At 41.6% G+C, this 288,358-nt stretch overlaps 1 protein-coding gene and 1 long non-coding RNA gene across 3 annotated transcripts; one reads left to right on the top strand and one right to left on the bottom strand.

Moving 5' to 3' along the window:
• Positions 1-47,824: 47,824 nt before the first annotated feature.
• On the bottom strand, positions 47,825-51,357 carry LOC138410539 (uncharacterized). Its single transcript, XR_011243247.1, has 3 exons — positions 50,164-51,357; positions 49,139-49,253; positions 47,825-49,053 (listed from the first exon to the last, which is right to left on the bottom strand). It is a non-coding gene; the product is annotated as an uncharacterized lncRNA (long non-coding RNA).
• A 16,332-nt stretch (positions 51,358-67,689) lies between these two features.
• Positions 67,690-279,956, top strand: LOC109635298 (cadherin-4-like). Of its 2 annotated transcripts, XM_020096409.2 has the most exons (17): positions 67,690-68,002; positions 69,152-69,263; positions 163,736-163,759; positions 216,957-217,195; positions 226,045-226,242; positions 243,621-243,776; positions 247,704-247,848; positions 250,024-250,196; positions 252,956-253,093; positions 257,602-257,787; positions 260,854-261,110; positions 267,043-267,185; positions 270,853-271,092; positions 271,228-271,464; positions 272,666-272,805; positions 272,898-273,062; positions 275,742-279,956. In XM_020096409.2, the coding sequence occupies exons 1-17, from the start codon at positions 67,946-67,948 to the stop codon at positions 275,946-275,948; spliced, it is 2,817 nt and encodes a 938-aa protein (XP_019951968.2). In that variant the 5' UTR covers positions 67,690-67,945; the 3' UTR covers positions 275,949-279,956. The 2 variants fall into 2 exon arrangements, with proteins under 2 accessions (XP_019951968.2, XP_019951969.2); XM_020096410.2 differs by lacking the exon at positions 163,736-163,759.
• The last annotated feature ends 8,402 nt before the right edge of the window (positions 279,957-288,358 follow it).

The following is a 288,358-nucleotide window of genomic DNA, read 5'->3' as shown; positions in this document are numbered from 1 at the left end:
TGTGACAAAACATCCCACTAATGTCCAATGGGATAAAATGATGAAGCGATGACATGTTATATCCAAGGTCAACTTCACTGAGAAGATAATGTTCTGCACATAAGCTTTTCAAGTCATTATTTAAAACCATAACTCAACAAATGTGACTATATTTCACATTCGGTCGGACACTGAGTCGGTGTCACTAACCTTGGATCAGTGGGGATTGTACAGATCGTCCGCTCCTGCGTTGAAGATGTGTGAAGCATCTACATTTCTCACTGCATATTCTACGTGAGTCTGGACAGACATGGGCGATTCAACTTAACAGGCTGATGGAGGCACACAACTGCGAGGCGGTAATTCTGGTTTGGATAAAAGATGATGGCACATATGTGATTAGGCTGGAGAATAATGTGTATAGCTGCTCAGTGTTGGAGGAAATCAGCCGGTCTGCTCACTCCTCTCCTGAAAGCCTCTCTGTCCATCTTACCCCAGAAAACCTTATCAGGTAATTAACGTCATGAAAGGAGGTTTAATGACCCTCACATCAACCTTGTTTAAAGGAAGTAGAATTAAAGATGGTATCTGGACGTGTAATAATGCAGGAGGAGACGGGGAGCAGGGATGGCAAGCCCGAGCATCAATGTCATCGTTGTGCTGATCAGGCACTGAGAGGCCTGCTCATGCATTATGAGAGCCTCTTAAGACAAGCAAAGCTTCCTGACACCTCCTGACTCGTCTCTACTCAGACAGAGAAAAGTGTTTTCCTTAGAATTATTTTCAGGCATGTTGGTCTGCACCGACAAAAACTGTCAATTTGTTTAATTTGCATCATTATTGCCAAAAAAACCTTCAATTAGAGCTAAACTGTCAACTAAACATGTTTGTTTCATTGGAACTTAACCGTGTTTGGTTCGGTTCAACCACTGTCTTCATTTCCACAATCACTATCTCCACTTCTGTCCCTCTCACTTATTCTACAATCTGTATTGGCTCTGGATTTTTGGATAGAAAATATATTTGGTTGTTCTTCCCTCGCATTAGTGTCTTTTCTCTTTTTAGGCAGTGATGCAAACCTGCAACCTGTACACGGCTCATTCTGGGGTAATTAAAAGGGACTCACGTCAAGAGCTTCCAGGCAGGGGCTCGGGGGTTGACTCACATTGCCGAACGCGCTGGAAGCTCCTGTAAGTGCTGGCATTAGTCATGACCATTCAAATAACTTGTTTTTCTTGCTTAAATAGCTGTGCGCTCTGCAGAACCATGCTTAACCACTTTTCATGATGGAAAAATCAGTGTGGAGTGGATGAATGTATAGAAGGTACTACACATTAAGCTGCGCTCTGAAGCATACAGGTTCCTAAAACAGGAAATGTGATTGTAGAAAAAGGGCAAAATAGAAATCGATAACAAATACATCGTCTTGGATATTCACAAGTCGAAACTGACAATCCAAACGTTTTCTTTACAAAGCAAATAAATTACGACCTTGATGGGACAACACACAGATATTTACTTTATTTTCCATTCTCAAATTTAATTTGTAAACACTGAGGTAAAATACGGCAATAATTCAAATAATAGATCATTTTCAGAATATGAGCGTATGCATGATGAATTATCTATATTATAATTACTTTGATATTTACAGTACGTAGGTTTTACAATGGGGGCACATTGTTTTATTTGCACGTCTTTCTCTGAATTTTACTGAAATGGTACAAGAGAAAAGACAACTTGGTCATTTGAATAAGTTAACATATCAGGAAATTACCTGCAAACGACATTACACATCGTCATCGGCACATACTACACACTGCAGCATATGTGAGGCAATCCTAGATTCTCCTATAACTATGAAGAGATAGATGGGTGTAAAGAGCATTAACATCCCTCTCACAAAGTTTGGGTTAAGGCCTAATTATATGTCACAACTGTATGAATTGCAGTGCATTGGTATAATCAGGCTATTGCTTTTTTCCAGACACAGAAAGGAAATTTTTCCTAATGGCATCATTACATTTGATGCGCAATTATTGAAAACGTTAGCTCCACCAGATTGTAATGGAAATGCCACCTAGGGGAGGAGATAGGATATGATTCCTATAAGGAAAAAGAAGCATCGATGTGATTTTGCTTCGAACACATGGAGTGAATGAAAAATGGAATTTGTCTCATCTCAGTTTTAACTCCATGTAAACAGAGAAGCAGTTTATAGAGTTTAGATTTAAAGTACATGTCAAACTGTGCTGCGACACCTTTCTATAATCAGAAACAGACACTGTAGTGGTGAAGGCATTTACATTACATTACATTTTGATTGATTGAAAAAAATGAATGTAAGTTCCGTGAATTGGTTTTAAAATGGAAACAAAAAGCAATGTCATGGCTGAGCTTTGCCGGGGCAGTGTCAAGAATTTTGGGCTCCCTGACATCAGCTCTGACGTTATATTTATAATCCCAGACGTGTTGCAGGGTCTTTGTCAAGCTCTAGACCCCTAAAATCATTCAGGCTTTTCCTCCCTCTAACTGTGCCCCTGACAGCCTCCCAGTGGCAAACGCATTAGTTCGTATCCTGTTGATTCTTGACATCAAAATTGCACTTTGCCGGCTGCTGAATTGTGATTGCTACTGAAGCATCCCCTGCAGTGCCTGTCCACCCATTTCATGATAGGTCACCCAAATTCCAGGCGTGCGCGACTGGGAGGAACACCTGGGTGTGACTGACAATGATGTCGCTCTGCTGGTACACAGGCCCACTGTTCACCACTGAGAGAAAAATAGATTCTTCAATGTCACATTTATTGTCAGTAGATCGGCTTCAGACAGTTCAACTTGATTTCATTATCATTTTTTGCTGTGGTCTATTTTTTGTGTTTAGATATATCTTCTTTCTAAATGTTATTGATTTAGATTTTTGACATTTATGCCTTTAAATGGTATACATTACTTCTAGGTGTCACATCTGCACACATATATTAGATCAAAACATATTTTCCAACCACCACACCCCCTTCAGGCTCTCAGCACGGTGCATCCTGTAATCAATAGGTACCCAGTTAAAGAGGCATGAACACACTTTCAACCACCTCCTCGCACTTAACTGTGCATTAGCGATCCAGGGATAAAGCTTTCTTGAGGACCCCCGTTACAAGTGCTCATTCAATTATAAGTCAGTTAAAGCAGTCAGACATGACTTTTCATCCTGTTTCCACTGCAGGAAATAACTGTTTCCAAGGTTACTGTAAAATGAACACTTGAGCACACAACAGTGTGATAAGAACTGTTATAAATGACTTTGAGAGAAATCAGTTTGACCTGTATTTGGACTCCTTGGCTTCACTTTTGGAGCAGTCATGTCGTCCATCTTTAGTTTGTTTTGGCTGCTGAAGTTAGCATAGCCTCACCGCACACTCATGTATTTTCTTTTGTTTTGCAGTCTATCAAAAAGGAAATGAGAATAGAGGGAATGCATTTCCTTGAGTTGACCATCACCTTTAACTGCTGATTAAAGTTGTGAAACCTGACTATCATGGCATGATGGAACCTGGATTCCTTGTTCCGGAGATTTGTTTACCTAACCATAGTTAGCAGCTCCGTATGAGTCAATGCTTTTTCCCTTCAGGATCTTCTGCGTGGCCTTATATTCAACATCACAACCTCAAAGGTCATGTCCGGCTGCATTTCATCAGCTGCTGCTGGCACCATCTTGACGGGAGGCCGAAGGGGTGTCTCTCTTTCTAGAAATTTGTTTTAGGGGCATTTCTCCCACAAGTTTACTCGCCTCCATTATTTTTTGCTTTGAACTTTATCATGAAGAAAAATAATAAAGCCAATATTGCAGGATTGTGAACCAGAGCTCTGACTGATACTCGGGTGCTTGCATCACCTTAAGTGTGTGCATTGTACTTTTAATGCACACGGTTCAATGCAGTACTTGCTCATACCAGATGAAAGCACCTGGATTCAAAAAGTATGTAGCCTCTCCCTCTTGAATTATACAATATGTGATAGAGAAAGCATGGATCGTAGAAAAGAAGCGACTCAAACTTGATCAACGAATCATTTAACGTTTTCCTTTGCTGATTCATCACAATTAGCCTATATTGACAAATCAGGTTTACGCGGGGCCTTTCCGTGGACAACACATATGGTTCACAGTTGGTAATCACAGCTGCCCACTTACCTAAAATCAAAGCTGATTTTATGAGCTGCTGTTTTGCACATAGTTCCCTATGGGAATTTAGGATGTTGACTGTGGATTCTTGGAAATAAACCTTCTGACATTTGCAGTAATGCCTCACACTTACACATTTTACCACCTTGTTCATCTGCTTGTCTTAATGCTTGTCAGCTGTGCAGGTGTATACACACACACACACACACACACACACACACACACACACACACACACACACATGCAGCCACACATTCACTTTGCAGCTGTGTCAAGACTTAAAGTTAGGTCATATAAAGCTCGGGATCTGTCCTGTTTTATGTGACAGCTGTTGCGTCTCCCTGCGACCTACACTGACCGCAAGACTGGCTGTGCCTACCTGTTCTCCTCTCCCCGCCCCCCTGTCTGCTTTATCTCCTTGGCATTACTCAGAGGTAATTTACAATGCCTGTAGCATGATGATATCCTTGGTGTAACTCCTCACTGATCATCAAACAAGCCTCCAGCCATGGCCTCTGACCGCTGCCTGTTCCACCTCCTGTCATCCTCCTCGCATCGAGCACAAAACAGAGAGGAAGGCAGATTGTAAATATATATATAAAATAAAGTGCGGGGACGGAGGGAGCGATCAAAAGGAACAGAAGGAGAGAGTTATCGGTTCGATTGAACAACGTTTCTTTTCTCTAGTGGCGCAGGGGAGATTTCATTGAAAGGCTGTTGCAGTCTATCGATTGGCTCTTAGGGATGGAAACTGTGAAATCAAGGATGGGGAGAGAGGGGGAGAGGTAGAGGGATTCATACAGTGAGAGAAGCACAAAGGCAGGATTGCATTCAGTTGTGTTACAGGAGAATAAGAGTGAGAGGAGGAACAAAAGGAGAGAGACCTAGCACTCACAAAGTGTAGTTTCATGTTCTTTGTGGCACTCTGTTTTTCACTCTCAGCTGTTCAACCATTTCAATAGCCATGAGCCGCTTGTAGATCTTCAGGGTGGGAGGGAAGAAATAATCATGAAGCACATACAGGCAGTGGGCAGCTGAAGCTGTCTGTAACCTGAAGAGTGTTGAACATGAAAAAGATCACATAAGACAAGTCATCTTCATTTAGTCCACGACAGAAGAAACTGTAGTTGTTTTTGGTTCTTGCCAATGTGAAAGACTCGATACATTGATCAGCATGGAAATGTTCATGTATTGGTAATCTTTACACTAAAATATAGTTTTATAGACTGCATAAAAGGTTTATCTGTAAAGAATAACCACGCATGTGGCATGAAGCCTCCGCCAACATTTGTGCTTAATTTGAAAGGATTCTCTCATAGTGCTTTAAATAATGTGTTCACAAAGTTCACAAACCAAACTCTAATCAGTTCATTATTGAGTCAAACTGAACATTTGTACCAAATTTGAAGAAATTCCCTCAACACGTTCCTGATGTATCTTGATCAGAAGAACAGGACAGACGGAGGTTCAACCATATTCACATAGTTTCCTACCTATCAGAACATTTGACCTGTATGGTTTCAGCTCTTTCCCTAAATAAGAAGTAAGTTGAATTTGATGGTTTTAATTTGTAGTAAACATTATGTTATAATTCTGAGTGACTGAAAAGATTTCAAAGTTCTAACTCTGGACTAGACATGGTTAATATTTTTGAATATAGTCAACATATAGTCTTACCCTGGATTTATTACATGCTATTATACAGTCAATAAATGCTGTTGAGCAAATGCCATTTTTAAAATATCATAATAATGACAGACTTAACAAAATGTACGCTCAGATTTAACAGTTTTTTAACAACAAATCCATATGATCTGTATCTGCAGCTGCCAGCAGCAGTGTGTCAGGTTACAGCTCTAATCTATTTCCCATTGTAATAACAATCAGTGGGTTTTCAGCACTTGAGCATTCATCAAGGAAATTAGACCTAATAATGTGGTGGACCACGCTGAATAACGTGTAACTAGTGTTAACTTATTGACTCTTTTGTACAACTCAGTCACTTCCTTTGTTGGTGCAGTGCTGTGTGTGTGTGTGTGTGTGTGTGTGTGTGTGTGTGTGTGTGTGTTTGTGTGCTCCCATGGATTAACATGGAGGTTTGGTTTTTTGTATTTTGCCGTATTGGAGCAGCATTGACGATGTTCTCCTCTTCTCTCCTAGGAAGAGAGGCGTTTATTGCAAATCATTGCCTTTGCCCTGCAAACTGAATATTGTTGGATACAATAAGAACATTTTCAGTGCAGTAACATTTTCTGTTTATTGATATTTTAAAAAACTATAAAATAAATATTAAAGGAAAGGCAATGATTTAAAATAAAAGCCAAAGGTCTACGCTCTTAAATGTTTTTTATTTCATTATTCATGAATTAACGGGTTTACTGGCCCAGTAATGGCGTTGCATTATAAGTTAGGCCAATCTTTACTCGCTGGAATCCTGCTCCTCGCATATTTTGGCAAAGCAAATCACAACAATTGTGATGGGTCCATTTGGTTGCATGTCCTGTCAATTACATAAAACACACCCTCATTCTGGCTCAGCTCAATGGTTCCATACACCATCATCTCCAAAGCGCTGAACAAATTGTCTTTGTATCTTTAGAGTTACACACAAACAGTTAGAAGGGCCACAGGACACAAAGACATTCACAAAAACTGATGCCTAACCAAGATTAACGCCAGGCTCCCTGTGGTCCTGCCGCTGTCAACCTATGTCAGCCTTACACTATGTCTAATGAGTCCGACCACTCCTCCAGCACTCGGAGCTACAGCAGTGAAAACCTTGGATCCATCCAGGGTGAGCGTGAGCACCAAGGGACCAAATCCAACCTCCAGGGTCAGATACAGCCCTGATGGATGACTCCTCAGAGGCGAGCGATGGCTCCTTGTCTCCTTTTGTCTTTGTGGCGTATACGTCGTCAGGTGAAACCACACATAAGCTCAGAAAGCATACATACTATAGTCGGGCTGTGACCTTGCCCATGACCACACATTTAAATGACTGTGTTTCTGATGAGTGACTCCCCATGGGTGAGACAGGAATGGGGAAAAAAAGAGTAGATGTGATGATGAAATACACCGATTGTCCCCTGATAGATTGGGGACAAGGTCCCTAATCGCTCTTGATGTCATGTGGATGACCTCCCAGGATACAGAGCCCAGATTCATCACCTGCAGCTCTCCTCTCATTCACCACACAGTGAATCACCGCTCATGATGCACTGTACAGGTGTACCAGAAATAGCATGTTTCACCTGATGAAATCCCCCATCAACCACTATTCTTAGGCGTCCGTATCCTGAAACTCTCCTGATGTAGTGACCCCGTCTCTACCGTACAAATGTTTCAGCTACACTTCACGACAGTAGATTTATCATAATACCAGTTTTGTAAACACACTTTCGGAGAACAAGGATGGAGGAGTCTGGTTTTGTCAGGGAAAATTAAGTAAATAAGGAAAGATGAGACGAGGCGCGTGTTTGTGTAAAGAAAAGAGAAGTGATGAGTCATCAGTTCTATCTTTTATCCTTGTTGAGTCATTTATCAGAGCTGAATATGCTCGCCGAGAACTGATGTGATCCTATGGAACGACCACTAACCCAGAACAGAGCCGGCGTTCTAACCAGGCAGATTTGTTATCCTCGTAATTACCTGCCGGGACTGCACACTTCCATTTAAAAATCCATTCACCACAACACAAAACCATTTTTGCAATGATTGTACAGCCCCAGTTTCACACAAGGAACTGGTGTTTTTTGTGGTGTTGTATTTTGGTACTCTGCTTTTAATAGAGTTTTTTTTTTACATTTATTTTGAAGAGAAAAAAAATACCATTTCCACCTCTAAGATGCAGCACAATCCTGCTTTGCCACGATGGGTTCTTGGGTCACACTGACCTTTTTCTTTTTTTTCCTATTTAAATGTTCAAAATTGCACAAAAACAAGAAGCACAAAAATGAAATAAATAAATAAATAAACTAAGACACTGATCAATAAATTAATGAATAAATAAATAAATAATTTATTAATTTTTATATTTTTATGTACTTTTTTGTCCTTTATTTGTGCCTCGGTAATGCATCTCTATTTCAAGTGTGTGACTGGTTAAGTTTGGCTCGAGGGAAACAGCAGCTTCAGATATAATTTCTTCTGAACTTTTCCATACTTTTCCATAAACTTCCATGAACCAGATTAATACAAGCAATAAACCTCTGCTACAAACATCTCCTTTGAAAATGATGGCGAACTTCTAATTCACCGATTACAAAGTGGATTAACTGAGTTTAGGTAGTAAACCCTCCATTACATCCTTTGTTGGTGGGTTTATGCCCCAGTGATCCCATTCCTTCAAAGCTCATCTGTATGCAGCCCGTGGGTGTTGTGCATGGCCGGCTCTGTACTCAGTGTATCTATTGCGATGCTCTGTGTAGCGTGACTGTTGCCTGTGTATCATCTATCAGGGGATGGTATAACCTCGCTTTGAAATCATATTCCACTGAATCAGAATTCAATTCCAGATTCCTCCAAGAAAATATCATAATAATACATCTCTCCTGGATTCCACTTGGGCACTGTCATAGTGCTTCCTAACTCATCGCCTGCACTGTAATTTCTCAATAACATCTTAGGCAGACACATGATGAAACATTCAGTGGATGAATCCCATTGGCTGTGGGCGAGAAAGAAAACCTTGGGACAGTGTAATTTTAGATGCATGAAATCCAAAAGGTGCTTACATACATTGTTCAAATTGTTATGAATATGAAACACCTCGGCCATGTTTCTTGTTGCTGTATTATTCATACATCGGAGAGATGCCACTGTGTGATGGGAGAAGCGAGCTTAAAAACATGAATACACCCCCCCACACCTCAACGCGTTGTGTGCTTGAATTCTGATCGTACGACAGTGTCAGTCTTCATCTCCGACGCACTTAAATGTTGAATGGAGGTAATGAGATTGGATCTGAATAACAATGATGGAATTCAATAATGGATTACTGCACCATACACAATGCAGCGGTTTCACAGTTTTTCTGCGATTAGTGGTACAAATGTAACACTTGTTCTGCGTTCTGTAAACAACGCTGAGGGAGATTATTTGTCAGGCGTGTAGGATTCAATCAGGAGTCAGGCTGTGTGATGCATACCATTTTCACAGCGCTCTCCACAGTTACTACCGCTGTTTATCTGCCGATCATAATCTTTGTCTTACACTGACTTATTAGAACCATGAGGCGCAGAAATTCTGATTACACGACAAATACATACTGACAAAACAAAAAGACAAAACATTTACTGTATGTTTGAACCAGAAACCTGAGTTTTCATACCAAACATCCATCCACTATCTACACCTGGTACCATTTGACAGTCGCGTGGGGGCTGGAGCTAAGCTTGGCTGACATTGGTGGAGAGGCAGGGTGCACCCTGGACAGGTCGCTGGCATATCACAGGACTAATATACAGAGACAAACAAACATTCACGTTAAAAATCACACGTATGGTGAAGTCTTGATTCTTCAATTGACCTAACCTGTATCTATCTGCATGTCTTTGGACTGTGGGAGGAAGCACATGGAGAAAACTCATCCAGGATTTGAACCAGAAATGTTCTTTCTTTGAGGCAGCAGTGCTATATATGCCAAATAAAAACATAATGAGGATGTCAATCCATCACTTACTGAAACTATATCTCCTACAAAGTACTTTAATATACTATTGTGTTGCCAAATACATTTCCAAGAGAATTAATGTTCAATGTTTTTTTTTTCTATTCTTTCTCCAGTCCAAGAAGTGCCATGCTTTAGCCCCACACCATGAATAAGTTGAAGGGGAGTGGACGTGATGATAAACAAAGTCTTTCACTGGGGACCACGTCTCAGCCGATTAGCTTTGCCTAACACAAAGAGTCTTATGGAGTCTGTTTGTCTGACAACCTCACAACAAGTCTCTGCTTCAGGCTAAAATATCTGGCACATCCCTCCCCCATCCAAAGTAACACATTTCAGTTGTTCTATGTGTGAAACAAACAATATTTCACGTTCGACTGAGCTGCTCAGGTGCTGGTAGCTGGACGTACTCGCACTGAACACACATCCCCAGTCTTTCCATGCTAAGCTAACCAGCAGCTTTGCCTGCCAGACAGATTTGAGAGTGGTATCGACCTTCTTATCTAACTTGCGCTTTGGTGCCATGAGTGTGTACACTGTCAATAAGGATTTTATGATAGGTTAGGAATGTACATTTGTTCATTGAATACGTTTCCTCCTGGAGACAGTCAATTGATTTGTCAGGCAGCCGTACACTCGGTCGCTGTGGTTGTATTAGCTCATTGATTGATTAAAGAACTACATCTGAATCCATTCAGATAACCGGAAGAGCTCATTTCATGTGTAACTTGACAAGTACAACCTCAGGAAAAATGATGTGAGCCCTGAACACCATCAGTCAGAGCTGAATCAGACACTGAAGCAGCATGTCTTGCTCCTGATGTCCTAACCTCTGCACAAAAATTGTCACATCTGGACATTTTCTGGATTGTGTCTACATGTCAATCTGGAGTTTATTGAAAAATGCATTCAACAAAATATATGACAGCAAAAAGCAATGAATAATCGAGATCCATTATAAGTGAGCAATGCAAAAGGGAAAAACAGAAAGCTGGTTTTCTTTTATGTTGTTTACCTGGGTGGTTATGGCAGAGACAGGCAAAGCCACAGGTAAAGTTGTTATGACGCAATTAAAATACCAAATATAATATAATATAGACCAAAATAATAATAATAACAATTTCTAACTTTAATTAAAATTGAGGATTTCTCTGGGTTTGAATGTTGTTGGAAATTTTGGATAATGTAAGTACACAAGTCAAGAATCCCTTCTCTCTGTAAAACATACCTAAAAAGACTAAGAGCTACAAAGTGTTGATCTATGTTCCATTGTTATATTCCCCAAACTGTGTGTGTCTGTGTATATATATATATATATATATATAAACTGTAATAGATATGTATTGGTTATATAATTTCCCCAATGTGTAATGTAGGTTATAGCAAATGCTGTTATGTATTAGTTTCAGCTGCAGAAACTTTGTGTGTGGGTGAGTATTTGTAGCAGCAGGACAGTGGATATTGACTCAAGTTGTACCACAGGGCCCATGCTCGTTATAATAAAGGAACAATGTGGCTCATTGATGTGTTTTCATTAGTTTTTTAGAAAGCAATGGAGCACATGGAGGAATAAACTATACACAGAGTTTTCATGGGATTTACAGACGATAAAATACAAACCTTCACAAGACTTATCCTTCAAGTCTAAATAATCAGTAAAATCCATTTCTCTTCTATTGAATGATTGTCATGCATGTTGGTCTTGAAATATCCTAAAGTCACTCACAAGCTTTTCTTCATGAGTTAGTTTCCAAACTATTATCTGCTGCTTTACTTGTTTTGTTTATATTGTGGCCTAAATGATTTAATGTCTAATCTTCCTCACTCTCTAAATATCCAAAGCCAATTTACTCTTCAACCTTTGCAGTGGTGGTTTCTCATCTTGTTGTGTTGTGAGATTTCAAATACTCACATTTTGACCTTTCTCATTTTTGAAATTGTTTTTATTGCTTTCACAGAGAATCATTGATCAACCTGCCACACAATGCCATTTTCTCTTTCTGATTCCCCTTGATATGGGAAGTCAGGGTTCGGCCCTGTGAGAGTAATTGTTGAGTGAAACATACATTTAAAAACATAATTATGACTAAAACTGTGACTTTATGTATTTCAATTACATATTACAGTTTAATGTGAAGGGCCACATTTAATGAAGATTTTTCTATCGTGTTGAGTTAGTGTGATTAAATCAAACAACTTGAGAATTATTTAATTCATAAATTATTCAGTAATTAAATATTAACATACATATAAGGCTTAATTTGTTGAAATTATTGTTTCTACCACACTGACGACCCCACCATCAATTTTGAATGGTTCATTGTAGTCATAGATATTTTTACCCCTAATATTCAGACACAAGTCACGTCTCATCTATTCCAGTAGGAAAATGGTGCAAGTAGATAAAGGTCATATATATTTAAAAATAGGATTTTAACTTCAGAGGACAATATCCAGAACCGTCTTACTACCTTAGTCATGATTTGTTGCTCAGATTATCCTTGTTATGACAGAAGTGGGATTTTTGAGCTGTGAATTCTCCAGGAATTGGTTTTAATATCAGTGATTTTCCTTTTAAAAGTTTCTTGTCACAAGACCGTAACCTTTCCAAACGTGTCCTCACTCAGTCATTCACTTTTGCGATGACGTAGTGGAAGGACGCTCTGGTTTCCTGCCCAGAGGTGGTGTCACATGTCACAACGTGCGACAGATTGAGGATCCTTGACAGAAACCAAGGAAGAGAAAGTGACCTTTGCGCCCACAAAGTACAACCTCATCTAATGAATGTCAAGAAAAGCTGGTGTCTGTGGCAACATGGGAAACATGAGAGTGATGTTTCAAGTCTGAAAGATGAGCAGAGATTTCCAAAGGCTGATTTAAGTAGCTTGATCTGTTATTAGTATGCCTGCAAAGACAAGAGAAAGACTGTCTATTGACCGTGTTAATTTGATTTGTTATATACAAAATCAATACCAGCGTGAGCAAATGCGTGGCTGCTTCGTGCCTCTAACTGGCCTCCCATTAGTGTGATTATTCTTTGTAATGAGCGGTCTGTTTTTAGTTCAGGGGATAAAATCAATCAAGTCAACTCCCAGCACTGCTCCAATCCTTTTAAACATATCTGTCAAATTGGAAAAAGGACGTGTCAGAGTTAAACTCCAAAGCTAACCTGGTTTACAGTGGAAAAGTTGCACTGCCTAGGCATTTAGGCTGGGGCGCCGCTTAAATGCTCAAAGGATGTGCTCCCTGGGGGAATATGTATGTACAAAGTGGAGGTAAATAAATAATAAAGAGATGAATGGATGGCTAAGCAGACAGCTGATGAGGCTGATCAGAGGAAGGGGATGAGACTGCTCCTCTCTGACGCTGTCAGCAGGGTGTGAGGGTTAGTGGTGATTAAAACTGCTTCCCTCTCACCCGTCAGCAAACATGTACACGCACACACACTATCTCTGCAAACTGACTTACAAATAAACAGCTTAAGTCCCTGTGATGTGCAAAACAGATGTTTTTTTTTCTTCGCTCAACTCAGACAGCTTCATTTGACTTGAGCTGCATTTCTGTGTTCACATGTTAAAGCTGACGGCTTCCACCAAGGCTACGATGCATTTATAGATACAGTATACACTTGACAGTCCCTCAGTCAGACAGTCAGTTAGACACTTAATGATTTGATGCCGGAACAAGGCCCTGAGCTTCTACTCTGAAGACGTATAATTCACACAAATGTCATAAAATGCATGAAATGTTTATGATTCCTTTCAAGCTCTCTCATGTTCTACTGTATTGATATGATCTGTATAAATTAACATTGATATTACTTCAATAATGGCAGTAGAGCATGTGGCATCACACCAAACTGATAATAGGAAAATGTATAAAATTCATGGTTTAATTGTATAGGAAATGAAAGATGTATGATACTGGGGGAGATTTTCCATTTGAGGAAAAGAGGAGTTTTTGAATTTATTTTGTCCCTGAAAATAACAATTTGTAGAACAAATTAATTGTATGAAAAAATATATCATTATTATTCAGTTTCTTTAAGGCCACAGAGCATGAATGCTTAATGTATAATGTTTAATTCATCTTAAGTGGGCATGAATGTCAAATAGACTCATCCCTCCCTCCTGTGCAGGTGGTGTCAGAGAGAGGAGGTCACCATAATGTGCATGCTTTAAAAATATACTTACAGGCCCAACTAGCTCCAGGTACATCCAGTCTTCTTGCTGCTCAGTTGCTGTAAAACCTTCAAAAGTGTCATCGTCCTTGTCATGATACACTAGAGGAGTTGAGGTTATATACGGAGGATCCCTACTTGCGCTTTTATATTGACTTACAGAAGTCAACCCTTCAGTGTAATGAGATCACAATGAGACATTTGAATGTGTTTCCATGATATTGAAAAGGTTGCAGTAATATTCGACTCGGTGTAAGTTCCCGGGAAACTGTAATAAAACTGCTTTTGCTGTGCAATATTAAAACATGATTATGAATTATTCCCACTGAAACAACAAAATAAAAGCTTGCTGAAGAAGGAAAACAAGTTATATAATGTTTCCATAACACTGCATTACATGTATTACCAGCAAACGCCAAAGAGTAAGTTGCATAATGTAAATTATTACAGGCTATGCATTGCTGTAATATAGATTCTTGAAACATCCAGTAATATAACTCCTAATATGAATGGATGAGGCAGAAATTGTACCCAAGAGCACCACAGTTCATAGAGTGGAAGGTGGAAACAAACTGAAGAAAGACAGGTAATGACAGAGATGGAGGAGGAAAGATATTGCAGAGCTGTGGAGATAAAGGTTCAGGAAAGGAAACATCAGCAGACAGGTGGAAAAAAACAAAGATAAAGAGATTTGATTAGGGTTTATTGCTCTCTTGTCATCCTCCTCTTCCTTCTCATATTCCTCTTATTTGAGTTGTAGCAGGAGGCGAAAACACAGCGATGTGTTAATTGTCTCTTGTCACATAAGAGAAATATGCCATGACATGACTGCAATTAACTCTTCCTGTTATGACATCAATGCCATCAACAACTTAGCCCTGGTTACTTCTTCTGCACATTTCATATGCATATTATGGCAGTAAGTACCTCATTTATTTATGAATACTGATAACATCCAGACCAGGTTGTACCTGTATTTAAAACTGTCTAAAAGCTTGACATAAACTTTAGAATCAGGAGCCAAAATGTCAAATATTACATGTTGCTTGTTTTCACATTCTATATTTCCTTGTTTTATCCTTGTAACTATGCTAACACTTCCTGTCTTTTAGGTTCAGGGGCTGTGACTCCATTTAAAGACAGATTGTGCGACTATAGGCTTTCCCCATTTTAAAGGCCCCTACAAAATGCTTCCTTCCATCCCTGAGCAACAAAGGATCCAATAAGTGGATCCATTTCAGGCAAACCTATGCTAGGATTCATGGAAGTAGCTCCTCTAGAGAGATCGTCTGTATGTTCCAAATAATAGATTAAAAGGGGACAGAGCGTCTTCAGCCATCTAAAAGCATGTAGTTTCTATTCACCTGTACCTACTCATTTCCTGCCAGTGAACCCTTTGTATAGTCGGCTAAGTCTGGTGTTCTCTGCCAGATCATCAATGTTACCTCCATGCATGTGCCTCGTGTTGCCGTTCAGGGCTCCAGTGGTTTTGGATTATAGCCTGTTGTTGATGGCCTTGTTTGGACTGCTTCTCTGTGCCTGACCTTTTGGAACGTCAGTAAAGACCGAGCTCTTTTTGCGCACGCCCGCTGCATTGTGTTTTCATTTAAGTCTCTGTTACAACAAAAAGCTACCGTACCTCTATACAGGTTGCAGTGTCTCACCTTATGCTTTCATTTACCTCTGTCCAAATGTAAAGTGCTGAGGGCAGTTTAACAAGATTTGATATTGTAGATATTAATTCCCTGCAAACTGATCAGTTAGCAAAGAACAGAAAGCTTGGGGCCTTTACTGGATCATATTAGCCTATGTACAGTCATGAGGGCAACATATCAGGATGAAACTAATTAAAGGCCTTGAACAGAGAGAATAGAGGGAAGCTCAGAGAATTAGATTGACTGAGAAGCACTAACATGCTCCCAGTGAGTTTGTCAGATAGTAAACCAGTAACTACTGAAGGCCGTCACTACGTCTCCAGGCTTCAAGAAAATACTTTCTGAGAAACACGTGATTAACTCTTCTTTCTGATTCCATAACTAACAACAACAAAAAATGGCAGTTTACTTTAGGAACAATGTGATACACCTCATAGTCGTGTTGAAACTCACCAACTTACCTCATGTTCACTACAGTTAAACTGCTGCAGTAACAGCAGGCGGTGGGATCAGAAAAAAAGTAATTACTTATATCCATCACCCTATATCCAGAGAGCAAGGCTGTATTAATAAACCTGCACATATGGTTCAGCTCCACCTCAGGGATATATGTATGTTTTCATTTGGAAAGAATTTAGCTCATGCTCTAATGAAATATTCACCAATCGATCCCCCTGCGGCTGCACCGAGCCCAACATATGGTCATTGTTCCGCTCCCTCCTCACTCACACTCTAGTGCTGCTGCTTCAGCTTTAAATCCACTCATGTGTCTGGAAAAGACACTAAACGCACCTGTGAATCTGCAATCTTCCGTTGTGTATATTTGTCTGTGCTCAGTTTGCCATTTCTCATCACTCACATTTAAAATACCCTCTTCAGAGCTCCAGAGAGAATCCTGAAGACCTGCTCGAGATGACAATGGACTCACCTCTATGCTCCCGTCTTTCTGAGTCTTTGGTGAGGTAGCCATTGTATTTCAGACGCTTTCAAATAGTGGGAAGACTTCATCAGTCCCTTTTTGGACCCACTGAATTTCCTTTCCTTCACCTGCTCCCTTCTTGTAAAATCCTCAGTTCAGTTTGAAGTGTCATAAAAGATGACCTCATCATCTCCTGACAACTGACATTTCAGTAAATTGAACATGATGGCCTGGTTTAAACACTCACTTCCCTGCCTGTTTATAGTCTAATCATCCATTAAAGAAACATTCACATCATGAAATATTAATCATACTGTTTACAGTGCTAGCCACAGTATAATGATATACTGTACAACACTTTATTTCCCCCACGGGTGCTCTTCAAACCCTCCCCTTCTTTTCCCCTTGACTACAACACTGTAGTGTTAATGGCACAATCTGCTTCACAGTCTAACAGCTTTCACATTTTAAAATGATCTCCACAAACATTACGCCCATAAACGCATTTTATGACACTATTACGTACTCAGGTATTGTGCATTCGTGAGGTAAGTTGGACGGACTTCATAGGGATATATGCTGATGTTTGGTGAAGAGAAATCTTGCACAGCAAACACAGCGGCAGGGTGATGAGCTGGCCGTGTTTCTCTTTATTTAGATTGACAGGACGCATCTGTCGAGTGGACCGGGTGTTGCTCCGAGTAAGAGGAGGCCAGGTGTGAATATTTTAGCAGGTACGTAAGTAGAAGGAACATCTGGACAGGTGGTTCGAGATTTAGGAGATTAAGGTTTGTTTTGAAATTCATCCATCTGACTTTTTCTCTTTAACCTATAATGATTGCCAAGAACCGATCCAAACACCTTACGTGTGGGAAACGTTCTGTGCATCTGGCCCCTGGAGATCAGCGCTGAAGCTGTACTCTCTGCTGTGTCCACACAAGAAACTCTTCCCCCGTTCTTTTATTCCAGAGACAAACAACAACCTACTAGACTTTAAAAAGCCTGTTAAAGTTAGTATCTGGTCCAAAGACTTTAAACGATATACAATGTCCTGCACTTCACTATCCAGGAATAAATATTCTAGATACAAACGATGCAATACAAGCAAGTAGCCAGTCAGATTCATCCAAACTTACAAGACACTCACCATCTAGTCCAATATTCTAAAACCAAAATCAGAATGATAACTCCCTAAAATGACAGACAAAAAAAAAAGTTTAGCAAGTATTTTGACTTAGTTTGGTCCATGTCCCATCCAGTAACATGGAGGAATCGTGGTTTATGAGCTATACTGCAGCCAGCCACTAGGGGAAAATCTAGACAATTTGGCTTCACTTTGTGGGAGCTGTCATGTCATCCGTCTTTATACACAATCTATGATCTACAATCAGTGCATCGTTTAAATAAGTGTATGAGACTGTTCATCTCGTCAGGCCTTTCTTTCATCTACACTTTTATTGACACTCACATCCTCAAAGTGTTTAAAGTGCAGCCGACAACACGGCTAACATGCTGCATACTAGTTATTATTGAAGCTGAGTTATTTCATATGCTTTTACATCATAGCAGGTGTTCATTTACAGGTGTGTTTGTGTGCCTATAATTTTGTGATGAGCAAGTGCTCATGCATTCACCCAGTGCACGAAAATTGTTATTCTGTTCCCCGTCATTGCCTCCAGCTGCTCCAGCACAACACAAACAAAACGTTGCGTGGCCCTCCCTGCCTCCCCTTTCAGACACAAACATTGGTCCCCTCTGGGCGATAGACGCCGCTCTCATTCATTAACAGAGATATCAAGGCAAAAACAAGCATGACCCCCAAGGAATTGTGGAAGGAGTGGATAAGAGAGGATGAGGTGTTTAGCTGTGGTATCCTCCTTCACCTCTTCTCTCGAGTGGTCCTAATTACAGAGTGTCTGATGTCTCTCTCATCTCGCTGTCTGTTCCCCGCTACAGTATGGGCCCTTGGTGAGCTGTAGAAGTTATGCTAGCGCTGTGCTGACCGTGAAGCCCTGCTCCTCCTCTACTGGCTTATCAAAGAGGACACCAGTGGGACTTGCCCCCGGTGCTCATCCTCTGCCCTGCATTTCCCATCTCACTTTAGCATGACCCATTGAGGGGTTCTACAAATTCCCTCCAGCTCCACCTGTCCGCACGCCACCGCCATAAACTCCCTGCTCTTACCGGGAGCGTGAGACGCTGACTGAGACTTGTTTCTCGCAGGGGTATTAACATGTGCTGCAGGTTTTTTTCTTCTTTGTCAGTCTTTTCTTCTCCCGTCATCATTTTGATGTCCTTCACATTCTCAGTTCCACCCTGAAGAATGAAAATCCTCAACGACTGATGAGTTATTAAGTTCTTAAAACCTTGTTAGTTCTTTTTACTGTTGAAGTGCAGCAAGCAAGCAATATGAGACAGACGGAGACAAACTGGAGAGGGTGATTGGATAATGATTCGCTTTCTTTAAGCAGAACTCGTCAAAAGCAGCTGCTCACAAGGACAGCCACCAGTGGAGGTTTTTTTCCAGTATAGATTTTCGCAGAAACAGTGGCCTCATTTGGTCCTTTTAGCGTTTTCCCTGAGGTGGATTTACCACCATCCCCTCTGTTTATTTGATTTCATTCAACAGCTTATATGCCCTGACCTGTCTCTTCCAATTAGCCTAATTGGAGGAATAATTCTCCATCTGTCAAACACAGCACTCTTTCACCTGAGGGTCACATTGATGTTAACCCCCACTTTGGCATAACGACACAGGAAGCCACGCAACAGAATACAAATGTGAAAAGTTTGGTGCAGTATACATTGCATTTTCATGTTTAATAGCAGTACAGAGAAGTTTGCTGTCACATGGTTTGTCTCTGGGGAGAGAAAACATACCCTCCTGCCTTCTGAACTGTTGGGATGACACCTCATTGAATTCTTTTTCCTGTGTTGTATTTTCTAATACATGGGCAGCCAATAACGTGGGTGTGCTTGGCCATGAATTATAGATCTGTTGTTGGCACAGGGTGTGTGGATATGAACTGTGCATGCCTGGGCCAGATAAGGCCAGATTTATACCTGTAGCTGCCAGGCGCAGACTCGGGGAGCCAGCTCACAAATTAAATGGAAATTTAGTTTGAGGGAGCTAATAAAACAGCCGTAGCGCCCTCATACAACACAGCGTCCTCTCAGAATACAATACACATGTGATGGAAAAACACGTTTACAGATTACTGGGGCTCTTGATCAGCAGTTTGACTCTTGGTCTCGGGTTGCTGTTTGAGAATTCATCTACGTACATTGGAGGCAGGATGTGATCAGTGGCAATGGGGAAAAAGGTTTTGTTTCATTTTGGTAAAAGTACATTTTCTGTCAAGACTCTGGCTCCCAATATCTATAACTGTTTTAAGCAATCTGTTTGTGCCTATTACACAAAAGGCACTGTGCATTAAAAATGTGTTCAAATCCAATCTATATAATTTAGAAGGGCCAAGTTATTACTATGTCTTACTGCTCTCACTTATGCTGCTGCCACCATTTTTGCAATGTTGCATATCAATAAAAAAACCCAACAACCTCTATCTTAAATTTATTATTAGTGTCTGGGAGATATGTAGTGGTGACAGGTTCTCAGTGTGCAGCCTGAGACTGAGGGGATTTGTTATTTTGCAGCGCTGGTCAGGCATCAAAGGATGCCACAAGCTACGGCTTATCAGTCATTGCATTCTGTCTCCTTTTGTGTCAGATGGAACTCATCACGCTTTTCTTTACTCCATCTTCATCTCATATATGATCAGTGTTTCATCAGATACACTGATGTGGGACTTCATGGCACTGAGGAAAAGTCAAGTACAATTTTTACTCATACAAACTGACATCCTGTTTGTGACACAAGGTATTAATTAACATGGTGCACTTTGTTTACTAGAAGTGAGTGATCAGCCCGAGAGTAATTCAGTACCAGTTAAGTTTATTGGCAACGCTACACTTACACCAGCCACAGCGTTACATTAGCACCATGCAATGTTTTATCGATTGAATGACTGCATGAATCTCTTTTTGTCTGTCTGTCTGTGGAACATGTATCTCAAACACCATTCATCTTATTCATAACAGACGTGTTTGTTTAGAGCCCGAGGAGGTGCAGTGTGGAATTTGGTCCAATTTGGACGCACATTACGTTCCGATATTGATAACATTCGAATGACAAGGCAACCAGCAACTGGGACTCAAGAACATAAGCGGCATTTACCATGACAACAGCATGTTTACGACAATAGGCGCATTTTACACATGACAACTGGTTCTCCACTTTGGGGTTCTTGAACTGATTCGAACTTCACCTAACTTTGAATAAACAGGTGAGCAGCTCTTTGTGCATCAGCTCTGGTGCAGTTTCTGGGTTCAGCTGAGTCCTGCTGCAGGTCTTTATGAGCCGGCTCAATTGCCGCAGGTCACTTTTAAAGTTTCAGAGAGAAAGCTGCAACCAGCATCGCCGCAGACAAAGCCGACAGCCCATTCCAAATAGGCAAGTTTAGAAGTTTAGAAACAGGCACAGAATTAGTTTCAATAATGACTGTATTTGTCAAAACATCAACATCTATCATCCATCTATCTATCATTTCCTGTTCTTTCATTTTGAAAAGAAAAGCTTGATCAGTTCTTGATTTGCTTCGTAAAGGTAAAAGCACATGATGCCCTGTGGTCACCCACATGTCTCGGCTCAGAAAATAATTGCTTCTCTTTTGGGAACCCTTTAAAAGTAGCGAACCTCTGAGTCACTTCATTGACTTCGTGGAAGCTGGTAAGATGGTAAAAACTTGTGTCACACAAAATGTTTTACAAATGCTTCACGTTAATTGTTAAAAAGAACTAATTGTTGAGCTAACAGTAGTTTACAGTAAAATCTGGGTCAGCGTTTTTAGAGCATTAGTATGTATTCAAATATTAAATCAAGCTGTCAGGAGAGATGTCTGCTGATGAAACATTTCATACAAAACAAAAGAGAGGTCATGCATTAATAATTATCGTTCAGAGTGGTTACACATGAGATGCAGAGTCATTACCACTTATATTTTGGTTAATTATGGCACATATCAACGTTAATATCTTTAATCATGTGATACTATTATGTTATTCTCACTTCAGCCCTGGAACCAGTTGTGATGTATGCAAGATTACACATTTGAATATGGAAATCATAAACTTGATTTGTTGCTTTGTTGTTGTGTCTGACTCAAGTCTTGTGGTTGCTCTCTTGGTGTCGTTCTGGATGGAGCCTCGCTCTACATAAAACCCGCTCCAGCCCAGCCATCCATTTCCTGGACAAAGATCTGAGGAAGCATAAGGCTCCCCTGGAGGTCTCAGCTTGGACATTTTGGTTGTTGTTGTTAATTAGTTACATCCCTGAAGTCTGACTGGGCATCCCATGCTGAAACACCACCCAATGCTCTGTTCTCATTTCTTTTCACTCTGCTCTCCCTCTGCCCTCCTTTTCATTCCTGTGGATCCAAGGATCACATCTCACGTGGAGATGAGGTTCTGGGGACTGGGCAACAGGCATCATGGATAATGTATGGCACATATACCTATATACAGTATATACATACACACACACACACAGTATATATGAATATTCAATCTCGCAGCAATACATTTTTGACGAGAGGTAAAGGGGTCTCTCTGGACATGCTGAAGTAGGAAGATATTAATTATTTAAGGGAGATATACTGAGAACCTAAGTGTTAAGTTGGCCAGAGTTGTGACTTGAACTAACTTAATTAATTAAGTTTTTCAGGGAAACAAAATGTTAAATTGTCCACTTCCTAAAAACTAAAGCCCTATTCAGCTCAGGTAATTATTTTTAACATAACAACTCACAACAACTGTGTTTTGACAAGCTGATGGTTAATCTCTCACTTTCAGTCCAGATATTTGCTGTTGCCAAAATTACCGCTGTAAAAATTACGACTGCGAGCAGCAGCTGCAGTCGGATGGCCAAAGTGTTCCCCGGCTGCCTCTAAATGGATGTGAGGAAAAGTGGATTTGACAACAGTGAGAAGTTTTATTATACTAACTTGGTGACAGTTAACCTCCATGTTAAAACTCTGTGAATTAACGATTTGTACTTTTTTTGGCACTTTATAGCTAATGAATCATACTCTCACTATAAGACTCATCTCCCATGAAACCAATGGATTTAATTAAAAACTGCATCAAGTTGACTAACACTAATGTCTATCCATTCAAATGAAATATTTATTGTGGTCACATGTAGAGAATATCTGCTGAAGGAAGAATTGATTGCTTTATTAATTCATTATTTTCTTTCAATTAATTACTTGGCTTGCAGCAGTGAATTTGACATAGCATTAACCCCTTCTGTCACCAAGGTATGGATGAATGAAATCACTGCATTAGGAATAGCAAAAGGCAACAATCTCTTTCAATTCAATTCAGTTTTATTTGTATAGTGCCAAATCACAAAGTACATTATCTCAAGGCACTTTACATAGCTGGTCAAGACCTTGAAAATAAAAATTATTAAAATGTTTCGAGGGTAAACATTTGTTCGTATTGATTGTGGCGCATCGTGCTGCACAACTTTGCGATTCATCACAATATTTGCCACAGGTAGAAGATCCGCTGCATGGTCGGCCATAACGGGATGAAGAAACACTTACAGACAGTAATGTGCGTCAGGCCAATGAGCCATTCATGGGCCTGGTGCCATCTCATTAGTTTTCCAATGACACGGGGAGAGAAGCATGCCTAACGTCCCCTTGTCTGTAGCAGTCAGAGACAGAGAGGAAGACAGAGCAGGTCCAAGTCCACACCTCCGCCCCTCTCCCTCTCTCTTCCTCATCTTCCTCTCTTTTCGTTCCTCTGCCTTTAGGCTTTGAATTTTGAAAGCCGGGCTCTGATATTTTGTTCATTTCCATGATAATAGCTTAAAGTTCAGATTCCGACTATGAACCTTTAGTCAGCCTTAAATGAGGTCCTTAAGGTCATCACTTTAACCGAGCAACGATTCCACTACATAGTGAAACACATTACTCACCAGTCTGGTCCACTTTAAAAATATCCCTTTTTACTTAGCAGTAATTTATAAGCACTTGGAGAAAAGAGAGAAATAATCTTCAGATGTGGTTAAAAGTTACATTTACAGCATAACACCACCGTCCATTTCTCACCCTCACCCTCACCCAGAATAATAACCTGCAGACCATAATAACATATGACAGGTCAACCTTTAGAGTCCAACATGGTGAAGATGTGTGAAGGGGGCTTTAGTAAGAGTGATACTCGGTTTTCAAAGAGGTTGGGAGGTGACTATTTCCTGTCAAAAAAGACAATTAAAGGCGTATAAGAAAAGGATCAGTAGCCGTTATGTAGGTAGCTCCTGATCTCCTAACTCTGTGTAATACTGAGGTTCATAATCTTTTCACTTGCTAGTGAGCAAGTCATTTTTTCCTGGGACCTGTAAGCTCAGGCCTTTAGTCTTAATATCATTACATGGTTCTCAGTTAGCATTATATCATTTCAATTCACTCACTTGACCTCACAACGGAGCTACATGAGGCACCACCGGCTGCATCCCAATCATAACCTGTGTTCTCTGTGACCTGGTTTCACTTAAAGCTGCTGAATAACAGTATTAATGCTAACATGTCATCACAACCCCCAGACTGCTGCACCTGCCCTTTCACTCTGGTTTCTACTGCAGACATCGCATCTTTGAGACATATTCAAAACTAAACATGAACAAAGTCCTTTCACAAATCACATTTTTAGTAACGAGGCTAAACTCACGTCTGCCAAATGGATTTGACACTCGGTTCAGTCGGACAATAAAATCTTTGACAAAGGGAGGTAAAGGCATTGGATTTATTCATAATTCAGAAATATACCACACATTAGATGACCTTATTGCCTGGTTGAAAGGCAGGGCAGCCGCAGAGTGATTTAAAGGCAGGGTTGTGATTGGCTGCAGTGGGCAGTAATGCACCTGGTCACCTCCTGACACGGGGTCACCCGCAGAGACAAGGTGAGTGGGAGGGTCAGCGTCATGACAAATGAACCTTGACATTGCTATTAGGTTGAAATCGGCCCCCTTTGCTCCGTCTACGGTTGTGTTGAGTAATGAGCTGCAGCTTTACATTAACTGTAGTGCCAGTGAAGGAGGTGAGGACGTAGGAGGAAAATGGACGTGGGTCATCTCAGCTCCCATGTAACCACGAGTATGAGTGAGTTGTCAGTAGCTGTGCGAGCTCTAACCAGAATTTTTCATCCATTAGATAATGATTTTGATAAAAGCCGCTCTGTGGGAGGAGGATAACAGCACAAAAGCAATTAATTTGAACCCAGCATTCAGTTTTGTCGGTGCTCAGAGGCTCGGCATGAAACAAAGAGTGAAATCATTTCTCTTATAATGATGCGAATGTCTTCACCTTTTTTTTGACATGTTACTGTCCCACTTTCTTTTTTCGCCTTCAGTCAGCGGAGATGACACATCGCAACAAAACGACTCTCCATATATTTTACTTTATTTTTTTTCCGAGCTTCGAGCGTTCCACATACTGACGTTTGCAGGAGCGGCTCAAAATGAAACACAGACGAAGCCATCTGGATGTGAAGCCTTGACTTGCATCCAAGGAATCCCCTGCACAATTGGAGTGAGACCCAGAGGACCCAGAGGCATCGGTTAATTTTTCGAATGACTCCTTTGTTGTTCGTAAGATTGCATTCTGTAGCCACTGTTCATAGTGTTGGATTGTGGTTAAAGTGGGAAAATAAACAGAATAGAACTGTAACTTTTACTTTTCCCGTAATCGGAAATTCACTTTGCAGACAACAAGCAGCAATCTTAAATTACCAACCTGAAACTGAGCATTATCCACAGCCCTAAAATGCAGGAAACCTTTTTTTTTTTTTTTTTTTTTAATAACTGTATTACATAACAAATCTAAAGAAGTCAGGTTTCCTTGACATTTCACAAATTTGATGTGGGTTGTACAGAAGATATGATCAAATAAAAGTATCGCAATCCCAACCTCAAACAGTCTCCATGGCAGCCCACAAGCCACTGAGTCATCTCATGTGGGAAGGACACACAACAAATAGGGATGCATCAGAAGAGGTGTGCAACTGTTCCTTCCTTTCAGCATTAAGTACTGAACACTATTTTAGGCATGTTAGCGTCAACAGTCAGTGTTATCATACTGGACCATATGTATACATGCACACAGTCAAACACACACAAATGACAGTGGAGAGAGGAACAGGGAGGGGATTTTAGAACGAGCTGCCTGGGCTACGCAGTGATACACTCTAAAAAAACAGAAACGTGAAAATTATTAAATAAAGTGCATGAGGAATATGTAAATTATTTGCTTCAACTAACTTTATTAAATTAAATTTGCAATGTTTATGGTGTTAAATCACAAAATTGTGGGTTCTGACCAGACTGGAGGTTAAAAAGGGGTTTCCACTAAAATTGGGGTCAACCTGTAATTTTTTTCAGGGACACTCAAATTAGTATTAAAATTATAACTCAACATTGGGATAAATTATTTGAATCAAAGACAATTATTTATCTTTAATTAACTATTTTCTTTTAAACTTGGGAAACTGAGTTGTCCTCAATTCAAAAATGAAGTGCAGTAAGTTACCTTGAAACTGAGTCTTCCTAACCTTGTCGTTTTTGCAGTGTAGTGATGCTATCGGTCTGGAGCTGATCATCTTTACGTGTCCAGAGCGGCAGAGTTGTCGACTGTAGATACATAATGATAACGCCCACTGTGCTGAGGGAGTGCCTGCCAGAAGGCAGTTGTATCTATATTTAATAAAGTGTGATTGGTAGAGATTGATAACAGGGAGACATAACCAGGCAATTAATATCCTGATTGAGTGGCTATGGCGAGAGGTATCAGAGAACTGTTATTGCTGCAGCCTCCAGCTGGCTCTGGAGTTTAAGGAAAATAAATGACTTCAATGATTAACATCACATTGATGGTCCTTTCTCTGAGGACAGAATGAATTGTCAGTCTTTGCACTTAATGGCATGGAGAGTATCAAAATTGCTAACGTGCTGCAGATTACTGCAGGTCTAAACCTTAATAATGTTCCTGTGCTGCCTGCTGATTAAAAGGAAAAAAGCAGATAATAAACTGAAAGCCAGCTGTAATTGATATATAACTGATTTATTGTATAGTATGTTAGAATAGCACTGAAATTATGGTGGAGAACAAAGCAATAAATTTGTTTCAGATGATTGTGCCAACCGAAAAAACAAAACCTTTGCAAACATAAAAACTATTCTCCCAAATATTAATTTCAAGGTTTGTATATAAGTACAAGTTGTTATCAATAGACTTGTTATCACTAGAGACATTTCTATTGAATCAGCTGTTGTTATTTAATTCTCTCTTGTGTCTTATAACCAGGGTCAAAAACAGCAGATCCACAGCGAAGACAATTTGAGAGAATCCACTTAAAATCGATACGTACAGGAGACTGAAACTGCACCACAATCAGAAACCCCCTCACGAGGCCCCGTGCCACTAGTTTTCTGCCAAAAGAGTTTTGGTTGAAGACTAGAACGTCTAAATGTGTGTCTTTATGATGTGTCTGGAAAGGTGCACTTTATCTTTTACTTCTGATGTGTTTGATATATATCTTTCTATTTATATATCTTTTCTGATCTTTTGTTTTGTGTTTGGTTTTTGAATTGACTTCATATTGTTGTTTGCATTTTGAGTTCATCATTCCCTGTTTTACTTTGAAGCTTCTCTCCTTATGCATTGCTCTCACTTCACTTTCCTTGTGCTCATTCATGGAGTTAAGTTTTTTGCCTCTGTGTGTGGACAGCCTGAGTTGACTGCCCATCAAACTGCACTTACACTAAAAAGATGTTTATTCGATCTGTCCTTACTTGAAATCTACATTTAGGTCCTCACCTGGTTCCAGATCTTGTCAACTATCAACTATTGTTTCTGGATGGGTTTGGGTTTGGATTGATGTTGAACCACCTCAGTTCTATTTTGCCTGGAGCCCCCAAATTTCCTTGAAACGCTCCTGCAAAGTCAAGCGATGCTGTGATTGTGTATTTCCCTGGATGCTTACATACTATTTAACGCTTTTATTACATTAGAATAGGATTTTTAATCAATATGTAAATACATGTTTGTGTTTATGATGACAAAGACTCACAAATTTATGGAAGAACCAAATATCACAGTTGGAAGGAGACAGTAGACAGACGGCTCTGATCAGGCTTCACTGTGCCATCCTCTAGTCAGCCAGCAAAAAGGCACCTATTTCTTTTTTTCTTTTTTTTTTTACTGTCGCTCAAACAGAAGAGGATGACAAGTCACCCAGACCAGCATGCTCAAGCAACCAAACTTCAAATGACAGTTTCCCTGACAACATATGGTTGTGCTTTTAGCAGATATTTTCCACAAGGACAAAAAATGTCAGTTTATGAAATGGCAAAATGTCAGACGCCGATTCACCTGCAGATGATTTATAACAGAGGTTCTCTGAGGTTTTCGTGTTCTCTCGTGTAATTAAGGACCTAACTAGCATCCCGGTGAACATTTCGCTTTTTAGAAAAACCAGGTGTGACTGTTTATTGCAATTACATTTTTTTTTGTTTTTGCTTGTATTTAAAATTATCACGTTTCCAGTCGAATGCAGCTCATTTCCTCTCTCTTGTGCCCCCGACTCATTCTATGTGGTACAGAGAACAGGAAGCAGACAGAAGGTTGTTGTTCTGTATCCGCTGCTTTGTAAATACAATAAATAACAGCAGACACCAACCAGAGAGATATTAAAGAAAATAAATCTGATACCCCTCATATGAAAGTCTCATAAAAATAATTTTTATCTATGCATTCTGAAGCACATAAAGGTTTATCCAGTGAATGTGTCTTCACTGACTGGGTGGTGTATGGATCAACCGCAGTGTGTGAGGTGCAGATATTATTGACTTCAATGCTTTATGGTGCCATTAAAAACAGTGAAAGTACTGCGTGGAGCCAGGTCAGAGACATTTTGTGCACATTCTCAGCAGCCAGGCAGACAAACAGACCCGGGCCACCTGAACGCTTCCATTTACCTGTCTACCCTCTGCTTCTGACGAGACAAAAGACGAGCTATGGGTCAGACAGTGACAGAAAGAGCAGTGGGAGGGAGAACAAAAAGAAAAAGACGAGGATCCAACTCTAACACCCTGCAACAGCAGCAGAGTGTTAGCAGCACAGAAACTAAGGTCAACCAGTGTTTGTGTGGCTGCAAAAGGATTAAAGTCACAGCATCTCATAATTCACTCCTGCCTCTTTGACTGAGAAGATATAAAGTGATTGCACTCGCATGAAATGAGAGAGTGAGGGATCATGTGAAGAAATGTTTGCTGCTCAATAAAAACCCCTCCTCTTTCATTAAAGTGAATTAATCAGATTAGATACTGCAGAGATCTCTGGGAAGTGCGGTTGGATGGTAGGTGGGCAAAGTTCTGCGTTGTCGCTCAGTGAAGGTACCAGTGGATATAAATCTCTGAACTGCACAGTGCTCAGTAACTCAGGGTAACATGATATAGTGTCATACATCTTGACTGGCTTTGTCCATAGCGGATGATGGATGATCCACTCTCAGGTATACTGTGCCGATGACACCGTGGTTATTTCAATGTCCTCCTACGTGGATGCCATTAATTATACCAGGGTGCACGCACACTCACATGCACGCACACAATTATTTCTTCACCTGAGAAGAACTATTGTGACAACATTATTAATTTCAGCCAGAGGGAAAATATATGATATAGAGGCATGAATAATGTGCAGGTTTCCATGTTAAGCCAACATTACACCCATGCTGTGTTTGGAAGCTGAACGTGACTCAACAAAATACAATGAGGACGTGTTTCTTTTGCACAGTAGTGCGATTTGGTTTGAGGAATCACATCCAGTGTGAATGTGGAGGATGTTGGTGAAGAATTTGTAAAGAATTCCACAATCTATTGCTGCTGCATTCAGGAGCGTCTGTTTTGCTCTTCAACCTTCAGCCAGCGACCGTTAAAGGAGGAGTGGTCGAAGTATTATTTCATTGTAAATAAGCAATAAATTGGTAACAATCATTAAACTGCCAGTCATCATAAGTAATGTTTGATCTAATGAAGTGTTCAGAAGCAGTGTCTTACAGTGTTAGTGTCTCTGCACCAACACATTCACACGCTCCCTGAGCGTCCTGAGTTATGAACTCGTTCTGACTTAGGTGTGTTCATGTGCTTTGAGGTGGAAATGTGGTTCAACGGACAAATCATCAATTTGACGACATGTGCGCTGCAAAAACTCACACCAAATGCAAATAGTGAAAATACATATAATTATGTTTAATTGTATGAATTATATATATAATGTGTGAATGTTAATAATAAAAACTCATGTTTTGGATAAAAAAGTATGTTGTGAGAGGCTGATGTCCGACATAAGTGTAACATTTGATAAGTTCCCATTAGAGGCAACTGTTTAAAGCTGTTTGTCAAATCATGCTAATTGGTTTATATTTGATGACATCACAAGCTCGGCAACACGCGTACCAACATTTTTGCCAACTTTCTGAGTTGTTGTCCGACTTGAGGTGGTGTGAATTTTCCAAGTAGGGCAGCGATATTTCTGATCATTCCGACAACACAAGAATGCACAATATGTCTTAAACTCAATGTAAATGTGACATGTGATGGTTATAACAGAAAGATTATCTACGAACTTTCCCCAAACCTTCACAGGAGAGATCCTTCTTTGAGGAGATTGAGTCGTGCAGTCCATCACCTGCTTCTTCTTCCTCATTCCTATTCACAAAAATTAAAAATGGAAAAAATTACCTTTGCTTTTGTTTTGTAGACGGATTTTTGACTAACCACTGCTGTCCACAGTAACCATGGTGATGAGCTCAATGAGTTCCCAGTGGCTGCTTTGGAATAAAAGCCGGTGCTTTGAGAGTTAAAGATCTTTAATGTGAAAACAGCTGCAAGATGTTCAGGATGCATTAGTAGCTTAATATAGCTCTGGTGAAATCTAGAGCTCACGAGTGAAAGGCTTTTATCAATGAGCTTAAAAGGTATCAGCATGAATTGTTCACCTGTAATTTCCTGGTGCTTCGGTAGAAAGTGATAGACTCTGACATTACTACTAACAACTACCCAGATACAGGATTTATCAATGTAATAACACTGGCTCTTGCCTTAGAAATATGTAATAATTTGAGTTCAACAATTATTACTTCGGCCCTAACATCAACTAAAAAGTTGTGTTTCAGTTTAAATGGTTTTCTTTCAGAGGGACGTTACCTTTTGTTTCCAGATGGAGGGCAAATAATAATAATGCTTACTAAAGCTGAGAACAAGAATATGAGTTGGGCTATTTGGATAAACCAACCAGCCCTTCATAATACAAATGTTCACAGTTGCAGTTGCTTCTGTTCTTTTCTTCACTGTTTCCATGTTGATATATATAACTTGTTTTAATTTCAGGTGCGTGACCTTTTTGCACATTCAGCTCTTTTCTTCGCGCCCCTAAATTTTCCAAGACGCAAGTGTGTCTTAAGTGCCGACGGTAAATCCTCTGTTTAATAGCTGCTGCTGCTTTTCACTTCCCTTAATCTCCGGTGTAAATATTGACTTGAAATCAAAGCTGGCAGGAAGCTGTTGCATCCCTGATTCATTTTGGCTGTTAAAACAGTTTTATCCTCGAGGCTGGAGGAGGCGGAATATACGTTTATGTGGCAACCGGCCAGCTATGGTGGAATAGATAAGAGGTGCATACACAACTGCCCAGAACTTGGACTTAATGGCTATTTTGTCTATGCCATGCTTGTATCTGCAATTAATGATCAATAATTACACAGAAACTTAATCACATAAGTTAAGAGAAGCTGTAAAGGGCGAGTGAAATGGATCAACAGAAATGGCAGGCTATTTATTTTACTGCACATGCACAGGGAGGTCATTATGATGTATATCGAGGTAACAAACATCCAGGCAGGGTTAGAGTGAAGGGTTAATGGGACACGCATCCAAAGGTTTTAGGGAGAAAGTTCGGTGTCAGCCAGTGTTGCATCTTTTTGATGGAACATGTCAAGCCAGGCCTGTTTGAGTTATGAGCTATTAAAAATATGTAGATGTGACAGGGCTCCTCATGAGGAAGGCTGATGTGAATTCTCTGCGGGTTGCTTGGCCAGTGCCATAAATAAATGAACACATCAGTGAATGAGTGAGGGGAATATCAGAGGGGACACTCTCCGTGATCTTCGAATAAAAAAACAACCTCAAACTGTAATATTCTTACCGCCTCTCAACCAACGCTGCTCCACCGATTGTTCTGCAGCAGACGTCCCTCACTGCACATTGTCAACCTGGACGGAACGAACTTGACAGCGGTCATGTCCACCGAAATGTCTTGATGTCACGGTGATAAGTAGCCAATCAGACAGTCGCTCCTCTGTGAGCTCGCATGACCTCACCTACAATGAAGGTGTCTCTATAATGGAGCGTGTCATTTTTCACTCCATCGGATCGATGAACTTCAAAGTTTGCTCAAGGCAAAGTCGGTGGGAAGTGTTTATAAGAGGAGATTCACTGCTGGTTAAAACCGTTGCCACACCCCAATGTCTCCAGCTTATATAGAGATTTAAGATGTTCAGCTGCAGTAACTAACCTTAAATTCTTCATCAATAGTTAACTGTGTAAATTAACCAAAAAAGGTTTAGCACCATTAACTGAAACATGAACATTTGTTTGTCACCTTTATTTGACTTTTTACTTTCTTTTTTGTAGTAATAGATGTAAATGAAGCAAATAATTCTACCAGCTTTTGTAAGTGACTTTCAAATCCCCTGATGGTGGGAAGGCAGCGTTGGTCAAATAAAACCTGTTACTTCAGGTTGGTTCATTAGTGCTCGGATACAGACACAACGACAGACAGAGCGTTCTGTACGTACGTGTATGTCCTACGTCTTCTGAAAGCTTAGGGACACGGATGAAACAAAGCTGTACCACCAAATATTGTTGTTAGATTTTTTTAAGGCTTTTAAGTTGGTTCTTTCTGATGCTACTTCTTAATACAACCTCATTTACAACCTCCTGCATTGTGGCAGCCATTGTGACCAAGTTAGTCCTAAAACAGTTTGTAAACCAACCCTGAGATACAGAGTGTTAGTGTGAGATATACTGTATATCACAACGTTATTCATGAAGGTGTATTTCATAATATAAAAACTAGAAGAAATAACTTTTCACAATTAACTACAGAGCAATTAGTAACATTTTAGGTGTAGCAGCTAGACGGGACAGAAATGAGCTCTCTGAATGGTTACCTCACGATGTCGCTTCAATTTAATTCACAGTCCCACACACAAACTCTCTTCATTTACAGTGACTAACAACAACCCGTTGGCCGCCGGCATGTGTCACCACCGCCTGACCTGATTTTGCTGTTTGCGCGCTTATGTGCTGCAGGAAATGAAAATCAACCACAGAGCCAGTGTGGCTCACAGCAGGTGCTTCTGCATTTCTAAAGCTCTGCTGTCACCTCTTTCATTTAAGAGTCATCAAACTAAAAACTGTGCTTACACACATCTTTGATAGAAATCCACAAAAAACACAAACTGATTTTTATTATAGCTTTCTGATGTGTTTTAGGAAATGTTTTATTATATATGAAATATATGGCTTATATTAAATGATGTAAAAATAATGACTCTTTAGTTATTGGAACAATATACAAAATATTTTTTGGGCCAATGTTATGTTATTACTTGAAAATGTAAATTGCTGCAGCTCCTCTTTTCAGCCTCTGTCTGAAATGGATGGTTTTAGCTCCTGTCTGTTTAAAGGTTAGGATTAAAACCATATGCGAATAAAATGTTCTCCGTTGTGGGTTTCTAGTGCAAATACATTTTATCATAGTGTAGGATAAACTATATTTATATGGAATTACTAAAAGATCCCACTCCATCATATATTGCTCTTTTAGACATATTACTTTTTTTCTTTTCTTGTCACTCTCCCCCTCGGGCTCCATCTTAGCTCCTTCTCAACCAGATGCAACACCCTGCGAGTATAAACAGGCAAATGCATCTACTTCATGAAAACGTGTCTGATTTGGTTCAGAGATGCCGAAATAATTACCTTTACTCCCACATCAGCGTTTTTTGACAAGCAGTTACTTCACCTTTCATCTTGAAAGCTCCACCAAGTGTCTCAATGTGTGTGTGATTAAACTTGTGCAGTAATATAAGAAGTTTAAATCTGCTTTTCACTCCACTCAAATGAAAGCTGAACCTGTGGTTATAATGAACAATAAGCTTAAGCTATTAACAGTCAAAGCTGACAGAACAAAAAGGAGCATAATTGGAGCTCAAGTTTGTCGCGGTATGCTCAATTAAGCTATTCTCAGATCTCCGTGCGGCTGTCAGAGTCCATGTGTGAGCAGTCAGAGGAATATGGTGCAAGCCTACTTGACACGCTACATTTTTTCTTATTTTTAAGGACTGCTTTATGTGGCTCTCTGCTCATTCAAGAAAATCAGTTAATAATATTGATAAGGTGAAACACATCTGCAAGACATCACACACTCTGATCTGATCATATCGGGAAAACGCCACCCCCAAAAAACGCCAGGGGTGAAAAATCCATTTCAGCCTCATTTGATGTTAGTGAATTTTATTATTTACCCCACAATTAGGCCTCATTCCTTCATTAGCAGGACTTTTCCTGAATACAACTGCAGTAATTTGGAGATATTTCTCAGGCCCATGCTGTTAGCCCTCTGCTTTGAAGCTGGGATATTGATAAGCCTCTCAATGGGCCGTGATAAGATCCTCTCTTTAGCCCTGATTAGAATGATTCCTTTTCATTAACACACTGTACACATCGACAAGTCCAAGCACTGGTCGAAAACAACTCTCAGAGTCTCTCCTACACTCATAGTGTATTTCTGTAATGTCTTTCCACCAATATTAGATATTCATTACTGGAGCTGTTTGCAGACCTTTCATTTTAAAAACCCAGGAGGAGATTGTCCGGTTCAGGACACGTTCACAAAAACAGACAATTTTCCCGAAAATTCATTGGAGGAGTGGTGCCTGGGGTAGAGAAGCAGGAGAAAGAACATTACGTATAAAATCTGCTGTGAAAAGTACAGTGTGCACTTTTTTTTTTGCAGCACATCAACACCTGTGTCGGCCCTTGTTGCCAAAATCTCAAATCTCATTGTCTATGGTTGCTGTCTACTACACGTACGGCTCCTTTTCATCCCTTATCGTGCTGTTTTCTTCTTTCGTGTCCATCGTGTGTTAAAGATGTGAATTTCCACACATTCTCCTGCTGCATTCTCACTTGGGTGGACATTTTTGGGACATTTTCCTCAGGTATTTGCAGGAAAACATAACCGGATTAACTCCAGTGCTGCTTAAATCTGCTTAAATAATGCCAATGTTTTTGCTCTGAGGTTATAAAGAACACCTTCTGCTACATCTCGATTGCACTGAAGACATTTCTCTGTTGGCCTCTGCATCTTTACGTTCTGTTTTGATACGGAACAGACTCTTCGACCAAACAAACGTGTCTCTCTGGCACAGTCTCTCAAGAGCATCCTGACGTACAAATCAGTTTGAAAAAGCCTCAAGACAAGAGATGTTCAAGTCCAACAGCGCTTCGTAATCTCGTGCTGTTTTTCCTGTGCAGCCGATGGCTTCGGCTCAGTTTAAATAATACACAGTTTCTCTGAGGCCGCAGTTCTCACTCCATCTCCACAATCCTGCCCCACTGAGACAAGAGCAAGGAGTGAAACTGCTGCTAAATAACAAAGTCAATAAATAATTAGGGGTGTGTGAACTTTTTGGATGGGCCTCTCGTGCTTTCAATGACCTCGCCTTGTCAGTAGCGGTTTTTCATGTAGGTGACAGATTTTAAGCATTAAAGCTTCCTTCTCTTTCCTCGTGTCTCCGATGACAAACTGAGTGTAAGGTCCGAATCAAGCATTTCAGAGGTGCAGAGACGGAGTCAAAGGGAGGTGCAGTGTATTTTCCCTGATGCTCTGGAACTGGCTGGTTTGAAGCTGCAATCACTTGCAACATTCAAAAACATTAATCAGTGAAAGAGAATAATCATCAGTCGACAACTTAATTTCACATCTCTCAAAGTATCCTCTGCATTTCTTTCTGTTTGAAATATTAATTGTACAATATCACATAAATAATTGTGAGAGAGTTGCTGGGAAACAGATGGATGGATTTGAATCAAAGTAAAAAACAACTTGTATTAATGTTTCTTGTTGTGAAAAAAAAGTTACAAACCATCTCTGAGAAATACAAATACCACTAATACGTCCAGAAAAAGTTGTGGTGCTTTTTAAAAATAATCCTGAAAAGATGCATGAAGAAAAAATAATTACCTTCAAATTTTTTTTCAATTCAAGTCTGTTTGCTATCAATTACTTCTTATTTTGTCCAATTAAATTTTCTGTCCACATTTAAGGTCACAGCCTCCAGTGATTTCATTGTTTAATTGTCTAACAGCCTCTATTCTCTACATTTATGTTGCAAGTCCCCCTGAAACAACCTCTGAGTAATTATTTTCCAGAGTGCAGGAGCAACAGTAAGAGTACAGACAATGACTGTGAATAAAATGGTTGTTTCTCTCAACCTTGAGGGGAGTCATCCAGCCAAGTGTATCTGATACAGAAGTGCTCAGTGACAGACTCCTCCACAGTGACAGCATTAGCCTTGAGTGCTCAGCGAAATCCAAATAACGCTGACTCTCAACAGGGTATTGTGCAGAAGAGTGTCACTTTGATGCAAGAGTGGCATTTAAAAAAAAACAGTGGCTGGTTTGTCTCCAAGAAGGAGAGCAGGTTTTTCAACGAGAGAATAAAGACGGACGTGCGAGGAGAGGAACTGCAGTAGAGTCGTGTATCTAGCTTTTGATTATCCTCAGTTTCCCTAATTGGGAGTGTGCCCATTAATGAGGCACAGACAGACACATAACCAATGAATCTTCCCTGGCATATTCACAGGAGACATAAGAGAACAATCCTCTCTTCTCTTCTCACATAAAATGGATAAAACAGATATAACAGGTGCTCTTAGATGGGCGCCTCACTGCGGGAGCCATCCTCTCACTCTCATCTGAGTTTCAGGATGGTAATACTCTACATCGCCATTAATCTAGCTAGCAGGCTAATGATTAAGACTATCCTTTGAGTTCGCCTGCTAGGATCTGAGATAAGGCGTACCGGCTCTGTACGTTGGTGTAGAGATCAAGGATTAGCAGTGAGCGCTGATTTATAGATTTACATCCAGAGTTGAGATTTGAATTTGAAAAAGTGTTGCATGTAATTGTGTAAGTGGAAGTCGAAGCTTTCTGTACTTTCATCAGCAGCACCCTTGGTGAGCTGAACAAGTCTGGGCCGACAGTGAGCATTAGCCAATTCCAATGGCTATTTTTGTGTAAAAGATTTGATTCTTAGAAAGGAGTCTCTCCACAGATTCAGAGAAAGCTCCGATAGATCCCTTTTACGACTACTCTCCCAGCACCAAACAGAAAATCGCCAAATGATTTAAATAAAATGGATCGATTAAGTTGTGTTCACCTGATGAGTTAACGTTCGTTGTTCCTCTATAGCCCTGTTGCTAACTGGTCGCTAACTGTATCGTTTTGCTTTTTTTTTTATAGAAAGCTCAGATAAGTCCCTCTTATCTCTACGTTCCCACAACCAAACAGCAAAGTGAGCAGCCAGTCGGTGAGTATTTAGGGGCAAACGGCAACAGATATTCCCAAGGAATGGTATAATGAATAGTATATTATTCTAACAACAGTTTATAGGATGTATATGTATGTGTATCAACATGGAAGTATTTTTCAAAAGGTTAAAAAACTGTTGAAATGCAACTTTCATTCATTTCATCAATGGTTACAGTTTTGGATTCTGGTCATTATCTCATGGTTAATCTTTCGCATCATTTCATTTTCGTATCTTTACCTGATTTTGTATTTGTTAGGCTACGTACCTCTGCTGTTCCCGTTTCTTACGGGCCTTCATCTTCTTCTCTGTAGCAGAGACGGGTGCCATTCAAACCTCTGAGTTGATGAGGAATGAAAAAAGGGGAAGTGTCCAGATAATGACCAGCAGCCTCCTGGAGTGCACTACACATCAGAGACGAGAGTGAGACCTTGTGCGTCGGGGGCACTGGAGTAAGAGACAGCTCGGCAGGAGTGGCAACAACAGCACAAGCTCGGTCACCAGCTTAGGAGACATACGTTAAAAAAAACAGCCTTATTTATGATTCAAGGATAATGGAGCTGGTGAGAGGAGGTTTTTTCTGCTGGATGATGTCAATCACTGTCAGTATATTGAGTAAAAAACAGACAACGTGCCTCATCGTCCATGTGTGTCAATCACGCAGCACAGATTTAAGTGAGTAGTCAGTCAGTTGGTCTGCTTGCTATTCATGTAGTCCATCCTCCAGAATGTATGTTATCCAATTCCTTAACATCACTCAAAGGTGAAAGCTAACACAATACACTAGTTATTACTTGAGCTGTCGCACTTGCACAACACAACGGGAGATTCTCTGCACAGACGCTTTCACAACAGCAACAAATCCTCCACATTATTCAGGTGAGAGGTGGAAGTTTCAAAGATCCCATGATTTTCTTATCACCACCTCTCTTGACATCTTCGTCAGTGTCTTCTATTGTTTTTTTTCATTTTTGTGTCTGTCGCCTGTTAGAAGCGTCATCAATTCCCCCCATTCTCACACTCCCAGCTTTTTTCAGACTTTATACAAGGGGGCCAGGCAGAGACAAAGTCCATAGATATTCCAGAGGGCTCTCACTCGGAAATTTGCCTTAAAACATTCACCGATTATATCTGGAGTTCAGTGCATTTCTGAGAGCAGCTTTGGGTTGATATATGATTGCTGGAATGGAAAAAAATCCCACTATTTACACTGATAGATTTGTCTTCATGCTATTGAAATACCAGCATTTCCAGTTTGCACTGACTGTTGGACCACAGTCTGTATAAGCAGCGCTGACTGCTGCACAGTGTTCCCTTCGCTCCTCCCAGCTAAAGACAGCAATCTGTAATCTTTTGTTGAATCACCTGGGAGAGATTGGGGAAGAGGAAAAAGGGCAACTTAAACAAAAGCATAAACAAAGTGAGAGAATGCATGAGTGTGTGTGTGTGTGTGTGTGTGTGTGTGTGTGTTCAGCAGAGCAGGAGACGCTGATGAGCATTACGGTGTGCTGAGAATAGCCCATAGAGGACCGCTGCAAAGCCCGGTAGGGTTTATATTAACCCACTCCACAAAAGGACCTGCCTGGGCATTAAACCCCATTATTTCTTTTTTCATACAATTCATCCACCAGTGGCAGCGTATCTCTCTCTGTGCGCCTCCCTGTGACATTTTTGTCTTCCTCCATTTTCATTTTTTTATTCATTCAATTCCACATAGTACAGTTAGTTCCTGTTAAGCCTCTCAGACACAGCAGGAGATCATCATGCAAATGGACAGATGCACACGCAGCAGTATCGTGATGCATTGTTTTGTGAGGTGGCTGTTTTCAAATCTTGATATTTAAATCTGTCTGCTGTTTTTTCTTTTTTTTTTTTTTTTTTGCTTTAGAGCACATCTGTGGAAAAAAAGAGATTATGTTAATTGAAATGCAGCAAGAAAAGCACCCAGCGGTGAATACTAACATGTTCTCTGATGGATGGAGCTGCGCCGCACCGGTCATACCAGCACCCTCAACCCACAGAAATATAAAGACTGCAACCAATGGTCCCAAAATCCAGAGAGGGTATTCAAGAACTTCATTGAGAAGCTGAGCATTATGACTTTACTCAGGCAGAATAATAGGTCTAAAAGGCCGGTTTATACTATAACTGCAGTGCTGTGGTGTTGTGTGCACCCTCTCAACAGATTTGTATGTTGCCTTCATGTAGATATGTGCCCTATCATCAACAAGACATCTGCTGTCAGAGAGTCAGCAGCAGTTGCAGTAATCAGTGTGCTTCCTTCTCCACCACTCTCTGGGCAACCTCGATAAGGAGAAGGAAAAATGTGGTGTCATATTTATTCATGACCAGCTTTCCAGTTTTACATTCCTCCGTCCTCCACAGAGCGCAGCCCACTCTGCAACCACCCTTAAAGACTTGCAGATAATTACTGGATGGCTTTCTTGTTATTCTATTTAAGAAATAAGAAAATCGGCATCATTATTATTTTTCACTTTGGACTGTAGGAGCAGTGAGAGAGAGAGAGAGAAAGAGACAGTGATGTAATAACCTTCCGTTTTTCACCTATGTAATAAGGTAGATGAGGATCCCCGATGTGGATGGGCAATCATTTTCTCATCATAGCAGGAGAGAATGGAGGGAGAAGGGAAAAATGGAAAATTGAGAAATGCACAAAACTGCAGAGAATGTTAATAGAACATAGAGGGAAAAGAATAGAGAGAGAAGATGAAATTAAATGGAAGAGATGAAGGAATAAAGAGACTAGAACGAGAGTGCAAAGGAGAAAAGGAAAAATTATATGATATAATATAAATACATTAAGTTGGAATGTTTATTTATACAATGTTTTACATTACATTACATATGAATTTGCCAGCTGGGCCAACTACTGTAAGCAGCAACCACTACTGTACAATACACAGTGCAGGGCTGGAGTAGGTAATGTGATGGGTACATATCTTAATAATGTTCACAATAAATCATACATTTCATTAATATAGCACTTTTCAGGTCTCAACACAAAGTGCTTCCTAAGTGATAAAAGAATACACCAAAGAAACCCTCTCTGCATTACATATACATGTTTAAAATGACAAATCAAATAGCATTGATGAATGGAGGCATTAGTATTTTATTTGTAAAATATATGGAATGGAGTAAAATCAAGTGTTATTAAAAAGATAAAATTAAGATGAAATGTGGCTAGAAGAAAATATTCTCCATGAAGGCATGTAAATCTGAAATAAAGGGATCAGCAATCTACGAAGCCATCATCAGTCTTTACCTTATATTGAGTATCTTTGGTATTAATATACAAATAAAAGCTCATATAAATACAGAAATGTTAAGAAAACATACTTTTTAGATTAATTAAAACAATATATATAAATATTACAGATAAAGTTCATTATTTCATTAGAAGTCCATCAAATTTTCTTTCCATTAGTGAAATGTTATTCAGTGAATTTTGTGTTTACATACAATGATATTTGTTAATTTCCATCCATTGTGTTAAAAACAGCTGATTTGGAACCGCTGTGCCACCTGAAACATTCTGTTGATGATTCTCTCTTTACTCAAAGCCTTCTTTAACTCCAGTTTGGTCTTTTAATTACATTACAGACTTTAGGCAAAGAGTGTGTGTATGATGGGTTTGAATAATGTAACACAAAACTGCTGCGCTGTGTTTCCTGCTCCACACTCACAGTGAGTGGAACACACAGAAACACAACTACTTATTTTCCAGTGTGATTATTCAGGGGAAACAACTTCATATGCATCTGTGACACAAATTAGTTTATTTAAGGTATGAACTGTGCATAATTTATGATAATATCACGCAGGGTGTTACACAGAAAAACAGGTATAATGGGCCTAAAAGTTATAATCACCTGTGTGCGTGCGTGGGGGGGGGGGGGGGGGGGGGGATTACAGATTCATATTCCTCACGTTATCAGGACTTGTCTTCCTTATAGAGAAATAAGCATGTCTTCATAATGTAAATCATTGGGTTTAGGTTATGATACTGTTTACTGTCAGGCAAGTAGAAGCTCTAGTTAAAGTAACATCATCATAAAAAAGTCTGACAATTCACAGTCAGCTTCATGAAATTTAACGAATGAATTATCAGGATCAGTCGTGATCAAAGTTGTGCCTCTGCAAAATAAAGATGGAATCAACATCAAGATTTGGAGCTTTTACTAAAAATAAATGAATGAAATACCTGCGTGAACCCAATACTGATGAAGAGAGGAGAGTTTCTCTACTTAATTCAGGAGCTTTAAACGGACCACAGCTGCTTCAGGACACGTTTCAAGAAGTCTGTCGGACGGTTTGAAGAACAGCTGCAACATCTGGCATCAAGATCACTGTTTTTCTTGAGTATTTAATTTGATTAAGGTCCTGTTCGTTTTTTAATCAGTCCCAGATGTGCGCATTTTGTTCATTTTCATTTACAAGAGTTGTGTTGACTGTTAATTGATCCGAGCTTCAAGTCGGCTTCACCATGTTCTTTAGATTAGTAAGAGCAACGTCTGGAGATAAATATTCATTACATCTGCAAATAAACTTTATATCAGACTGGAGGGAGGGGGGAGCGACTATTCTACTACTACCACCACTATTCTGATTGGTTAGACGTGAACATGTCGGAAGCCAAAGCTAAAATTTAAATTCAGTGTGTGTGTGTGTGTGTGTGTGTGTGTGTGTGTGTGTGTGTGGGAGTGTGTGTCCATGTCTGTAGTCCCTGAGCATGTGTAATATTGTGAAGCTCTGTGCAGCACATCCATTGTTTTCCAATGCTTGGTTAGTCGGACATAACTGTGTCTTCCTCACCTGAACACTCACCAATCCAGAGGCACAAACACAACACTCTCTCTCTCTCTCTCTTGCACACACACACTCACACATACACACACACCGTTTGTTTACCAAACGACCTCGTCCTCGCTGTCCCAGGTCCAAACTTGTCAGTGGCTGATGAAGCCTCACAATAATAGAAGTCTCTATGCGACAGTCATTCACCAAAATAACTTTGGACCTGGACGGTGTTGATGTGACAATTTCCAGCTGCCTGCCTCTGTCTCGTCCTGACTCAGAGCCTCGGCTGCTGTCTCTCTGTCTCTTTGGCTTTTTTATGATTTTCTGGCATGTGCAGGCGATCTCATTTTCTAACACAGTTATAGAAACAGATAAATGTGACAACTTATTTTCACTCTTTTGTTTGATGAAAAAGTCCCTCAGATGAAGTGAGCATCGTTTCAAATACAGACTCGAGAATGTTTCCCTAAATTCCCCTCTGTTTTCACTAATAGATCTTGGCTGAAATCATTGACGAGGATGATGATATGTGTGTGTGTGTGTGGGGGGGTGCATTCGCAACAACTATTTCAGTCGATAATCCACATGCAATTCCTCCTCTGACCACTTACTGTCTCTCCCCGATCCTAAAACAAAGCATTCACACCTGATGTATTCGTATTTATCATTAATATACATGCATTTCATTCCTGTCGTTTACTACTTCATAACGCACTTAAAAAAATCTAGACATTATTCTTTTGTGTGTTCTTGACTTCAGAGAAAGTGGGATTCTGCAGCGGTGGTGCTGTGGGTGCTGAAAAGTGTGAGTTATCATCAAAACAATGAGTGCTGTTTGTTCTCCGTGACTTGTAGCTCTCGAAGGCAGCGATGAATGGGAAGCACAACACTAAGCGTTTCAGCTGGCTCCTGTAAGTCATTAGTGGAGATCAGACTTGAGCAGAAGAAGGCTCTTAATGAAGATTAAGATAAGAGAACACATTTGACATTAAAGGAATAAAAGGGAGAAAAGGCAATCAGCAAGACAAAGGCTTTTACTGAGGCGTCTCACTCTCTTTCGGAGGAATAGTGGAGTGACTTTATTGGCCCTTTAAAACCTCTTCCTCTCCTCAGGATTTTAAATTGAACGTGCAGCCTTTCCTGGGCCATTGTTTAATTTCCTGTAACGTAATAAACAGCCAATTTATTACAGAGCAGTGCTCCCTCAGAGGGAGCTCCTCAGATTTCTGTTCATTTCCCAACAGCCAGTTGAAGACGGCTATTATCAGTGGACTCTAAGGAATCTTTGAATATGTTTATTTAGCTGCAAAAAGTATTAATCAAAGAGAAATGAGTGAAAAACATATTTTTCTCATTTACTGTGCTTTAGTACCATGTAATATCATGAGTCTGAGGAAATGGAGCCGACACTGAATATTCCTCAACAAAGCGTTTTAAATTCTGAGTCTGGCCTTTAAGTCAAGGCTAAACCTTTCAACAGGAAACTGAAGGTAATACTAAGAGCTTCATGTTGTACCTCCGGCAAGGAATTTAAATGACCTGAACATGCATACCATTAGACATCCTTCGATTTAAATTGAATATGTTTGAAGACAAATCGTTTTTCTTAATCTTAAATGCTGTTGCTCTGCCTGAGACATTATTAATGTGTAAGACACATAAACAGTAGGTAGCACTGCTCTTGTCCACATGACAGCTGTATGATGAGGTTTGGTCATTTTGCTTGTTGATTTTGTTTATCTGTATATCTGTGTCTAATATAGGTAATTGATGCCGCCTCCTCAATGTTAGTGGATGGGACATGGTCCAAATTAAAAATTCTAAGTATGTGTCAAATATTTTCCTGTCGTTTTAGGTCTTCATGTTTGTTCAAGTCTACATTTTTCCAGTAAGTTTGATTTTAATTAGTTTAATTAGGTGCTAAGAAAATGGCATGAGACTGAGACTATCAGGTCGAGCGTGTGTATCAGCAAGAACTCGTTACTGTGCCTCCATCCTCTGATCGCTACTCAGCAGACTCTGGGTCCAAATGCACAAGATGGCAGCGTTCATTTCCAGGATATTTTGACTTAATTTCTGAATCGTGGGAGAAAGTGGGGCTGGAACAATGGTCTGTGGTGTTTCTGTCTTCCTTTAAAATTGATGTCAGCACTGAGAGAGAACCGAAGTCCATATCCTGATGTGTCACACACTTATCTGTGATAGAGTTCAAAGACTACTGCCACCCGTCTGTAGCTTTTTGTGAAGGTACAAACTGCCTCAGTGAGAGAAAAAGCAGTAGTGATTCTGGTACACCTGTCGTCAAGCTCCAGGAAAGGTCGAGGGCAGAGCCGTCCTTTACTGTGGAAATTTATGAAAATAGGGAGAAGGAGGGATTTGAATAATGCACGAGAAGGTGACACCAAGGCAGGGACGCCCAGGTGTGAGGGCTGTGTGCGACACTAGCTGCAGAGAAAAGTCTCAGTTTGAAATGAGATTGAATCTGTCACCAAAGGCAACACTGAGTGATTCAAATTGCATTTAACTAGTTTAGGAATTTTTACTCTTTGGAACTGTCATGTAACTGTGAAACCAGGGCAAAAAACTGCCAATTACGAAAGTGTGCAGCAAGATATCAGGGTTTACAGATCCCTCCTCAAATGACAAATGCTGTGACTAGTGTCGTCGTTGCTGCTTGTTAAGAGTTATTCTGTTGAAGAAATGAAACTACAGCACAAGTTATGCTGGTACTTTAGTGTTTGATGTGAAGATATCAAGACTCTAGATTAAGTTAATTTAGTTTGTTAGATGATTTGTGAATACACTCTCATTGACCAGATTTATGCCCTGATCCTTCAGCACCATACCCAAACTTTCCCTCAGAGCCATATTTTGTTCCAGAGATACAAACTATTCAAAATCAATGCCCTGATACTCCAAATGTTTCTGTTGACCTCCTGACGTTTCGTTAAAAGCCCTTTGTCATCGTCCCATGAGGATTTAACCCCCTGTTGATTTAGAGAACCTTTCCTTAAAGGACACTGCAAATGACCATCTTTGAGTATGTGGCCCCAGAACTTGTAAAGGTTTGTCAGTGTATTGGGTAGAAAAAGGGAATAAAAGTTAAATATCACCGAAGTTGACTATTGTGTGTGCAGAGCATTGTACTGTACATGAATGCCATAAAGCTTTCAGTCACAGGTGGCAGCACTGAGCGTTTTACTGATTATAAGCAGCTCAGTAAGTGAGTGAGAGAGAAATACTGTAAAGGACCCAAAGAGGAGGACTCATACACAGTGTTCGACACGTTAGTTGAAAAATGTACTCAATTACTTGTTAAATATTAAAAGAGTAATTACATTACTAATTACAAACAGCAAACTTAATTAATAAAGGCCAAGAATGAGAACTGGAAGACCGTGTTTCAATTAGTTTTGTGAGAAGTGAGATTTATTTCCAGAGGGCTGTGCCAGGGCTGCAGAATGGTTTGGCTGCATAGACTATTATTCTGCTATTCTTTGTGTATTTCTTCAAACTAAGTCTTTGGCAGCATTGAGCCCATGATGCAGCACTGCTGCATTGCAAAATGTTGTCAGGGGGAAGTTGGTGGAACATTTGAGTGAGGCGATAACTGTCATTAAAACAGTTCAGTGCCCAACAAGGAGAAAGCCAGAGTGAAATATGTGTCAGCTGTGTGATTGGGTGATCAAAATATTCAGAAGAATTCAAGAGGACGAGAAAGCCCCATGAGATACTCGGCCAGTGGCAGACTTATACATTCTCAGTGTACACCTGGTACGTCTCAGTACACCTACCATGGAGTTCCCTGAGGTTTAAGAGGGTGCAGACTCTCTATTCTGGGCTATGTCAGGTGTTTGGGGGAGTTTTAAGTTGTTTGAGAGATAAAGGAAACATTCAGCAGAAATTTCCACAAAATCTTTCTGTCTACCTGTTCCCCTCAGGTAGACAGAAAAGGGTCCAGCTGTCCGTTAGGAGCACTTTACACCACCTCTGCTAGAATATGTGTATGTTTTTTTTGTTTTAATCTTTTTATTCCAAAAGTGAACAATAGCCAGGATCAAAAGCTAAAACGGTTGCACTGCTTACACTGAGTCATTCATATCCCCCTTCCCCTCCATCCACCCCATGCACCCAGGTTGACGGAATTGCCCATAACATGCAATAAAAGTGAAATAATAAATAAGTAAATACGCGTTTTTTGATTGGGTTTTATGCTGCAGATACTGTGATGTCCAATTCAATTTGACCACGAGGACAATAAAAATCTTAAAAACAGACATTATTATTATTATTATATTTAGCTTGCGTGTAACAATCCTAACACACATGCTGTGGCTGTGTAAAACAACAAGTGCTCACAAGGCAGATGGAAATGTCACTGAGTTGTCACCAACTTGAGTAAAATGTACCATAACTTCATATGGTCCGCCGTCCCCTCCGTGGTCCCAACCTCAACCAATCAGGACGAAGAGAGGACACAGAAGCTTGTTCTTCCTTAAATGCCACTAAGTGATATAACGGTAGGGAAAACCCTGCCTATAATAGAAAGTTCAAGTTTTTCTCATTAGCATCACTGTGTTTTGTTGGTGTCAGCTGTCAAAACATAACCTTTGTCAGAGCTGCTGTATTTAGCTCGTTGTGATCTCACATATGCCACTGTCACACTTACACCCCCATAAACTGAGCGTGGTTTGAGGCATATGAATAAACCTGTTATGTCGCCAAAATCTTAAAGCGAGAAAAAAACTCCCAGTTTTTAGTTTTTTCCTTTTCCTTTGTGTTATTCAGCTCCCGTGGCATCAAGGCCAAAAAAAACCTGTGACTATCTTGAATGGGAAAATAAGATATGTCACAAAATATACTCTTTTTGCTCAAGTCATTGCTGCTGACATTGAGTCTCATAATACTTTTAGAGCTTCTGTATTTGCCTCAGTTTCAAGGACATTTGCATCATCACAGCTTATGTATCCAGATTTCTTATCCTCTCCGAGTGTTGACATTACGTAACAATGTGTCAAAGTTTGCGTGTCTTCATCACTAAGTCCCACTGTCACAGCGCCGTGCTGCGTGAGAATATACGTAAACTGTATTTGTGATGAATGTATCTCAAAGTGATTTTGTTATCATCAAGGTTGGAGTCTAACAGTCTTTCATAACCAGGTTCTTTATACAAGTCACCGGCCTCAAGCCTGTCATTGAATTTATCACTTTTTGTGTGAGTTTTAAAATGATTGTGTTCAATACGTTTTATGATATTTAGCTGCTCAACAGTGGAGCCTCTCACCCAGTCCCATCCATCATTTAGCAAATATCCCTCGTTGATATTGTGTTTTATGGTCTAAAAACAGTAAAGCTTGTTGTTGCTCCACTTCAGGCCATTTTCATGCTCTTAAAACAAAAATATGGTTTTTCCCCTCAGGAGCATGAACGTCCTCAGCAAAATTAATGACAAGATGATTATGTGACATCATTAAACATTTAAAAGGATGAAGATAAATAACATAATAAATTTTATGGCAACATGGCCAATATCTTTCAGCCACAAAACATACAGATAACATATAAATACCCTCTGTTGCTTTTTGTTTGATTTTATAAACCATTATTACTTATGTGAGCGGAGCGGAACAATGAAATTTATATATTTTCAAATTAATTAGTGAACATTATTTTATCACATTTATTTCCAGCAGCCTCTCATTACACATCTAGCACATATTTTCAACCTTTATACTCTGCTGTTCAGGTTATTACAATCACCATCATTACTCATAATGAACACATTGTTAAGTAAGACAATAGAAAATAAATATCGGTGTCCCATAATATATTTGTACAGTTTCATCTGTTCTTTTCCACTGGAAAATGAAATGTAGAAAATCAGCGGCTCTCTCATTGTTTGATACAGTTTTGTGAGTTCGATTTTGTAATTTTCTAAAATGAGCAAATACCATTCTGACCTTTAACTTCCAGTTGTTGCAGAGCTTAAACTGCAGGTTTGTTTTTTAAAAACACATTCAGGAGTAATAAAACTGAGTATATTGAATTGACCCATCTCTCATATTAAATGCACCTCCCTCACAGCGATTTTAATCCGAATGGTACCAATGCTTTAGTAATTCTCAGACTTAATCCTATGGGATAGTGGTGATTTTCAGCTACCTCTCACCTTTTGTTGCTGCGTGATTTATGGAAGAGGGGGAGAGAGAGAGAGAGAGAGAGAGAGAGCTACCTTAACATTTGTTCCCTCCCTTCTCCTCTTACTTTGTCTGCAACATCACGGCATCATCGGTTTCTCTCCTCTGCAGACTCTAAATACAACTGATTAAATATTAATTATGACTGAAGTGTTCTGGTGTATGTGAATATACAGAGGATCTTAAAGTGATGAACTCACAGGAAAAGGTTGCTCGGGAACAAATGAATCCAAATGTGAAAGAGAAAGAGAAACATCGGTGTAATGATTAAAGTGCAAAGTTTAAATGTGAACAGGAGAACAAGGGGGATACAAAAGGAAAAAATGCATTACCAATCAGTGAGTGAAAAGAGCTTCCAGTGAAGTGGCAGAGTTGGAGCAGCTCCCAGCCAATGGCAGATGAATATTTAATGGTCCCAACCAGGATGCAGTAATTACACAGGGAACGGACTGTCATGCTGGAGCACTTTGTGCAGAACACCCTGGCATCTGCCGATTAGTGCTCTTCATTGTCCCTGTGCCTCAGGTGTGACACTGTGTTTGGTTTAGGTCACAGGGAGGGGATGTGACAGGAAGCAGCACAGACGCCGCAGCCTGTTGTGTTGCCGCTCAGCTGCAAGTGTGTCAGGCGCGAAGCATCTTGTTGTTGCCGTCGGCACCCACAGAAACCTGGGACCTCGAGACAGAGAGATCTGATAAGACAGGTGAGCGAAGTGAAAGGAGCAGATAATTTAATGTTTAGTTGAAAACTCACTTCCCTGCAGAATGGTTGTGAAGATGTAGTTTTGCCAGCTTACTCCTGCTATCGTCAGGTCTTCGCGGGATCACAGCACTGACGATTATTTGTTCATCACATCAGGGTAGAAATTCTGCAGGTGTTGAAACGTTTAAAGCACATTACAAAGCTGACGGGCTTCAAAGACATATTCCTGACTTCAAAGCTTCATCACCCGCACGTCTCCCACCTCGGCCCCTCCACTCAGGATAGCATTAGCCGTATGACAGAAGAATTCAAATCAATAATCAATCATTCCCATCTTATGAAAGTTTAATCCGAGAAGGCCTTATCTTCTCTTTACAAGTTATTTATTCATAGCCTCAGATTTGTCAGAGAAGTAAAGAAATGAAGTTCTTCACCCTGAACCACCTCTCAGAGGCGTTATTCTCACATGCGATGGTTAAGACCCTGAGAAATCAAAACCTGTTTGTGTTTTTCACCATGAGTCTGCCTTTATTTTTCTTTTTTGTAGCCATTTTATTTAATCATCAAGCAGCTTAAGATCAGTTGAATCTCACTGTGTGGGAATATGATTGATTTTTTTGAAAAAGACTAAAAAAGAAGGTAAACACTGTGTCCTGGCATCTGACGGGTAGACTCTTCCCAGGTGATGGAGATATGAAGTTTGCGCTGTTGGCGAAATAATTCTTGAGTTTCTATCGACTGCAAAATGTTCTCGAGAATAAAAGTGTGATGATGTATCTATACATGCCATCTTTTCCTGAGCATGTGAGTTCAAATTTGAGTTGCAAACATGGACCAGCTCATAGAGAGACTTCTCCACATTTGCATTCTGCATATTGTTTTTGAACAAATAAAGACAATACTATTACACAATTTTCTTCTTCTTTCGGAGGATAGAACAATCTGTCTGTAAAGGAGAAGAAAACGTTTCACCTTTAGGCTTATGAAGTGGGATCAAAAAGTTCCGAAATGGCCCAGAACAAACAAAAGCTGTACATGATTTTAAATTCGGCCACCACCACCTTCAAAGTACTCACGTCATTTCTGCAGAAATACACAGCTCCCTGTGCTCCTGCCTCACTTGGAACGCTGCCTGGAAGTCTTGTTCCATAAGAGCATCTGCGACGCATGCTGGATCTTCTCCACTGTGTAACAAGGGTCATACTTCAGCTTAAATTTCATGATTTAGGAAGAAGACCTCCCTCAGACACCTCAGAACATTACAGTAGAAACTGGTGTTGACAGTCTGACTCTAGCAATTTACTAGGTGAATGTTGAAGTCAACGAGTTTTGCCGAGTGCATGCTCATGGCACTCCTTCCTTGACATACCTTCTTTGGTCTGCAGCTGTGTCGCAACTCAGAGGCTGCATCCTTCTGAGGACCCGGTTTGCGCAGTCGTCATCGGCTGCATCATTCATTGTCTGCATTCTTCATCGTCTGCGGAGATGATCGTCTGCTGGCTCAACTGAAAAGAGATGGTCCGGTTTTCTTCTTGCAACATTAAAAATAAATCGTTCTTAAGTTTCAGACTCGATCGCAGCCACCATTACCCCATTGGAAAACAGTAGGAGCGCAATGAATCATGGGATACATTAAGGGATAAGCCTCCGTTGCTCACTGCACCTGCTGCATGCACGTCACTATATCATACTCGGTTTATTATCAACACTTGGATTAACGTGCATGGCTCTTCATAGAGAAGGTGCTATGCTTGAAGTATGCAAGGCTTTTATTTTGTCTCAGCTTCAGGCATCGTTCATAAAGTAGACACAGTGATAAATGCTACTGTGCTTCGTCTGTATAAAAGAGTGTGACAGTGTGGGTTGGATTCATTTGGCAAATGTTCTGCACATTTAACATCAGGTTGTAAAACATTTCAAATGCATGACCTCAAAGGATGATGCAAATCACTGTTTATTTGTTTCTACACTTTCTCTCTTCACACCCCAGGAGAGGTCACACTCACTGTAGTTTCTAAACGTTGACTGAGTGTATGGTTTTCTCTGTAGATCTCTGCTAATTATTCAAACTGTCATCCTTCAGCCACTTTTTCTGTACTTTTCAGATGAACTTTATCTGTAATTTAAAATCTGTGTGGGATGAATAATTAAACACTTGAGTATTGTAATTTGAGTTAATTTTCACATTTTGTTTTCATGAATATATTTGAAGAGGGAGTTTAATTTTTTATTAACTATTTTTTGTAGAAATATAATGTTGGGTTTTAGCTGCTGGCAATAAGTGATCAAATGCTGCATTTATCATGAAATGATTTGGCTTTGATGTAGACAAAAACATTTCAGAATCACTGACTTTATAATAGTGAGTGAACTTTGTAAAGAGAAGATGTTGATACAAATAACTCATGAGAAGTAGTAGCCTTGTAATTTCTTTGATAAAGTTACTGGTTGGATTAAATCAATCTGTATATAAAGAAGCTATATGAAATAATGTCCTGGTTGAATTACACCTTGATAAACCTCACAATGTCTTTGACCTTCAATAAATCCTGTGTCAGTATCTTAATTTTAATTAAGAGTTTGTGTTGTTGGTGAACCAAGGCTGCAGCATTCAGCTTAAGTTGTATAAACCTGTTTGGATTATTCTCTTATTCTTTCATTCTTTTCATATTTCTTATGTATTTTAATAAACTTGAGATGTTTTGTAAACTTTTGACCTCGGTGGAAAGGGAAACAGTGAACACAAAAATGGATCTTAAGACGACTGCAGACAATTTTCGGTGATATCTGTTCATCATCAGTCAATGAATGGAGCAAACATGGTCAAATCAATGATTATGAGTTACATCAAGGTTTTTGATGTTGTTCATAACTTTATCATTAGACAAAGAGATGCACAAACTTGTCTTCAAGTCTCCAGCTCTTTCATCTCACTCCTTGATGGATCCTCAGTGGCAGCTCTGTTCACAGACACCTTGTTCTCTTATTCACATTTCATCATTTAATTTTAATCCCTTGCACCACTGGATCCTGTCACAGTAATGCTTTGTAACTTCCTATTTCTTATTTGTGCATGTGGTCTTGTGATTTTTTACTTCACTCATACAATCGAGTGAAGCTTTAGCTTGCAATTTTTAAAGGCAACACAGAAACATGTGATGTATGTATCTGTGCTGGACCACATGTCGCAGTAGTGTACACTCCAGCGAGTCATCCGCTGGGAACAATGGTACCTGGTTTAATGGTGGTACATCTCCACCATATAGAGAAGTAATGAAAAATCAATGAGCTGAACACTATAAAGACCTGTGTAGTTTTGTAGTGATTTTCTGTGGGATCAGAACCTCTAGCATCCGTTCACACTGAAACTGTGGCACAGTTCAGTTATATGATGGAAATTTAACTGTTGATTAATGTCATGAAGCACACAGAATTCATGATCGATACTCTGTAAGTCTTAGAACCACTGTTCAAAGGTAATACTACTACTACTACAAATATATATTATTTGAAAAAGGTTAGAGAAAGGTTAAGATTAAAATCCAAGAAAAAATGTGGTTAAAATAAAAGGAATTTTTTCTTTAAACATGTTGATGAAGGATGCATTTCATGTTGTGGGAATTTTTTCCAAATCTTTGGAGCACAATTAAGCCGTTTCCAGACATGACCTGCAGGTAAAGTCTGTGTTTTCCTTTAACATGCACAACGCAGGGGGAGGTTCTCTGCACAAAAACAGCAAAAAATCCTCCGCATTATTCAGGCGAGAGGTGGAGCAGCCGGGTGCAGCAGATAGACGCAGGAAATGACATATTAATTCAGCTGTGGAGATCATGTGATCATGTTTACCACTTTACATTTATGCCCTTATTATCAAAACATGTCACACACACACACACACACACACACACACACACACACACACACACTAATATATGGTTGAAATGTATGCATTTACAAACACACCGGAGTTCACTGTATCCTTTACGTTAATTTATCTCGCAACAAGTCATCTCTGATTTCTATAATAATACGGTATGAGTCTGTCTGTGTGTGTGAGTGTGTGTGTGTTTGTGCATTGCAGTGGAGTATCAAAATGAATTAAGTCTATTTTCTAGTCTCAAAAGGAACTCAGCATCAAACAGTGAGTATCAGGCCGTGCTGTCGACACATACACACATATATAACTCACAGCATGGGGTAAAACTAACTGTCAAGGCAACATAACAGCACCGAGAGGGAAACTGGTCTTTGCCTTCTACTACCTCTCCAACTGACCTAAGTTCAGTTTCCTGGGTGGGCTGCCGTGCACTAATAAGTCTAACTGATCCAAGTTCAGGTGTTAAAGTAACTGAAGTCACAGTCACCAGCTGGGTTAACAATCACTGCCAATAGTGTCACTGACCTGAGTTCAACCAGTTACAGGTGCCAGACAGGTTAATCACACCACAAGCACGACAAAGAGACATATCATTGACCCGTGCACACCTGAGCGGTCTGCTTTCACTCCACCAAAAGTCAGTGACAACAAAACAGAGCCAGGCTTCTTGTGAGTGCTTCTGAATTTCTCAATCTACCATAAAATGATCCTGAAACATCACAATTATAAACAAAAATGCGGCGTGTTCGAGAGGAGCGCCCAATGGAAGCTGCTGCAGATAGAGAAAGGTCTGAGGAATCCGCCATCGAGACAGTATTCAACAAATGAGATGGAACAGACAACGGCTGGAATCTGTTTCCATTTTTATGTCACTCTGCTTCATGATAAGCTTCATTGCTCTGATTGGTTGTAGGTCTGCTCTGTGACCATTAATAAGGACATTTGGAAATCAAAAATGACCTGAGCTGCTCCAAATTGATGAAGCCAGGCTAGCATCCATCCATCTAAATCGCTTATTCTTTTAAGGGTCGCAGGGGGAGCAGGAGTCAATCCTAACTGACATTTGGTGAAAGGCAAGGCACACCCTGGACAGCTCGCCGGCGTACCACAGGGCCGACATGCAGAGACAAACAACCTCTCAGATTCGCAGCTACAGTCAATTTAGATGTAATCCCAATCTGCATGTCTGTGGACTGTGTGAGGAAGCTGCAGTACCCCGAGAAAACCCACACAGACATGGGAAGAACATGCAACAGCAACTAACCACTGCACCATGCCTGGATAGCAGGTTTTTGGATAAGGAAAGAAAACAGATTTCCTCTAATGGAAACTACAACCTCCAATGTTTTGAGCCTATAGTTCATATACCCACACAAAAGATACATGTGTGCACATACACGTTTGAGTTCATATATTTTCACTGCATCCTTTAAAAAAACCTTTGTAACTTCGTACATACTCTAAGAATAATATTGCAAATGTTTTGCCGGAAAACAAGCGTAATTAGAGAAGTGTTTGCAAATTGTCGCATTAATTATTCTAATTACAGATTAGTCATTAGCATGACTGGGGTTGTTTTGTGTATAATGATTATCTTAGCGAGGTAAACAGAAGAAGAAGATTTACTTTTATTGTCACGTTAACACTTTTACATGCATACATGAAATTGTTCTCTGCATTTAACCCATCCAGTTGGCACCTGTCGAAACACGCATAGAAACACACATTGACAGATGCCATGTACACACACATATACTGGAGCGGTGGGCTGCTGTTGCCAGCAGTAGAGCTCAGCTGCACTTTATTGCAGTTTTCCAAGACTTGAAATTGATTGGCAGTTTTATTGATCAGCTGAGTTTATGAGGGTTTATCTTATACATGTATACATGTATACGTATATATAGGTATATATATATATATAGTGTTACATCACTATCTTTGGGGCTCAATTCTTATATTGAGATGTAGAAATGGGCGAGAAGAGTTGAAAGAGAAAGCAGCCAGCTCCAGATGCTTAACTACTTTCAGATATCCAACAAAGTCTACCAACGCTGGCAGTGCCCTTAAACTGCACAACCTGCATAATTCATAGGGATACATCTGTGCAATACGTCTAAGTGCATTCTCACACACAAGTATGCACATGAGTATGAGGGGAGGCAGCTTATATGGGATATATTAAATCTAAGCCAGGGTTGAAGTATTCCAGGTATCAACCACCTTGAAATGCAAAAAAAGTTTTTTTTCCAGCTAAAACTCAGACTTCTAGAATCAAATAACAAAACCATAATTTGTTTTGAATTTTGATCTCATACATAGTGTTATGTTACCTTGTCACTGAAATACATGTTTCTGGAGGAAATGTGATTATTTTGTAGAGGATTCTTTTGGGGTTCCACCAGTTTTTAATCTTGCAGGACAACATCCACTTGTCCACTTACAGCCTTGCCAAAGTTTTTGATGGCTACGTTTGTGATCTCACATTGGAGCAAGTGGAAGCTTTGCTTTTGCTGCATAGCTAATGTTAGCATTAACTTACCAGACAAAAGGAAACTTTGCAAGTGCAGCATCTAACTTCATCTCTTACTAGTTTATTAAATGAGACTCTATAATGAGGCTTTTTCACAGCAGACACTTTGACCTGTCGCAGTAGGGAAGGCAGGTGTTTCTGAAGACTCTGTTCTCTCCGTCCCAGAAACGAATTTCATCATTTATACCTGTGCTTTTCCCACTGTGACGTGTCAGATTCTGTTCTGTAGAAAAGACCTTTTGGGCAGCAAATCACACTGTTCACAGACACACACTCTTCAGCTTTCTTAGAGTTCTTATGCCAGTACCTCTGGTCCAGAATGTTTGTGCACTAAATGTCGATTCAACATCTTCATCCACTTGCATGAGTAGTTAATAATAACTAGCAGTTATGTAGCCTGTATTCTCTGTGTGTAAAAGCCAACAACAATTCTGCTTATCACATGCGATCATGTTTTGACTTTGGTGTGTGTGCAGGAGACTCTAAGTAAAGATTGACGACAATACTCTACTTTCTCGCACAATCCAGAAATGAAGCCAAAATATAAATATTTGGAGCTAGAGTCTGCGCAGTAGCGTTTAGGGGATGGACCTTTGGTATGAAGGTCCCAACAATAATCATCAGATTGACAAGAACAACCAAAAATGACAGAAGCCTTCTTCAAGAAAAATTTAATTTAGTTTGGTCCATGTCCCATCCACTGACATGGAGGAGGAAGGGTTTATGACCTATACTGAAGTCAGCCACCAGGGGGCAATCTTTGGGGGAGGCATCAAGGCATCCGTCTATGGTGTGCACAGAGGAAGGGCTATTCAAAGATATGCTCTGTGCAGCCCTACAGGGAAATAAGCATTTAAAATAATAGAAAAATAGAGAATCAATATGTGGAGGTCAATACTGATGCTGTGGTCACCAACTATGATTAAATCAGTGTATGGGAAACACTGGACTCCATTATGAGCATCCTGAATTGAACTTTGAGTGAATGTACAAAAAGTGTCCTGGGCCTGCTGCGGTTTCCTCTGAGGACCTTCGAGACCTGGAGTCACTGAAATATCTAATAAAGGTGTCTTTTAGTATTTCAGTATGTCACTAGTCATTTCCAATGATAAAAAGAAAAACTATGTAGTGATAGTTTTACTGTATGTGTGTATTCCTACTGTGGAACAGGGATTGACATAAATACTACACCAGTCTCTCTGCTGCCAAGCCTCAGATGGCTCAGCTGATAAACAAATCCAGCAGCCCCAGCAGGAGATGCAGGGATAAAAGCAGGAAGTTGAGGCGTGTTAAATCGGAGTTGGAGAGCTGGGTAAATGAAATTAGACACATACCGTGATGTCGCTGCCCAAGTTTTTATGCAGCTCGGAAAGTTCACTATGCAGAAAAGAGAATTCAAGATTTCAGTGAAATAATGTTGAGAACAAATCTTTTAATGCAGGGGTTGTTGAGTTATGTTATGTGAATATAATTTTCAGAGGGTAATATTCAGAAGGGCTGAAATTAGTTGAATCCAGTGTGGAAATGCCTCCAGCTAAGATTCCTCTGATGCCCACTGACTCAAATAAAAATTGCTCTCATGAAATTCTTTTTTTAAAAAGTTGTAATATTGAAACACAAAATCAAAATATCATCACTTCAGAATACCATGTAGGTGGAGTACAACACCTTTCATTGCTCGGAGCATGTCCAGCAAGTTACTCGACCTCCACCTCCTGGTGAAGGTAAATATTCTCTAAACAAGTCCTCTTCAGAATACTTAATGTATAGGGCCTATAGTATAGCAGAGTTAATATAAAAAACATATATATACAAATATTAATTTACACAGGCAACCTCGCACCCAATATCAGCTGAGATTGACTCCAAAGGATAAGTGGTGTAGATAATGGCTTTCATTTAATTATTCATTTGCTTTGTTTTGTGTTGCCAAGCAGGACCTTAAAAAAGATTAAATCCATAAAATGATCAAACAAACATAACTGAGGAAATCCAAGAAACTCAGGTCACTAAACAGGCAAACTGAAAGAAGAGAAACATGAGGTAAATCCATGAGTGTGAATGGACTTTGAAGACAGAGGAAACAGATGCAGAAGATCACAAGGGCCCTTCTGAGTTTGTTTAGTGAATCTCAGCTGTGGTCAGTACTCTGTGTATTTGTGCCGCATCAGTGTTTTCCCTTATTTTCTGCAATATATTTGTTGACGCTGCCTTTCTTACATTTTACACCTCCACATAGAAGTTAAAGTGTTTGGATCAACATATTCTGAGGTCGTCACAATCACCAAGTTGTGGCCAAACATGCTTTTTTTTTTTTTTTTTTGCTCGAGCTTCTGGGAATGACAGTTCTTAAATTGCTGACACTTCTACAAAAAAACTTTTATACAAAGAACAACCTCCAGCAAATAACACAGGACTCCTGCGCTGCTGCTGTGTTTGTGTTTGCAGCGATCAAAACAGAATCAGCAATCAGGTGCAGGTGCCATGAATTACACTTTTGTGTTTTCACATATTTACAACAATTACTGAGCTGAGTCCGTGTATCATTTCAAAGCAGGATGCGCAATGACTCTTCAGCAAGATTTATGAAAGGCAGTCTGCAGTTTGACAAAGGAGGTAAAAATTAACGTAAACCTTTTTCTGTATATTATCATTTTCTTCTGTCAGATTGTGCTTGCTTGTATGTAACCTTGTATTCCTTCCATTTGCCACTGAAGGACAGTATCACCATAATACCCTTGTGTAGGTTTTTCGCACACATCCTTCAATGCAGTCAAAGATAGAACATGATGCATTGCTGTCGTTTAATGGACAGGAGAAGGATTTTCGTGTGACTTTGTCACAATTCTAAACAAATGCAAATCCGCACAGCTTGAGCAGACGTCCGGCAATGCTGTAGGTGTAAAAGAATGGCACTGATATAAAAACAAATAGAACTGAGTAGGTTTAAAAGAAGATAAAGAGAGGAGGAGAGACTTGGGGGGGGACATTATTCCACTCTGACACAAATAAAAGGAGCTTTGAGTTGTAGCACTGCCCCTTATTCTGCTCTCTGAACTGTGGACTCTTTGGTGCTGTGGGTAACATTACCATACACTGAGAAGATGTGTCAACAACTTACAGCTCTGTATCTCAGTGTTTACAGCCCAATATTATACAGCACAAAGCCAACGTTGCACTCACTTGCCCTAATTCTACCCAAGGGTGAAATTGCCTTTTCATAATTTCCATTATACTTGGTCTTTGAAAAATGGCTCCCATGATCCGCGTTTAGATAGGGGAAGTTATTTTTCTTTCAAAGTGTGTTTTGATGATGTGCCATTTGATGAAGTGTCTCAGCCCTGGTTTGCTGATTGCTGGTAACGGCACTTTTGTTTCTGTGCTTCATTTCTATGCTAGCTAAAGGTGATGAGTGGGGGATCTTATTGTGAAGAGGCCTTGCTTGGGGACACCTGAGCCTTATGATCTGCTAAAGAAGGGCCATGAAGGGCCAGTGTGCGGTGACAAGACTTCTGTACAGAGAAGTGAGAGATAAAGTATCTGAGTGCTCATTCAAGGTACCTGCAAACTTCTTGCTTGTGTCGCAAAATGCATAATGTGATTCAACAAATGGGGGATTTGATTGATTGGTATTGATTAATCAACTTTCCGCAACAACAAATATTGCCAAAGTGCTGCTTGCTGTGGGAACTGTTGGGTCTCTATAAATTAATGGTCTTGATTTTTTTATGTTATGATCTGGCTCTTAAATTCAACTGAATACCTTTTATTATAATTCATTTGTCATTTTGCCATGGATTCTTTGTGTGAAGCACTTTGTAGCCTTGTTTAAATAGTGCTATACAAATGAAATATAATATTATTTTCATGTTTGAAGAGATTATGTTTTCACAGGATTTTAACGAGACTCAACATAAGAATGAGACAGGAGCCAAAGAAGAACCCAGATAAAGAACCTTTTTTTTTCACTTTCTTTAACATTGCATCACATCTCTATCACTGTATAATGCATGAATCTTCACGAAAATATTCGGTCATATCAGTATGACTGAATTTTGTGGAGGATTGAGGCATGACTGGGGAATAACCCAATTAACTTGGAGATAAATTGGCTGATCCAATGTTTTTGGCACTTTCTTAAGCATGTCAAGAAAGGATGTTGGCTCTGCCTTTCAGCAGTAATTTAAGGTGTTAAAAGTGTTGGGAAATATATGAACTGGTTGAAAGTGGACTGGCAAGACAGTGGTCACTAAAAATAGCCAACAGACATGGTAATTATGGTAATGGTATTCTGTTATATGTGAAATCTGGCAAGGTGAAAAAAGGCCCTGGCAAGGACATTTTATTAATGCTTCACTGGTCATACGATGGTTAAAAGTCCTCTGAAAGCTGCTGGAGTGTCGTGTGTGTTGCTGTGTCTAGTTTTGAGGCGTCCAGGCCCCAAAGCACTGAGCTTAGGCGGTCTAGAGGGTAGTGGTGTCTGCTCATTTCAGGGCAGCCATATGTTCAAATTTTGATTTGGCCCTCCAGAGGGAGTGTGCCAAATAAATGAGAAATACTTTGCTGTAGGTCTGTTGTCAGACGGAGCTGAGTCCATGTGCGAGGGAGAAGCATGATTGAGGTCATGTGTGTGGAGAGCTCTCCCTGCCAAATGTATTATGGTCAGGAGTAATGTACCAAAATCAGAGGGCTGATATTTCATAACCCACCCTTTCCGGAGTTACGGTCTTTTCCAAGCATACTTTTCTCTATTCCAGGCCTCATGCTAGTTAGGCCAAGCCAGTTAGTCTGGGAAATGGGTTAACTGTTTGGGCAGCAGGAAGAAGTGGAAGGTCAAGCGGTGGTGGAACTTGTTTTCATGTTCCTGTTGGGAATCCTGGCGTAGGGTTCAAGGCAGAAACAATTCAGAGGCCGAACGCGTCAGACGACCACAGGCTTGGTATGAACCCCATAAGTCTGCCTCATTTAAAGGGGAATGGGGACTCGTTCACTGGGAATAGTTTAATAATTTACTATGGCCTTAAACTAATCTATTTCAAGCACCCAGATGGTATTTATATTGAGCAAATGCTCAGATAATTGAATGGAATAATTTACTCACTACTGTTGCTCAGTGTCAAAGAATCCCCACACTGCAGCAACCCTGGAAAAGACATAAAGGGAACCACAAAACCAAATCACTGGGAAAGTGTTTTCAGAAATAAATATGCTGCCATGAAATCAAAGCAATTGAAATACCATATTGAACTGCACAGGAATCTGGCTGCAATAAAGTCTATAGCTGCGGCTGTGTATTTGTCTCTGCCTTTATATCTGGATTGGATTTATATGATTTATTAGTGTATGTATATTGCAAGACGTTATGTGCATGGCTTTGTGTGCGCTGCATGCTTATTAACACTGCCTGTCATAAGGATATGACGGGTTTCACATATGGGCCATCTGTCCAGTGCTACCCTCTCCAGTGGGCATGACAGTGCAGCCACCTGGGGAGCCTGAACGGACTGAAGCATGGGTGGAAACAAGACAGCTCCACTGACCCCTCAGTAAGTGTATGTTTGCATGAGTTGGAGAGGGGTAGTGAAAATGACCAAGGGAGAGAGAGGGAGGGATATGAAAGACAGAGACATGGAGAGGGAGAAAGAGGGATGGAGAAAAAGGAATACAAAGAGATGAGGGGGAACGGGTGGCTGCTGATTTTTAACAGGCGTGTCCCTCCATCTCTGATCAAAGCATCCTATCAGCCTTAGGGGCATCTCCACTGAGTGCCTCCCATAGCTTCTAAAAATTCTCCCTGCCTAGGAATCACTTTAACAACTCTCCTCTCATAGCCCTGTTTTTTTCTTTTCTCAATTCATGTAACGTAGCAAATGCTTCATGCCTGCTGCACATGAAAGCACCTGCACGGCTCCGTGCACCCACACACACAACAATATTTGATTGGGTTTTCGTTAATGAAAGAGAACTGAGGATAGCTTGCGTTCGGTGGATCGGTGGATCTCCTCAGTCCAGCTCCATTAAAAGGTAGAAATGTGATTGACGGATGCACATGAAAAGTACCTCTACCATGCAGCATCTATTCATATCAGACGTCTTGTTTCATCTCTTTCTCCTGATGCATGTGGGATAATGGCAGTTCAGGGCTTTCTAAATCAACGTGACAATTCCATTTGTATAGTACAATCGAAAAATATTGGGACTTTGAAGCAGCACTTAAACACACCACATGATTTGCATGACTCATTTAAAATATGAATAAGTCTGAATGGCACAATGCTGCACTCCCCTGACCATTCTCATTGACTTGCCATATGAATTTCACACGCTGTGGGACCCGCTGCTCCGCATTGTTCAGCTGACCACTTTGCAGCTGGCTTTGTGATATATCATAATCCATGCCACCGCTTTGCCACCGGGGACATCCAGCTGCATTTTCTTTCCACTGAGTCTCCATCAGTGATGGGAAATCAAACAATAGTATTCTTTTTTTGCTCCAAGTTCACATTTTCCCAGAATCCCCATCTGGGTCATTGTTTCACAGCTGTCAACGAGTCTTTGAATCCATCATCAACCTTTGAGGGCCCTGCCTCCTGTGTCAACTGTGGCCAAGGCCACAGGATACCAGGGTCAGGACGAGGAAACCCCAGCAGCCACGTAATCCAGAAGGAAAGGATAGGATCATATCCTTATCCTCTATAAGAATCCAATTTTCCAAACACATATCAGCAGTGTATGTCTAGTTTGTGACAAGAGAATCTTCATGTCTCGAGTAGCTATTAAGACTCAGAGGAAGATCCCTGGTGGCACACAGAGAGAATCATTTTCTGTATAGACTGGCACCACACTCAGTGGGTTTACTCTTTACCCTTTGCACTTTTACCAGCTTTCTTTTCTCAGTGTAATTTGCATTAATAGCCTCAGAGTAAAGGTAGGATTTAAAAAAAGTGAAACCTAAACTGCAACCAGATCAGTTCACAGATCGAGATCGAGAGGGAGATCCCTAATGGTTTAATATGGGACTTCCCTGGCATCTCAGTGGCTAATGAAAGCCTCATTATCAGGAGAGCAAGATGACTGGGCCCCTTAGAATATGCTTACAGACAACTTAGTGCGATGCTGCTGTCTCCCCTACTTTCTTTTACTGCCATTAGACCCAGGCTGTCTGGCTGTTTACCACTCCCCGGGCTTCAGTTTACTTGAGTATTTTGAGTGCAGTAATATAAGTTGACATAATGCAGCACCCTGTCCACAATGCAGTGGGGTTCAGCAGATAGATGCTGTTTCTTCAGGAAATAAGGGCTCCCATTGCTCCCAGCTCCTAGAACCTCTGCTGACAGGTTATGATAACCACAGCCCATTTGTTTATGTTGGTCAGCTCCTACTTTAGAATCAGTCAGTCAAGAGTGGTGCTCACAGTTGTGTGTTTGTGCATATGAATGGTCATTCAAATTAAAATGCTGTCTTTAATACAAACCAGCTTATGCATATTGATCCCATTTAGATCAAACTGAGGCAAGGTTTTAGAGCAAGATGACTGTTAGAGTATATAAATGTTTCAAGAATATTTATTTGAACTGTTACTAATACCCAGTTTGAAACAACACTAACAATTTTTCAGCATTGCTCCTCAATAATATCAACCTGAACAGTGAGCAGTGTTCTGGAACTCTGCGAGAGACGAGATGAAAAATGTGAACAACTTAACATCACTGACAGAGTCTGAATTCATATCAAAAAAATCAGCTCTGCCGATCTGACCGTCTGTATGCAGCTCGCATATCTTGAGAACCGTTTATCATATTTATTTAACACCCAGCATGTTACAGGCCCAAGGAAGTGCGGGGCTGAATCGTTGTGGGTTTGGACACCCAATATGTTCAGTATCTATAAACTTTGACAAAGAGACCAGCAGCACTCTGTGGCAACGCAGGTGACCTTGACAATCATGTCAACAGGTACACAACAATGAGTATGTCAACCACAGCAACATATCTTTCAGTCTGAAGCTGTGCGTACGGAGTCGAGCTTCACTGAACAGCTCTTTGTGCAGCAGAGGCCTCTGGGTTCTTTAGAATGACTTCCACAGCTGGTCTTTACTTGCCGTGACTCAGTAACTGCAGGTCACTTTTACAGTTGGCAGGCTGTTCTCTCTCTTGCCAAAGTCTGGACAGGTTCAATTCTGTCAACAACAGGAACAAGTAGACAACAGTCAGACTGGTGAGTAAGAAAAATGTGTGTGTGTCTGTATTTATCCAGAAATGTAATGATAATATTGTCTTTCCTGTTTGATGCTAGTAAAGTTTATTCAAGGTGGATTCAAGAACATGAACAATAGTGCATCAAGGCTCAGAGAGCAACTCTTTTCTGAAAACAAAATAGTTAAGCAATGAAACCACCATGAAACTTTACTTTACTTTACTTTCCCCCAAATACCGGAGGTACCATCAGTGATTACAACAGAGGATATTCACTCGCCCCAAGCAAATTACTCAATTTGATCTGCAGTTCACTTGACTTCTGTAGTAAAGGCGCAACAGTGCAGAGAAACTTTTCTCCTGTAGTCATACACCACCTAACATCCGTCGTGTTTGTCTTTACTAAAGAACGCCACAAAGGGATACAGACGCACTTCAAACGATTCAAAGCAAGAGTTCTTGTACTGGGAGGAACATTTGCTGTAAAATTATCAATCAATGATGATGCTGTTGACGGTTTTTTTTAAAACAACAAATGTGCTGCTGGACTGAACTTTGAACAAAAGCAGTCAACTTATTTGTATTATTTTTTATTAATACCTCCTGGAAAACTGCTCAAATTTAATGTTGCATCTTCTCCTGAATCAAAATGAAAATTAGCATCAAATTAGCACCAGTGTTAATTGAGGGTATTCAAAGAGATGATGAGAACCAGGGACTCATTTGCTCAGGTTTAGTATGATTCTTTCAGGGGGCCGTACAAAGCCTTAAACAAAAACACAGCTACAAATAAATACTAATCCCCTCTCTAATATGTTGCCGTGTTTTATTTGATCAACAAGAATATGCTCTTTTAAAATTGTTTTTTAACACTGTATTTTATTTCATCAACAAAATCTACTTAATGTTAATACCCTACTGCTTTCCAGGGAAATCACGATGTATTAAAACAATGAATGTAACAACAAGAGAAACTAAACCTGGAAATGTACAAATAAAATGACACCGTTTTTACATTCGGTACAAAAGAAAATCAATGAACTTTAAAGAAATGAAAAAGCGTTTCATAAAGTCTAAGAGCAGTATGCCTTTTGGATGAAATATTCAAATGTGTCACAGTCTCTAACATAGCACAGTGTCCTCAGGAATTAGGTCATAGTGAGCACTTCTGCAGCCGACAATTTACAACCCATACATGCTCGATATGTGCTGCCTCTCTGGTTACGAGAGCGATGGCAGTGTTTGAAAAGTCTCTCTGTATTCAGCTCTAGTTCCTTTTGTAGCTTGGAACTGAATCTCTGTGGTTTGGAGTTTTACTCCTCTCCCTCCTTTTAGTTTTCACCCCACTTTGTATGGCATCAGAGCTTCTACTAATGCAAACTGCATTGTTCCTGCTGTTTTCTGCTCTCCACCCTCGAACCAGCAAGAGCCTTTAATTGTCAAGCAGCTATAGGAAAAGCAGCTTGTTAGAAAAGCTGTTCTTCAATAGAAAGAGGGGTGTATGGATATACTGTGGCCTGCTTCGTGTGATTTATTTTAAATATTGCAGGAAAGTTCAAGGAGTAATGGCAGCAGTGAGTTGGATGAAGAGATGCAAGCGACAGGCTGGACTGTGTGTGTGAATCAGCACATCTCCACCCCAGCATCAAGGTAAACAACGCCTTTCAGCTGCTGTCACTGTCTGTGCCATCAGTGGTCACTCTGTGAATATTCCCACATCGCTAAAAATGGCAAAATGCTGTTATTATTATCTTCCCATTCTTAATCACACTTTAACCCAACATTCACCATTGTTTGTTTTTCATAACCACAAACATTTGCAAGTGTGTTTCATTAAAACAGAACGAATGTCCATGAAACTTGGCAGAAGGATTCGGTGTGGTCATGGAAAAACCCCATCAAACTTTAGTGCAACTCCTTGTCAGAGGGTGGATCCGGGGAATTCTTTTCACATTCTTTAACTTTGAGATGATAACATTTCCTCAGCAGAGTAATACAGGGATGTTTCTGAAAAATAATCAGGCATAGGATATATATAGATACATACATATAGTATGTTTATAGCTGTGTGAAATTTGGTGCAGCTTGATTGAATATAAGGAGACTGTTGAAAAGGTATAGACTCCACTGAGTGTAAAGCTAATCACATTGTGTTTGGTATGAAATATACGAAAAGCCATTTGGATAAATAACAAAGCAGATAATTATTATGTAAAACTGACTCGTATGAACGCTCTGAATGGTGCAGAGAGATTCTGATATTGCCACACACTGAATCCAACTGTGGGACACACACCACCCAGAGCGAGAGTGACAAAGAGAGACGCCACCAGTCACAGCATTTAGCAGAACAAAACCATCACCGTGTCACAGGGGCCATCAGGAATAAAAAGGACTTTGGTTGGGAGTGTTGGAGCTGATCCTGGGGGCCGAGGGATTGGGATGAGAGAGGTGGTAAAACGCCTGCATGTCGCACAGAGGAAATTGGCTGAGCAGCCACCCACTAATGCAGAGTCATATTTTTTGATAGGATTAGAGTCCACTGGCTCACTAAGCAGACACAAAGACCGGTCTGCCTATCAGAAACAGCAGAATATAAAGATCATTAGGAGTTAAGAAAGGCCGGATAGATAGGCAAACCTCCATGTTATGCAGTTTTATGTACAGGGACATGTTTTATGGAGCAACAAGACAATGTTCAGGGACATAAACCGCTGATGGTAACAGGTATTATTGAACCACAGTCAAAGATGCAGTGTAATACTTGGCTGTGGCCTTGTCAAATCCTTTGACAGAAGATTCTTTGGGGGAAAAAAAGCAGAGTTCAAAAAGGAACTAAGTTCAGCTTTTGTGAAACATTTGGATTCACACTGAAAAGCTTTTGAATTGACCCATGCTCAGCTTTTCTTTTGATGAAAATTCTCTTTTATATTCTCAGTCTCAGAGACAATGTTGGATTTGATAAAAAAAAAAGGTAAAAGGAGCATCAACAGAGAGTCAGAGTGACACTCTATTAATCTCTGCAAAATGAAAACGCACTTGGTTAGTTAATGTCATAAATGAAATAAAAAAAAAAATCAAATACCGTGCACAGGGCGGATCAATCCCGTCAAAACACACTTGAGTCACCATCCATGTCTGTATTCATGAGCGTCTTTGTCATTGACTCTGTCTGACTCTTTGTCAAATGGATTCCTGCATGGTTTTAGTCAGTGTGGCAGACTGTGGTAGTTCAGATTGTGGTCTTCACATCACAATATCACAGAAAATCAATTATTCAAAAGTGCATCCATTACTTCATGCCACAAAGATCGGCTAATGGCATTTCATCACTCAGAGTCATCCGTATAAAAAAGCATTGGATGCGAAGAAAAATGTAAACATTTAAAAAACAAGTTAATCACATCATGAAAACAGCGACTGATGTCGTGTGCGTGTCCGTTTTGTGTTGAATATGTCACATAGGCCCGAGACTGAAGGTGGAGAAGCCATCAACACGTGATGAGCCACTTTTATGACTCTTTACAGAATCAATTTACTTCTCTCATAGTGATTAAGATGGAGCACTTAAAAGGGGTGGGGCCACAGCATGCTAATGTTTTTTTTGAACACGTGCTGATCACCTGTAGGTCACATGGTACTCACGTGATATATGTAGCCTCACTTCGTGTAGCCTGGTAAGAGTTTTATACACTAATGGAAAGAAAACATAAAGATATTAAACCCTAATTGAAAATGCATTATGCTGCACAGCTTGTTAACGTGTCACGTGGTTCAGCTGTGGTGGAAGTTTCAGGGTTTCGTGCTCTCCCTCCATATTCGTTTGCGCATTAAAGACCGAACAATAACCTGCGTAAAACCCTTTCGGGTCGCAGGGAGAGTGGCACACACCGGGTTCCCGTTGGAGAGGAGAACTGTGCTCGTCTCATCCGAGGCTCTAACGAGTGTTTCTTTAAGTGCGTGTGGGGAGTTTTCCTGCACTGGGGGGAGGGGAGGAGGGGTTGGAGAGTGACGCTGGCTGCGCCTTGGTGCCGAGCGGAGCGCTCACCTGCGGATGAGAGAGCCGGGGAAACTCGGGGCAGAGCTGCAGCACAACGCACGGAGCGCAAACAGGGGACGTAACAGAAGAGTCTGAGCGAGGAGAGGAAGGGGGGAATAAAACCAGCATCACCGGAGGAGAAGAATTTACGAACCGACCCCTCTTTTTTCTGGTTCCTCGTCCAGCACGCAGCCCTGACGCGCGTACACCCGCCACCATGAGAACCTACTTCGCTCTGGTCCTGACAGCGGCGCTTCTCCTGGACACGTTCTGGGTGAGATTTCTCCTCTATCCCGTCCACACATGTGATTTGTGGATGAGTTGTGGGAGCAGGCGACGAGAGGCAGCGTCTCAGAGGCGCAGGGTTTGGATGAAGCTTTGGAGAAAGTCGTGTACAGTCGGATGGAGTCCAGCGTCGGTCCTGCTGCAGAAGCAGCAGCACAGCGCCGCTTGTTATTCCCCATCAAGTCCCGCTAATTGGTCCCTTAATGAATTCCTGTGTGTGTGAGAGAAAGAGGAAAAAGTAAAAAAGGAAGCAGCGTCGTCCTCTGTGATCCTGATCGGAGCTTTTCTCTGGATCGCTGCGGGTTCTCGGGCTGCGACAAGTTAAGAGATGTTGCACAATTCAATCGCCAGTGGTGATGCCTGCAACTAATTCCTGCTCATTTCAGCAGTGCATCCATTCAGAAGGCTTCCTAGCAGCCTGCGATAAGTTCAAATTGAAGTTGTAAGGTGCTTTAAGACAATTTACCTCATCATTGAATCAATAAAAGCTGAATGAAGTCGGCGCCTGTGGGCTGCCTGTAACGGGGGGTGCACCGAGTGGCTCTAAATCTTTCTCTCCACACTCAAATCATGGCGCTGATATACATTTAGGAACATGACAGATACTTTGGCGCTGCGTTATTCCTCCTTCAAGAGGAGAATAACTAATGCATTCTACTCCTTCATGCACACACCAGCCTGCCCTGGTGTGTGTGTGTGTGTGTGTGTGTGTGTGTGTGTGTGTGTGTGTGTGTGTGTGTGTTGTGGGGCAGATCAATGTAACAATAAATGTTGGGTGCAAAGTTTCTCTGCAGAGTGTTTGCAGGTCCTTTGTGCTGGTGTGAGAAATTAAAATGCTGCTGCATTCATCCAATTTTTTTGTTTTACTTTGTGTTTCACTTAATCCTCAGGGCACTACCTATTTCATCTGCTTGCTTTATGGAGCGTGCGTTACACAACACATTTTATCTGAGACATTAGAGTGTATGAGTATTATGTGCATATACCCAGGGCTATATTTGATAAACTTGTTGAATATATTTCTACTAACTGCTGTTATATATGCTGCCTTTCTTCATAGGTTCAGGGCCAAAGAGAAGGAAGAAATTAATGAAATCCATGTTTATCGATGACTCACATTGTATTCTCTTTCTTCCAGACGAATAATGCAGAGCAAGCTCTCATAGGTCCCTGCCGTCCTGGCTTCTCTCAAAGCTTCTACTCTGTGCTGATTTCAAGGGATGTACTGCAAGGCCAGGACATACTCAAAGGTAAGACCTTTAATTGGCGAGTCAGTTCTTTTTCATTTTGTCAAGACCATCTACATTGTGAATCCAAGAGGCCCCCCCCCTCTCTCTGCTAAGGCCTGTAAAGGAGAAATGTCTGGTAGCTTGTTTTTCTCTCTGCCAGCTCATGTAGATGATGGATTATTAAGGTAGCTTTTATACGTATGGAAAATCTATGTAAATTCAGTATCTTGATCAGGATCAACTCGCTGCTGTAAAGTCAGCACATTGGTCTGTTGTTGTCGTCTGGCAAATTAATGTTCATGCAACACGGATCACCCTAGAATTTATTCATTTTCGTTTTACGACTGAGCCCAACCTCTTCAACATTACTGTTATTATCATCATCTTCATTACTACACATTCACACCACAATGTCTTATCCAGTTTTATGGGTGATGCTCCAATTACACAGTGAGCCAACCAAGTTTTAGGGCCCGATAGTGCAGGAAATGGAATCGACATCCTGTGTCTAATCTGGCACTGCTCCTGCCAATGTGGGCTAATTGCAATTCTCTATTGATCCCCATGTTTTTTTTTTCTCATAGCTTAGCTAAGCTGTATTGTTTTGCTGTGGGCGCACAATAGCTCTTTTGTGGGTCGACTGTGTCTTCGGCAGCTGCACAGTATATATTTCTCACTCTCCTTAACCGTCTAGACGTTCTTCCTTGAGTATGTGAGTGTGGATACAGACAAACATGTACAGACACATTTTAGAATATTGATACACAGCACAACTGTGTACAGTAAATGTAGTTGTTTTCTTTCTCATGTCTACATGTGTGTTTTTGCTGGAGTGATGAATACGTCTGAAGGAAGGAATCTGTTTGATTTTAAGTGTTTCACTAACTATAGTGTATTAAAGCTTGAAGGGAAGTGGGACATTGTTGCTGGTGGTGAGCTTGTTCTCTGTGTGTGGTAGTTATGTCTTCAGCCCAGCAGGGGGTGTCAACACAATCACAAACAATCACAGACTGAGCCATCACTGCTGCACGGGAGCCATTTATTTCACAGAGCATTATTTATCTGGTTTGGTTTCAGGGAGATGAAATTGTCTCTGTGCTTCTGTTCTGACATAACTAATCTTTAGTGGTCTAGCAGGGTTGTTTTCACCGTTACCAATTCAATTTACCTCTTACAATCGATGCATTTGTGTGATTTGCCCGCACACTTTGTTCTTTTATAGTTGTTTAGAAGAAGCCACTCTGAAGTCAGATGTGTTATTACAGCAAATAAACCACGGTCGACTCATAAAACATAAATTCATTGACGTTATTCCCTTGAATCACATCCTGAGAATGTGGTTTAACATTCATCATTTGTTTTCTCTTGAGGGGGGATCCTGCCAAAGTAAGGTGCTCGTCTTTTGCCTTGACACACTCACAGCTGCAGTGTCGTCTTCCCGTGCATCTGAGAGCACAGCTGCTGTGGCCAGGCACGCACACACACACACACAAACACACACACACACACACACACACACACACACACACAGCATCATATGTGACTTACAGGGCTCAGCCAGTTGATTTATAGTTGGTAAGGGTATCACTGGAGGGAGGCAGGAAGCGACTCTGGAAGGGCTTTAATAATAACATTGTTTAACCCAAAACCGTCAGATGGGGGCAGGAGTAATGACACCCAGTCATGCACAGAAAACGCATGCACGCACGCACGCACACACACACACACGCACACACACACACACACACACACACACACACACACACACACACATGTACGCACGTACACACACAAACATTTACTGTATATATTCATGTGAGCCATCAGGGGAATAATGGGAAAGACAGAACTAGGACCATAGCCATGATGAGGAGGATGCTGGGGTCTAGACAGGAGGTCGGCAGGGAGGAGGAGGGCGTTGCATTTCACATTTTATCATTTTGAGTCACTGCGAAGTACCAAATTACAGAAAGTGTAACAGCCCCGTGTGGTTGTTGAAACCATTACAGCAAATATGACAAAACCAAAACTGAGAACAAAACCAAAGATAAATCTTTGACACGTAGCAGTTTTTTTTTTGCAGATTATTGTTCTCATTTTATTACTGTAAAAAAAAACTGCTTAACAAAAACAGCTTTTTATGGTTTCATTATGTCTTTTGCTTCTCTGTTCTGTTTTTAGTCATTTTCAGTCAAACCATGAGCCATGTCCACTTTCCCACAACTCCTTTTTTGATTAATTTTCTTTTAATTAGCTGTTAAGCTAATTTAGATCACTTTCTAAAAAACAATCTGGGAGTTTTGACCAACTTAGAGTTTTCATTGTTAAACATTAAGTACTACACATTGCATTGTTCCTGCTGAGAGAATTGATTAGCTCTCTATGTATCCAGAAAACCAGTTACCAGAGTTAATGGCTGAAACACACATAAAAATGGGACACTGCTGCTTTTTGCTGGTGCAATATGACCCTGAACATTTTTTACAGAATAAGATTGTGGTGTCTGAGAATTGAAAGAAAGTATTCTTCCTTTGCATTTTAACAAAAAATAGTTTTTAACGTTAAAGTAAAATTGTTGAGACAATTGGTTTGATTTGTGTTTCTTCTTTTATACGGTCAGACTCAGTCCCAATTTAAAGTTTTGATAACCGCATCAACAATTGATGCTGTCATGATGTTTGGAAGGTTTTTTATCCCGCAGACGAGGGAGCGTGAGTTGGGCCCCGGCCAGACTCGCACAGATAAACAGAGCCGGCAAACGTAACATCGTCCCATGTGTCCCTGCATCCCTCTTCTGATTCTGTTCTGGTAATGAAAGCCAGGGAGGCTGGGTTCAGCTCAGTGACAGAACTGTGCTGACCTTGTGCTTTGTTTTGGTTACTGGTGGTTTCGGGCTGCCCCCCCCCCCCCCCCTCACTTGCTGCATGTGTGACTGTGGTTGTGATGGTTTCTGTGTGTGAGAGAGAAACAGAGGAAGACGGGTCTGATGAATTCTGATGTTTCTTCTTGCCTGGGATCCAGTATGGGAATGCACATATTAACAGTTTAACTCGTCAGAGGGAAATGGAGATTTTCCTTGCAGTCCTCACTTTGCTTTTAGAATTTCCATTGATGCTAGTTTCCTGTATTTTGGGAATTTAATCCCTCAGCACCTCATCAGGGACAGTGAAAGTCTGTATGAGATCTGTCCTTAACCCTCCTGCTCTTGCCCTGGACTGCTTTTGTGTTTCATAAATTTGCTGATGCACTTTAAGCACTTGTTCTGTCTCTATATAACCTCTGAACACCTAAAACATAAAACTTACACCTCCTCCTCCCACACATGCAACACACTAAATGCCTTTTGCAGTGTCTTTATTTGCTGGCGTTTAAAATGTAAGCCTTGTATCTTTGACCCAGATCCCTTCTTTCTCTATTCAGTGGCACCTTGTCTCCATCTCATTCATAGCGTATTCTGGCTGTTGCCCACTTCGAGAATAACCAGAAACCATGAGGAATGGATACGAGGGCTTTGCATTCTGAATAAAACAAATTGTTCAGGGCTGTAATTTTCTCCAGGATAATATTTCCAAAAATCTCTTCCAGCGGGCATCCAGAAGGCCCTGTGTGATGAGTCTCTCTTGCTTTGGTTGTTTGAAGCTTTGCTGTTACAGGCTTTAGGGGATTTTTTTCAGAATCCTATAGCTGAGCTGTTATTTAGCTGCAGGCTTTGTATTCCGGACATCATCTTCATCACCTTCTCATCCAAACTTAAAAGTTGATAGCAGATGACAGCCGGTATGCACGTTGCCCCCATTTTAATGCATGTTCTTAAGAAACAACATGGTTCATTAAACACAAACCTTAAAATATTAAACCGCACACACACTCCACTGTTTCAGCACCAGTGATGTGGGGACAGAGGTCCGGTTCGAAGGAGTGACTCACAGGACCCTGAATAAAAGATGCCATTTCTTTTAATGCGCTCTATAGGGATGGACAATACATTGGTTTTCTCTTCCTCTTCACCCTCAAACAGAATTAGATTGTTTTGATTTCCTGTTTACCTTTTGCCCGAAATCTCATGACACACAGCCTGCTGTGTTATCTGGGCTGATAGCAGACAGGCGTCCTCATGGAGATTAGCTGGAATACAGCCTCCTTTGCTCCTTTTTGTTTCAGCCTCAATCATGTCCTCTGTTTCTCTTTGTGTTTATTAGTTTTGGATCATGGTATTTCAGTTTATTTAATCGGTTGCAAAGTCCCGTCTTTCTTCACTGTTGCTTTGTGTCTGCTGCACCCTCCTCTCACATTACAATCTAATCTCTGTCATAATGCAGAATAACAACACAAATCCTTATTCTCTCTTCACCATCTGTTTGAACCATTACATGCTTTTTGGCTAATTCTTGTGAGGATATTCAGTCACGGAGACGGGAACAGACACATCCCTTTTCCATGGTTATTAAAGAGAGAAACGCACGAGGACGACATTTGTTGGATGTGTAGTGAAGCGGTGAAGACAGACGTACAGACGGACTGAGGTGCTCGTTTATGTGCTTCGGGCCAGAGGGTAATCTGACCCCTGGGAGCTGTTACAAATAGCCGGTTGACATATATTTACTTTATGCGTAACCTCAGACCTGATGTGTGTGTAATAGTTTAAAGAAATTGTGTGCAGATTTTCCAGTGAGGCTCATATAGATGATTTAGCCTCATGGTTGAGCCTTTCCTTCCCCGTTCAGGCCCAGACGTGAGTGCTTTATGAGCTCGACAGTGGGGGCAGACGTTACACCTGCAGGAGTTTCTTTGTGTTTAATACTGGGAACACATGTCGTGGAACAATTACGTGCTTTTAGTGTGTCTGCCGTGTGTGTTTTTGCGGTTGAACACACTGTGCTCACTGAGGTAGTTGTCCAGTGCATTGTGGGTACCCTCCAGGTTTTATCAAGCTGGTCATTAGAAAGGCAAGCTGGAGAGAATGAGAAAGGAAAGAAAGCAGGTGGAGGCCATTATACTTTAATGAGATTTTTGACATCTTCTCCCCTCTTTGTTTTGGGAGGAGGGACAGCGGAGACAGTGAGGGAGGGTAGAGGAATGTGGACAAACGAAAAAAAAAATGGGGGTGACTTCCTGCAGATTGAGTTACCCGGCAGTGTGTGTGTGTGTGAATGAACTCTGTATCCTTGTCATCTGCTTGGTACATTAAGAGCCCTCTTACCTCAGTATGATGCTCAATCTGGGGTCCTGCAGGACCAAGGTTATGGCCCTCCTGAAGACATTAAAGCCGTTTAAATACTTTGCTCGGACTCCAGCTCTTTAATGCACAGATGGTCTGTGAAGGCTGTAAGATGACAAGGGGCCGCTGGTAGCTCTCTCTCTCTCTCTCTCTCTCTCTCTCTCTCCCCCTCTCTCCACTCGCCGTTTCTCTCTTACACACACACATGCACATTTTGTGTGAGGTTAAGAAGGTTTTTTTTGTCGGTAGTGTCAGATTAAGACTCCAGAGCAGCTGTTGTAAGGTGTCCCTGCTGTCTTTGGTGAAATAGTTTGTTATGAGGAACAAGAATGATGCAAGACGCCCCCAGAACTGCTTTTTTACTGGGATGTGGTAGACGGGGGATTAGACCAGCAGGATGGCTATAAGCCTACAAGGCTGTTTTCTTTTTACTCGAGAGTCACACACTGACCATGTCCTTCAGCTGGGCTACTGTCAGAGGGAGGGTGAGGGGAGGGAGAAAGGGAGGGAGGGAGACACTTTCCTCTCAGGCTAGAAGAGGAAATATAAGATAAAGTTCTACGTACTAAAACAGGTAGCACATTATCATTTATGGTGCTATTATATATATACCTAACCCTATCTGAATGGTATCTCTGTTACTGCACAATCATGCAAACACATGCAAAGGATAAACAGAAAGCCCATTATGGCACATTATTAAAACTGGATTCCAGATTTCCTTGCAGCTCCAGTATAGCTTGGGCCCAGGCTCAAACACTGTGGTGTCCTCTCCCTGCCCACTCACTCCTTACTCCTCCACTGCCTCTTATTTGTCTATGGCAGCATTTTAATTACAGCCTAATTGATTCAGTTAGAAATGAAGCCACTGTGAAGGCAACCGTTAAAGTGATGATTCAGCTATCGGGGCTTCATCACTTTCCATTTTCTCTAGGCGCTGCGATAAACATACACTGGCAGCGGTGGAGGTGACAGAGACACGGGTGACACCATTTTGCAGTGCGAAAAGTCTTTTGTTGCATTGTTTCAACTTTCAAATTCTATTACCATTCAAGCACTGGGTGCATTAAATATGCAGGAGATGAGTTTGGATGATTCTGTGACTTAAAGTGTTCCTTGTAATAAGACGTAATCAAAGAGAAGTGGTCTGAAAGCTCTTTTGCAGCCATTGTTAAGAAAACTCCTCTTACGAGTGATTAAAAAAAAAAAAGGATATGCAAAATGGCTCATTGTTCTCACCTCTAACTCGGCTCTCTATTATCTGTCCACGCTGCCCAGTTTTGCCAAACTGAGGTGGGATCGTTATTGTTAATTAAGGAGACTTCTGTCCATTTCTCCCAGTGTTCTTATCAACCAGCAGAAGTGTATGATCTTTCTGAGAATGTGGGCATGACAAATCCATGAGCATTACAGCCTCATATGCTATTCCCTTTGCTAGAAGATCCCTCGTCTTTGTTAAGGGAGGATGAAACGGAGGATGGAAGCCCTCAGAAGACATGGCTGTCTGGTAATCACTAATTGTGTCCTGAACTCCCTGTGAATGTTCCCCATTAAGTTCTTAAGTTCAGCACACAGGCGAATCATTGCCTCTGAACAAGGAAGCCGTGCAGCAACACAGGGGACGGAGGCAGAAAGGGGTGGTGGAGTCGGGGTCGACAAACAGAGTGCCAGTAATGTTAATTAATCAGAAGACAATGATGAATCCCACAGCGTCTGGGCCTACGCTATTCAACAGGCTAAAAGCTAATAAGGGGCTAACAAAGGAGCTTTCAGAGGAGCTGTGGTCTTTGCAAACAGCGTCTGATGATTCATGTCGAGATAGATCTTGGCTTTTTGACGGACTTGATTGATTTCCCCAAAAGGGAGATCTCTATATCTCCCTGTGGTTCGAGGCAGTTAGCCGGTTAGTTAGGCACTCCTCTCGGTTGTGGTTGAATTATTGCTCAAGGACACTCTGGCCGGTTTGGTTGCATTGCAAATTAAGAGGTAACCTTCAAAATGTAATGTTACGACTTATTTCCATCTGAGAATTGGTCAACTATTTGACTACTTATTTTCCTATTCGCAAATTATTCCTTGAAAACCTCCATTATGTTTTTATCCTGAGATGATAAAGGTTATTCAAATAAAGATAAGCTACTTAATGTGTTGACATTAAATGTAAAACAGCTACAAGCAACAAATCCTCACATTGTAGAGTCATGAAACACTTTGATACTCGGCTCAAAGTGTTGATTGACTAGTTAAGGAAGAAATGTGTAGAAGATGAAAATATACTGTGCAAAGTTCACTTTAACTCACCCTTTAATGCTTAAATGTTATATATTAAAACAAATAGGTCTCTATATATGTGTGTGTATGTGTCAGAGCAGGCAACTGTCCTGCAGCGGCGGGTTGGTATTGTTCGATACGGTAACATTTTTCGAATTTTGGGATTGACTTGGTACAGAAGTATCTGTTCTTGTGGCATCCCTTTCTGCAGTTTAACCAGGCTTTTGCTGTAATTCTATAGAACTTTGAGTCAGAAGCTAAATGCTGTAAATCAGTACATGGTGCAGTGTTTCTCTGCTTGTAAGGCTACAAAAGGCCTTGTAATATGACTGGTGGAACTCTATGACTAAATGTAGACTAGTGAACCAGCCATTTCAAGCCTTGGGACCAACACACTTTTAAAAGCACACTGGTCAGAATCCTTTCTTCTTCCTCTCCCCATCTGTCTATTGTCTTTTTCAGCACATCAGAGGAGGCGGCACAGAGCGAGGGTAATGAAAGGCCCCGCTTCCCTCCTCTGGGCTTGGGAGAATGTAGAGAAGCAGATAAGTTGTGTAGCTCTGAGTCTGAGAATGATCAAAAACAAAGTGAATCCTGTGGCCGCAGAGGGAACGGGCTCCAGTGGGGGGGGGGCAGGAGGAGGAGGAGGAGGAGAATGGCTGGAGGAGCAAAGGAAAAGACACTGTTTGCTCATCTGTGAGGTAAAATAAAAAGAGGACGAGGAGCTGCAGAGAGGTTGGCAAGCAGCAGACGCTTTCACTGTTCCAGGACAGAAAGATGGGTTCACTCTACCTTTCATTGGGTTATGAACTATGCAGCAGAGTGTTGGTGGTCCTGTATGATGATTGGCACATTGTTTGCCTCAGTGTACAGTGGAGATAATGAATGTTTTATTGCCCTCCTATGAACTGGGGCTTTGGCTAAGGTTAGTCACACACAATCGAATGACGCACACGCATTGACTTTCCCCAGAGGCAGGAAGCAATGCCCTGGTTGGGGGGGGTAGGGGGCTGGTGGGCTTAGGTGATTATCCTAAATACAGAAATGAAAGGATTACAAAGCGAAGGTGTAATCCAGCTGTCAATCCCACACCTCATTAGCAAACACGGGTTTTCAGAAAGCTGGGAAAATTAGAAAGGGGAGAAGAAGGGTGAAGAGTGAACGAGGGTCGAAACATATAGATTGTTGTAGTGGAAGAGAGATGAAGCCGAGTAAAGGGGGGAATGATGAGAATATGAGGGAGTGGGAGGAAGAAGAAACCAAAGTGGGGGGGGGGGCAACGGCTTCGCTATTCTGCTCAGGGAGCTCTGTGGAGAGTTTTTATTAAGCTTTCATCTGCCTTTCCTCTCCTCCTTTACCTCTCTCTGCCTCTCCACTCCAGCAGCACTAACAAAAGTAGATGCAGGGGATCTCTAGCCATGTCAGTCACGTCCCAAACCCACAGTTCTGTTGAAATTCCCAGATTAATTAAGAGAAGTGATTTGTTAATTTAATTGTAGGTGTTTGCTAGCTTGTTTTTTTTTCTTTCACCCTCCCCTCTCTGTTGCTTTCTTCTGCTGCTTGCTCCCCCCTCATCCTCTTGGCAGGCTAATTTGCCCTGCAGCTTCGAGGAGGGGAAATGAAAGGTAGAGCGGAGGAAGCCTTCAGATGGTTTATTAAGAATTGATTTGCCACAGTGGCAGAGAGACAGACTGTGGGGAGATACATGCTGACGTGCCTCCCAGGCAGACACCCCCGGGCTGTGGGGGTGAAAGAGAAAGATTTGGAGACGGAGAGAGGGTGTGGGAGCATAAGGAGATTATTGTGATATTGTCTGGGCGTCTTCACAGAGTGCATTTCAGCCCCACCGCTGACCGACCACCAGCACCTAATAAAACCCGGATCCACTGAAGTCTCAGCAGTGTTGATCCCTCAGTATTTTTCCTCGTGGCCAGTGTCTTCCACATGAGAAAGTATTTGGCAGAGTCTTAGAAGTGCCCAGAGCACAATGAAAAGACACGGTGTAAGAAAATGTCAGCACTCTGCCACGACACATATGATTGCTGTTGTTAATAGATGCATACAGCACGGGGGGGGACCTGGGGAAAATGGCTGGCACGGCAGCAAACTGATATTTAACCGTTCCATCAGAAACAAATTCTTTAATGGATATAGATGAGTATCGTGTGACTGTTGGACTTGGCCACCTTACGCACTGAGCGTTGGCTGCAGTCAATCACATCGTCCTGCAGGGGTACACTGGGCAGCACGGGTGGCAAGAGATGACAGATCAGAAGAGGAACAGAGAAACAGAACCCCCCCCCCAACAATGAGAGATGGAGCAGTGCATCTTATCCTTAGCAACGCATCTCCCCACGTCCACCCACAAGCCCCTCCAAATTAATTTACAGCTGGTCGGACACCAGAGGCATGGAGGCTTATTAACTCTCCAGTCAGGATTTCCATCCCTGCATGTTTCTCTTCTCAGGTGAGGTTTGTGATTCTATTTCCAATCTTCATGAGTTGATTGGCCACTGCTGCGTTCCATTTCCTCTCATCACAAAAGTCTGGCATTTCTCATTATCCTTTCACTTAATTTATGCACAGATTATTCATGGTTTGGTAAATCACAAAGTTTAGTGACAGCAATTTGACAGTCCCTGTTGTGTTTTAAGAAAATAGGTTTTGGATGCGTTCTTTGTTTGTCTCTTTACGCATCACAGCGAGTGTACGTCTACTTTGTCTGCAATGGACTCGAGTGGGTATGTGTATAAAATCGTAGGTGCTGGTTGGTGACGATTGAACTTGAGAAAGTTTGTTGTCTCTTCCACCGAATGAGACAAAGGAGAGAAAAAGAAACGTGGAAGCAGAATAATAATAATCAGTGGAAATGTTGATAAAAGGCTTGGCCTCATCACGCTACAGTACCTCACAACAACAACATTGTCGTATCTATCATGAAAAGGAATCACGGAACACAAGCGGAGCGTAACGACGCCTGCTCAGCCACGTGAAAGGTAACGTGTGTGAGCTTGAATTAGCTGCCAGTCAGAGAGGCTTTGTTCTTGTAGTCGTTACTGATGACCACCTCATTAGGTATGTAACAATAAAAACACTGCACACACACACACACATGTACATTTTTAGGTTTGTTTGTGAGTTGAGTGAGTGCAGCTATCACTTTCTGACGATCAAGACCACGAGTGCAGTGCCTGTTGTAAATACGCCTGTTTGGAATGGGTTGTTTGTTTGGCCTGTGGTAATCACGGTTGCAGCTTTCTCTCTGAAACTATTAAAGTCATAGTAACTGACAGAGATTTCTGCAGTTATGAGATAGAGGTCATGATTATGGGTAAAGAGATGAGCAATTCCCCCCCCAATTTGTCTAAATCTACTTGCTGGCTAATGCTAGCTTTGACGATGGAGTACCTGTGGTTGAAATGCTACCATGTCGTGATTCTACTAAAGTTTACCCAAAATGAAAATGTACTCATTATCTACTCACCACTATGCCGATTGAGGAGTGGGTGAAGTATTTGAGTCCACAAAACACTTTTGGAGTCACAGGGGTAAACAGTGTTTCAGCCAAACCAAATACAATTGAAGTAAATAGTGACCGATTCTCGAAAAGAGAAAAACAACAGAAAATGCCTCCCTCCTGTGGTGTCATCCACATTCGGCTTGAAATGATGTCATTAACGCTGGGTTTTTAGGCGAGAGTTTGTGCAGCGTGTGCGCACGAACGTGAACGCGGCTCCGGGCATTGTGGTGAGTAGATAATGAGCGAATTTTTATTTTTGGGTAAACTATCCCTGACTGTTAGGTAAATAAGTGTCTTAGTGGTTTGGTTCCCAACCAGCAACTGGCAGCATTTTGGTCCAATAACAGTCTAAATGGCTGCGGTCCGTCTTCTAACCGTCTTCGTGTATCTGCCCAACAAAGCCCGAGAGGAGGGCTGGTTTTCTCAGAGGAGGATGTGCTGAAATGCCGAGTCGGATGTGATATCCACTGGACAGAAAACAAAAATGGAGACAAATGATACTGCATTGAAGGGCACCACTCTGTTAAAGCTAAGAAGGTAGAATATTCTTCGCAGATGCCTGCTCCTTCTTATAGAGAAGAGCCGGACACATCTTTTATCCATTTGATCCATAGTTCCACTTGAGCAGAAGAGAGGCAAAGGCACTCTAAATGTAACTGTGCCATAGAGAAAAGCCATTTTTCTTTGAAGCACATACACATTTGCATACACATGATTGCCGCAGTGTGCACTGCAGCACCACTTTACCGTTTGGAGATTTACGGCGTGAGCCACTGAACAGAAGACAATTCCGAAAGTCAAATATGACGTCACATTCTATTCATCCCATCAAATTTGCTCTGCGTTGTTTATCTCATGTCAATACCACGCTGCGAGTTTTACTAGGCACGGTCCTGCTCGCGCGTCAGTATATCAGCAGAGAAGTGATTTGTCCTGCAGATGTGGACTAATGACCAAGGTCTCCTGCTTGTGGGCTGATGTTATCCTGGGCAGCAGTTTCTTTTGATGTGATTAGCTCCATGCACCCTCTTGACAAATTGGGCTGTCCTGTCCTCACAGCTGAAGCACTAATCTGTGCCAAAAAACAAAGAAACTCCCTCAGTTTAACAGAGTGTGCTCTCTCTGTGCACTGCATGTGTGTGTGAGAATAGGTTTAAGATGGATGGATAGATGAATAAATAGATATATGTTGGTCAGTGTGCATAGAGAGAGAGAGAGAGAGAGAGAGAAAGCAAGCAATAGTCTCATCAAGCTAGTCTGTTTCTTTTAAAACAAGAAATTTAGTCTGGAAATGCTCCTCTGATAATTAATGAAGCCTGGCAGCAGCAACCAGACCAGTGAGCAGGCTTCGGTGATTTGTTTAGATGATGACAACAATGAGTTATGCTGCATTTTAACAGTGCGTCGACTCATGGTTGTTTTTTCCAGTTTGGAGAACTGAAGCAAAACCTGCAGACACACCAGCGAGCGTGGCATCAGTCCAGTCAGGTATGGCAGAGTCCCTGCCAGTCATCCGTGGCACATACAAAGCTTACCTCTCTGTCTACACTCTTTGATAGAGTTCCTAAACAATGCAGATGTCTGGGCCTTGTCAGACCACAATGAACAAAGCGAAATTTGTGGACTCGCAGTGTAAGGCAGCTGAGCAAAGTAAGGAACTGAATGGCAATTAGTATTATTGACGGAAAGAATCAATGAGTGATTGTCCTTGGTTTCACCTCCGTCTTGCCAGCATCTTTTTATTTTTTTAAAATTCCTCTTTGTCTAAAGGTTTTAGATTCTATCCAATAATACCGACGCTCCCTTTTACTAACTGTGTAGACATGATCTCCTTGACTGATATGGTGACTGTTCATCAGAGCAGATTTGGCCGATGAAAAAATCAGCTGATATGAACCTGTCACAGACTTATGGGTGTTAGCTGTTTGTTTGCAGATGGCGATGCCGATATGGAATATTGTATTTTACAAAATGTGCTCCAATAGTGCTTTTCTAAATTATTTTCATCATTGGTTGTATTTTTTGCCACAAATCCTTGTCACAAAGTTTTATTAACAACATCTTAGGAATCATTAGTAATTTTTTGTACTAATTGCTTATAGAAATTTTTCACTTTCTAATTTTCATATTCATTATTACTCCAAAAATCCACATTGTTCAGACATTTGCGCCAAAATACTCACCTTGGTAAAATGAATGTCTGTCTTGTTGTAAATCCACCCTGATGAAATGTGTGTGTTTGTGTGTGTCACATTTTTTCACATGTACAAGCATCCCTTCCTTCCTTAATCGCTGAATGTTTGGACAAGGAACACCACAGTGCTCAGGAAATTCAGAACATGACTCATGGCAAATGATTTTCTGTTTGCAGTCAGATTTATCATGGAAACGAACACATAAAACATCCAGCCCCGTCCCTGAAGCAGTTTTACAGAGATTTTCTAAATATTTAACTTTAATTTAGATACCACTGCTCGGAGGTAATTGTAGTGGAGGACTTGCTCGGAAACTTTTTGAATAATGGAAGTCCATCAGTTCAGCCACTTAAGATATGGTTTAATGAATTAAACAGGCCCTGGATGGGTGACCTGAGCTGGAAGACAAAGAGGTTGTATATATTACACTTATCTGATGGGATGTCTGCACATTTAGCATAGACTATTCTCATGTCATCATCAGGGGAAAAGGGATTTGCTTATCTTTGACTTGGAGGAATGGGCTCGTTTTCTTTTTGCCACCTATTAATTGGACGCAGAGAAAATGTTCCTAGTGAATTAAAATGCACACTTGAATGTTCAGAAGCGTGAAGATGTGTTTACACATTATGATATTCTGGAAAGTGACTTATTGTTGCTTTAGTGTCGCTTATATCCAAAACATTCAAGTCAGACTCAACGTGATGCTCATCTCCTTAGTCCTTTATTCGCCTTCAGTTGCCCAAACTCCTTCCTCCACCTTAGTCCTTTTTTGTAGCAAGTGGAGACTTAGCATTGATTTTGCCTTTTTTTTCTCCTCCTCTGTTCACTGTTCCTCTGCAGCGCCTCCCAACTTATCTGACAGAACAATGCTGCAGCAGGAGGGCACTCAAGGACAGATTAGATTGTTTGGAGATTCTCATTTCTCATTTTTTTCATACCTCTTAGTCTATATGTTTTTTTCTGTAGCACATACATTCCTACTTCAGATGATATGGTTTATCTGCCGTTATCATTGGCAATTGCCTCCACTCTTCTTCTGCTGCTTGGGCTGAAGAATAATGTCTGCCTTGATCCTGTATATTTTTCTTGTGCGCCCATGTGCGTTCGTTAAAAATGTAGTTAAGGTTTATGCGTGTGTTTGTGTCTTTGACTCCACAGTGCTGAATGTTTGTGGTGGTAGCGCCTCCTTTGTCTGAGCCATGGTAATTACTGTGCTTCACTGGCTCTGTAGAAGTCAATGAAGCTGAACTCATTGTCTCTCTCAACATGGAAGTCAACAATCGTGTGAATTCCCTCGCGAAATCGCCGCCACCACTAAAACGACTTCCTGCATTTTTCATCAGTCTCAATGCGTCTCAGTTTGTCCTTTGTCTCTCTTTCTCTCTCTCTCTCCCTCTCTTCCCTTTCTTGTATGAATATGTATGTGTGTTTGTTTCCACATCCCACTGAGTTCTAACAGGGGTAATTGAGCTTAAGAGTGTGATTTAATTTCCACGGACACTATGTTTGTATTTAATTTGAATCATTCTGTCTTTTTTAAAGTTATAATAGCTGCTTAATCAAATTTCTTAACAGTTACAGCTAGAGGGCATCTCAGTGAAACTGTAATGTGTTTTTAAATGGATTTTGAAGATTTAACATTATTTATTTGCAGAATCAAAGTGCTAACAGTCAGTTTTAGTGTCTGTTTATATCTTTGAAAAAGTGTCATCTTGTGTCAGACTCAGCCTTTCTGTAACTAAGTGACTGTCTTTTACTGCTGCTGAAATGAGGAGGAAATGTTACCATTAACTGTACTGAAGCTAAAACCACTGTGACCACACCAGTGTCTTAATTGCTCGATTGCTGCCAGTTGCTCGAGCTCAGACTTGCTTCGCTAATGTCAAACCTTCAAATTGCACTGCAGAGCGCAGCCACTGGTGAAGAGGTTAGCCTCAAACCCAGACAGATGACCTCACTGGGGGTGTGAGGGGAGAGGAGATGAGGTCGGCTGCGTGGAATGTGTATTATGGGATTGGTGAACCATGGTCAGAGTGAGGTGCTGGATGCAATTTAGATTGTGGTGGTATGTGTTGGCTAATTGCTATTTGGAATTGGATAAGATGAATGGCCTCGCAAGAAAGGACGATGACTCCAACTTTTTTTGCCCTTTCAGATTGTGCATTGAAACCCAGTGAACAATGTGTTGCCATGGTGAAAACACAAGTCAACACTGATGATTAATTTCTCCTTCCCTTTCAATCACTAATTCCTTGGGTGCTATATATGATATGTAAATATGCAAGACACAACATATTTAAGGTGATAAATACAAATCAGAAGACAATGGACACAGTTCAATTCAAACCAATAGTGCTCCCACTGTGTGAGAGTAGTAATGATGTGTTACAGTGAAAGGGGGTCTAGTATGGACTGGGTAAGGGAGCACAATGCAGATATCATTAATGAGATTCTATTGTCCAACAAATTGGCTGGAGTATACTTATGCCTGCTAAAACAGCGTGCATGCAATTAGTGCGGAGACAGAGAGGAAGAGAGGAAGTGCTTTGCATGTCAGTTGCGTGCTGTGCCAGTCTTTTGGCACCAGTTAGCTTCTGTTGCCATGTTTGGAGTGTATAAATTGGTACTCAGTTGTGTATTGGCTCACAAACTGTCCTCCTTGGCGTCCATTTGTTTCGGACGTTATGGCTCCTTAATGGACCAACTGTGGCATCTGTCTTAAGTAGGTTGCTTTGCAGAGGTTTACAGAAAACAAAGTAAGAAGATTTTTCCTCTTTAAGTGGTCTATTTGTATGCATAACGCCTGGACAGCCATTCACCAGTTACCGAGAATAGAGCTTATTGGAAAAGTAATAGGAGATTGAGAAGTCTATAGTTCTCTCAACTCTTTACCCTGGAAAATTGGAAAAGGTTTTTTTTGTGCTTTTTCTAAATTCACTGAGAAACTAACACAACATTTATTCAAGGTTTTATTTTATTCGCTCCTAACCGAGCTGTTATGAAAGCCAACATTCAGCACCTGCCCCAAAAGATCTGCTTTAATCTACAACCCAAATCTGACTCAACCCACTACCCATTATTACCATGTGCCATCGCATAAACGGCAAATATTTAATGCCTCTTCTCTCTGAAAGGAGGAATATAAACAACCCTTTATCAACTCTCAAACGTTTGTATTGACCTGAACCACAACTGAGATAATTGTAAAAGACAGATAAAGGAGACATTAGGATGAGTTTATCATTTCACTGAGGAAGGTAGAGAATTTGTGCTGTTACTGCTGGTGGGCATGCTTTTGTTTACAATGGCCTTTACCACAAAATGTCACGCAGAGCATTCAGGCATCAAGGGCCACACTCAGGAAGGACCCCTGATTGCAGCAACTAGGACAATCGTAGGGCGCAAATACCAAACATCAACACTTGCACATGATATTACACATACTCTACGTTTATGAGCATAGACACAATCTCTAAATTTCAAGTGTTTGCAATGAATAACATTGATGAAACAACTTTTTGTATATACTCATACTTTCTGCGAATGTTTGTACTTTGTACATTGTAATTTTCTCACGTGACATTTGACTTATTTTTCCTGCTTCTGTTTATGTTTTTGTACTCTGGGTCTCAGGGGGAAGAGGCAAATAGCCCGCTGAACTAGGCCAGTGGAGACACTGACATTTAGACTCAAAGGCTAATGGGATGCCTGAGTCTGCCCTGCAATGGCTGGCTCTTTGTCGCGGGTTCTCAGATCTGGATTGACTAGCCTATGCTCCTCTACCAGACCGTCTGGAGCCCTCATGTGTTCTCTCTGTGGACGTAGCATCTTTCAAAAGTGCCAATTTTTTTATTCTGTCTCCACATCTGAATGGCAGTAGCTGAAGTCAGTTTGGCTGTCTGTATGTCTCTCTGGTGGCTGCAGCTGAAGACTCAACTCATCTCACACTGAGAGAAGGCCGTGGGGAGGCCACAAAAGCGAATCACATTGTCTCCTTTAATGGAGGCTGGGGACTCATGGAGTTCTGCCCTTACAGTGGTGAAGCAAGGCCTTTCTCAGATCGGTCATTTACTCTGTCCAAAGGCTCATTTATTCTGTCCCAGGGCTATGTTGTGAAAAACATTTCTAATGATGATAGTAATACCCAGTGGGCTAAGATGTTGAGACAATCTTTCATATCCCGTGAGATGTCTTGGCGTGACATATTCTTTGACCCTCAGGACCAATGCTGCCTATTGGAGCCAGAAGACTCATTTGACAAGCTCAAAGGCTGTCTTAACCCCCCTGTAGTGAACTCACATATCATCATTGCACATCCTTAGAACACTTTATTTTCCCTCAGTACTTTAATACATCCACCATTAAGGTAATGGTTTCAACACCTCCATCACATAAAAAACAATGAGAGTTCATTTCAAATCAAATGGTACAAAATGTTTGGAGGAGTTTTTGAATGATGAGTGTATATTTTTGGAACATTTGCATGGAGGCATTGCACACCTCCAAGAACTCTGAGCTGGCATTTTGCTATGCTGCTGCAATGTTATTCCAGTCTCATGATTTCAGTGAGTAACTCTGATTCTTATTTACAGCTGTTGAAAGCTTTAGGACATCGGTACCCCAGGAAATGAAAGGGCACCTGTTAGTTGAGTTAAATGTTACATTTAAGTGCTTTCCACACTAATGGAATTACTCTTTTCCCCCAAAAGGCAGTACAATCTGAAAAATGAAAAGGAAAAAGAGTAGGGCCACTGTGATGACAGCGAGTGAGGGAGAGAGGTTTGTTTTGCTCTTGGAAATATCAGTGTAATTAGGAGTAGCATATCATTTACAAATCAGGCCTGACATTTAGGATGCTGTCGGGTAATAATGGATAATTGTATTTCACTTGTGAGATGAGAGGAATGTCTTCCTGATTGGAGAGGGGCAACGTGTACAGCACAGCCCTTTTCCCAGGTGTCACAATCAGTCCTGTAGTACAACATGTTAAATTAGTCACTCTGTCCACGCTGCACACTCCAGCAGCTCAGCCACGGCTTCGTGTCCTGTAACAAGGGAAGTTTCAGACTAAACTCCAGTCTGTCTGTTGATCCAGGAGGAGGTTTTCATCAGTGTTGCATGTGACAATGAGAATTAGGGATTGCGTCTTGCTAGCCTTGGACTCACCAAGGACCAGACGGGTGGAGATAGTGGTGCAGATAATTAGTCATCTCAGTGGAGCGTTAGGTGTTTTCTGATTAGCAGCAAGAGAAAGTGAGCCGTTGAAGCCACTGCAGGTTGTAGATATATTTGGTGCATGGGAATTAATGTGGGAATCTACTTCTCTAGAAGTGGGTTTTACAGTGGCTTTTTTCAGTTATTACAAATGCTATTCTTTGTTTCCAATTTTGAAAAGTATTGTCTGAGTAAGAGAATATAAAGAATGAGAATAGCACTCAGAAAATAGTGCATTCCTCCACCAAGGACCAATAGACCTCTTTACACACTAGATATCAGCCCCTTACATATACCTCTTTTTTTCATCAAAGTTTTGCTTTATTTCCTGGAAAATTGTTGAAAACAGCAAAAACACAATGTTAAGGTAAGTGGGGAAACAAAATCCTTAGATCCACCTTCTCATCCAGATCCGCACCAAAATGTTATGGGTTCTTCACTTCCCCTCAGGATCCTTCCTCTACGGCTTGTTTCAAGTCCTGTAGTTGAAGGTGATTGGTGAACCCAAATTAAAGCTCTCCAGAAATCTTTGTTGGTACGGAGAATATTCACCAGCGTGAATGACTCATATGGACATTTCCAGTTTAACAGTTCACACCTGAATGATTGTTACCATTGGCATTTTTGTCCTCTGGAGTCTATTCTGGGACTTTGCAGGAATCCTAAGTTGTAGTGAGAGAACTTAGAACCATCTGTTCCAATCATATCACTTCATCTGTGATACCATTAGGCTGTGGCATGCTACTAAGAGATGTGTCCCAGATAGAGCATAAAACATCAATGCAACACAGCAGCGCTACATCTCTCGCAGGCTTTACACGAAGACAGAACAGAGCAGGCAGACGTTTCTTATAAACACTTAGTCAACCAAAGTAAAGGATGCACTGGATACGAGAGTGACTACAGCTTCTGAAGATCAGGAATTGTCTTTGTAAATGAGAGGCCCCCCCGAAGGCCCAAGGTTCACTTCAACAAAACATTGAATGGATACTGAGACAGAGCTGCTCATCATCTGTACTTTAAATAGTACAGCTGGCTAAAGGTATTTTAAGATTGGAGTAAAGATTCTGTAGATAACTTGGATTCATCCTCTGCAACTCCCACAGATACAGTATATATCTCCCTCACAATGAGGTAATAAATATTCTCCCTCTGTGCTTTATAACCACAGATTTGGTAATAACGGTGCACTGGGTTTTGCCATGCTGTTTTATTATAATTTATGATGGCCTTTTGTAGCACAAGTGCAGAGAACTAGGAGTTATATATCTTCACTGGTATGTAGCTGAGAGAGTTTGCTATACAGCCCCAGAGAGCAATCTTACCTTGATACAAATCAGTCTGTTTTGCTGCTGGTGATGAACGTCCTCTGATAATAGGTTATGAAGGTCTTTACTCTGGGTTAATTTCAGTGTGAAAAAAAAGTGAATAAAAGCTGCAGAACATGATTTGTTGCCCATTTGAGCTATGCAGAATACACTGTGTTATCCATACACCTTGAGCACTCGTCTCATTTAAAACGGCAGCTCAAATTGAGCTCACATATTCATTTCAGTTGAACTGGATTGACAAATTCAGGGTTTCTCAGACGGGAAAGCTGAACACATCACCGGGCTGTGATGGGTAATTTCTGAGGAAGCAGCCTTATCTGTGTTTCCTCCCCCTGCCTCACAGTGGAGGAAAAAAGTGGGGCAGAGAGGACAGGAGATGAGAGTAGTCGAGAGAGGAGGTAGATACATGGAGTGTGATCTGAGGTAGCTGTCTGCCAGACTCTGCTGCTTTGTCCTGCAGAGGCTGAAGCTTCACATCTTCACAGGAAAACCATTCTAGCTGCAAGCACAAATCCAGGTCACCAGTATCGTACACCAAACACAGATAAATACACATACACACTGATGAATATTGAAAATAATAATGATGAATAGTGAAAATGATGGTGTTTTCTCCACAATTCATCATCTCCATATTCTGTTCCTATCATGGACATAACTGTGCAAGAGCTCCACAAGGAACCCTCATGGCTACATTTTATTTTTCTGATTACTCATTTTTGTTGGCATCCTCAATAGGGATGAGACTTGCAGAGTGGTGCCAGATAAATTCTAGCAGAATGCAAAAAAGACCAAGTGGTCATGTTTCGAAACTGTAATCTGCCAGGTCAGTAGGCATCCAGGGGGATGGAGCCTGAGGTGGTTCAGTCCAACAGATACCTGGGTGATCATGTCAACAGGCTGGAGTGGAAGGATTACTGTGTGCAAGAATGACCACAGTCAACCCTTCCCCACTCAGACACTTTGCAGTTGTCTGCTCGGGTGGTGGCATATCAGCTTGTTGGAAAAGCTGAAATACACGGATCAGCGGGGCTGGATCTTTACTATGGTTCCCCCAGGACACCTCCGAGGTAGTGGGTGAAAGGAGGAAAAAAATTGGACAATGCATCCCACTCCCTGCTTGAGTCCCAGTGTGCCCTGGGGAGCTCCTTCAGCAACGTAATGCTCCTCCCACGCTGTTCTAAAGAGTAGATCAGTCTTTTGTCCCGACAACATTTGGAGTATACAATAGTAGCCATCACTGTTCACAATGGACACGCACATCTGGACTATACCTCCAACCTCCATTCATGATTGCATCATTGTTAGTATTATAAATATTATTATTGCTATGCATCATATAGGGTTATGGTTAAACTTAAATCTGTGATTACTGTGTTTGTGTGAATGTTCTTAATGACCCACTGTTTAATGAGCTCAGAGTAGATCATTTGTCCTCCAAGACATTGTGTCGTTGGAGAAAAATAATGCATGTGGTTGTGGATAGACAGGCTAATTTGTATGCTCATTCTCTCTTTGTATTCTCATGGACTGACACTAATCCATTTTCCATTTAAATGTCCGTCCATAAAGAATTTGGGTCTTTGTTAAAGTTCATCAACCTCAAGACCCGTCATCAGAATCTGTCCGACACCGATTTAAGACCGTACTTAACTTGACCACTCGGGCGTGTATAACTGGCTTAGGTTTGTGTGCACTGGTTTGACGAAATCCACTAAATGATTAATTTTTGCATTTTGAGTGTGTGACATTCAAAATGCACGTCTGAATGTGACCTTGTCCCCTCACACCCTCTTCTGCTGCAGTAAGATTGGATTGTAAAATCAGCTGCAGGCTAAGAAAGCCAACAGTTCCACATTTTTCTGTATTGGGAGGTTGTTGTGTCCTGGATGCTTACTTCCATTCTAGCATCGCATTTAGGGGCTTTGCATTGTTTCACTTGCCTCATCAGCTCATGAATAATAAAACTTTGGCTTGATCAATCTTGCGTATGCCTTGCTTTTTTCATAACAGGAGATTTATTTATTGTTTTCTTCTCTTAACATCACAGCTAAAATATATGGTGTGATTAGTATTATATGTGCATGAGTTGAGCTGCAGCTACAGCCCACAGCAAATGCTGGTTTGATCTGCCTACCTGGTTAAATAGCTCACACATCCAGGGTGAGGAGATCATGGAGGATGGAGTAGCAACTTCCACAAGCTGAGTATGTGTGTGTATGTGCTGCAGATACATCTGGGAAATCTAATAATCGTGGTATATTAAACAGTATAGACAGCAGACAGTGGTTTCATCTAGAATACCTGTCATGCATTATCACCGTCTGTAAAAGAATAAAGGATGTTTTAGGATAACAAGTAGATATTTTACAAGACACCACCTCTACAATAACATGCTTTAAAAAGCCTTCTGTCCAATTGCTTGAGAGAAAACAAGAGGAAGAGGAAACAGATGATGCCGACTCTTCCCTGTTGACTGAGGCGTTTCTGAGAAACTGATAATCTTTTTAGTCGTTAGGAGAGGATCAAAAGGAAGAAAAATGCCGAGAGGCCATTGCTATCTATCCATCTATTTGTCTCTCTTTCTTCCCTGTCGCTGGATCTATCTCTGCATATCCCACATGTCCTGCCTTGTTCTTTCTGGCCATTCATCATATTCCTGTGTCCAACTGCATTCTGATTACTTCCTTGCTCCCCATTTTGCTTCTTTCTTCTTTCTTCTTCACCATCTCCTGTTCTTCCCGTCTTATCTCACAGGCCTCTGGGCTTCTTTTTCTATCAGAAGAATTTCACACTCCAGTGTTCTGTTCCTCCCTCCTCTCACCTGCCAGTCCTACTTGCTTTCCTGCGGAGTGGATGCAGCAAAAGGTACTGTACTGTATGCCATGGTTACATCCCATGGCATCACTGTGGTTTAGATATGGTGATTCCATCTGCCTCTGTGGTAGTGACCCTGTCACTCATGGATTTTCCTCAAGTGCCAAAAGGGGAGGCCAGTCACGGGCATCGACCTGTCATTGTGGATTCCTTTAGAGAGGTTCCCCCTACACAGCTAAAAAGCATTCAGAGAGAAAAATGGAGAGAAGCAAAACCAGTGGAGAAGAGGAGAATGAGATTAGGATCAACAGAGGAAGTGTTGCATGGTATACCAAGACTGGGACGGCACCACAATGCCCTGCTGTCAAAGTTCTACCACACCCAATTTTGTTTTTACCAGAACTTTAAGAATGACAGTGTTTAACAGAGGGCCATTTATTATGGATTGCATCTATGTGTTACAGCAGATGTGTGTGTGTGTGTGTGTGTGTGTGTGTGTGTGTGTGTGTGTGTGTGTGTGTGTGTGTGTGTGCTCTGCTTTCTGAGCCCTGCAGACTAAATGGGTGTGCCCATGGGCAACTGCCGTGTTTTAAAATAGAGAAGCAAACTATGGATATAGATATGTTGTTGGTAGGATTCCATCCCCAAACGAAACAGCCACCTGCATTAGATTTGTTGGTTGCTAAATGAAAACCAAGAACATTTGAAAAGATCTTAATAGAAATAATTGTTTCATCGTCAGGTTGAACAAGAATAAACAGTTAATATGAATGAAAACCTGACAACACATCACAGTATGATCTGGATCATTAAACATGGCTAAAAAGCTTTAAACCTGAGGGCTGCTTTTTCCAATTCTCAACAGACCTCTTCCAAGTCCAATAATTGCCTTCAAGTACAAACAATTTGGATGGATAAAATTCCTTCACAGCAACAATCTAATTCAGTGCCTTCAGTTTATTTTGCACTCAGGTTGTAGTGTTAGTTGTTCTACTCTGCTATAGCTGTTGGAATGGAAGTGTTTTACTCATAACTTCAAAAGCAGATCATTTTATCGCACATCATGTCAAATCAAGAACTATTTTTAATGCACATCTCAGAAGATGACTGTTGCTCCTTATGACTTAAAAGGGCCATTTAAGTTGACGACTCGACGTGGCGGTAAAAAGCAGCACTTGGAGTAAACCTACACCTCTCATTTACCCTGTATGAGAAAATGAACATAATCGTAGTAATGAAAGCAAAGAGCAGAGCGGAGGCATGAAAGGCGAGATCATTATATGGAGCTATGTGTCCTCGTATTAAAAAAAAAAAATCCATCTGAGAGTTTGACTAACAAGGAAACTAAAACAAAGTATTATCTGAAGTGAAAGTTAGTCAATTTCCACAGCTGAACATTTGAATACTTTCATTTTGACACGATCATGCTGAGGAAAAGCTCCGTCTGTCCGTCTGTCCTTAAAACAATTTACAAATCTGCGACAGATCGATTCCTATTGAAGAAAAACAAACTGCAATAATTATTGATATTGTTTTATCGCCCAGACCGACCATGTTTCAGAAAATATTGAGGTCATACTTTTCGAGGAAGCGTGTGTGGGATTGTGTTCCAGTACTTATATCTTTCTGAGGACCATTTTAAGCATAGACCCTACAGAGTGAGAACATTGTGACTGGTCCTCAATTTTGTCAGTGGGCTGTTTGACTTGTTATTAGGGTTAAACATTGAGTTTGGATGGTTAAAGTTAGGGTAAGGGGCTATAGAGGACATATTATCTCAATAAGCGTCCTCACTAACATAGCAGTACAAATGTGTGTGTGTGCGTGTGTGAGGGAGAGAGAGACATTTTACTGAGTGACACAAGAAGCATGTTTGATGTTTCTCTCAACACTAGAGCTACAGTATTTCCTCAAGAGCTCCTTCCCAGGCATCATGTCAGCCCTCATTCATCCTCACTGTGGTCTGACATATTGAAAGAGTTGGAGCAGAGAGATGAAGAGCAGAGGCAGACAGAGAAAAGAGAGCGGTCATTAATACTGAGGGAATTGATCGACTCAGGTCTCTGTGGGTTTGTCTGTCTGCCAGTTATTGTAGTGTGCTCATTACCCATCTCTGCTCCAGGTAATTACTGACTTGTTTTGATTGGAAAGCTTTTAATTAGTTGCTCATTAGCATTGTTTAATTAAACTCACCCCATGCCTTTTATAACACAGGAGCGTTCTCTCCCTACTTCATTAGATGATGCTGGATGGGGGTTATAGAGAGATAATGTGTGGACAGGAGAGCTGCAGGGTTATGCTTGACAAGCATTTAGGAAAATCAATATCATTAAAATTGTTTGCATATATTCCATTCTATTCAAAAATAAAAAATAGAAAAGTTGACTCCTCGCTGTGGTGAAGAAGAGGAACGGAGAGGGGATGTGAAAATCACTCACATATGCAGAAACTTTCCCCCTGTGGCAAAAGTTGCACACTGAGGAGATGAGATGGCAGTAGGGGGTTAAGAGACAGGGAGACAGGGAGCGTAAGATGAAGTGGGAGGAAGTGCATGAAAATGTTGGAACCCAATGTGAAAGGCTATGTGAGAGGCTTTCGAATATCTGAGCTGCACAGTGAAGTTGCTGGACAAGACAGACGGGACAGCGAGAGGAATGCCAAATGGACCAGCAAAGACTGATGCTCTGCTTTTTTTTTGTGTCCATCTTCCCCTTTTTCTTTCTTTCTTTTCCCCCCACATCCTTGTTGTTCTGTCTCTTGTCTGTTTCTGAGCTCTCACTCTCTTCTCCTTCCTTATATTCCTTCATGTCGCCGTGCATCTTTCATGCCGTCTTCCTCATAAATTCTCTCCTACATATTCAATTCTTTATCTGAGCTTATTTTCTCTCTTTCTGTTTTTCTGCCTCCCTCTCCCACTGAGCAATGGCTGACACAGTATTCTTCCAGCTGAGTAGTTTACAGAAGAAAGGGTATGTATGTATGTGTGTGTGTGTGTGTGTGTGTGTGTGTGTGTATCGGCATGTGTGGGTATGCACAGTGTTTGTCCCCACATATGTATGTGTGTTCGCACATTGGGCGAGTAGTGACTGAACAGTCTAAGTTTTGTTTTCTCAGCACGTCCTGTCGGAGTGTGACAGTGAACAAAGTGTCAGTGTGTGAGGGAGGAATGAAAGCCGGCCCTGAATGTCATAGCATGCTCCAGATCTAACATTCTGGAGCCCATAGCTGGGAATAGAGGCTCGCTGACTGCATGACGTGGACAAAACCAAACTCTGGTGGCTCAAGTCTCACGAGGAGCACGAGGAAATCCAATAGGAATCTGCGGACAGTAGTTGGTCATGGAAGACTTAGCGTGTTGGCAGTGAGCTCTGTCTGGGCATCACATGGGAGACTGACTGGAAAGCCACAGAGCCACCACCCCCTGCCTGACTGTCCTCACTGCTCAACTAGTCCACAGAGGACATGTTTATGTGTGGAACATTTTGGATATCTGTGGTAGCAGGCATTTATCCATCACACACACAAAAATGGAAACATATCCACATACTTGCAAAGTTCATCCATCCAATATCTGTACCGCTTATCCTTTGAGGGTGGTGGGAGCTGGAGCCAATCCCAACATTAGACAAGAGGCAGTGTAACAACCATTTACACTAACATTCACTTCCTACGGAAAAAGAGTCTCCAATCAACCCCAATATTAACAGTTGTTGGACGTTGATAGGAAATCAGAGCACCTGCAGAAAACCCACAGAAACAAGGGAAGAACAAAAAACAGACCCTTGCAAAGCTCAATAAAAATTCAAATGTGTATGACCAGGCTGAGCTAAATGCTTGAAAGTATGAGTTACTTTAATAATTATCATTCATATCATTAATATTACCATCACCATTATTATATATGCATTATCAAAAAGAACCCAAGTAGTCCATGAAATACACAGTGCAGTCGTACAGTAGTAATCTAACATATCTCATCATGCATTTGTGTTGATTATTGTCATACTCAGCCAGTTATATTACTACACTATATATAACTATATTTCCAAATTTGTGATGAAGACTCCAAAAATATGTCCAATCACCTGAAAACTACAGCTTTAAACATTGTTTTCTACTTTGACCAATGCAACCTTTCAAAAAATATTATGTTGAAGTCATATTTTTGACTCTGATTTGACCCTGTAAACAAGTCAGGTAAGTATAGTAAGAATATGTTAAAGAATCTTTATTGAAAGGAACATTTGATGTTATGTAACTATTCAAGATGTAACCTTTATGTTTACGTTGCTATAATCTGAAAGGACTCTGCCTCTGGGCTCCGAGTTTATACAAACATAAATTGAGAAAATCTATTTGTTTTGACTTTACAAACAAGAAGGAAAAACTGAATGGTTTTATTTTCATCTGATTATCTTCTCCTGTCACAAGAAATCTGCTCTTTATGACCCCTGCAGCATCAGCGGCATCAGCAAACAAACAACGAGAGCCTCCTTCAGCTTCAGAGCTCTACATTTTTTACTAGGGTCGTAATATATTGAATTACATTTGCACTCCTTAGCTCCGAGATAGCCTTGATGATTCCCCCCATGCAGAAGCTGCCTTTCCCCTTTCATTCCGCTCCTTATGGTGCATTTATGTACATTAAGCTGCCATCCCCTAAGAGGTGAATTAAATCTTTGTGCAATTCCATCACTCACTGCTCTCCTCTGCTCGATCCTTGTGCAGCTCAATTCCCATCTGTGGTTACCACTCCTGCTGCAGTGTGCGTCTCTGTGGGGGGGGGGAGCAGAAGGCATTGTGAATTCTTCCAGAAAGTGAGGGTGGTGCTCTTTTTACAGTGGTACAGGGGGTCTCTGGTGTGGGGATTGGAACAGCTCTAAGAACTGGAGGCCCCATTAAGCTATTAGAGAGGATGGGACAGGTGCAGAAATGAGCCTGCTAGGAATTGTGGGAAAAATGAGCAGGCTGCACTTAAGCATTCTCACAGGACATTGAGAGGGAAACAGCAGCATGCTCCCATGTGTATGCACCAGCACCCATGTGTACAAACATACCCATGCAAACGCACACATGCACAAACGACTGCATGCTTCTGTAGACACATTCACATAAACACTGGCAGAGTGAGGACACCCTGCTCATCTGCTGGCTCAGGGAGTTTAATGGAGAGCCAAACACACTGCCTCTTTCAAATTCATCTAAGCAGCACAGAGAGGCAGAGGGGAGAGTCAGAGAGAAAAGACAGGAATAAGTCTGTAGGGATGGATACCAGAGGAAGTGGGCAGAAAAAAAAAAAGAAAAAGAAATGATTGTACTCCTATGTTTGAAAAAATGGAAGTGCATCGTGAGCGCAGACATGTGGCCGACCTTCAGCTGCCCCGGCGCCTTCCTTTCATGTTGCAGAGCAAATTACCAAGTGATTTCCAGACAAAAATGAACTCACTGATGCATTGCACTAATTTCATTTAACATTTAAAGAAATGAGAGGAACGGTTTCCCGGAGAGTTGCCATGGGCAAGGTGTGGGGTGGGGTGGTGGTGGAGGAGTAGCTGGGGGGAACATGATGCAGTCAGCAATTTGTGTTGAATAGAGTGAGAATGTGAGATAAGCTGGCAATCACTTCCTTACTCCACATATTACTCATTTCTTCCTTTCTTTACGTCTCTTCTCTTGCTGGACGTTATTGCGATGCAGCAGAGTTTGTCAGTTCACTGTGAGCGCTTGTTTTTCTGCCGTCCACTGGCGACACATGTTCGAGTGTAAAGATACAGAGTCCAGCGTCACGGGGCAGCTTCAGGATTTCTTTCTTGCACCATCAGCAGAGCTGTATCGGCTGTGGCAAAAAGATGCTTCTCAGCGATTTCTGTAACATAAAGAGTTAAGATGGCCGTGCTCTTGACTTCTACTAATCCTATTACTTGAGAGTGCTGCTCTTAGAGGGCTCCAACCTCACTTTTATTGGAAATCCTTTGCTGTTATAAAGCCTTTTAGCCTTTGGCTGGGCTATTGCTCCCGTAAATCTAGTTCCTACCCTTTGGGCGATCCCCTCAAGTTTGTGCTATTGCAAGGTTACTTATTGGCATTTGTATACGGACAGCTCTTTTACAATTGTCATAAAGCTTGTATCATTCACCTACAAGTTTTCGAGTGGGATCTGCCTTCTTTTATTCAGTAGCTTATAGTGCTACGATTCCATTAGTGTCATTTCGCCCAAAACAAGTAAAAGTCAGAAAGAATGAAAGCATGGAAACAACAGGGCTGGCTGTAATGCTTCTAATTTCCTCCTTAGCTGATCTCTAAATGCTTGTGCTTTGTCACTGCCACTACACCACAGAATAAATTCACTCTTTCACCTCCCCGCGCCTCCTCCTCCCCGCTCTCTAATTCATCTCATTTCCGCCTCGTGGTTGGTTCAATCCCCACCTCCTCTCACTGCCGGCTCCTCCAGCGTCAGGCTACAGCCTTGCTGGCTGCTCCGTATTCTGGGGCCGTTGTGTCTCCAGTGGAGACTGATTGTGCCGGTGGCAGGGAGGTCAATTGGAAGAAATTGCGTTGCAGCCACCGTGGAGCTGAGGCGAGAGGGAACAAACTGGATATTAGCCCAATCCATGTAGGCTGGCGTGTTTACACCATCTACCCCCCCTCCAACCCCCACCTATTCCCACCACAATCACCACACACATACTCACACATTCTTTGTCTTTGGTCAGTGGCTGACACTACTAAACATGACCATACATTTGTGAAAATCCAAATTTACATGTGTGGATACACTTGCAGCAGTGAGTGTGACAAAACACAGATTGAAGTTTTAGAGGCATTTCTGCACTTTCTGCCTCCTAACTTTCCAGTATGTCCCTGCAGCCTTGTTAGCCAGGCTACTAGAGTAAAGCCACACAGCTCAAGGTTCCTGTGTGTTGGCGCTTAGCTCAGGATTAAAGTGTGTAAATTTAAGTGTCTGGGGGCAAAACTCTGGTTGCCCGCTGACTTTGTTCTCTCCCTTGGTGAAAAACAATGTTTTTCAAAGGGTGTTTGTCAGTACTCTGGGGTTTTTCCGTGTCTCCTATATCAGATGTTGCTGGATGGGTTTAAGGAAGAAATTCTTTGTGTCAAACAAGAAGTTAGTTACCAGATATAAACAGAAGCAGTAAGACTTTACCTATGTCAATAAGAAGCTACCAAATGATGTTTGGATGAGCTCACTAAAGGCTGAAATGCAACATCTATAGTTTAATTCTATTTTCTAGTTCATTATTGCTGAAAACAAAAACACATTTTAGAAACTGCAGTGGCAACATTTTTTTTGTAAATAAATACTTGCAGATGGTATTTGATCCATTTTGGTTTTGATCTGGTAAAATTCCAGATTCAGTGACCTATTGAGAGGTTACAATGAGTTTGCCTTCGGGTAACGTTGTGCATGCAGTGCATTGTGCATGGCATGAAGAGATGGCTGATGGGGGAAATTGTGTTCAAGGTTCAAGCTTTATTATCCCTTCTTTTTTTACATTCATTTGTTAAATAAAGTGAAATGAATATTATTGTTGTTGTGTTGTTTTTGAGCAAACACAATGAACAAAATGAAAAATGAGTCAGGACAGAGGAAATGAAGGTCACAGAGCAGTAAAAAAAAATATGAGCTGAAAGCCAAACAACTCTTAATTAAGGTCGGTAGTCTGTAGTTTAGGTTCGATAGGTGGGTATCGTAGTTTGTTAGTGTGTTTGTCACACTCTTAACTGTTGTGTCTTAAAAGCGATTAGAAGAAGATAAATTCTTAAATATCAAGGTGTAAGTTGTTTTGGCATTTTGTCTTATTTTAGCACAGATTCGATGCAGCTTTCAGATTCAGTTTTGATTTAAATGAGATGGTTGCTCTTCCTTTAACTTCATCATTCTTGATCTTTCTTACTATAAGCTCTGAGTGGTCCTATATAACCTGCAGTGTATGAATCAGCACTATGGGACCAACAGGCAAACATATTTGTAACACTTAAATTTGTGCATGATCTATGCACCATACGCGGAGTTTTAAAAGCGATAACAAGCCATGGTAATAAAGAGAGTTATATATTATGTTCCTGAATATAAAGCCCCTATTTTGTCATGCAAGACACAATCATCCTGATTAATGGACTGTTAATGAATTCAGATTCCTTTTACTGAGTTGAAGAGGTGGATATCAAAACAAACCAAAAAGCTCTGTACTAGATCTACTCAAGATGCACAGTAGGCGAGACAACATGCTTTTTGTGATTTACATAGTTGAGCCGATCCTTTCACCCATATACACATTTGTTTTTAGCTCTGCTGTTTTTTGCCAGTTTGCCAACTTTGGCGAGATGCCGTTATAAACCTGAACAACGCTGTTTGACTCTTCAGCCTCTACAACTTTTCAATCCTTTATTCCTGTTCCTCCGAAACCTTTTTGAATGTTGATCTGCCAAAAGTAGATCTGTACATGTTTAGCATCGCGCTCACCGTCGCTGTGCTTTGTGTTCAGGGTCAAAACTTCTCCAAAACAAGGTTTAACTTTGCCAGAGTGACAGAGTGCTACTGTGGCATTTTCAAACCTCACGGAAAATAACTTTGTTTATTATGTTTGCCACTGTGACATACTTTAGTACTGCTACTAAAAGACGTGCCACCACCCAAGCTTCATACTAATGGAAGTTGGCATCGGCAATTTCCGGCTGGGACCTTTAGTTGTTGTGATGAGTAATTAACAACGGCCTACAAAGATGTTGGTGTGAATATTTAATCGTGACAAAGTGAACAGACAGTGTTAAAACTACTACTCATGTATAATTTACACACTCTGATAACGGTTGGACAATCTTGCTTCTCTTTCTTTCTCCCACTATGTGCCCCCTCCGCTTTTCTGCCTCTCTCTCCATATCCCAGGGTGCACTGGGCTCTCTTTGGAGTGGCCCTCTTCATATCTTTCCAAGCGATTTCTGCATAGTAATGAAGGGTTTTTTAAAGTACTGTACGGCACTGAGCTCAGGCTTTGGTTGTAACACACTCGCCAATGATCTGCGAGATGGATTATGCGGATTATTAGACTGGTCTTTAATTTAGATTCAATTTTAGGGCCGGTGTTGTCGCATGGGATGTGACCTCGAATGTCAGTCCTCGCCGTGTGAGCATTTACAGCCAAAAACGTAAAACGTGACAGTGCAGTCCATGCTCAACAACCTGCATGCTTTTCCTCTCCGAGTGTCCCAGGTATTCATTCCCACCCGGCTCTGTCTGTCTCTCTCTCTCTTCAACCCATCATTTTTCCATTACTTGGTCTGACTTGCTGTTTGCTGTGGCTCTCTTATCTCCTGGCCCTTGCCATCTCAGTCTCTCCCAGGCCAGACTTGCCAACACAGTCCATTTCTGCAGCTCCTCTCCTCCCCCAACGCACTTCTTCACACAGGAGCATGCTCTCAGGTGCAGTCACACTCGTATAGCCTCCTCGTGCGCATATATATGTACCCGCACACCTTTAGATGATCCCTCTTCTTCCCTCTTCCCCACTCATTGCTCTAGAGAATATCACTGGCATTTCCTCTGTAAAGCTGCCGATCACAAGGCAGCATCGCTCAGGTCCAGAGACTGCAGGATCTACCTGATTGCATTTCCACCAGACTGCTCCCACATAGCCGCCTCGTGTGCAGAGCGTGTGCAGTATATGGAACAAGATGGATGGAGTGATTACAAAAGAACACATTGCTTGACATTTATTAGTTGCTTTTTAGTTCAGATATTTTTCCATTTCCTTGTAGAATTGGACCTAGTTTTTTTTTTTTTTTTACAAGTCAAATTGATTGCCTTGTTACTCAGCATCTCTGTTTCACTCACACATATATTCACTTGCTCTCTCTTTTCTCTTTTTTTTTGGTCCCCAGCCAGTTGGAGGGAGTAAATAAGTATTGATTGGGGACAACTTGCTAGCTAAGATGCTATTCCGCTATGTTGGTGTGTATCACTCACTTTGTTGCATGTGAGGCGTTGGAGGAAGTTTACTTTGCAAGTTTACACTTTTGCAGAGTGTCTTTTTGAAATATTGAGGAGGTTGTTCATCTCACCAATTCCAAACCATTGTGCTGGCGTTTGGCAGTGACCTGTACATAGGACCATCTTTTTCACATCCCAAAATGGAGATTTTAATAAACTACACTCTATATATAAAGAGCATGTTTTTAATTACAGACAGGTAAACATATTTTTCCTGGCGCTGATGTTTTGCAGGGTGCCTGACCTTAAACCAACATAGAGGAGGGAAAAAAAGACAATTAGATGTCTTGCATCCAGCAAGAGGATTCCTCATCCCGGCAACATGCAGATGTCTGGGCAGACGTTTTATGGCGAGTGTGCTGATGTGCTTAATGTGCTCATTAAATGAGTAACAGCGACACATGTGTTTCTGCTCATTCTGCCCACACGAGGCAGAGTCATAATTCAATCTGCAGCCTCCCTGGTTAGCCACATGTGCTAATGCCTGCACCGAGGCCTTAATGCAGCCTGACACTGCTGCACTTGAGATACAATCTGTGTGATGGCTGCGGTTGCCGGGATGGCTCTGGTGAGATAGTGAGGTATTGGGCTCTCAGGCATTGTGTGTGTGTGTGTGTGTGTGTGTGTGTGTGTGTGTGTGTGTGTGTGTGTGTGTGTGTGTGTGTGTGTGTGTGTGTGTGTGTGGTTTAGGGCGGGAGAATGGGGGGATTAAAGGAGGTTAGAGACTGGCCATATTTGCAGGCTGGGGAAATTTTGATAGCAAGAGAGATACCCGCTTCATTACACTTTTCATTTTATTTTTAATCAGGCAGTTCAGTGAGGTAAGCGAGCTAAAATTACAGTTATTAATAGAGACAAACATTGTCCACCAGGCTCTGGGTGTCCTACAGTGGGGACAAATACAAAGTACGACATAGTTAGTTGAAAAAACAACAAGAAGCAATTATTTTTTTCCACAGCTTTTTTAATTTCTCCAGTAAAAACAAATTGTGCAAAGGCTTGCAAATGTAAATAGCTGATATTTTATATGCCTGGGCCTGAAAGGGTGAGTCATCCTTGTTATGGTGTTATCACTGTCACCTTTACTTTGGCGCAGGCACAAGACAAATCTGTGTGTGCATGGCCTGGCACCGGCCTCACTAACACGCAAGCAGTTGAGGCAGGGAGACACCGGCATCGGCAGGTCATCCTCGGACTCCTGCTTTATCCGGACGCATCATTAGAAATTGTGTCACAATAGAGTCGCAAATGTTCCACTGCTCGGGCACCGGGGGTAATAGCTGTGGCTCAACATTTCAACACTATCCTCTATTCCTTTTTCCCTTTCCCCACACCACTCAACAGATTCACCATAACGCTATAAGCCAGACTGTCGGAGTCAGGAGTAAATGGAAGTGACACCACATGTATCCTTCTGGATGCCTTCAAGTGACCTCAGGCAAAATTCCCTACAGAGTATCAGCACCTCCACTGCTCTGCTGCCTGTCACAGTAGGGGACTGCTGTACTTGAAAGCTTTTCAAATCCTCTCTGTTGTTTAAAAACAAGCAAAACCCACGGAAAAGCCATGAAATGCAAGCGTATATGACTGTGATAGTAATTCAAAGAGATGAATATGAGAAATTCTTTAGGGAAGGTGTCAGTGGGCTGTCGAGTGTTTCTATCTGTGACTGTTTTGTCTTTTCATCAAAGGGAATTCTCTGCTGTGGCGATACAGTATAACTTATTTATTTGGTTTGGCGACAGGATGTGTTGTCAGATCATGTCAAGGACACTGTAAAAAAAAAAAGTGTTGACAGATTTATGTTGGATTGTAATTAGAAATGTTTAATTATATTTCTAATGTAAATGCCATTGAATGATGAAACAGTCTGATTTTACAGCACAGAATGATTTAATTTTTAAATTAGTATCGGTTCATTTAACCACACTTCACAAGAAACGGTCAACAAAAGTACAAATCCAGTGAATTTCCTCTGCTCGTTCTGTAAATGAGAATCTGCTTTAGCTCTGGTGTGTTGTAATCTACTTCGAGTAATGGAGGGTTGCGGATGGATTGTCGAGGGCGTACGAGCACATCTACAGGGTCCACCTGCCCAACGTATGGCTGATTGAGTGATGTTCTCCGCCTGGGTGCCACTGCACTATACCGACACACATACACCGGCATATTTCACACACCATAGCCGGCTGGTGTGTTCAGCCTCAGCGCCACCTCAGATCAACAATATTAATGCACTCCAAATATTAGTTTTCTCCCTCATTACCAAGCTGGGTGCTCTACGCCTGAACCCACAGCGGTCCTTGAGGATGGAGACGACAGGAAGTGTGCTTTTGTGTGTGTGTGTGTGCCCATATCAAGCCAATTACACTATAATGCCTCTGGTTTCTTCAGCTTGAAGAACATATATTTCCCGCCTGTGTGTTTGCTATTATTTATCCTCATAGACACAAGTTACCGTATATTGCTACTGACAAATTCATATCACTGTGCTGAATTGTGTTGCACTTGTTTGTGCAGCAGAATATGGATGTATTTAGACAAGAGCCATGACAGACTCACTAAAGAGTTGCTTCTTGCTAAGCCTAAGTGGGAGAATAGTAAATAGAGAACGAGAGGAGAGCTGTGCATCGTGAAATCCCCATCTGCTGTAAAGTGGGGCGCTGACACTTTCAATCTGTTCGGCTTTGCGTTCGTCCCTCCCTCTCAAGCTCTCCTTCTCTTCTACATTATTGCTCTCATCCTTGATCTTCCCTCCGTGGCTGCTTTTGTTTCTCACGGGCAAAAGCTCCTTGGTCTGCTTTATACAGTAATCACAGATCTGTCTCAGGCACGGTCTTGGCTCCAGTCCCACTGTGTAGGTCCTCTCCGTTAAAAGCAACCTAATGTATTGAATAAATACTTGCATTTCATTGTCCAGGCTGGCATAATGCATCCCTGGTGATGGCCACCTAACATGGCAAGTACACATTTGTTTTTTGACCATGCTCTGCCCTCACTGTAATTACATTGTGGGTGTAGAGTTTTCCTAGAGGGACCATGGGAAATGTTTTGCGCTGTGTGGACGTGATAGAGGCCAACATGACCACTTAATCCCGTGGCACGAGGACAAATGGGGGGATTGTTTGCCGCTGTTTGAACGTCAGTGACTTCAGCCTTTTCCCATGGTTACAAGCACTGGGAAAGTTCTGGGCACCAATCACTTGAAGTTTTACCATTTCAGTACCAGGGGAACTGGTCCTGGCTTTGGGTATGTGACATTACTTATATTAGCAGCAAATGCTTCAACTGTGGGAAAACCATGTGCAACCATGTGCATGTCCTGCAACACTTCCCTTCCTGTGCAGAAAGAGCAGCAGGTACATTCATTCAATCATAAACCTTTTCCTGCTCAGTTGTGTAGGTAAGGAAACCGTTACATTAGACCCAATCAGTTTGAGACTGTGGGTGAATATCTATCCAATTTGTTGGTGTAAATGTGATTTCCACACATAAAAAGATACATAATGTTTCTAGTGAAGACGTATTTCATTTTTGTATTTATTGTAGAGTCACAGAAACTGTCATTCCATTTCAAGTATACAGTAGATATGATATTTCTTATTTCTTTGTATGATCCGTTATGTTGTGAGCCCATAATAAGCTGCTGCTGCATCAGCTGTGGTGCTCTTTCTCTGGGTGCTACTAATCCAGATGCTTAAGCACGATTCTGGTTAGTCGAGGGCTTTCTGTGAAACTGGAGTCAGAGATGAGGTTGCTTGAGGAAGAATGACAGCATGTGAAAAGGTGCTAAAAGAGCCATAGAGGCTGATGGGTAACGCTCAACCACTTATTCATATTTCTCCTGGTTTATGTCCAGAATTATATAGGTGTGTGTGCATGTGTGTGCACCTGGTACTTTTATCGTATTAACTCACGTGACAAGATCGTCGTCAGCTCTTATCACCACAAACTCTCTGTTCGTTGGTGTTTTCCTCCTGCATGACGCTGCTTTTTAACCATAATTGTTTTCTCTTCGTTTCTGACGTGTGTTAGAAGCATCATCAACCCCCCGCGATGAATACATGGGGGGGTCCCTTACTTCTCCTGGATTTCTTTGGACTTGACACGAGGAGGCCAGGTGGACAAAGTCCGTAGAAACGGCGGTCTCACTTGATATTTGCGTTCACCCATGCACCTCCTCCGGAGAAAATACGATGGAACTACGAAGTTCAGTCCATGTCTGAAAGCAGTTAATGTGTGAATATGTGCAAGTGGTTAATATTTTTTTTAACAATTTTATCCAGCAAATCAACCCACAGTAGTGAAGTGGTGGCTTGAGTGCCTGGTTTGGAGTGGCAGAGTGAGAAATCCCAAGCATCACTGCCTCAGGAAGGATGCAACTTCATGCCTTTGAAACCTCTGACTCAAGGTGCACTGCACATGCAAGATGGAAGAATGAAGAATGAAAAAGAGGAAGAGAGAGAGACATACAAAAGCTCACAGAATGATCAAGGGGACCTTGGATACACAGAATTTATTGGCATCATCGCTGCAGTGCTGCTGTACAGCTCAGGTGCACACACACACACACACACACACACTTGCACTTTTCATCTTACACACAAACACCTTTTTTCTTTGTTGGACATCCCTGAGGGAGAGCTAGTTCCCCGGAGATTGTGGCGATAAATGAGGTCGGGATGGCTGTGGAATGGGAGGGAATGGAGAAAAAGGTTAGAGAGCAAACAGGAGACACTAATGAAGTATGAAGGGCTGAGCATGGCCGCATGGTTCCTGCCAAGTGCCACCAACCCATCCCCCCCACCTCCCCCTCCTCCCCTGAGCTCAACCTGCCCCAGGGAGGGGGAGGTGGTTCACTGTAGAGACAGAAAAAATAAGGGCTGTTAAGCTCATGCTGAATTAAAAGAGCAAAAACTATTTCAACAATTTCTCTTCATCTTCAGCTTTTTGAAAAAAATATAATTACATAGCACCTTTCTCTTCCTCCGAAGGAAGCATTTATAGTTTGTTCTCCTCTCATCTTCTAACCCCTCAGTACCTGGAACTTTGTCGAGCTGCATAAAAATGGCATTGCGAAAATGTCAAAGCTATTACTGTATCACTCAAGCAGGCTGCACTCAACTGTGCTCTCTTTCTGTTATTTAAACATGCTCGTCTTTATAAGTGCCCACACTCCTGTCGTTCCGTGTTTGCGGCTCGACCACACTACCACCGCTTCTCTCCGGCACAATTGTGTTTTTTGAGAGTTCAGCCTCCACCCTGCTTACCCTGCTTCACTACCCCTTCCACTCTATTAATGTATGCTCATCAGCCGAGCAGTAAGTGAGCTTATTTAGCAGTCCACACATCATCGCTGATGTGCTTCAGAGGCTTTATCTATTATCCTTTTTGAGATTAAAAAGCCAATCAAGTTCACCATCATTAAGGGTTTCACATTCCCTTCATCCTTCTTGGAGGTGGGAGAAGTGTTGAGGTTTTCTAGAGGAGGTCTGTGAGTAGACATGGCCACTGCCTGTCGTCGTCCTCGTCTGACTCACCAGATAAAGACTTGGGGTCACATATGCAGCATTATCCTCTCTTTCTACTTTCTGTGTTATTATTTTCAAAAAAGCCTTTGCTGTGGGAAACAGAACAGCCGCCTCGGAACACATGCAGTTTGAAAATGGCAAGTTTTGATAAGGACTTGTCTCACCCATTAAAGGAGGACCCGCTTGGTTCTTTCAAAGATCTACAAAGATTCTGCCATTGCTCTGACAATCCTCACCTCCCAATGTGCAAATGTTCTGTGTGCAGCAGCCAAACGCTCCTCACTGGCAGTATTGTGCGGGGCACCATCCCTGTACCCTGGGGCACTATCACAGGCTGGCTATGATGTACTGAGAAGAATGAAATTACTTCTGTACATTTTATTTGCTTTCTGATAATGAGCCACTTAAATCTTTTAAAAAGTTATCTGTGAATGACCAGAGCCATAAAAAAATATATATTCACAACCTTGTGTTCTGCATCAGCAGTTTCTTTTCCAGATGGCTTCCTCTTTCCATGTGGGTGGAAGTGACTGAAAAAATAATGGCGTTAACAGTGCTTACTGTTCACTCTCACTGTTTTGACCAAACATCACATTTATCTGTGCAAACACAAACTCACTGACTTCATCATCACCATCAGTCGCTGGCTCCGATTCAGAGGAAGCCGGAGAGGAAGACTTGTCTTACATCTCAAAATGTGTTTCCTCCTCTCTCACCTCTCATCCTCACATCTTACTCTAAGTTGGAAGCGGGTCAACTACATGTGAGGAAAAGAAATACATGGAAGGCAAACATTACTTTGACAGCTGTATGATAAGCTTTGTCCAATAAAGAAAGAGCTCATTGCATTTGCATTTATTGAATGTAAGCTTTCTTTCTTGTCAACCAGGGGTGGGAAACTGTCTTGTGCTCAAAACAAAAAGAACAACAGCATAAGAATCTGACATGAGTCGGTAAAACAGACACAGATGAGGTCACAACAGTTAATGTCTGTGGCTTTAATCTCGTCAGTCACTTGAGTTGTAGAATATTGATGTCACACCAGGGACCCTGTGGCACCTCCTTGAGTTTAAAGGCTCAAACTGGCTGAAGACGGGATGGAGGCTGTTTCCTCACCAACCAACATTTTCGGTGAAGAAATTGAGTCTAGGGTTTTGGGACTTGCCATCTATTTCGCTTGCCTTTGACACAACTCTAAAAAGTTCATTCTGATATCTACAACTCATACTTGTCAGGAAGGTGGAGAGTTGAAACACTCTCGAAGATAGTTTTGTGCAGTAGTTTAAATTCAGCCAACACGGAGGCCTCTGAGTTGTTTGAAAGAAGATATAGTTGCTATGAGCATCTTTTGAAAATATTTCCTGAATTTTCAGAGAAGCTCACCTGGGAGTCCAGAACACGATCCACAGCTCCGGAGCAAATGTGTACCTGTCAGCATCACTTAGACTTGTGTAATACTTAAACCAAAGTATTTCAAGTTTTCAAATGTCAGCCATTGAGTGACACTGTTCTCAATTCTCACATTGGTTTCTGCAAATAATATTTTGTTTTGTATTTGCAACATTCATTTCTAGCTGTCTAATGTAACATCATATCTGAAGACCTGTAGTGTGGGTCATGCATGCAACTTCAGCTCAGGAGTGCATTTTAAAGCCAATAGCAATATTAAACAATTAATTGATTAGATTTAAAAAAAAAAGGGATAGATCAGATTAATTTGTTGGTGAAAAGAACACAGCCAGGTGTGTGTGTGTGTGTGTGTGTGTGTGTGTGTGTGTGTGTGTGTGTGTGTGTGTGTGTGTGTGTGTGTGTGTGTGTGTGTGTGTGTGTGTGCACTTGAATGTGCATGTGGTACATTTTGTGCTGAACTCCAGTACACACCTGTCAGTGCATATACATACTCTTAAAATGCATCATTGAATCCACATCTACCTTTGTTTTGACATGCCCCGAACATGTCAGTGTTAGGTCCTTGCCTGTCACTGGTCTGTCAGCTGCAGGTCACTGGGAGGATGTTGATATGTCCTTTTTTTTTTTTACCCCTGACCTTTACATTTTGAAAAACAAGATTAAAAAAAAAAACTACCTATTTCAACAATTTCGGTATTTAGTGCTGTGCCTGTTCTGAACATGGGCTTTTTGAAATGGGCTGTTTGCTGTGACGCTGGTTGCAGCTTAATTTCTGGAGCTGTAAACATGACCTGCAGTAAGTGAAGTCCAGCTGCAGGACTCAGTACACAGAAGCTATTAGATGGACACATCATTTATATTCCATAACATTCTGTAGAATATAACTACAGTGTTACAAAATGTTTTAAATTAAAACCACAAAGTCTTACAAGTTTTAATGTGTTTCATGTGTGTGCATGTGTGTAATATATGAACGTATATTTATTAGACAGTGACTGTGGTTTGGAGTCTTAACTAAATCAGCCTGCAGCTTCTGCTCGGCTCCGTGCCAGACATCAGGACAGATAAATCTCTAACGGGGACAAACATCCCACTGAGAATAAGGTACAAAACATCAAACAGCCCACCAGTCTTTGACTTAAATCCAGGTCTCCCCCAAACTTGTCGAGTAAGCTGATGACTGAAGTGAAAAATAAATGTACTCGCAGTGCTGACTACGATGAGCGACGAGCTGCAGCAACCACACGTCTAACTTGAAAAATTAAAAAGAAGTAGAGATAGAAAATATCTTAGTGTCAAAGTCGGAATCCATCACGTTCATGTTGAAGGGATGTAAAACAAATGTGTCTTAAAGTTGATTAAGAATGAACAGTTCAGGTGTGTGTGTGTCTGTGTGTGTGTGTGATGAATCATGGGAAAATAACTGGTGTAGCAGTGGAAGGTTGAACATCCTCACAGTTTCAGTGCTAACTTGTGATAAGTGCTCTGTGGCCTGTTTTCCTTATCCCTCATCCCCCTCATTAAAATTTCCTTAATCTGCATTCTCTTTCTCTGCCTCTCCCCCCCTCTCTATCTTTTCTGTGTGCAAATAGCATGTGTATTTGCACAGTATGTGTGTGTGTTTGTGCATGTGCTTGTACCTGTGTATGCCAGCTCAGGACTAGGCCCAGGGAGAGATAATGAAATAATAACTCTTATCAAACCACTGCAGACTGAGTGGAGCTCTCTCTCTCTCTCTTTCTCTCTTTTGCTCGTTCTCTCTCTCCTCTGCGTCCTTGTCTCTGCTGCTCAGCACTCGTCTCTCAGCCTGATTCCGTCACTGATTCTTCCTGCCACTCACGACACTGCTGGTGAAGCACACAGTTGGCTAATCCAGCTGTGCCATATACGACATAGCGAGCGCCGATTCTCATCCCAATGACGAGGAAAGGCATCAGCTTCGACGGAAGTTCCCGAGAAGCTTTTCTCTAGCAGATTTAATGGCAGGATAAAGGGTCTTTAGACTGTGGAGGATGAAAGTCTTCCAAACAGTGGCCTCTGCCTCATTATGAATCCAGAGCTCCTCTTCATCCTATAGATAAATTATTCACAACTTGGCCCAAATGAATATTTGTCTTAACCCTCCTTGCATCCCTTTATCTCGCCATCCCTCCAACCTGCTTCACCCAATTTGGTGAGGGACCGTGGTGAGTGTCCTGTGTCAGAACCTTGAATTGAGGACAGTCTGGTGTCAGCCCACTAATGAACAGTGAGTCTTTCAGTACCGGAGCTTTAATAGGCCTCCTCTGGTTGCTGCACATCTCATTTGCGCTTCAACTGTGGTTTGAATATGTCAAGCACAATCAAGATGCAGCCCCCTCCCCGCTTCCCTTTTGTTATACCGCCTTTTTTGTTTTTCTCTCAAAGTTACAATGAAGCGGAATAATTTCTTTCAAGTTTTTTTCTTAAAACCTTTTCGCACATCCTTTATTTGATCCTCCTCCTCTCTGTTTTTACTATATTCCTTCCCTCCTTTCCTATTGTCTCTCGTCACTGCCCATCTATCGGCCCTCTGTCTGTTTCTGTGCGTCTGCAGCAGCCTAACCATTTACAAAAGAACATTGAAAAGAGATGGGTGGGGATAAGGTGAGGGAAGTTGGTGGAAGAGGGAGAGAGAGAGATGAGGGAGTGAAGGTGAGGGAAGAGGAGGCAGAGGGAGGGGCCGGATGTGTGAGACCGAGAGCAGCAGAAGCCTAAGTGATGCTGACAGGGACACATTTGCTCCAGAGCTGTGGATTGTGTTGTGTGAAATTGAAACGGCGGAGCATCAGGAGCAGTTATTTGCAATAAATTTCAACTGCTCCAACACTTTGAAGGCTTTCCCCATCCCTTCCTCCTCTTGTTTTTTTTTACCTATATTCTCTCTGTCTCCTTTTCCCTTTGTCCTCTTCTTCTTCTCTTGTCTTGATCCCTCTTTCTTGTCTTTCAGTCTCTCCCACATTTGTCCTCTTCCTTCTGTGCCCATTTTCCCCCATCTGCACTGCCGGTGTCCCTCAGACCCGCTGAGCATTTTGTCCAGGCTTGGCAGTTGACGTCCAGGCTTGGCTTCTCCACCAAGGGCCTCTCTGCTCCACCTCCTCTCTCTCCCCTTAGCATCACGCTAAGCAGCAGTGACAGGCACCAAGGCTGTCAGCCAGTCAAAGAGCAGAATTAATTTGTTTAATTTCATACCTTTCCATTTAGCCACCAACCCAGCCAAGGCGCTGGGTGTCGAGGCATCCAGTAAATTTTGCACGCACACCATTTTTGGGGAGGCTTTGGCGGGAAGAGGCCTTGGTTTGGAGGGGGCCAGAGGGATGGCAGCCAGAGGAGGAGGAGGATGGGGAAACATTAGCGCCTTTCACAGGACAGTTAATGTATTTATACCTGGATGTAATGGAGTGTTTCTAATAATAAAAGGCAATTTCCAAAATCATTTTCGGCAGCTGATTATGCAAGTTCGTTTCAGCTCCAGAGGCCTTGTGATAACATTGCCCACAGACCTGTTACATGGAAAATGGGAAGTGACATGAAGTTTAGCACCGTGACCTCATCTGAGCCTGTCAGGTTTTAAGGCGCACACAGATGCTGTGATGAAAATATTAATGATTCTGAGGCTCCCTCATACCTCACCCAATGTCCACCAACACACACATGCAACTTAATAGAAACAGACACGTGTAACTAAAAACGAAGAAGACGACACACTTGTGCAATTTCAATCAATCCTCCGCACCAAGAATGGCCTCGGCTCTACTCCAGAGAGCCGTTCTGAGAGCAATATCCAATCTAGTCTGTGAATTTCTGTTCTTCTCTCAGCAGCAGACAGTGAAGCTAACGGTGGCCCATTGGGCATAATGACACATTTGAATAAAATGTAATAAACGAGATCTGTATTTACGTTGTTTTTCTTGGGATAGTTTTCAGCAATGACACCGTTCCCTGCCCGGGGGCCTTGGAGTGTGCGTCTAATGCAATGATTACTCCTGATTCAAGTGTCTGGTCGGATGTAGAGACGTAGGTTTGTCTGCTCGGGACATGGGGATATTTCTAAGAATTATTTTATTTATCCTGTGACCTGTGAATACGGCCAAGAGATACAAAATCCAATTCGCTTTTTAGGCTTTGTAATAGGAATCGTCATAATTATCTATTTAATCATTAACTAACAAAAAAGTATTTTGACTTATATTACTGTCAAATAAACTGTTTTTAAATTAGATAAACTTGAGGCTTTCTTCTGTAGTGAAGCTCTCTCTCTGGATTCCTGGGACATCTGTACTATTTGAGCAAGTATCCTGCACCTGAGAGAAGTGTAAGATAAATTTCGGGTCGTTATGAAACAGTGAGTCTATAGCCGGCCACCAGAGTGTAGATAATTAATAGGGAAACACTGTTTAGGTCTATTTGTCTATTTTGTTCTGTTGTGCTCCGCAGCTGCAGGTGTGTGATGATGTGTGAATCCTCTATTATTTATGCTGGTGTTTGCATGTGGGAAATCCCACATATAACAACCCTTGTTATAATAAATGTGTGGTTATGTTTTCATGTGTCACAGACACTTGTTCACTCTAAAGCATTTTATTCTTGTCAGTTAACAGTAAACAAGCGTCTGTTATCCGTGAGGAAAATAAAATCAAGATATAGCTACATCCTTAAAATATCACATTTTTCACGTCATGTGTAAGACAGTGATGGATGATGTCCATCACCTTCACGAACGTCAAAAATACAGGTTATAATGGATTATTCCAAACTGCTACTATATGTCTATGAGTCATATAGAGCCAGTGGACACTCATTTAATAATCGATAATATTAATAATTGATAATATTAATTTTCAGGACAGATGGAGCAGAAATGTGTACGGAGTAATTCCCCTGCCACACAACAGCCTGATATCTTCAGACAACAGGGAAGGAACCAAAGTAGAATCCAGGACATCTCCTCTTAGATCGTGGCTCATTAGCAATTTCTTTACTTGTTGTAATAACTCGATCACAACACAGAGCGCAGTCTGAGGTCATGCAAGCAGAGAATGATATGTTTGGTTGAGCAGAGTTCATAGAGAAAGTTCTTGCACTCATTTTGATACATGCAAATTAAAATGGGAAGATGTAAAAGTTAGTGTGTGTGTGTGTGTGTGTGTGTGTGTGTGTGTGTGTGTGTGTGTATCCTTCTGTCCAAGGGTTTGGACTTAATTACACCATGTTACTAGCCCAGGGAACTCACCATTGATTCTGTGACTCATGCAGTACCCTAAGGGGAATGTTAACATGCAATATAAACTACAATCCTTTCCGTTAATTATACCAGACCACAAAGTCACTTGAATCAGCAGGCGTTAAAGTTTTTCTTAATCCATGCCTCTGTTATTGTATTAATATTGATGTGTTCATAAAAAGCTGGGCTCTGATTAGTAAGACCTCCAGGCCTTTGATAGGGGGCCGTGGGGATTTCTGAAAAATGCATGAAACATAAAAGTAATATAAAAAGTTTATTAACTCTAAATATCCCAGTACGAAGCGCACATGAGATTACAGTGCTGCTCTGATTAAAAAAATATTTCAACATCTCTGTAGAATTCTTTTATTTATGACCCCAAATGGTTCATTTCTGCCTATTGTTTGTTTGTGTGTTTTGCACAACACATGTCTGATACCTGAAGGAGTGAAATGTATTGTTTTTCAATAACGGTGACGTCGACTGAGAGCTCAGTTTGTCCGCTTGAGCTCTGTCACTCCGTCCTGAGAGGCGCCGGGGTGACAGACTCGCACTAGCACTTCTCTCAAAACGCTGCACTTGCTCAATGCAGGGAGCTAATGTGTTTGACCCCTCTTTCCCAAAGGAAGAGCTTCCCTTCCGCTTTCAGAGGAATGAATCAGCATGTTTATAAGAGCTCCTCATCAGTCACACCATTTTCCCCCCGTTTTTAAATCTTTGCTTCCTGTATTCGTGGTGTCCTAACACATTGATATTAAACAGTCATTAGCTCCGCTCAATATATCGTCAGGGGGATTTAAGCTGAAGTAATATCATGCTCTCGGTTCTTGAGTAGCACTGGGGAAGCAAGCACGACCGAGTTGCCCGACATTACCATTCCGCCACAGCGATGCAACATAAAAATAGTTCACACAAAGCAACATGAAGTACAAAAACTCCCTTCTGGTGTGAGATCACTGTTCAGTAAACCATCTGGCCCTATGAATTTATTTAGTAACAGTTCTTAACCTCTTCTTCAGGCAGATATGAGCTGTTTGTCACTTTTAACCCCCTCTGTCTTCTGGCTCTTCTGCACAAGGAGCAGCTGTTTTAATACGTCTCCCCATATGGATCTTTCCTACATTCGCCCTGAAACCCAGTTTTTATTCTCAACATCTGCTCACAGAGAGTTCATGAAATGTGACTTCATCAGGCTAACTCTTTCACTGCCCACAATCTCTCTCTCTCCACCTGTTTTCTATTGTGATCATCTCTCAGTTTCATTTTATGCATTTGCTCCCTTGGCTGAACAGGATCACTCTTCTCTCTGCAGAGATGCAACCGATGGCATCTACAACGTTATGTCTGTGGATATGTGTGAAATATCCGCGTGCCACTGCTTTTGCCATTAAAAAAAAAATCTTACTACAAGGAGGTTCTGTGGTTGAAACCCAGCTCTGGTCTATTTATATGTGAGGTTTACATATAAAGCTTTCCCCCTGTGGCTGTGTGACTCTCTTCCATTCTCTTGTTTCCTTTTTGTAGTGGAAAGAAATTCAGCTTAAGTAAAGTGGAGACTAAATTTAACTGCAAGTGTCACTCTGAGTGTGAATGTTGCTACGAGAAACTGGCAAACCTTTCTGTGGTGTTTCCTCGCCTTTCACCCAGTGCATGTTGGGATACAGGCCTATGAATAGCATTTGGAGTTGCACCATTAAATCAACTGGGCTACTAAATCTACGGTTAGGTTGGTGCAGATACTTCAGATCAGATGTAGCCCGTATGTTATTGTTTTGAGGTTTTATTTAATTCTGTGTACACACTCATCAGAAAATTGATTGTATTGTGAAGCCACTTTAGTATTTCATCCTTGTACGTCTCCATAGAAACTTATTACAAACAGAAACTCTTTTTTTTTTTAGCATGTACAGAAGTTCAGCAGTAAAGTGGCCAGCTCATGTGTCTGAGACAGAAGGGACGTGTGCATGTCTGTCAGAATTGCCTCGTCATCATCATTCTCGGTCTCTGCATCGTTTTTTTAACGAATGCATCGATGTGAAAAGACATAAAATAAAAAATACAATGAGACACACACGTCCATGTGATGGCGACGAGGCTGTGCCCTGAACCTTGTGCGATCAAAAGGTGTTGACTTATTTGTCTCCCGTCCTGTCACCAGTGCAATGAGCGACGAGGGTCAGTGCTCAGGTTAAATGACCGGGCTCAAAACCCATCGTGCATGCAGCTAGTCACCGGGTTACTGTCACTACGGAGAGAAGTATCCATCATGTATACAGATGGAAAGATAGAACACTATCACTCACTGAACAAAGGATGGATTCAAATTAACAGATTGGTGCATGCACGTTCACATTCAGACAGAAACGTACATTCTATCCAGGTAAGTGAGCTTATCCCCCTGCGGCAGTGGCTGAGAGGCTGCTCAGCGATCAGTGAAATGGAGTGTTGCTCAGCTCAGTCTGAGCTTCACTCTCTGGTCTTTCTCCCACTGAGACGGAGCCACATTCACCAGCAGCACCACACAAATCCTCACCCTCATGGGGGAGCGAGTGCAGAAGACTCACTAGTAACTTCTGGGGTCAAACTGGTGGCATCATATGTTGCTGTTATCTTGTTCAATCCAACTTGTTCTACTAGAGGTATAAATGTGAATAAATGTCTGTTTGAAAATCCTTTTTGTCCAAACTGAAAAATCAATTGAACTATCAAATGGACTGACATAAAATTGTGTACAGACCTTCAAGTTTACTGACTGTGATAATGCTGTGATTTTTTCTTTTCTTACAATTAAGAAATTTTTTCCAATTTCTCAACTTTTGACTGGAATTAACCGTGGTTCATTTTTCGTGTTTTACCCTCAGGACGACTTCTGTGACACTTTTCCTCTAGCACCACCATGAAATTGACATTTACAGTGTATTGAGCATAGACTGTAAATAAAGATGGACAAAGGATTCATGTCCCCCTCCTCCTCCTCCTCACTATCCAGAAATGAAGCCAGGCCGATACAGTCCGTGAACCTTCACATGTTTCTTTGTGAGTTGAGAAAATGTTCCAGCCTCTTACGAATCCTATTTTGGAAATGTTAAAAAATGTCAGAAGGTGTTTTAATCAAGTTTAAAAGGAGGTCCTAAACGGGACATTTTAGAGATTTACCCGTCAACACCGGCCTGACTTTGTCTCTGTGTGTGTGTGTGTGTGTGTGTGTGTGTGTGTGTGTGTTTATGTTTGTGTTTGCGTGTTGGTGTCAGTGTGCGTATCAGTTTGGTCTGTAGCAGAGGGTGGTGTCAGTTCTAATCTGGGACAAAGCAGGGATGGAAAGGTCAACTCTGCAGTGAAACACAGAGAGATAGAGACACTCACACACACAACACAGAGACAAGTACACATATAGACACTTTGAAAAGCAAGTACACAAAAGAAGATATTTATGGGAAACATGACTCATGTGAAAAGGTCAAGATTCACACTGGGGATTTGCAGGTGTATGCCACCGATCTGTGTCGGTGTATATGCAGACTCAAGAGTGTGAGCGATGAGTCGTTTTTTTGGAGCCTTGTGATTTTCCTGATGGGAGGCAAAAAGACAATGTAAGAGTGGAGCGAGTAGTGAGAGGGAAGAGGAGACGAGAGAGAGAATGGAAAAGGAAGAGAGCCAAGAGAGTTGAGTGTGAATTTCCTTAAAGTGCTCCATTTGGTGAGTCATTATTTTCACTAAAGCCGCAAAGAGCATTTTGTTCCCCATAGGAGTCGCTCCTACCTACTCCCTCCAGCTCGCTCTCCCTTTCTTCTATATACCAGCTCGTGTCTATCAGTTGATTGTTTTTCAGATGACTTTTCCACATGTGGAGCTCGGGGAACGGGAAAGTGCATCTCTCATTATTAAAGCGTTTCGAAAAGGCGCAAATTAACGTTCCATATTCAGGACATGGTCCGCAGATGCTCTTTGCCTGTGTTGGTTTCTCTCGGTGAGGGCTGCTGATCAAAGCTGATAGATTATGTCTGTAAATTCACGGAGCTGTATTGCTTACTCACGCATATCTGTCGTGCCGGTGATTGTGTCCTCTCCGTGGGATCTGGCCGCAGCCATACAATCAGCTCAGTGTGATAAATGGGAACACAGAGAGAACAAACCTTGCTGTCACTACAAATGAACATCTGTGGGGGCGCCTCAAGGCCAGCAGAGGCTTTCTCTTGCACATAAACACACTTGATAACACAGATGCAGAGACACACACACGTTGTCACATAATCTGCCTCCTCCCACCCATTCAACTCCTTCCGAAGGTTACTTTCCTCTCCTGCGTATTATTTCGATCTGCAGAAACAAACGCCTGCGCTCCCTCTGGATTTTGAGATAAGCAGATTGGTTTGTCTTTTTAGAGAAGACAAAAGCAGCTCAGTCCACAAAAAGGTTTATAAAATGGCAGCGCCGTGCTGGTAGAGAAGAGACAGAGCTCGCAGGAGCCTATGAAGCTTACCTCTAATGCCAGAAAATGTCACTTCTCATATCAACAATAAAGACATGCAAATTCCTACCCAGGTACTTTTGTCTTGGTTTTTTTTACGTCTTGGTTTCCTGCTGGTGACTCACCATGTGATGGATTCACTGCCTATTCATTGTTTGCCATGGCTCTTCTTATTTCAAGTCCCAGCAATGTCACCTCCATTGTTTTCATTAAAGAACAAGATATCATTTTTCTCTCCACTTTGTTTGTTGGATTGCAAACATCTAATTTTACTGGATTAACTTGGCATTAATTGTGCCCCCCCTTTGCCTCTCTTCATCTCTGAGAACAAAGAGAGGTTTGCTCTTGTGCGTTGCTCCACCAAGGGCCTGAAATGCTAAACAGAATTGATCTGGATGTGGATATGATTGCTGTCAAAGGGCTCAGTGTGGGGCTGATTTAAAGAACCATAAATATTAATGGTAGATGCCCATCAGAGCTGGCATGTCACCCATGATTACCCGCTGAGTGCCGTGCACGGCGACCTGCACAGGTGATTGGTTCCTATTTGCACACATGCATACACACAAAGCTTTGTGTGAGCGAGAGCCCTAATTGAACATGTAAACAGCAGCGGTGATGTGTCTGGTGACAGGGTTGATTAGGCAGCACTGCTTTACCTGGTTGAGCTTTATTAGAGATGTAATGGAAGATGTCCGGCTTATCATTGGCACAGCTAGAGACAATAAAGCCACACACACACACACACACACACACACACACACACACACACACACACACACACACACACACACACAGTATACCAGTTAACTACTGAAATGGAAAAGAGAAAATATAAAGAAAGAAAAAGAGAAAATATGATTAATGATTTCCAAGGACAGTAGTCCTTGTATTTATCTACATACAATACAATAACAATTTCATGAATGAGTGTTTGAAATAAAACAAAAGCTTTGTTTCCATTCAGAATTTAACAACAATATATTGTGTCCATTGTGTGACATTGTTTGATTTTACTTGCCTGCAGTTTTTTCTCTTATACCTTGAATTAGTTAGAATAGTTTATCCAGTTGGTTAGAGGATCATCTAAATCACTCGCCAGCCACAGAATCACGTTCTCTATCAAGTCTCACACTGGCTTTCGTTCATGGCGTCTCTGTCTCCGTCTCTGTCCGTTCAATTATTAGCACTTATACACAATTGTTATGAGCAAAACGTTTTTTTCATTGACTGCAAACCGGGGCAAGTAACGTCTTCTAAGATGACCCCTGGACACAAACCGTCCTCACACCTCCTCACACCTTTTTGAAGGGTGCCATTGGCTAAGCAAGGCACGTCGGTATTGATGTACACAGTTGGCAGTCTGCAGAAAAAGATCCACGAAACATCCAGGGCCATGGAGAAAATCAATGGTTGCTATCTCTGCTTGCTCCTCACTGATCTGAGGGGCATGGGATGAAGCTTGTTTATGACTTCATTATTGGCTCTGTCCAAATTATTCATTGAAGTGCACCATCATAATCCACTACCTCCTCAGGTTATACAGATTGTCCATATGTAGTTCACTTTAGAATCAAGTGATTAAGCGTAAAAATGCCCAAACTGTGCCAGTAACTTCTGGCATCAGGTCTCTTACATGTGGAAATCATGGCTCAGCTCAAGTGAGGAAAGTTTGACCTCCCTGAAGTAGAACTCTGACATTTAGCTTCCTTTTATTTTTGGTTTCGAGGGTCCGGGGATTGTTTAACCTGAGAGAAGTTAAACACAGTTAATTTGATGTGGTGCCGTGAGATATCTTGAGTGTGACTGCTCTGGTTGATATGTCATCAGCACTTCTATTCAGATTCCGAGAGGTACATTCATTACGACAGGGAGTAATTCAATCAGAGACGCTGATGGTTGTAAACAAGCCTCTGAAGATACCGTCTTCGCTCTCCCACCTGATATTGTTGCACATGGCTGGGACGTCACCTGCCACAGCAGAGAGAGAGGATGTATGTGCCCGCCAGCCTCCCTGCCTTCCCCTGCACCTGTCAGCCCTGGCCCACTCTAACAAGGAGAGGCAGGGCTAATTCATTCCTAAATACTTTCTCCTTCTGCTTAACCCCTTCATTCATTTGCACCGCCAGTGAATCGCTGGCACTTTCACTGCAGGGACGGGTTAAAACTCAGACGATCGACGTTATGTCTTGGAGTTTGCGGTTTATTTTTAATAGTCTCTCTCCTTTTTGCCTCCATCTGTACCTCTCTTCCTCTCATCACTTCCTATCTCCCATGCCCTGGGGCGTGATGGCTGTTATCCTATTACTGTTTTAATTAGGGTTGCACTGATTGTAAAATTCTGAGCTGATACTGCCGTTGTTTGTTTATTTTTATTTATTTCCCCTTTTGCCATTGAAACAGAGACATCTTTATTTTAAAAACATTAAATGAACCCTAACTTCACTAAAAGCCAACTAACTTTGAAAGAGCGCACATTTGATCATAAATTACGAAACAACCTTCAATACAACTCTTTCACATGACAAAGATTATTTTGGAGGAAAAATAATTTCAAAAGCCTTTTAGTTATTTAAGTATTTTCAAAGAATACATCCAGAAGGATTAAAAATAATTTTTATTTTAAAAAATTGCCCTAATATGGTTTACAGCAAAAATAATACAGTGAGGTCGATTTCAATGAAACTAAAAGGTCATCAAGCTTCACACGTTTGAGTGAAGCTTGAAGAGACTGAGAAACACAGACATCACTCAGTCCTTCTTCCTGTCCTCTGTCCTCCTCCCTCTGCTGCTGATGTGGTTCAATGCCTGCAGGTAACACTGGTACAGAGAGGGCGGCAGCTGCGTCTCAGCTTTTTCACAAGAGGTTTGCCTGAATTTAGGATTCATGGAAAATGAAGTTTAAATTTAATTCCGTGTAGCTTTTTCTCAGGATTTGCTATTACCCTGTGTATCCAGGGTGTTTTGTGTGAAATGTACTCAACGACAATGACAGTAACGAAGGTCGCTGTCGTCAGTTCAGGTTATCTTCGCTCTACCTGCCTCACTGTGTCCACAGCAGCCTCTTTGCTCTCTGTGTGTTTCTTTGGGGACAAACTGTCCTGTGTGTGTGTGTGTGTGTGTGTGTGTGTGTGTGTGTTTGTGTTGACAGAGGCAGAGCAGAGGAGAGAGAAGCAGCGCTGACCCTAAATGATAAAATATAAAATCAGTATGTGCCGGTCAATATCGTGATATCACTCTGCGAACACACCAGATAAACACCGGCCTCTGCCATCAGTGAATCTTATCTTATTTGTGGATATCGGCCGAAGACGGTAAACAAGGGAAACATTGGCCAATCCTGACGTTAGGCTGATAAATCTGTGCCTCTTCTTTCAATGGCAGGTTGATGAACACAATTTGTGAACTGTGATTGTGTTCTCTCTAAAATCCGAGACTGAGATTCATCCGTACATGTACAGAAAAGTGGGCTTTTGATGGTCTACTCCACAGCTGCTGGGGTTGCGATCTCAATCTTGGCACAGTTTGCTGCACTTTGGTTTTAGACTAGAAAGCCAAAATTATTTTTCAATAAAATAAAGTGCATTAATGAATAAAACAACTGCAGTAATTGCATGCCAGCTTCTCCTTGGTGCGAGAAAGCAAAGCGAAACTCTTTGTGCTTCTTTGCAGGCTGTTTTTCTGAGTGAGCTTTAACCCCTGCTGGAGCAGACAAATAAGAGGTGCTGGAAACAAACCTCTATGAATAACAATCACACTTGGGAGTCAGCGCTCGGCCCTGGTGCTTTCTAAAGTAAAATACGGTTCCTAAGACTGTATGATACAATGGTCAAGGTGGACCAGATTACAATTGATTAAAGTTGGACGCTTGTGAAGGTTTTATCCTTTCTATGAGGAAAAAAAAATGTAACAGAAATGCTGAGACCATTAAGTGCTCCTCCGAGAAAATGTGTGCATACAGCAAATAGAGGACAGGACGGCTTTGGTAGTGAGGCAACGTTTCTGTCCCTCCATCCTGCGGGTCAACTTTTAAGTAATGACAGATGAGACGAGGCTCCACTTGCTGCTTCCTCTGATGTTAATGGCCTCTGATGCTCTGATAGACAGAAGCATGTCCAGGGATAAATCATTCAGAGGTCGTCGCTGAAGCTGTCACTCATGCGCTCTGACGACCGCCTGTCTGGTTCTTCTCCAATTCCCTGTGTCATTCTCTTGCTGTCTTGTCCATTCTTTTCTCTCTCTCTCTCTCTCTCTCTCTCTCTCTCTCTCTCTCTCTCTCTCTCTCTCTCTCTTTCTCTCTCTCTGTTAGCCACCCCCTCTCTTTCTCCTGTCTGGCTCTGTCTCCTCACCACTGCCCACTGTTGGCATAAGCTCCTGAGTCAGAGTTCAACAGGCTTTGATGTCAGATGTAATGGGAACATTTCATTTTATTAAACACACTCTCTTCTCTGTCCACTGAGGAAACTATTGTTGTTTTGATATGGAAGGATTAATTATTAACACACATTATGTTTGCTGACATGCTGCTGAGTGCAAACACATCTTTAGCATGCACACACACGCACGTGTACAGTACACACACACACACACTGCAATTTCCCATCACAAACACATCTTATGAAATAGATTTCTAGTAATTATGGCTGTCATCGCATATTCCTTTTCTCTTTATTTTCTCGTGGCTGTTGTAGGTTTAAGTGGCTGTTCTGTGGAACAAGACGAGCAGTCCTCCATAATGAAGTGTTTAATATTTGATGCCATTGGATTTCACAGCTAATAAAAGCCGTGTGTGCCTCCATTAGCCCTCTGTCCAGGCTTGAGAGTAGTGCTGCATGGCTGCACAATGTAAATCACAATCTGTCCGGTGCCAGCTAATGGGGCAACCCGAAAAATTTGTCATGATAGAAAGTAACAATACAGTATGTACACTGCGCTGGAATTTTAAAATCACCAATTATACATTATTCACACTGGGGCTTTCTGCTGTTTTGGTGCCTGCTTGTTTGTGCCAGAGGACATGGAGATATTTTGTTGGAGGAGAGCCTCTGCAGAGTGTTATCTGTTCAAGAATATGAGAGAGGTATGAGACCATTCCCAGTTACTTATCTGTGGGTTTGAAAGTATTCGTGTGAGAGAGAGAGAGGGAGCAACAAGCAGAGAGAGAGAGCTGGAAACACGGGGCTTGATCTCTTACAGTATTGATGTTGCCAGTGTTCAGCTGCCCATGCAACTTTCAAGAGCGAAAACAAATGTAACAAAACTGAATGCATTTTGACCATGTGTGTTTTTTATGTATTTATAAATGTATTCTTACCAGAAACTTTTTTCTTTTACATGTCTCCCCCCCCCACCTCGCTGGCTTCTTCTAAACCAGGTAAGAAAAAAAATATGTATTTCTTAAGAAAAAGGCTCATTTCCCATCCTCCTCGGTTATCAGTCTTTTCTTCTTCCCTCGCTCTCTCTGTCTCCTACATCGGTAAATCCCCAGAGGAAATGACAAAGGAACCAAAGGGCCAACAAATATCAATGTTAACAGCAGAATTAACTCCCGACAGCCATTGATTCTGGACTGAGAAGAGAGCTGGTTGTGGGGGAACTGTAGCTTCTGTGTTTAGGTACATGATGGAAAGAGTCAAGCAGGTAGGACGGCCTTGTTGTGGCTTAATGGAGCCACACATGCATGTGCAGCGTTACCTGCCACAGAAGGGAGGACTCGAGAGTTTCAGGAAATACACACACACACGCAATAAACAGTAATTCACACCTGCACAATGACGGAAAACCCCATTACCCCCTTTACACCTTCCTTATCTCGACCACCGAGGAGCTTTCTGTTTTCACCCCTTTCCATTTGTTAGTTTGTTTATTTGTAAGCAAGATTACACAACAGTAACTGGACTGATTTCCAGGAAACTTGGTGGAATGATGCTGTACGAGTCAGGGGAGATCCCACTCGTGTTTCTCAGGGAGTAGTTCATGAACCCTTTTAAAGGGCATATCAAGGGGTTTGATTTCTATAAGTGTGTGCAATTTGGTGTAGCTTGATTGAATTTAAGGGGCCTTGGTGGAGCTATGCTCTCCACTGATTGCAATTCTAGATGATAATGTATTAAAAGTAACACCTCTCCGTGGCTTTCCTTACATGTGCATCTGTGCAAATGGCAGACAGGCTGCTAATGAAATATCAGCAGCCACACTGTTATGATTTAAAGGTCTTTCATCAGTGGGAGACATGAAGTTGCATTAACTATTCGGTCCTCTAACTATTCACATTCCCATCGATGTTTTTTCGAGCTCCTCCAGCAACAATCCACCTGTCACAGGCTCAGCACCGGCTCAAGAGAATCACGGGGCGATTCACGCAGCCAGTGCATTCACATGGTTACAGCTGTGGTGCTATGATGACTATTTCGATGATGAAATGTCAGGCTATTGTGTTCTGGCCAGAGCAAAATACAATCCTACAATACCTAAAAAGCTTCCTGGGTCTTACAAAAAAGAATTTCATAATGGTTTTGGTGTGTTTTATTATCACGGTCCTTGTGAAATGAGTAGGACTCTGCAGGTACATCAGGATCCGATCTAAGAACAGAATTAACTATCAGAAAATGGTGGCAGGAACCTTGAATTATTATATTTATGTATGCATCAATTTCTGAGTGAGAACTCTGAATTCCATGTCTCCTGATGCAATTAAATATCAGCTCTAACTGTAACCCTGCAGATATCATATACTTGCACAAACTCCACGATGCATATTATTAATGGAGGTGTGAGTAAAATGCCGACAGCCGTTCACAATAAGAGAAATGTGACAAGATCTCACAGATGATATCACAGCTACAGGAGCGCAGGGTTTCTTTTGAGCTAGTGCTGATCAGATGCAGTGTGCAGCAGGGAGGGTTTAATTTGAAGATACTAGCTATAAAGACTCTTACAGTATTCCCTGCTAAGGAAGTGGTGCTCCCCCTCCAATTATATTTAGATTACAGAGTTGGAACTAGCCGGCAATAGAGCTATTATTTAGGGAGGGGTAAAGGTTAGAAAGACTCCCTGGAGAAAGCACGTTCAGCATAGTTATTAGCTGGGGAACGGGGGGGGGGGCATTACAGTGTATGCCACACTTTCATTTTCCTGCACCTCACTCTTTTAGATTCTCTCCATCTTTCGTATGAAGGAACACGGCAGTGTGTGATCATTGTGGAACAGACTGTTAAAGAGTCAGTCGTGGGCTTTTTTCTCAGCAGCACTTTATGATATTTTGGTTCAGAAACAAAACTGCGACCATTATTTTGGTAAAATGTACAAATTATACATGATCAAGTTAATGAACGCAGCTGTCATACTTTGATTTGCTGTGTGTTAGAAACGGTTCATATTTACAAGCGTGTGACTTATTGTTAGGCAGCCTTGTTCCCTTCTAGGTTCTGCTTGGATTTATTACCTGCGCCAACAGGATTTTTGTTTGTTGAGTTGTTTATTTGTCAGCAGGATCATGAATAAACCACTGGGTGAAACAATAGATTAAGAAAGAACCTCTTAACTTGTGTATCCAAGTTAAATGAAGACCTACGTTTTGTGGCAGATCTGCATCGGGGGCAGATCCAGGAACTGATCTTTATTGAAAACATGCTGAATTCATATTTATTTTTATAGATAAGCAGACTGTCGCTTATTCTGCAACAGTGAAGATTGCACTGTACAGGGTCCCATTTGTTTGCTGTAAATATTCTTACTTCTATAGACTATGAAACTATTGTGGTTCTTTTTACCTCTTTACTTTCATATTCTTTAGCTCTTCTGTCTCCCCCCCTCTCTCCATCAGTCATTAACTTGTGTGTGCGTGTCGAATTATATCTGGCAATCTAAAGGTCTGGCTCAACAACAAAACTCAAACTAAACAATGAGACACGAACACGATGAGTAAATGAAGAACATCATTTAGTTTCTCTGATCCCTTAAGGGTCACAGTTGGTGCCGCATGATCTTCTGTCACATCCTGTGCATTTAGTGTTAGGATAAAGATTTGTAATCGAATGACGTTACAGTTGACATTACACACTCAGCCACTCATCTGTCTGCGAGGGTTACTAACAGTCACACTAGATTTCTGCGACAAAACACGCGGAGACACAAATCCAGCATATTTCTAATGAGTGCTGTGACACAAGGACAAGAGAGGCGCTGGAGGATCTGGCAGAGCAACTCCCACACAGGCTGTAGTGTGAAAGGATGTTTACAGTGTCACAGCTAAAACAGTGACTGCGTGTCCGCGGATTCCGGCTCTGATAGAAAAATCCTGCCGGTCACACCTCAATTTCACAAGCCTTTGTAAAACATCCTTTGAGGCAAAACTGGGCAACCCTGCAAAATCAATATGTTTGTCAGCTCGAGCGAGGTCTCATAAGGAAAAAAGAGCCGCTAATTCAGGATCAGATCTGTGTCAGTTTAAGTATCTGGAGAGAATGTTTGGTCAAAAACAAAATGCGAGAGAAATAGCCCACCGACCTGCAACCATGAGGGAACACAGCTCGCACTCGATCACTCAGTCACACAAGGTTATTGTTGCTCCAAACATCAGCAGCTTCATCATCAGGCCCAGACATATTTTACACCAAGTGATGGATTCAGCCTGATGAATGAGATACATGGGTGTCATCAGCGGTAAACAGTAGGATTTATTGAGGTGATTTCACGCTCTGCTCTCACTCACCTCTCTTCTAACTGCCCTCTGTGCCGCTCTAACATTTATACAGATTTGAGATGCCTAAAATAAAGTAAAGGTTTTTCTTTCGCCACATCAACAGTTAGAATTTAAATTAATATTTAATATTGTTACTTGGTTCCTGCATAACAAAGCAGGTGAGCAGGCAATACAATATGTTAATGTGGGAACAGTTATTCAGCAAAACAGCTCCTGAGGTTAAAATGAGACGGAGTGAGAGAAAGGAACAGGGGCAGAGCAGAGCCAGGGTTCGCTCCACGTGACACGATTAATACCTGGAAATATTTTCATTCCTACATTTCTATAAGTTGTGGTTCTTCAAAACTTTTTCATGGCCCCTTTCTATAATCAGACCGCGTTTAAAATGACAGAAAGGGAATCTTTGGTGTGTGATCTGCCGGAGTCAAAACTGAGAGTTGTATGAGATCACAGGAGAGATCACAGGATAGTTTTCTCTTCATTCTCACGAGTGAAATAAGAGACAAAGTGGAAATATATTGAGAGCTGCTGTCTCTGGTTGTGTATGTGAGATTAACTGTTTGTTTGTTTGTTTGTTTGTTTGTTTGTTTGTTTGTGTGTGTGTGTGACCTCTGAAACAACTGTGGGAATCTTCTTGACATTGTTCGTCTGTGGCTTCCAGGAAATTATCACTAATGCCCGTCAGTGGTACATTTTAGCTCAGACATCAGTGTAGGAATATAATATGAAAATATACAACACATGCGTACATATGTACTCTCAAACATACACACAAATACACACACAAACACCAAAGAGAGAGAGAGGAAAGAGGTATGAATACGAGCAAGAAGGAAGGATGAGATACCTAATGCGTTTTGATGAAAGTATTAGTATTTGCCCGGAGGGATGAGGAGGACATGATAGTAATGAGGTAATTTTCAAGTTCTGTTGAATTCAACTGTTGCATTTTGATTAGTTGATAATGAGATATATCAGTGAGCTGGGGGAGAAGACGCTGAGGTTTTAAAGAGATTATAAGTGTGGCAGACTGTTAGCAACAATAGCACGGGCCTGCTTTAAGTGATGACGGCATTTGCATGCTGCTTAGGAGTTGAATAAATGTTGAATAAATGCTAAGTGGCAAAGGCTTGTGTGTTTGTAGGGAATTATAGGGATAAGTTCACTCAGACTCCGGGGTTGACTTCCAAAGCTGACTCCAAATTACTTCGAGTTACAAACTTTTGCATTACCTCATGTTTTAATGCTTTGATTATTGGTAGACGGAACAAACATATTTTGAACAACATTGATGTTCTTTTTATTCCAAAGGCTGTGTGAGAGAAAATATTGGTTAATTAGTACTTTTATTGTAATAAAATCCACTGAGTTTGGTTTGAAACCATGAACTTGACGACTTGTTGTATTTTCAGTCTCCTTTGTTTTATTCTAGCCCAACAAAGTGGTGTGTTAAAAGATGCCCTCTCTGTTTTGAAATTCATGCCAAAGGCCAGACAGAGGTTGAGTCCTGGCAGATTTATGAAAGTTCATTTAGGGGAATGTTTCTGGTTGTTCTCTATAGTTTTGTACATTTGTTGAAGCAAACCTCATGTTTGTTGTTGCCCTTCCATAAAATGATCTCGGTAAACAGAAACAAAAAACGTTCTGTAGATAATGAGCTGATCAAATCTCCATGTTCCCAATTCACTAAAATCTAGGAAGAGTAAAATTCAAGTGGAGAGCAGTCGAGAAATTGTAGCAAAGTCGGAAAATAACCTTCAACACAACTCAGAAAACTGAGTCACATGCGCGTGTTTGCAGATTTCTTGGTGACGTGTGCAGGTGCTTGTGTCGGGACTCTCTTCTTTGTCTAAATGTTAGTGCGAAAGCAAAGGAGCCGAAAATATAATTAGTCAGAAAAGCCAAGACAGCAGCTGTGAATAATTTAGGATGGCAGTTTATGCAAATGGACCAAATCTGGGACATGGTGCAGAAGGTGTTAGAATTTTACTGCTGACAGAAAGAAACTGAGCTGAGTAGTATATGAGGTGCACAGTCCATACAACGGCCCAAACACTGCCAGCACCACTCCATTAGTTTCACATTCGTTTGGGCTGTAATATGTCTTCTCACAAGGATGGCGCTCCTGCGTGCATGGTGTTATACTCCGACGCCTGGTGCTAATGATGCATTTAAAAAGGAAAAGAAAACACTTTCTCATTAATACCTTGGTGGAGTGAGCTCATTGGAGCTTCTATGGCTGATTCTGACACGTTTTGAGTAGATGAGGTCTGTCATGGATGTTCACTTTATCACGTGTAGTTTCAGCGGTCGTGAGACGCTGGAGTGACAGCGGATCGACACGTCGCTGTTACCTGGGGTCATTCCACATCACACATTGCCAGTTCTCTTGATGGCTACAGTCTCTCTTCATGAAACACCCCAAAGCTGAGAGTAAAAACTGAGCACTCACCTCCAGCAGGGATTCAAAGTACAGTTTGATCTAAGGTGAACTTTTGTCACGACGGCACCTTCTCCTCCATCTTCAGGCATCGTACGAGGGAGAACTTCTGCCTAGTTTGCTCAGAGACGTGAGAGTTCTGAGTCAACTTTATTACCTTCTCTAATTAGACTCCAATTATTGAATTTAATATGCATTATTACATGCAGAACCCGACACACATCACCACCTACTGAATTCATTTGCTGCTGTTTAGCCAAGCTCAGAGAGCTGACAGAATGGAATTTAAAACAGGAGTCAATGAGAGGCAAGGGAGTGTGTGTACGTGTGTGTGTGTGTGTGTGTGTGTGTGCGCACAGAGTTTGCAAGATGAAGTTTAGCTAAATTTTTATATGATATTCCAGTTTTATCGAGCCGCTGTCATTTGAACGGGGGGGTTGACAGTTAACCAGAGACGTAGCGTATTGGCTGGATGTGTTCAATAATTATTGCCCTGTAGCCATCAAGAAGAGTGCTGAGCTTCACCCGGCATAAAGGGGCCATTGTGGTCACGTCCAGGACGCTGACAACCACATTGATTTGCATGAATCAAGCTTATGTGCCTATGAAGCTCAGGCACAGCAACGCACCCTTCATCTGCTGTGTCTTTCTTTCTTTCTCTCTCCCTTTCTCTCTCATTGCCTCATGTTTTACTTCTCTATCTCTTATGCTGTGCTGGTGTTTTTTTTTTTTTGACATTCAAGCAGTATCGATAAAATATTCCTCTGCATCACTGCGATGCCATTACCCAGGAAAGTTATTTTTAATATTAACATGTCAGCAGAATGAGGTTAAAAACATCAATACCCATAAATCCCCAATATTTGAATATGGATTCAAGTACAAAGGGACGGACACAGCCGGTATAACAGCAGGACTAAACTGTAAGCCCGAGCGGAAACCTCGTAACTCAACTGTACGTGCTTTTATCTTTGTGTTTCAAAGCAAGCTGGAGCTGAGTTATAGAGTTTTCTTCAGGGTAAATGGAATCCACAGCGAGATCCTTCCTTCCTTCACAGTTCTACGTATATTCATTGATACTGATATTAATTTCCATGCGGGGGATGTTTTCCCATGAAAAGCCATGCAGATGAGGGCCGGAGGTAAAGGCAGAGAAGAGACTGTTCAGGTGTGGAGTGGAGTTGTAAGGATAGATGGATGATGGAGGAGAGTGAGAGCGCACATTGTACCTGGCCTCACAAATACTCACACTTGTAGGCACCTGCTCGCTCTCTCTCTCTGTCTCTCTTTCCATCCTTTGTTTCTCACAAGGCCCTTTCTCTTTATGGCCACTTCACACTCACAACAGGGGCACTATTTGTTTCCCTGAGTGGATTTGTTTCTCTCAGTGGGCATCTGAGAGAACGGGAACCAGACTGACAGAATGAGCACACACTTGAGCACACACTCTCCCATCCCAGTAACACATTGACAGAATAGCAACCAATAAAGAGCAAGTGTGTTTTACAACAATTTACAAACACAATCACAAACATTTGCACACTATTTTGCATGTGATCGTACAAAAGGAGTCCGGTGCTGCCCTGTTCATCCTCAAAATTCTCGTGGTGATGAGAACAAGCCCTGAACATCCTGTGGTTTTAAGTCTGATGGAAGGACTGCACTCGCGATAGAGGTGGAATAGAAATATATTTATAGAGAGAGAAGTGAGGACATTCATATAAATCTTAGAAATGTAAGGATTGTGATGCTGTGAGTGTGTGTGTGTGTATGTGTGTGTGTGTGTGTGTGTGTGTGTGTGTGTGTGTGTGTGTGTGTGTGTGTGTGTGTGTGAGTCTGTCTGGCTGCCATTCTTATTTAACAAACCATGTCAGCTCCCCGTTCCCAGAAAACCTTAAAACCATTCTTGATGTCGAGAAGAAAAAGCTGATACACATTATTTTATTTCCAAATACTCATTTTGCTCAGATATAAACAAATAAATCAAACACGCAGTCTCATCATCTGTGAATTCATGAGCATGTATTTTAATTCGAATGTTATCGCTTTTGGTTACATATCTGGATGAACATTTTACTAGAAAATGTACGAAATATATATATAATACTTCAAATATAAATATCACAGTGATGCTTATACATTGTGCTCATTTTACGCATTCTCTTTATAAACATTCCAACTTCACACTGTCGATTAGAGTTTATATATGCTTACACAATGTGGCCCAAAATTATATTAAGATAAACATTTCTAATTGTTTTAGGTTTAAAGAAACATTTTGCATCTGAGTGAGGGTTGTGGTTTGAAACTTGTTTTTATTGACAGAGAAAGAAAGATAAGCACTTAATAATCAACGTCTTAAAAAGCGGATGTATTGAACAAATATGTGTTTTACTTCCTCACTGTGTTTGAACAATGCATAAACAACATATCAGTAGTTGGATCTATCCTATGTTGCTATCGATGAAAGTTATATTGCAACCATTGTTTCCTGCGCTCACTTGACACGTTAACAATAATAAACACCATCACAGAAGTTAGGAGGACATGTACAGTCCTTGAAGTTTACTCTGTGTCTGTTTGATTTGCTCAAGAGTTTTATGAAGTATTTAAACAGCTTAGCCGGACTCGTGCTGCTGATAAAGATCCTCAGGGAAACACTGGTAATGATTATTGTTTTAGTTTTATTGTCCAACTCTAATCCAGGAATGACTTGTGAAAAAAATCTATTAACACATTCATCTGCTATTTTTAATGTATGTAGCTCATTGAAGGACAGCACATAAACTGCTGGTCATAAAAAGACAGAGACAAGTTTCAAATTCATTATGAATTACATTTTTGATTTACATCACTCGAGACGCATTCATCTTTATTGACCACTGTACTGATGTTGGGATGGTCGGCCAGTTTAAAGCTGCTGTGAGGATTTATAGTCAAAGGATTTCTCCCTGGGATCACCCAGTGCACTACCACATGTATTTTTTAGCCGTGTAACTTTGTTGAGAACTTGTACAAGCACACGTATGCATATGGTCACACGGGTGGGATCAAAGATATTGTGAGCTCTTCCTGGGCCAGAGCTCTGGATCCTGACCCACTCTGCAGTGAGGCTGAGAGGAGCACATCTCTGGTATAATGGCTGAGCGGGTAATGGAAATGTGTGGCTTTACATTGCCAGAGTTAGTTCAGGTAGCATAAAGAAGACGGAACCCTGAGAATAACCCCCAGCCTTCAAACTACATAGTACATGCCAGACGAGGACACAGCATTTTCTCTCTTGGCTCCAGAAGCATCATTTCAATCATCTTACTCTGCAGCAGCTGTCTTAACCTGAGGTGTGGGCATGAAAAAGCCTTAAAAAATATACAATTTTCTGAGTTTAATCTACTGAATTGAGTATAGATACACAACACTTGACCGTACATGTATTGCTTCAAATCTTCCATCGCGGGAGTTTATATATTTTTCGTTTTAATCATGTCACTACTGCGCTCTGGCTGCGGGAGCTGCATACTGAGTCACGCAGGCAGGGTTTGGCACACTGGAGGAAAACAGAGGTGAGATGAACCAGCGAGGTGTAACTCTGAGGCCATAATTGTATTTTCTCACTAAATTGCCCAGAGGAGAAGAACAGTGGCTGGTTGGGGATTAATTCAGTCTAAACTGATTTAAACCCAGTGCATTTCAGAAGTTGATTAATCATCACCTATGAGCTCTTGATTTTATGTATCCATTAGCGTTTAATATGATTGCCCTGTTTTAGAGACGTAACCTTTTCCGAGATTACATTACTTATCCGAGACAACGTGTGGAGGAAAATGAGACGGAGGGAGTGGATGTGAGCAGAGATGTGGGGGCTTCGCTTTGCCAGTGCAGTCAAATAAAGGTGAAGCCTCAGAATCTGATACTGTTAATATAATATTTTATGCGAAGTGATGCCTGAATTCTAAGCAGTTTGCACTGGTTCACGATCCTCCTCAAAACTTTTTGAAGCATCTATCAGATGCTGCACTCGGGTTGTTTCCGATAATAGAGAAGTTTTAAATTCGTCGCACCTCGTGTGTGTTTGTGTTGGCGTCGGGAGTGGAAATGTGATGGAACGCACCTAAACGTTGATGTGGGAGTAGAAACTCAACAGAGAAAGGAGAACTGTCTCCCACTGAATGTGTCAGGCAGCTCAGGAACACATAATTATACATGAGAGAAGTTAAAGTTTATAAACTGGAGCTGGAACTGCATCACACTATGATTTTTGATAGGCACTGAACACAACCATCAATAGTGACACTTTACAGATGTATTATTCCACAAGTAATAACAGCTGAGCATCATGATAGTAGGAATTGTCTGTGACTGTTGATTTAAATATTTCTCAAAGATTTCTTATATCGACTTTATTATTAAGAAGAGGAAGTAAATGCTTTATGCTGCTGTGCACACAGAAATCAATTATTTTCATCTTAATTACCTTCAGGATTTACTCTAAAGAAATATTCTTCCTCTAAAGATGAATACTCTGTGTAGGTCTATTCATTTTTTCCTTTATATGTATGTGCCTGTTCATATAGGAGGTGCAGTGCGTGTGTGTGTGTGTGTGTTTCACTAAAGGGGGTTGGCTGTGAGCAGTTTTCTAATGAATAATTAACAAAAAGATGATGAATTATAAAGTTAGAATTATGCTAGTGTGAGTCACCCTTAATAAGCTGACCTCTCAGTCCACTAATTTATCCTCCATTAAGGGTTCACTTAACGACCCTGATCCCTGTCATCCGCCAACACTCTGCACAGCTCTTCTCTTCCTCTTTTACGCTTCATACTCTGTCACTCTGCAATTTTTGTCTCCATCATTTCATTCCACCCCCCTCTTCTCCTGTTTTTTTATTTCTCTGTGTTAAAACTAGTATGTAGCAACAATAATGCATCAACACCATGGGCCCACTCTTACACACGATGCAATGTGTGGCACAAGAGTCTTTGCTCGTGTCAGACTGTTTCATTTTGTCAATTTTCCATCCAGGAAAAAATAGCAAATAGCAAATGTACCTGAGCCCACCTGGGTGCCATGACCTTTTTTTGGCGTCACTGTTGGATTTGCTTGAATCTGAATTGACATCTCTATGTGTGATAACTCCTGTAAGTACTCTGTAGTAAACCGAAAGCCGAACATCATTCTCTCATTTTGTTTTTATAAGGGAACATGTGGTCATGAATTATGGAGCATTTGTGTACACATGAATAAATTAGACAGCTGTCCCTCTGCTTTAGTGAATCTACTACTGACTTCAGACAACTTACAATGAACTTGCTAAAATAAAGTAATGACAGATGCTCGTCCATAAACCAGTTTTTAAGTTTAGCTTTTAAACAACTGTTTTAATACTCAAAAGTGTTCAGTTTACCCATCCGATAAAAGAGGCAGAACCGGTAATAATCAAATATTGAATATCTCTACTAAGTAATTGGACCATTCCATTTTCATCGTGAACTCCTGCACACCCTGTGGTGGATTATATTCTCAGTGTCTCCGCGTGTCTACTTTTATCACTTCCTGCCTCAGGAATTTAATGTACCTTTTCCCAGTCTCTTCCCCCGGCTGCTTTTGAAGAAAGCTTTCATAGTGTGCCATTTGTGGATGAGAGCTTCCACCCAGAGACTAAATGTAGCGCAACAACATCGTCTGAATGAGATGAGAAGGCAGAGAATGGCTGGAATACGAGATTATTTTCTGTCACAGTTTGACAATATGTTCTGAATAATAGAATTTTGATTTCATATTTTAAGCGATAAGATAAATAATAGATACAATAAAATAGATATTTGTGTGTGTGTGTGCCTTGTTTGTGTAGCGGTTGTTTTAACTGAGGGTTGTATTATTGTGAGTCTCAGTCAGTGGAGGTAGGACGTACAGAGGTATTGATTTGTGCGCTCCTTTGTCTTCAAGCATTTCTGTTGTATCGGTTGCAAAACGTCATCATGTCCTGGTACCAGATGTCAAACGAAGGTGTAACACATATCACTGCATTGCAGTTGACAGATTTGAGTCAGGAAACAAGTTCATGCTCTGCCCCTTTTCCATCACCTCAAACTGAGCCTAATCAAGGCAAGGCCCCGAGGCAATTGACCGTACAGACGGCAGCAGCCTCCTATTCGAACATGAAGCATTAGTCAGCAACACTGACCACCGACCTGCACGTTGTTAGGTGTGTGTGTAAAAGCTAGTGACAGGCGCACCATATATTTCAGTTTAGTGTTGATTTGGTGGAGGAGAGACAAACATTCCCACCAGGGCTGCTGCTGCTGCTACGAGGTGTGATTCATAGGTCTGTCCACTATCACAGTCAATACAGAGTGACTTGATATGATTGTCCTTAAACTCACACAACGGCTACTCGGTGCACCGCTGTGCTTTGAGGCTTCATCTCATTTTGAACTCAAATGTTCCAGTGGCTGCAGGAAGAAAGAGGCTGGATTAGTCATCACCTACTGCTGTTGTCCAACTGTTCATCATCTCAACGGCTGCTTCACAGGAGAGACTCTTTGCAGAAGGGGCCAGTCACCTCCTCCATCTAATATCTGTGGTCTAAGGAGTATTACATTTAATAACAACACTTTGTGGTGACTTCACATAGCGGACAGACAATTGCCAGCCATGCTGTCCACCTACCTGAGGCTTGTAACCTCCGCCAAGAACTTATTTATTTGTCTGTTAGTTTCAGCATTAATCAAAAACTACTGGACGGATTCCAATGGAACTCAGTGGAAGGATGTGTTATATGTAAGAACCCATTCAATTTAGATGTGGATCCAGGATGTTATTTTTCTCTTTCTTTAACAAGATAGTTTTACAAGGTTTTTGTGAATTTCTCCGAGAGTAATTCATGTCATGTTGAGGGGACTGATATTTCCGAGTCTGTGCAATTTGATCAAAAAAATAAAAATGATGTGAAATTGAAATGTGGTTTCATAAGAGGACTGCTGGGCGTTGGCCAAAGTGCACTCACTGAGTGTCTGTTTCAAATGCAGAAAGCTTGTCGGTTTTATCAAGAGATGTTTGTATCATTGAAGAGTTTTCTTCAATGATATTTCAGTTCCAGTTTTGTTGTGCATTTTTTATTTGAATGTCCTCTTAGCATTTTTGAAGCTACAGCTGCTCACATCTTTGTTGTGTGCAGTTGCCATGGAAGGAGACGTGTTTACTTTATCTCAGAGTATATTTAAAAAATCTATATTGAGCTGCTGGAAAAAGGTTTGGGAGACCCAGATGTTTTAAAGAGAGATAGTTTATTGATGCTTGATGCCACCCGATTCCAAAGTATATGCTTTGTATTACATTATATTATATAAACCCAAATGTCCTCACATGGCACAAACTTGCATTTTAGATCCCAATTAATTCTAAATTCTTAACACCAGCGTCTGCTCATTACATTTAAACAGAAAAGGTGGTGTCCCGGACCAGTGATCGAGCCGGTTTTGATGAGTTGTCAACCCTTTTCTTGGGAAACTAACAGATTCTGTTTGGGAAGAGTTCTGTGAATCTTTTTATTTGCACACGTCCCCAAATACACTTTGCACACATTTGTTTACATGAACGAGATTGAAGCGCCCTGCCGTGGTTAGTTCAACAAATGTTCACGCACATTTCAACTATCACTCTGCTCCACAGTAGTAGAACAGTTGGACCTGACTGCAGCTACCTGTGATAAGTCATTCAGAAGCTGGATCGTCTGAGTTTAGACGAATGAAATATGTCATATTCTTTAAATAACCATCAAGAAGAGGATTGTGGTCGCATCATAATTCTCAGTAGATTGTAGAAGAATTCAGTCCATAGATTGTTTTATTGGTAGAAGCTGTAACATCGGTTGATATTCCTGACAATGACATAAGACCGTGCAGGTTGTGTTTACCCGTGAAGTCAGCTCAGCAGTCAGGGTCTTGATCCTGTTAGTCCATCGAGAGTGGAGAGCGGCAGTACGGGGGTTCTCATGAAGAGACCCGTTGTGGAACTTGAATTTGAGGTTTGTTCGTCTTCTCTCCTCCAAGAATTTACGGGACAGAGACTGGCCTCATGTCAAGAGGTATGTTGATAGATGACAATGCATCCAGTGGACCACATCTGGACTTCTATGTTTGATTCAGCCAAAGACAAAATCTAGAACATTTTGGAAATTCTTGAGATATTTTTACTAATTTATGAATCCAATGTTTCTTACTTCTTAGTGTGGATTAACAGATGTTATTAAATGACTTATCGTTCTTAGCGTGTCCACATCAATACATGCCTCTTTGTATTTTGTCTTCCTATTTTAAAAGTTCCTATTCCCCCTAATCCCTTATTCTACTACTTCTCCTGCAGACGTAATAAGGGTCAGATCTTGGTCACTGTCACACAAGCTTTATTCAAAACTCTCCAGTCGTTTAAAATCAGCTTCACCTGATCCTGTCCACAGAGTTGTGCTGTTACACACTGACCCCCCAACAAACTCCGGGGTGTTTCTGAGAATTAACCACAGATTGTGCTCTGCTTGCTCCGAGCTAACAGAAGCATGTCTTGTTGCGTTACAGTGCCACTGAGCTCTGCCCCATCTAGTTCCTCATTCTGCAGCAGTTTGTGTGTCTGCATGTATGTGCATGTCTGAGGACGAGGTCCAGTGTATATTTGTTGCATTTCCATTTCTGTCACTCATCCTCCCGTGTTAGAATAGGAAGCACAAAAGTGTCTTTCCTGGACCGATCCTGCGTCTCCATCACAGTGGAGAGGAGCAGAGTGAAGTCATAAGCCTCTACTGCAAACAGAATAATTAATTTTCCATCAAAGCAGATCACACCATCAAGGGTTAAGAGAGGAGAGCTCTGGAGGGAGAATGTGTTAATGGCGTTTATGACTTTGCAAATTATGCATTATAGGCAAGAACAGAGTGGAGACTCGAAACATAATTGCATTGATTTCTTACTGATGGCTACAAATAATGACATTTCTCTTGATCCAGGGGAAGAACAGGATGGATTGCAGGGCCTGGGGGCGCACACACAGGCTCTTAGACCCCAGCTCGTGATGCCTTTTAAAAACATTATATCACAGGCATTCACACACTAACACGCACGCACACAAAGTAAACACACATTCAGGTCATCATATTCTCCCATCTACCCCCAGAAACACACTGGCATGCATGTGAAACACAGACACAAATCTACATGGACACACTCAGTCCCACACATACACTCACACACAGATCTTTATTACTCCATCTCCTCTCCAGCTCTTAAGTTTCCCCTGGAGGTTTCATTTTAGATGAAATGTCAGTTTTAATGGAAATGGGAATGGAATAACAAAAAGCACGTTTTCTTATATTGCATTCTCAGGGAGAGGGAGAAGGTGTTTCTGCTAGATGGCACAACTCGGGCATATACACTGGCTCGTGTGGTATTACACCCCCCCCCAAGGCAAATGACATGGCTTTTATAGCTGTCATTTTAGGGACTGAGAGCTGGACTGTTTTTTCTGAGGTGCACTAAATCATGTAGTGGATGTGGTGAGAGGTTAAAGTGTGGCAGTAAAAGAAAAGAGTTGGCTTTGGCAGAGCAATTTGACTGTACAGGTCGTCCTTTCTCCCGTTTTAAGCCTTTTTAAAGCACCATACGGTGCCTGGAGATAAAATGTTGTAGTGGCTCTGTATCTTTTCTTACACAGATGGCAAAGAACACAACAGAGACTCTTGGAAGTGAAAGATGTCAGTGGACAGGTGTGTCAGTCTTTATAGATACTATTGAAAAGATGGGTCTCGTCACACAGACGCAGGCTCTCATCCTTCACTCCGTGGAAACATGATAAGGGGGCGATCTCTCTTTGTGCACCCGTTATCTCCACGCACACATCTTCGCTCTATCTGTGCATCTTCAGAAACACCTTGCTCCTTGAGGATGGATCCAACATTATTGTTCTGTCACTCTTCATCTCGGCTTCAAAGACCAGATCCCATGTAGGAGACGCTGCTCTGTATAAGATGGAGCCAGACTGATATGGAGTTTTAGGGGCAGATACCAGTAACTGTATTAGAGAAACAATTCTGATAGCAATATATCAAATTTAGGTTTTAATATTTTACAGTTTAACCATCATTTTTTAAATAGATAACTATGAACAAAAAAAAAAAACACACATACGACCAAATATATACAACGTATATTAACAGAATTACACAAAAACTACAAGATCTTCCTGTGACGATATATGGGTCAGCGAAAGACCCATTAAAGTTTGGTGTGGATCAGGGGGCGGATCCAGGAGCTTTCTTTCACTTGGTTAAATATCTTTGTTAATTGTATGAACTATGATGTTTTCACCATCTCGATGAAAAACAAACGGGCATATTTAGAGAACTGTCCCTTTAGTGTATTTTCATAAAATATATGAATACACAACTTCTTTTATCCCGTAAACTAAAAGCTTCTATAATCGTGCGTCATGACAAACATTAACGCAGAGACTGATATGTGTGTAAAAGACTCATGTTGGCCAATAGTTACTCTTAGCCAGAGAATACTGCCTCCTGAGACTGATTTTTCTATTTCCTTCCCTTTCTGACCCGTCAGCTTTACTCTTCCCCTCCTCGCCTTTTCTTTCCTCACGCTCGTGACCCAAAACTACTATTGTGTGTCACTCCAAGTGGCAGATGTGTGTTTGTGTGGTGTGTTTATGTGTGTGTGTGTGTGTATTTCAGCAACTCCGTTTTCTAGTCGTTAGCTTTGTTTGGATTGGTGTCATGCCCCTAATCCCCACATCGCATGAAAACGGAACCCCCTTTTTCCTCCCCACTGATTCCCCTCTGCTGTGTTTTGCTCTTTTAGCCCCACTTGTCCCAATCAATCACTCTCTTCCTCTTTGCCCAACTTTCATTTTGATTTCATAGCCCAATGTTCTTGATCTACACTGCAAAAAATGATGCTATGTCTTTCAAAATTAAGTTTTTTCTTTGAAAGTAATAGAAAATTGAAATATAGTCGTATGCTTGGATCATATTTCTTTGTTTTTTTAATTAGATGTCATTTTTTAATTTTTGCCTCAGGATATTTACACTTAAATCCAGTGAAACTGCATTGAAAACAGGTGGAATTTTCTCAGGCCATTTGGCAGGAATGGTTCGCTCCTCTTAATTAAAAAAGGATTTACGATGGATTTTAAAATGTATGTGATGCGACTAAATGAGTCGTTTAAGGTGGACATGCTTTGCAGTGCGTACCCCTCGCCCTCACTTCCATTGTTCATATTTCTGCTCCACTAACCACAGCCCGACTCCCTGCGCTCATCTGACAGTATCTGCTGAGAAGGCTAAAGGTTTGACTCAGGGACAGAGACATTTCAATCCCGCTGTCTGACCAGGCAACCGTCCTTATTCGTTCTCTTATTCCCCATGCAGTTGGATAATATAGCTCTGCGACCATGCTCATTATTATAGAGAAACACAAACACGCCATACTGCGTAAAAAAATATATAGGTATTCTGTTTTATTTAAAGCCGTCTCTCTGCAGTGCATAACCCCTCTCTTACTCTCTGACACCCTCTCCATTACACTGTTCTTTAGCTCACTCTCTCTCTCTCTCTCTTCTCTGTCTCCTTCTCTCGCTCTCCCTGTGACTGTGTTTTTGCTGTCACTTCTTCTCTCTGCATCCTTGTTGCTGAGAATAAACAGGAATCCCCAGTTAGCCAGTCAGGTCGTCCCACTGCTCTGTTCTCAGTGGCAGGACAGACACAGCCCAAGGTGACTGTATGTAGAACACTCCTCAGGAGATGGGGAACACCTGCTCGGACAGGAAGACACACACACACACACACACACAGACACATGCTTGTGCTAACTCGGTGAGGACATTTGTTGGGACAATGCATTCCCAAACCCCTTACCCTAACCTTAACCATCACTACTAAATGCCTATTCCTCACCCTAACCCTAGCTTACACCTATTTCTAAACATCCCTTTGAAAAAGTGACGACCGGCCAAAATGTCCTCCCTCTTTGAAGGGATAGTTCACCCAGAAATGAAAATACACCCAAACTCACTGACCAAACAGAAGAATGGTGATTGTGGGTGAGGCCTGTTTTGTTGTTCATTTTGGCGTTCATTCAAAGAGACAGGTCAAATGTGATTAACCCTGTCCTTTGTTCTCAACCATATTTTGCGCTCTGATGTTTATCCCCATATACCTTGATGTGATCAATATGGGCTATGATAACCTGGTTTATGCAACATTGATTTGCTATTGAGTCTGATTGTTGCCAGACGGCGCCCAGCAGGTGGCCTCGAGGCGTAATCAATTTATCAACGGCTTTAATCGACAAGGACCTCTGCACTAAAGACAGACATTGTGTCCTCAGGTAATCCAATAGAACAAGCCTCTGACACACTCTGTCTTTATGTACGTCAGTGAATGTTAAGGTTATGTGCAAGACGGAGAGTATATGTGCAAACCAGCGTCCACTGTATTCAAGGAAGGACACCAGCGATCCTCTTCTCGCTTTATTTCTTCCACTTTCCGTCCTCTCTCCACCTCCTTGCTCACCCTCCATATCTTGTTGTGTAGGTGAAGATGAGTTATAGTGGCCACAGCGATGCTGCTGATAGATGAAGGTGAACTCGGCTCTGGCCTACAACAGGACACTTTAGAGGACACAGAGGCTGCCATCCATCCTCCCAGCCACCTACTTACCCCTAAAACTTTCACTGCACACACTGTGGTGCAAAATGGGATTTCGACAAGGCACTGTACTTTTATAGAGTGCTCAGGTGCTCAACCAATATAGTGTTGCATCCTGGTGTATCTCCGAATATGTTGCCAGTGATTCTTCTTGAAAATGTAACGTGGGGTGAGTTTCTGAGTAATCTATATATATACATGGTGTGTCAAACTGTCAGGGGAATGCATCGCTGCGTCTGGGTTAAATGTGATATGTCGACAGAAAACATTAAAAGACACGGGTTTACTCGACAGCGCATGCTTTCTATATCATTTCCATGTAGTGTGCATTGAAAAATATTCATGAGTTTGCTTTATAAAACATGTCTCCAGAATCATGTGTAGCTACTTTCAACCTTACAACATTCCAGTTTATTCCCCCCATTCACCTTCAGTTACTGGTTGCTCTAATCAACCCAAGCAACTGTTAAGTCAACATATCTCAACTTCAGTATTTGGGTAGTTCATCTTGCAGTCACGGTTTGACATACGCCTCTTCTTCAAGTATTATCAGTATCCTACTTCAGTGCCGCACCTGCTTCTTTATCAGCCACGCTCTAGCAAGGACGGTGAGCTGTGCCGCTGGGAGAGCCCCGAGTCCCACTTCCTTATCCTGCGTGCCCAGGTGTGGCCCTCTCCCACATCCGCTATCGGCAGGAAATTACACGCACCTTAAACCCATTACCACTTCAAAAGGAAAAGGCACAGGGAAGTGGAGTCGTCTCATTAGTTCCCTGCAGCATGCAGTTGTTACTGTATCTGTTCCCACTCTCAAGAATTAATTAATGATGGCAGATTCATTAGGGTGACAACAAACAGCAGATAGGTCATAGAGGGGTCCGCTGGTAGGCTGTAGGTGCAGAGAGGTGCTGAATGTAAATGTTAATGTGTCCTGTGATACTCACTGTGTTAAGCTGTAAATCTCTTCCTCTAGAGTATAAGAAAAATCCCTCTTGGAATTTATTGCTTCCCCTGCTAAAGCTACAGATTAGAATTATTCACTTCTGCGCATTTGGCATTTCTTGATTCATGAGTAGACTCTGTTTTCCTGTCACTGCACTTTTGATGGCACACCAGAAAGCTTGATGATTACACTCATGCCTGGAACTAGATATTTTACCACAGCCTGGCATGCACTGCAGCTCAGTGTAGTGAGATCCTTATCCATCAGTGCTAGAAATGTTTACATGTACATGAACTTGTGTGGAGTGAGAGAGCACGGAGACAGGAGTTGGAGTCTCAGTAGGAGGAAGTCATCACCGCTGTCAGCAGAGTTGATCTGCGTGTCATCATGGCTGCTGCGTTAGTTTAGAATCCATCACTGCAGGGGAAGTGTTCTGTCGCAGTCACTATGGAAACAAAATCAGGAACTGCAGACAGCGCTGCCCCAAAGTAGACACAGTGGTGGTGAGCGCTCACATAAAATTGAAGTTTCCTCCGAGTGAAGAAAAAGAAATAGAAAAAGAGATGGAGAGATATGCTTGGTTGAACAAGCAGTGCAATGCTTGACTGAAATGATTAAATTGTAACTGGTGGATGAAATGTGTGTGTGTGTGTGTGTGTGTGTGTGTATGATTGGATGAAAGCCTCCTATGGTATCATAAAACATTAAGGTTTTGTACTTTTTTTTTCCGTGTCCCAGCAGCTGAACTGACTTGCCCTGGGATCGTCCTAATGCAACACACACGCTCTCCCTTCGAAATATTTCACGTGGAAAAACGTTGACGGTACAAGATCCACTCTGACAAAGGTGACATACTTGGACTGTCATCATTCGGCAGTAAAAGTTGAATTATGTAGCTCTTACATGAAGGGAGGATGTCGGATCCAAATCAAACATATGGCTCTGGTTCCAGTAAACGCTGTAAAACAAACCCTCTCCATCTTCTCCGAGCGCTCAACTACCCCATTAAACACAGAACAAGACACATCCAAATCCAAACTTGGAGCGGAGAACTTCCCCATTTAAATCCCTATTTCCCGTAGCTATGTAAACAGAGCGGTCAATCTTCTCCAGCAGCCCCACCATGTGACAGACTGTACTCTGCTGCACCATAATTACAGTATTTTTCATAAGCAATGACAAAGATAGAAAATGCCTCATGCACTCAGGCTTGTTGGCTTTTTATCTTGCACCAGAGAAGGTCAATTCCTGCGGGATAATCAAGCAAATCTTTGTGAGAAAGGTACAACAATAACTTAATGCAAAAGCAAAAAACTCGCACTGAAATCATCCAAAATATCATTCTGCTTATTAACAATCCAACCAAGCCACTATTTCCATTAAAGTAATTAGAGATCTGTTTTCAATCAGACTGGGGTTTTGTGTCGTGTTGGGAATAGACAGCTGGTTCTTCCACTTTAAAATATCCCTAATTCCCCATAAAGGTTTTCAATGGAGCTCTGTAATCAGGGGAGAGGAGAGCAAATCAGTAGCGTCAGTTAAGAAGCTGAAGTCACTTAACATTTTAATTTAGGCACAAAGTTAAGATGACGGACAACAAATCAGGTTCCAGAGCAAAATAAGACAAGTCTACATTCATTCATTCGTTCATCATTCCACTGGGCGTACGTATTGGCTTCATCAGAAAGAGTCCACGTGTGGACTGTGTAATTGTTCTGTAAAGGCAAACACTATATTTGTATTCTTTGCAGATACAGGCATGACTGTACTGAGATGTTTATGTCTGACCTTTAATTATTGTTAGTGCAATTAATTATCATTTGTACAATAAATGAACTAACCATTAGTCTGTTCATACAGAGATGCAGCTGCAGTTCACATGTGTATGGACCCTAACTATAAATAATTAGCATTCTAATTAGAAATGATGAATATACATCTTATTGTCGGTGTAAAATGTTTGATCTATTGAGCACTGCATCACATACAATATAGGTTATTTCTGTAAATGGTGGTTATTCACACAAGCCTTCTCTTTACATTCATATTTCTGCAGCACTCCAGCATCTAGTGTTCCACTCAAATTGTGCACCCCTGGAGTCCTCATTCATTTAATGGAACTACCTCTCATTTCCTCAATAAAGAGAGGCATCAGCATCTTTCAGCTGGTCTGCAGGGCTCATTTAAAGGGCCTAGGGCACAAGATGCCTTATTTCTCCACAGGCTACCCTTCCTGCTGATAATTATCCTACAGGCTTTGCACCACAATCCAACATGTTCTGCTCAACAGTGAGCCGCCTGTGGATTCTCTCCAGCTGTAATCCATGATTCTTGTGTCTTTAGGGGATTATATGGGGGTCTTTCAGTATCTGACTGCAGGAGTTGCTGCGGAGAAGAGCAGATGAGATTAGTCACATCTACATCAGCATTATCGTCAGTAGCTGAGAGAAAAATAGACTCTCATTAGACACAAACACGGTGCAGTGCGCGCTTTGGCCTTATCAGCTTTGTTGGCTGGACTGGCCATGGTCCAACGCTGCGTCCCCAAATGTCTGCTAGTGAGTGATGAAGTTACAGCAAGCCACACCTCTCTCTACCTCCAATCTGTTCAGTGAGAGGCAGAGCTGCAGTCTGCTAACACAAGGCTGTGTGACAGACAAACATTCACAGCAACCCTGAACTTATTTTTCCGGACATTAGCTGGAGGAGGTGTGAAAAATGTGTGAATCTGAAAAACAGACTTTCTTCTGCCAGTTGCTTGATACAAAGCCTGTGTAATGTCCATTTGAGCAGATGTGTAAACAGACGAAGGGCTAAAACCAGCTGACACTTGGCAGAACACAAACACAAAGCAGTGACATTGAGAATATGCTGGTGATTCTAAAACAGTTTTCAACAACAGCCGCCATGCAGCCATACACTAGGTTTAGTTTACTGTAGAGATTTAGGTCAACCATTTTCAATCATACAGTTTGCTCATATCGCAGAGTTTTAATCTGGAAGTAGTTTCAGTCTTTGCGGGGGCTGATAAGATGTTATCTCATGTAATTTATTGTAATTTATTGTTTTTGGCACTCACTGTTTTGCATGGCTTGGCAACAAATCTCAAATTTGGCTTGCTGTATTTCCCAAACAAAATTTAAGCTATTTATTTTTGTCTTGCGTTGGTCTTTTAACAAAATTCTGTTTCGAGTTATGGACTTCATATCCACGATGTTTAAGCCCTTAATGACTTGAACACATCAAGTCGCACAAGATTTATCGAACCTGTACTACCAGGCCTATGTCAAGGGGCTCCAGTGGCAGATCTTTAATAAAGACTGAGCCTCCTGGAGTCTTATGTTTTAGTGAGGAGAGGTTTGAGGGTGTTGTAACAAACACTCGTCTCCCTCCTTGCTCTCAGTGGGAGCTAAGCACTGTGATGGATTAGGCATGAGGAGTGTCCGCTGGTTTAATGGCAGGTCCAAGGCAGCCTGAGGAGACGGTCTTAATCATATTTGCCTCCTCATTACCCTCCCGTCTGCTGCCTCAGTGCTGCACTGGGATCTCAGTGGTTCCCACCTTCCCAATGCAAGAACAACACATCGCCAAATACTCTACACGAGGAACGCTCTTCGTGAACACATGCCATCTCGTTTTAAAGCAGCCATACAAACATAATCTGTGTGCAATACTGAATTCCCTTGATTAATTTTAATTTGACGTTCAGTGTAAATGGTGCTGAATTATGTAAAAGTGTTAATTGCCACAACCATGATACTTCTCTTAGTATTGCTAATGTAACTTTTGCGATTAAGATGTGAAGACTGTGATCTGATGCCAGCCTATAGTTTATGACATTAACACAGAATCCAAAATGTAAGATCAGCTGTATCCCCAGCACAGTTAAAAGCTGTTATGTCTCACAGCATTAGAGGAATAAGAGTCGTGTGATTCAGAGTTAGCTTTGAGGAGCAGTGGCTTGTCCATAATAAGCAGAGTAGTGACCTTGACGACAGTGTGCTGGGGATAGACAGCTGGTTCTTATCTCCAAGGAGACCTGCTGGAAGTCTGCTGTGTGACAGTGATGCTTATCATTCATTTAGCCATGACCTCATCCTCCTTCACATGCCATCTCAACAAATGCTGGCTCACTGAGTCCAAACATCCAAGAAGGGAAAGAAAAGACTTGTCGATATGGAATCCTTGAACTGTGTTTCATTTACAAACCGGTAAAGCTTCATAGCTTGAACATGATTTATTTTTTCTCTTTTGTTTTTCATTCCCAGGTCCAGTGTGTTTTTAAATGTATTCCTTCAGGTCAGACCCTGAATGGCGTCTTGTTGTTCGGACTAATCGAAGAGTTTGTTCAGCGTCTGTGTTCACATTTTGGGGGGGAGGGGATTTGGACATAGCAGCAGTACTTGAGTCAAAGTAAAATGAAAAGTTCAATACTGAGAAAATTAGCAGCTGTAGTAAGTTGCTTTTTTCTGCAAAACTAAGATTCATGTCTTTATTTAATTGTTAACATTTGATGTTTTTATTTTTGGTGTCACATTGTGATTTAACAAGCAGAATATTAGACTTTTGTATGACATCATATGTCCTGTTTTCCTTATCTACTGTGTCTATACTGATTGGTTGGTGGAGGGGTGTGCATCGGATGTTGGTGTGTTGTCAGTTCTGCTGTTATCTTTGCTAACTTTCTTAATGAGTGCATTGAAAAAAAGTAGTCTTTTCATTTAAACTGACAAATTTAATGAACCGGTTGATTTTATTAACACTGTAATATCATCATGTTATTCTTAAGAGCAAAATAAAAGTCTGTCATTTGAATTTTTATATAGTCGGATGCTAAGACTACAAGTAATCCACTTCCTCTTCTTTTTCTTCCCTTGTTTTATCGATGTTACAAAAATCCAAACTATCCAAATGAACCTAACCTTGGTTTAGTTTGATATTCACCAAGACCACAGGCACATTTCACTCCTATTATTTTGGTTTGGACTAATTTGAAAAGCCTAAAGGTGTGAATGTGCCTTCGATCATCATTTAGTCTGTGGAACTCCTCTAAAATGTGTTAATTCTTTCTATTAACACATCTTTTTGTAATTTCAGGGAGTGCATCATTCATTCAGGCCCCTCTGTCATTTTCCTGTCTTTTTTGTTTTTTATTGGAACGTCTCCCTGCTTGCTGCCGTGAGCAATGTGAGGGGGCTAATTGTATTTTCAGCAACCTTGTTAATGACAATGTTGTAATGGCTTTGAGCTATTATTGAATTGACTTTCAACATTGCCATTTTTAATTTACACAACTGCCATTTGCTTAAAAGCTTTGCCTGTGTACTTCTGGACAAGCTGGCATGGTTTAATATGTGGGTTTGATAACAGGTTTAACGCTGTGAATAAAATTTGTTCCCAGAAGACTCCACGGAGGCAGGTTTTCCACGTGTTTCGACTGCGGTGCATTTTATTTTATGATGTGTTCAGGTGTCATTGTTGTTTGTCATTAGAAGTTGTTCCTAAGGGGATGTGAAAATTTAAAAGAAAGTACCAAACATCCATTAGAAAGTGTTTGTGCTTATCTCCTCACATTCTATGAGATATGCTTTTAATTCAACCATGAACTGCAACATAGTTATAGTTGATGCAATTTAAAATTCTGGTGCTGAAGGATTTTGCAGTTTATGTGCAGTAATTCACAGTAAAACAAATTAGAATGATCCAACAATGTCTTATTTTGATTTTGAATGACCACCATCACGAATTTAATCTAACTCGCACTAAACTAAACACTAAGATACAAAAACAGGGTTTCTGTTTGGCCTTCAGAAGTCTGATAAAGTACAAAATGTAATAATAAAAATATCAGAACTTTAAAATCCTTAAATGCATTGAAAAATCATCTACCAGGTCTTAAAAGCATGTATGTATGTGTTAATCATGGTAATGCACATTTAATGCTATCTCCATCATGCTTTAATTTGTCCTTTAAGAAAAGTGCTTTGGCGGCCTTCATAGTTTGTACTGTTTCCCTTTTGTAGTTTTGTGGTCACAATTGATGCAGAACACTCAGCTTGGCTGTGGGAAACATGATGGATACTTACTATCGCTGCTTTTAGTTTGCAAAGGTTGTCCTCTGTTTACCTGAGTTATTGATGAATAGCTATTCGCCTCTTAGTCATCCCGGCCAATGAATTGGTCCGTCATAATATTAACAGTAAATATTTCCTCCTCAACCTGACCAAGGTCTTGAGTTGGAGGTGATCGTGTTTGATGACGAGCTCTCTATACAACATAAGGAATTTCAGGCCTTACTTGGCTCAGTTTACCACTCAACTCTTGGTACACACCATAGTAACTCTTTCTCTGTCTACTGCAAAGCCCCTCTTAAGGTCACCATCACATGCACAACTAGCACTTACTGTGCATGTTCAGGTCACATCATCTCTTACACTTCATCTTTTAGAACAGATTTACTACTTAAAGGTCCAGTGTTTTCTCTAGTTCGTTTCATCTAAATTGTAGGAATTGTAGTTTTTTTTACCCCAGAAAAGAACATTTATATTCAAATACTTTATATTTACATCGAGGGGACCCTCTCTACGGAGGCCGCCATGTTTTTTACATTAGTCCAGACTGGACAAACTAAACACCTTTTGAGTTTTTATGACAATTAAAGCCTACCACAGTTTCTTTGTCTTGTTTGGAAGAAGAGGGTGAGGTGAGGGGTGTTCAGCTGGAACATGCAATTTCAACACTAGATATCACAAAATTCTACACACTGTACCTTTAATGCTCACTTTAAGGTCTCTCACTGTACTGATGCGTTAGTGTTTTGGATAATTCCAAAAGTGTGTGTGTGTGTGTGTGTGTGTGTGTGTGTGTGTATACTTCTTTTTGTTACTCCTGTTTGACCTTTTCTAGCATAAACATTGACCTTGTCCGATCCTCATGGGGACCAGAGCCCAGTCCTGATGTGGTAAAATTAAATTTCTGAGGTCCTGTTTAAGGCTATAAGCATCTTGGAATGAGGATTGCTGGGAACAGCTGCATATGAGTTTGATTGGTAGTGGTGCATGTTGGGTGTGACAGCGAGACAAAGGGTGCGGATCCCTTGGCTGACTGAGCCTCTCCTTTCTCCCACTTACTCTACAAATCTGTATTCATCTTACTCCTCATTCCAGCAGGTGAAAATATGTTCGTTTTCTGAACTTCTTGGCTTTTTATTTTCCTCTAAATTCTTTATAGCTGTTCAGCATCCCACCATCTCAGGCTAATCCTTCTCACTCATTACTTTGTCACCATGGGAGAGCTGCGGTTCTCCCTTCAGAGGACAGATCAGTTATTACGGAGGTGGTAGGATAGTTTTTCCCTCTCCAGCATGTGCACAGTAGCTTGGCACTGGAGTGAGGATGTATAGAGAGAATAACAGAGCCAAGGCAACCCACCAGGAGGTCCACCAGTTTTCTAAGATCACAAATTGCAGTAGTTGAGCTTCACCAAGATTCATTCACTTGGTCTTTTATTCTTGAGCTGTTTCTCTTTCCAACTGACTAACCACCCTTTTCCGCTCACTGGGTGATTTAAGGCTTCCCTGATAAGATGATGGGCCTCTGGTGTGTCCAGGTCTCAAGCTGTATTTGTTCTTCTGCATCAGGGTGGTGCAAAGGCTGCTGGAGGTACTGTCAACAATTATGCCACAAGAGATACAGCACATACTGTGATCATGCAGTTTTACCTGCATGTGTCCTACATCTGTTGTCTGCTGATTAAAAAAACTGTTGTCTGTGATAAGAAAGTCGAGACACAGTAAGTTGAAGGAAGTCTTTTTTTTTGTGTAAAGGTTCAGTGTGTAGAATTCAGTGACACCTAGTGGTGAAGTTACATGCCAAGAAAATGAGGAATGGAATACTATCATGTTTCTTTGGCTTTAAACCAGTACACACCAATTTTACACAATGCATCTATAAGCAACACTTTCTCTATCACACACCACTCACGCACTGTTGGCAGAGCTGTCAAGGGAAATTTGGGTTTCAGTGTCTTGCCCAAGGACACCAAGTCACCCGGAATGGAGGAGCCCAGTATTAAACCGCCAACCTATAACAGATACAAATACATCTGGGTAGATTAAAGAGGACTCTTAGTGTGTAATTGGGGGAAAGGCAAAACTGTACTGCAAAGCGCTTTGAGTGGTACCATTTACATTTCCACTGCATACTCCATATACCCTCAGTCGCTCAACATCTCACACTGTAAATAAAAAAAAAGTAAATATAAACGCACTGTAGGACTTCACGATACATGTTACTCCCATCTAGTGTTGCAGTGGTGTTGTGGCCATCATCATGTTAAATCCTATGCTGTGAATACTCTATGAATAAATTCCTACAGTTGAAGCTTCTACGACAGCACCACTGGCATAACTTGGCAGATAAGACTAAATCTGGCTTTAACAGTCCAGGCTGCAGCACTCACAATGTGTAGTGTCTCCCTGCTGCCATCTAACCCTCCTCAAGCTTTAGAAGCTGTCCTCAGGTCTGAATTACACATTCAGCTATAGCAGCCGCTGTAGCTCTTTTTGCCGGCCCCAGGCTGCTGTGTGTGGCTGTTTTTCATGTTGTGCTATCTGCATCCACAAGTGCTTCATAGAAAGTCTGTCTCAATACTAAGTTGGTGTGTTTGCAGATTCGGCAAAGAGTGGACATTTCTTGCTGGTCTTTGCACAGTTGGTGTGTTATTATCTGATATTTTTGGATTTGAAGGAAGCGGGTCTAGACAATTCCTCTGAGCGTCATACTCTGTTGACTCCTCGGGTAGAAATGTATCAAAAATACTTTGCATAAAAATAAATCTTGCACACCACAGGCTAAATATTTATTGGGTAGTTATCCCTATTAGGGTGACGGGTGATGTACTGTACTCATGAGAAGCCAATTGATAAGTCTCCATGGTTACACTTTTGTAACAATACAGGGACTTTTGACTTGATTTTGAATTTTGAAACCTTCGAAAGTTAGATCTCAGTTTGTTTTGTGTGATGTACCAAACACACTGAAAGCAAATCTTTCAAGTTGGAGGTTATGTTTTCACCCCTGTCCCTTGGTTTTTACTTAGTTTGTTCATCTGCAAAATCCGGTGGAGCGATGGAACCAAGAACGAAATTGGGGTAGAGGACAAAGGGACGGATACAAGAGCGTTATATCACTTTATCACATTTTCAGCTATTTCACAGGAAATAAGGCATGAAGGCACATTTATGGCACTGCTATCTATGAGTGAGAGCAATTTGGTGCAGCTAGATTGAAGTTAGGGGGACTGTCGGGCTTTGCCATTAGTGCTATTAGTTGCGTGGGAATTATCTGCTGCTCCAAGAAGCACGACTCAGTCTTATCACACATGTGCCTGGTAGGTTTATTCAGGCAGTTTCACACAATTGGCTTCACCAGCTCTATTCACCAACATCACTTTACAAAAAAATACAGTTGTTTATATATTTTTTTACACTAGACCTTGAGTGTGAAGACAAACAGTGTTTAACACACCATCTTTAACAGGATTGAAATACATTTTCATTCATAGGATTTCTTTGAAGTTTTTAAATATTTAACGCTCTAAATAATTATTTGCAAGGTTGTGAATAGTTTAGTATTATTTATGTTTCTGGTATTTCATATACATCTTATTCAAAGGGGCATAGTTGAATTACAAGACTTGGATTAAAGCGAATGCGTACAATGTGATGTACTAGCACTTAGTGTTATAGTCAATTAAATAAAAGGAACAAAGTTTTGAAGAGTAGTTTTAGATTTGGATTTGTCTTCTTGCTTGAAAGAAACCAAGGATTACAACAAAATTGGCCATGACACATTCTGCTGTTTATATCTTTTACTTGTCTGTTTTACTCAACAGTGTATTTACTCTTTTTAATTCCATCCACAAAGACCTTTCCTGGAAATGTTAAAATATGTCCAATATATTGAAAGTCCGACTAAAAGCATTGACCTATACACCCTCACTAACCTTTTTTTTCATTTATTAACATGAACAAGAACAGGAATTTAGTAATATTTATCATTATACTTAAATCCTAAAGTGTACTCTAACTAAATGAATAAAGATGCACAGTGTAGCCTGAGGCCTGTGTGATTGATATGAATATTTATGTTAGTGTGTATTTAAAAATAGATTGTAAGGAATGAAACAATTCCATTTTTCTTCTATGCTGAACATCCACATGCTCCCACTCGCTCTGATAATGGAAAATAACAAAATCTTTTAAGTTATGCTTCATTACGAACCATCCAGACCCTCAGGTCGTCTGGAACAGGTCTGCTTTCTGTCCCCAGAGTCAAAACTACACATGGAGAAGCAGCGTTCAGTTTCTATGCTCCACATTTGTGAAACAAGCTCTCGGAGAACTGCAGGTCAGCTGCAAATCTTAGTTCTTTTAAATCAATGCTGAAGACGTTCCTATTTGCCACGGGATAAATAATTACTCATTTCTTACACTGCAATGCTATTTTAACTCTTTTATTTCCTGTTCTTATCACTTCTTTTATTTTGTGTTTGACTATTTTATTTATATTTGAGGCTTTGTTGTATTGTCTTATGTTGCTTTTATGATTTGACATAAGGCCTTTTGTTATTCATTTAAAGTGCTTTGAATTGCCTTGTTACTGAACAAATAAACTTGCCTTGTCTTGAATGCATATAGGATATTGTTTTGTGATATAATTTATTGCAACATAAGCTCCTTAAATGTACATTACCAGATACTGACACAATAATTCATCACAGCTGTTAAATCTAAAGGTTAGTTTGAGAATGTACCTCACCTCTGTCTCTTTTTTCATTCTGCCAGACCAGACATGCACACAGTTAGTGAGTGTAGGTAACACAATCTATTCCTGTAGATTTGATTCTTTCTTAAAATATATTTAATGAGCATTTTTCCCTTTGATTTATCCAAACCCACGACTTGAGCTCCTCTCTCTCTCTGTGTGTGTGTGTGTGTGTGTGTGTGTGTGTGTGTGTGTGTGTGTGTGTGTGCGCATGATTAAATATAAAGTTTTTGTTCGTGTGTTGCTGCTAATCGCGAAACGCATCAATATTGCATTTCTCTCAGGATACTGAGCAGTGTTTTAATAGACTGTCACCTGCAAAGTATGTGTTATTAAGTAGAGTGGATACTCTTCATCGTTGTTTTTCACACTAACAATATCTCTGATGGGGATCTGTTAGATTTATGAAATGTGAACTGGATGAGGGTTTAGGCAGCAGAGATGAGTCAGGAGTATTAGCATGAGGGGCTTTGTACCTACATTATGTAAAGTGAGCACTTTTAACTATTGTGTCTTTGTGAATACTATAATCAGACTAGCCAAGGCTTAGCCACTCATCATGGCTGATTCAAAAAGATAAAGGGGATTCAAAAACTAAAATAACTTAGTATTATGTAGAGCAACATAATCAGACATTAGACTAGTGGTCTTTGTAGAAAGGAAAAAGGGACAAGTGAGGATGTCCCACAGGTTACTCAGATGAAGTGTTTCTTTTTCTTCTTGTAACCGTCTCTTGTATTTCTCATTCTCCATCCCCCCTGCCTCCTCTTTCATTCTCTCTGTCTGTGGCCAAATAATATCATGTTTCTATCATAAGGTCTTTTCACAAGTGGCACATTTGAAAAACAATTTAAGTAACTTTCTTTTTACTTTTATTTATTTAAAAGGGACAGCGTGCATTAATTAATATGAGCGCAATGGTTCATATAAATGTAACCAGAGTTAGTCTTCAGACTCATTTTAATATGCAGTCCCAGGAACGTTGATGTTAAGAGAAGAGACGAACAAAGAAACAGAGAACAAACTTTGTCATGCAACAGGCAGCTCTTCCGGGGGGAATACCATGTTAAAGGGAAGCACATGCTGAGAGTGTTTCACTCAGAACGGCACAACCTCTCGTCTGTATCTCACAAGGTCCTGAAACAATAGTTGTAAATGATTTAAAGAGGTGACAGAGGGTGTCACAGTCTAGTTAAGGGCATGAAGCTGTGGACAATGAGAGATTTTAGAAGCTGATGCTCACTTAAAATGTACACTCTGATGTCTCAACAGTACACAAGGTAAGATCACCCACTATATATTTTACATTAGTTGTAATATATGCAAAATCATGCACCCTTTATATTTCCTCTAAGGCATTCAGCACTTACCCTGGATGTTAAGTTACATATTGAGTTAAATAGACACCAAATAAAGAAAGGTCATGCGTAGGAAAAGGGCATAAAATAAAATAAAAATTGGGGATGAGAAATCTCAGCTGTGGGGGAGTTTAGAAAAAGGAGACGAGATGGGGAGGAGGACGGTGGGTGCTGCGACTTCTCATCCACTGTCTGATCTGTGGGTGGCAGCGATGACTGATGGAGAGCCACTTTAACTGAAGGTCATATCCAAAGCCCTGCCATTTTAGACTGCCACTGTCGCAGGGGAAAGGATAAATAAAGCTCAGGTCGGCGTGTTTATCCACCTCACTTTGTCGATGGAGGAGGGAGAGACTGACAAATGAGGCGGGGTGAAGACAAAGAAGCGAGGAATGTCAATAGATGATTTAGAATTATCTAAGTAGGATTTATCTTAACATACTTGTTGTTTTTTCCAAGGGCTGTTTTCACACTGACACTCCCAGATTCATTTTCAGTTTTAATAACAAATACGTCATCCTCCCAAAACACTATTGATGTTTTAAATCTCTGATTCCTGTTATTTCATTATTTGTCTTTCCTCCACACATTGCTACAATAGGGATAGTGAGCGATGGGAGTAGAGGGACAGTTTTTCAAATCCAGTTCAGAAAGAGTTTTTGGTTATCGCTGTCATTATTTTTATAAAAGGCAACAGACTACAGCAGGAGTTGCGTAACCATTTGTCATCAAATCATGTGCAGCCCAAATATAGTGAAAAAAATTCCTGGAGGAAAATAAATGACAGCAGACGGCATGTTTCCTAGTTTCCTTTGCCCAGATTGTCACAAGGCTTAAGGACAGCAGTCTGTCACTGCTCCAATGTCCCTGCTGTCTGGCTGGGACGCAGAGCTATTCGTCTGGCGCTGGAAGCAGAGCTAGGGCCGGAGGTTCTGACGGGGGTTGTTTCCCCCCGGCAGGACAGAACGCTCATGGCCAGATGACCTCGCTGCCCAGCCTCTAATATCTGATCAAGAACCATCTGCTGAGGCTGCCAGAGCCCACACGCTCCCCATACCCCTGACCTCTCCAAGGAGAGCCCAATGGGAAATCAAGCTGTTAGTGGCCTATTAGAACGATTCTGATCACCATTTGAAAAGAAATGCTGCATGACAAAATTATATTATCATCGCAGGGATCCCACAGTTGCTGCTATATTAATTCACAGCTCTTCTCAGCCACACCAGTGCCTTCACTCTGGTCCTGTGCTATAATTTCTTGCCTCCATGTTGAGCACATGAGCTGCAGTTTTTACAGAAATCAGAAACTTTTGCACACTATGAACATTTTGCTTAACAGCGGGTAAAAAAGACATGTGCAATTAAAGCCTACTGGAGAAATGCTGTCTTTCTCCTCCAGTGTTTTCACATTTTATATTGACGTGCATTGATTCATATGCGATTAATAATTCATGCATCACAGAGAGTATGTAGAGGATGTTGAAAGTGCGGTTCACATGACACTTAAATGGTCTATGCAAACAGTTTCTGCTCCTAGTGTGTACCGTGCAGCACCGTTGGCCAGGCCGTGATAACAGTTGGTTAATGGGTACTGTGCCACACAAGAGTGATGCTGCACTTTCTGTTTTCATTTTGTTGCTGTAGTGCAGTAATTAATCCAGCTGAACCCTTTGTGCTCACAAAATAAATGCTTTCCATTTTCATTAATAGACAACTCATTAGTACATAATGAGCAAGAAGGCAGCACTCCGCTCTCCCTGCACAGTACATAGCAGATGAGCCTGCACTATACTCTATACTCGGCTAATTAAAACCTTGGATTGCGGTCCATCTTGTTTTCTTCACCTAATGTGCTTATGGAACTTTAATATGAATCATGGTATGTTTGCGTCATGTAAACTGAATGTATGGATGGGTGTATCGTAGGTTTCACAGTAACGTGATTGTGCAGAGATGCAGAAAATCCCATGTTTGTTGTTGTGGGTGAAATATGTTTGTGTTTTAAAAGGCACTGCGAGTTCTCTGCTACCAAACATGGTTTTCCTACGGGAGACGCTGATGGTTGTTTCCAAACAGCTTAAGTTATCTTTCTGTTTACAAGATAAGTGTTTATAATACCTCCTCTGAGCAGCACTACTTCTTCACGGCAGACTGGATGATGCTGTGACTCACATGGGAAAGTGCCAAGACGGACAGACTAGACATAAACAGCTGTTTGTTACCAAGCTAGCAGCTAGCTAGAACTGATAGAAGTAGAAACACAACAAGAGTTAACATTGGTTTTGCTTTTCATCACTGGAGACGGTTCATGATGAGTAACAAGGTAAAGTTTGATGACTAAAACACAATACCCCTAAAGCCCAATTCTTGCTTCTTCGTCAAAGCTACGCCGCACCCTGATGTGCGACCCCACAAAAATTAAACTACGTGTTGAGGCAGCGTAGACCGCCGGAGCCGTTAACAGTCCACTTGGTAGCATCGCAGTTCCAGCAGACTCGCCACCATTTGTTAATTGAGGTGAAGGAACTAACACAGACGGCGGCGTAGCATTGATGCAGAAGCATTCATTTAATAACCTGTCAATTCTGCCAATTCTGCATGAGCAGATTGAGCATTTGTGTGTGCAGGTGAACATCCTTAAGTTAGTGCTGCTCAATGCGTATAGCAAGCAGCACTAACCCATGTTGTTGGCCGGTGGTTGGTGGTCATGCATCAATATTTGATCATCCCTGACAGGCAGGATTCAGCATATTATGGGTAGATATTACTTTCAGTATCTAACTGCTTTTGCAGTTTTTACTATATCGGCTTGGTGACCATCCCTACTAGTTAAAATTAACAACTCGCCACTAGATCGGTCGGACAACAGCTCTTTATGCTAATGCTGCAAATGTAGCAAAAGCAAGTTATATATAGCCACTTTAACCAGGAGATGTGAATACAGTATTCATCGTTTGATTCATGGATGAGCTGTTCCATTACACAGTCTTGGGAGAATCATTAACATCTGTGTCAGTGGTCACAACTGAATGGTGTCACCATCCATCACTTAGTAGCATCTTTAATTCTGAACTTTAACTGTTGGCCTGTCACTGTCCAGCACTGAGTGTGATTAAGAGACGAACAGCTACAGAGTTGAAATTTATCCTAATTACACTGCAGTGATGATATATATCAATAGTGGTAAATCATCTGTGGATAGTACTGCACACTTAACTGCGTACAGTACAGCACAAGGCTCACATGCAGATACATGCACTCATGTAAGAACAACACATATTCATGCTTGCACACTTTCCAGTGATGATATTGTTTTCCTTTTTCTTCAAGTGAGGATTAGCGATGGAGGGATTCCTCACTTTTCACAATGGGGATAAAATCGAACCCAATTCCTGGCTGTAATTAAAACTATTCCCAGAGCGGGCTGCAGTAAGGCCTTAACTTTAAGGGGTCAATAGACGACATGTTTCCAATAGCAGTCTAATTCAATAAGGCCGGGATGTTTACTGTATGTAAAGGATTGGGGGGATTTATCTTTGACATACACACAGCATGCATGCGATTTGTAACAGTAAAATTACAATTTAAGAAATGAGCAACAGTCAGAAAATGGAAGTGCTGTTTTAACAATATTAATCAATCAATCAATCAAATTGTATTTGTATAGCCCATATTCACAAATCACAATCTGTCTCATAGGGCTTTAACAAGGTGTGACATCCTCTGCCCTTAACACTCGACAAGAGTGAGGAAAAACTACAACAACAAAAAAAACTTTTAACAGGGGAAAAAGAACGTAGACAACTCAGAGAGAGAGAGAGCCACATGTGAGGGATCCCTCTCCCGGGACGGAAAGAAGTGCAATAGATGCCACGTGTAATGGAGAAGGTCAGTATTTACAGCAGTGGTTAGAGTAAAGAGTTTGTAGCATGATGGAAGGTAAATGAATTGAGGAATTATTGTCAGTAATGGTCGGGTATCTGAGTAGACATATTGTATATCAAGCAGTCTTGTAATCATAGTCCACGATCAGCCTCTTAGAAACTACTGCTCTACAGCATTCATGTGTCAAATGTATGCCTTGCATATAGTGTCACATAGGGGAAGTGTGACAGTAAACAAGGATGTGTAAGATTTGAGGAAGTAGAGCAAAGCAGAGAAAAGAGTAAGAAATGTGCACCTTCAGCTGAGATTCTATTTTTGATGCGGCTCTTATCCCTGCTGATAGTTCTCAATATCATCATTAAAGTTAAATCCATCACACAACGCTTATGGCTGCATTCTAGTCCGGTGCAGGTGTGCCAATTTTTCATTCCGACAGTGAGGGTGAAAAGAACTAGCTCATTGCTCACAGAGAGAAACAAGCTTTCTCAATCACTTGATGCTCACATGTGACAAAGTAACAAAAAGCTGCTGACAAATGGACGCTGACAGTCGTCCGTGCTACATAATGTTTGACAACTTCTGCAGCACAACATGTTTAGCAACCCTTGTGTTATTTTTCATGTGACAGTATCAAACTTTTAAAACTGCCGCATCAGCTTGATAGAGAATCATTTTCTTTTATTCTTGTTGAGTGAGAGAATCTGCTTAAAATCCATCCATCATGTTTACCGCTTATCACTTGAGGTTTATGAGGGGCTGGAGCCAATAGCCCGATGTAGGTCCGATGTATAGTGACAAACTAATACAGTGTGAATCCATGCACATGCAAAAACACCAAACATAAAAGCCTATTCTAAGCTGGGAGCCGAACTAGTAACTTTCTTGTTGCGAACCAGGACTCCTGTGTCGCCCCCATAATCCACAGGGCCTCTCTATCCTCTGCATACAGAGATCAGTACAGAAGACAATCGCCTAGTGTAGAACAATTAGAGTGAAATTAGATGGTTATGTAACAGCTTTAATTCCTCCTTCAACAACATAAATGAACGTGGTTCCACTGAGGCAGACTGATGTGGCAAAGCAGAAAGAGAATGGTTGCTGCTTCTGCGGTTGTTCAAACTTTCCAGCTCGCCACTTAATGTGTCCATGGCAACCACAGGATCGCAACAGGAAAATGGTGGAGGAGCAAACTTTACTGACGTCTGAACACCAAATTACATGACACATACTCACAACTTAGCAAAGGTGTTAAAAACATACTCTGAAGCAACTAAAGCTGGGCTGGGAACAAGAAACTATGCTTATTTGATCTGTTACCTGTCTTGGTGGTGCTGATCTCACATTGATGTGTGCCACATGGGTAGTGTTGAACCCTATTTTCTCTCAGTCAAACATCCCACATCACAGGATGAGAGAGTTTGTAGTAATGTCCCATTGTGTGCAAGCGTCTTTATTGATCCTTCTTTTTATGTATGATCCCTCTTAGATCCAGAGTTTTGAGTAAAAACTCATTTTCCGTTTGTGTCGATCTTAACTTGGAACATTCACCAGCTCAAGCAGTGAAACCTCTGTCTTAGTCTGACTACAGTAATTGCAGGTTGTCATTCTGTCATTCAAGTTGAAAGCTTTTACTTCTTCTCTGGTTAATGACTGTGTTTGAATTTAAAAAAGTAATCAAATAGATGCAGTTAGAAGTAATGACTGATAAAATATATAATTGTTAGGTTTTGTAATACCCAGTACACATGTCTTATTCATGTGTTTTGGTCTATGCTTGCTTCTTGGCTGTTTTGCTTTTAAACTAGAGTCTTATATAGGATGGATGTTTACCTAAATTACCCATGAACTGCCACTCTTCATTTCCATTGCTCTTCTCCTCTACTTCTTTTTGTCAATCTCAGTCGAGATCAGTGGTTACATTCATTTCCTCATTTTGTAAATACTTACTACAGAGGTAGTGTTTAATGTTCTTGGCCGTGCTTCTGGGCCGGCTTAACTTTAGGAGGCTTGCTCTGCAGTGGGAAACCTGTATTGACATATGGGCTGTTTCAGATCAAAACACCACTCACACATTCACTGCACATTCAAATCCAAGAGAGCCAACGATAATCAAGAGCCAACAAGAAATGCAATAATCAATAATGGTGCTTTTCTTTACCTCCCTAAAGTTATTTTTGTGTGCTGACACCAATCAGCTTAATGACTCTGCTCTGACCCTGCAAGTTCTATAGAGGGAAGAAGTGCTTTCATCTGATTATTCATTATCACCAAGCTGGTGCGTGTTCATTATTTATCGCATTTAAAAAAGTGTCAATAGACAGCATGTTATTACTTTTTTTTTCTTTCAAATTTCTCCCCAACCCCAATGTATTATATCAGAGAGCAGGAAGTGTCACACAATGTAGTACCCTGCTGTTTACTGCAGGTAGCTGTGCATAGGCCCAATTAATTAATTCATAATTCTAATTATGCCTTATTATATAAGAATTAAATCACAATTAAATTGTGCTGTCTCAAGCTTTTTCTTTTGGCATCGCATGGTTTGTGCCAGAAAGATTCTTCTTCTCATTTACTCAAGTTATAATGATAATTTAGAAAATAGTTCACCCAAAAATGAAAATTCACTCATTGTTTACTCAAACAATTCACTCACCCCACCATCGGCATAGTGGTGAGTAGATAATGAGTGAATTTTCATTTTTGGGGCGAGCTATCCCTTTAATACTTGGTCGGTTACTCGTCACTGTGTGTGTCATAATCTTCCAAAGTTGTTAGAAATCAAAGACATTTTGAAGTGTAAAAATTTGTCGGTATAAAGAATCCGGTTTGTTCGTCACCACAGACAAAACTCTCTCTTTGTCTTTGCTAAAAATGTTTCATAAGCTTTTGGAAATCATCCTGTTCTTTGTAGAGTTAGCCTTCACAAGTTTAAGACAAGTGCTTGGAGTCTGCTTGTACCAAGAGCACTTGGCAGAACATTTCCATTTGACACACCGTAGTCTTTTTTAATATAACAAATGACAAAAAGAAGAAGTGTCGGGGCAGTGGTTGGGACATGTTGGATAATATTTTATCGGCTATGCAGCCACCCTGAGGGCTTTAACAGTGGTGAGAGTCTTTAAGCCTTTGGGGGGAAAAGGAAATGGACCAAGGTTTTTCTTTTACTGATAAGGTTGACTGCGCTGGGCCGTGAGAGTGCTTCACTAACTAATTATTTGAAGCCTCCTCTCAGATTAGACTAGACATGCAGAGCTTATGGACAGTTGCATAGCAGACAATCAGACCATGTAATAACCAGAGGGGCCAATGTTTGCTCAAATCCACTGTAACACCTCACAAAACAAAAGTGTGTAAAGCCCTAATGCTCAGTCCAATCCCACGCCACACTGCCTTGATAAACACCGATGCCACCCCCACAATGGACGCCATCTTTACTCTGGCAATTAGGCAGAGCTTTGGATTATCACTTCCTCAGCCCAGTACACCACAAATCCATCTGGATTCAATTATTCCCTTCCCATGTCTGTGGCCATTTGGGCTTTTTGGGCGCATGGCCAGCAGTGACATTTTCTAAAAGGATTTGCTGAAAGTACAAAGTAATAAAAAACAGTCAAAAGGACTTTTTTCTCCCTTTGTTTTTATTTTATGTATTATTGTATCTTGGCAAGTTTGACACGTCTATTAAATAAAAAAGAAACCTTGGGAGCTTACGAATATTGTCTTCGTAAATATTTTGTGGGAACAATATAGCAAGATTACAGTATAACACATTCTTCGGTTTAGGTTTTTCTTTTTTTTTTTAAAATAAATGCTCTGTTGTATAAGAATTGCATTGCAGTACATTCTTCCCCTCTGAGCAGGCGGTGTTTTGATTTACGCCTTCTGGGTCCGTAGAGTCTCTAGTGGGCTCTGAGTAAGAACCTAAAATGCTTACTAAAAGGATTTGATTTGCTTTGTCTTGCTGCTCCTCAGTGGCATTACTTTTACTTATTAGAAAGCTCACTCCAGGTAAATTGTGAAAGAGGTTTCCAAAGGTCTGGAGACTCTCATCTTCCTACTTGACGTCGCTCTCCCATGTGTTTGCTCAGATCCCTTTTTTTGTTCCATCTCTCTCAGTGGATTGGAGAAAAGCTGCTGTGTTCATTTGTGGGTTTTGCTTAGTACACCTACTGCATGATTACTGAGGTATGACTAAGTGTGAGCGTGGTAAAGTGAAAAATTCTCCGCAGGTCTGAGATGAGAGACCCCCCAGGTTGTGTACAACCCCCACCCTGTCTGTTTATCCTCCTTGGATGGCTTGTTTCCCTCCCAGCAAATCACTACCACGGCTGTCATCTCCTGCGTTTTATGTGTCTGCTGTCAACTCCTAACACGTCCCTCTGTGTTTCCCTTTCTCTTTTATCTACAGATGCCACAGTATCATCACAAAAAGGTAAGACAGCACTCAATCAGTCACCTGTGGTTCCCCTTGGTTTTCAGATGGGTGCAGTGTAGGTGTGTGGCTCCGCGTGTCGGCGTGCGTTCTCAGTTTCTGCTAATGAGATGAATAACATATCATGGCGTTGTTGATGTTGATTTCTTAGTGTTTCCGTTGCAGAACAATCTGTTTGATTACGGAGTCAATCACTCACACCCACTGACACACTAGATTAAATTATCCTGCTAACCCACAATGATAGACAGCCTGCAGTCTGTGCTTATGCGTTGATTTCTGTAAGTCTTACGTTCAGAGTAATCACAGCTCTGTTTAGACTCCTCCACACTTGCATGTGTATGTAAATGTGAGGTTAGGGGGAGGTGATTGTTTTGCAAAGTGAATCTTCAGGGAGAGAAGAGAGGTGTGTGCGTGTGTGTACGTGTGCGTGCATGTTTGTGTTTTGGGGTGGAGATTTTAGGAAAGTAGTACCTGTGGGCTGTTTTGTAAGTTGATGGGGCCAGAGAGTTTAAGCAGCACCAGGGGCGTTGTTCTGAGCGACAGCCTGCAGGTGTGTGACAGAGCATCTCCACTCGCTGCGGTGGAGATACAGTAATGGCAAAGGGGTGTGTCACGCTCTGTGATTGCAAAGAAGAAGAAGCAGACGATCACTCAGGAGAACTCCCCCGCTGATTTTGTTGAAACTTTCTTTGATTCCCCGCTGTGCTCGTAAGAACTTGGGTTTTGTTTTGCACGAGCTCCTACCAGAGCAGAACAGACAGCAGGTAAAAATATTTTCATCGTCATGTAGATGTGTTATAATATGCACAACATTTATATTTCTGTAAAACCCTAAACAGTAGGAGTGTGTCTTTGACAGTTTTCCCCTCACAAGGCTTAAAATCAGTTGAAGCTGCTTATAGATACAGTGAAAGAGACATCGACAGTGTGCATCTGTGCGACAGTATATACTCAGACACGTACACACTGTTGTGAGGAGATGACTGTTTGTCAGATGGACCTATAAAGGTAAGTGATGTGAGCTGCCCTGGCCTCGCTCTCTGATGAATGCTCAACATGAGCAGAGGCTGGCTTGGTGTACATCATCCCTCCATAGCTACACTCGTATATGTTTCTGAATGAGAACGAGATAAAGAAGGTCACGTGACCCGACATGAAGCTGCTCCTTTGTTCGCCTGTACGACTTGTTCCGTCCAATTCGAATCTTGTTTAGGCACGAAACACATTCACTGTTGCTCGCTCCCACACATTGAGGCTGTCAGGGAGAAAAATAACCAGCCGCATTCATTCATACACTATGAGTTATAGATGGCTATGCAGTTCTGACAGTGTCATTGCTACTGAAGAGCCATGGGGCCTTGAGACAAAGATAATGTACATAAACTATGTGTGTGAGTGTCTTCACATCTTTTAAAAGACCGACGCGCAAATGTTTGTGTGCATCTGTGCATGAGTGTGTTTGTGTGTGCATGAGCATGAAAAATAGAGAAAGCAGGACATTTGTGCACACTGCCAATGTCAACACACAATCTGTCAATATGCAACACGGGGGAGGTGGATGTTACACCTGCTTAAAGAGAACATTAGGACCGTACACATATTAGACTGAAGGACAGCGCGTAGTATTTAAGGCCCAGGTAGTACTCCAACTATGGCTGACTAACCTTTACTGCTGTTTCTCTCCAATATCATGATTAATACAGAAGCTCATTATAACGTGACCTTATTCTTTATTCCTCTACTTCTGTGGAACATCCCCACTATCTGCCCCCCCTACCAATACATCCTTTATCCAACACCTTTCCACCCTCTCACACTCCCTCCCCCTCTCCTCTGCCAAACGAAGTATATTTATGGCACCTGCGCTGGAAAAACAGTCACTAGGAGACGTCCCTCTAATTTCATTTTCAAAATGCCAGCAATAAATTTATCAAATGGGCTGAATCGAATTGGAGTCACACGCAGTGCCATCCGTCACGGGCTGTCCCTCAGGGGCCTGTGGGCGTACTTACGCCAGCCAAAAACCTCTGCTGCCAGGAGCAGAAGACTGAGTGAGAGGGGCGTGGGGCCCTGGTGGGAGGGAAACCAGATGAATTTACCGGGGAAATCTGCTGAGACCAAAGATGTGTGTGCATATCTTTATGTGCTTAGATGCATATGTGAAAGCATAAAGTAGCTTATGCATAAATGAAGATGCATATGTGTGCACAGAGGTCGGTGGTAATTCTTCAGCTCATAGGAGCCTCACGCTGGAATCTCAGTAAAGCACTTTGGCTGTCGATGTGCTGGCGTAATAATCGATTGATTGCAACACAAGTCAATTGATTGTTTTGCTCGTTTTTTGCATCTGTAAATCCCTCCCAGTTCAAACACCACTTTGAGCTTTATCCTCTCCCCTGCGTCTGAAACCCAAGGTTCACACGCTCTGTGCCCACCCACTCCCCTCCCATATCCTCCTTCCCCATCCTCCATGCCCGACTTTGGCACCTTTGCTTCGCTCTTTAAATGCCTTTGTCGCTGCTTTGCTCTTGTTTCACCTCTCTGCCCCTTTGCCTATCTTTCCTCCTCCGCTCCGCATTTATCACTGTGCAGGTTAAGCCAGGCGTGAATGAGGGTAAAGCAGCTTAGTACTAACAGGACTAATGAAGTCAGGCCCTGTATTCCTCTGATGGGGATCAGTGGCGCTACTCTGTGAAGCCTGTCAGCGTTTTAATGATTAGATGAAATATTCAGACACCCGCTACGGGAAGAAAAGCACATTGATATGTGGTAATACCCAACTGTGGTCGCTGTGGCGCTGATCCACAAACACTTATGCATGTGCACGCTTTGGTTACACAGACACATACAGTACATGCACATGCTTCCACCCCTCCCCTTCGACACACACACTTTGCAAGGGTGTTGATCTATGACTCCACTGTGGCATCAAGGGTATACACAGCAAAGTGATTGGAATGAAAATGAATGGCAGAGAGATGCAGAGAACAAGCTCTCTCTATTGATTCCCGCTGGAAGGTGGAGAAAAAAGTACGGGAGAGATTTACCCCTCGTGTTGATGAGCGGATTGTAAACAACTCCACACACACACTATTCCAAATGCATGCTCTGATGCAGGATTTCTTTCAGTGCTTCTCACTTCTGCTAAAAAGCTTGACAGGAGATCAATCAAAAGGCCAACATCTCGAAACCTTTTTGAACATTTCAAGATTCATCTCCAATTCATTCTAAATCCTATTAGATTAAGTTCTCCCTCTTGTGTTCCCACGCATGGCAGCTCAGTGCCTACTTGTGCTGGAGTGCGTGTTGTTAGCATGTCACGCGTGTTGTCAGTGGGAGTCGAGGGGGTTCACGTGTTCAGATGCTAAAACTAAGAAGTGGAGTGACGGAGGCAATGGTTGTGTCAACAAGCTGCCTGCTTTTCAGAGTGAAGGGTGAGCATACAAGGCCTTGGCCGCATTTTGCCCCATTAGCCACACATGCTAATTTACCTGTCAACCTACATTGATGCACCGTTACTCCTCTCGTCTTGTCTTTCTGTCTTTCTCTCTCTAGCCATTTCCTCTCTAAAGTTCTTCATGTCCAAATCTCTCCCTCATTACATTTTCCTCAGCATTGTCCTTCCAACTGCTTAATTGGAAACGTTCTGTCCTCACACCAGCACTTTCTCTGTGTCCTGTGAAAAGAGGCTGTTTAGCTCCAGTTGAGGAGACACAGGATTTGAATTAAATGTATGTGCATTTCTGCCAATGTGCAGCTGATGGTCCCAGTTTCTCTTCTAACTTTTGATCTGCAAAGCCTCCCTAAAAGTACAGGGAAACTAATTGAAAGTATAGTTTTATAGGGAAGCACTTTCTTCATATCGAAGAAACCAAAGCCACCATGAAGAGAAATCGACTGTTAGGAAGTTAGTTGTTCACATTTCTTCTTGTGTTACATAAAATTACCTCTGAGTGTTGGAGACTTTATGTCACATATATAATATGTGTTGAGTTTTATATAACAAAGTTTCTGTCGACTACCTGGACAACAATATTCTGATATTGACCCAATTAATAGAAGGTGGAGTAATTCGACCTTAGTTGCGTGATGTGAAATTTGTACATATTATATTTATACACATGCCCTATATTAGATTGTGTGTGTTGTTGACATTTAGAAGTTCGCCTATCAACTGCTCATTGAAATATTAGAAAGAAAAGATTCAAAGGGTATAAAGTAGCATTGTGCGATAAAGTATTTCAATTCTGGTAGGGACATCAGACAAATACAACATAGTGGACATAATGATGAGACATATTTAGACTCTGTAACATGTAAACAAGAATAAAAAAGGAATATTCTATTCTATTATTAAGTCATTTAGAGTAATGTCTTATTCTGTGAATTGTCTGGTTAGGGTTCATGTGTTTGTAAATGTAGTCATTGGGCATAAAGATCCTGTGATCCAGTGCTTGATAGATCAGCTGCAATTGATAAATACTATGGATTATTGTCATGTGTTTAAAGTTGCCTCACTAAACCTCCTCTTAATGACTAGTGATCTGTCCCAGTGCAACACAGACTTGCAAAGGATGCATACAAAAAAAAAGAATTAAACATATCTTTGACCTAAAGACTAAGTAAAGAAAATAAGAGTTTAAGCCATGTTGCATTCAGACATGCATAGTTTAACTATCACAACTGGTAACTGATAATCACAATACTGTAATCCTCATGTGAGATCCTCAGCTATTAACGGCCTCGTAAATCCTGCTCCAAAAATCCTCTCTGACGGTACGGCCACATCAGAGTGTGATTAGTCTGCAGTGGCGTTCGGAGATACAATAATAAACATTAAGTTGAGCACTAGCCAGGGTGTAAATAATGATGTGTGAGGGACCCTGTCTGGTCTGCCTCATGAAAAACGTAATGAAATTAAACCCCATCCTGCTTCCTTGATTCTGTCAATGATTTTACAACCATTGTAACGTATGAGCAGCAGCAGTAGAAGCTATGGCTCTTTTCTACCTTTCTACAGAAGATGCATTTTTTATGATTACGTGACTTTGAGTGCAAATTTAAAACCCTCCGAGTGGCTTTTACAAGTGCATCATTGCCCTCAATTTGTGGCAGCAGCATGAGCTTTTTCACTACTGTACTTATAAAAAATAATTGCTTCAGAAGCAATACATAAAATATTGGTGTGATATTAAGTTATCCTGTGTTTCAATTTCACATTAAAGGAATAAACCAGGATGTGAGCACCTTGTGTACGCCAACTTTATCCTTTTGTAACTTGTAAAATCTTCTTTTAATGGCATTTCCTCGGCTTAGAGAAGCAGAACGATACGCATACATTTTTCATTATTAGTTCATCATCATTTGTTCCAAATGGGCGACTCAAAGATTATTGCTGTAACTTTCACAACTTCAACTACACTTTATGACAGGGTTAGAGTAATTTATTGTTTGTACTACAGATTTGTTTAAGATTTGTCTGAGCCTTTGATAAATTAGACGTGTAATACATGTATTTTTATCAATCAAAGATGTTGACTTAACTGGGTGACTGTAAATATATGGTGGAAATTAATTTTCATTTAATCAAACAATAAATAAACAAAGGAAATGTATACTAAAAATAGAAGTTATAAATGCAGAGGAATGTCACCTTACTTTCTTCAAATCATAATAATGACATGGTGAATAATTCTAATATTGTAATAATGTGCCAACTGCATTCATAGCACTATGTAAGTTTTTAATGACTGTAGACAGTATGATACAGGTGGATCATATGTGTTTTATGTCAGTGTTACATTATGTTTAATTCATGTGATTTTAGAAAATAAAACAGTTTTTTTCTCTTTATTGGCACAAGTGTTAACAATGAGACATCTTCTTTACAATGTAGGAGTAGCATCTCACGATATTCAGTCCCCTGTCCAGTGGATGCCATTGGATGAGGGTCAGTTAGTGTCAATGTTCGACACTGAATTATCACAACAACTTCTGGTCAAACTGCCATGAAATTTATCTCAGTACCCACAGTCCCTGGACAAGGACAATGTTTTCACTCAGTCAGTAAAACAGTTGAATGATCTACTGGATGGATTAGTTCAACAAGCTTGTTTCCAAGATGAACAGTTTATAACAGCTTTTGTTTTCCCTTGATTTTTTTTGAGTGAAACATCAATGTTGATTAGATTAATTGGCATAAATATTGGTTTGGTGATCTTTGACTTTTCATCTTATTACCAGGTCGAATCAGAAATATGATTACCTCCACCAGTGAGGTCATGTTTCATCTGTGTTTGTTTGTGACTCTACACAAACTACTGAACGGGTACTTTCTAGTTGATTTGATTAATTTGTTTTACACTCCATCATTCCCGAGTATAGGTTAGGTTTAGTTCTAATTAGCAAATTTCAGCATTTTACCATAATAAAGTAGCATGTTGAACATGGTTGACACGTGTTAACATTAAGCTCAAAGCATCATCACAGCTCTGCCTCAATACAACGTCACTGAGCTGCTCATTTTTCTGTAGATAGTCAAACATGTTATTTTATCTGCCACCATCAATTTCTAGTTTCCTTCTTCCGTCACTATAGTTTTAGGATCGGCGTAAAAATCATGTCTTTAATTGAATGCATTTGAATTACATGCTCAGAAACTGCTCAAAGGCCTGTGTGTGCTGCAGTAGGAGGAAATTCCTTTTGATTCCTATATGCAGCAGTGAAGACTGAATAAGTAGTGGGAACATGCCATTGTTTGTGTTCTGCTGAGTCTCAGAATCCCTGCAATGAGAAGCATGATTACTTTGACCTTTCTTTTTGTTAAAATCAGCTGGGTGTGCTTTGCAGGGTCATTATAGACATCATCTTGTCTATATCGTCTCCCTCAGGCCAGCTAATAAGGTCCAGCATGTATCGAATTTAAATGCCAACAGAAGACTCTGTAGGTTTCAGTGCGAACTCCCCAATGAGCACAACTGAAGTCTCTGTGACAGGACCAGTGAAAAGAGACACAGGTTGTGAACCGTAGTACCTGCACATGAAACAAGGTTTGTGTGTGTGTGTGTGTCTGTGTGTGTGTGTGCCTGTGTGAAAGGCTGTTTGTTATTTGCCCACAGGAGGCTGATAATGTGTTTTGTTTGCCAGGCTAAACCTTGCAACATGTCCAAATGAGTGTTAGCCAGAGATAAAGATAAAGACAAAACCACACAAAGAGCGCCTCTGCAGACCCACATCTTAGACTCATTAGGGCATTGAAACATTTCTCAGGGAAAGACCGAGCAGATAACAGCGGAGACAAGTCAAGCCAAAAGAATGGAGATGGAGGTAAACCAATGATCACTCTCTCTTACAGAATCCTGTTCTTTAGCCACCACTGCCAATTAGATAGAAGAACAGACTGTTCCCTTGATGGATGAACTTAATTTAATATTGCCTGCTCTGCTCAGTAGGGTGCAACACTGATTGCACTGGTGGATTGAGATTTCAGGCCATCCATGCAGGCGCTGTGGTGTAATTGACTATGTAGAGATAGACGGCAGCTTATCATAACTGTCCTCTCTTTGGTAGAGCAGCTCCATTGAAAAGGTGAATCATCTTCGTACCTGATGGTGTGTGGCAGGTATCTGGAAGATTATACTGCGGTTCCCTGGAGATGCTTTTGTTGCTGTGTGTGTGGTGTCACCGAGGAACAGGGCTGCAGTAATCCCACGGAGCGAATACCCGGTTCAACAACATGTTATTGTCACAAGACCATGTGCTCCGTGTCACTGAGATGATTCATACGTCTTTGTCTGTTTACTGACAATACGTCGCAGTTGGGCTTGAAGACCTACAGGGCTCCCATTGCCAATGAAGCGGGTGGCATATTGCTCCCAGTAGGAGCGCTCCTGTGTAGGCCTCCTTAGCAGAGGGATTTGGCCAGATTTGATTAGCTCAGCAAGGTGAAACAGAGGGATACAGATGGGGAGTGGAAGATAGAGCACATCAATCTCTGCTCAGTACACACTCACCTGAGAAACCTGAGAAAGAGCCGCTGAGAACCGTGCTGTGTCTCGTTTGTGCTCCGGTGCACAATGTGAACCATTAAAACATGAAACATCTACCAAAACCTCTTTGTCATTGGATTTCACATTTTTCTTTTGAGATAGTTTTGCTCTTTTTCACACTTTTGGATTTTTTTCATTTCTCTGTTTAATAATCGCTGTATTATTCTGAACGAGGACATGTGAATATTCATTCAAACGCCCATAACGAGATAAACACATCTCCCGACTCCACAGTCACACTAATTAAGCAGGCTTTTCCCCTCTGCAGTGCTGCGCTCTCAAACCTCATCAGCTGCTCAAAGGCATGTCACCACAGTTATGGCAGATGGGTATTCTGAAGGCAAAAATAAACAAGTAAGTTGAGATGGTTAAAGAAACAGTCAAACAGGAAAGAAAGTGGAGCCAGTTTCTTTGACAGACTGCTGCATTCTTTGCTTAGGCTAGTTCATTTCTGTCTGAGCAATGGATCTAATCCAAGAGTGTATTACCAAACTTTACATGCAAAGTCTTTTCCTTTTCTCACACCAAAAGGCGCCAAGAAAATGAATCAGGGGTCTGGACAAACTGGCACCACTCACATGAGCGCAGTGGGAAGAAGTTTTCAAATACAGAAGTCGTGTCTTTCCTTCAGCTCATTGCCAATGTTTTTGTTTTTCCAGACTTTCTCCACAACTATTCTATTTTCTTTTTACCATTCATACAGTCATATATATTTTACAGTGCAATCAAATGCATATTCACTAGCAACTCATTATGTTAGTGCCATCTGTCCTTTGGGCTCATGAAATACAATTCATTTCTGGTAGATTGGATGAGAGACAGCTACTTTCATATTTTCACCTGTTCCAAACATCCTTCAATCTCCAGGGTTCATCTTTCTCTCTGCTTAAAAACCAAACAAATAATGTCTCCAGAGTCTCCATTGAGGATTTAAGAGAGGGCAACAACACACTGCATCATAACAACACAGAGGAGCTTGAAGGAAGATTACAGCAAAGGGTGAAAGTTTTAACAAGAGGAGACAGAAGAATCTAAAATGAAATTACATTATAATAGGTTACAAATATGTGGATACGAGTGAGAGGAGAGGATGATTAGGGCAATAACCAGGTCGGTTTTGAGGATTTTCCTCTGCTGCCTCGATGCCCTGATGGGATCATGGATTACATGTTAGGAAATGATATGATAAAAAATTTGCTAAATAATCAGTCAAGTGCATAAACTCAGATCACAGATTGATTAAAAATATTTCTTAATTTATTCATTTGACGTTATGCATGCATACCTTACTTAGCCTTTGCGGCTCCACTGAGAAAACTAAAGCCCTTCGGTCACCGTCCCATTGTGCTCACACCCCCTCAACCCCTAGTCTTGTGCTACTTTAAAGAACAACTTTATATCCTCAGCAGAAATCAGGATAACAAAATACTGGCCAATTTACACAAGTTTGTAGTCAGTCCGTTTACCCTGGAGAGGATATGGCACCTCAGAAGTGAGGTAGGCCCGGATGGATTATTCTCGGCTAATTCCAAGCACAACTCGAGCTCGCAGCCATCAATAATTCATGTGGAAGTCTTTGAACAGTAAACACTGCTTAGCCCATTAACAAACCAGACTGGCACTCTGCCATTATGGCAAAAGTACAGTACACAACTTAAGTCCACATGCAGAGGGTCTGTAGTCACCACAGAAAAAAAGCTCTGTATGGAAATCAAAAACTCATTAGAGCAAGTGGAATTATCCCCAGACCATAACCGGTACTACCTGGTGCAACATTAGCATGGCATTGATGCTAAAGATGACAGTGAAGGAGGCAATTAGAGTGACAGCTGCTGCTGGGATGTGTTGAGTTTTGTGGATTGATCTCCTCCGTCAGCTTTGTTTCTGTGCACTTCAGACATCCTGGAGACTTGTGCTCTCATTCAGTCAGTAAATGCACGCAGCTCAAATGCTAAAAAGGATCACACTCCCTCTGTATGGTTCATTTTTGCTCGTTTTCTCTTCCCTATTTCAGTTGACTTTCCCTCCCGTTTACACTCCGCCAATTTTTCCTTTGCTCGCATTTCATGTATTTATTCCAAGCTCTTGTTTTTTTTTTCATACGGAGGTGATGGGGATTTGCCGGGTGTGCGTCGTGTTTATGTAGCTTTTAGCAATTCCCCCGTCCTCAACGCTGTAATTCCTGGCAAGCAATGCAAGATAGGGAGTGGTCTGTTCCTCTGTCTGTCTTGGATGCACATTAGATAAAAGAGGAGGTTCATGTACTGCACTTCCACCAGTGGCATCACGTCTGTCTTTATTCTCCTCTCTTTCTTGCTCCTCTTTCTCTCATCTTGCAAGTTGCAAAGCTCTGGAGATGGTTTACTCGGTACAAACAGCATCTGTCCGTGAGAATAATAACATCTATAATCATTCCCCAGAGAGTCAAAAGAGGAAAACAGATTCTTTTTTCCCTTTTTTTTTTTAAACTTTGCAAGTTGATGTTTCAGATGCATGATTTTAAGTCACAGCACTCTGGATTTTCTGTCACACTATAACTAACTAAAATGGCAGATTAGCCCTAGTATGATGTTTTTTAAATATCTTTTGAAGCATCCAGTTTACCAGATGGGATTTCATGTGGAGTTGCACAAAACAGAGAAAAATCGTCGTTTTTACGAAGATTAAAATATTTTGGGTTCTGATACTTCTCCTTCCACCCCTGCCTGAATGTGTTAACTTCTCCCATTGAAGAAGTAACTTGTCTTTCCAACATCATACGTGGGGAAAATATATTCACATGGGACTTTCATGACACGTCTTCAGGCATATGGATTTATGTCTCAGTGCAGAAAGAAGTGTGATGGAAAGAGTTGCATGGATTCCCAGGTGGATTAAATACTTACTTTGTACATGCATATAGCCGAGCTGGTGCATACTAATCTGTGTACGTCTGTGTGGATGTACGTGAACTGTATGTGCACACGTACATGTGTGTGAATGAAAGTCATTACTCCTGTTGCAGCTCACTCCATTAGTGGGTAAGTGTTCCTGCGCTCCACTGCTAGCCAGAGGAGACCAATTAAAGCTATCGGGCAGCGTCGGTGGAGCCAGGCAGCTCTGAGGGCCCGCAGAGCTGGAGAACAGAGAGTTTAGACTGGCTCCATCCTCCTCCAGCTCTCTCCTGCCTGCAGACACAGTGTAGTAATTACGGGTACTCTGCTTACAGTTGTTGCATCTGCCTTTTTCTTTGTTTCATATCATTGTACTAATAAATATTAGAATTTACAATCACAAGCAGCTCGATCGGAGTATACAGTGGGTGGAAGGCCAGGTCAGTCTACTACAGAGTGAAAGTATTCATAGTTATTTTTAATGGCACTATAGAATCCCACTCTTTGGCCTTTAGGACATTAGCTCCCACATGATAATGTGTGTTGTACAGACTAGTGTGTAAAAAAATATATTTTCAGTTCTACCAAAGCTGAAAATATTTGTTTAAGCGTAAATCATGAGTTACAGTTAGATCAATAAATAATTCAGAGTCTTAATAATTAAAGTGAAACTAAACTTAAATCGTTCTATGGACAAACCCCCATTTTTGAGAGAGAAGAAAACTAAATCATTTAAGAAAAGTCATCATTCAATGCTATGAATACTTTTTTTAAATTCCCATTTCACTAGTTGAAATGCAGACAGGAGCTGGAGAGATCGGACTCAGTTTGAGGCCTTCCCAGCGGGTGTTATTATTGTTTGGTTTTCCTGCAGCCTTCTACACTAATGCTCCTCTCGTCAGTGATGCTCGACCATGCTTCGGGACTTTATTATAGCACGGAGGCCGGAGATGTCGTACCCTGTTACAAAATAAGGCACCAAATGTGATCTTCCTCTTTCCCTCTCCACCCCTCCTTACCCCCTCCCCTGCCCTCGGGATCACTGCCATGGAAATGGAGCTCGTTCCGTAGTGCCTACTCAGGAGGTAATAACTTGCTGTTCAGGCTCAGATAAAGAGCTCCATTCATTAAAGTGGCTGCTCTCTTTCTCCACACGAGTGACACCTATCCCCCGGGAGAGCAGCGGTGAACTACAGGGTTGAAACCACAGGCGCAGCGCTGATTGCCTCCCTCTGAGCTATTTGGTGGCAAAGCCTATAACACCCTGCACAGGCTCCCTGAGCCTCATTCTCCATCTGTTCTTCATTTCTTTAACAGGGAATCCCTAATCTTTTTTTAACTTCATCCTCCGCTCCCCTGCCTACGTTATAATACACTAACTCATTGCCTCCATTGTCCCGTTCGACTGCACATCGCCGTCTGCTGACCTAATCACATCTCCACACTTTTTCCCCCACGTCACATTGGTGGTTTCTCCCTCACTCGCTTTGACTTTCTCTTCCCCATGCTCATCTCCATCACCAGCTTTGATCGTTTCTATTTTTCTTTATCAACCATTTCCCGGCTCGGTCTCTCACTCTGCCTTTTCAGCGTGTCTGTGAGGTCCCAGAGCGCTGGGAGTCGCTGATGCGTGCACCGGTCAGCGGTACTCATGGGTAATGTGTAGATCATTCATTCTCTGGACAGGTATGTAATGGAGGCAGGACGGAGGGGAGAGAGGGGACAGCAGGAGATCTCAGGAGGTATGAGAATCAATTTCATCGGGAATCATTGGAGCAAAGAAGTAGAACCTCGCTCTCTCTTTGAGCCTTTCTCTGTCTCTCTGTCTTCATTTCCCCACTCTGCTATCTCATTTCTCTTTGACTGCTCTCACTGATCAGCTCACATGACACTCTAGCATTACAGTAGCCGAGCAGCAGGATAAATCCCAACACAAATTAGAACACTGAAGCTGTTATTTAAGTCAATCGCTTCTCTTGGCTCCAGTAAAAAATTATAGTCCTGAGTTCAGAGCTGCAGAACAAAGGAGACTCACTACCTTTCTCCTTATACCACCATTCCTCTCTGGGTCCAGCAGTGCAGTGTGGTAGAGAGAGCTAGACACACAGAGAGAGAGAGAGAAAATCCCCAGCGATTGAAAGGCCTGCTCAGTCGTGCATTGAGACAAACAGCACTGACATCCATGCTGGCTCTTTCAGTCACCTGTGAAATAAAGCTTTGGTTAAAACAGCCCAACATGCATGCGCTTGTTATCTGCAGCAAAGACGTGCATGCTAATGTCTTTTAATGGCATGACCATCCAGCGCAGGTTCCACTTCATAAACTGAAATGAATGAGCACTGGCGGACTAACACACACCATTTGACCTGGCACACTGGAGGAAACGATGATGTGGGAGACAAGGAAAATTGCTCATCAATCACGACCACGGATGGTCAGACGCTCTCGTCTTGTCGTGGTAATGTTCAGTGAATTGATTGTGGAATGATGAGGTGGAGTAAAATGCTGCGTCTCTCGCATTTATAGCACACTGAACATTTTTTTTAAATTTATGATGGCCATAAAAGGTTTGCACAGATGTTAATGTTTCTACACAGCCTCTACCACAGAGTGTCAACTCTTTATCTTTATTACTCTTTATTATCTCTTATTTTGGAAAGCAGACAGTGATGGAGTGCAAAGACTGAGCGCGAGAGAATTAGAAAGAGTGAGATGGAGAGAAAGATTAAAGTGAGTGAAAGACACGGAGAGCCGAGGGTGGTTCTGCGTAGTGGGTTTTCCACTCTACCAGTACAGAAATGATGCATAGCTCCACAGTATGCCCTTTAATTGGTGCTATTAATATCAGTTAAAGTTTTAATACCTATTTATTAAAACTTTAGCTTATTTCTGTGGCCTAATGTGAATAGAATTATGAATCTCAACGGCTGTACTCTATAAAAAGCCCAAGACATAAATTATTAATGCTCGACCACTTCATCTGCAAGATCTCACTCCTACAGGATTTGTTAAAAAGGAAATAGCCCATAGGTCTAATATTAGGACACATTTTCAACATTAAAATACTTTGCATACAAGTTCCTTGAATAATTTTCTTAAAACATGTGACCTACGCCTTGCTAAAAAAGTTTTTGAAGCGCTTTGAACCTACTCATCATTAGCTTGAGTAACTTGGCAGGAGATTTCTTTTCTAAATTGGTCATGTGTAAAATGTAAACAGAGTGGAGGCCGACAGAGAGAAAGAGAGAGGGAGAGAGAGAGAGGAATCTTTACATACACGGCAGCCTAATTTGTCTGTTTGTATCATTAAAGTCTTTCCTCTGTCAGATAATCTGTGAAAGGCCGTCGCACTTATCTGCTAAAAAATGGAAGAAATGAACAGATAAACATTTTAGGAAGAAGCACATCCAGTCATCCCCTGTTATTAGAATTAATTATGGCTCTCTAAGATTAGAAACTTTCTGCTCTGACACTGAGTTGTTTATACTTTGAACTGCACAGAAAGTTTTTGAAATATATTCTGTGGCAAAGAGAAGCACTACCTTCACTGGAGAAGGGGAGGTTCAAGGAGGAAGATACACAGCAGAGCAAATATCAGTGAGGCCGTTTGTCAACAACACAGTGGGATGTGTTGCATTAGCATGACGAGGGAAGATGGATCGTTGTGCTGCCGTCCACCTGCAGATATAACGGTGCCTGTATGGACCATATATGTCTTTTATGAAAAAGAAAAGTCAAAGTCTAACATTTATACCAGAATTTAATCATGTTCACGTCATCTACAAATGAAGCTAAAATATCCTGTATACAAACACTGCGATCGTTAGTTTGGACCCTGTGTCTGTGCAGTAGCGTTCGACTGACGGAGCTGCAGTAGCGTGCACTTTCAACCAATATCGAGTCAGTCTCAGATGTCAACGATGAAGTTTCAGCTCAGCTTTTGTAGCATCACATTACTAATAATTATGATCCAATGATTAAAACCAAACTTATTGGTAAAATGAGCAGTTGGACGTACATCAGTGGGATAAGACTGACCTAAAATTACAGAAACCAATTCAGTTCATGTCCCAACCACTAACATGGAGAGAGTAGGATAAATGACCTGTTTTGCAGCCAATTGAGGCACTTTGGCTTCACTTTCAGGGAGCAGTCATGTTTTCCATCTTTATATACACACTATGTTTAATCTGTATTTGCGTCCCCATTCACAGTCATTCACCTTTAATGGGTCTAACACTACTCTTACTGTATAATGTATTTAACTGACTTGCCTGGTTAAACTTGCAGGCACAGTGGCACTTGCATCTCCCTCCTCCACGCTCTACTTCCTCCCCTCTTTTTCTCTCGTCTCCACGACCAACCCTCGGTATTCCATTTCATTACTTCCCCTCATAGTGGTCCCCGTATACCTCCATCTCCACCTCATGGTTTCAGCTGGAGTGTGTGAAATGAAGCTTGTATAATTAAATATTAACAGCTTGCTGATGAGGGGATTGAGAGCGAGGGTGGGAAGAGGAGCTCACCACCGAGTCCTCTGCCCTACTTCTTACTGTTAATGTCCACTGGGAATTATTCACATACCAGCTAACCTGCACTGGCACCCAGGCAGGCACAGGGTGAGCGGTGAGCTGTGTCAGAGTGGCAGTGTGTGAGCCAGGGTCAATCAACATTAATAGAGATCCTATTGGGGAAATGGAGTTCCAGGCTTGAGGGAAGCTTTCATTATTCATTTTCCTGTTAGATGCTGTTATTTTCTGTTTGAATCAGAGTGTCTTCAGCGTAAAGTTTTAGCTATAGTGCAAATAGAAATTGAATGGATAATTGTCAACACGCCAGTCTCTCCACAGAGCAGATTAGACAGAGCTGAATATATTATTTGATTCCGAAGTGAATCAGATAGCTCATGAGACGTTTTTGTGCTCATCACACACACATATCTGCATTATTAATCCTTTATAACATGCTCATAAAAAACGTGGAGTCCAAACTTTCACCCAGAACACAGTGTTTGATGTTGGCAGTCATAAATAACGCTGGATCCCCTCGTCATTATCGTATTTGTCTTCAGCTGACTCACAGCTTAACATGAACTAATAGCAGAGGAAAATGTGTAAACCCTCCTAAGGGACGATACTTGTTCCAGTTCTGGTGTTTGTTGAGGCATTAACATACGCAAGTCTTCATAATCTCAACAATTAGACTTGATTAAACCAGGGTTTATGCAGTATCTGAGCAGCACGAGTGCATTGGCATAATGTGCTGTGGTCTCTGATTTCACTGAGCATCATTATGTGCAACAAGGATGAGATTTCAGTCATGGGCCCCTCATCATACCGTGAAGCGTTGAAAGAAATGGTGAACCAGAGGCAGTGTCGTGCTTGCTGTTTGAGCGTTAGTGTTGCGTAGTGTGCGCTTGAGCTCCCTCTGGTACTCTGATCGAGTCGGGCTATTAGAGACCTCTGTGGTCACACCTCTTAGAGTGGAGTCTGTCTCTGCGAGTGTGTCAGTGCCTTGCTCTGTGCATGCATGCATCAGGCTTGTCTTTTAAAAGTGGACATGGGCAACGTTCACGCCACTGTCCCTTAATTTCCCTGTGAGAGATATCCATGTTCGGAGCAAAACACATCACGCAGCTCAAGGAGGCCGTAAAGCAATTAGGGCTCTTTGCTGCCCCTGCCGTGTCAGCTCCAGTAAATAAAGCTCCCCGCTGCCCCAGGCGAGCTATGACGGGAGAAAACACAGAGCAGACTTCAACTCCAGCCTCTCCTGCAATTCAAAGGGTTGAACTGCCAGTAACCTTCTCCTCCCTTCCACTCCTGCTCAGCTGAATCACCCAGCGGAGACATGGGTATTGGCTGTGTGTGTTTGTCTCAAGTTTGTGATCTTCCATCCCAAAGTGACCACCCAGTGAAGCTAATGGTTCCATTGCTTTTTGCGCCTCCAGCTGTGTGAGGAGGTTAGAAAAGCCAGTATACACAACATCTATGGCACAACAAACCTTTGCTTCACCATCTTTATTCTCATAGCTTTTATATTTCTTCACTCAGTTAGGCTTAAGTGAATCACTGGACCTTTGTTTTCACATCCAATTTTGCTGCCGGAGTGGACGTCAACATAACGAGACCCAAACCCAATCAGAGATCAATCCACCAATAACGACAGATGACTTTTTCCCCATCTCTCATGTGCTGCCCCTGGGTGATTACTATTTATCTTACCAGACAGACCTGCCTGCCAGCCACACACACACACACACACACACACACACACACACACACACACACACACATACACACACACACACACACGCACAGCACAGCAAGTAATTATCCCGCCCTGTGGTTTTCCTGGAGGGCCACAAACTCGCCCCAACCTTGAAACTTAAAATAACTGATGAAAGTTCTCTGCGTGCCACCAATGATTTGTGCCCCTTTGGAGTTTTAAATTCCAAATGTGTTCATTATTTGGTTTTGAAACGCTTCCCTGCACCTCAGAGGAGGCATTTGTTATCTATAGTCTGAGGGACAAAGTGGAGCCACGGAGGGAGAGAACACAGGGAGAGAGAAATTAGCAATGAAAGAGAAGAGTAGATGATTTCCCCAGCTATCACTCTGGCTTTAAAGAGTAAACATAATAATAGTGCTCACCTGTTGGTGTGGGGAGGGGGCTTTGTGGAGGACCCCAGTCGCGCTGACTACAGGACGCACATCTTCAAATCCCTGCTTTGTTACTGTCTTCAGTGTTTGGAAGGGGAAACGTCACACCACTCCTATTAGCACTAATACAACAACTACCAGGAATCCTCATCAGCATCATTATTATTATCACAACAGCTTTCAATGCATATTAAGTGACTTTCACAGACCTACACAAAAATAGAAGAGATTTTACTAACAGGAAAAAAAATAAAATAAAAATGAGATGGCAACTTGGGCAAGGTACCATTAGAGTAAAACACGAAAAGACACTTCAAGGACTATTAAGTAAAGATGAAAAAAAGGGTTTTAAAAAAGTATACTGACCGATCCCATTGGGAAGGCCATTCCAAATACAAGAACAAGTCATGTAAAATCTATTTTACCTTATCTTATTTATAGATGTATTTCGTACAGATGTTCATGTTAGAATTGCTGTCATAGAGTGTGTATGCTGATGCCAGGGCTTTAGAAGTGTTTTTGCATGTGTGTTCAATAGCAATATGACTTGTTTGGTGTTGTTGATAATGTGATTCTGCTAATGACAGTGGTAATTGCAGTGGGAGAAAGAGGACCGACCTGTTTGTTGCTGAGCTTGTAAAAGAATGGCTGAACACGCACCTGCCATCTCTAGAGATACTCATTAAAGAGGAGAGATGCCAAGGCCCAACATATCAGATCCTCTTGCGTATCCACAGCGGAACCTTTACACAGTGTAGTTACATGCAACCAAAACAAGCACACACACTCGAACGCACAAACAGTATCCATCTCCTAATTCTAATCTCTGTCTGTCTATATTTTGACGTGTTTGACGATGTCGATCACATCAAAAGCAAATTCACAACAAAGGATTAATTTACGACAGCGGATTCTCCAGTTCTGAATCGGGCTTCGAATGAACTTTGGACCAACGGGTGAACAGTTCTTTGCGCAGCAGCGGTGGTGCAGCTTCTGGGCTCTGTGCACTCAGTCCTGCACCTGCTTTACTTGCCCTGGCCCAATTACTGCAGGTCACTTTGACAGTGTCAGAAAGAAAGCTGCAACCAGCTTCACCACAGGCAAAGCAAGAGGCCCATCTCAAATGAGCAGGTTCACAACGAGCACTGCATCAGTCTTTGATTATCACAATTTAATTTGATTCTAATTTGACTTTTTGTTATTTTTTTTCTTTTGGCAAGAAACCCCTGAAGCATTTCTCTCTCACTCAGCGAGAGTAAACAACGGAATTCCAGTTAAAGTGTGAAATTACAACCTACACACTCTCCTCCTATTCAACTTAAAACCAGGGCACAAGCTAATACCGTAGAGTACTGACTCACCTTATTATCATTAGCTATTTTAGGAAACTTCCTTGAATTTATACTGATTGAAAAAGGAGAGAGGGAAAAAAAGTGTGCATGTCTGAGTTAGTCTATGGTCCTGCCCTCGTGGGCACTCGTGTAGATTGATATTGGCAGATCAAAGCACGCTGAGTGGATAGTGTGCAAAGAGAGGAATAAGTACTTGCTCAGTGCACACATACTCTATATACCCATAACAGCTCACACCTTCAGTCACAATTAGATTTCATTTGCATGTGGCTTGTTTAATTTGTGTTCAGTCCTAAAGCTGCATGAAAGCAATGGCTTGTAAAGTCCATCCTCTTTTTACAGCATCTCTTATCAACTCTATCTTACTGAAAGTCACTTCTATACATGAGCTGAGAGTCTAATCAAGCATCATACAAGCATCATGTGCACTGGTGTGTGATGCTTTTATAAAGGTATATGTGTGTGTGTGTGTGTGTGTGTGCGTGCTCTTTCATGAGTGAATGACAGGAGAGCGTATGAATAGAAAGAGGATTTTAAACTTTGAACCACTGCAGCTAATTGGTCTGCCAATTCTTCTGACCTCCTGCTGCTCCTGTGCTTTTCCACAATAACTCCTTTAACACTCATTGAAATAAAGAGCACCCTCGCTCAGTCCGTCACCTTTGTCTTTTACTGTCAATCATGTCCCCCACCTCTCTCTTGAACTATTCTCTCTTCCCCCTTTTTAACTTCCCTTATCTCTGTCTTTGTCTCCATCCCCCATCCCGGATCATTTGTTCGATGTCTTTGATTTTGTACTTGAAGCCAGGAAATGAAAGGTTAGATGCTGTGATTGTTAGCTGCCTGATTCTAGCCTGGCCTGCTTTAGACCTGTCAAATAACCTCTCTAAGGTGCGACAGGAAGAGCGGGAGACATGGATGAAAGAGCACAGGATGACATTTGTCCCTCACAAAAGTTAGACATTGTGATATTTCTTCATTGTTGCTTTGTCTTTAAATGTCTTTAAATGTAAGCTTTACTTTATTTCACTCTTCTCAAAGGAGAGGAAATAGCCATTGATCTTTTATTACAAGTTTTGAAAACACCTTTCACTCTTTCTACTGCCTATGATTGAGATGTCGTCCTTATAAAACCTGAGAAAAAGACAAAAGGAAAGTAATGAGGTACAGATATCGTAGTCAGATGTTAATAATATAAAGAATTAGAGTTGTCCAGGATTCACAATAGAAAGCTTCGTATTTCAAACAGAGAGAACATGTGTTTTTTTGTGTGTAGATGTGAGTAACATGCCTTCTGTGAAAAAAACCTAGAAATGGCCCAAAATAAAAATAGATAGCCACTGTTTTTAAAAATTTTCACATTTCTAGAAGCTTAATTTTATTCACTTTTGGATTATGGTCTTTTAATCTTATTATAGTGGAAAATGAGGCAAGATTATTTTGCTGACATGGAAGCACCTTGTGGTCTTCCTTCCTGTCTGGCTCCCCTCTGGCCAAGCCTGGTCATTTGGCCACCATGGCAACGAGAGCTTTACCCTATTCCCATATCCGCCCCAGACTGGTCTGAAATGTCATATCTAATATTGACTCATTTCTGCATGAAACTTTAATAAGCTGTCAGAGAGGAGAACCAACCAGACACTGTCCATAAAGGGTATATCCGGCCTCAAATGATTGGCCTCGTTATTCTTCCTCACCCATTCACATTCATTTAATTTTTCTTTAATTTTCTCTCTATCACATTCATATGGCTGTGTAATATTTTATAGCTGCCCCTTGGTTGAGTCTCAGCTTTCTGTCCATGCCGCTTGTCCACATCTCTTCTGTGTTGTGTGTCCTCCTGTTGTCGTCTGATTGATGCCGTTGCCAGTGTGCTGCATACTTCATTACACAGATTCGACCATGTCTCAGGTGTACTTTGCATTGGCAGATTGTGAAGTACTAGAGATACGTCAGCGATGGTTGGGGGTATGCTGCCCCACCGAGATAATAAAATCCCCCAAATAACATCAGAAAATTGCCTCCTACCAGTACTCCCATGTCAGTCGAGGGGGAGGATGGTTGTGTGGAGACCATCCCAGCAAGCTACTGAAGACAAATATTCAAATGGACCGCTGGGGCCAAAATTAGGCTGTGCCATATGGCAGAAACGTACATACCATCCTCCTGGACACACAAATTACTGTACATCCTGACAGATGGCAGATGTGATGCAGCATTTTCAGGATTAGTATAGAATCAAACACCTTTAACCCTTACCGTGTCTGTTGGAGTGTGTTTTATGGAGTTCTCAGCACCAAGGAAAAAAACCTCTCCAAGGACTTAGTGCAGTGTAATTACTGGGTTAGTTGAGCTCCACTACTCTCTTATCTCTCCTATTGGGACAAGAGCCACATGAACGGACCCCTCTGTTCCCCTTCCTCTCCAGCAAGCACCAAATCACGATCAGTAGTAGATTTGCTCTCAGTCTGTCTTCTTTATCGCTGTTTCCCTGCCCCCTGCTACTTCTCCGACCACTTCTACTCTTTGAGTCTTATAACTTCCCTGTTTATTTATCTGTTTTAGAAATCTCTTTCAGGCTTTCACACTCAGGTCTGTGGCGTTAAATCAATCTGAAAACCTAAGTAGTAAAAACTAAGTGTTCATGTGATAGAGGGAGGACAAGATAGTGAATATCCAGTGGATGCTAGAGACATAACTTCAGTTGTGCGCCTTCGCGTCATCAAGTGTTTTGGCCTTGAAATCAATGATACAAGCCGAACTTGAGGGAATGCTGAGGCTAAAAGTAAATCCGGCTACTAGCTTGTATGATAGCACTATGAAAGCCATGTGGCCCGCGCAGTAGATCAGAACCTCTATGACTTTTTGAAACTAAACACCTTCTATCATCTATCAGGTATCAGTGACCACAAGCAGCTGTTTTAAAGTCTCCGATAATGAAGGTGGTAATGATAATGTGAAATCCGAAATGTAGCTAGACGCTTAGGCAGCACATTCAAGATTAATGATTAATGAATGAGGATCCAAAATAAAAAGGTATAGGAACTGAGTGAAGATAGATAGATAGATAGATAGATAGAGTACTTTATTCATCCCCGGAGGGAAATTAAGGTGTCATAGCAGCTTGTGTATCGGAACACAACAAAACACAATGCAATAGAACAAAACAAAACAAAACAAAACATTTAGGTAAAAAGAACAGAAACAGAAACACAAGATGAATAGGCAGACAAGTAGTGCAGTGGCAATATGATGATAATAGTAATAATGATATGATGGTAATGTTATTGTTAGACAGTATATAAGAATATTAGTACAGTATATATTTATATATATATATATAGTATACAATATAACATAATATATATTTATATAGACAGTAATTATACCAATATAATAGCAGTATATAGTAATAATGGCAGCAATAGTATATATAATAATAATAATAGTAGTAGTAGTAGTGATAATAATAATATAATAATAGCATGTACACATGTATAAATATGTGTATATAGACTTGTAAATCCGAAGAATATACAGAGAATATGCAGAGTATGCAGAGTATGATATAATATGATATGATATATAATATATAGTAGGGTATAATTATAAGTACTTGACTATACAATATACTGGCAGTGTAAGAATACGTGGACTGGATGTGCAAAAGACAATATTATTGTATAAAAAGGTCTGTAATATTAAAGTGGTTTAAATTAACACACGTAGTGTAGTGCAGGGTACATGGTGCAAAGGTGACAGGTATATTAGTGCAGTTCTGTGATGGTGGCTCTGACAGAGGTAGATGAGTTATAGAGTCTTATTGCGGTTGGGAGGAACGATTTCCTGTATCGCTCCTTAGAGCAGCGGGGTTGGATGAGCCTGTGGCTGAAGCTGCTCTTTAGCTTGTCCAGTGTTTTGTGGAGGGGGTGAGAGGGATTGTCCATGATTGCCAGCAGTTTTGCCAGCATCCTGTTCTCCACCACCTCCTCCAGGGTGACAAGCTTAGAGCCAACCACAGACTCGGCTTTCCTGATGATTTTGTTCAGTCTGTTGGCGTCCTTTGCCTTGATGCCCGCACCCCAGGACACCACAGCAAAGAAAATGGTGCTCGCCACAACAGACTGATAGAACATCTGCAGCATCTTGTTGCAGACATTGAAGGACCCGAGCCTCCTCAGGAAGTAAAGCCGGCTCAGGCCCTTCTTGTAGACGGCCTCTGTGTGAGTGGACCAGTCCAGTTTATTATCCAGTGTGATACCCAGGTACTTGTATGCAGGTACCACCTCCACATCCGTCCCACCGATGCAGACAGGAGAGGGCACGGGCTTGTTCCTCCTGAAATCCACCACCATCTCCTTCGTCTTCTCCACGTTGAGCTGCAGGCGGTTCTCCCCACACCACTTCACAAAGCGGTCGACCAGGTCCCTGTACTCAGCCTCCCCCCCGCCCTCAACACACCCCACAATGGCCGTGTCATCAGAGAACTTCTGCAGATGACACGACTCAGTGCAGTGCTTAAAATCAGCAGTGTATGTGGTGAAGAGGAAGGGGGACAGTACAGTTCCCTGGGGGGCCCCGATGTTACTGATCAGACGATCAGACACACAGTTCTGTAATCTCACAAACTGTGGTCTGCCCGTCAGATAGTCATCGACCCAAGTGATGAGGGGAGCACTCACCCGCGTGCCCTCCAGTTTGGCCTTCAGCAGTCTGGGCTGGATGGTGTTGAAGGCGCTGGAGAAATCAAAAAACATGATCCGGACTGAGGTGTTGGGTCTGTCCAGAGAGGAGTAGGCCTTCTGCAGCAGGTAGATGATTGCATCATCAACCCCAACATGGGGCTGATATGCAAACTGCAGGGGGTCTTGTGATGGGCACACCAGTGGTCTGAGGTGTGCCAATACCAGTCTCTCCATGACCTTCATGATGTGAGAGGTCAGTGCCACCGGCCTGTAGTCCTCCAGTGCAGCAGGGCGTCCTTTTTTGGGCACTGGGACCAGGCAGGATGTTTTCCAGAGCACTGGCACTCTCTGAAGGTGTAGGCTCAGGTTGAAGAGGTGCTGGAGGACTCCACAGAGCTGGCTGGAACATGCCTTCAGCACACGAGGGCTGATGCGGTCCGGTCCAGCAGCTTTCCTGTGTTTGAGCCTCTCCAGCTCTCTCCTCACCTGGCTGGCTGTGATGTGCAGTCCAGGATGGAGGGTAGGGGATGTCAGTGGTGGGTTTGAGGGTGATGCAAAGAGGTGTGTGTTGCAGGAGGTGGTGGTGGTGGGGGACTGTGGGTGATGTGAGGATGTCCCGGGGGCAGGCTGAGCACAGCATGTATATTGAAATAGAAGCAGCCAGACAAAGAAATTCAAATTAATGAGGCTGAGAAGTGGCCGTTGCATGTAGCCACTATGGTTGTAAGATGATCTGGTGGAGTTTTGTTGCTCGATCTTCTGCTTAAGTTGCACTTGCAGCTTCGGTGTAATGCGATGTAGTGAATTAGTGAAGAGTTGTGCTGCTGGTCCTTGGAGGGACGCTGATCAGCAGAGTCCAGCCAGTCTACACTCACATACACAAACAGAAGATGGACGAACAAGAGGAGAGAGGCAGCGGGGAGGACCCAGAACAGGGACCTGATAGCAGGTGTGATAGCACAAACATTTAATCCCAACACCTTCACATGGAGGTGAAACGTTGTAATTTTGCCATCAGACAAAATTCCAGGTATTATTATTGAAGTAGTATTTGGAAGCTGACACCGTCTTGGCCCAGAGTCTGACCTGCCATTTAAAAACAATCTCTTCCATCAAAGAGCAGCACTCGCCAGCGTTAGTTTCTGGTGCATCACTAGTTCACACAGTATTCATCAAATGCTGGTCATGTCTTTAACTGCAATGTTTTAATTATTATTTATAGCTGAGCCAAATCTAACATGAATGTGTTCAACTTTTACAGAAAACTGAATGCCGTCATATGAAATTGTTTGTGTTGACAGTTTGCAGTGAACATCTGAAAAACATACATATATTCCCTTTCTTTGTAGGTGTGTGTGTGTATTTTTGTCTGTTTCTCTGCGAGGTCTGTTTGTGCATTCAACAGGAACTAAAACACAAATGGACTGTGAATTTTGTGTTTACAAAAGGCCTCGCTGCTGTTTTGCCTCCTTCTTTCTGCTGAGGACAGCAATAGGTGTCAAAACACAGTGGAGTTTGACATCCTGACGCTGCTTGAATCTCTGGCCAGAGGCTGTCAGTTCACTGAGAGGAAGAGGGGAGGCTCAGTGCCTCATTTGAAGGCCTGTCTGTTTGACATCGCTTTTCCTTGCCATCTGACTGCATTATCTGTATTTCTCATGCAAAGCCTGTATAACTCTGTCCTTCAGAGCATACAGCCACTGTATGTATATGCTTGTGTTCCCCTGTGCGTGTCTGTTTCCTCACTAGCACACCTAAAAGGGATTGGTGAGAGCGATGAAGTGTTAACACAGTGGTTTTATCCAGGAGAGGAATCATAATGAAGTATTCAGTGTTTCCCACAGAATTAGATATTATCTGTGGTGGTAGCTGGCTGGGGAAGGATGAGGCGGGATTTCTCCCTGTGCTCCCGACAGCCAGTCCGACTTTGACAGATGGATCTGTCGTGTTTGAGAGCGAGTGAGTGAGACAGAGAGAGACAGCAGGGCGAGGAGGAGCTGAGCGCTGCACAGAGCTCTGCCGGGCGGCGTAAAAAACAACACGTCTTAAATTTTTTTTCTTACCTTCACCGAGGAGGTTTCACCCCTGTCCTTTTGTTTGTGGGTCAGGGAAGAACCCATCTGATTGTGGTGTGAATCTGAAACAGGGGTCAGATTAATGTGCTGACATTCATGAGTGTGTGCAATTTGGTGTCGATCCAAATAAAAATCTGGATCTAGTGAATTAAAATGTGTTTTCGTAATGGGACTGTTTATGTCTTCTCCTGAGTGACATTCTAGTTTGGGTGTCAGCAGGATTATGCAAAAAATACATAACAGATTTTAGCCAATTTTGGTGGAAGGATGAGACCTCGGCCAAGAACAAACACATTACATTTTTTTGCAGGGATCCAGACAAAGCAGCAGATGTTGTTTTTTTTTAGGTTGTTTGAGATCAAGCATTTTTTGGGAAATTTCACCATTTTCCTCAGGAATAATTCATATATTTTACTGGAAAAAAAATTTGTGAACTGATATCTGAGTCTGTACGATTAGGTGCAGCTTCATTGAATTTACGGGGGTTATTATGAAAGTGTAAAATTTGTTTCTTTTCATTACTAAGCTGTCACCGCAGTGTAGGTAATAAATAGAAAACACTTGTATTGCTACAACTCTGAGAAGTCTTAACCTCAGAATGACATATTATGACTCTATTTGAGAGGAAAGCACTGGAGGAGAGATGGAAGTAGCCTTGGACATGACTTTCTCTGACATACCTGCCATTGGAAATATCTATACTGGATGTCTTATGCTACACTGACAGTATGAGAGGGAATAGGTCAACTGCAGTGTCTGACATTCTCTCAGCCTTAATGAGGAGTCACAAGGTCGCACAACGTTTCACTAAGCATGTTGTGCTTCTTCACAAACCCACTTGCATAGTTAGACCTGAAGAAACATGTTTATGCAACTCTCCAGACAGCGTCCTGCTCTCAGTGACACAGTGTTTGTCTTCAAATTGTCACCTAAGTGACAAAATATGATATAAGTGAGATGAATATTGTCTTCAAAATACAGTGAGTCACCACCTACTCCAACACAGTGAGAAACAAAGTCTTTAACCCTGATAAGATGTGTGAGTATTTACGTCCTATTTTATTAAAACATTTTTACTTTTACTTTACTTTTTTTTTTTTCTCTTCCAAGCAATTAATGTACCTGACGCCTCTGCAGATCCGTAATAGCCTGTCCTTGACTTACGAGAGAGACAGATATTTAAAAAAAATGTCTTACTGCTTTGGAGAGCAGTAAACTGTTAATTGAAACCACAGAAAGGAGGAGGGGAGCAATGTGTACCGCCCATCACAATTCTCACAATTCTCTCCAGAAGCACCGTCAAACAAATTGTCTGTCGGCTGATAATGTAATAACACAGCTGAACAAAGCACTCTCTTCAAAGCCATAGCAGCAGTAGGATGAGAAGAGAGTTGTGTTGGCTTCTTTTTTTCGCACTTTCTCCAGACTTGACAGTTTATATCAACATTGCTCATGTTCTTAGGTTCTGTACTCATTTCTCCCCTTGCCGAACTATTTTCTGAGCCACAGTGCTACAGCAAATGAGTGTTTTTACCCCTGTAAAACTCCTAGGCTTTATTCGTTTTGCGGAAATTACAATATTGCATGCTCATGCATTCACTCAATTCAATGAATGAAGATCTTTCCATGGAATGTATTTCAAAATGTAATCTGAAAAAAATGACCTGACTTATTTTATTTTAGATTAAACTTTCTAAAGTTCTGAGCAGAGGAGACTTGTTATTCCTTCTGTAAGTGGTTTCATATGAATTATTCAGCTCTTCCACCTTTTCCTGTCAATGATTGGTGAAAACCTATATAACTAATGAATGTGGAGAACACCAAAACATTTTTTATGGAATAAAAGCCCCAGCACGGTTTGGCGCTGACACTAAACTGAAGAAATTAGAGCAAAAAGTTAAATAGGCAATGGTGGGAAGAAATTACGAGGTGCTTGCAATAGTAGAAAGTAGAAAGGGACTCAGAGGGCAAACCTTCACCAAGTCCAACATGTCCAATTCAATCAAGCTGATTACATTTTACACACTGATTAATACCAGTTACTTAAATGTGCCTGATTGTTTTCATCAAGTCCCATTAATTATTCCCTATCGCAATAGAAAAAAAAATCCTGGCTCCACTCCCTGACCGTCACCCTTCCATCAAGTTTTGTGGAAATCCATTGTGTTTTACTTGTGTTATTTTGCTGACAATCAAAAAAACAGACAATCATGGCCGAAAATATAACTTATTTGGCGAACAATGAGAAAGCTACAGCCGATTCTTTGAGTATTGATCAAATTCAGAAATAATAAAAGTCTGTGAGTCATGTTTTATTGAGACCACTCATTTGTGATGTTTGCATACCAAGTTGACACCACAAACCACCACAGATTTTTTGAGAAATCATACGCCCTTAATACAGAAAGGATCAAAAGGTTGCTTCTGAAATACAGTAATGATGCAAAGTCTAACTAGTCAGAAAACTGTTTATTACTGAACCTCCAAGGCTTTATAACAGAAGTGATCCTCCTGCTGAGGAAGAGCCGAGGATGGCTGGAGGAAGAACGTTCACCTTTGACCCAAATAATCTACTTCTTCTCTTACGATACATCTTCTGCTTAGGCAGCAGCGGTTGCTCTTGAGATATTCTGTTTTCTGGACTGAACTGGGAAAAGCTGTGGCTTGTGTATGCTTCAGAATATGATTCATACAATTAAACAAAGTTATCAGTAATTGCCATGATTTGATGCATACATCCAATCCCTGTCGGTTCACCTTGAATCAGTTTTCTCTTTCACTGCTAGAATTGAAAAGAACCGCAAATTAATTTTGCATATGAAAAATTACATACAGCATGTAGCCGTTATCTCTTTTGAAATCTGAACGTCACTGAACTCTTTGTGTCTGTATCATGGTAACTCTGCTCATTCAAGGGTATTTCTTGCTACACAGGAACATACAGTGACCTTCACCCTCAGATTAATTATATTCAATTTTAAATCTTTAGTTTGCTCATAACTCACGTTTGCAGATAGTGAAAAACATTGTGGTTGAGCAATATCTCTTTCTGCATTGAGGGAGATTGACGGTGCTTTTTAATGTTATTAAGATCTTTGATGGTGCGGCCTTCACAGTCTGATGATTTGAAACAGAATGACCCACATTAAATAAATGAAAATAAATGTAGATATTTCAGTGCATCGCTCATTCAAAAAATAAACATCACCACACACTATCTCTGCATTAATGTCTGATGGTTGTGATGTGAACTTTAATCGTTTTGTGTCAGTTGAAGAGTCGTAACAGAAACTGTAAACACGAGAAGATGGAGGGATGACAAGAGAAATGAGGCGGAACAGGAACAGAAAGAGTGACAGAGAATGAGAGACAGAGAAAGGTCAAGGAGTGATTGATAGATAAAGGGATGTAGAAATAAAAGGCAAAACATGGGCGCACACGAAAAATATACACAAGCATTATCTTCTCTAATCCCTCTGTAATTGCATTTTGGTACACACACACACACACACACACACACACACACACACACACCTGCATCACAGGAAATCCCACTGACCCAGGAGCTGCAGGAACAGAGATGTTGTGTGGATTATGTTGTGCTCGCTGTCTCTCAGCTCCGATGAAGGGATGAAGTTATAGGGAAGGAAAGTATATCCCTGTCATCCGAGACATACAGGGAGGCCTTAACCACTGCCACCACTTACAGTACACCAACACCGAACTCCCTGGATAGATCTGAGCAGCCCTGGAGAAATGTGCACATCTATCCTTCAAAGACACACACACACACACACACGTCCATCACAGTGGTGTCATGTTTCTGAATGTCAGCATTTATCAGGCCAGGGGGCCAGACATGAGAGTCCATAGAGGAATGTGCAGTGGCCTGTCAGCACTGTAAGATCAGTCAGTATTGATCTCAGCACTACATGATTCAAACTGCACCACTATCTTCTGTCACCAGCCTCCTGGAAGAGCAACCGCCAAAGAAACACCTCGAGATGATTCCTAGCAATCTGATTTTTTTCGGATTTTTGCAAGACTCTCCTCTAGCTTATGTTTATGCCGCATGAACTGTGTGTTTGTTCATTAGCTTTTCCAAAGTTTGCCGTCTGAAACATGTAGAATGACAGACGACGCATCTCCACTTCCTCCCACCATCCAGACACGAAGCCAAAATAAGCTCTGCTATCTGGCTGAGGATCGGGTGGTGGAGCCGGGGTATTGAGATGCTGATTCACATGCTTGTCTCAGCTGTCAATCATGATGTTTCACCCTGTTTTCATAGCATCAAATGTAATTAATTGTAATTGTATGTAATTAAAAGCAAATGCACCAAAAGAACCAATACTTTGATGTACAACAATGTAGTAAGAACTGCCTTAAATGACAGAGAAAAATTATTTCTATTTTAACTTTTAAGTTTGGCCCATGTCCCATCAGTTAACATGGAGGAGGCATGGTTATACTGTCCAGTCAGCCACAAATATATATATACGTTGCTAAACACTGATCTTATATCAACACAGTTTAAGGTGATTTTTTTAAATTAATCTGCACTAAATTAAATATTATAAATTTGACCATGGTTTGAAGGAAAGCAAACTTCCTGTAATAAAGCTGTAGTCCATAAATAAATGTGCAAATGAGGAATGAAAATAGTTATGACACATTGTCTATTTAAGAATCCTGTGAATTATCATCACTGGTATCAGATGATGAATCTTGATTCAAATTATACCCACTAGTTTTAAAATATCCAAATGTTTTCGCTTGTGTGCACGAACACAACCAGCTTCATTAGTTAATAATCAGTGGCCTCATCCACAACACAGTACATTTTTGTTTTTTCGACATAGCCAGTAATTGTACCAAATAAGAAAAGTTTTAATTTGCGAGTGACTCGTTATGAGAGAGAGAGCGAGACAGAGAGAGAGAGGCGGAGGGAAAGTGAGGGTGGGGAAATCCTGCTGAGGCTGCGTTTGTCAGGTAAATGGTGACGATGACAGCGATAAAATGGAGTTACTAATGGTCTTGAAGGTAATAAAAGAGTGTGTGAAGTATGCTTCCCAGCAGACTGGGGGGTTGAGGTGCTACCAAGACTAACTGCTTCAGAATGGTTATGGCTGTCATTACAACGCCTCTGCATCTCTAACAAGGATTATTTTACAGAAAAGGACGACCCAGGAGACACTTAAATCAGTGTGTGTGTGTGTGTGTGTGTGTGTCTGTGTGTGTCTCTGTGTGTGTGTGTGTGTGTGTGTGTGTGTGTGTCTCTGTGTGTGTGTGTGTGTGTGTGTCTCTGTGTGTGTGTGTGTGTACAGTAAGTGTCTGTATCTAAGAGTGTTTTATGTTGCCGAATCAAAGACTATGAGCTCCTATGTGTTTTATGTGTGTCTGCAGCGCTCTCTGTTTTTTAGTGAGCGCTCCCAGTTGTATGTTTAAAACTGACAGCGCAGGGGAGAAAGCCTGGGAGCGATGTGTGCTAAAAGTACATGTCATCTTCAATAAAGGATGACAAGAGTTCACAGGTCTACAACTGCATGCTGTTCCCTGCTCCACTGTAGGCAGCGGCATTATGTAGCACACAGAGTGCCTCTTCACAACAGCGATGAAACATTACTCTATTCATGAAGTGCTGGTTTGAATGCTGCTGATGTCAGGGACAATATTATGATGTGGCGCAAACTGTGCTCACTTTGCCAGATGTCTGTGGAGGGAAATATGAGCAGCCCCTTTAAACGATTCGCCTGCGTGCGCTCACATTTCAGTTTGATGAAATTTGCATGTAATTGGAGTTTTGCATTGTACTTGTATGTGTACGTGGACTGTATTTATATTTATTTTCATATATTTATGTATTTTCTAATCTTATCGACCACCAAAGTGATTTACAGTGCAAGCTACATTCAGCCATTTACACATAATTTCACACTCAGCTATTTCTCTCATAAACTGCCAGCGGGGGCAATCTATCTTGCCCGAGGACACTTCTTCATGCGGACAGGTGGAGCCGGGAATCAAACCACCAATTCTGGTTTGTTGATGATGAGCTCTATCTCCTGAGCCACAGGATCAGATGATGAAAAGTGATTTGAGAGACAAACCAAACAAACCAGTACTGACTGTGTGAGGAGAGAATAGAAGCAGAGTGAAGCTCCAACCCTGCACGTACAGAGGCAATTCTGTTGTATACTCTCAAAGTGGAAGTTGGCAGGAGTCCCATGTAAGAACCACACAGAAAAAAGATGTTAAATGATTTATAGTGATCACTCCTGTGGTCACTACCGATCTCTAGAGTTTTACTATCAACTGTATATATATATGAATACATTAGGGGGAAAAGTACATACTGCAAATGAGTCCTGGCCTTATTCATCTCACTACATCATTACTGCTCCAAGCTATTTGATCTCCGTCTCAGCTTTGTCCTCCCTTCCACATGTGCCTGCATTATTTTAACGCTTTTATCGCTTTACATTGGAATGACTCAGTGTGTGTTCTAACCCAACGATAGAAGCTTTCACAGCAAAACAATTGTGGATGTTCTTGTTTTTACGTGCGTCTTTAACAGGGCATAGATGAGCCCTCGCGAATCAATCGCATGCCACAAATAGTATCTGGAGTGACGCTTGTCTGTCTCGGAAGTGATCTGAGGATTCCAGACAGCTAATCTTGTGGGATGAGCTGAGGGGACTTGTGAAGCGGCAGATAACCACCTCTGGGCTGACGGAGCCTATCTCAGCTCTGTCTGTCTGCCCATGTGTCATCTCTATCTACTCTTTTTGTACTCGCTATAGCTTATGTTCCCTTGGAAAAGCTTCCATGGAGATACACAGGCGCACACTGACAGGAGGACACACATACACACACTCATGAGAACCTGAAATAAATATTCAGGCCCAGTTGCCCGCAATCTCTTATTTCCATGTTCTTTGTGCCTACACACAAACACAGGCACACATGCAGTAATGCACGTACACAGTCGACCCTCGGATACACACATCATCAAAGTTTATTGTCTTTGGAGATCTTCCATATTTAGGAAAAATATATAAAATGGACGGACTATGCTCTTTGACTGGATCTAAACATGAGGCAGGAGCGGTGTGTCTTTATTTATTTGTTTACCTGTGTAGGGAAAAGAGAGAAGAGCATCTGTATCAGACTATGATTCATTTCAGTTCCTGGGGCCTGCTCCTATCTGCTCTTGTTTACTGTGTGTAGCTCCGATAGCATCTGGACAGGAGGCAGACTTAATTGTTCTAGTGTTGCCTGTAATTATTTTGGATCCTGAGATCCGGCGCAAGGACAATTCAGGAATGAGTGAGAGCGCGTCTCCTCAATTAATCTCTATTCACATCACATAGATAGAGAAAAGACACACAGTGATTCACTTAGCACCCATCTGCTTACTTTGCTTACTCCATCTGCTTGCTTTGTATCTTTCAAGATAAAAATCATATACTGTCTTTATCTTCTTCAGGATATAGTGCTGCTTTATATGATCAAAGATATAAAGCTGATAAAGGTTAGAAAGGTCACAACAAAGGCTGTTGCAACTCTTCATTGAAATAAAAATGGAAGCCAGATTTAGTGCTGACACAATTAGTTAGAGAATCACCTTCAAATATAAAAATATGCTGCTTGTCACTGTTTTCATTTGAAAGTAAAGGGTTTTGTTTCAACAGAATTGGTTAATCGCAAATTTAAATTTCTGTGGACTAGATGATTTGTCAGTTAATAGAAAAAGATAAACTACAGGAGACTAACATAGATAGATAGCAGTCATATATCTGCATCTGCATGTATGATACACAAACACATACACACAAGCCAGCGGGCTCTCTCTCCGCCCCCTGCCATGTTCTGATTTAAGAGTAAATGTGGCTCCATGTTCCCCATTGTGACAGTGATGGGTAGCACTGCGCCTGCTGCTGCGCACTCCTCGTTTCTCAGCTCCGGATTCAGGGTTTAACAGGGGTGGACTCGGGGGCAGCGCTAGAGGGGAGTAGGGGAATCATAGGCTCCTCCATCATCTGGTTTACCTCTCAGCGTCTCTCCACCAGCTCCTCACTCTGAATAATGATGCACTTTTCCCTCCCTCTGATTACGCTCCCACAGTAACCCACTGACAGACCACACATCGACTCCCGTCCATCTCCAGCATCCGCTGCAGCCCTCTGTTACATGTTTTTGTCTTTTCTTTTCTCTCCATCGCTTTCTTTCTTCCACGTGTCCATTTCAGATAGAACACAATTGATCACATTAAAAGAAACATAAAGGGACAGAATTGGGGATAAAACATTGCAGAAAGAACTATTTACCTGTATTGTCATGGGAGATTAATTGTAGGCCGTCCTCAGAGACAGCGCAGGATATTGCACTTTGTCCCTTTTGTCCCACAGTGCAACCAAGTCCGTCCCAACCCTGACTCACCTTTGCCCCCTTCCAGCAGTCTAGTTTTACAAGAGGTGGCTTTTTGGGCTTTTCTCTGGGCTCATTCTTAATTCATCGGTCGCTATTTGTATGAGGCAGAGGTTGGAGTTTGATTCTATTCCCGGTGTGCAGCAGTGTCCGGCAGGGTTTTCAGTGACAGCTCTTTTCTGAATTACCAAGTGCCCCCAGGCCAGGAGGGAATGGAGAGGGACCAGACACTCAGCCATAGCAAAGTCAGATACCTTTTTCTTGAGGGCAGTAGCAACTGACTAATAGGTGGTACCTTCTACTTGTAGCTACTTATTGTCCCGTGTGTTTGCTGGAATAGGTGTGATTTCACTCGGAAGAGAAGATCTCCCCGGGGACCAACTTCAAGTTTTACCAGTAGGAAACTTTAAATTGTGATGCTGCTAAGCAACTTTAATTGGGAAACTGTGTCTGTTAGCTCAGCCGTAGCATTTCATTTTTTGCAGATGGCAGCACTGATATTGACGTTGCATATTCTATTTTAACTGTTGCCGTCATTGCTCACACCTATGGTGAATCTTCTGAATTAATGAGTGATGAGGGCTTTCTGAGAGGCGCTAGGTGTGCTAGTGTTGCAGGGTTTGTTGCATCACATATGTTTTGTCACTGCGTATCACCTCCATCAATAAGGCCAAGTCTCCACCCCGTCCATGTGTTTGTTGGTTGGTGGGCAGATTTTCACGAAAAACATGATTTTGGAGTGGATCTGGAAACAGGACAGGAAAACCCCTGGATCTACATTGGGGTTTTTTTGAGTAGCACTTTTAGGCTTGGAAACCATTTTCAGGAAGATTGAATCTTGCTATTATCTTTTTAGTTTGCTAATTTATCACTGTTCATTAATGCTTTTATTGTTTCCACAGTCAAAATTGCCAGACATTGCATGAAAGATAATGTTGCACAGAAGCCAAAAGACAGCCTGCAGTGTTTGCACGCCAATTTTAAAAGACTAGTTAACACCCAGATTTAACTTGATGTGATGCTGTGCCACAGATTGTAATATCTCAATCCAATATCTAAATCTTAATCACCACATTTTTCCTGCAGCCCAGTCAGAGGATCAATTGAAACCTCTGTGCCAATTTTTCTTTCCCAGTTACAATACTAATCATGTAATCCTCCCTCTCCTGGTGAGGCAGAGTGAATGAAGGTTTTCGAGAGGTGACTGCCTGGATACTAAGTAAAGTATCCCCTCGGGATATCATAAAAACACATTGCTGCAGCCAAATAGCGGCACACCTGCATTTTATCTAACAACAAATCCCTAAATCTTCATTTGGTAATTTAGCCGATGGGTAATCCCATTGTGAGACATATCAATTTGATTTTCTTTCTCACCTCATTTCCCTCCAGCACTTTAGTGGTCAAGGCCTATTGTCTCCTGCCTCACAAACAAGTATCCTAGACTGGAACAAGAAATAGCCATTTGGCCGATATCGATGTGGCCTTCTCTCTTCCCCTTTTCACACAAGCTCACCATTTACAGCAGCATAAACAAAAGTGCTGTTTTCATCTTCTGTCCGGCTGTGAGGCTGCTGAATGGACAGATCAATGATCATATGAAAGCCATTTATACTTTCTGCTCCTGGAGCATTTCTTTGCGTGTGCTCGTGACTCACTGCTTGTGTATTTCTGTCCTCGTCTTTTCACTTGCGTGTATGCCGATGCTCAGACTTTCAAGTGTATCGACAGTTGGTGCTGCACCCACTAATTATGGCACAAAGATATACTCATTATGTCTCAGTAAGTGTGCGCCACTGCTCAAACCCACTGCGAAGGAAAAAAGCAGATTAAACAAGTAAAATACACAAAAACAAATGAGAACACATATTAGGATTCTACAGTTCTATGCCGTCATTTAATATTACCATTTAAGTGTGAAAAAAACAATTGAGTGTAATTGGGGGACTTGATTTTCCAATGTTATTGGACAATAGCTATTAGACCTAAACCACTATTGGAAATCACAACTCTTTCCTAAGTAGTGTCTACAATTCAAAAAGAAAATTATTTTTTAATGATGGGGCATTTTCTTGAACTTTTTTGAAAGACAGGAAATTTGAACCAAAGAAAAGAGAAGAATATAACAACATTAAAGTAATGACCTGACTGTATGTGTGTTAGCGTGTCAGGGGATTGTCTGCACTGTTTGGGGCATTAATCATCCACAATCTTCCCTTATCTCTGACCCTGGCTTTTAATTTCATCTTCACCTCCTGTTCCACTGCTTTTTTTCTTCCTTTCCCCTCGAATGCCTCCCATTCTGGACCAATTTGTCCGCAGACCCATGGACCAGGTTGATGATTCTCTAGGTCTTCATCTTCCTGTTTTTCATTCTATCACTTCTTTTCTAAACAGCATCACAGTTCAGCAGGTTTCCTCCCGAGATTTATTTCTCCACATATATGTTTCAGTAGTATACCCCTTGTCCGCTCTGATTGGTTGTTGAAAGAATAAATAATACATCTATATGTATTATATATGTGAGTTCACTCTATTCACCCTATAATTTAAAGCTTTTGCGTCGTCCAGTTGATAATGATTTGCTGAGGATTTGTCTCGGTGTCTCTCTGTAAACAGGTGACAAATTGACGGAAATAGATTTGGGTATATCTGAGTGGAGAGACATAACAAACTCCTCCATATAGGGCACCAGTGGGTCATAGAGTGGCTTGACGAGTATGACAGTGATGTGAATCAGATATAATAGCCAGTACAAATACCAGGATGATAGGTATTCTGTAGGAATACCACCACCATGCACTAAATGATGGAAAATCCTTTGCAAGAAAGATGCTCATGCCTCTTCTATAGTTCAGAGACGCAGGCACCTATAACAAGGAGAACTGACACCGTTCAGATGTGTGGTTGTGGCCCCAAAAACAACAAAGACAAAAACGTTTCAAAGGGACAAGGTTGCAGCTCTGTGTTATGGAAGAACCCTTTTAAAAGTCTGCAGAAAGACGACACAGAGGGGGAGTGAAGAAGTGAAAGAATTTATGCCTGGAGCAACACCTAAGATGTGTAATGAGTGTTACTGTATGTCTACAAAAATCTTCAGAGGAACATGGATAATTCAGGGTCAGATGAGGATGGAAGCTTGTATGCACAGTCCGTAGAGCTCTGGTGCCAAAAGCTAGAGCAGGAAGCTTGTTCTAGCAGAAGCAGGAGCAGCTACCTCCTCCTCCTCATGTCATTTTGACCACAGCCGATGGTATAACTGCAGTATTCAGCATTTGCGGCCAAATCCATCATTAACATTAACGTTGTCTCACACAAGCACTTTTGATTGACACAAGTCTTCTAATATGTCTTTCACACTAATGCAGGAACACTGTAGTTCCTCTCAGTGAGTGGCAGAGCTGTGTACTCTTGTGTGTCAGAAACAGAAAACAAGTGCTGGCGGTTGAATGGTAGAAGAGCCTGTTCCAGTTCCAGTTTCAGTGGCAGGAGCCTGTAGGCAAGGGTCATGTAACAAAATGAGAGGATGTGATTTACAGCACCAAGATTAATGCAAAGTTGGATCCTAGAAGAGGGAAGGTTACACGTGCAGACAGGGCCGGAGGCTGTCTGACCCCAGGATCAGGTCGTTAGATCCGAACCAGTCAGGGAAAATGTAACGGAACTAATAATGACGGATCCCACTGACCTCGAGCCCTCTGCCTTGCAAGCGAAGGCAAGAGAGATGACTTAGCCTTGACTCAAATGGTCAGCCGTGGAGAATATTTGAATGTACATCCAGCTCCCTAATGAGCAGCCTAATGAGGCACTGACAGGGCTTTGGTCTCTCACTGTGCTGTTGTTTAGTCAGTGATCGGCTGTGACAGAGGGAGAGGACTCACTGACTCGACGAAAACTTGACGAAAAACACTGGGTGATTTATTGAATGATAAACTTTACTCTTCTTCATCTTTGCATAGTTATTCATATTAGCAGCTCGCGTGATGCAGTATCCGACTTCGGCACTGAACATGATATATGTTAGAGTTGTTCAGACAGGCACATTGTGCTGTTGTCTCATGCAATGCAGGCATCACCATCCCCGCTGACACTGTTATTGTTCTCTGTTGTCACAGATCTAATTATCTGTTTTCAAAGCTTTGCCCTTTATGATTTTTCTCACAGCTTATTGTTTTTCTTCCCACCACCACCCCCATTACGTTTAAGTGTCTTTACTGTTTTAGTCGTAACTAAGCATCTGCTGGGTATCCAATGCACGGCATGGGCGTTGGCACAAATCATGTTTCAGCAGGACTTAAAATAAATGAGGCTCAATTTAACCCATGGAGAACTCATTTAATATTTGCAGTGTTTTTGTTTGTTTATTTGTTTTGTTACTCTGATGTTAAACACCAGTGGTAATTTGTACCAGTCGTTGCTTTGATGGTTTCGTTTGGTTAACGTTTCGCAGTTCGAATCGCAGCCTAACGACAAAATGCAGGTTCCCTCTTTATTTTCTTTGCAGCGGTCGAGGCCAATTCACTGGGGTCCACTTTTTTTTTTTTTTAAATCGACTGTAAAACTTCTTCTAGTTCAAATACTTCTCATTACTCCTTCTTGGAGAGAAACTTTTCTCTTTGCAGTAATTGCTCACAGCTTTCCCTAACTGCGGTGTGGATGGAGAGGAGCGGTTGAGGTTTCTGACCACTGACACTCTTGACACAGTGTGAGGGCTCACTTGGCCTGTTAGCTGTGTTTGTAGGGATCACACGGCCAAATCAAATGCTTTTCTGTCCTGTCTACGGCAGACGCTCAGCACTGTTAGCTCATGACCATGTAGATTTTCTCCCGTCACACTTGTACTGCCATCTCCCTCCTCTTTCTTGTGCCAAAGAGACTAAGCTTCAGGCTGGGGCTGACAAAACGGCGTCATTATCTTAGCGTTAGCGGCTGCCCACGCTTTACCTCTCATTCATTTCACAGCAAGGCTCCTGGCCCAACGAAGAGAGAAGATCATGTGGGCGAGAAAGACAGATCAATTGAACAAGAGGTATCTTCGTCTGTGAATCTACCATTTCCTACTTCTTCCCCTCCACTCTCCCCACTAGCCCCCACGTACTGCTCCTTCATGGCTTACAGAAATGCATGATGGCATTATTAGGCCTCCCGCTAGCACTGAGAGAAGCAGATTGTGAAAAGAATCGGGGGTGTCTCAAGAGAGAAGGAAGGTTGAGCTCATCTCAGCTGAAATATGTGAGATGCACAAACTACCAATTTATCATGTTGCGCACAGTTAATGTAATCATGCACTTGGTAGCTCAGTTTGCTTACTGTGACGCAAATAGGTTCATAGATGGAAACATCCAAAGAAAATTGCGTTCATGTTCACAAAAACCCATTGGATGTGAGTAGATGTGCTCTGTGAGGCAAGTCTAGTGGAATGACTGTCACCTGAGTGTATCGGGGGCGTGGGCAGGAACAAGGAAGGACAGGGCACAGCAGTGTGATCCCTTTAAATCCAGCTGTGAAGTCTGAATCATTTGCTCTTTAATGGCAATCATAACTCATTGTGCAGTTGTAATGTGTTCCACATTAACAGTGTGGGAGCTGGCTGTGGCTCATCTGTGCCTAATGTGCTATAGCTACAGGCTAAGAGCTCTCATCAAACACTGTTCAACTATCGCTTCCTCCTCTTAAAGTCTTTTGTTTACTTTGCGCACTCCTCACGCCCACACCACGACGAAACTTCGAAAGGCCCGAGACACCTTTCACCGTGTACGTTTTCTGCTCCGAGTCTTTCGAGACCACGGTTACCTATATTTAGCCATTAGAGGTTATATTTGCTCATTATTTTGTGAGAGGGGTGCAGTGAAGTCTCGCTTGTCAGGGATGAGAGCACCCTCTGATGCTAATGAGGTGATCCTGTGGCCATGTCTATAGGCCATATCCCAGGAAGGTGTCAGTCTGGGTGTAAACCTTTGTGCTTTCGTTCTACTGGAAGAATCCAAATTCTAGAAATAGAAGCAGCACAGGTGAGGCTTTGCAGGCAGCCAGAGCTGAAACTGAGAGAAGACGTTTCTGTCAACGTAGTGATATATAGTGATGGATATGCCTGGATTGAGCTGCGAGCGTGCAGAGATTGCACCAAGGAGTTATGCAAACACCCTTACACAGTAGGTGTGCAATAATCAAAGGCAAACATGTATTAACTGGGTGAAACGGACCCACAGCTCCACACCTGGTGTTCACATTTCATTTCCACTTGACAGTTGATTTTGAATGTAACATATTCAAATGTAATTGTAGTTTAATTTATTTTAAAATACTTTTAGTGGCACACACACACAAACACACCTCCAAACATGGCCATTTTGCACCTACACCAGCTCCATCATCCAGTTCAGTTCAACCCCTCGAGGGTTTAAGAACCACCCTTCACTCTTGCCATGCATGTTTGCCCGAAGCGTGCAAGGATTAGCTAAAGCGATTATCACAAGCTTTTGCAGTTTTGTGAAGATGAATCATGGTAATGCTACACAGCGAAGCGCCTCATGCATTTCTTAAACCTCACAACTTGGTTTGTGATTTTCCAAAACTCAAGAGGAGCCAGTCGGCTTTGCCTTACTGTGCCAGGTGCAGGTGATTCAGATGTAAACAAACTGGCAAATCATCACACATACATATGTGTGTGCACATACTGTCGGAACATGCTTGATCTCTCTCACACTCACACACACACACACACACACACACACACACACACACACATATATACAGTACACACTTGCAGAAATGCATAAACATAAAACTGCATGCACCTAATACACTTGCAACACATAAATCAGATTGCAGGACATTTTGATTGACTAATGTTTTCAAAGTGTTGTATTTGTTAACATCACAGACTTTTAATAAAACATTACACCTTTGTCATAACATCATTAACTCGGCTTCACTCAGCCAATCGGAGCTGTCACAATCCCTATGGGTACAACCCACCTTTGGCTATTTTATACTTCACCACAATACTGTATATCACTTAAGTCTGTTTGCCCAGTGGCTGTCTGACTGTGGCATATATGCTTTTTTAGTGTTATGACTGCATGGTCTGCAAATGTACAGAAATAGATAGATAGATAGATACATAGATGGATAGATAGAAAGATAGATAGATAGATAGATTGATTGATAGATAGAAAGATAGATAGATAGATGCAAACTTTACATTCAACCATCAATGTAAAACTTAATATGTCCTCCGGGCTCATGATACAGTTATTTTTCCCACTGCCTATAGTTCCAACCACACATTAACACTCTCCTGCAGATGGTGTGGTCTAATCGTGCAGACTTTTTGCTGTTTGGCAGCCTCCCTCTCTCTACGCCATCTTCCAGAGTGAACAGATGATCATGGCCTCTGGTTTCCCCCCCCGGCCCAGAAGGCTCTGGAGGATGTTCTCATTAACAGAACTTGTCAGAGCAACCTGCTAGCACTGCTAATTTATTTTCCCTGTACTAACAAACCCCACCATAAGCAGACCACTCACACACACACACACACATAGTATAATCACACTGATGCACACACTTATTTATGTGTATATCCCTCACACAACTAACTGAGACACACGCTTGCCCTGCTCTCATGAAAACCTACGCATATAGACACAAACCACATGCTGCGAGCACATGGCCCAATACAGCTCTGGGGCATTCTCCTGCTAGATTGCACAACAATTAGCTGCAATGAAGGTTAGTGCACCATCGCTGATGCTCTGACAAATGATATATGTGCATTTGTTTTCGAAACATATGTGTTTGTGTGTACTTGAGAATGTGTTTTTTGGAGGTGTGGGAGAGGGCAGGCTGTTACGTGCTGTCTGTTTGTACCTCTGGGATCCGTCCTCTGCCAGCCTCCTTCAGCCTCCAGCTTCTGTGATTCTCTCTCTCCCCGTGTGTGTGTGTGTGTGTGTATGTGTGTATATGTGTGTGTGTGTATATGTGTATATGTGTGTGTGTGTGCGTGTGCGTGTGTGTGTGTGTGAGAGAGATGAAAAGTGGTTATCCAGCTTGTCATATCAGTGTGCTCCATATCAGCAGCTGCAGTAAAGCGTTCCCGTAGTTCACAGGAGAGATATTTGGACCCCTCAACCTGTGTGTGCAGACAAACGCACACAAACACATTCACGTTGACACAAAAAACACGACTAAACCCACCCGGCCAGGCTCCGTTATAGTCTACGAGCCCAAAGACACATTTAGGTGACACTTTTAAGACCCATCAGTCACTTCTCTGTAAAAGCTGCTCATTCAGCCCACAAGATGGTTCAGTGCAACATTATAGAAAAAAACGTAATGTTCTCACACACATAATGACACAGATGCCCTTAGGAAGATGTTGTTAGTAATCATCACTGACTAATGTTTCTCCCCCAGGTCGCTCCATGACACTATATTCTAGCTAACAGGTTTTTGTGCAATCCTGTTTGTGCCCACACACACACACAGGTAACCTCTGTCCTTTATTGAATCATAAAATGTTGACTCATAGCTGCACAATGTATATAGTGGAAACAGTGTATGTATTCAGGGTGGGTTGGGGTGGAAAACCAAACGTTTTAAAAATAAAATACTCTGGCGATGTGGAGTTAAAAATCATTTTTATGAGACCTCTGTAGCCTGCTCCTCATCTCTGCTTTGGGCTACAAACATCCGCCACCACCAGTATAACAGTGATATTGGGCAATTCTGCAAAAATGGACAGCCAAGAAAAAAACACTATGATCAGGGAAAGATCATGGATACACTTAATAAAACTCTCATTGCAGGACTCTTAGGGCACCAAAACTCTTTCTTCAACATGAAAATTGGACATACTACGCAACAATTCATCACCCTGGACTTGTTTTCATCCTCTCTACACAGGCCACTTTATCCAGCATTGACTCTGTTGGCATTGGACATAAATCGTGAGATGCAAAGTTGTCCAATATGGATTCTAGTTTGTGTTCAGCTGACAATAAGAGCTTTTTTTGCACGACAGCAGAGGCTGAGATTTTTTTTTACATTTTTTTTATTCAATAACTTGACATTTGGAGGTTCTTACCGTAGACTGTAAATAAAGATTGGCGACACAGCTCTACTTTCTCCCTCTATTAAAAAAATAAAGCCAGAATGACCTGGTTGTAAAAACACTGTTGCATAGATGAAGTCATTTCGAGTCCACACATCCAAGATGGAGCCGCGGTATCACGGCCCTGCCGATACACGCTCATTGACCAATTAATAATCAGTATTAGCTTCTAATCATGACAGTTCATATCATTATTATAGCATCAAATAACTATAACTTTGCACAAATATAAAGAATACAAGAACTACCTGAAACGAAAAAAACAAACATTTAATGTGTATTTTACCAGTTTTGTTTGGTCAATGTCCCTACTGCTGACATGGAGGAGGGGGGATGACCTATATTGCAATAAGACAACAGGAGACGAACAAGATGCTTTGGCTTCACTTTGAGGGAGCCGTTCTGTCGTCTTGTTTTACATCAATAAAACATACAGATCCAGTCATATTAAAAAAAACAAAAATTGAACTGAAAAATCAATACAAAGAAATGGAACATTTAAAAACAGAGTGAAACAGTCTATGCATACTTACATCAGTGCCGTGCTGTCACTACTGATGCATACCAGTTTGTATTTCAAATCTTTTTACACATTCAAAGAGTCTTGTCCCTGGTTTGGCCGTTTGCTGAACTTCCAGCCCTGCTCCTATCTCAGTGAAACTTCAGAACCACTAATTGCATAGTTCAGCCATAGTAGTCCACCATCATCCCCAGGATTTTAGGGATCACAGCCTGATGGCTATGGTACAAGGGAGGAAAAAAAGCGATATCAGTTCTTACTGCTGAAAAACCCATGTTCCCTATCCTCCATACAGATTGTGCAATTACATGTATGTTTTTCCATGGTTTAAAGGCTGGAGGGATTTCTCTGGTTTCTGGTTTCTTTGCTCTGACCCCTATAATTGGAAAAACAGAACCTTTTCTTAAAGTTTTTGATGGAGAGATGTTGATTAGATTTGAAAAATGCAGCCTGTATTTCCTCCAGCAGTAGGGGAAAGCAATTTTGTGCTGTTTGCTTCCTTGGGGAAGCTTGAGAAAACAATATGAAAATGATTTCTTTTTCTTTACAACAAGCATATTTGATGCTTGCAGGCAAACACTGGAATAAAGGCAAAGTTGAAGCCTTTGTTTTTTATGGCCTGTACTAAGTTGTCTTTTTTATACTTGTGTATCTGCATTTTTCTTACTGTTTTCCACTGTGACAGAAAATAAAAAGCGATTCAGTGGTTGGCATAGTGGACCGGGATTGGTTGGTGCTGCACCGGGGGAAGTTGATAGATATAGGCTTTAGGGAGGAAAGTGCACAAATGCACACATACACAAAAACACTGACCTTGAGATTGCTGGCACGTGAATGTTGGTGGTTCTTGAATGTACACTAAATAGACCCAAGGGGTTAAATAAGGTTAGCAACATTAAAATGCATGAGGAGCAAACAAAATCCATTTCAAACGGTTGACAGCAGCTGACACAGTAAGCAGTTCAATCTTAAAGATGAGGCTGCCTTGTCTTTTGTACTTATTCACAACACCTCCATCATTGCCTTTCATCCATAAGAGCCCTGCGGACACCAGCCCGCATTACACAAACACATGCACGCTGGGTCTGCTGCACTGTGTGACGTTCCATTGGTCAGAAAGCATCAGATCTCTTGCTGCAGGGCTTTAGTCCATGTCTAGTATCGCAGTGCAAACAGTTGTGATACAAAATCTGGGCCAAGGCTCAAGGGAACAGTAACTTATACTGTACGTATCAAATCCATCATTGAATTTGCCATCGATCCAGTAAACGCACTGAACCACAACCACCCAGAGCATTTTAGAGTTTGTTTCCCCCGATAACCACAGAGAGGCAGGGTAAAGGGCCAAATGTCTGAGGGGGCATAGGCATATGAGCTGTGGTTGGCTGTGTTGAATACCTTTTGACTGTGTTAGCTCTGTGTGCGTGTGTGTGTAGTACAACTGAACTCGCTGTCCAGCACTGCACCAACACACAATTCCAAAATAATAAAAGTTGGGGAAATGATTACTTTTATTCGCCTGTTATTTCATCTTCTCTTTTTTTTCTACAAAGGGACTTTTCCAGCGTCCTGGGAGAGGCTTTATTCTGCCTGATCCCTTTCTCTCTCCCCCTGCCTTTTCTCCTAATCACCACTAAAGCCAGCCCTAATTGCCAAAAGATTTTCCCTCTTTTTCTCACTCTCTCTCTCTCTTTTTCTTGCCGTCTCACTTTCCTTCTGTCTCTCTTCCTTTTCTCATATCTCACCACAATGCAGGCGGCTAAGAAGCTGGAAATTAGTGTTTAATAAAAACAATACAGAGTGGAGAAAATATGAGGATTTGATTTTCATTAGAGGGACATACAGATGTGCAACAAGAGACGGTGAAGCTACGGAGACGGTTCGGTTTGTGTAAAATATGACGAAGTTGGAAAGTATTTGTGTGGGTGTGATGAGCTTTTCAGGCTGATGATGGGTTTTTTGGTCATGGTCACGGACATTTGTTGGCATTGTGTACTAATACTTGTATATCATACAGTATTCATGCAGGCACTTACACAGTGTGATTGATTGTCCTGTTGACACCAGCTCAGGCAAAAGCTCACTTCGTCTTACTGTGAGAGATGGCTGAGAATTGATGAAGGCCAATCAAGCACTTCTGAGCTTGTTTGGAGGCATACTGATCAGTCATTAGAGAGACACTGATGAGTCAAAAAAAAACAATGTTCATATTAGTTTGTGTTGTCGTTCTCTCTGTGAGTATGAGTTTAAATCTGTGTGTGTTGATTTGTGTTTGTAAAGTCTTGTGCAAACATGCACTCCGGGGTGTTGTACTTGAAATGTGCGATACAGTTGCATCCTCAACATCTGATAGCTGTGCTGAACAGATTTTAATAGATCCTAACAGAATTAAATTTGGACTGCCCTAACTAACGCTCAAATCAAACTGTGTATATTAGCATTAATGTGGTGGTGTTAGCCAGCAGCTCTGAGATCAGCCAGAGACCCCTTTCCACAAGTAACCCTTGATTATCCACAACAGGGCTTCATATACGAAAAGAGTGAATCCAGTTGAACACGTAGGCTAATTAATGAATTTTAACATAACATTTCAACCTCACTGTTTAAGTGTGGACCTTTTAATCAGAATGATAGCAGAGGATTTCTGTAAAGCTCTCTGGCAAGTGTTCTATTCAAATTAATTACGGCCTCTACAATTCCGGTGACTTTCAATTAAAGAAAATTGACTTTGTAGCTCAAAGATATTTTCTTGTATTAAAAACAAAAAGGAAGACAAATATAAGCAGCACCACAATGTCCATGCACAGCATCTTTTTAAGCGGTGTTTAATTGTTGCTGACAGAGAGGTTTAAAATAAACATAGATGTTCTGAGGAGGCATATGACCTCCACACGTGCAGGAGTGTCCTCAAGACATGCACAGTAATGCACACACATATTGCTCTTAGTAGCTTTGTGTGCCTCAAGTACTTCCTTGTATCCAAGCCTCTTCCCATTCATGTGGTTATAATTGAATGCAGGAAGACAATAATAACTGATCGTGTTTTCTAACAAACCAAGAGAAGTGTGTTGGGGTGAAAAGTTGCCAAGATTTATCTACAGCCAAATATCTCATGCTGACATTTTGGATTTTCACCCAGAGATAGTGGAGTGGTGAAGTAAAGTGTGTCTGTGTGCAGCCAAATAAAACAGTAAGGCTGCTTAATTTTACATAAGACACCACAGGCCATCCATATCCAGGACACACACACACATTGACATTCCCTTTATGGTCCACAGTTCACTGCTGACATGTAGTGTTGCTGCATAAGCAAATGCAGAGAAAGTTTCAAACCGTAGAAACTGGGAAACAACAAAGTTGCGTAAAAAGAAATTGCGTGACCAAAAACTGGAATATAAGGTATTATATAAAATTAAAGCCTTATTTCTATTCCTATTCATTTCATTATTAGAATTAAGGTAATGCTAATGATAGATACACAAACAATCATTTTCCCTTATAGGTTATATTTCCTCCCAACTAAATAAAACCTCTTTCAGCCTCTCAACACTGAACTTTGTGAAACTGTGTAACATTAGCAGCTCAATCTCGACTCTTACGTCCTTAAAATTGGTTTTATGCCTCAACACCAGCACAGGAGGAAGTATGTTAAAGGGTTGTCCACCTATCTGTCTGTCCTTCCGTCTGTTTGTCCATCCATCACCCATTTAACCCTTTTGCTCTCCTACCATATCCATACTGTCCATCCTATTCTCATGAAGACAATATGTCAGGAATGAGGGAACTACTGTACTTCAAATTTAGTAGTTTTAGTTTGTTAAAGATCAAAGTCACTGTGACCTCAACAAATGAAGATGATATTTCCAGAATGCATTGAAGTTGTTCCTGTTCAAGGTCACTGTGACATCACAAGGGGGCCATAACTCAAGAATCCATAATCTAATGTTTTATTAAGATCTTTAAAACTCCTCATGATCATATGAGTCTGGATAGATATGGATGTAAACTACAAGTTGACAGAGGCATGCAAAGTCATTATAGTTAAAATGTGGCTTTGTATTTGTTGTACAAGACAGCAGCTCAATCTCTGAAGTGCATGTGGCCATAAAATATAAAAACAACCACAGAAGAGTCAAATACTTGAACTGGTAGAGGCATGTTTGATAAGTAACATTTAGGTTTGTTTGATAGTTAATACATTTTTTTATTTCATATACATCCTCTGTTTCTTTGATGTCTGGTTTGATATCGTCTCTGCACTGGATTTCTGCCTCCCTCTCAGTTTGTGTTCGTGCGTGCTGTGAGCTTTTTTGAAACGGGAGCTGGTCAATGCCTGCATCCCTTTGTAGGTTTCCGGTCGGGATGGAGGGATGAGCGGACTGGCTTCGGTGAAGCAACTCCCTGACGAGCGTCCGACTTTGCTTTTAACGCCCTTCCATCACAAGTTTGCTCTCCCTTCATAGTCTGTCAGTGCGTGGACAGTGGACCTGGCTCTGTTTATTCAGTCACTGATCAGAGTCGGGCGGAGCTCTACAGTTTAGACGGCACACTCCCCACGGAGCGTCTGATCAGTGGCCATTTTCATCTCTTGCCATCTATCTCTTCATCCCGCCCTCTGTTTCTATCTCTCCCAGCTCCATCACTCTCCCTTTGTCGCTCTTTTTGCTCTCTCTTCCTCTCCTCTCTCATCCTATTCATCTATCCATCTGTCCCGATCTCCTGGGAGGCCAGCACAATTAACCTGTTTAAACAGCCATCTGAGCATCCCATCCATTCCAGTGTGGCTGTGTGAGACAGAGCCAGTTCACCGAGCCAGGATTCCAGTGCCAGGCCCTCATTCACTGCCCTCTCCAGCCTCCACCTCCACTCCACCCCACATCCCTCTCTCCCTTCATATCCTCGTCATGCCCTCCCTACCTCGTCCCCCTTTTTGTCCTCAGTGGGCCTGATTACAGCGGGATTAGCCCCAGAAAAAGTGTTTTCTTTACTGCTTTGCAATGCACGGTGAAGCATTGCATGCACCATACCTGGAACAATTTAAATGGCTGCAGCCTCTGGAGATCTCCACTTCACTGACTGCAATCTGCCTATGAGCTTCGTACCTGTTTCCTTTCTCCTCTTTAATGTTCTTCCATTCATTTCCCTGCCTCTCTGAATGCCACCTCCACACACTTTCTGTCCTCTCATCTCTCCTCTCTCTCTTTCTCTTTCTTTACCCTTTCCATCTCCCCCTCTTGTCTCACCTTCTCTCTGTCACTCCCGAGCCTTCTCCCTCTCCCCTGACTGTATCCCTTTCTCACTTCCCTTTCAACACTTGTCACCTACTTCCTGTCAGGCTGTCCAGAGAACATCAGAAGAAGGTCACACCTCCTTTCAGCGTCCTTCTCCTCCTTGTCCTTGTCTTGTTGGAGGGTGAAGGGAACTTTAATTAGAAAAATAAAGTCAGGAGAAAAGTGAGGATGGGGCTTTGGGTATGATATTAAACATAAAACTACCCCACTCCTCATAGTAGTGATTTAAAGAGAAACATTTTCCTGCCCAGGGTGGATACACACCCAGTTTCTGTAACATTACAGATGTGTGACTGCTCACATTGACTACAACAACAGTAGAAGTGCCGGACTGGCTGCCTGGCACACTGGGGTGTCGGTGTTATTCACCAGATCAATGCACGACCTGGGTCCACTGCTTTAGACGACGTATTAATGTGCAGCACTGTGCCGCTGGGCTTCATTGCTCTGTTGTTGGCCGATTTTTATAATCTCTCTTATAGCAGTATCGACTGGGTGAAAGAGGAGCTATCTGAGGTGTGTGTGTGTGTGTGTGTGTGTGTGTGTGTGTGTGTGTGTGTGTGTGTGTGTGTGTTGATGAAGTGGTAAAATCGGCACTGTCTTTCTCTTTAATTGGTGGAAAAACAAGACCCTCTGGGAACTCGATGCACAGCCTGTCACTCCATTGGTGTGTGGGTATCGGTGTACTTAGTTCTGCTGTCATTACTCGAGACGTGCAGCCAATCATAGAGAATAAATTCACACATACACACATGCACAGATTGATTATACACCTTCTACTTGCCTCAACATTTATTGGCTCATTGACTCTGACTTTTATAGTTTTACTGAAACTTACCTGAAACATTTAGTGCTTTTCAACCTGGTCTGTGTTTCATTCATGCTGTTTTTCAGTGAACAACTGAGTTTTTATGATTATTGTTAATGTGTTAAAATAAAGAGCGGTGTAAAATCACCACTTGAGAGATAACTGTTTACGGTACTCTTGCTTCCAGGCCTGCACTGATATTAATAATGGTAATAAAAATAATAATCAGTAAAAAATTTAAAAATAAAACAAGGTGTAAATTGTCTTGTTTTGGGAGAAAACCCAAAATTTTTCAGTTCCTGACTCAGTGAAGCTGGAAATTGATGTCAGCTCACTGACATTTGAAAAATCCAGTGAATTGTTGTAATTTTCCTTGAATTTAGTCATAAAATCAATTTATATTAATACACTTAGATAATTATTTCAGGTCTAATTTTATTATACTTGAAGAAACGTCAGCTATTGAACAGTTCTTTAATTTTAAAATAAAAACAAAACTAATCTAAACCAATGCATCCAAAAGTTGTTCTTCCTGCTGCAAGACGGTCCACAAATAATATTATATTATTTATATTATATACCAGACATGCATGCTTTATTTATCATGGATAATGATTCTTCCCTCAGAATGAAGCTTCAGTTTACAGGCCTTCACTAGCCATGAGCACAGTACTGCACCACTACAGGCTGACTGCACAACTCCGAGAGAGAGGAGACAATTATAGTTTTTCAGTGTTTGACTCTTTCACAGAGTAGAAGTATAGTCAAGCACTAGAGTTTGATTTTTGTTTTTTGTCTTCATCTCATCGTTAATACAATCAGGCAGCCTTCCAGAACTCTATTTGCACAAGCACATGCATGCCAACTGGTGTGTTTGTTACTGTCGCCCCAAAACCATCCCGATCTAATCTTTGAGAATCTGAAAAAAATAATGGTGGAAGAAATGAGATTAGACAAAAAGGAAAGAATCAGATAAACAGAAGGGAGTGAAAGTTTTTCAGAGGACTTTTTGGAATGGAATGTTCGGCAGTGCGACGACAGAAGCAATCTGATGAACAGGAGAGGCTTTTTTCTGCCTCTTGGGTTGATGTAATCCATCTCTTGTCTCTCTCCTCCTGTCTAGACCAGGACACTTGTTGAGCAGCTGTCCCCTCTGCCTGAACTCTGAGTGGTTGTCTGGACGTCTGGCCTCAGATAGAGGGGCACCGACATGATCACAGACGTGTGTCGGGCCAGACAGATCAAAATGCAGGATTTACTCACTGAGTGTCTCTGTAATGGAAGCATGTTTTCAGCTGTTGAACAGATGTGTAAAAAGAGAAGATTCATTATAATGTTACTACCTTTACCTCAGCACAGAGGACAGTATGAGGATACACTTACCTGTGTCTGGTATGAGATCAAACACAGACAGCTCCATATGTTGTAGTATAGAAGTGTACTTCTGGTACTTAACTTCATGGTGTAGTAAAGTATTTAATATCTTAGCTATCGAATTCTAAGCACTTTTTGTCTTGACCCCCTGTATTACATCTCTAGACGTGTTTACGTGGAAGCGCTGCCATGTAAACAGCATTTTCTGATATAAGGTTATATTCGGAATAAGCCATAATGTAATTAATATATGTGCAGTTTCCCTACCTAGTCACATTATGTAGAAATGTAGTTAATTTAATTGGATGTATTGGAGATTTCACAGCATTTCGGTTTGGAGTGTAAACAAGAAAATAACGTTGTGCATTAAACTATCTCAGATTGTGGTTTTAAAATTCTGGCAGGAACATTAGACGTGACGCAGTGGATGTTATGTTGGTAGAGTAATAATCAGACTATGCTCTGTAGCATGCAAGAAGGGATATGAAGGGATTTTTCTATTAGCAACTCATGCAAACATCATATTCAGAGTAATGAATAAGAATACTCAGACTATTGGCGTCTATGTAAAGTCGGTGCCTGTTGTTAAAGGAGCATTTGAAACTTAATATGTCCAATTGCTGATGCATATAATGTTTTTAGGAGGTGGACATTATTTTTATATTTCAAGCTCAATTACTGCATATTAATTCTATTTTCCGAACAATGCAGGATGCTCTGTAGAGTTGGGCTTGAGTTTAATTTAGTCCCTGCTCATACCAAACATTCAACAACAAAAAAAAACCCTGTTTAATTATTCTGCCTAATTGGTGAAACCTGATATAGACATATTTCTCTCCGAGAAGATTTTGTTTTTCCCAAGGAAATGAAATGAAGAATTCCAACTGGATAGCGATAAACATTATTTATATGAATCTTACAAATGGCTGTTTTAAGACATTTCTTGTTCTGTTCATGTTCTGCAGGAAATTGCTACGTTTGTTTTCCATGGTTCCGTACAGTATATGGCGTGACTGTACGTGTGCCTTGTTGAATAGTAATTTAAACCTAAATCTTTGATGTTGACGGGATTGCATCATATAATGTCTGAAGATTTGTCAGCTGCATATGTTTTGCTGGAAATCTCCTGTTACACAACATCTCAAAGATGTTCTATTGGATTCAGAGCCGGTGGAGAGGGAAGCCACTGAAGTTCACTGATCTCAATCTGAGTGTGTAGTTTGAAGAAAATGGCTGAACATGCAATGATCATGAAGAAGAACCCATTAAAATCCTCCTGAGGCCATTCCTGTGGAGTATATTTCAGAGTGAGATGGTGATGCGACATGTTAAGCACTGTGCGTCCTGCGTTATGTCTTCACTCAGCATAAACACAGACAATAACCTCGAAGCTGAGATCACTGGCCAGAGATCAAACAGAGAGTGATGTGGCCTTCACTTTAAAAGCTAAAATCAAAGTGTTTGTCACTCAAGGAAAAAAAGAATTGTTGTTCTTTTTCTTTAAAAGGTTACATCTTCATTTGCCAATAAAGTTTTTTATTAATACTCCTCTCTGTAATTGTAGCAGTTAATTAGCTACAAATACATTCAGCTGAAAGAACGTCATGTTTCCCCCCCTTCACAATAAATGTCCACCGCACCAGTGTTATTTCTCAAATGCAGCCTTAGAAAAAATTCCTCAAGAGTCTTATGCTTGTGATGTTTTAACCTTCACACTAATGGTCAAACGCAGCAGTATCAAACCAGCCACAGTGGTACAATAAGTAGCCACTCTATACTATAAACCTCCTGCTGAGATGTGTGCACTGCAGACGCAGTGTGTGTGTGTGTGTGTGTGTGAGACAGCAGTGTCTGCACTTCCATATGCCATTATGTACTTTCAACGTATTTCATTACTTAATTATGACTGAAATAAGCTGCTTTAATGAATAGTATATTAAAACTGTCTCACTTCTCCTTGTCCACAGTGAAGTTTGACGACTGCATGGGGAATGAAGCTGTGGTTTTTCAGAGCACTGACCCCATCTTCAACGTGCGGACAGATGGGTCCATCTATGCCCGGGGAGCGGGAGCCAGCCTTGATGAACCGGTCCAGTTTAAACTGACAGCAAGTGGTCCGCAGACACACGTCTGGGAGACTGTGGTCCAACTGGCACTGATTGACCCACCACCACCACCGCCGTCTCCTCAACAACATGAGAATGAGGTGAGTTATATGCATGGTGAGCACACACACAAACACAAATATCATGCTTCAAATTTCAATCATCGTCCCAGGGTTTTTTTCTCCTATCAAATTTTCTGCAGTGGTGCGGTGACAGAAAAAGCCAAGAATCAGGTCAAAACTCCTCGGGGTTTTAGAGAGTGAGAGGCAGCAAGAGAGAGATGTCGAGGAGCAGCGAGAAGTAGCAGTAGCACATGGTTAGAAGTGATAGGATCACACTGCCACAGGGGGAGGGTTTGATTCCCTCCAGCCATAAGCTGTTATTGGAAAACATCCTGTGCCCTGAATAACCCATGGGTCCTCAACTCTTACTCATCTATTTAAAAGCTCTCAGTGGCCAGACAGGGACTGAGCAGCCTGAACTCAACCCGTCCCCATGACAACAGACCCACAAAATACCTCATCTCATAGTCGATATCAGTGCCTGTTAATCAGATTAGGTAACAACAACACACATGATTAGGGGGCCATGTTCACCAACACTGTGTGAATCTGGCTGAGCTGAGGCAGGACGGGCTGAGACAGACGTATCACTTTCGAGACATAATGGATTCACCACGTCTTGTTAGGCAGCTTCGGTTTTTGTTTCAGATGTCACATCCTGGTCATTGCTGCCCCATGACATTTTTAAGCAATGCAAAATGGTTTGAAATTAACTTAGATAATGTTAAAACAATAATGCTGAGAGCAGTTATAATCAAGTTCTGAGACATGAAAAGTTGATACTCGTGACAGAGCCACAAAGGGACCAGACTCTGCTGCTCCCTCAGCTCCACACAGACATCCATGGCTCCTGTATGGCTTCTTTCATTTTATTGTGTGGGTTTTGTGGCACACAACTTTAATGTTTTGATGAAGACTCAGCTTCCTCATAATGTTGCTTTTGGCTGCAGCAGCTCTAAAACCCCACTGCACACAACCTGGCCAGCTCCAGCAAACAAACTGAGTTTGCAGCCAGTTATTATAGAAGCAACAAACTCACTTTTATCCAGTGTTACCTTCAAATATGAGTTTATCCCAAAACCTGTGTATGACAAAGAATTGAGATGCCAATGCTGGGAAGTAATGAAGGCCTCTCGTCATTTTTACAAATGCCTTCCAAATGCAGATTTTCAGAAACTCTGCTTTCTGTGTTTCTGTCTGAACATGAAAAATTGAGCATTTTTTAAATGTAGGGATTGAAAAAAATATATCTGCAGTATCGTAGACGAGGACTAAACATGAAATACATTGTTTTCTTTGCTTATTGACTGTTTTCCAGTTCATGGTGTTGGGTGGCTGCTTTCCACACTAGAGTTGAATGCTAAACCAGTCACTGTTTCAGGTAAATAAGAGAATAACAGAAAGAGTTTGACAGCATCTCAGTTACACTTCAGAAGCCATTTTGAGCTGCCCTGCCATCACTCGGTGATTCCTGACTTATTCATACCTCACAATAAACTGTGAAGTTAAGATTTATGTGTAAGCAAAAGATGAAAATAAATGGAATACAAAACTCCTCTGAAGGGTAGTTTAAATGATTGAAGAACTGACTTTTTATGACTTTTCCAAGTTGTTTAACTTTTTCGGAGTTTCTCAACTTTGAGTTCTGCCTCTTCAGACCATTTTAAACCTGAAAATGAATCGTTTTTAGCTGGATTTTCTATGTAGTGTGCATGGCCAGGAAACAGAATAGATGGCACAAATTCAGTCATACAATCTAAACACAAATAGAGAACCGGAGCCAACAAAGGATCTATTAGTCAGAGTGGGTGTAGGAGGGAGGATGTTGTTTTGGCTCTGAATTACTTGGCCTTCATTTTCGCGCTTTTCTAATTTGGGTTCAAAAAGATTCCATGGTTAGCATGTATTTATGAAACCACAGTGTTTGAGGGTCAAATGCCCGGCCATTGAACTTCAGTTGCCTGTGTGAGACAGCTAATATAAAGACCCAGAGGTGTTCTGACCGGCCAAAAGTGAAAGAGTTAAACAGGGTCAGGGGTCAGAAACACGCTACGCAGCGGATCAAACAAGTGTGTGGCGAGGGGCGGCAGCAGAAAGCAGGGCGCTGAAACAAAATGTGTTGTTTCATTATGGAGATGGCGCTTTGTGGCGTGCTCTGCTGAATAATAACTTCCAGATGTCTGGGTAGCCGGGGGCTGGCTGATATCAAAGCATGCAGGGTTTTAGGGAGGCAGTAGCATGGAGGGGTAGAGCCGGGACCACCGCCAGCTGGCTAAGGCTGATGGCACCAGGGTTGGGGGGGCTGCATCCATTTCACACTCAGTGACTCCTGTTCACATAGTGTTAGTGTGCTTAAGCATGTGTGTGTGTCTGGTGTGGTTGTGTGTGTGTGCACACAAGAGTGATATTTTTTTTTTTTGAGAGATTATGTTGGATCAAGTGTGAATTATGCTAAATATGCAGAACATTTTAATTAATGTGAATGGTGTATGTGTGGTTGTGTCTTTGTTGAGGCTTTAAAGCGTCTGTATGTTTAGAGCCCATTGGTTTAATCTGTGCATGTCAAAAAGTGTTTGTGCCCACTCTGAGTGGGATTATAGGAAATAACACGACCTTTAAATCTCTGGAATCGGTAAAGCTGTTAAAAAAATAGTTTGCTTGTGCTCCTTATCCTCCATCTTTTATAATAGTTTGAATAAGCGGGCAGACAACGCTGCTTAACCTGTTGCATAATCAATTTCATCGCCTCCCCGTGCTTCCGCTCTGTCTGTGTGAGTGTGAATTAGAAAGAGTGAAGCAGTGTTCAGAATCGCTCCATGGCCAGAGACAAGCCCTCTTAAGCCTTTTGCAGCAGTGATGGGCACAGATCTTTCTCCACCTCTGTGTCTCTGTCTTTTTTTTTTTTCTTTCTCTCAATCCTTTCCTTTCTGCATCTCTCCTCAGGGAACTCGCTAGTACCTGTTAGCATGTGCAGATAAAAGGATCTGGAGCATGACTTATTTAGGAGGGGGTGGGGGGGGACACATCTGCTTCTGACAGCCTTCCCCCCCTCACTCCATCCCAAACATGTCTCGCTCCACCTCTGCCGCCCCTCGCCACACTGGCAGGATGTGGGGCAGCCATCCCATGCAGTCAGCCCCACTAAGCCTCCCTCCTTCTGAAGAAAAAGAATACATTTGTCCAAAATCAGCTCACATCTGTCTCTTCCCGCTCTGCTGACAAACACTGTTTGCGCACACAGGCATGTTGCACTTGGCAGAACTGGTCCTCTGAATATGGACTGAATGCAAAGGATCCCTGCGCATGTGTCAGTGACCTTGTAGCACAGTACAATGAATATACACCATGCTGGACTTTCTCTATAGGGACTAGAAACACAGAACAAGAGGAGGAGTGCTTGTGCTTTTTAGGGCCATGAGTTTGAGAGCAAGCTCCTCAGGCTCATTAGGATGTCTGTATCAGGGGGTAGAGCTCCTCTAGTGGCCAAATGAGCACATGCTACTACCCTTGTGTTTTTTTTTTTTAATCATTTAAAGCACTTTGATATAAATGGTGCTAACAAATAAACCTCACGACTCAATTTATAATACACTTGATCTTTGCAGTTAATTAACTGTTCAAATAGTTGAGTCAAATTTGAATCTGGACCCTGGAAACCACTTGATTTAAAGATGCACAGATTGTTTTGTTGAATTTTCCCACACTTTCTAGCTTTTCAATTACATATTGTTTAGGCTGCTATTATAGAATCTACTGTATCGTCTATATTCATACCAAGTCACATGACTAAGTGATAGGTGTCACTCATCATGATGAAATCACAGAGAACTTATTTTAGAACTGTTTAGAACTTATGTTTATGTTTTGATGCTTTGCCTCAGTGTCGGTGTAGGTGGTTTGCACAACTTTCAGATACAAGCAAATGTCTGCTACAACCACATAACGCAATGAACAGGAACACGAAACAGGATAAAAAGTGAGTGACAAGTTGAATTAACATAGTGGAGCTTTTAAAAGGCCAGATATTTCCCTCTTGAGTGGTCGGGGACCAGAAGCAGAGCTAAAACGAGTCCAAATCTCAATTCGTGCAGCCTGCTTGATTTGTAAATAGATTGTTGTTTGCTATCAGCCTAAACGATGACGACATGTCAGAGTTGTGTTCACAGGTTGTCTCCACTGCCCTAAGTGGAGACTATTTTCTCCTACTATAGCACATACCTCGACCTGTGAGTGTTGCCCTGCACTGCAGAGTACATGTCTGAAATAAAGCGCTTGTTTGATGACACTCAACACCTTGCCCATGCCGCTCCGCAAACCCACACCCCAGCCCGCCCACTCAAACACATACAGCACATACCATATGCCAGGTTGCTTGACAGATTTCCTTTAAAGCAGCCTTAAAAGCTTTTCTCCTGGGTGTCCGTCTAATGAAGTCAGCCTTGAAAGCATTGTTTCCGCTGGCAGATACAAGCCAACTCTCTGAGGGACCTTGACCAGGCAAGAACAGAGACAAAGAGAAAACAGTTTTTATAGACTGCATTGTACAGAAACCTCAACTTTCAATATGTGCCAGAAGCCATTGCCATCTTCCAACACTGTAGCCTGCCTATGTATTGTATTTTATTTTTATTCTCAAATGTCAGCTGCTCGGCAGGGAACTGTACGGGTACATACTGCACATGAGTAATGGAAAATGAAAAACTGGAAGAAGTATTAAAAACACTGGCCTCTTTATATGTAAATATATGGTGATTGAACCTCTTTTTCTTATGCTCCTGAATTTACAAGCCCAGATTTTTCTTGTTTTCTGGCATGGACGCCCAACCACTCGCACACAGACACACACGCATCCACACATACAGACGTTGAGCAAACACAGACATAGAGCATGCACATATATTCTCCTCTCTGCCTGCGTTGTTTTTCTTTACCATAATAAAACGAAACCGTTTTTTCTCTATCTCTTGTGAGTGGTTTCCAATTTCGATTGTTTTATGTTTTTCTTTTCATCACTCTCTATCTTGCAACGCTTTTCATTCTCTTTTTGCACAGTGAGTCTGCGCAGATACATCAAGACTACTATATTCTTCACTTTGAGTGCTGCCCTTTTTTCAGCATTTGATTAAAAAGTGCAGAAATGTGTAGTTTTTCATACTGGGGCCAACCCCTTGCTCGTATTGTCAGATGTAACTATAAATCACTTCTGCTCCACCCATTGATTTAAGACCCACAGCCACTCACATAATCAAATACATAGACTGCACACTCCTTTGGTCAACTAGAAGAGAAATGATAACTGGAGAAATGTTTAATAGAACACAGTTGAGAGTAAAAAGTAATTCAAACGGTGCTGCTGCTTAAGTTTTACAGGAAAGAGGAAAATAAGTATATATATATGTATTTTAAATTACCCTTTGTGTTGTGTCCTGGTAATTCATTTACATTACATGTGCATAAAAACCTAATATTGTTTTACCTTTCTCCCTCTACTTTTAAAAGAAGTATAGATCTTTTACTCAAAAGGCTGCAGTAGTGGCAGCGATGTGATCGTGGTTGCTGGTTTCATTTTCAGAGTTTTTACACTCGTATCTTACAGAATAATATATGTTACTATGTTTTCAAAGCCATCTAAGAAAACAGCCCATCTTGTATCTCTCATTGATGGTAAAACACACTTCTGTACTATATTTCTCCACCTGGCACTTCCCCAGACACAAAACAGGGCTGCATAAAAAGAACCACTATTTGAATGCAGAGTCCACATTCCTGCAACGTCTCGTTCTGAAGGATGCGCTGATGTTTTCGGTTGACTAGGTTTTGAATTAATACGGCTGTGTTCACTGCTATTTTGACAACCCTTTTAAACCTCTCCCTATTTTACCCTCGTATTTCATTTGCAGCCCTACACATTTAAATGTTTATCTAAATGGGGTCGTGAACTGATCTCATTGGACGAGCCTGCATGAGTAAAGGTTGAATGAATGAATGGATGGAAATATTATTTTAATTCCTGCCCCGGAGGCAGACATGACAGAGGCACGAATTGTGAATGTAGAAATGTTTGGAATAGTTGAACTTATCTGCTGCTGTTTTACCTTCTGGTGCACCATCACTTGAGCACAGCCCTGGTGCATGAGGAATCGCTGTTATTGAGACGAGTTGTCAGCACTGACTGGGAGGAGAGATGGAGGAAAAACAATAACAGTGGAAGAGAAGGGCAGGATCGAGCACAGGAGCAAGGGATAGCTCAGGGAAATGTGATTGAGAACGAGAGTGCAACTGATGCATTGCTTCAGCAAAGATGTTCGTGACTGAATTCTTGACATGTTTTTTCAGGCTCGTAACCTTGAGATATGTTGGTAAACTTTCTGTAGAAAAACTCTCTGGAATGTCAATTTAATATAACCTTTATATATCAATATACTGCACATCTATTGCTGCCCCTGGGACACAAAGCATGGTAGTTAAGAAATGAGCCTGGTGAAATGGTGGACCCTTCCTAACCTTGACGTAGAGGTGTAAATATGTCTAATATACTCGAGCGTTAGAAGCAACATCTGATTATCTATACTCGGTTGCCCTAGGCTACACAATTAAAGCTCTCTTGCTGTATTTTCAATGACTTTTGTTTGTTTCTACCCACCCTGGAAGCATCTATAATGACTCAGATTCCCTGTAGTTTCTGTTGATGTATTTTGCAGCATCTCCACAGAAGGACGTTATGTTAAGTCGGTGATGTGCTTGATATTTTCAGGATTTGCTGTAGCTCCTGTGACTCACGGGTGAGTTAATGTTCATGAGGAGGTTGAAAATGGGCTCCTTATTTGAGCATCTTTCAAAAAGACAGGTTTGTGGTGGTAATTTCTCTCTGGCTGCAGGGAGTGTATGAGGGAAGTGTATGACGGGAGAATACTGTATGATTGAAGTATGTGTCTATGATTCAGCTGTCACTGTCTATTGAGAGGGGCTGTAAATCCAGCCTGAGACTTGATCTCTTTTAATAGGATTTTTATAGTCGGTGTAAATGACAAAGTCTGAAGTTTATGATCTCTTTCCTAAATATATATATATATATATATATATATATTTATATATGTGCACATGCACACATAGAGATAATTCAGATTTTGCCTGTGCACTCACACGTGACAGTTCTGTGCTGCTCAGGTCTGATGCACGATGACACAAATTAAATCGATAAGAGCATCATTTGATACAACACATAGTGTTTGTTGTTTATTTGGCACAATACAAGCAGTAGATGTGATGCCTTGAGGAACCGAGGCTTCCCATTTCAGCTGTGCAGCATTTTTCCACTTCCATGCTGCTTTGTTTGAGATGTTTTACCCAGTCAGAGCTGCAGAGTGGGTGCAAATAACTGAGCTTTTCAGTGAGTTTGTAGCTTATTTCCGATATCACATTCAACAACAGAGAAGGTTCAGACCTTGAATTGAAACCAAAATGTTCCAACGCTGCTGACTTGAATGTGCCGGAGGGGTCTGTGGTATTAGTATTCATCATTCAGCTAATTAAACTAGCCTAAGATTTGCTACAGGCAAAATCACTCAATCACGATAGGACCAAAAAAGTCATGTGACACATTAATTTAGAAAACAATAACGCAGGTGTAATGTGTGAGACTTGCTCTAACTTTACAAAGAATAATACTTATTGATTTACATCTGTTCAAGTGTGAACTGAAATACTTGTTTTTCAAAGTATTGAGAACTGAAGGCAGCGGGTTGGGGCGTCTTGTATTCTGATACAAGTGTGTGTACATTTGTACCATATTAAGTTCTTGTTTTCAGAACTTAGAAAGTACACCAGTAAAACTGAGTTACTTTAATTCATTTTCTTATTGCCATGTAGTTCCAGCTAATAGAACACAAATATGAAAGTATCATTAAATAACCTTTCTCCATTTGTTGCCTTCAGCATTTGAGAAGCTCCCATTTGACTCCAAAGCATCATTATCATACAGAATAGTCTATTTACTACAAACACAAATTTCCAATCTTTTGTTTTTGTTTTTCTTTTCTGGTGTGTGACTAATATTAGAGAGGATGTTTTTCGGGAATATAAAACTGTTCTTAATTAATGTTCCAGTCACAGTTTGCTCTGAAAATGATAATTAGGTTGAATGTAGAGTTTCTCATCTTCGAGCAGAATGAGTGAATGTGTCTGGGAGTTGGTTCTATTAGATCTTTCAAATACAGGGTGTACACTGTGCACTTTTGTTTCCATAGTAACACCATGCATTCCCTTCAGCTGTAGAGACAACAGAAATACTATAGGCTACAGAGACATACATGTCTAATGCAGATGCACTATTAACAGGAGAATCTGTACAGATGCCTTTCATGATGCAGTTGGAGGTCAGCCAGGTGCCTTCTATACACTCCTCACTCCAGTTATTGTCAGACCAAATATATCTACCTGAAGATGGTTCCCTGAATTATACACCTGTTCACCAGCAATGAACAAACTCACAGTTTCTTTATTTAAGTATGTATCCTATGTGGCTGCGTGATGAGATGAGAGAACGTGGAGACTTCATGGTGCCGGTTTTTAATATGATCCAATGTAGTCAGCAGCCAGAGTTTGAGTTCTGCTGCATTAGAGATACAGATCTGACTTCTCTACAGCACTAATCACTCAGCATGCGAATGAACCTGAACACAAAGACCTAGTGCTAAAAATCTCAATGAATTCCCACATCACAAATGCTTGAGATGTGTTTGTGATTTTTACCTGATTCACAAGCCTTGAATGTTTTGTTTTTCTTGCTGTTCATTGAATTTCTGCATCGAGACTGAAAAAGACATCAGTTACTGTTTTCATAAACAGCACATCCTGCCTGCTAAGTAAAGCCTTTTGTTGTTTTAAAGGTCACAAAGCAAGACGGAAAAGTCGCTGAGAGAAAAGAGAAGAAAGACGAGTTCCAGGCCCCACCTCCTGTCATCATGTTCTCAGGGACTGGTCTGAACAGCTCCAAGGGTCTGCGGCGGCAGAAGAGGGACTGGGTGATCCCACCAATCAACGTGGCAGAAAATTCTCGAGGACCGTTCCCTCAGATGCTCGTCAGCGTAAGTGACAGATTTGATGGGCCGCATCGCTGATTTGTTCTGAATTTACAGCTGGGATGTCTTGAGGGCACTTCACGGCTAATGCTGATTGGGGACGTGTGATGGACTTTGATATTGAACAAAAGTGCATTAGCATAACTGGTTTGTTCTCCACATCCCCCTGATGTAATTATAGCCACAAAACTCTTAAGGTATTCAAACAGCCCCTGATTGTCCCTGAGAAGTTCCCCCGTCATTCATAGACCCGGGCTCCAGCGGAATTCTCCCACAGTGTGAGGTCCGTCGGGTTCACGGTGAAACAAATGATTATTTCTGCTCTTTTGTGCATCTTTTCTTTCCTTTATCAGGCCGTTTCAGAAAGGTTGCACGAAGTTCAATTCCATTTTTATAGCTGCTCCATAACAATACAATTTGTCACAGGATCTTTACTGAAGCCATAACTCTGGGCCTCCAGTGAGATATAGAGAGAAAGTATGAAAAGCTGCTGTTCTCTGGCTCAAAAGAGCAGGACAGTGGTTCATTCCTCTGTGCCCCCGTAAGGACATTAAAACTGAAATAAATCACAGGTAACAACATGACAAAGGACCCGACTGCATCCTCTCCCTGCACGTGTGTCCCTGTGTGCATCCATGTCTACACAGAACAGGGAATTTACAAGTAGCGACACCTCAGCTGCTGGCGTCTATAAACATTGTTCCACAAACCGGCTCTCATTTAGCTTTCAAGATTGTAATGTGGCGACAACGACTGACTTTTATCTCAGCAAATTTCACTTCTTCAAAACTGCTAGTTTTGATTTGTGCAAAAATATAAATACGACATGGTGAAGGTTCGTGGCTGAGAAAAAAAAACTGTAAATAAAGGTTTGTAAATGTGTTGCAATGTGAAAAGCATGAGCTGCACAGTGCTTAAAATTCAGAGGTTCAGTCATAACAGAAAGTGCAGTTTGTCTCTCTCGTAGAGAACCTCTAGACTCTAAGCTTGTGGTGCACGCTGTAATTCATCAAAAACCATCATTCCTGGAGACCGCTGCTTTTCCCTGCTCCCACTTTCCTTCCCTCCTTTATCTGGAATATGTAGCCATCAGCTTTTCCTCGCTGTTTACAAAACTCTCACAGTTTATCTCTTTTGGGTCTTAAATTGTGCAAAAGAGGCAGTTATTTCTTCCTCTGTTTTTTTTCTCCTTTGTTTCTGTTCTTTGTTTTTCAGCCGGGTTTCATCCAATCCCCAGGGAAATGCCCGAGGAGCTGCTTGAGGGAAACTTTTTTTTTTTTTCTCTTTTTTTTTTTTTGTGAAACAAAAACATCAAGTGAAAGAGAAGAGAGTTTGTAGGTCTTTGTATTTGGAGTTGAAGTGGGTCTGCAGCTGGAACGCATCCCATCAACCTGGCACAGTGTGGTATTCTTTCCTTGAGCCCGTTGAGCCCTTCAGAAGTGCTACACCCAGCCGTAAACCGGCCAGACGGTTCGGCTGTTATTGCGGTTGGGTCAGAACCAGGGAACCACGGAGGGAACAAAGCCTGGCAAAGACGAATCAAAGGAACATTTGGAAGTATAGTGAGCTACCAAAACAATCCACTTTGTGCAGTAAATAGGTCCGTCAGGGGCTTGTGGATTGCTGAGAGTGGAGAGTTCAGAGCAAAAGGAGAAGTGATGCGTGTTGATGCCTCTGTCGGGCTCTCAGGTTCCCGTCTTTCTCTTTAATGATGACTGGAGGGCAGGCAGGGCCAGACTGAGAAGTAGTGATTTTAACAAGGAGACAGCCCTGGGGGATGAATGGCATGTGGATGATTTTGCTTTACTTGTTGTTTATGTGTTTAGTCCAGTTTTATAACCTCGTTGCTCTTCGTTTGAAAATTGAGTCTCATGTGCATCTGTTTCAATTCCCTCAATTAAAAATTGACTCAAAACAACAACAAAATCCAAGCAAAGGTGAAAACATATTTTGAAAACGTTAATTGCTATTTTAATTATGATATGAACCATGTTTCAAAACAGAGCGTACAGTGTTTCTGTGTGACGCTCAGTGCTTCATGTGCTTCGGTTGTGTGATGGCTCCCCTAATGGCCTGTGATGTCAGTCCCAATCCTAATGGGCCGTCCTGTCATCCGGCAGAGCAGTGAGTGACATGCAGACAGCGGCCTTACTCGCCATCCCACCGCTTTCCTGCCTGCCCTGACCAAGTTGCCATCAGTTGGACAGTCGGGGTGACAGCAGCCCTCACCTGCATCTCCGCAGGTCGGCAGCACTGTCGCTTTGATCAGGCCGGCACAGGATCGGGCAGGTGTCAGGACAGAGGCCCCACTGACTGGCCCCTGAGCTCGTAGCCTGACATGGCTCGAGGGAGATGTTGACTGCTCCGGTGAAGTCATGGCAGAACTGCACTCCCATCGCGCTCTAAAGCCAAGATGGTGTCAAAGCTCAAAGCGAAATTATATTGACTCATTTATTTTTTTATTTATTAATAGCAGTTCTGAAATAATTGCATCAAGTTGCAGTGTGCTAATGCAACTCTAAGGGTTAATATTAAGCCTTGCTGTCCTGGATGTAGCAGTTTCACCACTGCAATGGTCCGTTATAATAATTGACAATGAGTAGGGTATAAAGTGTACCAAAAAATGAAAATGCTAAGAAAGCAATAGAGGGGAAACAGAATCACTAGACTGTTCTAGAGAAAACAAAGGGAAGAAGAGATCCAGAACGACTAAAACAAAGGGTGCGAGGAGTCATTTTTCACAATAAACAGGTGTTCTGTGTCGTTCTCTTTCTTCTGCAGCCAAACAGCCATCAATAGCATGTAAGGGACATCGATTATTCACAGAGGCTTTTTGAAACCTTGCATTGATCCGCACACTTCTCCTACGGCTGAGACACATCGATTTCTTTTGCTCGGGTAAATAAAGACTCAGCGTAGCCATCCCCCTCCACCACTCAGCTCCCTTAACCCCCTATTAGAACAAGTGTCAGCAGAAAAAAATAGCAAAACCTTGATGAAACAACTATTTAGCCAAGGAACAATATGAGAGTGAATAAATGTTTGTCCCGTTAACCACCTTTGTCATTTTACTGTTCGCTGACTCTGGTCTGTGAGGGAATATGAGAGTGTGAGATGTGGTTTTGTCGTGTAGGAAGTCCAAATGCAGAGGATGTCATGGTATCATTGTTATCAGACTATTTATATCAAACCATAAATTGGCAAGCATGAACATGGAGGGCTGGGTGAAGTGTTTGAGTCCACAAAACACTTTTGGAGATCCGGGGGAAAGCTGCATTGCAGCCAATTCCAATATAATTGAAGTAAATGGCGACCACTTCTTCCTACGTAAAAAAATCTACATAAAAAACATAAAATGCCTCCATACTTGTCCTGTGGTTTCATCCTGTTCATTCAAATTCAACTCGAAACGAGTACATTTTCATGTTGTTGGCTCAAATGTCATAGGAGGATAACAGCAATTATTAACAGTTAATACAATCTGATCTTTTCTCCCACGGGAATAGTTAATCGTTCCGACAATTATTCCTCACAGGCTCTTTTTCCCTCTTTATTCTCACCATCAATTCTCTGGTAATTTTCTTAATATAATAAAAACACTTAAGTGCTTTCTATAACAGAAATATGATTTTGACAAAGAAGACATTCATTTTAGAGCTTGGATTAAGGGACGTGAAAATCCCTGCAACTTCAGCTAAACTGTTGCTTTATTGGATAATATGTCTTTCGTTCTTATCTCCCCACCTGCTGCGTGTCCTTGAGACACAGAAGCCAGATATTCTGATAAAGTGCGGCTCCACTTTTCAGTAATCACGAGGCATTATATTGACAGGAATACCATAGAGTGAAAAAGCAGCGGTGAGAGCAATAAGCTAAATAAATGGGTACTTGTCTAAATCCCTGTATTGATTGATGTGAAGAGAAAGAGGGTTTTTTTTTAAATATCCTGCACTTTTATCGACGAGCCATTTGTATGTGTTATTTGTTGTCTGTATTTACTTCCTGGTTGCAGCTTTGAAGCCAGCATGTTAAGCATTTGCATCTTATTCAGTGTGCGTTGCAGTGCATCTGCTCATGTTTGTTGTACTCGCTGCAGCACCTGTGCTCCACTTTCCACATCTTTCTCCATCGAGCATGTTGCGAAAAGCATCTTTTGAGCAGAATGAGAGAACTCCCCCCCTGAGGTGTCTGCTTTCTCCTCCGTGTACGTTTACTGGTGATTAATGACTGCTCCACTTCACTGACAGACACGGCAACAACAAAAACAACAGAAAGAAAAGAAGGAACAAAAAAGCAACATACTGTACAAGTGAGCTGGAGCTTATTGAATTGGAGAATTTGGGGGGGGGGGGGGGGGCACAAAGGGTTGGGTATGATTGAGAAAAAGAGAGAGCAACAGAGAGAAAGAAAAGGAGCAAGAGACGGGAATGTAGGGCTAGACCAGGATTAGAGGCTCGTCTGTGTTTGTGTTTAGGTCTGATAGACTTCCCAGAGAAATGCCATTCACCGCCTCCTCCCTCGAGTCTAATGAAGCCTTCTGGCATCTGCCACCCCACCACCCGGCCAACACCAGCACTGCAAAGCCCAAGTCTGCCCGCTTCATCCCCCCCCCGCTGAGACAAATTCACACACGCTCGATGACAAACATACACATATACATATGCATACACTGGCACAGAGAGAAATTACTTGTCCTACACAGGCGACAAATAAAGGTTCTGTAAAGCGTATGTGCTGCGTTGTTGCCTTTGTCAATGCTCATTGTTCAGGGTTTTGTTTGTTCGCATTTCTGCTTTATCCCTGAACAAAGAGGAGAAAAAGCTAAGCTAGAAAAATAGGACTCCATAGTGTGTGTGCGTGTGTGTGTGTGTGTGTATTTCTTTTTAACCTAGTCGACCAGAGAAGCCACAGGATGGTGAAATGCTGGGATGTGAGTATTTAAGGATCACAGACCAATCCAGAGCTCGGTCACTGGGAAACCACATCGCTGCCCATATGGAACGTTTTATGAATGTCAGACTGCAGAATTCTCGGGGCTAAATAAATTCCGGCTGTGAAAACACTTAAATGTGTGGCTACACTAAGTCTATCAAACACACGAACTGTACAGGATGTGCACTGTTGTATATGTATTCAAAAGTACTCTGTTCGGAGCGGTGCTTTGTCTTGCATTCTTTCGATGTTCTTGTGAACTGCTGAAGTCTCTTTCTTGGCAGCCGTACATCTCCAACACACATGCTCTCTCTTCGTAGGCCAGGGGAAGTAAATAAAGGAAACAATAAGCTCCTTTCAGAAATGGGTGGACCTCCTGTAAAGTTTGAAGAGGGAGGAAAAAGGAGCGAGAGACCTTGGTCCACTCTGGGGAGAAAAGCACAAACAGTCATGTCAGCACTTGATTCCTTCTTTGTTTTTACTCAGTAAAACATCTTGGCCACTTTAAACTCTTGGCTTTTTGTTTGGTTTCACTTCCTCAGGAATTCACACAAGGTATTTCTTTTTCCAAACCCAAGCTTTGACTTTTATTCCAGCTGACACCGCAAATCACTCGGCCAAATATTTGATATTTGCCGGTCTTCTTTTTAGCCGTGCTCTACTGATGCTACGTTGATGTTGGATCTGCTTCTACAGTCATCAATAGAATCTTAAAATCAATGTGAAAACAAACCGCAGCGAAGCTGGAGTCTGTGGTCGTGTTGTCTTGATCCAGTAATAATCCCAGCAGTAGCATTTTGTACCAACTTTCTCAATAAAAGAACACATTAACCTTAAAAAACATCACTTTACTTATTAAGTGCTCTGCGTGTGCACAAGTAGACCAACCCCAGCACACATAGGTGTAAAGTTGAAGTCTTCAGATATGATGACTATTCATTTATTTCCTAAAAATAACTCTTTGCTTGCTCTTGTGACAACAGGGATAAAGCTGAATAGCCAGTGGGAGGAAGCTGAGAGTGCTTTACATTGTTACTCCTGCTAATGGAGTCTTTGTGATGGAGAGGCATGCTCGCTGCCGTCCAATCTGACAGGTCAGGTGATTAATAAAACATTTGACCATTTTCTGAATAGTGTGAGACTCAGGTATTTAGAGAAGAGGTGAGCATCTAAGGTGCATTAATATCTCACGCAAGGAGGTGATCCAGGGCGTTCATGAAATATGAAGGAAATATCTTCATGTATTCTTTGACAGTCCTGATTCTTGTCTCCCCCCCTCAATGATCCACTGTTCTCCTGAGGGGCCACACCTTTGTCTCGGCACAAAACAAATACTTTATGAACTGCATTTCCTTTCCTCTCTAATGAAATTAGTGAGATCAATGTAATTACATCTATCAGCCCCAGGAAATGGAGTCTCCTAATCTACCGGTATTGATGAGGAAAACAAATTGTTACTACATTCATGCATTTGTCAACAGCATTTGGCCTTTGTTTCCCTTTGTGTTCGAGGAAGTGAGCCTGAAATGTAATTTTCACAGTTTAATATCTCATTATTTTGAAATTAGTGGCGTGAAGTCCCGGTAAACATGTTCATCAGTCGTAGTCGGCTAGAGAGAAGGAAAAAAAAATCCAGCCGTGGCCAGGTTGTGCCCAGAGCCGCTACGACTTAGGCTTAACAGCAACAAAACAAATAACAAAAAACTCTGCCTCAGCCACCCACTCACTCATACACGCTCAGACAGCACACACACACACACACACACACACACACACACACGTTCACAAATCCCCCCCACCACATTCTTCTCAGATATGACATCAGGCAGCACCAGGCAGGCTCCCTCCTGGGTTCAGTTGGTGTTAAATTAAACAGTAAATCATCCCACCAAAAGACACAAGAGTTATATGTGAGTCAAGGGCAACAGTTCTGGGCTCCTTAATAGGAGATGAGGAGGACTTTATGAAGGAGATAAATAACAGCTTAACAAACAGCCTACGTCTGGTCCCCGGGAGGTTGGCCTCGGCGACCCTGCGGATCAGTATGAAGGAGAGCCAAGAATCTATTCCTCAGAAGACATGAAAAAATAATGTGCAGTGAAATTGGAAGAAAGATATTCGGAAGGGGACTCGGGGAGGTGGGGACCAGTGATGAAGTGAGGGGCCGTGGGTGGCAGTGATCGTTGGCGATATGAGACAAGGTCAGTCAAAAGGAGAGGACGGGCTGACAGACAGGTTGGCAGACAGACAGAGAGACAAAAAAGACATGCAGGATAAATGCTGTCGACCCATCAGGTAATTCTTTTCTCCCTCTTCGCGTTTGCCTGGCTGAAAGACAAAACACAATCTGATTCAACATAAAGAAACAGCGTTTAGAGGAAATGGGAGAAAAGAGTCATTGCGAGGGGGGGGGGGGGAGTCCTTGAGCATGAGATTGAATTGAAGAACTTGAAAGCAAGTCATGTGAGGTAAATTCTAATGTCACCTAATGTGCTTGTATTTTTCCATTTTCCTGTCTTTGGTTCATTCTTTCTTTCCTGGAGGTAAAATTTGAGGGGAAATCAAAATCGAGGCTTGCTACTGAAAAAGTCCGATCCTATTTACTTTGTCATTTAGGATGAAAGGCCCCAGTCAGAATCTTTTCATGCCAGAATAATGGATACTGTCATGGGGTGATGGTGTTTTTGTATTGTGGTAAACGTCCCCTGAGCTCATACATACCCAGAGACATGCAGGAGCACAAACACATAAAGATCTGGTACAAGCAGGCGTACAGTGCATCACCGCTGTGTCTGCGTTTATCCTAAAGGTAAATACTTTAGCACCAAATAAAAAGTTGCCGGTGTTTTTATAACTTGTCTTTTAGTTTTGTAGCTTCCTCATTGCTTTTCACTCGTGGATGAAGCAAACTATTTCTGGCCAATATTCCCTGATGCTGCTTTCCACATTTTTATTTGCTCTTCATTTTCAGGAGAAAGGAACATTTCCTCCTAACGCTCTATAAAAGCTATAACATCCCACATTGTTAATAAAACCAGAATGATGCATAGCTCGTTGCACAGCACCTGGCACCGCGGCATGCAGGGGGATTATTTTATGGTTCATCTGAGGCTGTGCAAAACGCTTCTTTATATAAGGTGATTTGTCCTGGTCGCTGTGTAGTCAGTATCATTTAAAAAAGCCAAGTGGCCAGGGAGGCTGCAGCAGTTCCTGATTTTCAGTGATTTTTTTCCTGATGAGTTCCAGGATGAGGAACTGACCAATGCTGGTTTTGATCAATTTCCTGATCTGTGCCAATCAATCAATCAACTGCAGAAACCACATGTAGACCAGCCATCTGCATGTCACTCTTATGACATATATGCTTACACTCCAGCAAAAAATACACCGGCTTGAATCCACAGACACATGCATGGCTGGGCTGCACAAACACATACACACACACACACACACACACCTCCTCACTCATCCAAGGTTCATTTGTCAAGATGACAGCTGGACTCTTGCTGAGGTGGAGTTTGCCAAGCTGAATCCCTCGCTTGGTTAGTGGGAGCCAGAACATCCTGGGAAACATTCTGACACACACTTAGAGGGCTGCACTGGGATTGTGTGTGTGTGTGTGTGTGTATGTACATGAGCGAGTGTGTCTTTGTGCTGGTGTGCACGTACGTGTGAGTGTGCAACTTTTCAAAACACCAAGCAGCATGGCAAGGTCCAGCCCCTCTTCAGTTGCTGCCTGTGCTTGGCAGGGGCAGGCTTGGCAGGGAGCAGCCCATTTTGTCAGGCTTCCAGTCGACATCAAACGTGCACACTGCTCCCGCCTCTACCAGCAACACCTTTCCTCCTTCGCCTCTGCACTCACATCTGGGTCCTTAGACATCTGTTTACCTCGTGATACCTCCAAAGTGTTTGTCCCTGTAGGCTGGGAAGAGTGTACTGCATGCTTCTCCCCTCCAAACAACCCTTCAGCTGTGTCCACTGCAAGTGTGTGTGTGTGTGCGTGTGTGCACGTGTGCAGTGGATTTTTCTCTGATGACGATGAAAAAAGACAATTTGAGGCAAATTAATTCTACAGCACAGGATCCCACAAAGGTCATATGTCTAGTCAAGGGGGAGAAGCTTGATCCTCTTTTATTTTTTGTTATACTGTAGATCCATCCTGCCAGACGGATGTCCACTCAAAGTCCTGGCAACTTCTCCACACTTCCTGTTTCCAGTTCTCCGGCCAAAAGGCTCATTCTCAGCCACAGAGTTCTGCTGATGCAGTCAATTCACAGCCACTGTCTGTTTTTTTCCCTCCGAGCTCTCACTCTCCTCTCTCTTTTCTTCCATTCATTTTCTCTCTAGTCCACATTTCTCATCTCCACCTCGGCCTGATAGATGTAGAAAGTGAGAAGAAGAAGAAAAGGGGAGGGGGGCTGGAAGAGGAGGGGGACAGTGGTGTATGAAAGGTGGATGATGCAGAATTGTGCGTGTATATATATATATATATATATATTTTTTTTTTTTTTTTTTTTTTATTTTTTTTTTTTTTTTTTTTCATGTATATATATATATGGAGTTTGGCTGGGCGGGTAAATGACTGGGAAAAATGCAATAGCAGCAGATTTCATGTCACTGTCACCCTCCATCTCTCTCTCTCTCTCCCCTGCAACTCTCCAACACTCCTCACTCTAATTACCCGGATTGGGTTTCCTGGGGATGAAGGAACGAGGGAGGAAAAAGGGGAATTGGGGGGGGGGGGTCCTTGATATTGTCCTTGTCAAAGCCAGTAGGGAGCAACTGGAGAAGTCATTCATGCATCCATCACATTCCCGATTTCACAATTTAATCAATCACCTCACGAAAAGAGAGAGAGAGAGAGAGGGGGGGGTAATAGTGAGATGGCAGCCCTAACACCTTAACCCCGCTAAAGCAAAGCACAGGGGGTGTGTCCGCTCTTTGTCTGCCACTACAATAGCTGCCTTATTTTTATTCTCCCTGCCTGGAAGACGGGAGTGCGGAGGGCAAGTCATTCCATTGTTACCTCTGGGGAGAATAGCACCTATAATTTGCCATAAGCCTGCACTATTGAAGACCAGACTCCTTTCACACTGCAATAATTGGAAAAGTCATTCACTGCTTAACTTCCATTACTCTGCGTTATTTTTGCTAATGTGGAGAAAGATCTGTTTTAATAATCTCACCTGCATAATGTCCAGCTTCCATTCAGATAACACAGAATCACATAAAGATCACCATCTCTCCATTTTATTCTCTCGCACACTCACATAAGCTGGAGGAATCTGGAAGATTTATCTTTACGCCCTTCCGTCCTCTCTGTCCCTTCTGTAGATTGGAAAATGTTGTGCAAGAGGATAGGGGTGTGAAGATTTTTGTAAGATTTCATTATTGACAAAACAGGTTTGATATTAAGTTGTATATATTTGTTCTTTTGAAAAAGAATTATTTCTCCAAGTTGTGGTGCAGCACCCTCATACATTTCTGACTGTTTATAGGAGTAAGTTCTTAACCGTTCCCTCAGGTCTAAATATCCCAAAAATTAACAACAAAAACTTTAGGAAGCAGCTTGTTGTTGCCATGCACCAATGGTTTGGACCACACACTCCCACCACACTTCAGACAAGCTACTTCTGTTGTAAGTTTGAAAAAGCTACTCAAGACCTATTTCTATGATCTTACTTTTAATTAATTTTATCCTTTGTGTTTTTTTTTTTACACCATTGTCTTTCTTTTTATACCCTTTTCTAGTTTCATGCTTTAATCCTAAGTCTTTCTTATTATGATCTTTTCTTAGCCACTGTTTAACCTGCTGTGGCTAATGCCACACTACTAGAAATCACTTCCCCTTTGCCGCTCTAAAAACAGTACTTGTCAGTGGCTGCACAGCACAACTGCTGTTTAGGAGCAGCAAGACAAAGTGATTACCTGAAAAAGAAAATAGCAGTTTTGAATCTAGTGGGTGAATGTAATCATTTCTAATCACAAACATTTATTTGCGTACTCGCCACAGAATTGTGTTTTTGACAGTTTCCGAGGCATTTTCAATGCTGGTATCGGTATTGAAACAACACATTTTAACCCTAGCACACTTTTACCTGATGATGACATTTGATGAAGTTGTTAAAATTCATCTTGAAGGGGACATGAATGTTTGGATGTCATACATTGGGTTGGATGCTCCTCGTTCTTGCATGGAACAGCCTTTTTCAGATTTACTCGCAGTCGCAGCCTGTTGTCACAGAGCCACAGGTACATCTGTTCAAGCAGGCTGTGCAATCCTCGCCAGCTAATTAATACAAAATGTTTCACAATTTATGTTTTATGTTTAGGTAAGAGGGCTTTTGAAAGGCATAACCTATCGTAAGACTGAGGTAGTCAACATCAATCCTGCTTTTTGAAGAGTTACAATGCACAACATCAAAGCCTGAGCGAAATTCATTGTTTTATAAAAGGCCATGAAAGCTCTTAATGCAAACACCTTGCTGACTCACAGCAAAGCACAAGGTGTCTTTTCATCTCTGTGTGTACAACAGAGAACGTTTGACAGATGGACTGTGTGTGTGATTCACGACGGCATCCAAAGACCTCGCTCTTGTAGAGGGTTTTTCTCTTTGGTGTTTGTTTGTGACCTGTTGGCCGATACCTGCAGTTCTCGTCTGCCTGTTAGGCTTTACCGCACAGCTCCAGGAACATACGCTATCTCTGTTTGTTCCTGTCTGCGTTTGGAGTTTATATCCTTGTTTTTTGGCTTTAAGGTGCGTTTGCTCCGACTTTGCCGTCTGGAAGCGACAGGCTGTTTCTACTGTCCTGCTCCCTGAACCAGTGTCATTCTCTGAAACACATCGCAGCTGCACTGCACAACTAATTGGCACACTCGCAATTTCGTTTGTGTCGTCGTGTCTCTGTGTTTGTTTCTTTTCATGTTTGTATGCGACATGTTTAAGCCAGATAGTGAATTTTTTTTCTGTCATGAGCATTTTCTGGAAATACACCAAGTGGAAGCAGCTTCTTTCGGTTTTGCTTTATGTCAAGATAGTGCTTTTCATTTTTAGTGTGGTTACATTTTGCTTTTTTAATTTTCACAGTATTCATATACAAGTGTATACAAGTGCTGGGTACATGGGTCATCTCTTGTAGTGTGTTACTCATTAAGATTTAGTTTTTTTCCTTATTTTCAAAAAAGACATGGAGGCTGGCCAATCATTTCAAGCTGTCTGGAAGATATAATGCACAAAGCTGCATGACAATTCAAGTTGACAGAGCACCTTCCTTTCCATGTTTTTGAAATTGAAGGTTTCATTCAGCTCAATGCAAAGTGATTTCAAGAAACACTATTCAACAATATTTTTTGAGCTTTACTGTGGTTTTTGTGTTTGCACCATTCCCTGGCACAAACACTAACATATGGCCAGTTTGTCTCCATGCTGGAGCCACATCTGATACATCCTCCGTCTTATGTCATGTGTTTGAGCAAAATTTAATAAAAAACAAAAGGGAGGTCATGAGTTTTAAATCTGCTCTCTATAAACAAAGCGATGCACATCTTGTGTTCAACACAGATCAAATGTCAGAAACAAATCCAGTACATGTCGCCTTTGTTTTGGTTTTACTGAATATGAATATAAATCTGACCTGGCTCAGTTTAGCTTGGATGAAGATGTGAATCCAAACATCAAGACTGCATGAATGGATCTTATCTGCACTTTCTTAATTGAGGAATGTAAATACCACCCATGTGGATATGCACTCATGTGCTATGTTGACTCATGGGTCAAAATGTCAACCTGTTGGCTGGTGTGATCTCATTATAGATGATCTGCAGTTAGCTGTGTTTGTATTCATGGCTTCGGATTTAGCAGTTACTCACATCGTCTCTTCAGAAAATGTAGCTGTTGTGACCCCGGCTGACTTGAACGGCAAAAATAATCATCCTTTGATTTTCAGCTTCCTTAATAATAGATCGCTGAATAAGTCAGTGTTTGCCATGATAAACGTTTGCCACTGCTGGTTGCATATTGTTGCAAGTTGTTAATCATTAAACATGAAATGTGGTGCATATAAAAGTACAGAAAACACTGATATACAATGTGTTAAGTACATTTCTCATGCATTGATTTCAAGAGACCGTAAAACGCAACTACTCAGGTCATCTGTGCGAGCTCCTTATTACAACCCATTGTTAAGTTTTATTGTTACGTGACCTCTAACAGTCGTAGTGTGGAAGATAGTGTGAAGCGCTCAGGAGAAGGTTGGTGTGAATTAATATGTCGACAGTACAGAGAGAAACTACATATTTATTACTGTATGATGACAAAGGTTCTGGACCCTTTAAGGGGGAGTTTTCATTTAAACCACAATCGTATCCCAAACCTAACCGAGTAGTTTTTGTGCCCGAAAACCTAAACAAACTGTGACGATTCCATAAGTTTAACAGTGAGTTTATTACTGCACCACCACTGAAAGTCAAGTACGTCACTCCCGTCCTTATCTCTATTATTGAAACCGTGATAAATGAATGTCCGGGCAGTGTTTCAGGAAATACTAGAGACATTTGAGACAAATAATCAAAATGATTTGCTGACTGGTCTGATTTTAATGACACAAAGCTGACAGACAGACAATAAGTGATGGATGGAGGATGGATTAATAGGAAGTTTTAAATGTAATTAGCACTCAATGTCTAAGATCATCATCTGACTGGTGCAATTTTACCTCTTTATCCATCATGAATGAAATAGTCTCCCATCTCCTTTGGTTGGTTTGTGGGACCAGAAAATAGTGTTTCAGTAAAAACAGGACTGGTTGTAAAGCAGTCAGATATTTCTGGATATTAAGTAGTTTTTTGTTGGTATTGTACAGGGAGTACTTGTTATATATTGTATGTCAAAGTGTTTCTAATATTGTTTTGACCCCATATATGTTAACTGATCTGTTTCATTAGAGTCCATACAATGAATATATCTTCTCATGTATTTATACATATCTCATACTCATGATACCCTGTAGGCTGGCAGTATAGATCACATTTAAATATGTATTTCTTCGTATCATTAAAATATGCCGTCGTGTTTCTACAACATGCAGTGTGGTCACATTTCTAAGTAGCGGTAGCTGGATACTTTGTTAGCGTTAGTTAACACAAATTTTAAGTGATTGTTAAATTCCTCAGCACCCCAGTAACTAGTAGCAGAACAGCGCGTCTGTGTTATTCATTCCCCTCCATCTCCCTCTTCTGTTGTCCCCGTAGACCCAGTGGCACAATAATTTCTCATTTGATTCAGCTTTGCCTGGCAGACGGGAGCTAAGCTCACTGATCTGATCTCCTTAAGAAGCCGACAAGTTGTCAGTAATGAAGGCAACGGCTGTGATCTGTTGACAAATGGGTCATTTAAATGGTGTCGAGTTTCTGATGCCTAATGATACAGTCATGACTTCCTCTCTCTCTCTCTCTCTCTCTCTAACAGCCTCTCTTGGCTGAGCGCTTCTCGTCCAGTCTCTCTCTCACACAGACACGCACGCACGCACGCACGCACACACACACACACACACACACACACACACACACACACATTATCAAGACAATGCAGAAAAAATCAGATTGAACAAAAGAAAAAGACAAAGACAGAATAAAAAATCTTAGATCATTATTGGCACTCCCTCACTATTTATTTGCGTGTATGTGTGTTGGTGTTGTGCATCCCATTCGAGGTGCAAGATAGCGGTGTAACAAGAAAGAGAGAGAGAGAGCCTCCCTCTTTTCATTAAAGGAAATAAAAAGCCCTGATACAGTCATGAGAAGCTTTTTTCATCCTTGTCATGTGAGGCTTTTTTTCTCCAGCACATTGACTTCCTTTCTGGAGCTGAGAAATGGCAAAATGACACTGAGAGCTGCCTGCTGCTGAAATGACATCCTGTCTGTCGAGATACTCTCTGATAAAAGGAGAAGACGAGCATTTAACATTTAGCTGGCTCATTTTCTTGACAGCCTTTATTGGATCCCTTAAACACATAAGCATGTATGCATGTGATTTATTATATACTATTATTAATCATGAGCCAGGCGTCATGGCAGAGGCACTTTGTCATCACTTCGCCTGTTGTCGTCTCCGAGACAAACAAGCCAAGTGTAAGGACTGGAGGTGAAACAGTGTGGATGCATTCTCTGTTTTGTGTTCATTATTAATTGGCACAAACAAACTAGCTGAAGAAAGTGTCCATGCTCGAATGTGCGTATGTGCTCACATGCAGCCACGCACAAATATTTGGTCGAGCATTAGGATCCTGGCGTCGTCCCTTAGCAATTTAAAACGTCTACGTGAACATTGTGGCAGCGAGAGCTAATTGGCTGGAAAGACTGTGGAAAAATGGAGCTGAATCTCTTCCACCCCCCAAGCAGGACAACTTGGAAACGGGTGGGAAACCAGAGGGGCGGGGAAAACCCAAATGGAATTATGAAGAGCTATCACTTCCTAACTAGTGAGGATTTATACACCACTGCCAGGGCCAACGGATTGAAGTAATTTCATTTTTTATGCATGGCTTCTGTCCCCACAGAGACCTGAAGGGAAGAAAGAGAGAATGGGAGAGAGAAAGTGCTGAGAGAGTATGGCGGAGGGGAGAGAGAGGAAAGGGGAGGAGTGGCAATGAGAGAGAGGGAGATGGAGAGAAGAAGGGAGGGCAGGGGAAAGGAGAAACAAGAAGAACAGGGGGATGAATGAGAGAGGGAGACAGTTTGGCAGGCGGATGTGTAGTAATTGCTTGTATTTTCTAATGCGACAGGAGAGGTAGATGGAGTTGGCGTGCTGTGGTCTTGTTGCTTTGCCTGCACAGGAGGGTAATGGCAGTACATTGGGAGTTCAACAGAGCTGCTTGCTGAATATCTGTTAGTTTGTCGCTGTTGAACGGGTGGATTTTCTTTGAAGTAAGAGCAGTCGATGTCTGCAGCTCGTTAATTATCATAGCTGTCAGCAGTAATTCGCTGAGATATGTGCAGAGCGTGCTGATGCTCTCCGCTCGCTATTCCCCAAAGAAAACGCATAAACACAGACATGCACAAATAGAATTAGTGAGCTGTCATGACTGCTCCTCTTGCATTATCACAGCTAAGGTGTCTTTAAATGATTGTTTTGGTTTGATTATTGAGACGGGCCTCGACTGCGCATTTCTTAAAAGAGAGCTGATGATAACGTGGCTGCCGAAACCTAGACAAGGAAGATTGTGATAATAGCGGTGTTGGTGATGGTGACATGTTTTTCTTCCACCAGCAGGAAGAGTCAGGATGACACCTGTCTAATACCGTATGTCCTTACCTTGTCCTTGTTAGTTGCTCCGGCAATTTTCTCAGCGAGGCAGAATTCCTGGTGTGTCAAAAGTGTGGCTAAATTGGTTTCACGAGTGGTGAAAGATGGAGACAACTTTGGACAGTCTTACTCTTCTGCACTCAGCATCTCCACTGAAACAGTCCTCGAATAGAACAAGAAGGTTGGGCCTTACTGTGTGCGTACGCGTGTGTGTGTATGATTGAGTCATTTTGATACACCAGCTGATGTTCTCAGGTTGTCACGTACTTATTGGAAAGAGAGTAGGCTCGGAGGTTTGGATCATTTTGGCACTAAATAGAAAAACTCCTCCAGATGAGGCCCAGTTACTTCAGACCTATGATGCACAATGCTCGGAGCTGTTCACCAGCAAGGAAAGCTGAGCCTTTTTTATTTTATTTTTAAAAAACTTTGTGCTTCTAATATACCATGGTTAATAAATAACGCTGCTCTCATGTGCACCCTGGTTTTGACACTGTTATTTTCCTCTGCCCTATTTTTCTTCCTTATTGTTATGTTGGCTGTTGTTGTTTCCCTAATCACATAAAAATTATAACCTCAAATCTTCCCTTACCTTTCTCTAATTGCCATTTTGTTCAGAGCCTGTCTGTATTCCCAGCATGACTCAAGGGAAGTCCTTCTAAATCACTACCTGACCGTCAAAGTAAATAAATGTCGATTTCATTTATCCCTCCCAGAAATATTGAATTTAAATTTCTCTTTTGAAGCAGTTCAATTCTGCCAAACAGAATGCATAGTGCTCCCTGCAGCCGCTCTAATGGAATCCTTGAGTATTTGCTACCTCCAAATGCCAAACTGTGATGTGTGTGTGTGTGCGTGTGTGGGTGTGTGTGTGTGTGTTTTTCCAGTGAATAATATGTAATATCAGGTTTCTTAGATTATTAAACTCTGGAGTTTTTATATTTCACAGTCTGGTTCTTGAATAATGAACACCTCACTGTGTGTATTTCACTGATAGGTGTAGGTTGGCCGTGGGGATCTGTGTGAATGACTTTAGTTTTTTTCGGTAGAGACGGAAATATGATAGAAAGTGGCGTCGCTTCTAGAAACACATCATGAGACCGATAATCACTTGATTCATTTTGTGTTCTTCTCTTTCATGTGATGCAGATTCGCTCTGACCAGGACCAGGACATCTCAATCCGATACAGCATCACTGGGGTTGGAGCGGATCAACCGCCCAATGAGGTGTTCAGTATCGACCCCGTGCTCGGGAAGATGTTTGTCACCAAACCTCTTGATCGAGAACATCGCTCTTCTTACCACGTGAGTGTCTCTCGCCCCGTCTCTCTTTCTCTCGGCCTGACACACACGTACATGCACACAACGCCAGCAACGACTTTTGAGATGAAACTCGTGAACATTATTATAAAGCCGTTAAACGCTTTGACACAAACAGTTTCTTTACCACTGCAACAGAAATGGGTCTGACTCAGAATCTGTGTAGTTACACATGAGAAAAACCATAACACATAATATAAGAAATTATGAACAAAACAAATGAGCTTTAGAAGCTATTAAGTGAAATTCATTCCATAAACATTACATACGAATACTGCACTACGTTATTAAGCATGAACACATTGAATCACAGCAAGCATTAGTCTAGTGCATAATGATGTTGAAAAGAATGATGGAATCTCCAATTTGCACATATCCACTTTGTGTTATATGCAAAGCATCTGGGTGGAATGAAGTGTTAAGTCAGAGAATGTTATAATCAATCACTGAGTTCAGAGTCAATCAGAGATCAACCTTGGCTGAGGAAACAAACCACTGTATAATGATTGTTTAATCTGTAGATTGAATATAAAGATGAGTGATGCACCTTTTTTTCCCCCACACTTTGCAGAATTACAGCTCAAATATTCAGGGTAGGAACGCCGCCATCTTGTGCATTTCAAGGTCCTCGATTACCATCATGATGTCTCACCTGGTTTTATATCATCAAATATTTAATCAAAACCAAACTTACTAGAAAAATAAGCAGTTGGAAATACACCAGTGTGATGAGAACTACCTAAAACTATCTTTAAGAAAAAAGGGATTTGGTGTGTATTTTGACTTTCGGTTTTTGTCTATGTCCCATCCACTAACATGGTGGAGGTGGGGCCTCATGAAGTATCCTGAAGCGGTCCATCTTTATTGACAGTTTAACCTAAAATGAAACAGAAATGTGAAAAGGTTACTGATGGCTGTGCTGGTCTGAAGCCATTTCCTACCATAAATAGCGACACCTGTCGTGGCTCTGCTTCTTTTGAAGCATCTCTCCGCAGCCTGTGAGCTGTGCATGCTGCTCTAAGAATGGGCATATTAAGCAGTCAGTGTATTTAAAGTTTAATCAAGCACTAACTTCTTGTATTTCTGCCTGAGCTGCTCTATCTGCTGCCATTAAAAGAAGGTTTTGGTGTAGTGTAGTAACCACAGTGGGTTTATCACTCTCTGTGTCTGGTTTGTCTCTGTACCGCCGTCCTTGTTTTTCTATGGGAGTGGAGTCTGAGTAACAGTCCTAGAGAGCTGGCAGGCCCAAGCTTTTAGTGGGAGCCGAGCAGATTAATACCTGCGAGAAACTCCAATCAATGAGGTGATTTGTTAAGAAAGGCAAAGGCTTTCTAAAGGCTGCTTTACTTAAATTCAGTGTTTGCTGTGGAGCAGAAGTGTTCGTTAATGGTGTGGAATACAAATTGAAGGGGGAAACCAAATGAGACAAGGTAAAGATGTAAACAGATGAGGGAAGGTGTTTCCGATCAATTACTCTGATGCTGTTAGGGACGAAAGATACTGTATTTACTGAGCAACATTATCCTGGAAAACTACAACACAACACACAAAAGTTTTTGACTTTGTGCTCTTTCATTTGTTTACTTCATATTTCATGCAAGGGCAGAACAAAGTTATGGTCTGGTTCTTTTTCTCTCAAAAGAATGAGCACTCTGAAATTCAAAACTAGCCAAGCAACATAAGACGCATTCTTATGAGGAGAAAAACCTTGGAGCATCTGGCCTGCTGTTATCTCTATCAGGATGCTTCCTCTTTGCCAAATGCAGAGCACTGCATGGTGCGCTCTGTTTTCTCCCCCTGCCTTTCAAGATAATAACTTTAATGTGGACCCAGAATTACATTTTGCCTTCTTTAAACATGCCGGTAATCTCTGACTCCTGCTGTTATTGAATTAGGGTGTGGGTGCATGCAGGATGGAGGGATGAGGGTTGGTGTAGATAAGGGGCTTGGCTTCCAAACACGGCGAGATGCAATGGCAGCGTGCGCGGATACTGGGTGCAGGACAGATCAGACAATGCAGTGGAAAAAGTAAAGTCAAATTAACCTCAGGGAGACCTGAAGACAGAATTTCAGTGGAGGCGTAGAGTGGAAGCAGACAGTGGAGAGGAGTGGACAGGCAGCAGCGGAGGAGATCTTCACCTCTCTGAGGAGAGGAAGCCGATGGAGAATGCTTTTTATTCTATTTCCTGCTGAAATGAGCCTAGAGGGTATTTCACTTATCTGGCTCTCATGCTGCTGCAGTGACCAGGTAGTATGTTTCCCATCAGACAGTTGGAAAGAGAACGATTCCCCTGAATTCTCCATACATGATGGAAAAAAGGCTCATGTTACAATCTGTTTCCAGAAGGGCCGTCCGGCCTCTCTTCCCTTGGCCTTCCTATAGATTGATATCCTTAACAACCCATAAGTCGGAGGGGCCTTTGCTCTAAGAATCGATTGCTGACATTTTAATAGAATAAATATTTATCAGCCTATGTTGTTAGGAGCAGGATGTAGATAGTATCTGAGTTCTTTTTTCTTTCCTCCTTCGTATAAACTAAACATATCCCCCAGTGCTACCACCTGACAGGAATATCACTGAATAAGTCATGTTCAGGGATATAAACATTCCCAGGTAAGGTGAAGTGAATCAAAACAGCCTTAAACTGAAGCGAGCAGTTCATTTTCAGATGCCACTTTGGTCTGTTGTTTTGACCTTCACGTGTGGCTGCAGAACAACAGACCACAAACATTCAAACTCAACATTTCCCTGATAACTCTGTTATTTTCTCAAGCTCTCTTTCAGTTCGTGTGTTTTTCCCCCAGACTTCATAAGAGAGAAAGCAGCCAGGACTGGTTTATATATCACGTATTGATTCCAGTAATAACTTCATGTCAAAACTTTGTGAGAAAATCCTAGTTGGTGATTCCATTGGTCTGAGCACATCCGTGTTGAATTTGAGATGGGCCGACTCTGAGGAGATTTCACGACTGTCTTTCAAACAAAATCAAAGAGAATGTTGGCTCGGGATTCATCACTGTGATCCTGAAACAGACACCTCGCCTTTGCAGCAGGGCCAACTTCCAATAAAATAAGATGCTTCTGGTTTTTGGGCCTGCTGAGATAAAAACTTCTGGGGTAAAAAAGATAAGAAGTCTGGACAAAGCACACGATCGCAAAGGCAAGAAAAATATCCAGAATTCGACTTATGACTTCAGTTGAATCTTTTGGTTTAGTCTTTATAATTCAATAATGCATGTATTATCAATCACTGTGTTATTGAGCGTTTCATCGCCCAATTCACAAAACACTGCTCAGGTATTTTTCTGTTCAGCTTTGAAAGTTTTTACTTTGAAGGATAAATCCAGTTTTTCACAGTTAGTTTTTTTGTTTTATTAATGTTGCATCTCCCTGTGTGCAGACATCTGGGAAAACTCTGAAAGAGTAAGGGTGTGTATCTCAGAAATGATTTTTGAAAATTTGTTTTGTTTTGAAAATTTGCTCTTAAAATGAAGGCACAAAACAAAAAGCACAAGTTAGTAATTTAAGCCGGATATTGATGGAGACAGCAGACTCAGAGTGAAGTTGTGGTTTCACAAGTAATACAATGAATGATGAATGAATTGAGGTTCTTAAAGCAGCTATTTTTCTACATATATATAATTATAAATAACACAACATAATTAAACTGACATTTGTACCTTCAGACAAAATACCTGTGGCCTAAATCCCTTAATTATTAAGTAATTCACTCTGGAAGTTGCCTCAATCACCATCTCTGACCACAAGTATTCAACTTCAAGTAAAATATGTGCAGGTTCCATAGTTTTGAAATTGATCCAAAGTACAGTGAAATGTGGTTTTGTGGATTTTCTCTCCCAACAGTTTTGTGCTGTAACATGAAATAATCTTTAAGTTTTTGTGTTTCTCAGTTGCGTGCCCACGCTGTGGACATGAATGGGAACCAGGTGGAGAACCCCATCGATCTGTACATCTTCGTCATCGACATGAACGACAACAGACCTGAGTTTAAAAACCAGGTGTATAATGGCTCCGTGGACGAAGGCTCGAAACCAGGTAAACAAAACATCAAGTAAAGTGTGAAGCAGGAGCAATCTCATTATTCACGTGTTAATTAAACATTAAAAACATTTGAAGGATTAAAGAAATGTGCAATTGTATTAGATACGAAGGGAGGGACAATGATCGACTAGTATTGTGTGGTAAGTATGACGACACCAGGCAGTCTTTGACCCAACTGTGAAATTTCCATTCCCCCTGATTTAGCAGACGGAGGATCTGTCTCCTATAGTGACTTTTCATTTAGTCGGCTTCAGCAGTGGCCATAAAGCAAAGAGGTGCTCAGGGTGGAGAGGAGATTGAGGATTAAATGCGCCACTCTGTAGCACCACTGGGTCATTTTATGTGTAACCTCAGAGCGCAAGAATCTCAGAGATGAGCTCTGTGTGTGCATGCATGTGTGTGAGTCTGAGTGTGATGAGGCCAAGTTTATTGCACCAGAATTGCAATAAAATTCTTTCTTCCTTGTTCTTTCTTTCTCTCTTTCTTTCTCTGCTACCATTTCCCCTCAGCGCACCCCCACCCATCCCACATACACACACACACACACATACACAGCAGACGAGTCTCTGTGGCGTGCATGACATTCTGCTAAACAATAATCATAAAAAAAAATAGCGTTTTAGAATTTAGAGCTCCAGTAGTTTCAATGGAAGGCCAATTACAGACTTGAATTAGTTTGCAAATTAAAGAGTCATTATGGGGACCTAATCCTGTCAGGCACAGCTTAGGACGCCCGTACAAAGGGTCCACATTAAACCCCCTAAGAGTGCAGCTTAATGAAATTACCCCGCTGATGCGATGCCATTGTGATTCTTCACCTCCCTCTCTCTATCCTTCCATCTAAAAGAAATAAAGATGGGTGAAGGACTGATAGTCACTCCTCTTGGAATCTAACCAAATATGGAGTCTGTCCTCTATTTCTCTCTTTTGCTCCCCCTCGCTTTTATTTCTCGTCTCGCTGAGAGGCCTTTAGAGTGCTCCCTCTGGCCGAGTCATTGACAAATGTTGCTTTGAAATGTAATGAAGTTTGAAATGGGAGCTGCGGTTACAATTATCCTCGGACAGGGGCTGTCACTGGGATGATATCACTATCTCTGGCAATTACAATCAGCCACGAGAGAGGGGGAGCATGAGGGGAGAGAGAGAGAGAGAGTGAGAGAGATGGAAAGATTGGGTGACAGGCAGTGATGCCGCAGAGTTATGTGAGTGTGTATGGAGGCAGGAAAACCAACAGGCAGCGTTCAAGGGTAGCTCTGCAACACAACAGTGTCTACATATTTATGCCTGTGCTTACTTGCTCTTCAAGATGGAGACATTTTCATCTCCAGAATCTGTTCAAGTTTTGCATTAATCAGTAAAGATCAATGTAAGAAACTGGCATCTAACATCTAGATTACTTGCTAAGTAATAAACGAAGCAATATCAGAATAATCTGATTCATGCAAAGTACAATAAGTATAATGTGAGTAATGTCTGCATGTAGATCTACTTTATGTTTGTGGTATATTAAGCACTTTCATCTTCACATTAACCAGCATCAGTGTGTGAATATAACCAGTGTATATCATTAAAATCTGTTGGTAGGATGGTTGATTACAGATAGTATTGCAGTGCACACAGTGCATTTGTTCCTCTTGTTTTATGATCTAATAAAAGGCATGGTAGCACAAAATGATCCGTTAAATAAGGACAGAGAAATTTACTATTAGCAAACAACTAGCAAAGACAGAATAATGCTTCATTTCCAACCCCTAGATTCAGTTGTATATTGTAACTGTTAGCTGTGACATTTTGAAACATAGTCAATTCAGTTACACAAGAATAGTTAGAAAACATTTCAGACAGAGGGCTCTGTCCGTTAACGAATAAATATATGTAAGGTGGAGTGTAAATGGGCCTGTAGGCTGTAATGAGAGTGTATTTAGGTGTAATGAAGCAGTTAAGGGTGCATTTGTGTCACCAATATATTAAACTCTCCTTCTCTCAAAAGGACACTTGTGTTATGTCATCATTAAAGTTTTACCCAGTCCTACGTTAACACAGATAAAGGTCAAACAAATCTTCGTATTTTGATAAACATTTAAAATGACATAGTTATTTTAAATTTTTTGTTATTGGAGTACTTGCATTTATGTTATAAATGTTGAAAAATGTTATCGTCCTCCTCAGGAACATATGTGATGCACCTGTCGGCGTTCGATGCGGACGACAACACCACCGCTAACGGAATGGTGCGCTATCGAATCCTGTCCCAGACGCCGCACAGCCCCATTCCCAACATGTTCACCATCAACAGCGAGACGGGAGATATCGTGACGGTGGCGCCGGGTCTCGATCGAGAGGTGGGTCAGCTTCATCCCAGCTATCATTCAAATTAAGCCAAACATGTGTTGCTAGTTAGAAGATATACCCAAATCATCGTTTATCCAACAACTTTGATGAAACTCTGAGATGTGACTTAAAAATATTTTGTCGTCACACACACAAACACAAACACATACAAACCCACATCAAGCCATCTTTTTTTCACACTAAATTGCCTGCTTCTGCGGTCACCTTGTTTATGGAGCTATAAAAGTTGTGCCGAGATCCAAATGTGTGTATTCACGCGGCATGGATATGCCAAAGACAACTCTGCAAAGAAATCTCAGAGACAGATCATCGTCCCAAACTGTCACCGGTGACAGACCTATTAACAACACATCACGCTGCATTGGGCTGCTCATGTTGTGTTGCATGTGTGCGTTTGTGTGGTGAAGATAGAGTGGAAATATCTGAGATGGAATGCCCTTGACACCTGTCAGACAAACACAAAAGCCCATATAATCACATCTACACTCCATAAAACACTGGCAGTGGAGGTGACAAAAGGAAACTGGAGGAAATGACTGAACAAAAAGGGAGCAAGGCTGATGTGGTATTATGATGAGGGTGGAGTGAGTGAGTGTGAATTTGGAAAAGAAGATGGGGTGATTGACATGAGACATTGGGGGTGCCAGAGTGAGTTTGAGAGGTATGAGGGGAGGTTCGGCTGATAGATGTGACTATTCTACGTGATAGTGTTCCCTATTCAGATTGACCATATTCTACAGAAAGAAGCATTTGCCCAACGAGATAAGAGCTCACGTCTTCCTGCCACGTCAAACAAGTCAAAATACAGACCACCCCTGCCTTGACAGACAGTAAAGCCCAGAGCAGCATCTCTTCTCTTGACCCAAGGTCATGCTTGTTGACAAATTTGTCAGCCTCACAGAGCTAATTTGCACTTTTTTAAAAGCAATTTTTTGGCCACTTCAGCCTTTATTGAGAGGACAGCTCAAGTGTGAAATGGGAGGAAAGAATGTGGGAAGACACGCAGCAAAGGGCCTGGTCAGAACGAAAGTTATCCAGGGCTACCAGGTCCGCTAGTAGGGGACATCGTCTCCATATCAGCATCTTAATATCAAGTGTAAGTCCGGTAAACCTGATTATCTTCTTTGTTTCAGATCTTTAACTAACACAACTACATGTATTATCCCAACTTGGAAGCTAATCCCGATTCTTGCTTTACCTTCAAACAGTAAACACTGTGTGTGAAGTGCGGACCAGACATTACGGCACATCTTTCCAAAAAAAAGGCCCTCTTTCCCTAACACTCAGATTGGCTCTGACAGGGACAGACGTTGACTGAAGCAAACATACGCACACTCCTGTTTGCTTAAGACATTCCCCTTTCAGAGCAGATAAGAAGTCTAAAACCTTGCAGTGAGAAAAGCTGAGCTTCTATACTCTACTGTACATAAACTGAATAGGAAGATGCAGACTGCAGTGCTTCTCTGGTCCACTTTCCGTTAGCACTTTAGCCCTTTGAAACTTGAAAAGTTTCTGTGTCTCCCTTCCCTTCCTTGGCGGGGTTGTTGGAGGTGTTAGGTGCCTCGAAAAAAAGACACAAAAAATAACATAGGCATCTATTTTTGGTAGCCCTCTTCCCTTGTGCCTCTGCTGCCTCCCCTGCTGTCTCTCCTCCTCCCCTCTGTTCTTTACTTTTGAAATGTCTTCTTCCTCTCCTTTATAAACTCCCACACCGATTCCCCTCTTTGCACTGGTCTGCAGCGGACTTTTAAAAAGCTTGTTGACAGTAACAGACCTTGGTTCTCCAGAGGAACCTGGTCATGCCGCTGTGTTGTTGCAAAGCTGAAAGGTTCGGTGGAGCTCTACATAATTACTCCCTTGTCTAATTAGTGAGAGTGTTGTGTACACGCTGTACACACAGGCTGATGGGACAGTCAGGCGAGCACTGCTTTTAAATAAGATATGGAGGGAAAAAACAGTGTGTGTGTGTTTTTGTCTGTGCTTGTGTGTATGTGTGGGTGTTAATGAGAGCGTGAGTGCAAGGTTGGAGTTCAGCATCTTGTCTGGCATCAAGATGAGAGGTTCTGAGAGGAGCTGTCTAATCCTCCTGATGTGGCGTCCTGGCCCTAATTGGAATATTTACTCAGTAATTAGCAGGTGAGAGAGAGACTGGGAATGTAATTGGGAATCTCAGCGTCGAGACACATTATCCAGACAGTCGGCTCCTGGGCTCCATCCGTCCTGCAGCCCATTAACTGCACCCTGGGACAGGAGAAGAGATGGAGGATGCCAGGGAAGAGAGAGGAGGCATGGGGAGGGAAGGTGGCTGCAGCAGCACAAACCCACCCAAGTACAAAAAACACAAATAAGAGAAGCATATTGCAGCTTCCATTGAAGAAACGCTGTGTCATTTTAAAAGATGATGGCATTTATCATTGTCTCACATTTTGTCTCCATAGTCTGTCAGTCAGATCATTGTCCTCACGTCCGTCCATGAGGGGCAGACTTCACAGTGCAGCCGTTGCAGAGGGTGTCAAGGCTGGAAATCTTTCGTGAGGAGGTTTCAAGTTATTTCGATAAAAGACTTCACCCTTGCAATTCTGCTTTTCATATAAGACTGTGGACAGTGACTAAAGAACAGAGCACAGGCTCTGCTTTTTTCTCCTCTGGGAATCACAGTATGTGGCTGCTGCTTAGAAGAGAGAAAATGAAAGCTGTTTTGCAGACAATAACTGCACACTGTTGTCTCTTTCCTCTCTGCCTTCAACAGAAAGTGTCTCAGTATACCATCATCGTGCAGGCCACGGACATGGAGGGCAACCTGAACTTTGGCCTCTCCAACACGGCCACCGCCATTATCACTGTCACTGACATCAACGACAACCCTCCCATGTTGACCTCCAGAACGGTGAGTTGCTACAGATGAGGGATGAGGGTTTTGTGGAAATGAATGACCTGTCCACACTAACAGGGATATTTAGTATCATTGAAGTGGACTTTATCACCACCTACTGGTTCTGGAGTGTTTGTGGTAGTTTTTGATATTGACAAAGATTTTTTGTATAACGGAGGGGAAAATATTCGCAGTAATGACACTACGGCAAAAGTGTAATAATAGGGTAGCAAGTGAAAGACATTAAAGACGAGAAGAAAGGGTGAAGAGATGGAGAGAAGAGAGAGCACTGGAATAAAGAAAGGAGAAAGAAGGTAATTACACTTGCATTGGTTATGGAGTGCAAATGGTAATTTCCTTGTATACACACACACACACACACACACACACACACACACACACACACATTAATCCATATCATTGACTTTCATCAGCAAAAGAAAAGAAAAAAACCAGAGCCAGCGAATTGTTAATGATTGTTGTCGTGATTGTGATATTTAGAATGATGATGACATTACAGACGGTCATTATTAAGAACGAGGTAAAATTCCAAAGCCCAGAGTAATGGACTGGATATAATGTATGGTATCACTGGTGGGGAAATTCAGCAACGTCATCACTTAATTAATTAGTGATGTTAAAAAAAAGTATTGTTAAAAAGTTAATGTGGTTTTATTCCACTGTAACTCTCTGGATTATTTCTCTCAGAGCCACTGAATCTTCAGACGTATGCGTGTCATATGAGGTGGTAATATTTCTCGCTGACGGATTGGGGAAAAAACTTGATTTATTATTTGCATGGCTGAGAGAGTCAACATTTGATTTATTGTGGCAAAGGCATGCATTTGTTCAGGGAGGGAAAGATGGTGTCCGTTTGTCTGCATTCTATTTTCAGGTTAGAAATCCTTGCGGGTGTCACTACGTCTTCAGACTTATTCCACGCATCTCCTCAGCGATGAGAGCACGAACCTCACAGGCAGATGCAGCTCTTAGCTCCGCAGCTGCAGGGAAAGCAGCTGAAGCCGTATCAGCAGTTCTACTGTAGCCCAGGCTCTTTAGGTTTGAAGCAGTTAGCATTAGCTTTTACCCTGGGGGCTATTAAGACTCTCGTAATGATGAATTATCAATGGTGGTGAGCATGCATCAGCCTTAGAGCTCGTCAGAGAGCTGTGATATCACACGCTGAAGAAAATGTACAGAGAGAAGGGGGGGACAGGAGGATGAAAAGACACAAAAAAGAGGTGGGGGGAAAAAAGGACACCAAAGAGGGGAGAGGAGTCGATGACTGGACCACCACCAGAATCCAAGATGAAAAATAGTCAAAGGAGCCATTTTCTACAGCAGCAGTGATAAAGCATGAGACACCCCCCCCCCCCCTCCCCCTCCCCTCCTTTGCTTTGGGATTCTCCACTGATGGTGCTGTACTGATGATTGTGGCCAGTAATAGATTAATATTCTCTAACTTTATTCCACCGTGTTTAAGTGCATTTCCATCGCCACATCATGGAAACTGATGATAAATCTCGTCGTTTTAGAGCCACGACGAGCGGACCACTTTTACCCACACCTTTCATAAATCACCCGTTTCAGTGGCGGCATAACGTAAAAGCCATTTTGTTGAGAATGCAGGCCATTATGCAAATATTTAGCGTTTGCAATAAACCCTGTAGATCTTTCACTGTGTCCCAGAAATATAAAGTTTGGGGGAATTTGTCTTTAATGTTGATGATTAATATTTCATCATATCTATCAGAGGGTGGCCTATTTTTCAAGGCGGCAAAGGGTGGTGCATGTGTTCTGATGTGAAGGCTTTGGGTGCTTACTCGGGGGGTGCATGCATGCTCTGCATTTTTTTCTGTGATGCAGATGAATAAGATTCACCAGAAAAAGTTGTTTATCTCTTCTTTTTGTTTATGTATACAGCACACTGCAACAATAACTGTATCTCCTGAACCTATTTTTCATGCAAATGACTCCTTTCTCATTGCCAGCAGAGGAGTTTGCATTCAGTTTTTTCCCCTGGTGAGTCAAATTTGATCACGTTGGAAACTGAGAAGCTCTCTCACTGTGCGTCTTGCATGATGTGAAGAAAAAAAATGCTGTTGCATATTGTTGTGTAAAAAGCAAAAAGTACAATAATAATTTCATTGTGCGTCATAAAGTCGCCCAGGAAAAGGTGCAGCATTAGCACTGTTTAGATAAAGGAGACAAGTAAGAGGAAGTTAACACGTACACCCGGGTGTCATGTTTCCACAGCGACTGATCAGAGTCGACTGCAGCGTTATTTGAATACGATTGGATCCCGTCCCATCTCAGACAAAAGTGAATGGCCATTAGTGGGTTTTTTGACCGGAGCGGCTACAGTAAATTGTACTGAATACTTTATAATTAAGTGTAAAGGCCTACAGTCAAGCAGTCAACACGTCTGTGAGGATGGTGAACGAAGGAGGACAACTGAGCACTGCAGTAGAAATCCTGCACAACGTTCCTATGATGAAGTATCCTGTCACTTCTCCTCTCTCTCCTCTCCCCTCGCCCGCTTTAGTCTTTCCCCCACTGCCAACACGGTGACAGGAGGGTGAGGGTGTTGGCAAGAAGTGTTTTGTCAAGTGCTGCGAGAAAGTCAACTGCACTCTGTGCCAGTCACAATCACAAGACCCTCACCCTCCCAGAGACAGTATCAGAGCAGGGAGAGCTACCGGATCAGAGAGAGGCTGAGCTGAAAGACACCACGGTCATGCAGCAACTTCTACTGCTCGAACCATCAAGTGTCAAAACAATATTCATCAGACGAGTGAAAGAGAGGGAACCAATGGTTTTCAAAGAGAGACTCTAATGCTCTTTTGAAACTCACAAATGATGCATCGCATCATTGACAATAACATGAAAGGAAGTCTGAAAGAGGTGGAGAAGCCGTCACGTTGAACAAAACAAGGAGAAGAATTGGGATTTGCTTTTATTTTTCTCTGCAGATTCTTATTTTGGTTTGTTGAATCACACTTAATTCTTCAGTACAGTTGATCAGAGCAGAAAACAGTTCAACCAGATTCTATATTACAATCGCAGATGACAGATTTTAATTTCAGTGACTGATTTACCGCGTCGTTGTTTGGGACTCATAGTTGACTTCCTGCACCTCCTTAAATTGATATTTACAGAATGCTGGGCCTTTCAACATTTTCCTTTTCAATGAACCGTTTGAGATTTATTTGCTAAATGTTTGTATTGAAAAGTCTTATTTGAAGAAAACGTGAAACTGTCACACCATGTTGAGATTGAAATGAGAAAATGAAATTACTCTTTCTACACAAGCTTTGGATGCCTGATGTAACCCCGTCCATTCCTCTCTTTATGATGAAATAATGGGAGAATGAACTGGGATATTGATAATCAGAGCTGCGACAGTCACTTTTTTCCATCAGATCTGGTTACTGTTATTGTGCACAGAGAAAGAAGATGCTCAAGGGTCCTTCGGAGCTTAAGAAGTATCTGGAGTTTTATTTCATTGAATTGGCATTTGTCCCTGGACCCGACCACAGTAATAAACCACACATACACACACTCGCTCTGATACCAACAAACCAAGCATGCCTACTTATCCAATGCAGGCAGTGCATCACGACCACCCGGACTTGTCTGTTGTCTTAAGAATGTCATTGATTCTCTGAACAGCTCTCCTGACGCAGCCTCCTAATCTGCCCGCTGCTGCTTGCTGGGTGATGCGAGGGTTGCCAGGCAGGGTATTAAGGTCCTTCTGAGTGTTTGGTCGGGGGCTTTGCTCTTTGATATCCTACACTCACATAAGCCGCTCAGTGGCTCTTCCACGCTTGTTACCAGTAGTGACACGTGACTGTATAGTGCTACATGCCTGTTGCCTCTAGATGAGGTGAGGACATGTCAACATGTTCACCCTCTGACCCCACATGATTGGTTAAGAGTTGATAGGTTGGTTGTGAAGGTGGGGCTGCGGTCGACTTGTGTTTTACGGGTTGGTTTGCCTTTGTGGGTTTTATCCGCTGAGCCTATATGGCTTTGATCAATCCCCACCATAACAGACACATGACAGACAGCGGCTCACTCCTCATCAGGCTTATCAGGACAAAGCACATGTGTTTGTACAGCATGGGGACAACTAAAAGCCACTCGTATACACTCAAACTGATGTTTTAACCCTCTCTGCTGCTGCCGGCCTCCTTCTCTGTCACTCTGGATTTCAAAGGAACAAAATGTTTTTTTTCTCATCAAGGCTTGTTAACTGGAATGAAGAAAAAATAAAAAACATTGAAACTGGAACTATGCACCTGTGTGGATGAACTTGCTGGTGTGTAACTGGGTTTACTGCTTGACTCAGCGGTGCTAAAAGCAAGGTCATTAAACCTACTCTACCTGAAAACTTGAAGAAAAAGAAAAAATGGAGAGATGGCACTTAGTGGCTTTTTGTAAAAATTGGCCTCTCAAACAGCTGTCAAAATGGAGATATTTCAAAGCAGCATCTTTCAAAGTAACATCTTCTCCCTCTGCAGTTTTCTGGTGAGGTCCCGGAGAATCGAGTGGATGTTGTGGTGGCTAATCTGACAGTGATCGATGCCGACCAACCACATTCGCCAAACTGGAACGCAATTTACAGAATCATCAGCGGAGACCCGTCTGGGCACTTCACCATCCGCACTGACCCCATCACCAATGATGGCATGGTCACTGTGGTTAAGGTAAGACACCGTTCTATATAAAGCTGTGTGGAAGAAACAGTGTCATGTCTTTTTTTTCTGTTTTGAATGTGAGATCCCCTCTGGAACATGCACAAGTAACAATAACAGGCTATAAAGTTAAATGGGGACATGCTGGGGTCTTTGCCTTTCATGTGCCCCTTTATGTCCAAATGAGGGATTGGAGGCCGCCGCACCCTTCAGAAACAGCTCATACACTCACACGCAGACACAAACACAATGGCTGGCGAGACCACTGTAGCAAATTAGGTATTGATTTCTCAATTACAAAGGCAACAGTTCTTATACACCCATAATGTGCTAGCCGCTCCGGTAAATGACAGCAACAACAAAGCTATGTCTTGTAACAACCTTGTGTTCGTGTTCAACCTCTCAGACGCAGGTTGTCCAGAGAGTTTTAAAACCATTCAGGAAAATATTCAGAAAAACAGCAAAAAAATAAACATATATTTTTGATATTCATGGTATTTTTTGTGTGTATGTTAAGTGTGTAAATATGCGTCCTGTTGAATGGCCTTTAGGATTTGTGTTTGTGTGCTCATCCGTGAGTGGTTCACTGTGAATGTGATTATCATGTCACACGTGTTTTGTAGAAATAACTAGTTTATTTTCATGACCCTAATGACCCAGGGGTATTATGCTCGTGTATCTCACTCTTGCAAATCACATCTCGCATCACATAGTTATGTTTGAAAAAACAGCAATACCATCTCCCTGTAATTCCCACTGCACCCAGAGCAATGAGCATTGGCATTTTGCTTCTCTTCATTATCTCTAGATGACTGCCTTTTATAATCCATTCCTCTGACACCCTTATGTAAAAGTCAGCAGGCAGCCGGGTAGCCGTAAGCTGCCATGGAGACCCATGGGAGGTTATCAGGAAATCAGGAAATAACAGACAGGACACCTCCTGGGAAGAGATGAGAAATAGACTGTCTCAACAAGTAAACAGAGGGGCTTAAGCTAGCTCCAAGGGAAGAGAAGCCAGAATGGTTCACATCAGACAAGGTACGATGGGTAAAATCAAGAAGCCAAAAGTAGGCACTACCTTGGTGTTCCTATTTTGAACAAGGCATCTGCTGCAACTTATGCAGACACACTGAAACACAGTGACACCCAGGTATGCCTCAATTTCCCAGAAGGGACCTGGGCTCCTCTGTAAACAAGGGCTGGGGTCGCACCCAGAACATGTCACACATTTACTCTGCTCACTGGGGAGTTTATGAGATGTAGTCTCATTTCGCTGCATGCTAACAAAGCCTGTAGACAAACAAGCATAGAGGAAAACACACAAACACACCCGCTCGGTTCACATGAATCATTAGGATATGTAAATCAAAGCTTCTGATTAACACAGAAGATGACAGGGGAAGTGATGCGGACACAGATATCCGTGGATCGAGAGATGCGGACCACAGGGAATAGATCACACAGAAGTTGGTGATGGGGGGTAGGAGGTGAATAGAGGAGGGGGTGGGAAGTTGGAGTCCAGCAAAACAAAGTAGGTAAAAGAGAGAGAGGAACCAGTGATGCGATACAGAGGAGATGTAAGATGTGATGGCTCATGGGCTAAAGATGGAATCCGTGTTATTGACCTCTCACCCCTCTGGTGTCCCTCAGGGTGTGTGTGTGCACGTGTGTTTTAGTTTGCCTACAGCTATACTCCAGACCTCCCTGTGCTCTGAATACCACTGGCCGTAGATCAAAGAGCCCTGAGCGTGGCTTGCCTGTAAATGGGTTCCCACTGCACCATGGGGTCACACACGAATCCACACTCATGTGCTTACATTTACTTAAACCTGTGTGTGTGTCCACATACACAGACAAACAGACGTATTCACTCCAGTGCCCTTGTCAACCAAGCTGCGTGATCAAGGATTTTTTTTTTTATATCAGAGGTTTGCTGCCACGCTATCCATTGATAACACTGAGGCAGTGCAACATACAGATGTGCTCAACGTCATTATCATCACCATCAAACACCACAGACACAAGCCTCGCGGCGGTAATCACCATCTGCCCGTGCAAAAATGGACCAGTAGTGTAATTTGTTTTCCTTTTTATTTCCTTGCTTCTTGTTGTTGTCATTTGAACCTGATTGTGTAGTCTTCATTAGAAGAGCACGAAACTGTCAGTCCGATTTAGGCTCAGCTATCAAACCCCCCTGTAGAGTACACACACACACACACACACACACACACACACACACACACACACACACTCACTCAAAAGGCACAATTATCCAATGCCAGAGCACCCTATGAATAGTATAGGCCTTGCTGTATCCTCCTATCCTGTGTGTGTGTGTGTGTGTGTGTGTGTGTGTGTGTGTGTGTGTGTGTGTGTGTGTTTGTGTGTGTGTGTGTGTCCACTTGTCACGACATCTGTTCATTTATCTTGTCCTTTATCATCAACAAGGTTGAACACATATTCCACAGCCACAGGGGAAAGAGAAATGTTGACAGGGGTTTTAACACCATAATCAGCATAATATTTATAGTACACTTATGCTTGAACACTTGACATGGTTTACTCATAAAAATGTAATAGTAATAATGATACACTGCCAACTGTAGCTGTGATATTTTTTCCCATTGAAGGAGAAAAGGCCTTGTTTTCTTTTTACCTGTAAATCAAGGATAAAGGCTGTAGTTTTGTACTTAAGAAAGCATATGTGTAAGAAAAGATTATACAAGAACCTTAATGAATATTCAGTGTTTCCTCTATACACATACAAATATTGTTTGTGCAAGCCAAACAAACATAGGTACTCAAGTTATCACAGTTTATTTACCTAATGCTCGTAACTTGAGAATTAATGAAGACAAACAAATTAGTCGCCACTTTGGAGTCCGTTGGAAGTCAATGATACCGATGCAATAATTACTATGTAGATATGATAACTGATCTAATGGAAATCTAACGACACAAATGTACATGTTGCAGTGCTCAAGTATGAAGGGTCTTCGTGCTGAATTTCATTTTCAATAAACTATGTTCTCTATAAAGTTTAAACTCAATTAAATTTAACTTTTTTTCTCCCTCTAGCCAGTAGACTTTGAGATGAACCGTGCCTTCATGCTGACAGTGGTGGTGTCCAACCAGGCCCACCTCGCCAATGGCATTCAGTCTTCGCTCCAGTCCACTGCTGGGGTCACCATATCTGTCCAGGATGTCAACGAACCCCCTTATTTCCCCACAAACCCGAAACCCATCCGCTTTGAGGAGGGTGTCCCTGCGGGCACCAGCCTGACAACTTTCTCAGCCTCAGATCCCGACCGACTACAGATGCAGCAGATAATCAGGTACTGAGTGAAAACAGTAAATCACAAGTCTTCGGGTCATCTGACATTATAATACCATGTCTTTAGTATAATTACCTTGTGGTACGACATAATTTAGTATTGATTAGATAATTTCTACTACATTTAGTCTATCGCTGAACAAAGAAGAAAAATGTCTGAATCAATCTTGAAGTCTAACTAGCTGCAGTGAAGGTACAAACCTGGCAGAAATCCTTCTTTATGCACCAGCATCGGGCTAAAGAGCCTCTTGGATGAGTTCCATGTCAGCAGTTAGAGGTTAGAGTTCAACAAGAGAACTATACTTTGGCATCACCCCATCTCTCAAAGTCTTGCTGTGCAAATTATATGAGCCAGTGGAGAACGGGGAGTAGGGAGGGTAAGAAGGTTAATAGGGAGCAATGGCCTCTGGGGTAATCAGAAGTGTGTGCATTCTGAATGTTGCATCAGCACATGCATGCAGGTGCGCACACACACATGCGAAAGAGAGAGAGAAGAGAAAAGATGGAGGGAGGAGAAAGAGAACAGCTGGCTGAAACCCAAATGTCTGACACAGCATTATGTCCACCTGCAGTGCTCTTACTCCGCACTAATCCTCTCTGGACTTTAAATGTAAACCAACCTTTAAACGACCAGCAGACCTTTTCTCAGTCCTGCTGTCATTCTGACAGTAACAGGGGCACAAACTTGTCACCATGTGCAACACACCTGACAAGAACGAAGAGCAAGGAGCTGCGTCTCTGGAAGGTTTGTTTAGTTTTAGTTGTCGTTCTGAGTTAGTGAATGTTTGCATCACATTTTGAATGCGTACAGTATATAACCTTTGTTGTGGCACATAAGAATAATTAACTAGACAACATTGTAGACGTTATACACCACTTATGATGTGGTTTCAATGAATGCTTGTTATGTCAACCTAATTATGTCTCTTTGCCTCAAGGGAAAATGCTGAGTTCAGTGAAACGACAGAAGTTGTACTGAAACTGCTTTGTGACAGTTCTCTTGGTTGTATCGGTTCTGCTGAAGCCTTGTCATCTCCTTTTAAACAATGTCTGCATTATTGTCTTTCAAAGATCTAGGTAATCTTTCAAATAGACTTTCTTTTGTATAGATATCGAGATCTCTTGATCCCGAACATACAACTCTCATGTGTTCATTGTCACATGCACAGTGTTTACATAGAATGTGCTGGTGTAATTTGGGACTAGCACAGTAAATGAGTTGATAACATGGCTGTTTATTGTGACATTAAAACCTCCTCCCTCCAACCACCTCACACTCCCAGAGCCCCTTCCCTCCGTTTTCTCTGGGGGAAACGATCTAAACAAATTTCCCAGCTAATTTCACAGCAAATGAGAGTAAATTGGGTGCACGTTATAATTTAGATAGACGACAAAGTCACCAGCTGGCTCTTCCTCTCTATCACTGCGCTCTTTTTGTCTCTCTTATCCTCTCTCCAGACTAAATTCACTTTGACCTCTTGGGTTCCCTTCCTGTTTTTTTTGTTTCCCGATGACCTGGGCAAGACCGCAGTCCTGACATCTTGGAATTAAGTTAGCTAACCATGCTGTGGTCTGTCAAGGTCTCCTTAACACAAACCAAATCTCCTTCCTCTTCTCTCACCATGTCGGGATGGCAAACCAGCACCTCAGTCATTTGGATCCATCTGGACAGTATCACAATAAATCCCCCCCCTTAACGCCACTTTCATCCAAGATTGTTATGCAAGGACACTAATCACACCTGCTTCCTCTGTCTCTTGAATCCTCCTTAAGGCTCATTAATGCTGCCTTTAAGTACGAAAAGAGATAAGCAAATTTCTAATGACATAACCATCCCCTTTTGCATCCTCATGCTTGTTAAAGGGATAGTTGACCCAAAAATGAAATTCACTCATTATCTACTCACCAGTATGACGATGGAGGTGAACACCTTTGGAATTTCAGGGGTAAACAGTGTTTCAGCCAAATCCAATAAAATTTAAGTAACTGGTGATCGATACTTCAAATGTAAAAAACAACTGAAAAAAACATTAAATGCCTCCATACTGCTCCTGTGGTGTCATCCAACTGTGCGTAAGCCCTGACATTCAAATTTGACTTGAAACAGTGTAATTTACTGTGTCTTCTGCCTAAATGTTCGCTGTTGTTCTCCGGAGCTGCGTCCGCGTGTGGATCACAGCGGCTACTGTTTGCAGTCAGCGGACACTCAGATTTGTGTTTGTAGTTCGTCTCTACATATGACAAAGAGCAGAATGTCTTTGTAAATGGTTGGTGCACTTACAAAAAAGAGACACATGGAGAAGATTTAAGAGGGAGCCATAAAGGTGAACCAAGACCGGGACTGCAGTGAAGGGAGGCAGAAGGGAACTGTGGATCGTGAGTTGACTCCAGGTCAAGGTGGAAACTTGACAGGTGCTTATCAAAGGAGGATTGGACTGACAGCATCCTCTCGGGGTTGAGCAGGAGGCAAAGTGGACAGTAGTAGGGCTGGTAGGAGGCGGAGGGAGAACGAGGCATCACGCATCACCTGTCAGACACCCAACCAGTAAGGTCGAGACACAGGACTGGAGACACTGGCATAAATGATTACCCAAACCGCCTTGGCTAAGCTCAGGACATGCATTTTTCATCCTCAGGGTCGGAGGTTTTAAAAAATAGATGTCATGCCTCTCCCTGCTGCTTGCTAGGATCACTTACCTGCCAGTCCTAATCATACATCCGGCCGTACTCAGACACGTAACAACATCAAAATGAGAGAAAGAACTCAATAAAGCACTGGAAAAAAAGACGAGAAGAAATCATTAAAATTTCACACAAAATCTAACACTTGCACCCGATTTTTTAATTTTTTATTCCAAAATAGCACTTGCGTAAACAAGAACTGTTTACCCTTCCAAGTAGAGAAAATATTGGCACAACACTTCGTTAAAAAGTTAGCGGTGGGGACTGCCAATTGCCCATAGTTATGTTGTTGACAGTTGGGACTTGTAAACAAAAACACTGGGAGCTTTCACAGGAACATTCTAATAGCCAAAATAACCTCATCGTCTACAGGGTGCCGAAGAAACTGAAGTGAAATGGCCATATAGAGACATTTATGCATGACTGTATGAAGCCAGACCATCTGCCGTTAACTTATTTCATAGAAGAGAGTTTCTAGTTTGGAAGAACAAGACGAATCATACTGAGGATTGTCTATTCAGTGTCTTGGAAATGAGCTCAGCTGCAAAGACCATTCATTCAGGGCTTCATTTGCTCCATATCAGGTTTATTACATCTGCACTGAGGGCTGTTTAGGAGACTTAATTAAAGTACGGTGGTGAGCAGAGCACTCTGCTTTGTGAACAAACCTTTGTGATACGGCTTTAATTATCAGAGGGCACACATCCACTTGTGTTATCGTGCTTTGTGCGGAGAAATGAGAAGTTTCCAGCGGTATTTTATCGCCCATTACAGGAGGAAAAGTCTCAGGGTTTTTTTTCTTTGTCCCTGATATTAAAGGGTCAGTTAATCGTAATCACACACAAAAAACACATTTTCTCACTTATGTCAAGCCATGCAGATAGGTTTTGCTTTATTTGCCCATTTTGTGAGATTTTCACCTTTGAGATATTTCCCTCCATATGGCACAGTGGATGGTGATAAGAGTTTCCTTATGGTGCTCATTAGACTCAGGCCGCAAATTTGCCGTTCGAGCCCGGGAGAAAAGCGTACAGCATAAAGTTTTCTCATAGAACCTAGCCAACATCATTGACCCCAACCCGACCCTGCATAGCATTTCAACATTTTTGTCTGAACCGATACTTCGACCACTGTCAAGCCTCTATGCAATTTAAACAATATACAATTAGCTTAGCTTAGCACATAAACACAGAATTGGGAAATGGCTGCCATGGCTATGTCCAGAAGTATGAAAAAAATCCAACTCTGATGCTGACTAATTAACACATTATATGTGATTTAGGCTACATCAGAAATGTTGGCTACACAAACTGCTGTTTTAAAAAGTAAGATGTGGTTTTATGAGGAGAGAAACATGTTGGACCTTTTCTTGGCTGACAGAAGTGACTTCCTGGAGTCTTGTCATCACAATGAGGTTGCCAAGTAATTAGCAGTAACTCCAAACCCCAGGCTCCAGACTGGAATTTCTCTACAAATTAAACAAACAAACTATGCTGTGTTAGTGGGTGACCTTTAGAGGTGCTGTTAGGCAGAGCCAGGCTAATCTTTAGCTGATTCCACTTCCGTGTTTAGCTTACATCCATTTAATTTTTACTTTTGGCAAATAAACAAAATTAAATTCCTCATAAATTTCCACACATTGAATAATTGAAATGACATCGTTCTTGTATACGGGTGAACAGACCCTTATATTTCATTCTGCACTTGACTAAAAAGACATTGAATTTTTTTTCTCAGCCCAGACAGAGAGAGTCCGTTTGGGAAAGACAACAAAGAAGCAGTTGGACGCAGAATAGCTCGAGGTATAAAGTCAGTCTTAATGAGGATATCAGAACCAGATCATAAAGCCATGCTGCTACCTCCAAATGTCACCTCTCCTTGCCTCTCTTTCCTTCTCCCACCGAGCCCTGATCGTTTCCCTCACCCTTTCATCCCGCCCTCCCACTGTGATGGACTCACTTTAGTCCTGACAGTGATTTCACAGTCCGCCAGTTAGTGGCTGCGGGTTTGGCTTGCTTGTGTGAAACCATCTAGAGTGTGGGAATGTCATCTCTGTGATCCCCTTCCCCGCACTGCGCTACGTCTGGGATCAAGCCCACTGCCTGCTGGGAAAATCCCACCTCCCTCTCTGCAGGAGAGAGATTATACTCTCTGTCAACCCCCCACAGCATTGTCACACACTCCTATTGGCTTTTCTCCTCTATGTAAGGAAATTGTGTATCTGGTATTTAATCAAGCACAAATAAAAAAGTAGGCTGTATACCGACAGTAAGTACACAACAATTTAATAAATATAAAAGCAACGTTAAGGGAAAATCCATTTCAATTTGGATGGATTTAAAAGCTAGGAGTGTATGCCATGTAATAACATGGCCTTCTTGCCCAAACTGACATTCAGTAAATGAAATCGGATGGATGTAGAAACCTGGTTGTGTAAGGCCAAGGTGTCACATGTCCATGGATGATGTTTCACTCATCAAAGTGAAATTGCAGCCAGAAGAGGTGGCAGTTTATGAACCCTATATCACAGAGGGAATGAGACGAGGATGAGAAGATACAGACGGGGATACGAAAATGTATGAATACAAAAGCACAGCAAGATGAGGTGAGGCGGCGCTGGTTGAGAGAGAGATCAGATAAAATAGAAAGTGTGGAACGAGCCGAAAGCGACAAAAGCCAGAGAAACAAGAACAGTTAGATCCGAGCGAGATTGGGATTCAATCCTGGAGATGATCCCCCCCCCTTTCCTTCCCCTCACTTTATTCCAGGGGAGAGTCACCACCTGCTACCACGTCCACTTTCCTGTTTGACGATCAGCACCAAGATGCTATCATCCCTTCTCCAGCCGATACACATGCTTCCTTTTTGCAAACATCCATATCTAACACATGCATGCACTATACAACCCTGCCAGGGCTAAAATTCCCTGCACCCAACACCCTTCTGCAAAACACTTCCTGTGAATATGTGCAATATAAGCATGTAAGCAGTGCTTAACTAGGGAGGTAATTGACTTCAGTGCCTGGTACACAGGAGTTAAAAATGAGGTGAAATTGACTGTAGGCTGCAGGCTCAGGAGGAGAAGTCAATGAAGAATTAAACTGTGTGAAGGTCAGGCAGTTGTGATTTTGTGAGTGTGTGTGTGTGTGCAGGCAATCTATGCACGGATGCAAGAGAAAATGTATAATTGCTTGTAAACACAAAAAGCCCGGCACTAACTTCTCCATCGACCTGTCCTTGTGCGTCTTTAGGTATTCAAAGCTGAATGACCCGGCGGACTGGTTGTCCATCAACAGAACCAACGGTCAGATAGTAACCACGGCAATGCTCGACCGGGAGTCCATCTACGTCAAAAACAATGTATATGAAGCCACGTTCCTGGCAACAGATAATGGTAAGAGGATTCTTTCATGCTTGAAATGTTTTTCAGATTGATTGTATTTCTCTGGATCACAGAACTGGGGATCACAATTATTCCAATTTGATAAAATCATTGTCTGGTACTAAAATATAATATCAAAACACAAATGAGACATTCTAGAAATCACTTTGAGTTTTGCCCTTATTAACTTTGAAGCAGTTTCAAATAGTCTACATTATGTATGCATGATATATTCAGGGAACCTGTCAATTCCCCAAAAAGAGATAAGGATATAGAGGCTCTCTCCTCTTTTCTCCTCTCCTCTTTTCTCCTCTCCTCAAAATTCATGAGGCATATATTATTTGTTCTGCCTCAAAGTTCAAACTCAAGCTTAACTAAGCACACTCAATCACAGCAAACAAATAGGTTCCTTTTTCCCCCCAAGTTGAAGTGAGTGCTTTTTCTCAAGTAAAGACGGGAATACTTTTACCCTCCTCGATGGCCTTATCACTGACGTGCAGTGCACTGCTGTGTTTACCCTAAGTTGAGCTGGCTTCGAAACATTAGCGTATTTTTAGCTGTGAGCATGTGCAGATGTACTCATTTGTAACACATGTACGTGAGTGTGTGTGTGTTTCTGCATTTGACTGATGTCAGACACCATGATATGTAATCTGCTGTGATGATGGCAGCAGGATTAGTGCTTGATTGGACTCAACATTTAACTCTCCTAGTTTTCTTTATTGCTACTAGAGGCCCTTTCTTTCAGCTTGACCTGGGTTTGACTGATATCATGTGTGTGTGTGTGTGTGTGTGTGTGTGTGTGTGTGTGTGTGTGTGTGTGTGTGTGTGTGGGTGTGTGTGTGTGTGTGTGTGTGTGTTCATGCGTGTGGTGTGTGCACGTGCCCTCCAATGCAACCCGAATGGTTCAGACCTTTTCTGACACACACTTTTGTCTATCCGACACCTGTGGTATTGTTTATGTCCTCGTGTGCTCTTCATTATGGTGGGTCTGGTACAAGTCTTCTCACCATGCTTCACATCTCTGAGCCGGCATCAAAAAAAGGAGTTAATACAAATCCTTTTGAGGAATTTACACAAACATAATTATTTATTTAGCTGGTTAAAACCCACATAATTCTCCTATCAGCTGTGGCAAGCTGCTTCCACATGTCCCCCATACATGGCTGGGATTAACAAACCAGCAAAATGGAAAAGCCTCTGCGTTCGTGCGTGTGTGTGTGCGTGTGTTTGTGTGTGTTTGTGTGTGTGTGTGTGTGTGGTCCAGGTATTACTCATGTTGTGGCAACCTAAGTCCGTTTAGAAAGTCACATTATGGAGACTTCTCTTCCATATGGAGACATTTAGCCAGTCCCCATAATGTGATAATAATAACTAATAATAATAATTTTAAGGTAGAGGCCTGTTTTATGTGTATGTGTATGTGTATGTAGCAGTCATCATGTTTGTTTATTGCCAGAATGCCAGAAAGGTATTATTTCAATGGTATTACTTATGTCATCAGTTCTATATGAGGGTATCTCAGTATTTTCCTTGTGTGGTTTTAGCTTTGGTAGCTGTACATTATATTATTATATGTGAAGTATCCAGATTTTACATGAATGTACGCATTAAAATGAAGTACATGATAAATGTCACTTGTCTTTTTCGCGTATCTTGACTCTATGAACTTTCACCTGACCATAAATAAACTATATTTCAGCACAAATCTTTCTTAAACTCTTGAAACTCTAAAATGGCACTTTCATTAGTGATTATTTTACATTTTCATTTTCACGTCTAGACAGACCTAAGCTGTAATCAATTGTGTTGGTTGAAGATATTTGTCAAAATCAGTGCACAAAAGATCCAGAGCAGATGTTTCACATGAGTCCTGCTCTCGAATAGAAAAACCAAAGTCTTGAATAAAGATTGGGGGTCAATAGTAGCAGAAAACAAACAGAGGTTTGTGTGTTTAGGTGGAGATAGTTCCACAAATGAAGCAAAGGTGTGTAATTATATCAGCAACATTTTTAAGGTCATGAACAGATTTATATTCAAGTAAAAAACTTCGAAAGATATAATTTAGAGGAACAGAAATGAGTTTTAGGGGTTTAATCAATGCCAGGAGAGGAACTTTAACCACGAGTCACTCTTCTTGTGGCAAATGTCTTGCTCTGTTGCCATGTTTAATTGGCAGATCTGTCAGCTTTGCATAAATCTTTGTAAATTACATCGCCCTTATCTCATCCCAGAGATGGCCCCTTGGGTCGCTTGATTCCAGTGGTTCAGCCAGTGGGGCATGGCGGGGAAATGACTCGTAATTGGAGGCAGATAAGTGTCGTCACCCCCTGACACACACTCGATAAACAGCTCTGAGCTTAATACTACTGACCACTCTTTTTTGTTTTGGCAGATTTCTTCATACCACACATTCCACACAGGCACATGTACATTCATGCATTCTCCCGGCCGCTCTGCTATCTTACTCTCTGATTGTTTAAAGTGTCTATTCTTTACCCTCAATTCTCTATTAATGCTGTTGCTGATGGTCTGTTGCTCTGTTCAGTCAGTGCAAAAGGCTTCGGGATTGCGTTTGCCAATGTGGGGTCTGTGTCTGTGCGCACCGGTGCGTGTTATCACGTGTGTTCGAGTGTGACAATACTGTAGTGAGTCTGCAATGGCTGCCTACAGGTTTCTCAACAATTTGGTTTGGTTCACTACAATTTGCCTCAACAATTTCCACTGACTTGGTGTAAAGTCTGCAGGGGTTCGTGTGAGAGGATATCATAACTCTCACAACTGCACATAATACGATTGTGGTTTAAATATATGCTTAAAAATCAATCCTGAGATCCATCAAATGTGTTTTTGAAAAGAAGTACACCAGTACTGCAGGGATTCCACTAACTTCAGACTGTATCTGCTCTACCTGTTTTTCAAAATTTGCAACATTTCCACTATGGAATAGTGCCGTTATAAGATACTGTGCATTTTAAATAAGAAATGTGATATGATGCTAAATTTTCCAATGTGGGAAAGCTGCTTTCACGCTGATTTTCTTAGTCACACAACAATGTCACGATGAGGACTTTGGAGATCTCAAGGGTTTTGGAAAACTGTTTGAGTATCTTATTCTCAAGAGTGCTTGATTATCTGTGAACGCTGAGTAATGTCTCTTGTCTGTATGTCCTTAACAAGTCAGTGTTACCGCAATTCCCACTTCACCTTTCAGGAACTACATTGTTAATATTGCGTACAGAGGTGCCTTTATCTACTGAATCATAGATGGCTCTCAGAGTTGTATAAATACGCACAGACAAGGATTTGTTTGATTGTATCACAGTCATCGTTATTGTACCTAAGCCCTCTCCTGGTGATTGGATGTGCTGTGCCTGCGTCTGGCCGGACTGTGATGGCTCTGATTTGTGTGTTAAGGCTAAAAGAGGCGCTGCGAAGCACAAATGTCAGAAGTATTTCTGTCAACAGTAGAAATTGTCCTCCAGCTCTGCAGTAACCCTACCTCAAACATCACTACTGTAAATAAACAGTGTTTCACCTCCTCTCTTTTATATCCCTCATTCGTCTCTTTCATTAGTCGGCCTTCAACTCATGTCCCTCCTTCTTCTCTGTTGCTCCTTTTTACTCCCTTTGTCATCTTTTCCTTACTACTATACTATTTTCTCTTCCCTGCTCCCAGGCTTGCCTGCAGCCAGTGGCACGGGCACATTGCAGATCTATCTGATAGATATTAATGACAACCCTCCAGCGCTCATACCCAGGGAGTCTCAGATCTGCGAGAGGATGAACAAGAATGTCAAAGGTGTCAACATCACTGCCGCTGATGCCGACACTGACCCCAACGCCGGACCCTTTGTCTTTGAGCTCCCCAACTTCCCCACAAGCATCCGACGCAACTGGACAATTTCCCGGATCAGTGGTGAGGAGGTGTCAGGGAAAATGAAAAATTTATATTTTTGACACATAACAAAATGTACTATGGCACTCGTCCAGCAATTTGTTCAAATCTCCATTAAAAGCATCCACTAACTTTTCTCTTTCTCTTCTTACACAGGCAACTACGCCCGTCTGGGTCTGCGGTACCAGATATATTTGGAGCCTGGGGTGTATGAGGTCCCTGTAATTGTGTCGGACTCTGGAAACCCACCATTGTCCAACAGGTCTGTCATCAAAGTGAAGGTGTGTCCCTGTGATGAAAATGGAGACTGCACCACTCTCGGGGCCGTGGCAGCCGCTGGCCTGGGAACCGGCGCCATCATCTCCATCCTGATCTGCATCATCATACTGCTCAGTGAGTGACACGTGTTCGGATCTGGCACTTCACTACTCTCACACACATATACAATGTGAAAAGTTACAGCTGCCTGTGACTGACATTGATTTTCCTTTTCGCCAAACAAGCGCAGTTTAGGTTGAAGCCATTAAACATTAACCCGGCTTTAATACAACAATACAACAATAGTTTGTATAATGGATGAATGTCCCGACCGCTGGATTCTTCTCCAGCATCTCGCAACGAGGAGTTTTTGTCTTGTGCAGTTCTGGTAGAGTAAATATCTGCTACTCTGTCCTCCACTGATTCATGCCACTGGCTTACTTTGTTACTTGTTTGTTTGGTTGCATTGTTCGTACATACAGAGACGTTCTATAGACAGATTCACCCGTAGCTGTGATATTATACTATAAGTTACTACACTGTTATACTATACTCAACACAAATACCCAATCTTCAGTAGATTTATACTCAATAATGCACAGTCTTTACATAACAATGCATATTCAGCATGTGTAAATATTTATTCCATCATGTGTGTATATATTTATATATACAGTATCCTCTGTGTGTATATGTGCATTTATTTATTTTTCTATTATTAAGCTTTATTAAATGTTTAATGCTTATCTTTATTTTTGCATCAATGGAGGACCAGCAAAATAATGATTAATATAATTTCATATGGATAAAAGAAAGACTCTATTATACTGATGAATATAATAATGAAAAAAAGAAAAGGATTCTTCAATTTTGGTACAAAGTTGGATTCAAAGATGAACTGACTCGTGGTGGTGAAAGGTGAACTTACAAAACACTTTTTTGGTCTTGTGGGAGCATCATCTCAGGAACACCTTCAGGGAATCTTTTAAATTTAGTACAAACGTTCACTTGGATTAAAAAATGAACTGATATATTTTGGTGGTTGGAGATCAAAAGGTAACAGCAGCCTCATATGATGAATTCAGACTGAAACTACGCTGGTTGACAGAGGCCTAAAACCACAGGGCAGTAAATGTGGTTAGTTTATCAGTATGTGCCGTTTACTCGAGGTATAGAAATTCAGTGTTTGGAGGAATGCAGTGACATTTGGTGCACAAACCTCCAGGATAAAATAATTTTGGTTTTTTTAAACACTTAAGATACCTGGAACACCTAGAAAACTTATGATGCAGTACTTTGTGTATTCTTGCTTATTGTGTGTGTGTGTGTGTTGCAGGCCTGGTGCTATTGTTTGTGGTGTGGATCAAGCGCAGAGAGAAGGAGCGGCAGACGAAGCAGCTGCTGATTGACCCTGAAGATGATGTCAGAGACAACATCCTTAAATACGATGAAGAGGGAGGAGGAGAGGAGGACCAGGTGAGATTCCTGAGAGACTCAGCCGCTCACACACATGCTTTCCATGTTGACCCCTGCCCTGCTTACATCTGTTTGCCCCTGCGGCCGTGTAGGACTATGACCTGAGCCAGCTGCAGCAGCCCGACTCCTTGGAGCACATCATCAGCAAGCCGCCCGGTGTCCGCAGGGTGGACGAGCGTCCCATAATCCCCGAGTCCCAGTATCCAATTAGACCTGTCGTGCCCCATCCTGGAGACATCGGGGACTTTATCCACGAGGTGACAAACACACACACAGCGGACACACACATTGTATCTCGTGATATTGTATTATATCTCCCACAGTGAGATCACTTTCTTTTCCTCTGATATTTACCACGAGAAGCAATGCTTAAAAATATTGAGTAAGAAATGTGTAGGTCAGAGTGGAAGGAAAGAGCCAAAAAAAAAAAAATCAATTAATCAAATTGTATTTGTAGAGCCCATATCTAAAGATCACAACTTGTCTCATCCTCTGACCTTGACCCTCAACAAGAGTGAAGAAAAACTACCAAAAAACACATTAACGTAGAAACCTCAGAGAGAGCCACATTTGAGGGCTCCCTCTCCCAGGATGGATAGAAGTGTAATAGATGTTGTGTGTAGCAGAGCACGTCAACAAAATAACAATATTTGCAATGTTGATGAGAACAGACTGTGTCTAACATAAATGTTGTTGTGAGTCAATGTTTGTTCAAATTGATACACGGTTACATCCACAATATCATTTCTCATTTATTTACTTCCCCTCACAGAAAACAAGTAAGATAAGTGATGCAGTAAGAATCTGCTTATAAAATAGAAGGGGAAGCTGCCTGTCGCAAAAACCTCTTTCTTGACTTTAAGAGACTTTATATTATTTATTTATATTTATAATTTATGTGATATAAGAAAAAGCTCTAGCGCCATTCTCGTTTTCTTTTCTGGATTGATTTGGTTTCACGGTTCAATTTGTTCTGTTTTTAAGCTTCTGTTCTGTCTTAAAAACCTTGAGCTGCATTTCATGCTGTGAAAAGGACCATATGCATTAAATGTATTATTATTATTGTTATTATTCACACCAGTTAGATTAACATCACTACTCTTCCTGGCCTGCTGTGATCACCAACCAGTGCATGTGTTGCATTGCACCGCGCTGCACAAGAATCCTGTGTGACAGTCCTGACTCACTGCAGAAAAGCACAGGAGTCAATCAATTCAGTGCATTTGTTTAGCACCATATAACAACATACATTATGTCAAAGCACTTTGGGGGGGAAGGGGGAGGGGGGGAGATGAGGGGTGGACATGACATCACCATGCCATTGATCCTCTGCTGTTCCATATATAAACCCTAGAATGGCGATGAAACAGTGTTTTGTGTAGCTTTCCCCTGCTCTCTCTCTCTCTCTCTCACACACACACACACACACACACTCACACACACTCACACCTGTCTCACACAAACCCAGCTTTGGCACAGTGATGCTAGAAAATTGATTCTCGATTGACAGACTCGTGACAACATTTTCGCACTCGAGGGGTGTCAGCAGCTGTTCAGCTTTGATCCATCCAGCCTTGACTCTCTCTCTCTCTCTCTGTCTCTCTCTGTCTCTCTTCCTCTTTCCCCCCCTCACTCACACATGCACTCACCTGACGGCGCTCCAGCAGGCTGGTAAAACACAGCTAACACATGGTGTTCCACGCACTGTACCCCAGAGGGTTGAGGCTTTTTTAGACTTGTGTCCATAACATCTCCCTGTTTTCCAGTGATGTGGATGAAGTCAAATTCTCCTCTTCTGCTGAACCCTAAGGTCAATGACATTCATTTTGTCATTGGAGAAACCAGTCCAGGTTTTAAAGCGGTATTGGAAACATACAGACCAAATCTCATTCATATCAAATTCATATAACAGCAAAAAAATGTTGATTATTAATGTTTAAACATTAATGCATCAAATTCAGAAACAAGAAATAGCCAAAGTAGCTCTTATTAAGTTTTTATATACATGAACAGTATGTGTAGACACACTGACTCTTGGCCTTCAAAAGGAAGGTTTAATGGAGACAAATCTGAACAGGCTACATGTAACAGGAATTAGACCATTTCACCAAATGCACCTTGCTGAATACAAAACTGAAGCGTGGTGACACAATAATATGCTGTTTTCTTTTTTGTCATGAGCAAAACATAGAATATTTCCTTGGTTGCCAAACATTTTCTGGTGTCTCTGTCTTTGTTTGAGTCGTTAAAATGGTTTCACAATGTTTGTTGTTTTTCGCAATAATTTCTGGAATAAAATACTGTGCATCAAAATGATTTACCGTGACTACCTTGATACCTTTCTAAGAATGAACCGTTCAAGGTTTTCTTGCACATTTTACAGCTTTAGTTTTAGGAATTTCTTTAATATCCAGGCAAAATCAGTATCAAATTGGAAATCGATTCAAGACCTTGTGGATCGTAATTAAATTTTAAGTTTTGGGAAATCAGTGTTAGTATCCAGCCCTCAAGAAATAACCAATGTATTGGAACTGTCAGGTTAAGGTATAATAGATGTATTATGCGGTGCGAAAAATTTGGGATGCTCCTAAAGTATGTGCTGGTGCACCTAAATGACAAAGTTAGTCCGCAGCCCTGTAATTTCCCAACAGATTTCCAAGCACAGTGCCATAGATATATTTTTAACTGCATATATGTTTCAGAAGTAGACATGAGACTGAACAAAGGGCTACAACAAAGATAGAACTGATGAATGTCAGTGCCACAAAGTAGCTGATGTAAATACCTTTGCTCATGAACTTGACTATATGCTGCATTTCAGAGTTCAGTATCTTGTCCCTGCTGTAGCTTCTGTTCCCAATTCTTACCTTTCTTCCTCTCGATTTACCTTTTGTGAGAGATGGAGCTGATCATCACTCTTTCCTCCCCGTGTTTAGGGTCTGCGGGCAGCAGACAATGACCCCACCGCTCCTCCCTACGACTCCCTGCTGGTGTTTGACTATGAGGGCAGCGGCTCCACCGCCGGCTCCGTCAGCTCACTCAACTCCTCCAGCACGGGGGACCAGGACTATGACTACCTCAACGACTGGGGCCCACGTTTCAAGAAGCTGGCCGACATGTACGGCGGAGGGGACGAAGATTAAATCGGCCCGGTCACACAGGCACACGCACACATACACACACGCTCGTCCCGTCAGCTGGCCTGCCATGCTCTGTCCCTCTAACACAAGGGGCTATTACACCCTTATTGAACACACAGTAAAAATGACTTGTTCACACTGACCAACCAACCAATCAAAATTACCCACCACCGAGGACCGGTCCCGTGAGTCAGTTTCTCTTCTCAGCCGCCACCTGCTCTAAGTCTAGACTGAAACTGAAGCTCAGAATCGCAGGCTTCTCTTAGTTTGTGTTCTCAAACTCTTGTGCTTTCGTTTCAGTTCAGGTTTGATGCTGGATGTCGGTTTTAGTAACTTTTGTCTGGTTTTTGTTTTCCTTTTGGTTTCCGCAGCTTTTTCTGTCCTCACTCCCTTTTGATTCAAGTCGATTCCTAAGGGTTTCCACTTTTCCCTCGCTGTCGGCCCCCGTCTGCCTCTCTGCAGAAGCTTTAGGTTGAGCTTCTTGCTTTGTCTGAGAGGAACAAAAGGAAGAAAAAAAAAGAAGAAGAAGAACAACGCAGATATGAAAGTCCTTCCTGCACGGATGGCTCTGGTTTATTCTTTCTTGAACTTGAATTACTTAGAACAGAAGCACTGTTGTTTAAAAAGTGCCTTCAGTGGTGCGTATTTTAGCAGACTCCCGCTAACTCAGGATTGGTTGCCATTTCTGGGCTTACATGCCCCCATATGACCCCTGACCCTTTAACTCAGACCTTTCCCTCATCATTTCTGTCGTCCAGCAGCGCTGTGGTATCTCTGGGGGGACGTCAGCACTGGTTTGACTGGCGTACGTAGACGTACTGTACATAGGCCAACAGTGTGTGTGTGAGTTATGGACAAATCATTCACTTTTCAAGTCGGGCATATCTGTGCTCCTGTAGATGTGGTTACAGAAATCATAGAAAATACATAATGGGACTGTGTTAGAGAAGAAATGCATTGCGTGTCTTTGTTCATCGTGGCTTTCAATAGCAGCTGTGTTTGTTTTGAGCTCTCGTATTTGCACATAAATCTTGATGAGGCTTGTTACTAAATTTCGACAAGTCAAGTGTGTTACCTCTGTGATGTGACTGTATGTGAAGTACATATGAGGGTTATTTGAGGAGGGTTTGCCTCTCAGTTCATTAGGGTTTGCATGTTTGTGCCGCAACACCCAAAGGTTACGAACACGGCGCCAGTTATCGTGTGGTTAATGTTCTAAAAGAAAACTCCATAAACTGTACAAACACGAGGGGAAGAGAAAAGAGGAGATGACTTCAAATAGCTCTGATAACATTTCATAGAGAGTCGTGAGCTTGTCTGAGCCACATTCTGAGCCCCCTTCTCTCTCTCTCTGTCTCCCTCCCTTCGTTTCTTTCTTCTTTTGTTGATTCACTGTTGTTTCTCCACAAACTTTTAATATACAAACTTTGGTGCTGGTCCCTGTCACAGAAACGAGGGGAACTGAGCCTCAGCCAGGGATTTAGCGCCTTCGCAATCTGTCTCTCTTCAGGCAGCATTTCATTCATCTGAAATTTTCTCCGAAATTTTTGGCATGCGAGTTCAAGAGGTTTTGAAAAGAAGTTAGCGGAAGGGAAAGTCTGTTATGAAGCGCTGCACTTTATCAAAGCAGACGGGCAAAACTATAGCTTCGGTAATTGCGCTTTAAAAGACAGACTTTTGGAAAGACAGTTGTGTTTTGTGACTTAATGGGAAAAAAAAGCAGCACTACCCATGGGCTTTTGTGATCATATTTCAGACTCCCAGAACTGAGTCTACATGGAGAACTGAGGGGGGGAGCTTTAGTCTTTGTATTAAATTATTTAAATATGCAAAACATTTCACAGAGGGACCAGGCAGATTCTGGTGGATGATAGAAAGATTTAATCATTCCTTATCTTCTGAGTACCCATTGAAATGCTCCTCGGTGGTTTCATCTTGATGTGGATTGACCAGATCTTCTATTAATTAAGAATATGATGAATACTTGCTCTAGCTGCAGTGTTCTTCAGATGACATGAAGGGAAGGAGTCTCCGCTGCTTTTCACCTGCTCCTCACCTGCTTCAAAAGCTTAATTTAAACAATCTTTAGGCTTTTTTCCATCATCGCCACACAAACGGCAGAGTGTGCGAGAGGGTGATGACGGTTTTAAGCGCAGAGAAAAGAAGTGATGAGAGATAAGTGGAAAATGGTACCTGTAAATGTAAATATTCATCATGCCATTAAAAAGAGAGGAGGAGGAGAGTGAGTCGACTATAAACAAGGGAAGGGAGGTCAAGGTTTGATTAATAACGTTAACAGGGTTGGAATCTCTTGATGTAGATTCATAGATAAATGGGTTTAAATTGCACCTCGTCAGTGAAGAAATTGACAGTGGTGGTTTTTCCGAGCTGAGAGCAGGAGACTCACTGCTGGATAAGCTCTCATCTATCAGCAAACACAAAATAAACACAGCTGTTACTTTCTACTCTTTGTGATTTTTTCTGACGTATAAATGTTGTATATACAGAACCTTTTTTTTTTTTTTCTTATACATTTGGTGGACCGATTTGTCTGTGTCCTTGTGGTCGTTCCATTTTCTTTCACTCACTTGCTTTTTATTTCCAATGAAAACCGGGGCGAGGAATATGTCACCATAAAAAGCCATGTGCATTTAAAGAGAATCGGTGCGATTCTCAAACGAGCTTACAGCCATACCCCCGCGTCGCTGTTCAAGTTCCTCGTGGTGAAACAGTTCCGTCTCAAACCGACGTGTACAGTCTCTACTCGCACACACTCACTCCTCTAGGCCTTATTGTATATAGGTGAGTGTTCTATATTATATAAGCCCTTTCAGCATTGTTCTAATTCAGCCGCAGAGCTCCCACTTTACTGAAGGCCATGCAGCATTCACAGGATAAAGACGTGCTTCACCCTAAAGCTCCCTTATCAGACCGGATTCAGGGCCAAACACATCAGGAGGCCCAACCCCTAAACACACACACACACACTTTACACACACACTTTACACAAGGTAACTGACCTTTATCACTGTGTCATCATACATGACACAAACGCCATTACGATACTGAATGTTATCGCAGACTCGCAGTGACACGTGGCAGCAAATCATCGGTGGAGTCGGTCAAACTTGCCCCCCATTTAAATGCAATTTGTGAAACGGAGGAAGATTGATCTTCACTCGTTACATTCTTGCTCCACTTGTCTTATTGACGTTCCCTCGCTAAACTGAGGGGGAGAATTGGCGAACGAAGGAAGAGCTATTGTAGTCCGTCCATGTTTTCTGCAGCAGCTCCTCTAACTGGTGATAATTAAAGGACAGGTGGTCTCACCCTGGACACACTGCCTGACCATGGACACGCACATGACGGGAGGCTCCAGCGAACGCCAGACTTTTGTCCTGCCCTTGGAAAGAATCACAAAGAACAGGCGGCAGTGTTTCGTACGAGTTCTCCCGATACTCCTCAAGTGGAAGTGTACATAATGTAGTATTTGCTTGAAGCTAAACAGACTGAGTTAGGCAAACTGTAACTGTACAATTGGAGCTTTTTGCATGTGTCTTTTTTATAATGGACAGATGAGTTCTATTACAGTAATCATACAACATTTTAAAATGTGTTGCAGCCCGCATGACCGAGGCTGCCGTTCGGAAAAGGGGATTCTGGTCGACCATACTCGCATAGTTTAAAATGGAGGAGAAAAAAAAAAAGCTGAAAAAAGAATTGCACAGTTATTGAGTCAAAAGACTTCTTTTGTAAATTGTCAACAGCACAAATATTTTGTATTGTTGTTTGTACCATTTTGTAAGAAAACAATGAAAAAAAAAACGAAAAAAAATGCAGAAAGAGTCTGTTGTTTCAAGCGTGTGTTTCTAGTGCCACTGCAATCTTGGTTTCCAAATACCGTACAGTACATGCGCAGCCTTGCAGATGAACCTTGTAAAATAGATGCTGAGCTGGAGGCTCCCTGTCAGCACCATGTGTTATAAATAAAAGTTCCCCTCCTTATAAGAACACTGGCTCCTGTCTCTTCTTTGTCAAGTTAGGCAACTTAACACTGTGTTAAATTTCATTTTTGTTCAACATTTTTAAATTGAAATAACCGCACATTAATTCAAGTTATCACCCATTAAGACGGTTTAAAAAATTACTTAGAATTTAAATACAGTATTACTTTTATCACTCAGAAATCCTGAAACATTCTGTGTGAGTGTCTCTCCTAAAACATACAGTGTAAAATTTAGAATCCTACACGTGTAAGTGAACAAATACAGTGCATGTTCACTGCATTGTGCTCTGAGAACACATCAGCACAGAACCAGACTCTTCTCAGGACAAAAGGGATGAACAGACGAATGAATTTCCAGTGAATGAGATCAGACATGCTGCCATTTCTAGTTTGCATTCTCACAGTAAATAACATAACAAAGCACTGTGACAGTCAGAATATGTATATGCACTAAAATAGAGGCTCACGGGCTGGCATCAACACAAACGCCTTAGACACATGCATGTATCTGACGTGCACACACTGAGGAAAAAGTTTTCCAAGAAACCTTCGAACGCTGAGAGTTTCATGATGAGTCTGTTTAATATGTGGTTTATTGTGTCTGTTTCAAATAAGTTTTACTGTCAGTCCTGAACAAACATAAACTAAAGTGATCAACACAATTAAGGCTGCTGGTTTGTCAACTGTTTCTGACGGGGTCGTGTCTCAAAGTGGGATAATGAAGTGATTCTGACCTGAGGCAGATGAAATGCAGTGACTCAGTGTAAAAATAGAAAGGGGAGTATTTCATTTCCTTTTTTCCTTCTCTTTTATTCAATTTTAATGTTTTCTATTTTTCACTTTTATGCTGCAAATGTCACCAACGAAATCCAAAACAGACGTGATGCTACAGCTTATCTGTTTTACAGCTACACGGCTGGATCTGTGCAGACCAGCATGTTTTTTTTCATGCTTGAAATTTGTTTGTTTGTAAAACTTATTATTATTATTATTCAATTATGAATGAACTGTACTTCCAAACATTTAATTATCAATAATTTATAGTTTTCAAATGATTGCGGTGCCCATTGTAAACCCGCCCGTTGTTTGCCAGGTTGTTTGGTCTGTGGTGACGCTGGTTGCAGCTCTTTCTAAACCTCACCTGCAGTAATTGAGCCAGGAAAATAAAGACAAGTCCCAGGACTCTGCAAAAGCCTGAAACCACCACTGCTGCACAAAGAGCTTTTCACCTGTTTATTCAAAGTTTATGGAAGCTCACTGCTGCTACAGAAAAATTCAACACTGCACTTTCTCGCTCCTTTAACAATACACGTACTGAGTGTGAAGCCGATAAGATGAACGGTTCTTTAGAGTTGCGAGCCACGAACCAACAATTTCTGCAATAAGTGGATGAGTAATTAATTAAGTGACAGTGTGAAAACAACGTGGTGATGTGAGAGCCGACAGAGAATTATCACCTGAATCTGAATCTTTGGCTTCACTCTCTAGCGAGCCAAGCTAAAGAGGCAGAAACCAAATGGCACCAAGTGGCACAAAAATATCAGCAATATTGGCAATGAAATAAAAATGGAATGAGCTAGAATGGCTCAGTGAAGCGCATAAATCTGCCAAGGCCCAACAGTCCCCTCAAATTCAATCAAGCTGCACCAAATTGTACTCAGTCATAGATATCAGTCCCTGAAATATGCCTGATATTTTTCATCGAGGTCTATAAATTATTCCGAGGGATAACAGTGAAAGTCAAAGAGTACAAAAAAATATATAAATAATCCTGAATCTGCCCATTTGTCCTGATCCGTTTAGTAATTTAGTGGGTTCTGTTTCGATCCAAAGTTTGTCGAAATCCTTTTCTGCGTAATCCTGCTGACAAACAAACCAACCAACGGACAGCGGTGAAAACGTAACCTTGTTGGTGGAGGTTATTAAGGCAACACATTGATGAAGCATTGCAGGACACAGAGTCACGTGCTCAGATGTCAGCTACTGGTTTATCGGTGATCGTCAGCCACCCACCAATCACAGCCCATTCTCTCACCAAAGCGGCCCCTTTAAATACGACCTCATCCTCACAGATCCCTGCTCAGCTACACTGCCACCCACGCTTGCTGCCGGCTACTTGCCTCCACCACCCCGGCCTCAACCTTTTAGCACTGAGTCCAAACATGGTCTGTAAACGATATTCATCTTAAACAAACCTACATTGCCTGCTACTCCCAACAGGGGGTTCTGCACATGTTCCCTGTTTTATCTCAGCACGCTCCTGGCTAATCCAGGGAACATCCAAAGAATGGAGCCTTCAGCACCAATCATAACCGTATCCCCATTTGCAACAAACGGGCAAATCATGATAAAGTGTTCCCGACTGAATTCACTGTTTATGGGCAGAAAGCACTTGCATGTTCCTTTGACAACTGTTGCAGCCACTTCACCTGCAACTGAATCATCACAATTATTAACAGTTTGTCAAACTTAAAACGTCTGGCTGACATTTCAAACGTTTTAAGTGGATAGTTCCCCCAAAAATGTTAAGAAAATCACTCATTATCTACCACTATGCTGATGGAGGGGTGGGTGAAGTGTGAAGAGTCCGTAAAGCACTTTTGGAGTCTCAGGGGTAAACAGAGTTGCAGCCAAGTAGTAGAAGTAAATGGTGACTTCAAACGTAGCCTCCACACTGGTCCTGTGGTGTCATCCAAGTTTCTGTAAGCCCCGGCACGTATGGAGGAAGAATTGGTCACCATCTACTTCAATTGTATTGGATTTGGCTGCCACACTGTTTACCCCTGAAACTCCCAACGTGTTTTGTGGACTAAAACACTTTTTGGGTGAGCTATCCCTTTAATTCAGTGACGGCGATAATAACAAGAGTGGAACCCGGAATGTAGCGAATAAATCTGCGGTCAAAGCAGCGTGAGGATGGGGATGAGCTGACCCTTACTTGTTGTATCTTAACACAGCGGGTCAATGAACCGACAGGAGACTGCAGCTCCTCCTCATTGATTGACCTGTCAGAGCATGTCGATGCCGTGCAGACAGAATAAGCCCCGCTGTTGCACACCGCTCACACAAGCACAGATGAATGCACAAATCTCTCTCCTCAAACTACAAGAAAACTGAGGCTAAACTGAAACCTGCTCCCGCCCTCCCGCCAGCCACACTGTGGGGTTGACAGTACAAGTCAAAATGCATTAATTCAACTAACAGTCACATGGTTATCAGAACTGCCCCATGCTGGATTTTGACCAAGTTGATTTATACATGTAGGTGGTTTACAGCTGAGCTAATTTTACCAGCTTTAAGAGCTATGTTATACATCTCAACGACTGAAAAATACCCTAAAATTCCATGTGTCCTTGAAAATCTATTCCTGTACATTTCAACTAATTAGCAATACATCCAGAATGATTTAATGAGGAAATGTGATTTTATGTATTTGGTTAGTTATCCATCCATCCAATGTCTATACCACTAAGGGCCCGGTCACACACGCAAATATTTCAGAGGCGAGTGTGAAACCTTTAATGGGTCGCAGGGGGGCTGGAGCCATCCCAGGTGACACGGGGCGAGAGGCAGTGTACACCCAGGACAGGGCCCGTCACAGGGCGCAGATACAGACACAAACATTTATACTCACATTAGCTTCGATTTAGAGTCTCCAATTAAGCCACAGTAATATGCAAATATGAGGAAAACATGCAAACTCCACACAGAAAGGTCTGAAAATCGTGATATGAACCAATAACCTTGCTGTGAGGCGACAGTTTGAACCACTGCACCACCATGACGATTTGTCAAGTTGTTACTAAAAATGTCAGTGAAAATGTTCACTGACAGGGATAGTTCTGTGTTTTCTCCCTTTGTGCACTTAACCAGAGCCTCTCATGATGTTATTGTCATTGACATCAGCGGTAACTGCATTTTGTAAAAACGTATTACACATCTGCCAAATAAATGAGTCAGCATTAACTCATTAAAAACACATATTAATCTTTGAATTTTACAGATGTTCAAAATTCAAAATTATTTTTGAAAAACATGCAGCAAAAAGTTTTCTGAACTTATTGACGTTCAGACCAAAAGCTCGAAAAATAAATCCCCTCAAACTTCTCAACCTCATCCATTTCACATTCCTTGATATTTATTTTCTTTCTGTCTATAAAGTGATTTTATCCCAGTGAACGACACAATCACTACTGTTATTTGAAATGTTCAGATTGGTCAGAAACTATAAATGCTTTGATTGAAAGCCAAACATTCCATTATCAAAATAGTACGATAAAAATGAAGTCTGGGTTATTTCAGTGTCCCACTGTAATCACCATGATTTATGAAACACAACACGTTCCGCTAACGACATCATTAATTAAACTACTTAATGCCTTAATCTCTCTGTCAACATACTTATCATCATAAAACACATGAGTGCTACTTATATAAACTACATATATTCAAGCTGTGGCTCCGAACCTCGTTACTTGTGACCAAATAATGCCTACAAGTGAAATCTGTCACATCCAAGTAGATTCAATTAACTAATCTCAAGTAAATGAACAGTCAGAATTAGTTTAGGTTGCATAAATGAATTTAGTATAAATATTTGTATATTTATATGTATTATTATTATTATTATTTTTATTAATAGCCATCTAACAATCCTTAATTACAGGGTGCTATAATATCTGCAGTAGAGTCAGATTCCCATTATGGGATCAATAAAGGATTATCTTATCTTATCTGCAGCATTCAAAAATTCAGCCGTCATTCAAAATCTTACTAAAACTACTACAGTATTATCATCAGAGTATCAAAAGTAATCGTACACTCTTTGCAGATAAAAAACTATATGAGTGTGAGTATTTATATGCACATATTTCTTGATTGTTATCATTCATACAATAATGTTAAAGCAGTGTTTTACTGTTGCAACTCAAATTAAGTTTAATCGCTTCATAGCCAGTTGGTTTGTTCCAGAATTCATATTTTTATGAAGCTGCTCATATTTCAACGAATATATTTAACTAGAGAATATATTTAACTCGGAGGTTCTCGGTTCAGTCAGGATCTTTCTGTGTGTTTGTGTATTCTATTCGTGTCTGTGTGGGTTTTCTGGTTCTCCATCTTCCCCCCTCAGTCTAAAGACAAGCTCATGGGGTTATTTGGAGACTCTTACCTGGCCGTAGGTGTGAATGGTTGTTTGTCTCCATGTTGACCCTGTGCTACACCGGCAGCCTGTCCAGGGTGTATGCACTGTCAGCTGGGATTGGCTCCAGTTGACCCCTGTGACCCTCTACAGGTAAGCAGTATGGATAATGAACGGATGAATATTCATCCCACCACTTGATATGTGTGTTTTAAATACTGCATATTTATTACTTAGCTGTAATATCTCCAGGGCGACAAAGACTTGATGAGGTAAAACATTTTCAGCATGTTTAATTAAGATGCTTCTGTTCATAGTTACAATAGTTGATTGTTAATTCATGCCTTTATCATGGAAAGGTATTCATCTGCTGATCCAGAGTAAAAGACAATGGACAAATAATCATTTCAATTTCTTTACTCTACAAGCGCAAGATACAACACTGGAAGGTTCGTCCTGAATCAGCAAAACTCATAGTCCAAATACGACCTTCTAGAATCGGCTGTACAGGGATAGAACTGAATGAATAAGTTCTATTGATGTGTCAATTCTTTATTTTTTTCTAGTTTTAAAAAACATTTTCAAATCTTTGCAGAAGGTGGTTGTGGAGGTGAAGGGGCGGAGAGAGCACCTTCACCTGCATCACAGAGGATCAGTCAGCACAGGTGAGAGCTGTTAGCTGATTGATCCTCAGACTTGAAAAGGGGGCAGCAGAGCTGCCTCGAGGACACACACTGGGGAAGAGAGACTGGGTGAAGCAAGAGGTCCAGCAGATAGTGCTGGACCGTTTAAGTTCCATGTTTTGTATGTTCTGTTGGCTGCAATAAAAAGATGTTGCCGAAAACGCAATGGTTGAACTGGTTTGTCTCTGGCTGTCGTGGTGGGAACCCCGTGGCGTGGTCTACTGCCACAGTGGTGTTTCAAAAACTTGCAGAAGTTCTAAAAACGATCACAGATCTGCATCTATTGTGTATATTGTGGCATCCAACGTTATATAGCCAGATGTGTGTATATATAAGTTATATGTTCCCTCAGGGAGCTCTGTAGACACAATCCGACCAGTCATCCATCTACCCATACCATTCCCTCATATTCTCCATCAGTGACTTTCATTTCCTCTATTATAGCCCGAGGACGTGAGGGACAGAGGAGGATGCAGGAAAGAGGGAATGGCCCAAGTCTGACTGGATAGCTATCTAATGGCTGCTTTAGTGGACTGTCGGGCCGCCTCTGGACTCAGGCATGGCGCCCAGAGAGTGTAATGGAGATTGTAAGGGCGGTCTGCATTCGGAGTCATCTCCAAGTAACGCATTTCCTGCGAATGGTTCAAAATGTGCAACCCAGTGTCATAAACAAATAGCTACGCTGCATTGGCTTTAGTGTCTTACATCAATTGTGATTTATCTGCAGCCATAGTGAACGATTGTATGTAGATTGCCTGATGCCCCCAAGGTTAACTCCTCATTTAATCCTTTCACAGAGAGTAACTGCACCGTAGGGGAGGAGCGGGCTCTCGGGAGAAATGAGAGTGGGTTCAAACAGTCAAGAGAACCACGAAGCCATGCGGGGAAACAATCCTGAAACTCTGCTCCGGCTCTTCCACGGGTCACCACATCAACTAAAGATATTTGACTCATGCGGAGTGTTCCTGAAGAAGCCGCCAGCCTGGATGGGCAGGGGCAGGTAGGACGAGCGATATGATATGATGGGAGTCGTTTCCAAGAGTCGTAAAGGCGACTTAAAGCTGGAATTGGAAGTGGTAATGTTTCCTCACCGGGTCAGTGAGGCTGCACCCCAGAGAGAACGGCTGACCACGTTATAGCTGGCGAGGGACGGGGATAAAGGAGTGAAGCTCTGGGCCCATAGTACTGTCTGAAATCAGATTCCATTCTTACATCTAAATCATATTTTACGCTCCACAGATATTCACAGAGAAGCGATCCATCACTCAGACACAGACGCCGTCAACTTGATCCCACCATCACTGTCACTGCTTACCTACACAGACCTTCAAGATATCGCCCTGATGGAGCGACTGTCTCAGCTGCTGCGCCGAGATCCTCTCTGCCGTGCACGTGCGAGAACAGAACCCTGAATCACTTGCATCGACACGTTCAACTATATTAATAATGAACAAACAATCCACAAGCAGACAATTTATTTCCCATTAAAGCGACATGTTTGATTTATGAGATCTTAGTGCAACAATAAACGCTTTGCCTTCACCACTAAAATCTGAAATATTAATCTGAAGATACAGTGCAGGGATTTGGAAAAGTACAATAGACAGACTGAGAAGACCCCAGACGCTTAGGAAAAAAAACATTTTTATTGTTTTGCAGGGTGTGAAATGTCTTATATTGAAATCCCCTCTGTAGTCTCTCCAAATCTTCCATTTCCTTCCATTTCCACGCAAGATGAAGCCTCAAGAGTTTATCGTCTCCCTTGTGGGAGACTTAACAAGTTGTGTCTCTTTCTTCCTTTGGCTTGTTTAATGTTACAACTGAGCTCTTTTAACTACATTTCCTGATGCTGTGTGATCACTGCAGCCTCTAAAAGTTTGGGATTTTTGTCCAGAGAGACATGTCTTCCAGCTCAGATCAGACGCACGATCCCCCGCCCGCCGTGTTTATGACTGCTCCGGCAGTAAAAGGTCAGCTGTTGATTGGTGCACGGTCTGACCACATAATCAAGGAGGTGGACGATTTCAAACAGCTCCAAGGAAGACCATTGGAATAATCTGCACATCGGTCAAAAGGATGAAGCTGCTGCTGTGCATTTTTTTTCCGTACTTCTTTGTTTATTGCAAAATGTCCCAAGCTAAGGGGACACAGGAATGATGCAAACTGCAAAGCTATAATGCTGATTTTTAAATTAAAAATAAATTACTGCTGTGCTGTTGCTCTGCTCCTGGGAGAAACTGATTTGGGAAATTAAATTTTCAATCTCTTTAAAAGCACAGAAAACATGAGCAGATTCAGGTGTGTTGAGTTTGGTGCATGAGAATTTGGCTCCAGGGTCTTTTGGGCAATTAGTAAAATACAATTGAAGTTGCTGCAATGATGCAGATTTAATGCAGAATGAATAGATGATGGACGTCAACTCCACATTCACAAAGTCGTTTTTTGTTTGAAAACAAAAAAGAAAAAGTGAAATGAATATCCTCGTTTGGGGGAAAGAATCTGCGTTTTCAATCTCTTATTTCATTTTTCATAGAAAATATTTGTACTCATTTGATAACTGACAGCCTTGTGCTATCAGTGAGTG

The sequence above is a fragment of the Paralichthys olivaceus genome, chromosome 6 (genome assembly GCF_024713975.1).
Source record: "Paralichthys olivaceus isolate ysfri-2021 chromosome 6, ASM2471397v2, whole genome shotgun sequence".
NCBI lineage: Eukaryota > Metazoa > Chordata > Actinopteri > Pleuronectiformes > Paralichthyidae > Paralichthys > Paralichthys olivaceus.
The sequence above is the reverse complement of the archived record's forward strand: the minus strand, read 5'-3'. Positions and strand labels throughout refer to the sequence as shown.

What these genes read in the sequence shown, in the direction of transcription:
- LOC109635298 (XM_020096409.2), top strand. Translation starts at nt 67,946, where the DNA reads ATGAGAACCTACTTCGCTCTGGTCCTGACAGCGGCGCTTCTCCTGGAC. An exon ending in CAGATGCAGCAGATAATCAG is followed by an intron (nt 261,111 to 267,042) that starts GTACTGAGTGAA and finishes GTGCGTCTTTAG; the next exon opens with GTATTCAAAGCTGAATGACC. An exon ending in GTTCCTGGCAACAGATAATG is followed by an intron (nt 267,186 to 270,852) that starts GTAAGAGGATTC and finishes CCCTGCTCCCAG; the next exon opens with GCTTGCCTGCAGCCAGTGGC.